General features: G+C 37.9%; 4 protein-coding genes, 1 non-coding gene and 1 pseudogene across 8 annotated transcripts; 4 read left to right on the plus strand and 2 right to left on the minus strand.

The window, feature by feature from the left end:
• Positions 1-9873: 9873 nt before the first annotated feature.
• On the minus strand, positions 9874-139600 carry LRCH2 (leucine rich repeats and calponin homology domain containing 2). 4 transcript variants are annotated; one of them, XM_045384519.2, is made up of 21 exons: positions 139194-139600; positions 92821-92965; positions 89397-89523; positions 84630-84735; positions 84411-84547; positions 74997-75130; positions 70970-71057; positions 70560-70671; positions 70277-70374; positions 70124-70182; positions 68388-68495; positions 56433-56498; positions 46977-47025; positions 46782-46898; positions 26114-26158; positions 22835-22885; positions 20173-20230; positions 19302-19414; positions 18981-19118; positions 18752-18829; positions 9874-12584 (listed from the first exon to the last, which is right to left on the minus strand). In XM_045384519.2, exons 1-21 carry the CDS (start codon positions 139567-139569, stop codon positions 12465-12467), a joined length of 2325 nt encoding a protein of 774 aa, XP_045240454.2. In that variant the 5' UTR covers positions 139570-139600; the 3' UTR covers positions 9874-12464. The 4 variants fall into 4 exon arrangements, with proteins under 4 accessions (XP_045240454.2, XP_045240455.2, XP_065394666.1 ...); XM_045384520.2 differs by lacking the exon at positions 22835-22885; XM_065538594.2 differs by lacking the exons at positions 9874-12584; positions 18752-18829; positions 18981-19118; ... (2 more) ...; positions 22835-22885; positions 26114-26158 and adding an exon at positions 30189-36935.
• LOC123571503 (small nucleolar RNA SNORA35) lies at positions 22332-22460 on the minus strand. The gene has a single exon (XR_006695657.1). It is a non-coding gene; the product is annotated as a small nucleolar RNA SNORA35 (small nucleolar RNA).
• Positions 91307-96682, plus strand: RBMXL3 (RBMX like 3). Its single transcript, XM_065538595.2, has 2 exons — positions 91307-95024; positions 96057-96682. Exons 1-2 carry the CDS (start codon positions 94043-94045, stop codon positions 96320-96322), a joined length of 1248 nt encoding a protein of 415 aa, XP_065394667.1. The 5' UTR covers positions 91307-94042; the 3' UTR covers positions 96323-96682.
• On the plus strand, positions 102010-107728 carry LOC123571407 (large ribosomal subunit protein eL36-like). The gene has a single exon (XM_065537891.2). It carries the CDS (start codon positions 102410-102412, stop codon positions 102725-102727), a length of 318 nt encoding a protein of 105 aa, XP_065393963.1. The 5' UTR covers positions 102010-102409; the 3' UTR covers positions 102728-107728.
• Positions 120958-121823, plus strand: LOC107128556 (large ribosomal subunit protein uL30 pseudogene; annotated as a pseudogene).
• Positions 139601-185379: 45779 nt separating the features above from the next.
• Positions 185380-202548, plus strand: LUZP4 (leucine zipper protein 4). The gene is given in 5 exon segments (XM_005594417.5): positions 185380-185470; positions 197274-197408; positions 198598-198716; positions 201824-202322; positions 202325-202548. Coding segments are annotated over 5 exon segments (921 nt in total). The 3' UTR covers positions 202402-202548.
• The last annotated feature ends 85810 nt before the right edge of the window (positions 202549-288358 follow it).

Raw genomic sequence — 288358 nt, forward strand, 5'->3', positions numbered from 1 at the left:
CAAGTTCTTAGAGACCTACAAAGAGATATAAACTCCCACACAATAATAGTGGGAGACTTTAACACCCCACTGTCAATATTAGGTCATCGAGACAGAAAATTAACAAGGATATTCAGGACTTGAACTCAGCTCTGGATCAAGTGGACCTGATAAATATCTACAGAATTATCCACCCCAAAACAAAAGAATATACATTCCTGTTGGTGACACATGGCACTTACTCTAAAATCAATCACAAAATTGGAAGTAAAACATTCCTCAGTAAATGCAAAATAAACTGAAATAAAAACAGTCTCTCAGACCACAGAGCGAACAAATTAGAATTCAAGATTAAGAAACTCACTCAAAACCACAAAACTACATGGACACTGAACAACCTGCTCCTGAATGGCTCCTAGGTAAATAATGAAATTAAGGCAGAAATCAAGAAGTTCTTTGAAACCAATGAGAACAAAGAGACAACATACCATAATCTCTGGGATACAATTAAAGCAGTGTTAAGAGGGAAATTTATAACACTAAATGCCCACATCAAAAAGCTAGAAAGATCTCAAATTGTCACACGAACATCAGAACTAAAACAACTAGAGGACACACAGCGAACAAATCCCAAAGCTAGCAGAAGACAAGAAATAACCAAGATCGGAGCAGAACTGAAGAAGACAGAGGCATGAAAAGCCATTCAAAAAATCAACAAATTCAGGAGCTGGTTTTCTGAAAAAGTTAATAAACTAGATAGACTGCTAGGTAGACTAATAATGAAAAGAGAAGAATCTAAGAGAGACAATAAAAATGATAAAAGGGATATCACCACTGACCACTCAGAAATACAAACAACTATCAGAGATTACTGTAAACACCTCTATGCAAATAAACTAGAAAATCTAGAAGAAATGGATAAATTCCTGAATATATACACCCTCCCAAGACTGAACCAGGAAGATGGAATCTATGAATAGACCAATAACAAGTTCTGAAATTGAGGCAGTAATAAATAGCCTAGCAACCAAAAAAAAAAAAAAAAAGTCCAAGACTAGATGGATTTACATCTGAATTATACCAGAGAGATACAAAGAGGAACTGTTACCATTTCTTCTGAAACTATTCCAAACGATTGAAAAGGAGGAATTTCTCCCTAACTCATTTTATGAGACCAGCATCATCCTGATACCAAAACCTGGCAGAGATACAACAACAACAACAAAAACCAAAACACTTCAAGCCAATAACCCTGATGAATGTCGATGCAAAAATCCTCAGTAAAATACTGGCAAACCAAATCCAGCAGCACATCAAAAAGTTTATCAATACAATCAAGTCAGCTTCATCCCCAGGATGCAAGGCTGGTTCAACATACAAAAATCAATAAAAGTAATTCATCACATAAATGGAACTAACACATGATTATCTCAATACACACAGAAAAGTCCTCAGATAAAATTAACCATCCCTTCACATAAAAAAACTCCATAAACTAAGTATTGATGGAACATACCTCAAAATAATAAGAGCCATTTATCACAAAGCCACAGTTAATATCATACTGAATGGGCAAAAGCTGGAAGCATTTCCCTTGAAAATCCACACAAAACAAGGATGGTCTCTCTCACCACTCCTATTCAACACAGTATTAGAAGTTCTGTCAGGGAAATCAGGCAAGAAAAATAAATAAAAGGTATTCAAATAGAAAGAGAGGAAGTCAAACTGTCTCTTTTTGCAGATGACATGATCCTATATTTAGAAAATCCTATTGGCTCAGCCCAAAAGCTTCTTAAGATGATAAGCAACTTCAGCAAAGCCTCCGGAAACAAAATCAATGTGCAAAATTCACAAGCATTCCTATATACCAACAATAGACAAGCAGAGAGCCAAATCATGAATGAACTCCCATTCACAATTGCTACAAAGAGAATAAAATACCTAGGAATACAGCTAACAAGGGAAGTGAAGGACCTCTTCAAAGAGAACTACAAACCACTGCTCAAGGAAATCAGAGAACACAAACAAATGGGAAAACATTCCATACTCATGGATAGGAAGAAGAAATACTGTGAAAATGGCCATACTGCCCAAAGTAATTTATAGATTAATTGGTATTCCCATTAAACTGCCATTGAAACTCTTCAAAGAATTAGAAAAAAAACTACTTTAAAATTAATATGGAACCAAAAGAGAGCCCATATAGCTAAGACAATCCTAAGGAAAAAGAACAAAGCTGGAGGCAACACGCTACTTGACTTCAAACTATACTACAAGGCTACAGTAACCAAAACAGCATGGTACTGGTACAAAAACAGACACATAGACCAATGGAACAGAATAGAGATTTCAGAAATAAGACTGCACACCTACAACTATCTGATCTTCAACAAAGCTGACATAAACAAGCAATGGGGAAAGGATTCCCTATTTAATAAATGGTGCTGGGAAAACTGGCTAGCCATATGCCTAAAATTGCAACTAGACTCTTTCCTTACACCTTATACAAAAATTAACTCAAGATGAATTAAAGACTTAAATGTACATCCCAAAACTAGGAAAACCCTAGAAGAAAATCTAGGCAATAGTATTCAGGACATAGGCACAGGCAAAGATTTCATGATGAAAACATCAAAGGCAATTGCAACAAAAGCAAAAATTCACAAATGGGATCTAATAAACTAAAGAGCTTCTGCACAGCAAAATAAACTATCATCAGAGTGAACAGACAACCTACAGAATAGGAGAAAATTTTTGCAATCTATCCATCTGACAAAGATCTAATATCCAGAATCTACAAGGAACTTAAACAAATTTACAAGAAAAAAAGAAACAACCCCATTAAAAAGTGGGCAATGGATATGAACAGACGCTTCTCAAAAGGACATTTATGTGGCCAAGAAACATATTAAGAAAAAGTTCAACTTCATTGATCATTAGAGAAACACAAATCAAAAACAATGAGATACCCTCTTGTGCCAGCAAGAATGGCAATTATGAAAAAGTCAAGAAACAACAGATTGTTGGCAAGATTGTGGAGAAACAGGAACACTTTTACACTGTTGGTGGGAAGGCAAATTAGTTCAATCATTGTGGAAAACAGTGACATGATTCCTCAAAGACCTAGAACCAGAAATATCATTTGACCTAGCAGTCCCATTATTGGGTATATACCCAAAGGAATATAAATCATTCTATTATAAAGACACATGCATGCATATGTTCATTGTAGCACTATTCACAATAGCAAAGACATGGAATCAACCCAAATTCCTATCAATGATAGACTGGATAAAGAAAATGTGGTACATGTACACCATGGAATACCTTGCAGCCATAAAACAGAACGATATCATGTCCTTTGCAGGGACATGGATGGAACTGGAAGCCAATATCCTCAGCAAACAAACACAGGAACAGAAAACCAACCACCACATGTTCTTGCTTGTAAGTGGAAGCTGAACAATGAGAACAAATGGACACAGGGAGGGGAATAACATATACTGGGGCCTCTCTGGAGGTACAGAGTGGGGAGGGAGAACATCAGGATAAACAGCTACTGCATGTGGGGCCTAATATCTAGGTGATGGGTTGATAGGTGCAGCAAACAACCATGGCACACATTTACCTATGTAACAAACCTGAACGTCCTGTACATGTACCCCAGAACTTAAAATTAAATTAAATTAAATTTTAAAAAATGATGGAACCCTCATGAATGGCATTTGTGCCCTTAGGAGGCCTAAGGGAGCTTGATTGCCCCTTCTGCCATGTGAGGACACAATGAGAAAGCACCATCTATTAACCAAAAAGTGGGCCCTTACCAGACACAAAGTCTGCCTGTGCCCTGATCTTGGATTTCTCTACCTCCAAAACTGTGAAAAATAAAATTCTGTTATTTATAAGCTACAAAAGTTATATGGTATTCTGCTATAGCACCTTAACAGACACAGTTTTTCCAGGGTTTGGGGCTGGGGGAAATGGGTCAAAGGATATAAAGTTTTAGCTATGCAGCATGAATAAGTTCTAGATATCTAATGAACAGCATGGTGACTATAGTTAGTAATATTATATTGTATACTTTAAATTTGCCAACAGGGTAGATCGTAAATGTTTCACCACCAAAAAAGAAAGGTAATACTTTGAGGTGAAGGACATGTTCATTAGCTTGATAAGAGTTATCATTTCATGATGTACACATACATCAAACATCAGGTTATATAGCTTAAATATATACAATTTTTGTCAATTATACTTCAATAAAGCTAGAGAAAAAATGAAATGGGAAAAAATAAACATGTAAAATTATTTTTCAAAAAAACAACTGTTAGAACCAACTAGCGGCAATAAATATTCAATTGCAATGTTTACTACTGAGAAGTAAACTTTAAAAATTGCTTGTAAAACATAAGAATTAAGAATAATAAATGTCTTCTTTTCTTTTTTGGGACAGGTCTCACTCTGTAATCACAGCTCACTACAGCCTCAATCTCCCTGGGATAAGATATCTTCCCACCTCAGCCTTCCAAGTAGCTGAGACCACAGATGGGCACCACCACACCAGGCTAATTTTTGTCTTTTTTGTGAAGAAGGAGTTTCACCACGTTGCCCAGGCTGGCCTTGAAGTCCTGGGCTCAAGTGATCTGCCTGCCTCAGCCTCCCCAAGTGCTGGGATTACAGGTATGAGCCACCGTGCCTGGCCAATGATAAATTTCAATAACAAAATTTAATATTATAAATGTTCATCTATTTTAATGCAACAGTCAGAAACCAGCAACTGAATTCCTTTATAAAGCTCTCAAAAAAAAAGACCATTTTCTATTCATCGCCATACCCACAAGGCCTGCAGTACCAATACCTGGTATGTAGTAAGAGCTGAAAACAGTGTTTCAAATTAACTAATTCAGAATTATTTTTTCACAGTATAATAATGTTACATATTGCAAACAAATGGTCATACATAAAAGCTTCAAAGATTTGTAAAAAACAAAAATCATACATACAAAGTTAAGTTTTAGTAGAGTAGGTAAATGATCCAGGGATGGTTACAAAAAAGTTCAGTCCTTAAATAATTGTTCAAATCATATTTCTGGGCCTTAGTTTCCTAGCCTGAAGAATGAAAATATGGCAATACCCAAATTCTGTAATTCTTTTATGGTTTTAATTTTTTACGATTATACTAGAAGTATCATAAGCTCTTCTTTATCTTTCACAATGAAAAACTGTGGTACAAAATACCTAAAAATTATGCCCATATGTTAAAACGTATATTTGTAAATATATTTTATTCACTACTAACCATGATTATATCCAAGTATGTGGGATTTTAAAATTTAAGCTACAGCATAATATTCATTTCTACTCAGTTGTTAATCTTAGATGTTAAAGATAATAAATGACAGACATACATAATGTTTTATTATTTATAACTCAATTATAGAAAAAGGTTCTAGTTCAATGTTGCACATGTCTGTGCTCTTCCCTTTCATATTTAATTATTAATATTTCCATTTATTGTCAAAGTACATGAGTCATATCTTGCCATGAAAGGCATTTGACTGCCTTTGGCATTTCAGGCTAACTTCAATCTTGATTTGTTTTCTAACTAGCAATGTATCCACAACTTTTGTAAGGCTATTAAAATGAGTAAAATGATTCCAAATGTTTTAAATGAAGGAAATAGCGTTTCTCATTTGTTTTGTGAAGGGGAGAAATTTATCTTTATCTCAAAATTAAGCTCTGATCACAAAACATAACTATTATGTTAAATATGTATTAGTTTATTTGTATATGGTCTATATTTAACATGCTATCCTGAAAAAATGATTATGTGTTCAACTTAAAAGCAAGGATAGCAAGAAAATGGACTGATCTCAAGACTATAAAAAAATTCATGTAGTTTTCTAAGTGCTCCACAAAAGAAGGATGACATCTTTTTGCTTTAATATTTGTTAATTTAACTTGTTTAGATATATATGACCATTTTATAATCACACATACCTGTGACTAGTTTAATTTATCTTGAAAATTATACAGCTGTGTGTGTTTAAAATGATTTTTCAGAAATGAAAATTTGAGATAGTACTAATCACAACACAAAGTATACCTTTTTAAACCATAAAGAAAATCCCAAAGCCCTTAATAAAGTAGAACACATTTCAGAATAGAATTTAAAATGTTAAGATCTTGAAACATCTCTTAAAATATCAAACTACTATACTAGCGTACAGTAAATTGATATTACTACAGCACTTGAACGACTATAGGGCTTTATTATTCAAGTTGGCTATTGGACCAGCATCACTTGGAAGCTTGTTAGAAACGCAGAATCTCAGACGCCACACATGACCTATTGAATCAATCTGTACTTCGTTAACAAAATCCTTAGGTGATCCATATTGATTCATATGGATTTCCTAAAATCCAAAGTTTAAGAATCACTGCCCTAAGGTATTATTTTAATTACTACTTCATAAATTATACAGGATCACTTTGTGTTTATTTGAATTGGAAATGAATATCTGAAGTTTTCTAACATTCAATTCGCTATTGAAAAATCTATTTCTATTTATCATTTACATATATACATACCCAATACATTTCTCACCTAGTTAGGTAGATAATTCATTGATACATATCAATGGACTAGAGTAAAAATAAATTTATTTTTCTCTAACCATAAATGGCAGGGTACTCAAAATAAAGTATCCAAGAAATGAGGAAAATATTATGCAATAACTTAAATTTTAAAATGACCACATTTTAAAGAAACTTCTGTTTTTACTTTGGTAACTCAAATTATTCAGTCACCAACCTTCCATCCTAAACTCTTTATGTAAGAATTCTCATAACTTCTAAACTCTGGCTTTCCAATGCAAATGCAATAAGATTCTTTTTTGCTAAAATAACTGGAGCCTTACATGAAACACACACACACACACACACACACACACACACACACACACACACACAACTGTGGAAATTCTAAGTTATTTAAACACTGTAAGCATAAGGATATTTTTCATGTTTTGAAATACAGGATTAGAGAAGTTTATGCCTTAAGAAATAGATGACATTGATATTTTCCAATTTACCAATTCCAGAATATATCTGGGCATTTCCACATGAATCTAATATACAGTAATATATCAGTACCCTGGAGTGCTCTGGATAGTGACATAGGTTCCTGAGAATTCTAGGACCATTCCATGTAGTGTACCAAAACTGTAGATTTACTGAAGGAGGAAACAAGTTTAGTACGATTATCTAAAGATAATTCAAAATTCTGTGATAAACTTAGAATCGTTTTCAAAAAACTTACACCGAATATTTACTTACTTAAGTACTTGTTTAAATCTGAAAGTTTAGGATGAGTAACTATAAAACAGCGAATAATATTATCTTCAATAACATTTACCTGGATGACTTTCTACTTGTAGGGTAAATCACAATTACAAATTAATTTTAATAAAATATGTGGATTTTTAAAATATTAAATTTACCTGAAAAAAGAAAGATTAATTTTTAATCATATAGCTTAAGGGCAATTCAATAATACACCTTTCACTAAAACTACACTAAAATTAATCACAATTGGCTGGGCGTGGTGACTCACACTTGTAATCCCAGCACTTTGGGAGGCCAAAGTGGGCAGATCACCTGAGGTCAGGAGTTTGAGACCAGCCTGGCCAACCCCATCTCTACTAAAAATACAAATACCAGCTGGTGTGGTGGTGTACGCCTGTGGTTCGAGCTACTAGGGAGGCTGAGGCAGAAGAATTGCTTGAACTCAGGAGGTGGAGGTTGCAGTGAGCCAAGATCACTCCACTGCATTCCAGCCTGGGCGACAGCACAAGACTCTGTCTCAAAAAAAAAAAAAAAAAAATCACAGTTTTACCTATTCTACATTTATTTAACATAAAGTTCTCTTATACTGGCTGGGTGCGTTGGCTCACACTTGTAATCCCAGCACTTTCAGAAGCCAAGGTGGGTGCATAACTTGAGACCGGGTGTTCGAGATCAGCCTGGCCAACATGGCAAAACCCCATCTCAACTAAAACTACAAAAATCAGCTGGGTGTGGTGGTGCGTGCCTATAGTCCCAGCTACTCAAGAGGCTGAGGCATGAGAATCGCTTGAGCTGGGGAGGTGGAGGTTGCAGTGAGCTGAAATCACACCACTACACCCCAGCCTCGGTGACAGGGCAAGGCTCTGTCTAAAAAAAACAAAAAACAAAAAAGTTCTCTTATATTTATGCTATATAGTTTATCTTACATAAAGGCAATATTATTTGGTGAGGATATCATAAAAAATTATTGTTATTTAAGGAAAATATTACCTACTGAAAATGACATATTGTGAACCCCTAATACTTGAGACAGGTCTCAGTTAATTTAGACAGTTTGTTTTGCCAAGGTTGACAACACAGAACACCCCAAAAGGGATGAGTGATACCTTTGTTCTGAATTTTTTAAAGGGGTTCAAGTTATTAGAAGCCTCCTCTAGATTTTTTTTTTTTTTTTTTTTTTTTTTTTTGGTACTGCAAATGGCAAAAAATAGGGTGGAAGAAAAGTAAATGAAAGAATGTTTGTTTTTCAAGACAGGAAGCAAATACAGAAACCAAGTGCACGGTTTTTGGTTTTGTTTTTTTCCCCTTTTGCAGCTGCAAGGAATTTTGGACAAATTAGAGAGGCTATCTTACCCATAATTTGGAATTCTCACTCGGATTTGACGAAATCAGGTAGAGATGGTCAAATCTGATGGGGGAAAGACAGGAACAACCAACAGCAAAAAAAAACCCAACGATATGATCACTGAGCACTCTAATGGTAAGGAGAAATTAAAACCAGCTGGTTGTTAATTTTAGTCAAATCAAAACCCCAATTCAGTTACTTACCTAGAGATGGGTCTCAGGCTGAACAATGCGCTCTACCATCCTAAAAGCAGGAAAAAACTCAAACCTATCTTCTCTGTTGGGAGCAAGCTCAGACTCCATAAAGGATTACCTGCTTTCCATTGTCCTGGAAGCAGGAAATCTTGCCTTCCTTGTTGGGAGCAAGTAAAACTCCAAAAAAGGGAATCATACAGCAAAACAAACTTTAGATTTCGACCAGATTTTGGGAGATCAGGGATTCTCTGGAGGGGGTGCTCCCAGACCTCAACAAATTGCCTTATGGGTTTGAGCCATATGGTTAGCTCATGTTGGTACCAAGTACCAATAAGAGATTTGTCAAAGGTCAGGGGTACCTCCACTCAGAATCCCTTCATGGTTACCAAATGTGAACCCTGAATATCTGAGACAGGTCTCGGTTAATTTAGAAAGCTTATTTTGCCAAGGTTGAGGATGGTGCCTGCGACACAGCCTCAGGCAGTCCTGAGGACATGTGGCCAAGGTGGTCAGAGCACAGCTTGGTTTTAGACATTTTGGGGAGACACAAGACATCAATCAACATATGTAAGACAAACATTATTTCAGTCCGGAAAGGCGGGAAAACTGGAAGCGGGGAGGGGGCTTCCAGGTCATGGGTAGATAAGATACAAATGGCTGCATTCTCTTAAGTTTCTGATTAGCCTCTCCATAGGAGGCAATCAGATAGGCATTTATCTCAGTGAGCACAGTGGTGACTTTGAATAGAACTGGAGGTAGGTTTCCCCTAAGCAGTTCCCAGCTTGACCTTTCCCTTTAGCTTAGTGATGTTGGGGCCCCAAGATTTATTTTCCTTTCACAATATAAAGTGAATCTGGACCTTTAAACCACTTACTTTGAATATTCTAAGTCTGGCTATTTTTCTATACTAGGGAACACAGACACCATCTATCAAATGCTGACAGAAAATGGATGATATGATGGTAAGAAAGGAGGTAGAGAGGGAAAAAAGAAATCCCAGACTTAAAATTTTGTCTTTCAACTTTATCCACAGTTTGCATCGGTAATATACATTTAAGTGTTCCATTTATTTTTAAATGCATCAGAAAATCAATTATGATAGATCTGTGACAAATACAAACATTTCTGATTTATTCAAAAAATTCAGTTAAAAAAGTCATTAAACTAGCATTCTGTAAAGATAATTATTAAACAAATGGTAATGCATTTTTACTTATTTCATTTCTAACATACCCAATGTCACTTCTTTCTTGTGCCATACAGTAATAAAATGTAACAGAAATAGCTATCTATTAAATTTTGGGGGCCTAATAAAATATTTTTGATTATTTAACTGTCATAAAATCACAAATCCCACTCAAGTAATGAAAATCATTCTTAATTCAATAACTGATGAAATAGATAATAGCCATAAAAACATTTAGAATAAATTTTACACTTAGAAACTACTAAAAGAAATACATCAGAGCCTTGGTATAACGTTGTAGGGGACTATGCTGTGAAACTGCTTTAGAGGTGGTGTTGCCATTTGGCACAAGAGTAATGAACTGCCATGATATGGACCTCAGATAAGCCCATCTTAAATTGAATTTTGCTTTGCAGTAAAGAATGCTACAGTGAGGTTCTGCTGTATTTTCTTTTTAAAGGAATAATTAACTGACAAGTAAGTGAAATGCAATAAGAAAATGGCCTACAATTTCACTACTACTTCAAAGATATGAAACAGGACAACACTTGTAAAATAATTAACACTAGATTGATTAATCAGAGACTATCATAACACCTATGAAAGCAGTATGAATGATTGCTGTGTTTTAAATGGTCACTTAATTTGTAATGCTGTCAAATTTCTACATAAAAAGTCATTAACTAAGGTATTTATTTGCCATTTCTTACATATATTACCCAAGTTTTTACTAGGGAGAATGTGTGAGTTTTTTTTTTAATCCAACTAAAAAATTAACAACTAATAAGCTCAAATATTTAATAAATTACTAATACTTTAATTCTTAAACCATACAGTTATAGAAGCTTTAATTCTTTAAAAGCTCCAATTTGACCCTTGGGGAATGTAATGAACACATCTGATTTCTAAAGCCAAAATTTAATTCTATGGCTTCATGCCAACTGATCAAAAAAAGTACATTTGTTCCTATACCATTTGGCATACTAGTTTTTACCGTTTATATATACCCTTTGAAATACCCAGGCCAACAGTTTTAATAACTTGCATCCATATTAAGAGGTAAGAAGTACAAATGATCACATACTTAAGATATGATGCTTGCTTGGTTACTACAAAAGTAATTATTAAGATTTTTCTATAGGAAACTCAGTTATTCATTACAGTAATGTTTTTGAAAAATTCCTGTAATACCACCAATGTAAATTTACCCATATGTAAGTTAAACAAGGACTTTGTGTAACATAGTATCTCATGAAAATATTTATAGAAGAGTCTGTATTTAATTTAACATCAAAGTAATTGAAGATCACAAGGTTTACAGGATTCACAAATGGCCAGATTTTGAGTAAAAGGCTATTCCTCAATTGCTGCTCTCTGAATATAGCTAAAGGCAGCACTGATATAATGCTGCTCAAAGGCAAGATATAAACCCAAACTTTGGCAGTTTTATCAAAATGTCCTTGATAATTAGTACTCCACTAGTTCTCAAAAACTTTACTGCTTTGTGTAACATTTTCAATACAGAAATAAAATACTCTTCAAATAATACATTTTAAAAGATGATTAAGTTTCACAAAATTAAATATCATAAATTAACCATATTAACATTGGTATTTTTGACAACATGAAATAACCAATTTAAGGGAAACTGCAATGGACTAACTAAAAAATCACAAATGTCACAATGTGAGGCTCATTTAAATCCTCACATATTACTGACCCTACAAAATCTACTAAAATATTTTAAAGTTCCATTGACTCTATTTAAATACATCTAAAAAATTGCAAAAATGCTTAAGACTATATAAGAGTCATCAATTACACAGGCACTTCACATGTAAACAATCTACAGTACAACTGAAAATATTTTGGCACCAACCTATAATACTAAAAGAATTTAATATAAAGCCAGAATTGTTTCTTCTACGCCTTTTTTTCTAGAAAACTAAGACCAAAGATTGAAGAAATTGTGTATAAATTAGAATTAGAAGTGTATTAAATAACTCAAATATAGAATTGCTCTAAATTGCTAAAAAACAATTACCTTTATCCAGATGTTTACTAGTATGCTATGATGTAAAAAAATTAAACCTAACGTGATTATTAAATTGAAACTACATTTTAAATTTAGTATCAGTCTGCTTTCTGAAAAATAATCAAGATTATCAACTGATTTAGTAAAAAGAGAATTTGAGTTTATCAAATACTCTTATTAAATTAATCCAGTTTTAACCCAAAAGAAGTTTGGGCAATTCAATGTTTAAGTCTGATGTTTCAACGTAATTTTTTTAAAATCCTAAGGCGTGACCTAAGGCAAACTATTTCTGATGGAATACTCTTATTCATGAATTTGAAATATTTGAAATCACTGCAAATAAATGAAACTATACACTTAAATCTTTTAAATGTTATATCAAGCCATAGAAAGCTGAGATGCCTTGGTTGTTGGTAATTCAAGGAGCGCCTGAACTGTGACACCAACTTTCACAAGTCCTCGTTCTTCCAAAATATGATGAGGCAAACAAAGTCTTTCCTGGAGAAAAAAAAACAAAAGGTATTTGAACATTCATTTTTTAGAAATGTAATAACATTAAGTCAGAATTTGATTTTAAAAACATGATTTCTGTAAAATATAAAGAAAAAATACATAATTCTAAGTCTTCTCTTATAAATATTGCAATCTAAAATGTTTTTAGATTCTTAATTTATAGTAAGAAAAAGATTATAGAAGTTGGCCTTGTTTGAAATGCTGTCATTCTACACTTGTACCTCTTTCTCTACAAAGAAAATGTTTATAAAAGAGTTGGTCACCACTTTTGCATTTCCCATTCACTACTCAGCCACTGCTATCTCACATCTAACCCTAAAGCATATGCCCACTAAAACTATTTTAGTAAAAATCACCAATGTCATCTTAAATGTCAAATGTTGCACATGTCTAGTTGACTGCTCAGTCATATTATGCTTTTGATTAATGCCTTTCTGGAAACCTTACCCCTCCCCTGTCTTCTGTGACACCATTTTTTCTACTTCAACTTTTCTGACAGAAATTGTGCAGTAGCTTTCATTCATTAGCCCTCACTGATCCTCTTCTAACATCCCAAATGTTTCCAAGGGTTCTGTCTTCACTCTCTTCTCTTTTACGCTATATCCTCTCTTTTGGTATTCTCATCTATTTCCAGTTTTAACTACCCCTTCCATACTGATGACTTCCAAGTCTTTATTTCCTTCCAAGATCTCTCTATTGAGCTCCAAATACAAATATCCAACTAGACACAGTCAAATGGACATCTAACAGACATATCAAAATCAATGTGTCCACAACAGAATTACTTTACCAAATTAACTTGTCCTTCTGTGATCCATGTCTTAGTGAGTAATACACTATTCGATTTCCATTGACAAACCTGTGAAATATAAGAGTCTTCCTCTTTCTTCCTTATCCCCATAACCAATTCTCCAAATACTACTGATGGTATCCCACAAAGAGTTCTCAAAATTATTGCCTTATCTCCATCTTCACTGCTATATTTGTTGCCCTCTTAATATTTTGCTTATTTATTCAAATAACCACTGAAGTGTACACTAGAAAAGAAGAAAGGCTTCAAATCAATGACTTCAGCCTCTACTCTAGAAACTAAAAAAAGAAGAGCAAATTGAACCACTGGCAAAAGAAAGGTGCAAATAATGAGAATGAGAGAGGAAAACAATAAAGTAAAAAAACAAAAAACAATAGATAAAAAAAGTAATGAAACCCAAAGTTAGTTCATTTAGAAGATTTTTTAAAAATTCATAAACCTCAAGCTAGGCTAATCAGGAAAAAAGAGAGAATACACAAATTACCAATATCATAAATAAGGGAAGTGACACCACAAGATATTCTATAAATACTAAAATGATAATAAGGAGACATTATAAACAACTTCATACTAATAGTTTGACAAGTTAGATGAAATGGATGAATTCTTTGAAAGAATAATTACATGATTCTGTATAAAGAAACTCCTAAGGCACAGAAACACACACACACACACAAACTATTAGAACTAATAAATGAGTTCTGCAAGGTTGCAGAATACAAGATCAATAAAAGAAAATCACTTCTATTTCTATAAAGTAGCAATAAAAAATTGACAGTGGAATTAAGGAAATAATGGTATTTATAATAGTACCAAAGAGAATAAAATACTAAACATTTAATTTAACAAATCTAATGAAAGACTCATACATTGAAAACTACAAAACATTGTTGGAATAAAAATTAAAAGATATAAATAAATGGAAAGATGTCTCATGTTAATGGATCACAGGAATAAATACTGTGAAGATGACAATATTCCTCAAATCATTTTACAGATTTGGTATCCCCAGCAAAATCCCAACTGGCTTTTTTGCAGAAATTGACAAGCTAATCAATCCTAAAATTGATATGGAAATGCAAGGGACCCAGTATATCCAAAACGACCTTGATACAGAACAAAGCTGGAAGACTCACACTTCTTGATTTCAAAATGCATCACAGAACTACAGTAAGCAAGACAGTGTGATACTGGAATAAGGAATTTAGTCATAAAAAACTGAGAGTCCAGAAAAAAAGCCTTACGTTTATGGTCAACTGATTTTTGACAAAGATGCTAAGACAGACAATTCAATGGGGAAAAGAAGAATCTTATCAACAAATGGTGCTGGGAAAATTGGATATCCACATGTAAAAGAATGAATTTGGATCCGTACCTCATACCATGCACAAAACTGATCTCAAAATGGATCACAGACAAAAAGGTAAGCCCTAAAACTATAAAACTTTTAGAAGAAAACACAGATGTAAATCTTTGTGACCTTGAATTACACAATGTTTTCTTAGATATGATATCAAAATCATAAGCAGCAAAAGAAAAAACGAGATAAACTATACTTCATCAAATTAGTAACTTTTGTGCTGTAAATGACACCATCAAGAAAGTGAAAAGACAACCTGCAGAATGGGAGAAAATATTTCCAAGTCATATATCTCATAAGCAATTTGTATCCAGAATACATAACTACAACTCAAAAAAAAAAAGATAAATAATCCAACTCAGAAATGGACACAGGGTTTGAATAGACGTTACTCTAAAGAATATATACAAATCAATAAGCACAAGCTAAGATGCTCAACATCATTAACTATTAGGAAAATGCAAATCAAAACCTCAATAAGATATCACATCACACACACACTAAAATAGCTAGAACCAAAAAGGTAGACAGTAACCATTGTTGGTGATGATATAAAGAAATTAGAACCCTCACATATTGCTGGTGGAAATGTAAAAATAGTGGAGCCACTTTGCAACATATTTTGGTAGTTTCTTAAAAAATATTATAAACATAGAGTTACCATATAACCTAAAAATTTCACTGCTAGGTATACAACCAAGAGAACTGAAAACAGGTGTTCAAAGAAAAACTTATTCACGGATGTTCAAAGCAACATTATTCATAATAAACAATGAGTGAAAAAAACCCAAATGTCTATCAACTGATGAATGGATAAACAACATGTGGTATGTATTTAGAACAGAACACTATTCAGCCATAAAAAGAAATGAAGTACTGATTTAGGCTACAAATGGATGAACCTTGGAAAAATTATACTAAGTCAAAGAAGCCAGACACTAAAGACCCCATATTGTATGATTTCATTATATGTAATGTCTAGAGTAGGCAAATCCATAGAAAGAACAGGGGAGGGACTACGAATGGGTAAGGGCTTTGTTTCTGGGGTGACAAAAATACTTGAAACAGATTGTTGTAACTGTTGTTGAACTCTGTGATCATACTAAAAACCATTTATACACTTTAAATCAGTGAATGCTATGGCATTTTAATTATATCTCAATAAAAATATTTTCTTAAAAAAGTCAATGTATATGCCCAATCCCAGGCTTAAAAAAAGAGAACTTCAATCCATACTTTTTAACCACATACAAAAACTAACTCAAAATTGATCATAGACATGAACATAAAACTCAAGATTATAAAATTTCTAGAAGTAAACATAGGAAAAAAAATCTTTGTGGCCTTGGATTATATAAAGATTTCCTAGGTTTGACACAAAAAGCACAGCCCATTTAAAAAAATAAATAGTATTTCAATAACTGAAGATCCTGCTCTTTGAAAGACACTCTAAGGACAATGAAAGGATAAGACAAAGATTTGGATGTAATATTTATAAATCTGGTAAAGGACTTTATCCATAATTTGTAAAGAAATCTGAAACTCAAACATAGGAAAATAAACAACCCAATACAAAATAGACCTCAGATTAGAATATGTACTTCAAAAAAGAAGTACACTTCAAAGTACTTCAAAAAGAAGATATACAGATGGCAAATAAGCCCTTGAAAATATGATCAGCATTATTAGTCTTTAGGAAAATGCAAATTAAAACTGCCCTGGCAAGTCAGGACATACATATCACAATGACTAAAATTTTTAAAAGACTGATCATACTGAATGCCAGTGAGGATGTGGAGGAACTGGAACTCTCACATACTGCTGACAGGAATGTAAAACGGTACAACCACTTTGGAAGAGTTTTGTATTTTCTTAAAATGTTAAGCACGCACCTACCATATGTTCCAGTTATTCCACTGCTAGGTATTTACCAAAAATTAAAGAATGCATAAATCCATACAAAGACTTGTATACAAATGTTCACAGCAGCTTTATTTGTAGTAGCCACTAAAACTGGAAACAACCCAAACATCCATCAGCAGGTCAAGGGATCAACAAACTGTGGTATATCCATACAATAAAATACTATCTAGCAATGAAGAGCAATGGTGTATTCATACATGCAATGACACTGACGAGTCATAAAATAATTATGCTGACTGAAAGAAGATAGAAAAATATAATACATATTGTATCATTCCATTTATATACAACTCTAGAAAGTGCAAACAATCTACAATGACAGAAAGCAGATTAGTGGTTGCTGGAGAAGGAAGGATTGGAAAGACACATGAGGAAATTTTGGGGGCAGTAGATATGTTCATCATCTTGACTGTGGTGGTGATTTCATGGTGTATGCATATGTCAAAACTGATCAAATTGTATACTTTATTTATATGCACTATATTGTATGTTAATAACTCAATAAGGCTGTTAAAAATTAGAAAACATCCTAAAACAAAGAAAATTAATTTAAAAATTATTATATATTACCAATTCTGAGGTCAGAGGAAAAACACTCAAGCTAAAAATAAAACCCTTAAAACAGAAATGACATAACATTAGTGAGGTAGTGAATGCTTGCAATCCCAGTTATTCGTGAAATAGAAGTCTAGAGCTCAGGAGTTCCAGTCCAGCCTGGGCAACACAGTGAGACTCCATCTCTAAAACAAGGTTTTTTTTTAATTTTAAAAAAGAAAAAATGGCAAAATGGGAAAATCTGTATAATGTAATGGCTGGAGAAAGCATTGCTAAGTTTGCTATTTCCCCATTGGAAGATTGAGAGTAGAAAAAAGAAACAATAAATATTTTAAAGAATTAAAAATTTAAAACATCACATCAACTAGCGCAGTGGCTTGCGCCTGTAATCCCAGCAGTTTGGGAGGCCGAGGCGAGTGGATCACTTGAGGTCAGGAGTTCAAGACCAGCCTGGCCAACATGGTGAAACCCTGTCTCTACTAAAAATAAAAAATTATCTGGGTGTGGCGGCATGTGCCTGTAGTCTCAGCTACTTGGGAGGCTGAGGCAGGAAAATTGCTTGAACCGGGAGGCAGCGGTTGCAGTGAGCCAAGATCATGCCACTGCACTACTCCAGCCTGGGCAACAGAGTGAGACTCCGTCTCAAAAAAAACCACTATTACATCAAGTATAGATAAGAGGTAATTAGAGAACATCATGTAATTTCCAAATTATCCAACAATTCACTGATTCTCTACACATTAAATTATGTTTCCTTACTTGAGGGAAGAGGTTAAAATGGGATCTGTAGACCAGATTATTAAGACACTGTTCAAAAGACAGCTTAACAAGAACAACTTAATTGTGGTCTGATAACAATGTCATTTTTCTCCATAGTCATTCATGTAGAGGTTAGGTTTATAACACTTTACAAAGAAGCAATATTGTGATTACACATGTTCCTTATATATTTACAATACTGCTTTAATGATTAATTGCATAGTAGTGCAATTATTACATGAAATGTAAGACAATTCCTAAAAATTTCAAAGTTTGCCCAATACAGATACTATCATAATATGCTGCTATAATTTCCAATTTTGCATTTTAAATAAAGTTTGAAAGGCTGTTTACACTGAATGCAAATCTTCCAATCAGAATCTATCCAATGACTTACAAAGGAGTCCAAATGTTCTCTGGAAAAAAAAAAAAAAAGAAAGAAAGAAAAAAAGATGGTAACAATGGCATCACAACCAAGTTGTAAACATGGCCACTGAGTTACGTTTGGTCAGTGATGTGCATGATTTTCCAGATTTGTAGCTATTTTATAAATGACTTTAAAGGCAGTTAAAAACATCCATTAGATAACTGCTACAGTTAAAGCTGGAGCTTAGGAGAAGGTACCAAGAGAAGGCGTTCATTTTCATGTTCAGAAAGCATTATTCATTGCTCTAAGAAGAATCCCAGTTTGCATGTAATAAATTCAAATTTAAGTGATCACGTTGTTAGACAAATAACAATTACCTGTGAGACACCCAACTTTTTACAAGCATCAAGAAAATTTTCTACATTTCTTCGACATTTTGCCATGCTCAGTTTGGGCTGTAAAAAGGGAAAAAATGTACTTTTAGGCATTTTTCTATGGAACTTAATCAAAACTGAAAACTACGTTCACTAAGGTATATTATTTAAAGACAATTATAAGAAGCAATATCTTCCTTTAGAGAACTAACAAACTGTAAACAAAACTTACCACTGCTGGTGATGGTACATGAATACTAGCAACAGAACGTGGCCTTATATGATTGGCTAAATGGCAAAGAACAACCCCATCCATCAGTGCAGCTCCAATGTCATCAGGCAAAATTACTTTTAACCTGGATTCAAGATTCTACAGAGAAACAGGTATAAATCAGATACTTTATCTAAACATACATGTTATATGTTTATATTACTAATTGTTGTATAATCCAAACATTTTAAGGAGCATTGAAAATAAAATCCATATGCCTTATTAATTTTCCAAGTTAAACCCATTTCCACAAAGCAGATCTGAAAGAGCAATCTGACTTACGTTGCGAAGTTGTCGTATTTGCTCTCGCTCTTCCCGTAAATGTTCCATCTTTCTTCTCATTGTAAATCCCGGATCTGCTGCCCCATATTCTTGGCGAGATGAGCGGCTAAAAGCTATAAAAACAGAAATTTCCTAACTTGTTACAAAGTTAATGGGAAGGAGCAACTATTGATGGGGAAAGAGGCATGATAAAAAGAATCAATACAAAACGACATAAAACATTATTACTTACTAATACATTCCAAATATTTTTAAAGAATATATTTGAACTCTATTTATATGCATAATTGAAAGCAACAGGGAAGATAAGTGTTAATGATTTATACTACCTATACATGTTCTTATTCAAACATACGTTGTTAGAAACTTATGGCCCAGGTTAAAAATGATTACTGAACATACGTCAGCCTTTTATCTTTTAAAAAAGGAAATTATTCTTGAAGGTCAATACAGTTATTCAGGAATAAAAACTGTAATTCAATACCTTGCCAAGTAACATGGATCCATTTTCTTTTGGGCTTGCCAAATGCGAAAAGATCCCTTTATAAAACCACAATATAATGGAGTGCTATAATTTCAAACAGTGTTTGGTCTGCTGGCAGAGTGGTCATTCTAACAGCAGTCACAGTAGAGTAGAAATAAGACTGCGGTATATCTAAGGCAAAAAGCTGAGGTTTCAGGAGCTTGAAGGTAAAGAGGAAGAAAGAAATGGGAATGGGAATTGGAAAGACAAATAAGATTAAGAGAAAATTGCTTTTAGGAGAGGGGAAAGAATCTATGTGTACTTAAAACTATGGAATCAATCCCATTTAAGCTGGGAAACTAGTTTCAAATATAACTGATAAATTTTATTTACAGAATATCTATTTACCTGATCTAGGCTTCAAGCCAAAGGGACTGTGTGAAAAACCATCAGTTCTGTCATATTCCTAAAAAAAAGTTAAAAGGTTAAAAATAAATAAATAATACAACTTCTTTTATTTCAAAATAATCAAGGTGCTTATTCATATCCATTCCAGTTTGGGGAAATACTTATTTTCCCTACAATTAGTGAAGAGAAAAGTAACTTGCATTTCAATTCAAGTTGATACATTTCACTTTTAAGAGGTCAACTAATATTTGCTAGTTGAGCTAACTATACAGGCTTTAAATACTTTCATAGTAGAAAGAAAATGAAAATCATTAGTGAACTGTATAAAATAGATCGTACTTTTTGAAAGAACCAGATTGAAGTTTCCCAAAAAATGAAGTAAGCGTCAAGGAAAAGATAAGTGAATTTAGTATTTACTCAGCATCTACTATGGACTTAACACCTAACAGTAGATAATCGGAAGGCAAACATATTTGTATAGGGACTGCAGAATGACAGATGACAAATATCATCTCTTATATTTGAATACATATTGTTTCAAATGTTTCACACACAGTGGTTTGCTGTGGAAAGATTTGTAGTATATTAAATCTGAAGGGGGAGTTAGAAAGCTTAGGCTGTGTTTTGAGCACAACATATAATTTCTCTGTGATTGTTTCTTCATCTTTCAAATGAGGTTACCGTGAAGATGAAATGAGATAACTAAATGAAACTATTGTGTAAAGTGATAAAATAATGTAACCTAAGCAGCACCTTATTTAACCTGTGCAACAACTCTGTGAAGTGAGTAGGGCTCAGCTTCAGTCACTTCTCTGCCATTTATTAACTAAGATAGTTGGGAAAGTTACCCATCTCTTCAGCTGTAAAATGATGAGAATCATACCTATTTTATGGGGCTGCTTTTAGGTTCAAATATACAGGCAAGCACTTTGTTAACAGTAAAGCACTACACTAATTGGTTTTACTATTTTCCATTCACACATGAAATTAATGCAATCAGAATTCTGTAGATTACCTAAATCTTCTGTTAACATGTGATATGCAGTTCAAGTTAAACGTCAGTTGAGTTACCAAAACACATACATACTCACCACCCTATCCAAATCTACAAGCCTCCCAGTTTGTCTTCACTATTTTGGTTACATTAATATGAATTCCTAGATGAAAATTTCACTGATCCAAATGAAATAAAAAATATATTATAAAACTCACACCTGTAATCTCAACACTTTGGGAGGCCGAGGCAGGTAGATCACTTGAGGCCAGAAGTTCAAGACCAGCCTGATCAACATGGTGAAACCCTGTCTCTACTAAAAATACAAAAATTTGCCAGGTAGGGTGGCATGTGCCTGTAGTCCCAGCTACTCGGGAGGCTGAGGCACAAGAATCGCTTGAATGTGGGAGGTGGAGGTTGCAGTGATCTGAGATCGTGCCACTGCACTCCAGCCTGGGCAACAGAGTGAGATCATGTGTCAATAAAAAAAAGAAAAGAAAAGAAAAAAATATATATATACATATGGCAATGTTAAGTTATTTGAGAAATTTGGTATGAATAGTCTATCCTGTGAGCACAGATCGTAAGATCATAAATCAAGCAAATAGGCAGTAGTCACTTATATGCTTATACTTGTAACTTAAGTAAAAGAATTACAAAAGCATCTGACAAAGACTAATTTTAAGATATCTTAATTTAAATCGTTTTCTAAAAGTATGTATACCATTTTACCTATCATATAAATAATTTAGAAACATGTTTACAAAATTAATGTCCAAATCCATTTAAAAGTTTTGTAATGCAGATCACCCACAACAACAGACAAAGAGAATCCTAGCCTATTAAAAAAGCAACATCACCTACATATAATGAAATATTAATAGCATCTATGTAACCAAAGTTACACGGTGAATTTGGGCCATCCAACACTTTAGGCAAAGTGTTGAATTCATCAAATGAATGTGTAATCATTTACTTACTAATGTCAATACACTTTAAGGTAATCTGAAGTAGAAGAGATAGAGTTCAGAATTTTTAAAATGTATCTCTTGCTGTTAAGCAACAGAATTGAATAAATAAGTTAGAAGAATCAGTCATTCAAGTCACCAGAGTATTTGATCGAGATTTCACAAACTCTAACTTTCTGATACCCATTCTTCCAAAAAGGTGTAACCTCCTGTCGATAGGAACAACCCACTGCAGGGATGTTTCTCGTGGAAAAAGGAAATTTCTTTTGCATTGGTTTCAGACCTAACTGGTTACAAGAAAAACCAAAGGCCATTGCACAATGCTGAAGTACTTTTTTCAAATTTAAAATTGGAAAGTTGTTCTTAAAATCTATCATTTATTTTAAAATATGGATGAATGAGAAAGCATAGATTTGATAAAGTGAATTCTTTTCTGCGATCTACAGACACTTCCCAATAAGAAAATCATAAATAAACAAGTGCTAGTATCAATATTTTTACCAAAAAAGGGCATTCTTAGAACTTTTTATAGGCTAGAAGGTTTGTACAAACTATTCTGCCATGGATTTTAAAATATAAGTGAATATTACATTGCAAAAAAAAAAATCAGGTTACAGAGAACTGGCAAGGAAGAATCTTATGTAAAACACAGAAAACATACAAAACATATTTTTAAAACATATAAAAACAGAACTTGTACCTCAGATGATACTGGAGATTGTGGTGACATATTAGCATTATCACTGTCTTGCTAAAACATAAAAATAAAAGGATGGAAGATGAAATTACAATACAAATGATGATTTAAACATATAAAAGGAAAACAAAAATTGTTTTGATCAACTACTAAAGGAAGAACTACTAAAGATATACCATCCAGCACATTGCCACTCTACATGTGGTCTGTGAACCAGCAGCCTAGGGATCCTCTGGGAGTTTAGAAATGCAGAATCTTAGGCCTCACCCAAGACCTAACTAATCAGAATCTACATTTCAATAAGACCCTCAAGTGGTTCAAAATATAGTACTTTAAAGTTTGAAAAATACTATCTACATATAATAGCACGGATGTGTTACCAACCTGAGACATGTAAATGAAGGCATGCAAAATCTCCATCAATCGAAATAACTTTCATTTGAAAATTTACATGTATCTAATATAGGCTTATTGATAATTACAAAGAATTTCATTTAATAAAACATTAAATGGTCCATGATTTTTAAATGACTATTCTACTGCCAACCAAATACGAAAATTTTGACATTTAACTTTGAATATGCACACTACATAGAACATGTATTCATTCATTCAACAAATGATTATTAGCCACCTACTATATGTCAGACACTATGCTAGACACTGAGAGTACTGAAATTTAGTAAAATATCACCCATCCAAGGACCTTTCAGTCGAAGAGAGAAATAGATTCATGTATACAGGTAATACAACATTCTCAGTATAATACAGAACAATGCATGGTATATTATGAGGCACAGATAAGGGGCACTTGGGGGGATGGTAAAGATGGTAGAGAAAGGCAAGTATCCTGAGAAAGTATAAATTCAGTAAAAAACTGAGTGTTTACCAGAAGAAGAAAGAAGGGAATAACATGCTAAGATGAGAGGAGAAGAACCAAAGCATGGAAGCAACAAATGTAAAGATGAGTGCAGAAAACCTCTGAGCAGTTTTGTCTTGCTGGAGGGTAAGGTGAATGGAGGGTAAGGTGAAAGAAGACCAAGATATGAATTAAGGCTGATGTGGCAAGCAGGGGCTTGATAAAAGAGGATCTAGAATTTATCTTCTAAGTTATGGGGGGAAATTGAAGGTTTCCAAGCAAGGGAATAGCCTGATTGCATCTGTGTTCTTTGAAACGACCACTCCGGCTGCAGTGAGAATGGACTAGAGAAAGGGAGAAGAGCAAGGAGGCTATTGCAGTAGTACAGGCAAGAAATGGATGGGGGCCTCCACCAGAGCAGAAACAGTAGAAAAAAAAGCGTAATGTATGCAAAATATTTTAGTGCACATAAACAAACAGTAAGTCTTGGCTACTGATTAGATATTGAGGCAGGCAAGAGAAAAGCGGGTATGAGGAGACAGGGAAAACAAAATGTTTTCTGTCAAAGGCAGATGACAAATATTTTAGGCTTTGTGACAACTAACTGTTCCCCTAATCCATGAGGAATATGTTCCAAGAACCCCAGCGAATGCCTGAAACTGCAGATAGTACCAGATCCTTTATAATATACGTGCTATGTTTTTTCCTATACATACATACCTATGATAAAGTTTAATTTATAAATCAGGTATGAGATTAACATCAATAACTAATAATAAAATAGAACAATTATAACAATGTATTCTAATAAAAGTTATGTAAATGTGGTCTCTAAGTGTCTTATTGTACTGTACTCACCTATTTTTTAGACTGTGGCTGACCACAGGTAACTGAAACCTTGGAAAGTGAAATGGAGAAAAAGGAGGGCTACTATACTCAAACTCTGCCACAGTAATGAAAAAGTAGCCATAGGCAAATGAGTATGGCTGTTTTCTGACAAAGCTTCACTTACAATCACATACAGTATGTCAAATTTGGCCCGTGGGTCATAATTTGCCAGACCCTGCTCCAGCTAGATGATGGAAGGTGATTCCATTAACTCAGTAGTTCTCAACCTTGGCTGGACATTAAACTTACACGGGAAACATTAAAAACTTCATTGCTCAGTCCATACCATATCATACCACATGCCAATTAAATTATAATATCTAGGGGGTGTGACCCAGGCAACAGTATTGTCTAAAGCTCACTTGGTAATTTTAGTGTACAGCCAAAGTTGAGAGCCACTGCACAAACTGTTGGATATTAGTGAAAAAATGGGTACAAGCAAAAATTTTTTAAAAACTCAGTTTTGAACATATTTACTCCTATTGGGTTTATGAGATATATCCAGCAGAAATTCTAAGCAGGTAAGAAGACAGATAAAAGATTGCAAGGGCTTGAACCTCTCCCAGACAAATCTGAGAGGCTTCAGCAGGTACACAGGTGTTATTCACTGAAGCTTTGACAGCTGGTGAAGACATGCTAGAGACCACACAATAGGCCATTCCCTGGGAATAATATTTAAAGTGTAAGCTGGGATCTTATGGAGTTGGTGCAATGGAAAGCTTAGACAGGTGTGCAGGAACTGATTGTGCTCATGCACGGGTAAATATTGCCAAGCATACCCATACCAAACATGTAATTCAGGCTTAAGCATAAATACTAACAGTGAAAATATGACCAGTTATAGCTATAGCTGACTTTTATTCATCCCAGTAAATACTACTGGAGAGGCCATGGAGAGAAATCAGCATCTGATCTGGCAGATGCCCAATCATCTGGCTCTATTCATTATTCTTCCCCGTGTGACTCTATTTCCTAAAACTGAAGACATTTTCAGAAGCCCTGCCAAGTACCCAACATGAAATTAAATACCAATCTCTCCAACAAAAATACACAAAATTTATAGTAATGAGAATATATCTTTTCAACAATGATAGGTTGCTGCATAGTTTACACTGGTGCAGTAGAAAGGTTTATGGTAATGCACAAACTGTAGAAGTCAAATTTTAAATTTTAAAATAGTATGCAGAATTTGTGGAAGGAGTTCCTAAACAAAGTTCCTAAAAAAAAATCTCAATTGACAACCAGGCTGACTTAGAAACATAAAAGATATGAAAGACAACACACTTACACTCATGGATTACAGGTCTAAGATGAATGATGATAAAATTCTAAAACTGAATTATAATTCCATTCTAAAGGACATATGGAAATTAAATGATTAAATTAATAACTGCATGATGATGCTCATATGTTTTTATTGTTGGAAAAAAACCATGCATTAAATCAAAACAAAGAATCTGAAAAATGGATTGCATTTTACTCTCACTGAGCCAACTTCATATAAGTAAACATTTCAAATAATTATCTTTTCTTACCTCATCATTTTCATTGCCACTTGAACTCTTCCTCATTGATTTATACTGAAAAATATTTAAAACACATAATTTATTTTCCCTTGAACATATAAATTCCCTACTAGTAAATTATGTACAAGGTTCTTTCATATTTTGGTAGCTTTATTAAATGACCTGATAACAAATTTAAGTATATAACAAGTATAAACAGTCCTACTACTAAAACTAACAAATATAATGCTTTCCATGTGCAAGGCCTTGTTGTAAGTACTTTACACAGATCAAGTAACATTTCTTTCTTAATCAAGCTATTTCCCATTCATTAAGGTGTGTAATCTGAGGGTTGTCTTAGAGTTTTCCTTTTTCTTAATTTACTATACCTAATACGTCATCAAGTCAATTCTTTTTTTAATCTCTCTCAGACTTACTTCTTCAGAATTCTCACAACTACCACCCTTTTCCAGGCCCTCATTATCGTACACCTGGTCTATAATCTCACCATTCTAAGATGTCATCTATTATTAAGAAACCTGCTGCTTTCGGGTTAAAAAAACACTACATTAAATGTATATATTGATTAATAATTGTAATAATGATGACAGCTAACACTTGTACTACTGCTTGCTATATGCCAGGCACTGATTTAAATGTCTTACATGTATTAATCCATTTAATCTTCTTAACAACCCTACTACATAAGAACTATGCTTATATGTGAAAAAATGCTTAGAGTCAAGAAAATACAGTATGACAACCACTGGAATTCTTACTTCTGACTCCTCTTCACTGCAAATGATCCTACATATCAGTGGCAGATTAACCTTCCGTTTGCAACTCATGACTGTCCTGTTGTAACACCTACTAACTTTTGGATTATGTCCAAACTTCTTTGTCTGGCATTCAAGGTTCTTTCTTTTTTAATTATTCTTATTTTTTTTTACATTTGTATATACTTATATTTGTGGTCAATTTTTTAAATTATACTTTAAGTTCTAGTGTACACGTGCACAATGTGCAGGTTTGTTACATATGCATACATGTGTCATGTTGGTGTGCTGCACCCATTAACTCGTCATTTACATTAGGTATGTCTCCTAACGGTATTCCTCCCGCTTCCCTCCACCCCATGACAGGCCCCAGTGTGTGATGTTCCCCACCCTGTGTCCAAGTGTTCTCATTGTTCAATTCCCACCTATGAGTGAGAACATGCAGTGTTTGGTTTTCTGTCCTTGTGATAGTTTGCTGAGAATGATGGTTTCCAGCTTCATCCATGTCCCTACAAAGGACATGAACTCATCCTTTTTTATGGCTGCATTGTATTCCATGGTGTATATGTGCCACATTTTCTTAATCCAGTCTGTCATTGATGGACATTTAGGTTGGTTCCAAGTGTTTGCTATTGTGAATAGTGCCACAATAAACATATGTGTGCATGTGTCTTTATAGTAGCATGATTTATAATCCTTTGGGTATATAACCAGTAATGGGATGGCTAGGTCAAATGGTATTTCCAGTTCTAAATCCTTGAGAAATCGCCACACTGTCTTCCACAATGGTTGAACTAGTTTACGGTCCCACCAACAGTGTAAAAGTGTTCCTATTTCTCCACATCCTCTCCAGCACCTGTTGTTTCCTGACTTTTTAATGATTGCCATTCTAACTGTTGGGAGATGGTATCTCACTGTGGTTTTGATGTGCATTTCTGATGGCCAGTGATGATGAGCATTTTTTCATGTGTCTGTTGGCTGCATAAATGTCTTCTTTCGAGAAGTGTCTGTTCCTATCTTTTGCCCACTTTTTGATGGGGTTGTTTGATTTTTTTTTCTTGTAAATTTGTTTAAGTTCTTTGTAGATTCTGGATATTAGCCCTTTGTCAGATGGGTAGATTGTTAAAATTTTCTCCCATTCTGTAGGTTGTCTGTTCACTCTGATGATAGTTTCTTTTGCTGTGCAGAAGCTCTTTAATTAGATCCCATTTGTCTATTTTGGCTTTTGTTGCCATTGCTTTCAGTGTTTTAGTCATGAAGTCCTTGCCCATGCCTATGTCCTGAATGGTATTGCCTAGGCTTTCTTCTAGGGTTTTTATGGTTTTAGGTCTAACATTTAAGTCTTTAATCCATCTTGAATTAATTTTTGTATAAGATGTAAGGAAGGGATCCAGTTTCAGCTTTCTACATATGGCTAGCCAGTTTTCCCAGCACCTTTTATTAAATAGAGACTCCTTTCCCCATTTCTTGTTTTTGTCAGGTTTGTCAAAGATCAGATGGTTGTAGATGTGTGGTGTTATTTCTGAGGCCTCTGTTCTGTTCCATTGGTTCTATTTAATGGTCCCCTTTACATATGCAGCACTATCTTCCACAACCCTTGGAAAAATAGATAACCAACCTGATATCTTAACCACAAACTGGGGGGTGAGCTGTATTAGAGATAATAAATACAAGACGTATTGTTCCTCCACCGTCTCTCCTATGACAACTATCACAAATCTAGCAGCATGCTCTTTCCAGGTGATCTCACACACAACCTCAATATGCCTTCAACCCAGTGTGCCAGAGAGCCACTGAATGAAATTGGCATGTGTGAAAAAATCCTATTTATCAGGTAAGACAATCACTGAAGTCACTTATTTTTGGTTTTAATCTATATGTCAATGAAACAGTGATATTTGAGTGAATATGCTAATATTTATTAAGTGCTTACTCTGTGGCAAGTGTAATTCTAAGCACTTTTATTATTAAATAATTTAATAGTTACAACAATCATGTGAAGGAAAGTACAGGCACACCTCATCTTATTGAGTTTTGCTTTACTGCACTTCACAGATACAATATTTTTCTTTTTACAAATTGAATGTTTGTAGACACCCACTGGTGGCCATTGAGCAGATCAGATTCTGCTCGCTCAAATGCCTTACTCTACTTCCTTGGCAACCACATCCAACAAATCTGATACGGCTGGGATTGAGAAATTTGGTAAGTCACAATTGAAGAAGACAAAAAACGCAAGAAAAAAATTCACTGCCTTCCAAAGAAATGACCAAACAAGAGAAGCAAGCAGACAAATCATAATAAGGTATACATCATGAAAATGAACTGTACATTGCACAAGCATTGCCTTCATATTTTACTTTTTTTGGCTGATGAACTTTGCAAGATACAAAGAGGTTGGATCAAGTTTAAATGACTGTGCTGTTCCTCTCACATCAAAGAATCAAGAGCTACTGAAAATGAAGACTGCTTTTGCCTCTCCCATCTGCCTGGCTAGCAGATAAGGGAAAGAATTTGAATGTTGGTGAAGGAAGAAGCAGGGTGGAATGACAGTAAAAGCTATAGTAAAACCAAGCTGATCCAAGGTGTCCTGCAAGCTATAAAATTCAGTTTAATCACAGTATCGATTTTTTTGTTCCAGTGATTTTATTGGGATATACAATTTTTTAAATGTGCAAATACAAAGTTTCAAAATGTGCAGAAAAGGTTTGTGGCAACCCTGTATCAAGCAAGCCTATTGGTGCCATTTTTCCAATAGCACGTACTGGCTTCATGTCTGTCAAATTCTGGGAATTCTAACAATATTTCAAACTTTTTCATTATTATCATATCTGTTATGGTGATCTGTGATAGTGATCTTTGACGTTTCTATTGCAATTTTTGAGAGATGACTCAAATGACGCCCATATAAGAAAACAAACTTAATCGATAAATGTTGTGTGTGTTCTGACTGCTCCACTAACAGGTTGTTCCCTATCTCCTATTCTCTGACACACAACAATATTGTAATTAAGCCAATTAATAATCCCACAATGGCCTCTGAGTGTTCAAGTGAAAAGAAATCGTATGTCTTTCACTTTAAATAAAAAGCTTGAAATGATTAAGCTTAGTGAGGAAGACAGGTAGAAAGCAGAGATAGGATGAAGCTAGGCCTCTTGCTCCAATTAACTAAGCTGTGCATGCAAATAAGTGTTGAAGAAAATTAAAAGTGCTACTCATTCCAGTGAACATACCAAAAATAAGAAAGCAAAACAGTCTTATTGCTAATATGGACAAAGTTTGAGTGGTCTGGATAGAACAGCAAACCAGCCACAACATCCCCTTAAGACAAAGCCCAGTCCAGAGCAAGGCCTTAACTCTCTTCAATCCTATGAAGTCAAGGTGAGGAAGCTGCAGAAGAAAAGTTGGAAGCTGTAGAGGTTGGTTCGTTCATGAGATTGAAGGAGAGAAGCTGACTGCATAACATAAAAGTGTAAGGTGAAGTAGCAAGTGCTGATGTAGAAGGTGAAGCAAATTATACAGAAGATCTAGCTAGCTAAGACAACTGATAAAGGTGACTACACTAAACAACAAATTTTCTATGTAGACAAAACAGCCTTCTATTGGAAGAATATGACATCTAGGACTGTTGTAGATAGAAGTTAATGCCTGCTTCAAAGCTTCAAAGAACAGGCTGACTCTTGTTAGGGGCTAATGCAGCTGCTGACTCTAAATTGAAGCCAATGTTCATTTAACCATCCCCAAAATCCTAGGTCCCTTAATAATTATGCTAAATATTTTCTGCCTGTGCTTTATAAATAGAACAGCAAAGCCTGGATGACAGCACATCTGTTTACAGCATGCTTTACTGAACATGTTAAGCCTACTATCGAGCTCAGAAAAAAAGATTCCTTTCATAATGTTACTGCTCATATACAATGAGTCTAGTCAACCAACAGTTCTCATGAAGATGTTCAAAGAGATCAATGTTGTTTTCATGCATAACATCCATTCTGCAGTGCATGGATCAAGGAGTAATATCAACTTTCAAGTCTTACTATTTAAGTAATAACATAACATATAAAGCTATTGGGGTCATAGATAGTGATTCTTCTGATGGGCCTGGGCAAAGTAAATTGAAAACCTCTGCAAATGATTCATCATTCTAGATGCTATTAAGAACATTTGTGATTTATGGGAGGAGGTCAAAATATCAACATTAACGAGATTTTGGAAGAAATTCATTCTGATTGTCAATGCATGATTTTGAAGGACTCAAGACATCAGTGGAGGAAATAACTGCAGATGTGGTAGAAACAGCAGGAGAACTAAAAAGTACAGCTTTTTTTTTTTTTTTTTTTTTTTTTTTTTTTTTTGAGACAGGGTTTCATTTTGTCACCCTGGCTGGAGTGCAGTGTCATAATCTTGGCTCACTGTGCAGCCTTGACCTCCTGGGCTCTAACGATCCTCCTGCCTCAGCCCTCCCCACCAAGTAGAGGGGACTACAAGCATGTGCCACCATGACCAGCTAATTTTTTTGTATTTTTTGTAGAGACGAGGTTTTGTCATTGGCCCAAGCTGGTCTCAAACTCCTGAGCTCAAGGGATCCACCTACCTCGGCCTCCCAAAGTTCTAGGATTACAGGCATGAGCTACCACGCCTGGCCTAGAAGTAGAGCTTAAAGATGTGAGTGAATTACTGCAATCTCATGATAAAACTTTAACAAATAAGGAGTTGCTTTTAATTGATGTGCAAGAAAGGTGGGAATTTTTAAGGTAGAATTTACTCCTGCTGAAGAAGCTGTGAACACTGTTGAAATGAAAACAAATGATTTACAATGTGACATACTCTTATTTGATAAACCAGTGGCAGGGTTTTAGAGGATTGACTCCAATTTTGAGAGAAGTTCTACCGTAAGTAAAATGCTATCTAACAGCATCACATGCTACAGAGAAATCTGTTGTGAAAGGAAAGTCCATTGATGTGGCAAACTAGAAATCGCCATAGCCACCCAACCTTCAGTAACCACCATTAACATCTACACAAGACCCTCCACCAGCAAAAAGATTATGACTCGCTGAAGGCTCAGATAATTGTGAGCAATTTTTAGCAATAAAGTATTTTTAATCAAGGTATATCATTTTTTAATACATAATACTATTATGCACTTAGCTGATTACAGAACAATGTAAACATAACTTTTATGCACTGGGAAACCCAAAAATATTCATGTAACGTGCTTTAGTGATATATATTCATGTGACTTGCTTTATTGAATAGATATTTACTTTAATGGCATTGTCTGGAGTCAAACCCACAATATCTCTTAAGTATGCCTGTATTGTTACACTCATTTGTAAAGTTTTTATAAACAAACTTAATTAAGGTTACATGACTTGACAAAGTCACATAGTTAATAGGTATCCAAGTAAGGACTGGAACCCAAGTGGTTTGATTCTAGAAGCCCAGGCACTGTGCCATAAAATCATCTCTTGATATCTGCAAGGGATTGGTTCCAGGAACTCTGCCCCCGCCTCACCCATGCCAAAATTCACAGATATTCAGGTCCCTTCCCTTATATAAAATGGCATAGTATTTGCATATAACCTACTCACATCCTCCTGTATAGTTTAAATCATCTCCAGATTACTTATAATACTGAATACAATGTAAATGCTATCTAAACAGTTGTCATACTATATTGTTTTTGATTTGTATTATTATTTTTTTTTTGCCTTTTTTCCCACATATTTTCAATCTTGGTTGGCTGAATGCATGAATGTGGAACCTGCAGATACAGAGGGCCAACTATACTCCCATTTCTAATTAATAGGAATTTGCCAGAGATAACAGGGCTAATGGGCATTCTCAGAAGAAGAAAAGCAAAAAGAACTAAGAAAGCATAGCCTGTGTAGAAAACAAAGAGCAGTTCAATGAAGCTAGTGAGGAAGTGAATTTTGGCAGGTAATTAAATATAGAGAAGGAAACAAGGAATGGTCCACAAAGATTTTAACAAGTCCAAACTTTATCTTATTGGTAATGGGAAGCCAATAAGAAATTTTTTGGATGATTTACAGTTTTACAGTTTTATTTAAAAGAGCATTTACAGATTTACAGTTTTATTTAAGGGCATTTTCTCACATTGTCTGATAATTATTTTTTATTGATACATAATTGTACATATTTATCAGGTACTTGTGATATTGTGATACATGCATAGAATGTGTAATCATCAAATTAGGGTAATCACTTCAAAGATATTTATCATTTCTTTGTGCTGGGAATATTATCAATCTTTTCTTCTAGCTATTTTAAAATATATAATAAGTTATTATTAACTACAGTCAAGCTATGATGCTACTGAACACTAGAATAAAGAAATTTAAAGTCAGAGAATTATCCAAGAGCTGAGAAAGGAGGACCATTAATCAGTTATCACAACTGCCTAGGCAAGAAAGTATGAGGGTTCCAAAAAGGGCAAGGGCAATAGAGACAGACATGAATTGCAGAAAGGATGCATATATTAGGGCTGATAACCAACTAGGTGATGGAAATGAGAAAGAAAAAGAATCAAGAAAGACTGAGGAATAGAGCTTAGACAACTGGGTAGATACCATTAGGGGATGGGGTAGATACTTAACCTGAAATATATGTAGGGCATGCAAACAATCAGAAACACAGATTCAGGGAACAGAAAAAATGTTATAGGATGTAAATTTAGACACAGCAGAATATAAAAAACATCTAGAGTCATTAACACTCCAGAGAGCGCTTTTTAGAGTAATAAAATGAGGATCAGACCCTAAGAGCAAGCAGAAGAAAACTTACGCAAGGACATCAAAATGATAACAGGGAAGAAAAATGAGATAGAAACCAAGACAGGAGTATCAAGAAGGAAGATGTGGTCATCATTGTCAAATGCTACACTGGATTTTGCCATTAGTAGGTGCACGTTAAAATCTAGTGAGGGGCTATTTCAGTGGAGAAATGGAAGCGAAAGCCAGATTGCAGTGGGTTAAGGAATGATCAGAAACTGGAGAACTAGAAAGTTTGGCCCTGGCCATGGTCAGGAGTTCAAGACCAGCCTAGCCAACAAAGTGAAACCTTGTCTCTACTAAAAATACAAAAATCAGCCGGGTGTGGCGGAGGGCGCCCATAATCCCAGCTACTCGGGAGGCTGAGGCAGGAGAATCGCTTGAACCTGGCAGGCGGAGGTTGCAGTGAGCTGAGATCGCGCCACTGCACTCCAGCCTGGGCGACAGAGCGAGGCTCCGACTCAAAAGAAAAAAAAAAAAAAAAGAAAGTTTAGCCCTAAAAAAGAGCAAAGAGATAAGGCAACAGCTAAAAGGGCAGTCAGGGATAATGGTAGTGTCAGGGCTCAGAAAATACTACCCCAAGATATGGCACCTTCAAGGTCACTCTCTGACCTTCTCCAGGCCCTCCTTTCTTCAATCCCCCTTCCTCTCCCTAAGGCAGGTAATAGAAACTAGAATTCCCCATCTCACAAAGCAAGCCATACAATCTAGAAAGGTCCCTCTCAAACCCCCTCCCTTCTCCCTTTAAGATGCATGAGACAGGTTTCCTGCAGCACACTGAAGGAGAAGGAATGTCATAGAGAGACACAGGAAAGATTCTCAACAAACAGGCCCAGTTTGTTACCATTAGATCATACCCTTTTTTGTTCAATCATGTGTCTCCACAACTATTCATTTCTTTCATCAAACTTAGCATGAACATACAGTTTTCCCTGAGTCTTTGGGTCTTCGTTTCCCTGGGTCTTTGGGTCTTCATTTTTGTGTCACATAAAAGCTTGATTAAATTTTTATGCTTTTCTCTTGTTAATCCATCTTTTGTTATGGGGTGTCAGCTATGATTCTTGCAATGGGTAGGGAAAAGATATTACTTTTTCTTCTCTATAATAGAGGTTTGAGCACATTTATAAGGTGAAAGGTAAAGAGGCAGGAAAGACATAGAAGAATAAGAGGATAATTGAAATGCAAAGAAATACAAGATGATATACTTAAGAATTTAGAAAATGGGAAATGTATTACTGTTACTCAACTACAATTCTAATTTAAAATACTCATTATACAAGAAAACTTAGAAAGATGCTAAGTTTGCAGTACTGCACATATTTAAATGTCTTGAAAACCCAAACCTAATATATATATAGATTTGAAAATACTCTCTAATTCCAAGTTTTTACTAATTCAACTCAACTATCCCCAACTAGTATTGGTATGAATTCTGAATTACCAAAGTTTTATTACATCTAAATTCAAATGTTACAATAAAGGCCTAGTATAAAAACCAGAAAAATAGAAAGATCAGTCCATCTCAGAAGCTTTTATATACATATATATACACACATATTTTTTGAGGCTAGTCAAGTGAAGCAGCGGGAGTGTAAAATAAACAAGGAAATGTGTAATTGTGAGCAATTTGTTGTAAACACCACTGAATTCGGACTAGCCTCAGAAGCTTACATTAATTTCAAAAGAGAGACAATAACTTGTACACAAACTCTGACTCAGAATAAATCAGTTTATTTTACAATCCCAGTGGCTTTTTTATTCCCGTATAAAACTAACAATGATCATAGAAAATGTGTCAAAATATTTTCCAGGGGGTTAGCCTTTAAATAAAAATAGTGTACTGTATTTATGAAATCAATATGTATTTTATGAGTTATAATGTTTTATCACAATAGTAATGAGATACATTTGAAGACATATATGCCACTTAAATAAATCAAATAATATTTAAAACTAACTGGCTAGAGATACTCTAATACTTTTTAACTGTTTTGTCTAGAAATCAATTATTAAATGCATTTCGAAATTCACTTGTGGCCAGGCGCAGTGGCTCACACCTGTAATCTCAACACTTTGGGAGGCCAGGGCAGGCAGATCACGAGGTCAGGAGTTTGAGACCAGCCTAGACAATATGGTGAAACACCATCTCTACTAAAAATACAAAAATTAGCCAGCTACCCACAGCAGCCAGCAGTGCAGGGAGAGAAAGCCTGTACACTTGCGGGAGGGAGAGCACAGGGACTGGGGGACTTTACATTGAACTTAGTGCTGCCCTGCCACAGAGGGGAACAAAGCTGTGCTGTGCTCAACCAGCACCCAGGCATGGAGGGAGCATTTGGATCAGCCCTAGTCAGATGGGAATCGCTCATGCCAGCAACTGGAACTTAAGTTTCTCAGTAACCTCACCAATCACAGGCTAAAGTACTCTGGGGTTCTAGGTAAACTTGAAAGGCAGCCTAGGATTGCAATTTCTAGGCAACTCCTAGTGCTGTGCTAGGCTTAGAGCCAGTGTACTAGGGTGGCATGTGACTTAAGGAGACACCAGCAGGGGAAGCTAAGGGAGTGCTTGCACCACTTTTCTCCCAACCCCAGGCAGTGCACCTCGCATCAATGAGAAAGAGACCCCTTCCTTTCACCTGAGGACAGGACAGGGAAGACTGAGGAGGACTGTGTCTTACCTCTTGGATACCAGCTCAGCCACAATAGGATGGGGCACTGGCTAGAGTTGTGAGACCCCCATTCCAGGCCCTAGCTCCTAGATGACATTTCTAGACACACTCTGGGCCAAAAGGGAACCCACTGCCTTGAAGGGAAGGACCCAGTCCTGCCAGGAGTCATCACCAGCTGACGAAAGAGCCCTTGGGCCCTGAATAACCAGCAGCAATGCCCAGGTAGTATGCTGTGGGCCTTGGGAGAGACTCTGAGATGTGCTGGCTTCAAGTAAGACTTAGCACAAAACTAGCTGTAGTGGCTACATGGAGACACTTCTGTTTGAAAAAAGCAGAGGGAAAAATAAAGGGAAACTTGGCACCTTAGGAACCCACTCATTCACAGTGAGGTAAGCAACAAGCAGTCTCTTGGAGTTCAGGAATCTAGGCCTCCACTCTTGGGCAGCATTTCTGGACCTGCCCCAAGCCAGAATTCAGGGTGAGTCCCAGGACTGGCAGCATTCACCACAAGCTGATTGAAGAGCCCTTTGGCTTTAATAGAACATGAGCAGTGGCCTAGCAGAAACCCCCATGGGCCAGTGGTGGTGGTGGCCACAGAAGGCGGTTCCTCTATCTGTGGAAAGGGGAAAGAAGAGTGGGAAGGACTTTGTATTGTGGTTTGAGTGCCATCTTAGCTGCAGTAGAATAAAACATCAATAATAACGTTAAATGTCAGTGAACTAAACTATTAAAATAAAAAGATATAGAATGGCTGACTAGATGAAAAAATAAGACACAATGACCTGCTACCTACAAGAAACACACTTGAGGCCAGGTGTGGTAGCTCATGCCTGTAATTCCAGCGCTTTGGGAGGTCGAGGGGGGTGGATCACTTGAGGTCTCAGTTAATTTAGAAAGCTTATTTTGCCAAGGTTGAGGATGGTGCCTGCGACACAGCCTCAGGCAGTCCTGAGGACATGTGGCCAAGGTGGTCAGAGCACAGCTTGGTTTTATACATTTGAGGAAGACACAAGACATCAATCAACATATGTAAGACAAACATTATTTCAGTCCAGAAAGGCAGGAAAACTGGAAGTGGGGAGGGGGCTTCCAGGTCATAGGTAGATAAGATACAAATGGCTGCATTCTCTTAAGTTTCTGATTAGCCTCTCCATAGGAGGCAATCAGATAGGCATTTATCTCAGTGAGCACAGTGGTGACTTTGAATAGAATTGGAGGCAGGTTTCCCCTAAGCAGTTCCCAGCTTGACCTTTCCCTTTAGCTTAGTGATGTTGGAGTGAGGCCGAGGGGGTGGATCACTTGAAGTCAGGAGTTTCAAGACCAGCCTGGCCAACACAGTGAAACTCCATCTCTACTAAAAATACAAAAAATAAAAAAACTAGCTGGGCATGTGCTACTCAGGAGGCTGAGGCAGGAAAATTGCTTGAACCCAAGAGGCAGAGTGTTACGGAAAGTCAGGGACCCTGAACGGAGGGACCAGCTGAAGCCATGGCAGAAGAACATAAATTGTGAAGATTTCATGGACATTTATTAGTTCCCCAATACTTTTATAATTTCTTACGCCTGTCTTTACTGCAATCTCTGAACATAAATTGTGAAGATTTCATGGACACTTATCATTTCCCCAATCAATACCCTTGTGATTTCCTATGCCTGTCTTTACTTTAATGTCTTAATCCTGTCATCTTCGTAAACTGAGGAGGATGTACGTCACCTCAGGACCCTGTGATGAATGTGTTAACTGCACAAATTGTTTGTAGAGCATGTGTATTTGAACAACATGAAATTGGGCATCTTAAGAACAGGATAACAGTGATTTTCAGGGAACAAAGGAGATAATTTTAAAGTCTGACTGTCTGTGGGCCGGGTGGAACAGAGCCATATTTCTCTTATTACCGAAAATGGGTAAGATAAATATCGCTGAATTCTTTCCCCAGTAAGGAATATTAATAACTAATAGCCCTGGGAAAAGAATGCATTCCCAGGGTGAGGCCTCTAAAATGGCCGCCCTGGGAGTGTCTGCGTTTATGCAGATGTAAATAGGGATGAAACATGCCCTAATCTCCTGCAGCGCCCCCAGGCTTGCTAGGATTAGGAAATTCCAGCCTGGCAAATTACAGTCAGACCGGTTCTCTGCTCTTGAACCTTGTTTATCAACAACAATGTGTGCACAGCTGGACACGGAAGTTCGTTAGTGATTGTAGTTTCGCCCTGACCTTGTGATCTCGCCCTGACCTGCCTTGTGATCTTTTGTTGCCCTTAAAGCATGTGATCTCTGTGACGCATACCGTATTCATGCACTCCCTCGCCTTTGAAAATTGCTAATAAAAACTTGCTGGTTTTACGGCTCAGGGAGTATCACAGAACCTGCCGACATGTGATGTCTCCCTCAGACACCCAGCTTTAAAATTTATCTCTTTTGTACTCTTTCCCTTTATTTCTCAGACCAGCTGCCACTTAGGAAAATAGAAAAGAACACATGTTGAATATCGGGGGTGGGGTTTCCCCAACAGCAGAGGCTGCAGTGAGCCGAGATCATGCCATTGCACTCCAGCCTGGGTGACAGAAGAAGACTCCACCTAAAAAAAAAAAAAAAAAAAAAAAAGGAAAGAAAAAAGAAAAAAAAGAATGGAGAAAGATATTCCATGCCAATGGAAACCAAAAAAGAGCAGGTGTAGCTATACTTATAGAAGACAAAATAGATTTCAAGAATAAAATTAACAAGAGACAAAGAAGGTCATTATCTAATGAAAAAGGGGTAAACTTAGTCAGAGGATATAGTGATTGTAAATATATATGCACCCAATACTGGAGCACTCAGATATATAAAGCAAATATTATTGTAGCTCAAGAGAGACATAGATCTCAATACAATAATAGCTGGAGACTTCAACACCCCACTTTCAGCATTGGACAGATGTCCCAGACAGAAAATCATCAAAGAACAATTGGACTTAATCTGCACTATAGACCAAATGGACCTAACAGATATTTACTGAACATTTCATCCAGTGGCTACAGAATATATGTTCTTCTCCTCAGCACATGGGTCATTCTCAAGGATAGACCATACGTTGTCACAAAATAAGTCTTAAAACATTCAAACAACAAAGAAGTTGCTGAGATAACATCAAGCAACTTCTCTGACCACAATGAAATAAAACTAGAAATCAATAACAAGAAGAATTTTGAAAACTATACAAACAAATGGAAATTAAACAATATGCTCCTGAATGACCAGTGGGTCAATGAAGAAATTAAGAAGGAAATTGAAAAATTTATTGAAACAAATGATAATACAAATACAGCAGAGCAAAACCAATGGGATACAGCAAAACCAATATTAAGAGGAAAACTTCCAGCTATAAGTGCTACATCAAAAAAGAAGAAAAATCTCAAACAAATAACAATTATTCATCTTAAAGAACCAGAAAAGGAAGAGCAGACCAAACCCAAAATTAGTAGAAGAAAAGAAACAGCCCAGGTGTCATGGCTCACATGTGTAATCCCAACACTTTGGGAGAGTGAGGAGGGCAGATTGCTTGAGCCAAGGAGCTCAAGACCAGCCTGGGTAACATGGCAAAACCCCATCTCTACAAAAAGTACAAAAATTAGCTGGGTGTGGTGGTGCCTGTAGTCCCAGCTACTTGGGAGGCTAAAAGGTGAAAGAATGACTTGACCCTGGGAGGTCAAGGCTGCAGTGAGCCATGACACCACTGCACCTCAGCCTGGGAGAAAGAGTGAGACTCTGGTATAAACAAACAAGCAAACAAAAACAGAAGAAATAATAAAGATCAGAGCAGAAATAAATAAATTTGAAATGAAGAAAACAAAATACGAAAGATCAATGAAACAAAAATATGGTTTATTGAGAACATAAACAAAATTGACAAACCTTTAGTCAGATTAAGAAAAAAAGAGGAGAAGACCCAAATAAAATCAGAGGTGAAAAAGGAGACATTACAACTGATACCACAGAAATTCGAAGGGTCACTACTGGCTACTATGAACAGCTATGTGCCAATAAATTGGAAAATCTAGAGGAAAATCTAGAGGAGATGGACAAATTCTTAGACACGTAAAATCTACCAAAATTAGATCATGAAGAAATCCAAAATGTGAACAGGTCAATAACAAGCAATGAGATTAAATCTGTAATAAATAGTCTCCCAGTAAAGAAACGCCTGGGACCTGATGGCTTCACTGCTGAATTCCACCAAAAACTTAAAACCTAATACCAATCCTACTCAAAGTATTCAAAAAATTGAAGAGGAGGGAATACTGGCAAACTGATTCTACAAGGCCACTATTAGCCTAATACCAGACAAAGATACATGCAAAATAGAAAACTACAGGCCAAAATCTCTGAAAAATATGGATGCAAAAATCTTCAACAAAATACTAGCAAACCGAATTCAACAATATATTAAAAAGGTCATTCATCATGACCAAGTAGGATTTATTCCAGGGATGCAAGCACGGTTCAACATACGCAAATCAATTGTTGTGATACATCATATCAACAGAATAAAGGACAAAAATCATATGACCATTCCAATCGATGCTGGACAAGAATCTGCTAAAATCCAACATTCCTTCATGATAAAACCCCTTTGATATGGTTTGCTTGTGTCCCCACCCAAATATCATCTTGAATCGTAACTCACCCAATTCACAAGTGTCATGGGAGATACCAGTGGGAGGTAATTGAATCATGGGGGTGGGTTTTTCCAGTGTTGTTCTCATGATAGTGAATAAGTCTCTCGAGACATGATGACTTTAAAAAGGGGAGTTTCCCTGCACAAGCTCTCTTCTTTTGTCTGCCACCACGTAAGACGTGCCTTTCACTTTCCACCATGATTGTGAGGCCTCCTCAGCCATGTGGAACTGTCAGTCCAATAAACCTCTTTCTTTTGTAAATTGACCAGTCTTGGGTATGTCTTTATCAGCAGCATAAAAATAGACTAATACACTCTCAAAAAATTGGGGTATAGAGGAAATATATCGCAACATAATAAAAGCCAAAACTCATAGCCTTTCCCCTAAGATCTAAAAGATGACAGGGATGTGCATTGTCACCACTGTTATTCAACACAATACTGGAAGTCCCACCTAGAGCAATCAGACAAGAGAAAGAAATAAAGGGCATCCAAATTGGAAAAGAATAAGTTAAATTATCCTTGTCTGTAGATGATATAATCTTGTATTTGGAAAAACCTAAACTCCACCAAAAAAAAAAAAAAAAAAAAATAGAACTGATAAATTCTGTAAAGTTGTAGGATACAAAATCAACATACAAAAGTCAGTAGCATTTCTATATGCCAACAATGAACAATCTAAAAAAGAAATTTAAAAAATAATCCCATTTACAATACTCACAAACAAAATTAAATACCTAGGAATTAACCAAAGAAGTAAAAGATCTCTACAACGAAAACTATAAAACACTGCTGGAAGAAATTGAAGAGGACACGCAAATATGGAAAGATATTCCACATTCATGGATTGGAAGAAACAATATTGTTAAAATGTCCATACTACTCGGAGCAATCTATAGATTCAATGCAATCCCTATCAAAATACCAATGACATTCATCAGAGAAATAGAAAAATCAAGTCTAAAATTTAGAAGACACCACAAAAGACCAAGAATGGCCAAAGCTATTCTGGGAATAAGAGACAAAACTAGAGGAATCATATTACATGACTTCAAATTATACTACAGACCTATGGTAACCAAAACATCATGGCACTGGCATAAAAACAGATACACAGACCAATGGAACAGAACAGTGAACCCAGAAACAACTCCACACACCTACAGTGAACTCATTTTCGACAAAGGTGCCAAGAACATACATGGGGGAAAAGACAGTCTCTTCAGTAAATGATGCTGGGAAAACTGGATATCCATATGTTGAAGAATGAAACTAGGCCCTTATCTCTTGCTGTATACAAAAATCAAATCAAAATGGATTAAGGACTTAAATTTAAGACTTCAATCTATAAAACTACTATAAGAAAACATTGGGGAAAATCTCCAGGATACAGGTCTGGGCAAAAATTTCCTGAGCTACCCCATAAGCGCAGGCAACCAAAGCAAACATGGAGAAATGGGATCATATCAAGTTAAAAAGCTTCTGCACGGCAAAGGAAACAAGAAAGTGAAGAGACAACCCACAGAATAGGAGGGAATATCTGCAAACTACCCATATGACAAGGAATTAATAACCAGAATTTAAGGAGGTCAAGTGACTCTTTAGGAAAATATCTAATAATTAGATTAAAACATGGGCAAAAGATGTGAATAGACATTTCTGAAAAGAAGACATACAGATGGCAAACTGGCATACGAAAAGGTGCTCAACATCACTGATCATGAGAGAAATGCAAATCAAAACTACAATGATATATCATCTTACCCTAGTTAAAGTGACTTATATCCAAAAGACAGGCAATAACATGCTGGTGAGAATGTGGAGAAAAGGGAACTCTCGTACACTGTTGGTGGGAACGTAAACTAGTACGATCAATATGGAGAACAGTTTGGAGGCTCCTCAGAAAACTAAAAATACAACTACCAAACAATCCAGCAATCCTACTGCTGGGTATATACCCCAAAGAAAGGAAATCAGTATATCAAAGAGATATCTGCACTTCCATATTTATTGCAAAACTATTTACAATAGCCAAGATTTGGAAGCAACTTAAGTGTCCATCAATAGAAGAACGGATAAAGAAAATGTGGTACACATACACAAAGGAGTACTAAGAGTCTGTCATTTGCAACATGGATTGAAATGTAGGTCATTATGGTAAGTGAAATAAGCCAGGCACAGAAAGACAAACACCACATGTTCTCACTTATTCGTAGGATGTAAAAATCAAAACAATTGAACTCATAAAGATAGAGAGCAGAAGGATGGTTACCACAGGCTAGGGAAGGGTAGTGGGGGAGTAGAGGGTAGCTGAAGATGGATAATGGGCACAAAACATAGAATAAATAAGACCTAGTATTTGATAGCGCAATGGAGTGACAATAGTCAATAATAATTTAATCGTACATCTCAAAATAACTAAAAGAGTATAATTTGATCATAACACAAATGATAAATATTTGAAGGAATAGATACCCCATTCTCCATGATGTGATTATTACACATTGTATGCCTTTCAAAATATCTCATGTATCCCACAAATATATATACCTAATATGAACCCACAAAAATTTAAAATTTAAAAAGTTGTTTAATAAAATACTTCCTGGCATAATGAATTTCACTGAAATACAGTGATTTTATTTTGGCTATAAGAACACTAAATTTTATATACTAGAAAAATAATCTACACAACAGTGGCCTGGGAATCTAAAAGAGTCAATGTAACTTTCCTACCATGATTTACTTACTAACTTAACCTGACCCAATTCATCTTCTTGCTCACATAATCTAGCCAATATGTTGAAACAGTTTTACCTAGTTTCAGGGACTTACCTGAAAAAAATACTATCCAAAATTAGCCTTCAAAACTAAGAAGAAAGGGGAGTTGGATTTCTTACATACACACACGCACACACACACACACACACACACACACATACTTTCAATAAATACACTGAATAACCATGACAAATAATTTACCATGGGACAGAAACAAAGAAACCCTGTGCCCCAGTCATTTATATGCATTAAGATAAAGTTGCAGAGAAGTTCTGTACATTTCATAACACAGCAAACCTAAAAGAGCCACCCTTGAACAAGCTCAGTGATAACCTGATATAAACCTCGAGTGTAGTGTATTTTACTGTTTAATGAACTATAAATCCTGATTAGCTTTTAATAATACAACCTACCAATAGCCCTTTCAATTATCGGGAGATAGGTGATTACGAGAAATTTCATTTTTGGAAGAAAGTCACCTCATAGAAGCTGCTGATGTTTTAGTCATGAAAATACTGACAATTCTGAATAACAGTGTTGATTTAATTTAGGAAACTGTATGTCAATTTATATTTTCTTGACATCTTAGGAAAAAACTAGTGACATACTCATTTTACTATGTCCTAATACTGACATCTTCTGACAGTTTAGGAGAATTACACATCTCCTTAAAACATTTCCCAGTGACTGAAGCTTATCTTTTCCACCTACCTCATTAAGGAAAAAATTAACATTTGTTGAATGATGATTATGTAATGTGCACTTCAAATATTATATCATTTGATCTCGTTTAATAACTTTATAAGATAACTAATATTATAGAAGATGTTTATTTTATAAAAAATAAAATACCAATGAATGATACTATTAAACCAAAGAATTGTTTTTAAAATGCTCACTGTGGCCTCTATTAAGACATCTTGAGAAGTCCACTTAAGTTACTGTAAAATCTTTTTTTAATCACTAAAAGTAGGCCAAAAATGGCAGTAATCTCAGCACTCTGGTGGGCCTAGGTAGGAGGATCTCTTGAAGCCAGGAATTTGAGACCAGCCTGGGCAACATAATAAGACCTCATCTCTACAAGAAATTTTAAAGTTTGCAGGGCACTGGGGGACATGCCTGTAGTTCTAGCTATTGGGGAGGCTGAAGCAAGAGGATCACGTGAGCCCAGAGGATGGCCTGAGCCCAGGCATTTGAGGCTGTTGTATGCTATGATCATGCCATTGTACTGCAGTCCGGGCAACAGAGAGAGACTCTGTCTCTAAAAGAAAAACAAAAAAATTAAAAACCAGTAAGGTTTGTTTGAAAGTGTTTGCTCATTTGATATTGGGCTATACACAGTAGATAAAAAGGCAGCCTAGCATAGGCTTTGGGTTCAAATCTCAACTCTGCCACTTATTACTAAGTGACCTGAAGAATACTACTTTGCATCTCTGTGCCTTAATTTCATCATCTGTAAAACAGAAATAATCATAACTGTACTTAACTCATAGGGTTGTTATGAAGATTAAACGAGTTGATCTTTGTGAAGTCTTAGGACAGTGCCTGGCACTTAGTGCTATGTAAGTTTTTTGACAAATACTCAGAATTGGTATTGTTATTATGATAAAGGAGAACTGGTTTTGTTATACTACGATATTGGTAGTATACTAAGAATTTGTACTGGTATACTACAATAAAGGAGATCAAATAAATATCAAATTTCTTTTATTATTTTGAAATACTACTAAAATTTCCCCCATATCATCAGTCACTCACTAAGTTTTATCTACAAGCAAATTTTATTCAGTGCCTTTGTTCAAGGTCCAATGAACTAAAAAGGGAAACTTTAATGATGGAATATAAACACAATTACAGATGTATAAAGGGTTGGGATAAATAAACTTTCACTATTATTGACCAGGGTTCTACTTAGAATGTCCTTCCCTTTTTCCTCATGTCTTTTGTTTCTAAGTTATCTCTCACATTGACCAGGAAATGTAAGACTCATAAAAGGACTCAGTATTTATTTGTTGAAGGCTTAAATTGATCACAGATCCACTAAGACATATAACAGTTTTGTTTTAGTCATATGATACTATTTCCAAATGTATGTTACACACCCATATATAGAAACAAACAAATGTGCATGTAGATCTATTTCTACCAGAGAAAAACAGAGAATATAATCCGATTTATTAGTGATATAAACTTAAACTTACCTACAATGTAGACTAGTACTATGTTTTTAGATAAAATTACTATTATCATCTAATAATAATTAGGCTTTGAGAAATATAAAACATGTACAAAAACAACAAAATTTGCTATCCATGGAGCAGAAGCTTGTTTGTACTATTCATTTGAGTCAAATTCCAGAAATGAGTTCTGGCTAGTATTGAAAATTATTCCGAATTCTAATGATTGGCTTCTACAAATACAGCAGACCCCAACCACAAATAGACAATAATACAATATTTACAAAGGTATACACAGTAAAATTTCACTAAAACCCTGCTAACTAGAAATTTGGGATAATTTGGATGATCTGAGCTTTTCTTTTAGCTAAGATAAAAGACCCTCCAGCAATCTACTAAGGTAACAAGAAGAAAAAAATGGAAGAACCTGCCCTCAAGCATTTTTAGAACTACATAAACAGCACTTATTTACATAGGAACAGTTAAATGCTAATTGTAAATATGTGTCAAATATTTATTGAAACAAATCCAATGAAAGACTTTTCCTGGACAATTTTTTAAAAACATAGTACATATTGCTACAACTAGCAGTGTAGCAAACATTCGTCTATCTTGTAAAGTATTTGGTAAATCATAATTTATATTTATCTACTCAATTATTCTCAATTACTGAAATCTTATGAATATAATTAGATCGTATTACCCCATATATGTGAGAAATCAAAATAACACATTTACTACATTAAACTATAGAGTTACAGTCTACCTTATTAACTCAAAACAAAACTGACAAAATAAAAACTAATAATTACAAAGTAAATTTCAAAACTTAATATAGAGTACCTTAAAATATTCTTTTCTAATCTGTTTGCTCCTCCTCCTTTCTTCACTCTGCCAGATTATAGGGTGAGATTCTGGCCACGGTTGTTCATCTATTTGATCCTTCTGATTTTCTAAGGGCTGTAATGAGACAATTTCTTTTAACTAAATAAAAAAGAACAAAATTATAGATATAATAGTAACTTAATTTCTTCTTACCTGCCATGTGAGGGGTGATAATGGTGAATTAACTTCATCTGCTGAGACACTAAAAAATTAAAGATGCCTTAATATGTTAAAATATTTAGAATAAATCGTTAAATATATATTATGAACCTTATTATGTTATCTTCTAAAAAAAATTGTAAAGAATTTACCCATGTCTACACTTTGGCCTAACAACATAAAACTTAAAGTTGACAGAAACTTATTTAAGTTTCTAATACCTGTTGCTCTACAGGAAACATCAAAATGGTTTTATTCTATGTAGGCCCTATGCATAGGTCTACTCTAAGGAATTCTCAGAAGCTAAAATAAGTGAAATATCTAAAGATACACTGTCAAAGGACAGACAAGATATTTATTATATCAAAATAACTAACAAAAACTAAGAAAAAATACTAATAATTTCTTTGGTCTAAAAAAGAGCTCAACCGAGTAGTTGTTTTTACCTACTGAATTACTGATTATGGACTCAACCTGTTCATTCTAACAAAACAGAGGCTACGAAGGAAATTATTTTCATCTAATTTTTTGTTGTTGAGATAAGGTAGACTATGCATGCTGTTATTAGATGGCAATTTTGAACAAAGAGTTCCTTTGGAAAAAATATATAAACAAAATGTCCACTGAAGCTGCTATACCTTAACACTATTCTGGAACTTCTGTATAGTGCAATAATGAAAAAAAAAAACCCACAAAAATTGGATATAAAGAATCCAATTTTTTAAAATTTATAGAACACATGATTATCCAAGAGAAAAAGACAAAAAATCTATTATTACAAGAGGTAAGGTTACCAGTTAAAGAAAAACATACAAAAGTTAATAGTTTTCCTACATATCAACCATAATGAGTTAAAAGATATATTAGAAAAAACACTATTCATAAAAGGAAAGAAAAACATAAAATACCTAGGAAGAAATTTAACTATACTTGTACAAGTACCTATATGAAAAAACTACAAATGTCTAGTAAGAGACTTGAATAACCAAAAGGTTCTTGGATAGATAAGTATTACAGGTATAACTTATCTTTCAACTTAATTAATAACTGAAATGAACTGTAATAATAATTTTTTTTAACTCGAGAAATATTTTTTCATTTGCTTTAAAAATTTGACAAAGAAGTTCCAAAGTTAATTTGGAAGAATGGATGATCAGGAAGAGAAAAGTTATATAATAAAGGGGACTTCTCAACCCTCCCTTTCTACTAGCTCCAGAATCTACAGATTTTTCAATGGAAGAGGAGTATAGGACCACACGTATAATAACTTCTGAAAAAAAAGACATTTAAGATCATTGTGAAAGTAATGGCTTATATAACAAGTAGTAGAGAGACAACTGATTGATCACTTGTAAAATATACACAGAAAGAAAGAATAAAAAAGGGGGAGGAGACATGGTGAGAAAAAGGCGGGGGAGGGAGGAAGAAAACTAGATTCCTTACCTCATACCAAATATCAAAATGAAAAATTAAAAGATTTAAATATAAAGAAGAAATCACAAAGTATCACAAAAAAATACAGGCAGTAATTTTTTAAATATTGGAATAGAGAGAGCCTATGGGAGAAACAATCAAAATTAAATACTAACAAATTTGAACACATAAAATGTAAAAACTCGACTTTGCTCATGGCCAAGATAGACTAACAGTGACCAGATATATATTCTTACTGAAAAAAACTAAAAGAATGGCCAAAATATTTAAAACTATGCCTTCCATGACATTGAATATTAGGCAAAAAAATGACATTATCCTTTAGAGATGAGTAAGAAGGCGAATCCCGTAACTGAGCCAAGTTGGTGCATGGAAAGAGTTTCCAGCCCACATCCCAGGAGAAAAAAACTAAGGCAGAGTCTAGCAGGCCCAGAATTCAGGAGACAGAGCTGGAGCCAGGGAGAAAAGGGCAGAGTGAGTTCATAGCACACAGTAACAACGAAAAGGGCAATGCACAGAGAAAGGAAAGAGATCTACAATCCTTCAAATTTTCATCTGAGTGTACTGATCATTGAACATGTATGTGAGGAAATTACCCTAGGCAAAAGGATGAAATTACCCCCAAAGATTAGAGGGAATAATTCCCAGATTCTCAAGAGGATCAGGAGTGGTACCAGTTCCAACCAGCTAGATTGGAAAACCTCATAATTCACAGGACATCCAGTAGAGAAAGGTGTTGCCTCATTAAGGGGACAAATTTATTCCTAGACTAAATGCTGCACTGGTCCCACATAAATAAATTATAAAACCCAGTTCCAAAATATCAAATTATTTCCAAGTAATTTAACCATATCCCAGAACAGAAGTCAAAAATATGTATAATAATACTAAAAAATCCACATTCAAGAATGTAAAGTATACAATGTCTGTCATTCAATCAAAAATTCAACCAAGCAATGTTCAGGAAGCTAAAGGAAAAGACTGAACGTGGTAAGTACAGACATAAGCAAACTTCTAGAAATAAAAAGTGCAACATCTAAAATTAAAACAAACTGGATGGAATTAACTGCAGATTAGACATTTCACAAGAAATGACTAGCAAACACAAAGACAAAGCAGAAGGACTTGCCAAAACCCAACACAGACAGAAAAATATTAAAGAATGAATAGAACATTAATGTTCCGTGGCAAACGTCAAGTGGCCTAATTGGTGTTCCATAATAGAAGAGGTCGAATGATAGAAAACATATTTGAAGAAATAAGGGCCCCAAAATTTCAAATTTCATGAAAATAAACCCACAAATTCAAGAAGCTCAATGAACTCCAAACAAAAGTAACATGAAGAAAACTACACCAAGATACATCACCATCAAATTACTTAAAATGAGTGATAAAAAATGTTACAGACACCCAGAGGAAAAAACGGACATATTAGGCAAAGTAAAACAAAGATAAGAAGATTCTCATAGAAAACAATACAATCCAGAGGATGGTGGAGAAACCTCTTCAAGGTACTCAAAGAAAACTAAAATGTCAAACTAGAATTGTGTATGAGACAAAATATCTTTCAAAAATGAAGGTAAGCTAGGCATGGTAGCTCATGCCTGTAATCCCAACACATTGGGAGGCCAAGGAAGGAGGATTTCTTGAGACCAAGAGTTCAAAACCAGCCTGGGCAACATAGTGAGACCCTGTCTCTACAAAAAATAATTTTTTTTAAGTTGGCTGGGTGGGATGACACATGCCTGTGATCCCAGCTACTTGGGAGGCTGAGAGGTGGGAGGATCACTTGAGCACAGGAAGTCGAAGCTGCAGTGAGCTGTGATGGCACCACTGCACTCCAGCCTGGGTGACAGAGCAAGATTCTGTTTCTTTAAAAAAGAAAAAAAAATTAAAAAATTAAAAAAATACTTTTTCAGACACACAAAAGCTAAAAGCATTCAATCAGCAGACCAATAGCAAAATTATGTTAAAATCTCTCTTTTAGGCAGAAAGAAAATGATGCACACGTAAATACGATTCTACACAAAAAATAAAGGGCACTGGAGATAGTAACTAAGGGATTGAACACATAAAAGACATTATTCTGATTATCTAAATGTCCTTAAGAAATAATTGTTTAAAGCATAAATAACAATGTGTTATAGTATACATAACAGATATATAAAAAGTAAAATGTATGACAACACACCAAGGCTAAAAAGGAAGAAATATAAATACACTATTGTAAGGTTCTCACATGATACATGAAATGGTATAATAGCTGTTGAAGACAGACTGTGATAAGCTAAATATCATACTCTAACCCCTAAAACAACCACTAACATAACAAAAAGTTACAGCAAATAAGCCCACAAAGGAAATAAACAAAAATTTTAAAATATAATTCAAAAGACAACAGAGAAGGAGGAAAAATGAATAAAAAGGATAGAATAGAAGGGAAATATACAGCAAACCTCAAAATATCATTAATTACACAAATATAAATGATTTTTAACACTGTAATTAAAAAGTAGATTGTCAGATTCAATAAAAAGCAGGAAGATACTACCATATGCTAACTACAAGAAATGTACTTTCTCTACAAAGACACAAATCAGTTAAAAACAAAAGGATGGAGAAACATGCATCATGCTAATACTAAACAAAAGAGAGCTGTACTGACAATATTAATATCAGAAAAGGAGACTTCAGAGCAGAGAATATTATCAAGAATATAAAGAAAAGTCATTTCAGAATGGCAGTAAAAATTCACCAAGAGGACAATACAATCCTAAACATTTACATATCTAATAATAGAGCTTCAGAATGTATAAAGGAAAAATTATAGAACTACAAGGAGGAAGATAAATCTGCAATTAGTGTTGGAGATTTCAATAACCTTCTCTTACTAACTGATAGACCAAGAAAACAGAAAATAGGTAAGGTATGGAAGATTTAAACAATACTATCAACCAACTTAACATAGTTGAAATTATACAAGACTCTAACCAATAACCACAGAATACATTTTTTTCCAAGTTCCTACAGAACTTTTACCATGATAGACCATATTCTGGAAAAACTCAATATTATTTCAACAATAGAGAGTACTTCTGACTACAAGAGACGCAAACAAACAAATTACAAAAGCAGCAATATAGATAGGCAATAAATACTTGAAATAATACTCAACATCACTAATTTAATCACTGAAATGAAAAATAAAACATTCTGATATAATTTGTTCTTTTTAGATTGGCAAAGATTAAATAGATTGATAATGTATAATGTTAACAAGTATGGAAGTAAAGCTATCCATGTGTTACTTGTGGGAATGCAAACATAAAGCTTCTGGAGACAATATATCAAAAGCTTTAAATGTACATTTATGTTTTAATCCATCAATAGCATACCTTTAAGCATTTAAGTTAAGAAAATAATACAAGTGGGCCAGGCATGGTGGCTCACACCTGTAATCCCAGCATTTTGGGAGGTTGAGGTAGGTCAATCACTTGAGGTCAGGAGTTCGAGACCAGCCTGGCCAACATGGTGAAACCTCATCTCTGCGCCGCACTCCAGCCTGGGTGACAGAGTGAGACTCTGTCAAAAAAAAAAAAAAAAGAGAGAGAGAGAGATGAAAGGAAGCGAAGGGAAGGGGAAGGGAGGGGAGGGGAGGGGAGGGAAGAAGGGAAAAGAATGCAAGTGTACAGAATATATAAAGTTCATCAAAATGTATATTTAGATTTAGTAGGTATATAAAACTATCACTATAATATTAAATGAAAAATGCATATTACTAAACAGTATACTCAGTATGATCTCATTTTTGTTAACAGAAAGTATGTGAGATATTTCTAAAGGCGGGGAAGGGATGGGGTGTGCTCACCCATGCACTGCTGAAAAAAAGTCACAGAATTTAAATTATTATTTTCCCATAATTTAATGTGTTTTGATGGGTGCAGCAAACCATCATAGCACATGATGTATACCTAGTAACAAACCGGCAGATTCTGCACATGTATCCCAGAACTTAAAGTATAATTTTAAAAAAAGAAAAAAAAAGTTAAGGTCATGTAATACTTCTTAATATTAGAAAAAGAATACCCACAAAGTTATTTCCCTTTTGAATAAAAAAGCAGGTGAGAATTGAGAAAGGAAGGACTGAGATACAAAAGAAAGGAAAAATAAAAAGTCTGTAATAGTAATCACTATAGTTTAACAATTAATGACATATGTGACACTTTCTGTGTGCTAATCACTGTCATAAGCAATTTAATACATTAACCCATTTCATCCTTACAGTAACCATGAGGTAGACACTGTTATTATTCGTGTTTTACAGAAGGGGTAAATGTGGCTCAGAGTAAGCTAAATAACTTCCCCAAGAGACAGATCCAGGATCCAAACGCAGACAGCATGGTTCTATTAGCCTGAACTCTTAACCACTACAATAATCTACCCCTCTATAGGAAGAAAGGTAAGTAGAAAGAAATAATCAGAGAGCTAACATTTACTAAGCATGTAGGTGCCAGGCACTAGGGCTGATTTTAAAACTTACCCAAAGCCTCACAGCTAGTAAGTACTAAAGGTGGGACTCTGACCCGAATCTGCCTGACTTCAAGACCTAAGCTCTTTCAACTGTACCCTGATACTTTGCCAACCAATTTCTCAATAGTTTATCACAACTTTCTTGTATGTTTGCAATGTCCCAGGGCTCATGCTGATTGCTAGAAGTGGCTGGAAATCTTTGGAAAGTAGACCACTGAGATCACTTCCAGTACAAAGCTGTCCAGGCATTTCAGGGAGACTGATCATTCATACCCAAAACCTAAGTACCCAGAATTTTTCCAGTTTTCTCTTACAAATCTACATGCTACCTAATGTCACCAACAGGTAATCCATTCCTATTAATTGTGGATTTGTATATTCAAAAGCCGTATTTCAAAATATGAACACACTCAAAACTGCAATATATTAAAACATTGATCATGCCGGGCATGGTGGCTCATGTCTGTAATCCCAGCACTTTGGGAGGACAAGGCGGGCACATCACTTGAGGCCAGGAGTTCGAGACCAGCCTGGCCAACATGGCGAAACCCTGTCTCTATTAAAAATACAAAACTTAGCTGGGCATGGTGGTGCATGCCTGTAATTCCCGCTATTTGGAGGCTGAGGCAGGAGAATCGCTTGAACCCGGGAGGCAGAGGTTACAGGGAGCCAAGATCACGCCACTCCCGGGCAACAGACAAGACTCCATCTCAAACAAACAAACAAAACCATCAATCATTAATCTCATGAGGGCGGGGACCATGTCTCTCTTGATCACTATTGTATCTCCCAGCACACAACACAGTTCCTGGCATTCATCATTTCAACCTACTCTCCCAACTTAGTCACTCAATGAATATTTATTGAGTACCTACTATGTGTGCTATGCATTGTGCTAAATGGAATAGAAAATAAAGTCCGTGATCTCATAAAATGTTCATTGTAGTGTACCTACTGGGTAGTGGGATGCTGATGAAAAACAATAAACAAGTATAGAAGTATATATTCAGAATGCCAAATGGTGTTCAGTTTTATAAAGAAAAGTAAAGCAAGGTGTGGGAAACAGAGACAAAAGGGTTGGGGAGGCATGCTCTTATATATGTTGTTCAGGGAACGCTTTGCTGATGAAGTAACATTTAAACAGAAACCTGAATGTACAAGATTAAGAAATATGGCTGGGGGAAAATCATTCCAGGCAGAGGCAAAAACAAAAAGCCTTGGGGGATGAGGAGAATGCCTGATCTGCTGAGATTCAACAAGGAGGCCAGTATAGATAGAAAAGAACCAACCAGAGAGAGAAAGAAAAGACAGGTTTTGAAACCAAATGCAGGGCATTACTAGGCCTTAAAGCACTCTAGTTTCTATTCTGAATAACATGGGAAGTCAGCAGAGAATTCTGAAGATGAATGATACGATCTGACTTACATTTCAAAAATATCAATCTGATGCTTTTCGGGAAACAGACTAAAGGAAAGCTAGGGTAGAAAAGAGACCTGTTAAGAGGCTCCTGTAATAATTCAAGTAAGAGATGGCTAGGACTAGGATGGTAGCAGTTGAGGTGGTTAAACATATCAATCTGATGCTTTGTGGGAAACAGACTAAAGGAAAGCTAGGATAGAAAAGAGACCTGTTAAGAGGCTGCTATAATAACTCAAGTGAGAGATGGCTAGGACTAGGATGGTAGGAGTGGAGGTGGTAAGACATGATCGGATTCTAAATATATTCTAAAGTACAGCAACAAGATTTGCTAATGGATTAGATATCAGATGTGAGAGAAAGGGATAAGTGAAGGATGATTCTCAGGTTTTGAGATGACCAACTAGAAAGATGGAGTTGACATTTTCTGAAATTGAGAAAAATGTAGGAGGAACAAGTTTAGGGGTGCAACAGGAACATTAATAGTATGGTTTTGGAAAATAATGTTTGACATGCCTAATATGCATCTAAGTGGCAGTGTTGGGTATTTAACAGGTTATATAACCCTGCAGTGTGTGTGTGTACATATACATGTACACATATGCAAATGCAAATACTCATATGGTAAAAAGGTCTAAAAGGCAAAGTAGCAAAATAATGTGACTTGTCATCTCTGGGGAGTGAGATAATGAGTGATATTCATTTGTTTATTTTTTCTTTATGTTTGCTAAATTTTCCAATTTTTCAACAAGAAAGCTACATTACTCTCATAATCAGGAAAACATTAAAGAATCTTTGGTTTTGTCTTTCAAGAAAGAACTGGATAATTGTTTTGAAAATGAGAAAAGAAAAAGTAATAGTTTTATAAAAGAAAAGCCAAGATTGGATATCACAGTTTTACGGTTTGGGCAATTGAGGCCTTCTCAAGAGAATGTTAGGAACCTGTGGAGGAAGCTTAAGGCAGGAAATAAAGGAATGGGAAACTTAAAAGAAAGCAAACATGTAAGATAGCAGAATCAGTATTCAAAAAGAGAAAAAGTGGGTTAAATCCAGTTAAATTAAATGTGAGATGGATGAATATTCCTAGGCTTGGATATGAAAAGTAATCTCACACTTGAACTGAATTCTGAAAGACTAAGTGAAGAAGGTAGACGGAAGGGAAATCCTAGTAAAGAGACCAGGATGTAGAAGGTAGAACACAAACAAAAGATAAAAAATTAAAAATAAATAAATAAAATAAAAGAAGGTAGAACACAGGGATAAAATCATCCTGGAATGAAGAAAGAAGTTCTGCTCCTAAATGCAAATGGTGCCAGTGGGGGAATGTATAAGATGAAGCTCTCAGGGTAAGCAGAAACCCACTTCAATCTTATGGGTTAAGTTAAATATTTTAAGGTTTATTCTAAAAGTTGTAAAGAGTCATTAGAAGATAATACATGGGAGTCACAAGTAAGATTTATGTTTCAGAATTATCACTCTTCCACTGTACAGAAAACAGACTTAAAGCTAGGCAAACCTGAAGAAAGGAGCTATGTCTGGGGACTGTTGCAATAAGCCAAGCAGAAAAAGACTGGGCCTGAACATTCTCAGAGGATTGACTCAGGAGTTGAGTCTAATCTAAATTCAAACCATCAAAAAGAATAAATACAAACTTTCAAGGTCTTCTAGTTCTCAGGAATTCATATATGTGGATTTATATAATGTATTCACATAGAAGAATTGAGTAACACCCAATTGAAAAGCAATGAAAATATAAGCAATATTATAGAGAATAAACACAATCAATGCTAAAGAAACACATTATTCCTGGCAGGAATAGCAATATAATAAATGTTTGCTGAATGAATAGGTAAATGATTCTATCATTAAGACAAAAATGCATCTATGAGCAAAGAAGATCAGCATTTTTTATTTTGCTTATATCAAAAGTAAATTTAACTCCTATTTAAATTATCTAGTTATATTAAATCTGTATCACTTATTTAACTAAAGTCTATATACAAAAACATCACCGTCAAAGGATCAGTACTCATTATAAAATATTAAGTAAAAGCTAAGATATTTTTATACCTCTTTTCACATTCCACAGTTTGTTTTGGCTTGTTTCTCATCACAGAAGTTGAATGATTAAGAATCCTAGAAGTAAATCAACACATTAATTCCCAAATATATTAAGGAGAATATTATATCACAAGATATATAAAAAAATCTCTAAAATAAACTGTATCTGGTCCTTGAAGATCTTTGCTAGAAAATAATATTTAAATATTATTTAGATCAGATGCCCATAAGTGTACTATTTACAACAAAATGAAGCTCGGCAACTTTTCCAGGCGTCTTCTTTTATAAACCCTTTCTCAAAGTTTGGATTATCTTCTAGCCATGCTATTTTTGCCCTTTGCATATCTAACTTTTGGCTGAGACAGAAGATAAAGAGATACAGAGGTACCATCATGACTGATTTATTTTTTCCAGCACAGCAAATGATATGAGATGTGTTGATGTAATACGTAATTATTTTGCCAAATGAAAAATTCTAATTCTAAATGCAAAATCAGTGCTCAAGTTCAATTCTTTAAAAAAAAACCCACAAGTTTCTTAAACTTTTAATAACTATATAAAACCATTAAAACAAAAGAAAACGATGAACCATTATAAGAGAGAACTATTTCTACATAATGTTACATAATTCTAAGTATTAATCTCAAAGTCAAAAGTAATGAATTACTAACTCTCCTTAACATAACTAACCATACTTGAGTTCTTAATGTTACTATATATATAAATATAATTTTCACTTTTAAAATTTAATATCATAGAAGTAAAATCTCTGCCTTTTATTCAAAATAAAATCTATAGATGTCAACTGCCAAAAGAACAGAGAAACGGATTTTAAATAAAAGCTATATATTGACCAATAAAATACATAATGAATTAAATATAAGTTGGTAATTACAGAAATATGGTTAGCATAAAGAAAGCAAAGTCCATTATGCTGGATTCCTCACCAGCTTGGATCTAGTAGGACCTCACTAGGAAAAAGTGATAGAGATGCAAAGGACAAATATCATACACCAATCAGTGTAGCTTGGGCCAAACAATTTCAGAATTAAGGACATTCATTCTTCTTTGTACAGGCATGCATTAAAATTACCTTAAATTCTTTTTTTTTTTTTTTTTTTTTTTGAGAGGGAGTCTCGCTCTGTCGCCCAGGCTGGAGTGCAGTGGCGCGATCTCGGCTCACTGCAAGCTCCGCCTCCCGGGTTCACGCCATTCTCCTGCCTCAGCCTCCTGAGTAGCTGGGACTACAGGCGCCCGCCACCGCGCCCGGCTAATTTTTTGTATTTTTAGTAGAGACGGGGTTTCACTGTGGTCTCGATCTCCTGACCTTGTGATCCGCCCGCCTCGGCCTCCCAAAGTGCTGGGATTACAGGCGTGAGCCACCACGCCCGGCTACCTTAAATTCTTAAATGCAGAAAAATTAAGGTAATGAAATATCTAAAACTATTAGGAAAAATATATTTTAAAAGAGTATTTTTTTTTTTTTTTTTAAGAAGAGATAGCAGTAAGTACCATCCTGGGGGAAATTGCAGAATTATTGCAGGGGCAGGGGAGTCAAACTACAATGGCCTTCACTATGGTAAATTCTGATTCCTTCTCACCACACATTCATTAGCGTTGGGATTATGGTTGTGTATGAGTTATACTGAAACAGAAAAAAAAGTTGAGATCCACTTACCCATAAAATATATTTTATGTACTTGAGAATTCACCTATGTAAAATTTTGCTATGTACATTATTTTGTGTTTTACTCTGATACCCAAAGTCAAAACAAACATCTATTCTAATTAAACATCTAGACTATTAACATACTTCCCTAATCCAGTTACCAGTACTTATTTTAAGTAAAAGACTATACAATTCAGCTATGTCAACCTGGCCCCATAATACTTGAAGGCTTCCACACAAGATACCTTGATGCGTGTCCTGTTGCTCTGGTCCTCTGGAAGAGTTTATCACTGAATGATGCTCTACAACTTAAAGGCCTCTGTCTGTATTCACATTTCACATAAATCAACCAAACCAAAAGATGGGGGAAGATGTTTTTGGAGACACAGGGTAGTCATTTGTAAAGGAAGCAGAAACAAAAGAATGCATAGATTTCAAGGACTCAGAGATCTACCTAATTAGTTATAACAAGCTAGAGGTTAACATGATGCTCCTCAAATTGAAATGTTCATATGATCAGGAAAAAATCATAATAAAAGAGGTAATGTCCATAATTTCTATAATTCTAAAACAAAATTATAAACTTCCCAAACCTAGTTTTGCTTTCCATGATCCTTAATTACATTTTAATTATAACTTTTCATAATTGCTTTTTGTTATTTAGCTATATCACATAGTAATTAGAGGCTCATCTTTCCACAATAAAGAAAAACTCTCAAGACACACCTAAAAGCAAATAAAATAATTACTAAAAGGAAAGACACAACAGAAAATACTACAGTGTAAGTTAGCAGGAACAAACATGCAATGGGAACCAGTTAAATGAAGCTATTTATTGCAAAATCACACATATATTTTAATCCTTTCTTTAGAATGATAACTAAACAAAATTTCAGAAGCCAGCTAAACGTCGACTTATTAAGCCCCTTAAGAAAATCAGTATAAGAAAAAGAGCAGTAGCCACCTTTCTAACACTAATATAAATGAGTAAGACTCATGGAAATTTGTAAAACTGGCTCAATAATTTATAATACATATCAACTTCTTTGTTTTTCAACAGAATTTCCTTTATTATCAAGTGAATATTAAGAATATTCTAATAGTATCATTTTATTCTCAGTTCCTTCCTTGATTTTTCTTGTTCTAAAAAACATGCTCCCTTTTTTCAATTTTATCTTGTTTTGGTAAGAACATTTAACAAGAGATCTACTCTCTTAACAAATTTTTAAGTATACAATAGAGTATTGTAAATTATAGGCACAATGTTGTACAGCAGATCCCTAGAACTTATTCATCATACAACATTATTTTTAAGATAATGATTTTTTTCAAGACTTTTTTTTATTTCCCAAAATAATAGTGAACGTAAAATTAGAACTTGCTGAATGGCTATTTAAATATAGTTAAAGCCATTGATTCAGAGTGACTTCAATACACTCAGACGCAAGTAGAAATAATAATCCAATATTTTGACAGGGGATGATAAAGACTATTTTTCAATTAAAAAAAAATCAACAATAAACTATAAACATAAAGTAGCTTAATCAACACATCTTAATCAAAGTGGGGGCAGTCTTCTAAATAACTAGGCTTCAGACTTTAAAACCTTATGAATTATCAATTTGATGGTTTATTTGCTGATCTCTTTTCTCACCCTTTTTGAGTATTAATTCTGTACAATATCCTCTTGCTGCTCCCCTAGGATAGTTTCATGTACCAAGTACTGGCATAAGGTTTCTTAAAGAATCAAAGACATTTTTAAAAATAATATGAACTGCCAGGCGTGGTGGCTCACTCCTGTAATCCCAGAACTTTGGGAGGCTGAGGTGGGCAGATCATGAGATCAGCAGTTCGAGACCAGCCTGGCCAACATAGTGAAACCCTGTGTCTACTAAAAATACAAAAATTAGCCAGGCATGGTGGCACACGCCTGTAGTCCCAGCTACTCGGGAGGCTGAGGCAGGAGAATTGCTTGAACCCGGGAGGTGGAGGTTGTGGTGAGCTGAGATTACACCACTGCACTCCAGCCTGGGCAACAGAGTGAGACTCTGTCTCAAAAAAAATTTTTTTTTAATTAAAAAATAAAAAATATATATCAACTAAGCAAGTGGCAAAACTGCCATAAGGAAATCATCACTGAACTCAATGTAAGCTGTTTTTTAATTACCTCTAGTTTGGGAGAAGATACATGGCTTCATTTAGCTGAGAGCTAACACTGCATTTGACTTCTACTAGTAGCAAGTTAAGGAACAGCTAAGTAATATGCAGTCAAAGTAGCAGTCCTGGATGATATTTCCCTGTAGGTGAGGGAAATCTTAATCCAGTTAAATTATTTTTAATCAAGACTAAAAACAAACAAAATGTACAATAATTATTTTAAAACCTAAAAAGAGATGTTACAACTCCTGGCCTACAATTTTAAATAGCATTTCAGATCCTTCTCTAATATATTTGGAATATAAGACACAATAATAAAGCATGAAAAGGAAAATCCACAACCAGAGAAGGTATAAATTATACCAAATCCACTGTAGGATATATCTTCATATAGGATTACACTTAGATTTTTGGTCTCATTCAAATTCAACTATTGTGACAGTAAACAAAAAATTTTAATTCCCCAAATCAAAAAGATCTAAGTAACGGCAACGTATTGTAGAAGGAAGAAAGATTATTTAATAGAAAAAATACTAGATTTAGCATTAAAAAATTATGAGATCCAGTTTAAGTTCAGGCATTAACAGAATTGGCTAGGGAATCTTAAATTCTCTATACATTATAAATTTTAAAAGTAAAATGTGCTCTTTGGCCGAGCCTGGTGGCTCAGCCTGTAATCCCAGCACTTTGGAAGGCCAAGGCGGGTGCAACCCTTAAGGCCAGGAGATTGAGACCAGCCTAGCCAACATGGTGAAACCCCGTCTCTACTAAAATACAAAAAAATAGCCGGGTGTGGTGGCACACACCGGTAATCCCAGCTACTTGGGAGGCCGAGGCATGAGAACGACTTGAACACAGAAGGCAGAGGCTGCAGTGAGCCAAGATTGTGCCACTGCACTCCAGCATGGGCAACAGAGCAAGGCTCTGTATCGAAAAAAAATAGTGCTCTTTATGATCATATTATAAATATTTTAATGTCTGCAAAAATTAGACATACTTACAACAATGTCACTGTATATTTATATTTAATCTAAAAAGCTCTTATATTAGTATGTACTAACATCTAAAAAGGATGATGAAGAAGAGAGTCAGAAAAAGACAGAAATTACTTTTACATACATCTTGAAGAATAGCAGGAGTTTTCTTTGGGGAGAACACATAATTTTCTAACTAATGGCTCCTACTAGTTTTAAATGTATTGATTTAATTTTCAAGCAGTCAATCAAAAATATTATATGTGCCACATTTTCTTAATCCAGTCTGTCACTGATGGACATTTGGGTTGATTCCAAGTCTTTGCTATTGTGAAGAGTGCTGCAATAAACACACATGTGCATGTGTCTTTATAGCGGCATGACTTATAATCCTTTGGGTATATACCCAGTAATGGGATGGCTGGGTCAAATGGTATTTCTAGTTCTAGATCCTTGAGGAATCACCACACTGTTTTCCACAATGGTTGTACTAGTTTACAGTCCCACCAACAGTGTAAAAGTGTTCCTATTTCTCCACATCCTCTCCAGCACCTGTTGTTACCTGAGTTTTTAGTGATTGCCATTCTAACTGGTGGGAGATGGTATCTCATTGTGGTTTTGATTTGCATTGCTCTGATGGCGAGTGATGATGAGCATTTTTTCATGTGTCTGTTGGCTGTATGAATGTCTTCTTTTGAGAAGGGTCTGTTCATATCCTTTGCCCACTTTTTGATGGGGTTGTTTTTTTCTTTTAAATTTCTTTGAGTTTTTTGTAGGTTCTGGATATTAGCCCTTTGTCAGATGAGTAGATTGCAAAAATTTTCTCCCATTCTGTAGGTTGCCTGTTCACTCTGATGGTAGTTTCTTTTGCTGTACAGAAGCTCTTCAGTTTAATTAGATCCCATTTGTCAATTTTGGCTTTTGTTGCCATTGCTTTTGGTGTTTTAGACATGAAGTCCTTGCCCATGCCTATGTCTTGAATGGTATTACCTAGGTTTTCTTCTAGGGTTTTTATGGTTTTAGGTCTAACATTTAAGTCTCCAATCCATCTTGAATTAACTTTCATATAAGGAGTAAGGAAAGGACCCAGTTTCAGCTTTCTACTTATGGCTAGCCAATTTTCCCAGTACCAATTATTAAATAGGGAATCCTTTACCATTCCTGGTTTTTGTCAGGTTTGTCAAAGATCAGATGGCTGTAGATGTGTGGTATTATTTCTGAGGGCTCTGTTCTGTTCCATTGGTCTATATCTGTTATGGTACCAGTACCATGCTGTTTTGGTTACTGTAGCCTTGTAGTATAGTTTGAAGTAGCGTGAGGCCTCCAGCTTTCTTCTTCTGGCTTAGGATTGTCTTGGCAATGTGGGCTCTTTTTTGGTTCCATATGAACTTTAAAGCAGTTTTTTCCAATTCTGTGAAGAAACTCATTGGTAGCTTGATGGGGATGGCATTGAATCTATAAATTACCTTGGGCAGTATGGCCATTTTCACAATATTGATTCTTCCTATCCATGAGCATGGTTATGTTCTTCCATTTGTTTGTGTCCTCTTTTATTTCACTGTGCAGTGGTTTGTAGTTCTCCTTGAAGAGGTCCTTTACATCCCTTGTAAGTTGGATTCCTAGGTATTTTATTCTCTTTGAAGCAATTGTGAATGGGAGTTCATTCATGATTTGGCTCTCTGTTTGTCTGTTACTGGTGTAAAAGAATGCTTGTGATTTTTGCACATTGATTTTGTATCCTGAGACTTTGTTGATGTTGTTTATCAGCTTAAGGAGATTTTGGGCTGAGATGATGGGGTTTTCTAAATATACAATCATGTCATCTGCAAACAAGGACAATTTGACTTCTTCTTTTCATAACTGAATACCCTTTATTTCTTTCTCTTGCCTGATTGCCCTAGCCAGAACTTCCAACACTATGTTGAATAGGAGTGGTGAGAGAGGGCATCCCTGTCTTGTGCCAGTTTTCAAAGGGAATGCTTCCAGTTTTTGCCCATTCAGTATGATATTGGCTGGGGGTTTGGCATAAATAGCTCTTATTATTTTGAGATACCTTGCATCAATACCTAGTTTATTGAGAGTTTTTAGCATGAAGGGCTGTTGAATTTTGTCAAAGGCCTTTTCTGCATCTATTGAGATAATCATGTGGTTTTTGTCTTTGGTTCTGCTTATATGCCGGATTACGTTTATTGATTTGCGTATGTTGAACCAGCCTTGCACTCCGGGGATGAAGCCCACTTAATCATGGTGGATAAGCTTTTTGATGTGCTGCTGGATTTGGTTTGCCAGTATTTTATTGAGAATTTTTACATTGATGTTCATCAGGGATATTGGTCTAAAATTCTCTTTTTTTGTTGTGTCTCTGCCAGGCTTTAGTATCAGGATGATGTTGGCCTCATAAAATGAGTTAGCGAGGATTCCCTCTTTTTCTATTGATTGGAATAGTTTCAGAAAGAATGTTACCAGCTCCTCCTTGTACCTCTGGTAGAATTCAGCTGTGAATCCATCTGGTCCTGGACTTTTTTTCATTGGTAGGCTATTAATTATTGCCTCAATTTCAGAGCCTGATATTGGTCTATTCAGGGATTCAACTTCTTTCTGGTTTAGTCTTGGGAGAGTGTAAGTGTCCAGGAAATTATCCATTTCTTCTAGGTTTTCTTGTTTATTTGCGTAGAGGTGTTTATAGTATTCTCTGATGGTAGTTTGTATTTCTGTGGGGTCGGTGGTGATATCCCCTTTATCATTTTTTATTGCATCTATTTGATTCTTCTCTCTTTTCTTCATTATTAGTCCTGCTAGCAGTCTATCAATTTTGTTGATCTTTTCAAAAAACCAACTCCTGGATTCATTGATTTTTTTGAGGGTTTTTTGTGTTTCTATCTCCTTCAGTTCTGCTCTGATCTTAGTTATTTCTTGCCTTCTGCCAGCTTTTAAATGTGTTTGCTCTTGCTTCTCTAGTTCTTTTAATTGTGATGTAAGGGTGTCAATTTTAGATCTTTCCTCCTTTCTCTTGTGGGCATTTAGTGCTATAAATTTCCCTCTACACACTGCTTTAAATGTGTCCCAGAGATTCTGGTATGTTGTATCTTTGTTCTCATTGGTTTCAAAGAACATCTTTATTTCTGCCTTCATTTCTTTATGTACCCAGTAGTTATTCAGGAGCAGGTTGTTCAGTTTCCATGTAGTTGAGTGGTTTTGATTGAGTTTCTTAGTCCTGAGTTCTAATTTGATTGCACTGCAGTCTCAGAGACAGTTTGTTATAATTTCTGTTCTTTTACATTTGCTGAGGAGTGCTTTACTTCCAACTATGTGGTCAATTTTGGAATAAGTGCGATGTGGTGCTGAGAAGAATGTATATTCTGTTTATTTGGGGTGGAGAGTTCTGTAGATGTCTATTAGGTCTGCTTGGTGAAGAGTTGAGTTCAATTCCTGGATATCCTTGTTAACTTTCTCTCTCGTTGATCTCTCTAATGTTGACAGTGGGGTGTTGAAGTCTCCCATTATTATTGTATGGGAGTTTAAGTCTCTTTGTAAGTCTCTAAGGACTTGCTTTATGAATCTGGGTGCTCTTGTATTGGGTGCATATACATTTAGGATAGTTAGCTCTTCCTGATGAATTGATCCCCTTCCCATTATGTAATGGCCTTCTTTGTCTCTTTTGACCTTTGATGGTTTGAAGTCTGTTTTACCAGAGACTAGGATTGCAACCCCTGCTTTTTTTTGTTCTCCATTTGCTTGGTAGATCTTCCTCCATCCCTTTATTTTGAGCCTATGTGTGTCTCTGTATGTGAGATGGGTCTCCTGAATAAAGCAAACTGATGGGTCTTGACTCTTTATCCAATTTGCCAGTCTGTGTCTTTTAATTGGAGCATTTAGTCCATTTACATTTAAGGTTAATATTGCTTTGTGTGAACTTGATACTGTCATTATGATATTAGCTGGTTATTTTGCTCATCAGTTGATGCAGTTTCTTCCCAGCATCGATGGACTTTACATTTTGGCATGTTTTTGCAATGGCTGGTACCGGTTGTTCCTTTCCATGTTTAGTGCTTCCTTCAGGATCTCTTGTAGGGCAGGCCTGGTGGTGACAAAATCTCTAAGCATTTGCTTGTCTGTAAAGGATTTTATTTCTCCTTCACTTATGAAACTTAGTTTGGCTAGATATGAAATTCTGGGTTTAAAATTCTTTTCTTTAAGAATGTTGAATATTGGCCCCCACTCTCTTCTGGCTTGGAGAGTTTCTGCTGAGAGATCTGCTGTTAGTCTGATGGGCTTCCCTTTGTGGGTAACCCGACCTTTCTCTCTGGCTGCCCTTAACATTTTTTCCTTCATTTCAACTTTGTTGAATCTGACCATTATGTTGAAGACCATTGGAGTTGCTCTTCTCGAGGAGTATCTTTGTGGTGTTCTCTGTATTTCCTGAATTTGAATGTTGGCCTGCCTTACTAGGTTGGGGAAGTTCTCCTGGATGATATTCTGCAGAGTGTTTTCCAACTTGGTTCCATTTTCCCCCTCACTTTCAGGCACTCAAATCAGACGTAGATTTGGTCTTTTCACATAATCCCACATTTCTTGGAGGCTTTGTTCATTTCTTTTTACTCTTTTTTCTCTACACTTCTCTTCTCACTTCATTCACTTGATCTTCAATCACTGATACTCTTTCTTCCAGTTGATCGAGTAGGTTACTGAAGCTTGTGTATTTGTCGCGTAGTTCTCGTGTCATGGTTTTCATCTCTATCAGTTCTTTTAAGGTATTCTCTGCATTGATTATTCTAGTTATCCATTCATCCACTCTTTTTTCAAGGTTTTTAGTTTATTTGCGCTGATTACGTAGTTCCTCCTTTAGCTCTGAGAAGTTTGATCGACTCAAGCCTTCTTCTCTCAACTCATCAAAGTCATTCTCAGTCCAGCTTTGTTCCATTGCTGGCGATGAGCTGCGTTCCTTTGGAGGGGGAGATGTGCTCTGATTTTTTCAATTTCCAGCTTTTCTGCCCTGCTTTTTCCCCATCTTTGTGGTTTTATCTGCCTTTGGTCTTTGATGATGGTGACGTACTGACGCGGTTTTGGTGTGGGTGTCCTTTCTGTTTGTTAGTTTTCCTTCTAACAATCAGGACCCTCAGCTGCAGGTCTGTTGGAGTTTGCTTGAGGTCTACTCCAGACCCTGTTTGCCTGGGTATCAGCAGCGGAGGCTGCAGAAGATAGAATATTGCTGAACAGTGAGTGTTGTTGTCTGATTCTTGCTCTGGAAGCTTCGTCTCAGGGGTGTACCCAGCCGTGTGAGGTGTGAGGTAGGGTCTGCCCCTACTGCGGGATGTCTCCCAGTTAGGCTACTCAGGAGTCAGTGACCCACTTGAGCAGGCAGTCTGTCCATTCTCAGATCTCGACCTCCGTGCTGGGAGAACCACTGCTCTCTTCAAAGCTATCAGATAGGGACTTTTACATCTGCAGAGGTTTCTCCTGCTTTTTGTTTAACTATGCCCTGTCCCCAGATGTGGAGTCTGCAGAGGCAGGCAAACCTCCTTGAGCTGCGGTGCCCAATTTGAGCTACCCAGTGGCTTTGTTTAGCTACTTAAGCCTTAGCAATGGCGGGTGCCCCTCCCCCAGCCTCGCTGCCTCCTTGCAGTTAGATCTCAGACTGCTGTGCTAGCAATGAGGGAGGCTCCATGGGTGTGGGACCCTCCGGGCCAGGTGTGGGATATAATTTCCTGATGTGCCGTTTGCTAAGACCCTTGGTAAAGTGCAGTATTAGGGTGGGAGTTACCCGATTTTCCAGGTGTCGTGTGTCTCAATTTCCCTTGGCTAGGAAAAGGAATTCCCTTCCCCCTTGCACTTCCCAGGTGAGGTGATGCCTCGCCCTGCTTCAGCTCTCACTGGTAGGTCTGCACCCGCAGACCAGCATCGACTGTCCGACACGCCCCAGTGAGATGAACCCGGTACCTCAGTTGAAAATGCAGAAGTCACCCGTCTTCTGTGTCGCTCACGCTGGGAGCTGGAGGCTGAAGCTGTTCCTATTTGGCCATCTTGGGCGCCCCCCAGGTTGGTGATTTTCTAGTATGATTTTGTATATCTATAAATGTAGCAGCTGTGCAAAAAAGATACTTAGGCTATTTAGCTTATTAGCTATTATACAGATTGCCCCTAAAAAGTTGCCCCTAGAAACCATATATTTGTCATTTGATAAGCTTTAGTTGTATTTTTCAATGTACATTTAAACAAATGCCAGTATATTTAAATTTGAAACTTCCCAAAACATGGTCATATTAACCATAAACATTTATTATTTTGAATAAATGAAATAAAATGCTTTTTACTTATCCATGTTAAATGCACCAAAATTATTCTCTTTTCCCAAAACAAACAAACAAAAAAACCACTCAGATCTTTCTCATTTCAAAACTATAAATGTATTCCTCTCAGTACATGAAGATGGCAATAACAGCCGACCCTGAGCAGCATATGTAACTTTTTCTGCATTAGAAGTGGACTTGTCTTGATTTTATTCTCATTCACACAGTGTCTTCTCATTGCCAACAACATGATTTGAAGAAAGTCTAACCAAAAGATGGGGAAAATGGTCTTTGACCAAGAAACAGACCAAAGTGAGCTAGTGACCCTCAAATCATCATACTGATTTAATCCACTCTTGTAAAATTCAACTCCATTCTAAGGAGTTTAGACATATCCTAAGTTATTTGGAATCTGAGTTTTAAAAAGCACATTATATACATGACATGTACCTAGAAAAAAAAATGCTTACAATGTAAATAATGCTGCTGTGAGCTAAAATTAATATCAACAAATAAATCAGTTTTTATGATTCAGCACACACACAGGAATAAAAAAGAAATACCTAAGCAATATTAAACATAGTGACCATATATATGAGTACATTCTGTTAGTTGTAATGTAATTTTATATTCCTGTCCTAAGTATTTCCTATTGCCTTTTAGTACAGGTTGAGTATCCCTTATTTGAAATGCTTGGGATCGGATTTCAGATTTTTGAATGAAGGATGCTCAATCTGTAGTTAGTCCCTTGAGATAGATTTTAAGAGGGCACTATTGTTTACTCAAAACTTCATATACTTCATTTGATAATCTTTAAATAATCAGATTTAATTATTATAAAATTTGCCATTTCAAATCTCATTACTGAAAGGAATACCTGTTCTTCTGTTCTTGCTGCAATAACTGAGCAGCTATTTTCCTCAAATCAGTTACTTCCTTCAAATCATCATCCTCTTCCTCTGCCAGTAACTGTTCTTTCTCAAGTCTGAAAGGTGACACAATCATGGTTATCCAAAAAGTAAGGCAGATACATTTTATGCCAGCTTCCAGAAATAGAAACCATTTTTGTTTTTAACACCATGTGAAAGTTAAAATCCTAGGTCCTCCTTTTAAAATACTAAAATAAGAAATAAGGAAAACATCTATGTTCTCTACTCATTATGAAATGTAGCATACTGGCTGTATTACTATAATTAATGACTAACAAATAATAGCAAAGTATATAACCATTTTTTAAATTTCTGAAACGTGTAATGGTCATAGTAATCTAAAAATGTATATTTTCCAGCCTTGAGTATAAAAAGGACTGCAAAGTTCTATATGGCCTGTCTTAATACATAAATTTAAAATGTTGTAAAATTTTGTCATTTAATTGAACCATCCTGTTTTTATCAGTTTATTGATTTTGATTTTTTAAATCTGTATATAAAATGTCTAAATAAAGAAAATCCAAAATAGGTTCAAATAACATTGGCAAATTTGCCTGAAGATACTAATATGTCATTTTTATAAAAGAGAACAAAAAAATTTAAAATAGTTATTCAAACTCTAGTCATTTTATCTTAAGGGATTTCACTTTAAAAACAGTATCAAACCATGAATCTTTGTGACTTTACATCATACATGCTACAGGTGACTCTCAAGTTTAAGCAACTGGCCTCATTAGATGAGGTGACAAAGTAAAAGAATGAAATCTAAAGAGTTCAAGACAAAGCAATGTACCTCCTTACAGGACATCAGAGATGATTAACTAATAACTGCTTTAAAATCTGACAAAGTCATTTGGAGGAAGCATAATGTAGAGAAAAGAGAAAAGTTTAAAAATCAAAGAGAGCTACGTTCATACTCTAGGTACTAGTGGACACTAGTTAAGTGATTTTAGGCATAAAACTTAAGAGTCTTTGAACTTCACCTTCCTCACCTGAAAAAATGAGGTCAATATCTACCCTGCAGCATTTTAATGAAGATAAAATGAGAAAGAAGGGAAAGCACATAGCACCAATCCTGGTACATGGTAGGTATTCACCAAATGTTCCTTCTTTCCTTTCTGCAGCTATAAAGCAACCTGAAGGAGTAACTGAAAAAATGTGGTAGGTCATATTCCATCATTTCATAAGATGAATGGTTCAGAAAAGATCCAAAGCACAATTATTTTAATAAAATCTGGACATAAGTACCCTTAAAAGTCATAACCAGCCTGACCAAATGGAAAGTATAGTAGAACAAGAGACAGTACATCTGAGTTCCAGACATTTAAAACTCCTAGTTTCAGTGTCTTAATTGGTAAAGTGATGTCAATCTATTTCAGAGGGTTGTTAAATAGCTCAAATGAAGCAATGTATATGATGGTACAGTCCTCCTCAATAATAATAATAGAAGTCATCATTACACTTCAGGAGGAAAAATAGTGCATATCCTACACTCAAACGCTTACTATAATTTTGTGTTTAATTGAGGAATACAGATAGATGTGAAGTATTTATAAATTAACTATCTAAACATAAGAGGTAAGTGAACAAAAAATATATTTTATTCAGGTACTCTTTCAAGTAGGAATATCTAATGAATGGCTCAAGTGCTTATAAGTAACATTTCATTTTCATACGTGCTTACCTTTTTTCATCTCCTAATTCTTCATTTTTCTGAGATTTTTCAGAACATTTTTCTTTTCCCTTACATAAAAGAAAGTTACATTTTAAATTGTACAGTCCACTTTCATGAGATCAAGAGAACATGTTATTAATATTTGTTCAAAGTTTTATTTACCTTAAAGAAAGATACAAATGATCCAATATGTGCATCTCCCTGTTCAGAAACTGCTACATCTTCTGTGTTGGGGTCAACAAAATCATATACCTCCTGGTCTAGGTACAGATTAATATTTATTAGAAAATGTACATAGTAAACTGTATACTTGACACTGTTGTCCTTAGAAAAATGTGTATTTTCTCAATATAAGAGTTGGCTAAAGACAATATAATTTTTCAAATCCCATTTTTAATGTGGGCTATGTACGTGAAACAAAAATAGCAGGTACCATATGAATTACCTTTCTGAGAATCAGTCTTACTTCCTATTATGTGACTGTCATTTCTTGATGTCTGCTCTCTATTTGATTCTGAGACTTGAGAATGAAGGCTGACTGTGTCATCATCTGATGGCTAAAAGGAATAAGCAAAAAGTACAAATGAGGCATTTTAAACTTATGATATGGATATGTTGCTTCAATTTTACATATGAATTACAGAATGTCTGCTTTACATCTCCAGTTTTCAAACCCAAAATTAACATAAGGTTTACTGCTCAGCGTTAAAAATCAGCATGCCTTTTTTCAGTTTTAGTCATAAAATATAATGATCATATTTTCAAGCAAAATAAACTCAAGTATGCACAAGGGTCTCTATTTCAATGCTCTAATAAAATTGTAAAACAGAATAGATCGCAATAGAAAATACTCACTTCTGTTGTGGATAATCGTTTCTCTCCATTATCACTTCCAATTCCAGAGTCAGGACCATGATTTTTATTTGGATAAAAATCTTCCATACTATGGAAATAGAAATCCTAAGAGCAGTTAGGGTTTTCTTCTTAAATAGATAATGCACACTTGACCTAAAATTTCCCTAGATAATACAGAATATATACTTTTGATGTCTAAGATCCTTAATTAGGACATGAGGAGAAAAATATCAGAACTCTTCCTACAAAACATTTTATTCATGCCATTCATGCAATATTGTTCCCTTCGTGTACTCTACAATGTCAACTGTCAACAATAACCTATTATTTCTCTTCAGAGATTCAGAAAATCAGGCTGCCTTGTTAGAACATTATCATGATAAAAGACCTGTTTTTTCCCATTGGTTTGTCAAATTTCATCACAGAGCTTCGAAACATTTTTTAACTTCAATTTATATGGTTTACTCTTCATTGGCTCTAAAAATATGTTTTATTTATATAAATAATGCCCATCTAATACTTAAGAGAGGATGCAAAAATGAAGGCTACAAACTATTGAATATGCAATTCAATACTTTCAAATTCAATTTGTCCTTGCAAATTTCTGATTTACAAAATATGCCACCCAGGAAGCAAAGTATTTTTGACTTAATTTGCAATTTTACCACACAGTCTACAATGATCACTTATTATGTATGAGGAACTGTGCTAAATGTTTAAAAGGCAATACGTTACATATTTACTGTGAAAAACTGTAGCAAATTGATGGTGTTTTCTCATTTCATATATGAGAAAACTTAGACTGGAAGGGATTAAGCAATTTATCCAAGGATATGCAACTTGCAGCCAGCAGTCCAAATTTGATCCCTCAATTATCTAGCACCAAAGTCCCTGGTCATAATCACTATGTTATAATTCCTCTCCTAAAACCAGTTTCATGCTAAAACAAAACAAAACAAAACACAAAAAAACCTGATTTTTATACTTTTCAGAAGTATATGAACACATTTAGGGAAGCACCTACCAAGTATCAAGTACTATGTTGAATGTTTAAGAGAAAATATGTTTTTAAAATTTGCCTCCAAAGAGCTAGCTCTCAGCCCAGAGGAAAAATGAATGTGTTCAAATGTTTTGAAGACTATGACAAAGGTAAATACAAAGTGCTATGAGAAAAAAAGGTCAACTAATTCTCTTCGGTAAAGTTAGGAAAAGTGTCACTCAAGAATGTGGCATTTGAGCTCAGTCTTGAGGATGAAGAGGCGATAACTGTTAGCATTCATTGAGTGTCTACACTGTGTTATGTACTGTGCTAGATGCATCTCATATTTTAGACATAATTCTTATGGTCTTGAAGTTATAATTATTATTTCTTTTCACAAAGAAAAATAATAAAGCTTACAAAAGTTAACGTCCCAAGGGGAAAAATTACAACATTTACTGTTTATCATTTATTGAACTAATTGTTAGGTACACATTTAATTCTCACAACTGTAGAAGTGGGAATGGTTAACATTTAAATAAGGAAACAGGCTCAGAGAAGTCAAATAACTTACACAAGGCCACAGAGAAATTAAGTGGTTAAACCACGATTAGAGCCAAAATTCATCTGACTGCACTGCACAAAATACATTCGTGGATTTGTAGTAAATGACAATGATGATAATAAGCTACTTGTTGAGGAAATATTATGGGTAAGACATTGTACTAAGTACTCTACATACATTTCTTCATTTAATCCTGACTGCACCTGTGTAATTATTTGGAAAACTGAGGACCACAGACATTAATACACAAGGACATACAGTTATTAAGAGTCATAAATGGGCTTCAAAGCCATATTATGTCTGACTCCAAAAGTTATTATATGTAACTACTGTAGTGCCTATCTATGTATAATAAAGAGTTTACAAAACAGACAAGGCATGGAAGGGCATTCTAGGTAGTAAGAACCATACAGCCAAGTGTCTAAGTATGAAAGTGGAAAGCACATACAAGAATTTTCTAAGTAGTTCAATACCAGCTGTGAGTGAGAAATTAATACAACTGACAACCCACTCTATAGACCTGCACTGTCCAATACAGTAAGTAGCCAGTAGTCATATACGGCCATTCCAAATTGAGACACACTATACACGTAAACTACATACTAGATTTCAAAGATTTAATATTAAATAAGCATGTAAAATATCTCACCAAGTTTTCACATTAATTACATGTTGAAATGATAATATTTTGGATATACTCAAATAACATGTATTTCTTTTTACTTTTTTCAAAATGGATAACAAAAAAATTAAAAATTATATATGTGGCTCACATTATATTTTTTTTGGATGGTCCTGCTAGAGAATCTCTCCAAAATATATCTTAATTCTGTCATTTCTTTTCATCTCTATTGCAATCACTTTATTCTAGACCCCTCTGATCTCTTGGCAGTACTACAACAATCCAACTAGTCCCTGTGCTTCTATTTTTGCTTGCTTCCAATCTATTCTCCTATAAGCCAAAATAGTTTTTTTAAAACAAAAATGAGTCAAATCATGTTATTCTCCCACTTAAAACTGTCCAATGACTTCCCACTGTACTTTAAGTAAAATTCAAACTTCTTACCACATCCTACAAAGAATCCACATGACTTGAGCTCTGAGTACCTCTCTAAAATCAACTTGTACCACGTTCCCCTTCAGCTACTCTGCTCCAACCACGCTGGTCTCCTTTCAGCTGTTTGAACACACAAAGTTCCTTCCTAACTTAAGGCCATGGCAATGTCATTCTTTCTGCCTAAGATGCTCTTACTTTGCTCTTCACAGAGCTGGCTTTTATTCATTCCCTGACCACATTCTTGGAATTTCAAATACATTCCTTCATAGCACTGAATACAATTTGAAATTTTATATGTGTGTGTATTTCCTTGCTTTGTTTATTCACTGACTCCTGCTCCACTACATTGTGAGCACCATGAGTGCCAAGACCAATATGTATGACATTCAACAAAACATACCTGAATCTACCAGTAGGCATTCAACTGATATTTGCAAAAATAAATGACTAAAACAGTAAATGCCATTACTAAAAGTAAATTCATGTTAAAATAAATATAAAGCAGATTAATAGAGATTAGAATGTCTTCATTGCAATTTTTGGAGCCTTGTTTGGTCTAATAATGTTCACAATATTAAACACAATAATCTTTAAGAACGAAATCTAATGTTAGATACTTAATTCTACTTGCAAAATAAAAATATTCAAGTAAAAGTCCCATTTGGGAATTCACGAACTTGTGCTGTTAACAACAGTACTTACTATATTGCCATTCAAAGCAATATAAAATTTATCATATATGCAATGACAAATCTTTAAATATTTTAGGCAAAAGCATGGTCTAGCTTTTGGTAGTCTCACCCCATTCTAGGTTATTTTCTAAACTATTACATGGATTTATACTTTCATAAAATCTTTCAGACCAATTTACATCTTGAAAGGATGAATTAAAAACAGAATGTTCCATCTACCATCTCAAAATCTCATGAGGAGCAAAACACTGAAATCATAAACAACATCAAAGATGTTCATCAAATATGATATACCATTATATATCATTATGATATATCATCTTTGATGCAGACATAAAGACTATGATGAAAGGGAAAAGGTATTCCTCAAATGTCTTGCTCTTCCACCAACCTTAGTTCAAAGTCAAATTCTACCTGTTGTTGCAAATGTACAATACAGTGATTACAAAAGTAAATTAATAGTTGTCATATGCTGAGAAATTAGTGTTTCTGTACTATAATGTCAAACATTTACATTTTTACTACTAAAATGTTAATAATTGAGAATATGTCAAAAATATTCTAGTATCCTAGAACTTCATTCTATGATGGTGATATGTAGCTTCAGTCAATTATTGATTTTAGTGCTGGACCAATGAGCCTAAATATATTCAGAACACTCAAGATTAATAAGTATATTTTATAAAAAGGGAAGACAGCAATCATCAAATGAAACTGTAAGAATGTTACATTACCTGTCTGTGAGAAGCTGGGAGGGCATTCGTTTACTCAATGATGGAAGATCCAGGGAATCTGGTTTCTTATCCATTCTGCAACATGCTTGAATATTTAAGTACTTAAATATATGCACCTTACCCTTTAAACATATCTGTCAATAAAAAAGAAAGGAGATTTAATTATATAGTTCCAAATATAAATGACATCTATCATTTTAAACCATTGAATAGTCTCAAATTACACTGAGACATCACGATCTTGATTGATACTTTGCATATTTAAATAATTTGTACTTCTGACACCAGGTGGAAAAATCTGACAACACTGATACTAACTAAAATTCTATTGCCATCTCTGTTCTTATTGAAAAGACTTAATTGTTCTCTATTTCACTGGAATTTTCTTGTTAAAAGCAGAATGTACAAACTATTAAACAATATAAGGTTTACAACTCATAAAAGTGGCCTTTATTCGAAAAAATGAAAAATATATATTCGTTGGAAAGGTAAGAAAAGAACAAATAATCTATGCAATTCTTTAAAGTAATCTCGTCAGAACCACTAAGATGTTTGGCATAAATACTGGAAAATGCTAACATAAAAAATATAAATATAGGAAAAACGAATTTGTTGAAAGGTACGATATTAGGCTGGTGAGATTAAAATAATAAAAGAAAACACTGGTCAATTCAACTAGAATAATATACTGAGAAATTACTTTCGTTGGCCATAGAGAAAATGAAAAATGAGGAATAAAATATTATTTGAACAAAGATATTCTGTATAAAAACAATAGAAAATGAGAGGTAAGAAAACTGTAAGTCAGCTTTACCAAGGTTAATTACAGTCACTAAGTGACATCAAATAAATATTTCTCAAAATTCTAATAAAAATGTAACATTTTATGGGCTCACATAAGCTTATCTCACATGCAAAAAAATCAGCAAAGAAAACAGTAAGACAAAAACATTAAAAAGTAATTATCATTCCAGGTTAAAAGGAAGAATGTTTCCTAGATAATTCTAACAGATACTAGGTCTGACGTGACAACTGAAAAATTTCATTTAAAAGGAAAATTAAAACTTTTGAGCTATTAGAATAGAAATATATCAATTGCCAATTAAACGTGCTAAATATTAATTTTCTATTAATTATAAATTATTAATATTAAATATTATCAACTAAAATGTGCTAAAATTAAAATGTGTGAGGTAGTATTCTATGTCCAAACTAAACAAAAATTTATCTTTTTTTTTTTTTTTTGAGACGGAGTCTTGCTCTGTCACCCAGGCTGGGGTGCAGTGGCCGGATCTCAGCTCACTGCAAGCTCCACCTCCCGGGTTTACGCCATTCTCCTGCCTCAGCCTCCCGAGTAGCTGGGACTACAGGCGCCCGCTACCTCGCCCGGCTAGTTTCTTGTATTTTTTAGTAGAGACGGGGTTTCACCTTGTTAGCCAGGATGGTCTCGATCTCCTGACCCTGTGATCTGCCCGTCTTGGCCTCCCAAAGTGCTGGGATTACAGGCTTGAGTCACCGCGCCCGGCCACAAAAATTTATCTTAATTATCAAACAAAGTGCTGGTAAATCACTCTCTTTTGTAAATTTTAACTTTTTATCATAGTACTTCACATACAGTTTTTAAATTTAAAAATGATTACAAAGCTGACAAGACATAATCCTCAATTTTACTTCTTTTTTTTTTTGGAAAACAGTATCTCACTCTGTCACCCAGGCTGGAGTGCAGTGGCACAAACATGGCTCACTGCACCCTCGACATCCTGCAAGTGATCCTCCCAGATTAGCTGGGATGAAATTACAGGCATGCGTCACCATACCCGGCTAATCTTTTTTATATTTTGCAGAGGCAGGGTTCCACTATGTTGTTGCCCAGGCTGTTCTCAAATTCCTGGGTTCAAGGGATCCTCCCACCTCGGCCTTCCAAAGTGCTGGGATTACAGGCATGAACCACCGTGCCCGGCCCATTCTACTTCATTCAATCTCTAAGACCAAATTCCCACTTTAAACTCCTTTTGCTGAATTTCTGCTATTTGCCCTCATATTTATAAATAACATGCTTCTACTGCTATTTGCTTTAAATTTTTCAACGGTAGATTTATTGGAGTCTCACTAAGGAAGATGAGGGCTTGGATTTCTTACATTACCCACATCACCACCACCGTCCCAGCCTCCCCGCTTCCTATCAATTCACATAAACACACTTCTGTGTTCAGAAGCATAACATAGTGGTTAAAGAGCATGGACTCCAGAGTCACACTGCCTTAGGTTGAATCCTGGCTCTAACCCATGTTAGCAATGTGACTTTGAACAAGTCATTTAACTTCTACGCCTCTGTTTCCTTATATGTAAAATGCGGATAATGACAGTACTTGTTTTACAGGGTTAATGTAAGAATTAAATGAGTTAATATATGTAAAGCATTTTCAATAGTGTCTAAAACACAGTAAATACTATATAAATCTCTGCTATTATAGCTATGTCACAATTTTCCACTAAATCAAAATCCAGTATTTACATTATGACCAAGAAAATATTCACAGATAAACTCCACAGAGTAATATGATTGTATTTCCTTTCTCCTATAAGTTTTTGTTTTTCCTAAAGTAATTAATGGCCCCCATTTTTTTCTTTTGAAAAATTTTCTATATGCCTATTATAAATTCCTTCTTGACTCTGACAGAACTATAAAACATCTCTCCATGTGGACAAACCTATCAAGTCATCTCTTACTTTCTTTTTTTTTTTTCTTTTTTTTTTTTTTTGGAGACAACTCCTGTACTCCAAACTACTGACTGGCTGCTTACTAGGCCTGTGCATATCTGTCAATCTCAGACATGAAGAATTCCTTTTTTAGTTTACTCCCTCACTTTGGTATAGTACACCCTCTGCTAGCATCCTAAGAAAGGGTACATGGGAGTAAAAATTTCCAAGACCCTGCATGTTTGAAACCTTTTTCTATCTCATATTTGATGACAGTTTGAGTGTAGAATGTTAGAAATACTCCCTTAGTCCTCGAAGGTATCATTCCAACATCTGCCAGTTTCCACAACTGCTGCTAGAAAGCCATGCTGATTAGCACTCCTATGAATATGCTCCATTTTTCCTCTTTATTTTTTCTTCAAGCTTTATTAAAGTATAAGTTACAAATAAAATTTTTTTATATTTAAGTGCCAGGTCCGTCCCGCTGACCCTGACCCAACGACGGATGAAAGACGTAAATTGACACAGATATTTTGCCTGTCATTCTAGTTAAGGGGCTCTGCTGCCTCAGTCTGCAGCATCTGCCTCGATAAGCTGGTGAAGTTCACATTTATTTAGTACAGATTAAGTGACAAAGGTCTCAAGTAAACATCACTAGAGGGTAATTAACATTGCCCACCCCTCGAGTAGAGAGCAATCATGCACCTGCAGGTGATAAAAGTTGGGCTTAGGGCCACATGAGTAAACAAGCTATTTAGATAAACTCCCTTACATTCCTTTGTACCTACTTTAAGCTATTAACTCAAGGTAAGAGGATTAGGTTGACTTCAGCTAAATCTTTTACTGAAGCTATGCAACCCTCCAGCCTTCCAAGGTTTGTGTCTATTTCCTATAACTATCTTCGTAATTTTTCCTCTATAATTTTTCCCACCACCCTGACTGAACTCCCACATTTAAGGTGTACAACATGATGCTTTAATATACAGTTGACCCTTGAACAACACAGGTTTGAACTGTGGAGGTCCATTATACATGGATTTTCTTCCACCTCTGCCACTCCTCAGACAGCTAGACCAACCCCTCCATTTCCTCCTCTTCAGCCCTGTTCAACGTGAAGACCACGGGGATGAAGATCTTTATGATGATCAACTTTCACTTAGTGAATGGTAAATATATTTTCTCTTCCTTATGATTTTCTTGATAACATTTTCTTTTCTCTAGCTTACTTGATTGTAAGAATACAGTAAATAACATATAACATATAAAATATGTGTTAGTCAACTGTTTATGTTGTTGATAAGGCTTCTAGTCAACAGTAGGCTATTAGCAGCTAAATTTTCTGCAATTCCAAAGTTATACAAAGATTTTTTACAGTATGCAGGGATCGGTGCCCCTAACCCTCATGTTGTTCAAGGATCAACTGTATTATACATAGTGAAATGAATACCACAGTCAAGCTAATTAACACATGCCCATTACCTCATGTAATTACCTTGTTTGTGTGTGTAGTGAGAACACTTCAGTTCAACTCTCAACAAATTTCAAGTAAATACAATATTATTAACTATTATCAGCATGCTATATATTAGGTCCCCAGTACTTATTCATCTTATAACTGAAGGATGATACCATTTAAAATCTCCCTTTTATCCACATACCCCAGTCCCTGGTAACCACCATTCTACTCTCTGTCACTGAGTTCAACTTTTTTTTTTTTTTTTTTTTTTTAAGATTCCACATATACGTGAGATCACACAGCTTTATCTTTCTGTGTCGGGCTTATTTCAATTAGTATAATGTCCTTAAGTTTCATCCATGCTGTTGCAAATGACAGGATTTCCTTCTTTTTCTAAGGCTGAATAGTATTCCATTACACACAAACACCCCCCCCTCCCCACACACACACACTGTATTTTCTTTATCCATTCATCTGTTGACGGACATACAGGTTGACTATAGTGAATAATGTTGCAATGAACATGGGAGTGCAGATTATTTCTTTAAGATCCTGATTTCATTTCCTTCGGATATTGTAATGTGTAAGGAATGTATACTTAGTCTTGCTCACATGTCCTATACACAGCTCCTAAAAATCTTACATGATCTCTTAAGTGGGAAGTATCCTTTTGTATGCCAATGAATGACTGGTGGCTGGGAGCTCCTGGATAGCCACAGGATAGGGGCCTGATTGCCAGGAAAACCAACCATGGGATTAGAGGGTTGAAACTTTCAATCCTACCTCCCTCACCTCCAGGAACCAGAGAAGGGCTGAAAGTTGAGATGATCACGAATGGCCAATGATGTAACCAATCATGCCTCCGCAATGAAGCCTCCACAAAAACCAAAAGGACAGGGTTCGGAAAGCTTACAAATTGCTAAACACGTGGAGGTGCCTAGAAGGTGGTGTGTCCGAAGAGGGCACGAAAGCTTCACTGAGACTCAGAAAATGATACCCCAAAATGAAAGCCTCAGAAGCAGTCTCAGAGGCAAAGTTTTTCTCTGACCTCCAGATGCCCCTCCCCTGTATCTCACCTCCTCATTCTCACTACAGGCAAGTCATGGAAACAAGAATTTCTCTTCCCCAAGGCCAGTCATAGGCACTAGAACCCCTTTTTTCCAAAGCCAGCCATGAAGCCCAATCTACCCTTCCCCTACCTTTCTGTGTAACCACTGGCCATAATGAAATTAAAACCCTCATTCTAGAGGAGTATTGCCCTATACCCAGGAGGAACAAACGCTACAACAGAGACACCAAGAAAAGGCCTTGCTAGGTCTTCCCACTCCATCTATTACCATTAGCTCATACTCTTTTTTTGTCCAATCATATTTCTACACTGCTGTCCCAGTCTCAAGTGAATCTAAGCATAAAGTCAGCTAACTTTCTCTATATCCTTGGGTCCTTAGTCTGAAGGCTCCAGTATCACGTAAAACTATGATCAAATAAATTTGTTATCCTTTTATCTTGTTTACTTGTTTTTTGTTATAGGGGTATCAGCCATGACCCTTATGATGGGGAGGAAAGGGATCATCCCTTCTCCACCCCTTCAGTTAGCACCCCTTCTCATATGCCTTGTACTATCCATCTCTTCCATCCGGCTATTCATTTGTATCCTTTGTAATACATTAGCAATAGTAAGTAAAGTGTTTCGCTGAGTTCTGTGAACCACTCTAGTAAATTAATTGAATCTGAGGAGGGGGTCATGGGAACCTTAACTTATAGCTGGTCAGTCAGAAGTATAGGTGAGTAGTCTGTGGGACTGAGCTCTTAACCTGTGGGATCTGATGTTAACTCCAGGTAGTGTTAGAATGGAATCGAATTACAGGACACCCAGTCAGTGTCTGCTGGAGAAGTGAAGAAATCTCCACATATTTTTGACCAGAAGTGAAGTATTCTGTATTGATAGTCAGAATAGAAAAAGTTTGATTAATTTTTCTATCTCTTACAGATGTATACCCAGAGGTAGGATTGCAATATTGTATGGTAGTTCTATTTTTCATTTTTTGAGGAAGCACTATACTGTTTTCCATAATGGCTATACCACTTTACATTCCCACCAATAGTGCACAACGGTTCCCTTTTCTCCATATCCTTGCCAGCATTGGTTATCTTTTCTTTTTGATAACAGGCATCCTAACAAGTGTGAAGTGATACCTCATTGTGGTTTTGATTTACATTTCCCCAATGATTAGGAATGCTGAACATCTTTTCATAGAGCTGTTGGCCATTTGTATGTCTTCTTTGAAAAAATGTCTATTCAAGTCCTTTGCCTATTTTTCAATTTTTTTTTTTTTTTTTTTTTTTGCTATTGAGTTAAATGAATTCCTTATATATTTTGGCTATTAACCCCTTATCAGATATATGGTTTACAAATATTTCTTGATATCCACACAAAAAAATAAATAAATGTGCTCCCTTTTGTTTCAATGTAAGCCTTTGGTGTTTTGGTCTCTGTGTTTCATGTTAGAGATTATTCTTGCAATATCTAATGATCCTTGGCTGTCTGTTCATTTTCTTTCTACTTTTTTTTTTTTTTTTTTTTTTTTTTTTTTTTTTTTTTAGACAGAGTCTCACTTGGTAGCCCAAGCTGGAGTCCAGTGGCACAATCTCAGCTCACCGCAACCTCCACCTCTGAGGCTCAAGCAATTCTCATGCCTCAGCCTCCCCAGCAGCTGGGACTACAGGCACGTGCCACCATGCCCAGCTAATTTTTTGTATTTTAGTACAGACGGGATTTCACCATATTGCCCAGGGTGGTCTCAAACTCCTGAGCTCAGGTGATCTACCCACCTCGGCCTCCCAAAGTGCTGGGATTACAAGTGTGAGCCACCGCGCCTGGCCTTTTTTTTTTTTTTTTTTTTCTTTTAAAGACAGTGTCTCACTCTGCTCTCTAGGCTGTAGTACAGTAGTGTGATCAGGGCTCACGGTAGCCTCAACCTACTGGGTTCAAATAATCCTCCCACCTCAGCCTACCAAAGTTCCAAAGTACTGGGATTATAGGCATGAGCTACCATCCAACCTGTCTGTTAATTTCCAAAAGGGATAATAAAAAACAAACTGGAAGCTCTGTGTACATGGGGAAGTTTCCTGATGGTGTTTCCATCTATCTGGTAATCAGACACAGGCTAGCCATTTCATCAGGTGACTCCAAAAGTTCAGTATATAGATAGGTCTCTTCTCCTGCTGCAGTTTACTAAGGAAGAAATCCACCAATTCTGCCTGAAATATGGAAGACAGGCTGCAAGCATTCTGGGAGCCAAACTGGAGCGCCTCAACATTCAGTATGCAAGCATTCACTGATTTCAGTATGGGGTCTCGCTCTTGCTATATAAGCTGTACCTGGAGCCCCTGACTCTGGTTCAATCCCTTTATAGCTTCACTGTCCAATAGGGTACCACTAGCCACATGTGTCTATTTATTTAACTTTAAGTTCTGGGATACATGTGCAAAACAATGCAGGTTTGTTACACAGGTATTCATGTGCCATGGTGATTTGCTGCACCTATCAACCTATCATCTAGGTTTTAAACCCCGCATGTATTAGGTATGTGTCCTAATGCTCTCCCCCTCCCCTTGCCCCCCACACCGCAACAGGCCCCAGTTTGTGACGTTCCCCTCCCTGTGTCCATGTGTTCTCATTGTTCAACTCCCACTTATGAGTGAGAACATGTGGTGTTTGGTTTCCTGTTCTACATGTGTATTTAAATGTAAATTAATCAAATCTAAATAAAATAAAATTTCAGTTCTTTTGTCACACTATACACTTTCAAGTACTCAGTAGCCACTATGGTTACCGTATTGGACAGTACAGATATAGAACATGCTCATCACCACAGCCAGTACAAATGGGATGGTGCTTCTTTAAGGAGTAAACACCAGTCTTCTGCTGAGGCAAGAAGTGAGTCATCATCTGGCCACTGAGCTAATGAAGAAAATCTAAGGATCTACTTACTCCTTAGAATAAATTCTGGGCTTCTGCTGATGCAAGTAAGGCATAGTCTGTGGCTGTGGGGCTGAGGGCAAGAATCTGAGGGTGTAAATATTAGAGCTGTGGTGTTTAATATGGGAGCTACCAGTCACATGCAGCAATTTAAATTTAAATTTAAATAAATCAAATTAAAATAAAATTTAAAATTTGGTTCCTTAGTTGCACTAGCTATATCCCAAGCATTCCACAGCCACATAAACAAGTGGTTACAGTATTGGACCGTTGTCGATTATAAAACATTTCCATCATTCAGAAAGTTCTACTGGACAGCACTGTCTTAGACATTCCACAAACCATCATGTTTTCAGTACTTAATCCCTATATTCAGAGTTACATGTTTCTTCCAATACTCAAGCCATTCCCAGGTTTGAGGCTGTAAATCAACTTGAATCTGATTGCCTTCTCCTAGAGCAGGCACAAGTTTCAGCTTTCTTCATTCTGCTAAGGCAGCTACCACCAGGACTCTAGCCAGTCTTTATTTGAATTAGAAAAGGTAACCCCTTTGGAATGAGTGCAATGTACTTTTGTAGGAAGAAAAAGACTACCTTTCTTCTGGATATCTGCAAACCCTCTGCCAGGGCATACAGCATAAAGTACCATTTCACTGCTACCTGCTCCTCAGCCAAATAATCTTCTGCAGTCTAAGTAAAGGTACTAGTTTCTACTATTCTATTTTCCATTTTCAGAAATTCTGTTGGCATCTCTTCCCCACTGTCTTCTTTCTTCTCTTTCATATTTTGTCCATAGTGGATTATATCATCGTTTATTCCTTAACTATCATTTAAAAGGATTCCACGTGGATTTAATCCTCATTAAACTAAAAGTCATAATTAATATTTTCCACTTGTATTTTGTTCTTTCTGTTATAATTCCATCTCTCAGTGCCAAGAATGTGCTCCAATCAATCCCACAACAAATCCCAAGTAGATATATACCTGAGTGGGAAATAAAGTAGAAAGACTTCAGAGTCTCTTTTGTAAATAACTAACAACCAGAATTATCAGTTCACAAGCAGAAAGTTATTATCTGGGTTTTCTAAATGCTATCCTAGAGCCTAAGCTAAAACTCCTACCAAAGTGCAAAAGGCAATGCTCAGAAAAACTTTAGACAACGGTGCTTGAACAACAAATTGGCTCTTGATTTAGGTGCTTTTTGATTTACCAGTCACAAACAGATAAAATTATGAATAAAAATGAGAAGAAACATGTAAAATATTTCTATTACAAACCTGTGCTGGTGGTACTTGCAATGGATTGTTATCCAAAATTATTACTTGTAAATGATGCAGCTTTCTGTAACAAACTGGAATTTCGGTCACTTTATTACAAGAGAAATCCAGCTTGACTAAGGGAAGATCTCCTAATTCTGGTCAGAAATGAAAAATAATTAATTAAATTCTACATAGTTACTCTTTTATTCATGTGAGTAAAAATAGTGAACATCTTACCATCTGGCAAAACATGAAGATTATTTCTTCTTATATTTAGCTCTCTAAGTGAATGTAATTTTCCCATTTGTTGGGGAAGGACTTGAATCTCATTGCAGCTAATATCCTAAGGAAAACAATAAAACAGAATTATAACAAGCTAACTGAGAAATACATATATATATATATTCTAATTTTTAAATTAAAGCACAGTTAACAGCTAGCAAAAGTTACCCTCTAATGTCATTGCTCTAAAGATGGATTATCTGGCAGATTTCTATTTATATGACATCATGAAGTCAATCTAGCACAGTAAATAGAAACTTTCCATACAAAAATGTAAGGTTATATCTTAATAACTACATAAGTCAACCTCTCAAAAATCTCAAGTAAAGGCCAACTCATACTAGCCAAAACCAGAAGAAAGAATGATCCAGCACTCTTCATGTGGAGGTAAAGTAAAAGACTTACAACTCTCAAACATTGTATAATCTGTCAATTACAGTAGCTGTCTTGAGATACTTGGCTGGGCAGAAGCTAAGAAAGTCAAGGATTTATAAATGTGCACTGGAGAAACAGACTATGATCAGGATGGATTTAACTAAATCTATTTCTCCAAAGGGATACAAAATGAGAAGTTACAAGCCCAAACACTTGTGACTCATATCATAGTTCAAAGACATTCTAAGAGGTCTGAGTTGGAAATCTCTCAGGTTATCTAAGGTATCTCTCAGGACATCTCTGTGGTTAAAATCCAAGCCCCTATTTAAAGGCAAACAATATCAAGTTTCCATAATAACAAATTGAGGTTTTTATTTATTATCATAATAAGAAACAGAAAAAAGAACAGTTTAAGTTAACTATGCTCTCTCCTCTCTTTCTTATAATAACATCAACAAAAAGAAAAGAGAAATATACAGCATGGTCTCAGACCAGACACACTTCAAATGAAATTCATATTCTAATGCAACTGCCCCCAATTTCCAACTTGTAGTGAAAACAATAATGGCCTGGAGGGAGGAGAATAGTACATACATTCAGTTTTCAAAATAATATTAAAACCATGTAGGGAATAATATAATAATGCTATAGATGATTAGGAAAATATATCCTACATACCTCTTTCAAACAATATCTAAGACATCTTCATTCAACAAGAAATATTTATTAAATACTATTAACATTTGCTAGGTACTGTTCCAGGGACTGGGGACACATCAAGGGACAAAACAAAATTTCCTGCTCTCATAGCTCCTCATGGAGTTTACATGCTAGCAAGGGGAGTAAATTATATAATATGCTAGAAGGTGATAAGTACTATTTAAAAAGAAAAAGTAACAGGGTAGGAAAATGGCTATGCTCACAATAGTGGGGAGGGATACTACCTCATCTCACAGAGAAGGTGATATTGAGCAGTACTGTCAGAGCTAAAAGAGTGAACCATACTAATATATAAGACAGGAATATTCCAGACAGAAGGAACAATAAAAGTAAAGGCGCTCAGAGTACACCTGACAAATACAAAGAACAGCAAGGAATCCAGTGTAACTAGAGGGAAACGGACAAGGGAGAGAGTAGAATAGAGGGAAGGATATGACTTTAGCTTTTATTTTGAGAGATGTGGGCAGGAACCAGAAACTTTTGAACAGGAGATTGACGTGATCTGACTTATATTTTGACAGGATCACTTTAGCTGCTATGTTCAGAATAGACTATTATTCAAATGATAGATAATAGAAGTTTGTGAAAATGTTATTTAAACATTATTGCTTCTTTCTAAAGGTATTTGATACTTATGATTTCCATATGGAAAATCCACAGAAATTTGAGAGATAGCTGTCATTTCCCAGGAGAAATAAACCCAGGCATAGGAAATGAACCCACTCCAGTGGGTGCTCTACAAAATATTCTGCAGAGGATTGGAAGCCAGGGAGTATTTCCTAGGTTTCTAATGATAGAATTTCATTGCAGTTGATTATCACATCATGTGGAAGAGTATCATGGGAAAGTATTCCAAAGACAGGGAATACCCACCAATTCAATATGTACAACTGTCAATTAGCCCTCCTAATGCTATCTACCCATCTACTGTTACTGATTTCAAGAGTTTAAAGCATAATAATTTTATAGTACCTAGTAAAATAATAGTGTTTAACATTTTAGAATTTTCTACATGAATTAAAAAACAGTTGGTCCTCTGTATCTATGGGTTCCTCATCCATGAATTCAACCAAATACAAATCAAAAATATTCAGGAAAAAAAAAAGCACGGTTGTGCCTGTACTGAACATATATTGACTTTTTTGTCTTGTCATTACTCCTTAAATAATATAACATAACAACTATTCACATAGCATTTACACTGTATTAGGCATTATAAGTAATCTAGAGATGATTTAAAGTATACGGAAAATGTATTTAGGTTATATGTAAATACTATCACTGTGTATAAGAGACTTTAGCATTCGTGGATTGTGGTATGGGGTGAATCCTGGAACCAATCCCCCATAGAGGGACAACTGTAGTAGAATTAATCTAAAACTCCTAATTATGTTTTACATTTCATTTATCTAAAAATTACATCATGTAATGTAATTAAAAACATAGGGCCAAAAATTAAATTTTAAAAAATGAAGAGACATAAAATCTTAAATTATAACCTTTATAAAATCTGGAAAAATATTAATAGTGTTTAAGTCAAAGAAAATAATGGTCCCTTTTATTATGAACTTGTTAGATCATATCTGGAATCTCCATTCATTTTTTAGTATAACATTAAGGGAGACTTTAACTAAAAGGAACATTTTCTAAATTGAATTACCTAAAAGTAAAAAAGTCATACAAAGGAATAAAGGTAATAAGGATGTTTAAGGTATACAAAAACACTTCTTAAGAGTTTGTTAGGCCGGGCACGGTGGCTCACGCCTGTAATCTCAGCACTTTAGGAGGCCGAGGCGGGTGGATCATGAGGTCAGGAGTTCAAGATCAGCCTGGCCAAGATGGTGAAGCCCTATCTCTACTAAAAATACAAAAAGTTAGCCAGGCGTGGTGGCAGGTGCCTGTAATCCCAGCTACTCAGGAGGCTGAGGCAGGAGAATTGCTTGAACTCAGAGGGCGGAGGTTGTAGTGAGCCAAGATCGCACCACTGCACTCCAGTCTGGGAGACAGAGTGAGACTCTGTCTCAAAAAAAAAAAAAAAAAAAAAAGGAGTTGTCATTACTTATATTTCTTCACATGGTAGTCCCAGGACCAATGGAAGAAATATAGAAGCATGTATTTTGGTTCAAAATAAGAAAGATTAATAACAAATAGAGTTTTGCAAAGAAGAATTAGGACAGTCACACATGCACACACACACACACATATACAGAGTTGTCACCATTGAAAATATACAGTAGATATATCAGGGATTCCTACATTAGAAAGTGGTTGTATCTGATCACTTCTAAGATCTTTTTTAACTTCAAAATTATATGGTTCTAAAGCATAAAGTGAAATTCAAGGAAGTTTCCTTGTATTGTAATTGGATATGCAGGTATTCCTTAATGAATAAAAGGTATTCCTGAAATTTCTGCTCACTACATTCTGTTAATTTATTCATTTCTCATTATGAAATTGTAGGTAAGTTCCTCAAGAAAACTTTTGACACCCCGGACATAATAAAGTCATACATAAGAATACTTCAGGACTTTAGTCCATGCACAGTGGCTCACACCTGTAATGCCAGCACTTTGGGAGGCCGAGGCAAGTGGATCACTTGAGGCCAGGAGTTCAAGACCAGCTTGGGCAATGCAGTGAAACCCTATCTCTACGAAAAATGCAAAAATTAGTTGTGTGTGGTGGCGCATGGCTGTAATCCCAACTACTTGGGTGGCTAAGCATGAGAATCGCCTGAACCCGTGAGGCGGAGGTTGCAGTGAACCAAGATCGTGTCACTGCACACCAGTCTGGGCAACAGAGCGAGGCTCTATCTCAAAAAAAAAAAAAAAAAAAAAAAAAAAACAACTTTTAAAATACTTATTTATTAGGAAAGCATCACTCAAAATAAAAGAAAAACATGCAGCATGGTACACTGCATAAAGTGGAGGTAACCAAAAGATACGAAAAATAACTGAAAGCTATTATAACAATGCTATAGATGATTAGGAAAATATATCCTACCTACCTCTTTCAAACAATATCTAAGACATCTAAGAGGATCTGAACATATTTCTCTCAGAATTCAATATCCTTCAATACCTAAAATGTTATGTCCAAGGTAATTAATTTAAATTATTCTATATTTCTACAATCAATTGCATATAACAGCCTTTTATTGTTTATTTCAGTCTAAAAAGTGTTATAACATCACAGAAGCAAACAGTGAGGAGGAGTTACGTTGCTAATTCTACCATTTGCAGATACTTTCTTCTTTTATCTCCTTACTCTAAGGATATATCATAGTCCTATAAAAGCTTTATTTTAAAAATTCCCTTAGCTTTTATCTAAGACCTTTACTGTACACAAAATGAGTAAACAAATGCTTATTCATTTGAAAAGTATTTCTTAAAGTTTGTAAGCAAGCCTTCTGACTCCACTAGGACTAAGGAAGAATCATGCTATTTTGTGACTGGAAAAACTCAGACATATAGTATCTCAAGATTTTACTAAGTCTTACCGAATTTAGACATATACCAAGTTAGTACTTTTTAAAAAACTTACAATGAAATTCCATTAAAAATGAGTAATCTTCCAAAATGTAGATATATTATGCATATTGCATTCAATTAATACAACTATTTTACTCACCAACTCCATTAAATCTTTTAACTTCCCAATTTCTTCTGGAATGGATACTAGTTTATTATTACTGACGACCAAAACTTTAAGGGGAAGATCAAATAGGTATTTTGGCAATGTTGATAAAAGATTTCGGCTGAAAAGAATGAGAAAGTTTCTTTATGAGAGTATGTATGTAATGTGACATATTAAAAATGAAGAAATCACTTTTTAAGTAAATAATATTCTATCACTAAGTAATAACTTAATAATTACTTACTGAGTGCTCACTTTGTATCAGGCACAGTGGTAACTTTCTTATAAGCACTGTCTCATTTAATCCTCATGTTGATGACACAAGATTAAGTAGTTATTATCTCCATTATACAAATCAGAAAATGAAAGTTAAAACTGCTTAAGTGATTTGCCCAAGTACTGCAGAGATTTATAGCATAGCAAAGCCTATGCAGGCAGACCTATGATACTACTCTACACACCGTCAGTTCTCAAAAACACAGAATGATTCTTCTGAGCTCAATAATGTCAGAACTTTGCTCCTTGATATAATTCTGGCATATTCAATACTTCCATGCTAGGGAAAGTCTCCAGGGATAAATGTGCATGCACTACGTTCAAGTTTATAAAAGAATGAATAGGACTATATCTTCAAAAACATGTAGTAACCCTAACCCATTCCCTTTTAAGGTTTAACAGCCTATTAGCCCTTTATCTCAGCCCAAAGTTGATAAAACATTCTTATCTTTGTAGATACATTTAAATATAATAACTAACATTTACTGAGTGCCTACTATTGCCAGGCCATGTTCAGAGCAGCTCATGTGAATTAACTCTCACAGTGATCCCCATTTTGCAGATGAAGAAATAGTCACAAGAGTGTAAATAAACTGCTCAAAGTCACACAGCTGAAAGTGGGAGAGGCAGGATTCAAACCCAGGCAATCTGGCTCTGGGGTCTTTGCCCTCAAAGTACTATGGTCAAATTTATATGCCAAAACAGACTGACTGACCCAAATGAACCACTACCAAAATGTATATATTTCCATTCCATTTACATACTAACAAGCATTGGTAAGTGATAAGCTATTATTTTTCCTATTTTTCAAAGTGACATTTATAGACCTATACCTAGCATTTCATGTAACATACACAGCAACAAAAGTCCAGTGTTACTCAAGTGGGGACTTGAAGACCGTCCTCCCCATCTTTTCTGTGGCAAAGGACATCCAGAAATACTAAACTGGCTTTAATAACACAGCACAAACAAACAAACAAAAAAAAAATGGCAATGCCCCTCAACTAGCAATACTGGCCAGACTACTAGAACGTCAAATATGCTAGGGTCCTGTCATAATCCTTCATACTTTCAGGATCAAGCAGGCTCCTTGGAGAAATGGTCTGCCTGGGGCCCTTCACACCAGGGCACACAAGGATCTTTCTATAGGATTCTACTGAAAAAGGGGGGGGTAGTATATAGGAAGAAAGAACAGTTGAAAATTATTTAACACGTTTATTAAGATATTTTCACCAAAATAAATAAATACATGGAAGAAATAATGGCGAACTCATTCTAATACATCTTCAGGCCAAAAATAGCTTAAAATTATTTTCTTCCCTTAAAAAGCATATTCAGGCCAAGCACAGTGGCTCATGCTTGTAATTCCAGCACTTCTGGGAGGCCGAGGCGGGCAAATCATTTGAGGTCAGGAGTTTGAGACCAGCCTGGCCAACATGGTGAAACACTGTCTCTACTAAAAATTAGCCGGGCCTGGTGGCAGGCACCTGTAGTTCCAGCTACTTGAGAGGCTGAGGCAGGTGAATCATTTGAACTTGGGAGGTGGAGGTTGCAGTGAGCCAAGATGGTGCCACTCCACCCTGAGAGACAGAGCAAGACTCCGTCTAAAAAAAAAAAAAAAAGGCATATTCATAGAGTTAACACAATTATCTTTCACCAGGATCTGGTTTCTTCATACTGGCAAACAAATTATTAATTGTCCCTTTTTTACTACATGCTTTAAAGAGGAATTCACTCACTAGAACAAATGTTATTTCAATATAGTTTGCTCAAAGATTTTTGTGACTGTAAAAAAAGTTGACTTTTACAGATCATGACAGGATAGAATTAGAGAACATTTTAGTAAAACTAAGATTACCATATGTGTTAATAGAGAAATGTAATTCAGTTTTTGGCAAATCACTTTTTCCGCAAAAGAACAAAATGAAACAGAAGCAAAGACAAAACTTAAAAACACCTCATTTTCCTCAAACCTCTCCTAAGCCAGGCCAAGAAGATTTATACCTACTTAGAGAAAGGACAACCCAAATGACTGACATCTATGGAAGGAAACCTCCCTCACACATTTTAAGGTGTAAAGTGGTTTCAGTTAAAATAGCTTGTACTGTCAGGTAACACCACTAGGAGAGTCATATAAAAGAATTGATATATCACAGTGAGAAGGGAACATTATCATTTATGTATATTAATTATATTTACTACTTCTCCATATGGGAATTTAGACAAGTAACTTGGTTAATGAGGAGATTATCCCTTCCAACTGAATAAAAAAAGAAAAAATTTCTAAAATTAAGTCACAATATATCAATTTTCATTCAATGTTACTGATTTGGCAGGGAAAGTTTTTTCTTATACTTAGTAAGTGTTCACTCTTTTATATATATAGGGTAAAAGCTATGTATGAATGAGAGCTCTACAGCCAGACTGCTTTGATTTTAATCTTGGCTCTACCACTTGCTGAATATATCTATGAATTTGGACAAAGAGCTTAACCCAGTTTCCTCATCTGTAATGCAGGGATAACAACAGTACCTATCTCAAAATGCTGTCATGAAAACTAGATAACGTAATATGGGTAAAGTGTTTGGAACACGGCCTAGCACATGGTAAGTACTTACTAAGTATAAACATGAACTGTCATCCACTTCCAAACCTTTCAATATTCTCATCCCACTCTAACCATCCTTGAAGTAGAAGCAAGAAGTCACAAAAGTGAGAAAAAATAACTCAAGTACTGTTTGTTGCACATATCTAAGGATGCATATAAAATCTGTATTGTGGTGCTATAATTTCTGGAAAATATTTATGGTCTAAAGCCTTGCTACTCAAACTGAGGTCTAAGGACCAGCAGGTAGGCATGAGCATTGCCAAGGGGCTTGTTAGAAATGCAGGCCCCACAACAGACCTAAGAAATTACAATCTGCATTCTAACAGATCCCCAGGTAATTCCTGTGTGTTAAAGTTTGCAAAGCTCTGCTCTCAAGAAAAGCCTACAAAATAATGTGAACATATAAAAAACACAAATAAGATACTGTTGAGATAAATTTAAGCTACACAGCCAAATCAAACATATTCCTTTGCCACTAAAAAAGGATTAGAACGACAATAAAAACCAAAATTTATTTTTAAATTGTTTCCTTACCTAATGTTAAGGTACGTTAACATCTGCAGATTTTTAATGGCTTCAGGAATGCTTTTGATGCAATTATGATATAAATTTAATGTTTCAAGGGGTGCAAATAACCAGACATCAGAAGGAATTTCTGTAAAACGATTTCTGGAAAGATCTGGAAAAAAAAAGTGTCTGAGTATTAAACATATACCAATATCTATGGTAATTAAAAGAACTATTTTCACACTTGCTGAATCACTTAGAATCTAAGCTACTTAAAATACTTTAAAATATAGAATATTATCCATCAATACCTTGAAAGCAAAAAACATCATTTAGAAATACACTCATACGGCTGGGCGCGGTGGCTCACACCTGTAATACCAGCACTTTGGCAGGCCAAAGCAGGCAGATCTTTTGAGCTAAGGAGTTGGAGACCAGCCTGGCCAACATGGTGAAACCCTGTCTCTACTAAAAACACAAAAATTAGCCGGATGTGGTGGTGGGCCCCTGTAATCCCAGCTCCTCAGGAGGATGAGGCAGGAGAATCGCTTGAACCCAGGAGGCTCGGAGGTTGCAGGGAGCTGAGATCACGCCGCTACACTCCAGCCTGGGTGACAGAGCGAGACTCTGTCTCAAAAAAAAAAAAAAAAAAAAAACTCACAGAATGCATGTCTATTAACCAAACGTATTTGATATGCTTCAGTATACCTAAATTTCAAATATGTGGTTTGTCTTTTAAAATACCAATGAAGAATTATCTCTGATCTTTAAAAGCAAACACAAAAATACCTCCCACGATCCCACATCCCCCTCCATCTGCCTCTTCTTTTACAGCCAAACTTACATAAATCTACAACACAACTAAATGTATTACTTACCATGGACTTCTCAACCCACTACAATTTGGTTTCTATCCACTCTCACATCCACCAATGTTACCAACAACCACCATATCAATAACCATTCCATATGTCTGGAAAGATTATTTTCCTTTGGCTTAGAAGACTACACTTCTGGGATCTCTTCCTACCTCTCTGGCTACTTCTTATTTTCTTTTCCTAGGTTTTCCTCTACCTGTATCATAAACGTTGTTATTCCCAGGAACTATGACTAAGGTACTCTTTTCCTTCTTGAGACATACACCCCCCAACCGGTAGGAGCCGCCCTCTACGAGAGCGCTGGAAGACCGCGACTGAGTTGCTGCCTCATCACCTCCCACTGCCTCTGACCCACCATTCGAAAAGCAGACATGATGGAAGCGGATCGCCCAGAGAAGCTTTTTGTTGGGGGCCTCAACCTCAAAACCGAGGAGAAAGCCCTCAAGGCTGAGTTTGTCAAGTATGGCCGCATCATCAACGTTTTCCTGATGAAAGACCGAGAAACCAACAAATCGAGGGGCTTTGCGTTCGTCACCTTCGAAAGCCCTGCAGATGCCAAGGCCGCCGCCAGAGATCTGAATGGCAAGTACCTTGATGGTAAGGCCATCAAGGTGGCCCGGGCCATCAAACCAGCATTCAAGAGCAGCTGGTGGGGGCCGCCGCCCCCCGGCAGCAGCAGTTGCTTGAGGTTCCCACATGGAACCCGTGGGTGTGGCAGCAGCCCACAGCGACCCCACTCCCGGGGCGGGCCTGATGATGGCCACGGCTACGCGGGGTATTTTGACCAGTGGCCCTACAGGGCCCCAATGCCCAGGAAGCGTGGGCCACCGCCACAGCGCTGGGCCAGCCCACTCCGCAAGAGGGCCGCGCCGTCGAGCCTGGCTCGCAGTGTTGGCAGTGGAATGCGCGGGAAGGCCCCGGCTGTGTGGGGGCGAGACGGCTACTCAAGCGTGCAGCTGCAGCGCTGGGCCGGCCCAACCCGCAAGAGGGCTGTGCCCCCGTCGAGCCTGGCTCGCATTGGTGGCGGTGGTATGCCTGGGAAGGCGCCGGCCATGTGGGGGCGAGAGGGCTACTCAGGCCCACTGCTCCGGGAGCCACTGCCCCGGTGCCGCGACCCCGGGGATTTTATCCCCGCGCTCAGAGAGTACAGCCGCCGCTATTATAGCCACTCCAGTGTCCGGGACTACTGTCCCTTGAGAGGCTATGGCAAGCAAAACAGCTACAGGGGTCGCGACCGTGACTACGTGGATCATCCCAGCAGAGGCTCCTACCGAGAGCCCCTCGAGAGCTACGGAGGCCCGTGCGGCGCCACCCCTGGGCGGGGGACACTGCCATCTTACGGAGGAGGATACCGCTATGAGGGGTACCGGGGCCGCTCACCCGACGCGTTGCCCGTCACCTTGCCAGATGCCTACAGCGGGGGCCGCGACAGTTCCAGCAACGGCCGGAGCGACCGCTATGGAGGAAGAGGCCACTACGAGGAGTATGGAGGCCCTTCCCCTGACACCTACAGCGGGGGCCACTCGCCCATCCCCTACAGCAGAGGCCGCGACAGTTCCAGCAACAGTTACAGCTGGAGCCACCGCTACAGAGGAGGAGGCCACTACGAGGAGTACCAAGGTCGCTCGCCCGAGGCCACCTACAGCGGGGGCCGCTCGCCCGAGGCCGCCAACAGCGGGGGCCGCTCGCCCGAGGCTGCCTACAGCGGGGGCCGCTCGCCCGAGGCCGCCAACAGCGGGGGCCGCTCGCCCGAGGCCGCCTACAGCGGGGGCCGCTCGCCCGAGGCCGCCAACAGCGGGGGCCGCTCGCCCGAGGCCGCCTACAGCGGGGGCCGCTCGCCCGAGGCCGCCTACAGCGGGGGCCGCTCGCCCGAGGCCGCCTACAGCGGGGGCCGCTCGCCCGAGGCCGCCTACAGCGGGGGCCGCCACAGTTCTAGCAACACTTACGGCGGGAGCCAACGCTATGGAGGCGGAGACCACTACGAGGAGTACCGAGGCTGCTCGCAGGACACCCACAGCGGGGGCCGCTCGCCTGACACCCACAGTGGTGGCCGCTATCCCAGGGCTCACACTGGGGGCCACTCGCCCAACGCCCACAGCGGGGACCGCTCCACCGATGCCTGCAGCAGGGGCCACGACAGTTCCAGCAACAGTTACGGCCGGAGCGACCACTACGGAGGAGGAGGCAGCTACGAGGAGTACCAAGGCCACTCGCCCGACACCTACAGCAGGGGCCGCGACAGTTCCAGCAACAGTCATGGCCGGAGCCACCGCTACGGAGGAGGAGGCCGCTACGAGGAGTACGGAGGCCGCTCACCTGACGCCTACGGTGGGGGCCACGACAGTTCCATCAACAGCCACGGCCTGAGTGACCGCTACGCAGGAGCAGGCCGCTATAAGGAGTACCTGGGCAGCTCGCCCGACGCCTACGGTGGGGGCCGCAACAGTTCCAGCAACAGTTACGGCCGGAGCGATAGCTACTCGAGAGGTCGAGATCGGGTAGGCAGACCGGATCTTGGGCTCCCTCTGCCCATGGAAAGGAGCAGCCCTCCCCTGCATGATTCTTACAGCTGGTCGAGCTGCAGGGTGCCCAGGGGTGGAGGCCGTCAAGGAGGCCGCTTGGAGAGAGGGGAAGGCTGGAGCAGATACTAACTAAGCAGGAACAGACTTGGGACCAAAAATTCCTTTTCAAAGAAACAAAAAGAACAACCTGTTCTATATTAAACTACCCAAGGACTAGTATAAGTAAGAGTTGTTTTTACCTTTTAAGAATTTCCTGTTAAGATCTCCATTTTTATGCTTTTGTGAGGAAAAACTTAAAATTTCTTTAGTTTGAAATTGTTAATGTTTCTTTCAACCAGTTCATGTTAAAAGTGTAAGATATGAACCTGAGTCCTAGTCGTCTTCTATTTACAAGTTGAAATACGATTAATGGCTTCTTTGCTTGTAAATTTGCCTGATAAATGAGGCAAACAGTTCTAAGATCTTTCATAAACATCTGCTCACCTAAAATGGAAAAATGGATCATTCTGCTCATTTAAACCAACTAGATTTTGGGTGGAGAGTGGGAGGGATTGGTGTATTTCAGATTTCAGGGTATCTTTCTAACTGAATCTCAGTGTTCCCAGTATTAAAAACCAAACAACCAGCAACAACAACAACAAAAATGATTTAGATCAAATGTTTATGAAAAGAAAATTATGTTCACTCAGTAAATCTGAAAAGTAAATGGAAAAAAAAAGATATACACTCTACTGGGTGATTTCATCCATCCTAGGTCCAAATTATATTTATATACTGATGAATTGCAAATTAAGGATATGTCTAAAAGCCTATGTTCTGATCTTCAGGACTTCACCTTGATATCTCTCAGGCACCTCAAATTCTACAAGTATAAAATCTGAAATGAAGATCTTTTCCCACACTTCTATTTTTTTTTTTTTCTTCTCATCTCAATGTCAACAACATCCTCCTGGTGAGTTGCTCAAGCCAGAAACCTGGTATTCATCCTTGATTCATTCGTCTCCTAAATTATTGCAAGTACACACAAATATACTTCCATTCATTTAAATTTTCACAAAAATAAAATCATGGAATTGTTACAACCATTACTCCTCTATTAAGGGTTTATTTGTTAAATGAATTTTGAAGAATACTTAGGACATTGCAGTAGTGGGTTGAAAAACAAATACTCTAGAAGAGAGTTGGCTCAACCTCACCACTGTGGACGTCTGATAACCATTGTGGGGGGCTATCCTGGCCACTGTAGGATACTTAGCAGCATCTCTGGCATCTACCCACTAGATGCCAGCAATAACCTCTATTCATGGCAGACAAATAATGTCCCCAAAGGTACAAACCCCCAACAACTACCTGAATATCAAGTTAGTTACCTTATCATAGAAATTTACTTTGCTCACACTAGCCCATTATACTTAATTGGTTAAAAACGTAAGAAAATTTTGTGCCTCTGTTAGGAAGAGCATGCAGTTTAGTTCAATGTATCTCATTTAGTATCTGGTCTGCCCTCATAAAAACAACCTCCTATCAATAATGCTCAACTTCATTCCAAGGGATGAGACCTAGTCACTTAGCAATATAGTAAGTTCCTTATTCAGAACATTAACATATGTATTACTACATATGTAATATATAGAGATACATATAGAGGAGATAGATATATATTCTCACTCTTAACCTAATGTAAAATTATATAACTGGCAAAAAAAAGTTATGTTTATATAATATAAAAATTAATTTCTATTCTTCCTCCTCCCACCATAAAATTCTGAATAACTTAAAAAACAATAGAATTACTAGAAACCAAAATCTGAACTAGAAACAAATGTTTCCCAATATTCTGGCTTACCTCCTCTGGATACCCAAGCATCACACAGTTCTATTAGGGAGGAAAATGAAGTCACTGTTTTTAGTTTAGGATTTTTTTTTTATATTTAGGGTTTTACCTCTTATTCTTGTAACTTCAGAATTCTGGGAGTTCAAAATTAGTATTTACAATTAATTTGAAATCCTAAAAACAAAATTATGCTCAGTTTGTTATTCTGTATAATACCTAGTATTAGGCACTCATAAATAATACAGTGGTCTCAGAGATAGATGATAGTAACTTATATTAAGATTGCAAGAATAGGGATAAGAGAAAGTGGATAAAATTTGAAATATATTTTGAAATTAGTACTCACAGGGAGTGGCAAGGAACTAGGTATGTGGAAGAAACGAGAGGAAAGAATCAAGGATGGCACCCAGGATTCTGGCCTAGACAGCTAAAATAATATTATCTAATAAACAGTGGGAGTGTAACAGGATTTTTGTAGTTTCTTCTGCTGGTGAGGTTTTGGCTTTGTTTTTTTTTTTTTTTTTGAAACAGAGGTGCAATGAAGGGTTCACGTTTATATCTGTATAAACCGAGACATCTGAGAGAGACTCAAAGAGGGGCTGTTAAATGGGCATTAGACAGATGAATCTTGATCTCCTAAGTGAAGTCTGGGATAGATATATAAAATTGAAAGTTGTGGCCAGGCACAGTGGCTCACGCCTGTAATCCCAGCACTTTGGGAGGCCGACATGGGCGGATCACAAGGTCAGGAGTTCGAGACCAGCCTGACCAACAATGGTGAAACCCCATCTCTTTCTAAAAATACAAAATTTAGGCCGGGCGCGGTGGCTCAAGCCTGTAATCCCAGCACTTTGGGAGGCCAAGACGGGCGGATCACGAGGTCAGGAGATCGAGACCATCCTGGCTAACACGGAGAAACCCCGTCTCTACTAAAAAATACAAAAAACTAGCCGGGCGAGGTGGCGGGCGCCTGTAGTCCCAGCTACTCGGGAGGCTGAGGCAGGAGAATGGCGCAAACCCAGGAAGCGGAGCTTGCAGTGAGCTGAGATCCAGCCACTGCACTCCAGCCTGGGCGACAGAGCCAGACTCCGTCTCAAAAAAAAAAAAAAAAAAATACAAAATTTAGCCAGGTATGGTGGTGCGCACCTGTAATTCCAGCTACTCAGGAGGCTAAGGCAGGAGAATTGCTTGAACCCGGGAGGCAGAGGTTGCAGTGAGCCAAGATTGTGCCACTGCACTCCAGCCTGAGCGACAGAATGAGACTCCATCTCAAAAACAAACAAACAAAAAAAAAATTTGAAAGTTGTAGGAATATGGTTAGTTCTATTAAATCACAGAAATGGAGGACATCACCTAATATCAGAGTATCGAATTAGAGGACAAAGAATGGGCTATCAGGAAGGCCAACAGTTAGAAAGTGAGTAGAGAAAAAACAGCAAGCAGAGAAGTCTGAAAATAATGGTCATAAGAAAACACAGTAACCATATGAAAAGATCAAAGAAGCTCAAAAAGTGACAGGAGGCTGACCTTTGTTTTCCAAGATAGCTGACTAAAAACATTTCCAGCATGCCTCATCCACTTAGAAAAACCAAAGTGGTATGCAGACAATCACACTTTGAATACATTATCCAACAGGGAACACAGGGTTCAACAGAAAAAGTGAAAGGAAACTCCAAAATCTGGGAATGAGAAGGAAAGCAGACAGCCTGTGTGGTCAAGACCGGCTGGGAACTGGCAATGAATCCCCAATACAAGAGAGAGTGAATATCTTTCTGCAGTCCACTTTCCCACTGGGGAATCACACAATTCAGGCCACAGGAGAGCACCCTGACCCACCCAAATTCTGAATCTGATTTAGGGAGCATCCAGGAGACTATGAGAAGGAACAGCTCCAGGGAGGCAACATGCCCTGGGTCCCACACAATTCCTGAGAACTAAGTAGCCACAGTAAGATGCCATTCTTAATCCTAGCTCTTAGCAACTATGAGTGGTCCTGGAAATCTGCAGCACCAGTCTTGGCCATTGGGGAAGATCAGGTTGCATCTTGTGGAGCAGGGGCTTGAGCAGGAATGGGGATCAATGGGGATCCCACAACCAAAACTAAGAAGCAGACATGGCATGGGCTGCAGTCTCTGGCACTGGAACCAGGCTCCCAATGCTCTAATCCTGAGCAGGATGAGTTACTGCAGAGGCTTGGTCTTGAGCTGGGTGCTGGCTTCTATGGCTCATGGCTGAATTACGGGCTAGGTGCAAACTGCCATACTAACAGAACAGCCAGGTTGGCTGCCACAGCTGGGATGGGGAGGGACAGCAGTGGTCTCATCCTTCCTGGCACCTATGGCACGACCTCAGCACAGCAGCAGTCACCTCTCACCCAAGCATTTCACCAGAGGCGTGAGGACTACACTGCCTGCCCTACCCCCACATCATAGTTCATGCATGCACTTGCCATTGGGAGGTGTTGAGTACAAGCTTGCCCAGTCTGGATCCACCCAGCTTCACCCCCCTAACCCTATGCCAACACAAACTGGTGGGGGGGGGGGGCCAGGTTCTGGGTGTTCCACAACCCAATCCACCACCTGGGGCACATGAGCACTTCTAGGGGACAGAGACTGAGCATAAACACCCTACTTCTACAGTCTCAGCTGGTTCTTACCTGCAAGCACCACCTCTGACCTAGAAGCCAGTTTGCACAGCCTGTTGCAACCACTTCCAGCACAAGAGCACAGTGCAAGGGAACAAGGAGAGCATCTCACCACCACTGCTACGTCTATCACCCTCACTACCCTAGCTGCTCGGGAGCTCGAGAGCCTTCTTATATGCCTGGTATACTGCTACTAAAACTGGCATCTGAGAAAGCCACCCAGATGCCCAAACATTAGCCTGCCTGGAAACTGCCAACACAGGAGCCAGCATATGCTGTCCCAGGTCACAAGGACAGACATACTTGGCACACTTCTGCTACCATTAAAACCTGATGATGGGCCCATCAGGCACTCAAGTCACAAGCACAACTTCACCACAGGCCCCGCCAAGAACCACACATTACCACAATGAAGATAGCCATATAAATTATACACAGTCTTCACTACTGCATGCACCTGAAAGCAAAGCCAGACGGCCTTACCCAACTAACATCATTGTCACATCTTCAAGAAAAAAGTCCCCCATCCACATGAAAGTCATTTTTTAAAAAAGAAGATGTAACTACGAAGCCAGATGAGCAGAAACCAACATAAAGATACAGAAAACATGAAAAAGCTAGGTAATATGATGGCCTCAAATGAATGCAGTAATTCTCCAGCAATAGATCCTAACCAAAAAAGAAAAAAAAATCCTCAAATCCCAGATAAAGAATTCAAAATACTGATTTTAAAGAAGCTCAATGAGATGCCAGAGAAATCTAAAAACCAATACAAAGAACTCAAAAAATCAATTCAGAATACAAATAAAACCTTTTAACATGGAGATAAATATCTTTAAAAGATAAAAAGGCCGAGTACAGTGGCTAACGCCTATAATCTCAGCACTTTGGGAGGCCAAGGTAAGAGGACTGCTTGAACCCAGGTGTTTAGGACCAGTTTCGGCAACATAGCGAGAACCTGTCTCTACTAAAAATACAAACATTAGCTAGGCATGTTGGCACATGCTTGTAAATCCCAACTACTCAGGAAGCTGAGGCAGGAGGATCACTTGAGTCCAAAAGTTTGAGGTCATACTGAGCTATGATCATACCACTACACTCCAGCCTGGGCAACAGAACAAGTCTCTCTCTCCCCCCCTCCCCACACACACATACATACATACACACACACACACATACACACACAAATTCTGAAACTAAAAGATTCATTGAAGGAAATACAAAATACATTTGAAATACTAGATCAAGCAGAAGAAAGAATTTCAGAACTTGAAGACAGGTCTTTTGAAATAATCCAGTCAGACAGAAATAAAGAAAAAGAATAAACAAAGCTTTTTTCTTTTTTTTTTTTGAACTTGCTTATTACTTTCATTTATTTATTTTTTTATTAGACTTTAAGTTCTGGGATCCACATGGAGAACATGCAGGTTTGCTACATAGGTATACATGTGCCATTTGAGACTACATAAAATGACCAAACTTACAAATTATTGGTATTCCTGAGAGAGATGAGAGATTAAAAGGCTTAGAAAGCCTATTTAACAAAATAAGAAATGAAACTTTTCCAAGTATAGCAAGATTTAGACATCCAGACACAGGAGACTCAGTGATCCCAAGGAAAACACAATGCAAAAAGGAGTTTGCCACAGCATATTATAATCAGATTGTCTAACGTAAAAAGAATTCTAAAATCAGCAAGACAGCCTTTAACCACAGCCACCACTGGAGAGCAGCAGCAATGGCTCTGTGCTACACTATGGTTGCGGGCCTCAACAAAGGCCACAAGGTGACCAAGAATGTGAGCAAGCCCAGACACAGTCGTAGCCTCGGGCGCCTGACCAAACATACCAAGTGTGTGCGGAGCATGACCCGAGAGGTGTGTGGCTTCACCCCATACGAGCGGCGAATCAAGGAGTTACTGAAGGTCTCCAAGGACAAACAGGCCCTCAAGTTCATCAAGAAAAGGGTGGGGACACACATCCTCACCAAGAGGAAACGAGAGGAGCTGAGCAATGTCCTGGCCACCATGAGGAAAATTACTGCTAAGAAAGACTGAGCCCCCTGCCCTGCCCTCTTCCTGAGATAAAGAACAGCTTGACAGAAAAAAAATAAAATAAAATCATCAAGAGAAAAGCACCCTATCACCTACATAAGGAAACTCCATGAGACTAACATGAGACTTCTCACCAGAACCCTTAAAAGCCAGAAGAGAAGGGAATGACATATTAAAAGTGCTGAAATAAAAAAAAAATCACCTACATAAGGAAACTCCATGAGACTAACATGAGACTTCTCACCAGAAACCTTAAAAGCCAGAAGAGAAGGGAATGACATATTAAAAGTGCTGATAAAAAAAAAAAACAAAACAAAAAAAACAAGACTGTCAGCCAAGAACTCAATATCCAGCAATAAGCTTCATAAATAAGAAGAAATGAAGTCTTTCCCAAACATGCAAATACTGAGGAATTCATCGCCACTAAACTGGCCCTACAAGAAATGCTCAAAGAAGTCCTAAACTTGGAAGTAAAAGTGATATTCATCATCATGAAAACACACAAAAGTATAAAACTCACTGGTAAAGCAATCACACAAAGGAGGAAGAAAAAGAAATCAAATGGCACCACTACAGAATTCCACCAAACCACAAAGACAAACATTCCAAGAAAAAAACAGAGAATTTATAAAACTGGAAAATGATTAACAATATGACAAGAACAAACCCTCACATATCAATATAAACCTTGAAAATAAATGAATTAAATGCCCTTTAAAAGAAACAGATTGGCAAAATAGATTTTAAAAATATAATCCAACTATATGATGCTTACGAGAAACTCACATTACTTGTAAAGACACATATAGACCAAAAGTAAAGGAGTAGAAAGACAGTCCACACAAACAAATTCCAAAAGTGAGCAGCCCTAGCTGTACTTGCATCAATTAAATCAGATATTAAATAAAAGACGGTTAAAAAAAGACAAAGAACGTCATTCTATAATAAAGGGATCAATTTGGCAAGAGGTTATAACAATTTTAAATTTATATGCACCCAGCACTGGAGCACCCAGATCCATAAAACAAATATCACTAGGCCTAAAGAGAGAGAGAGATACAATAACGGTGGGAGACTTCAATGCACCACTAACAGCATCAGACTGATCATCTAGACAGGAAACCAACAAAGAAACATTAGATGTAAATTGGACTTTACACCAAACGGACCTAACAAATTTACAGAATATTCTGCCCAACAACTGCAGAATATACACTCTTTCAATGAGCGCATGGAACATTCTCCAAGATAAATCACATGTTAGGCCATAAAGCAAGTATCAACAAATGTTTAAAAATGAAATCCTATCAATTATTTTCTTTTTTTTTTTCTTTTTTTTTTTTTTTTTTGAGACGGAGTCTCACGCTGTTGCCCAGGCTGGAGTGCAGTGGCGCGATCTCGGCTCACTGCAAGCTCCGCCTCCCGGGTACCCGCCATTCTCCTGCCTCAGCCTCCTGAGTAGCTGGGACTACAGGCGCCCGCCACCGCGCCCGGCTAATTTTTTGTATTTTTAGTAGAGACGGGGTTTCACTGTGGTCTCGATCTCCTGACCTTTTGATCCGCCCGCCTCGGCCTCCCAAAGTGCTGGGATTACAGGCTTGAGCCACCGCGCCCGGCCCAATTATTTTCTCATACCACAGTGGATAGAAATCAATACAAAAAGGAACTTCAGAAACTATACAAACACATGGATATTACACAAGCTCCTGAACAATCACTGGATCAAAGAAGAAATTAATACAAAAGATTAAAAATTTTTTGAAACAAATGAAAATGTAAACACAACAAACCAAAACCTGTGGGACATAGCAAAAGCAGTGGTAAGAGGGAAATTTATAGCATTAAATGCCTATTATTTAAAAAAAAGATTATAAATTATCAACCTAACAGTGCATCTCAAAAAACTAGAAAATCAAGAACAAACCACACTCAAAACTAGCAGAATTTGAAATAACAAAGATCACAGTATGAATGAAATGAAATGAAATGAAATAGAGACCAAAAAAAGATACAAAGTATTAAAAAAAACAGTTGATTCTGCAAAAAGATAAATAAAACTGATAAACCAGTAGCTAGACTAACCTAGAAGAGAGATGAATCAAATAAACACAATGAGAAATAAAAAAGGAAACATTACAACTGATACCACAGAAACACAATAGAACATCAGAAACTATTATGAACAACTATATACTCACAAACAAGAAAACCTAAAGGAAAGAGATAAATTCCTGGAAACACACAACCTACCAAGATTGAACAAGGAAGAAATAGAAAATCTAAACAGGCCAATAATGAACAGCAACATTGAATCAGTAGTAAAAAAAAAAAAAAATTCCCGACAAAGACAAGCTCAGGGATTGTTGACGGAGCTTGGCTGAGGGATTCACAGCCAAATTCTATCAAATATAAAAAGAAGTAATACCACTCCTCCTGAAACTGTTCCAAAAAATTGAAGAGGAGAGTATTCTCCCTAATTCATTCCATGAGGTCGCTCTCACCCTAATACCAAAACTGGACAAGGACACAACAACCAAAAAAGGCAAACAGCAGACCAACATCCCTGATGAACATTCATGCAAGAATCCTCAACAAAATACTAGTAAATTGAATACAGGACATCAAAAAGATAATGCACTGTATCAGTTCATTCTCATGCTGCTGATAAAGACATGCCTGAGACTAGGCAATTTACAAAAGAAAGAGGTTTATAGGACTTACAGTTCCACATGGCTGGGGAGGCCTCACAATCATGGTGGAAGGCAAGGAGGAGCAAGTCACATCTTACATGAATGATAGCAGACAAAGAGCTTGTGTAGGGAAACTCCCATTTTTGAAACCATCAGATGTCATGAGACTCATTCACTGTCACAAGAACAGCACGGGAATGACCCACCCCCATGATTCAACCATCTCCCACCGGATCCCTTCCACAATACGTGGGAATTATGGCAGCTATAAGATGAGATTTTGGTGGGGACACAGAGCCAAACCATATCATACACCATGACCAAGTGGGTTTTACACCAAGGATAGAAAGATGGTTGAGTATATGCAAATTAATAAATGTGATATATCACATAAACAGAATTAAGGACAAAAAACATATGATCATCTCAATAGATGCAGAAAAAGCATTTGATAAAATTAAGCTTCCGGTCATGATAAAACCCCTCAACAAACGAGGCATAGAAGGAACATACCTCAAAAAAATAAAGGCCATATACAACAAACACACATATCATACCTACAACCCACATACCATACAACAAACCCACATATCATACTGAATGGGGAAAAGCTGAAGGCCTTCCCTCTAAGATCTACAACAAGACAAAGATGCCCACTTTCACCACTGTTATTGAATATAGTACTGAAAGTCCTAGCCAGAGCAACTGGGCAAGAGAAAGAAATAAAACACATCCAAATCAGAAAGAAGGAAGTCAAAGTATCGCTGATTGCTGACGATATGATCTTATATCTAGAAAACCCTAAAGACTCCACCAAAAAAACTCTTAGATTTGATAAAGTTTCAGGATACAAAAATTAACATATAAAACACAGTAGCATTTCTATATACCAATAATGATCTCACTGAGAATGAAATCAAGAAGTCAATCCTATTTACCATACCTACCAAAAAAATAAAATACCTAGGAATAAATTTAACCAAAGAGGTGAAAGATCTCTACAAGGAAAACTATAAAACACAGATGAAAGAAATTGAAGATGACAAAAACAAATGGAAAGATATCTCATGCTGATGGATCAGAAGAATTAATATTGTTAAAATGACCATACTACCCAAAGCAATCTACAGGTTCAATGCAATCCCTACCAAAATACCAACACCATTTTTTCACAGAATTAGAAAAAAAAATCATAAAATTCATATAGAACCAAAAAAGAGTCCAAATAGCCAAAGCATTGGTCTTTTGCAACAACATGGATAGAACTGAAGGTCATTATCTTAAGTGAAACAAACCAGACACAGAAAGACAAATATCACATGTTCTCACTCACTCATTTTTTAGTGAATGCTAAAAAATGGTGTATACATAGATAAAGAGAGCAGAGTGATAGACAATGGAGACTCAGAAGGGTGACAGATTGGGAGAGGGGTATATAATAATAAATCACCTAATGGGTACAATGTATGTTATTTGGGTGACAGATTCTCTGAATCCCCTAACTGGACTACTATGCATGCAATAAATTCGCACTTGTACCCCATAAATTATATAAATAAATTTTTAATGAAAAAAAAAAAGAACAGCCACACTGGAAAACAGTCTGGTATGCGTTTACAAAGATAAATATGGTCTTAATTCAGCAATTGCAAGCCTGGGTATTTACTCAAATCAGTTCAAAACTAATGTCTACACGAAGTCTTCACACTAACAATTATAGCAGCCTTATTCATAATTGCCAAAATTTAGAAACAAACAAGACGCATCTTTCAATAGGTGAATGAATAAACTGTGGAATATCCATACAATGGAATCGCTTCCAGGAAATGAGCTTTCAAGCCATGAAAAGACATGGAGAGACCTTAACATATATTGCTTCTTGAAAGAAGCTAGTCTGAAATGTCTACATATGCTAGGATTCCTAGTAAATATCATTCTGGGAAGGGTAAAACTATGGTGATAGTAGAAAGATCAATGGTTGCCATGGATTTGGGAGGAAAAGAGGGAATAAGGGAAGAGGAAGAGAGTATTAGTCCATTTTCACACTGCTATAAAGAACTACCAGAAACTGAGTAATTTATAAAGAAAAGAGGTTTAATTGACTCACAGTCCACATAGCTTGCAGGCCTCAGGAAACTTACAATCACGGCAGAAGGCAAAGGAAGAGCAAGCACCTTCTTCACAAGATGGGGGGCAGGGCAGGGGAACCGCTACACAATTATAAACCATCAGATATTGTAAGAACTCACTCACTACCATGAGAAAAGCATGAGGGAAACCAGTCCCATGACCCAATCACTTCTCACCAGGTCCCTCCCCTGACACATGGTGATTACAATTCGATATGAGACCTGAGTGGGGACACAGAGCTAAACCATATCATTCTGTCACAGCCCTTCCCAAATCTCATTTCCTTATCACACTGCAAAATACAATTATTCCACCTCAACAGTCCCCAAATGTCTTAACCAATTCCAGCATTAAGTCAAAAGTCTAACTCCAAAGTCTCATCTGAGACAAGGCAAGTCCCATTCTGCCTATGAGTCTGTAAAATCAAAAGCAAGTTAGTTACTTCCTATATACAATGGGAGTACAGGCATTGTATAAATACACACGTTCCAAATGAGAGAAATTGGCCAAAATGAAAGGGCCTCAGGCCCCGTGCAAGTCCAAAATACAATGAGGAAGTCATTAAAACTTAAAGTTCCAAAATAATCTCCTTTGACTCCATGTCTCACATCCAGGGTACACTGATGGAAGGGGTGGGTTCCCAAGGCCTTGCATAGCTCTACCCTTGTGGGTCTTCAGGGTATAGCCCCATGGCTAGTTTCAGGGGCCAGCATTGAGTGCCTGCAGCTTTTCCAAGTGCTTGGTACAAGCTGTCAGTCTGGAGGTATGGAGGATAGTGGCCACCTTCTCACAGCTTCACTAGGCAGTACCCCAATGGGGACTCTGTGTGAGTCTCCAACCCCACATTTCCCCTCTACACTGTCCTAGTAGAGGTTACCCATGAGGGCTCTCGCCCTGCAGCAGACTTCTTCCTGGACATTCAGACATTACCATACAGCTTCTGAAATCTAGGCAGAGGTTCCCAAACCCCAGTTCCTGTCTTCTAAGCACCCACAGGCTGAACACCGTGTGGAGGCCATCAAGGCTTGAGGCTTGCACCCTCTGAGGCAACATTATGAGCTGTGCCTTGACCCCTTTTAACCACAGCTGAAGCTGGAGTGGCTGGGACACAGAGCACCATGTCATGAGGCTGCACAGAGCAGTAGGGCCCTGGGCCCAGCTCGTGAAACCATTTTTCCCTCCTAGGCCTCCAGGCCTGTGATGGGAAGGGCTGTTGTGAAGATCTCTGAAATGCCCTGGAGACATTTTCCCCATGATTTTGACAATTAACATTTGGCTCCTTTTTACTTATGCAAATTTCTGCAGCAGGCTTGAATTACTTCCCAGTAAATCGGTTTTTCTTTTCCATCATATAGGCTTTAAATTTTCCAAACTTTTATGCTTTTCTTCCCTTTTAAACATTAAGTTCCAATGTCAGACCACCTCTTTGTGAATGCATATGACTGAACACTTTCAGAAACAGCCAGGTCACATCTTGAATGCTTTTCTACTTAGAAATTTCTTCTGCCAGATACCCTAAATCATGTCTCTTAAGTTCAAAGTTCCACAGATCTCTAGGGCGGGAACAAAATGCCATCAGTCTCCTTGTTAAAGCACAGCAAGAGTGACCTTTACTTCAGTTCCCAGTAAGTTCCTCATCTCCATCTGAGACGACCTCAGCCTGGATTTCATTGTCCACATCACTATCACATTTTAGTCATAACAATTCAACAAGTCTCTAGGGAGTTCCAAATTTTCCCACATCATATTCCTGTCTTCTTCTGAGCCCTCCAAACTGTTCCAACTTCTGCCCATTACCCAGTTCCAAAGTTGCTTCCATATTTTCAAGTATCTTTATAGCAATGCCCCACTTCTTTAGTAACAATTTTCTGTATTAGTCCATTCTCACGCTGTGATATAAAACCACTTGAGAATGGGTAATTTATAACGAAAAGAGGTTTAATTGACACACAGTTCTGCATGGCTGGGGAGGCCTTAGGAAACACAATCATGGCAGAAGGTGAAGAAGAAGCAAGCACCTTCTTCACAAGGCAGAGGGCAGGAGGAGAATGCTACACACTTATAAACCATCAGATCTCATAAGAACTCACTATCATGAGAACAGTATTGGGGAAACCACTCTCATGATCCAATCACCTCCTACCAGGTCCCTACCCCAACACATGGTGGTTACAATTCAATATGAGATTTGGGTGGGGACCCAGAGCTAAACCATATCACAGAGTGATTAATACATGGAACACAGAATTTTCAGGGCAGTTACACTCTTCTATGTGATACTGTGATGATGCATACATGACACATGCATTTGTCAAAACACATACAACTATACAACACAAAGACTGAACCCTAATGTATAGACTTTAATAATAAAGTATAGCTTCATCAATTTTCGTAATCATCAAGTGTACCATATATTGGTTCGTTAATTGTAAAAACACATTACAAAAATATAAGATGCTAAAAATAGGAAAACTATGAGCTGGAGAAAAGGAGTATGGGGTAACTGTACTATCTGCTCAATTTTTTTGTAAACCTAAAACTTCTGAAAAAATAACATATGAAAAAAGCAAATAAACTACAAAAAAGGGACAGAAAAAAATACTAAACCATCAGTATTAATAACAAGAATAATTTAATGATTTAAATAATATCAAGACATTACTAATCTACACATTTTTCATAATCTTTTATGTTCATTCCCCTTCAAATAAAAGATTATTTAGTTAAATTACAAAGTAACATTATAAGCTCCCTTAGGGAATTTAATTAAATGTGCATTCATAAACTATTTTCTGGATGATTCCATGTATTTATTTACTAAATACCATTTAAAATTATAATTATTATTCTTATTTAATGGAGTTAAATCAAATAAAGAATAATAAATCTTGTTGGGAACAGGCCCCCAAATCTGGCCATGAACTGGCCCCAAAACTGGCCATTAACAAAATCTCTGCAGCACTGTGACATGTTCGTGATGGCCATGAAGCCCACGCTGGAAGGTTGTGGGCTTGCCGAAATGAGGGCAAGGAATACCTGGCCCACCCAGGGTGGAAAACCACTTAAAGGTGTTCCTGAACCACAAACAATAGCATGAGCGAACTGTGCCTTAAGGAGATGCTCCTACCACAGATAACTAGTCAGACCCATCCCTTTATTTCAGTCCATCCCTTTGTTTCCTGCAAGGAATACTTTTAGCTAATCTATAATCTATAGAAACAATGCTTATCACTGGCTTGCTGTCAATAAATATACAGGTAAATCTCTGTTCAAGGTTCTCAGCTCTGAAGGTTGTAAGACCCCTGATTTCCCACTCCACACTCTATATTTCTGTGTGTGTGTCTTCAATTCCTCTAGTGCCACTGGTTTAAGGTCTGCACAACCGAGCTGGTCTCGGCAAAATCTAATTCTTAGGTGTTTCAGATTTTAAATCATTATGAACGTCCTTTTTAAAGTACTGAGTAAATACAGTAACAGTGCCAAAAAAATACAACCATGGAAAGGAAGATGGGAAATAACACAAAACTATTTGTGTCTTAATTTCTTGAACTATCTCAAACTAACAGCATCTCATATTTTCCATCAAAAAAGTGAAGATTAACTTTTATATCACTACAATGAATAAAATTTAAACTGATTTAAAATGTTTATCTTGTGATATACAATAAAGGAGCTTTTTAAACATTAAAAATCACTTAACATGTACACTAGGGCAACTAGAAAAATATGACTAATAATGAACAAATAATTGAGAAATACATGCAAAACTGGTATTTTAATTGAGTTCCAGCAAAAAAATTAAATAAATAAAAATTCCACCTAAAAATTGGGGGAAAAAACCAGCTGGGTGTAGTTGGTGGCCTGTTGGGATTACATGCCTGTAATCCCAACACTTTGGGAGGGCCAGGTTGGGGGATCATTTGAGCCCAAGTGTTCCAGACCAGCCTGGGCAATATGGCAAAACGCTATCTTTACAAAAACATACAAAAAGTAGCTGGGCTTGGTGCATGCCTGTAGTTCCAGCTACTCTTAAGGTGGGAGGATGGTTTGAGCCCAGGAGGTTGAGGCTGCAGTGAGCCATGATCATGCCACTGCACTCATGCCTGGGTGACAGAGTGAGACCCTGTCTTTTTCAAAAAATAAAAATAAATAAAAATTGGAAAACTGGTCATTTATTCCTCCATGGAAGATTCACTTCACAACAATTTCAAAGCCTACTTTCTTAGGCAACAAACAGCACTTGGGAAAAGACAATTATAAAATTATAAAAATGTTTCACCTTTTCCACATAAAAAAGGACATTAAAACGTGTATTTATCTTCCTATCGTAGGCTGAAGATATCAGATCCTAATTCTGGAACCTGTAAGTGTTATCTTATATGCTAAAGTTTTTACAGACGTAATTAAGAATCTTGTGATGAGATTAGCCTGCATCATCCATGTGGACTCTAAATGCCATCACATGTATCCTTGTAAGAGGAAAGCAGCGGGTAAACTACACAGACTGAAGAGGGGGCCACGTGGAGAAGGAGGGAGCCACTGGAATAATTCTGCCACACAATGCCAGTAGCCATCAGAAGCTAGAAGAGGCAAAGAATGGATTCTCCCCTAGAGCCTCCTCATAGAGAGTGCAGCCCTGCCAAAACCTTGATTTTAGCTCAATTAAATTCGCTTCTAACTTCCAGTCTCCAAACCTGTGAGTGACTAAATTTGTTTTTTAAATCATTAAGTTTGTGATAATTTGTTATGGCAGGCACAAGAAACTAATACACACCATAATGATAGTTTATTGGAATTAATAAGAGAATGATTGTAAATATTTTTAATTATATAGCTGTGTATTTTTTTCTTGTGCAGTATCGATACCTCAGTTAATTAGTATCCAAAGGGATAAGCACCTTTATAACCACTGAGCTGTTTTTCTTGTCTCATTTTTAATCATAAAATCCAGTATTGGCAGTAAATCAACAGTAGACAGATTGCTATGTACTGTTTCCCGCCTTCCTTCAAGACATTCCTTGTAAAACTGCTGGGAGTCTATTAGAGACCTTGGTCAATAATCTTAAGTAACCCAATCTAAATTATGTTCTGTATCACTCTTGAGCTTGAGAGACCAAGGAACTAGAGAAGGAGAGGAGTCAGATGGAATAGAAATCTGTTTGCTGTCTCCCAAGCTGCACCCACAGAGCCACAGATTGGTCTATCTGCTTGCTGCCCATTGAAATTCCTGGCCCACTGGCTACCATTTCTTCCAAATATACAAAATGACTTTCAGAAATTATACTATTATACTGTACTAATTATAGTCTTATCGTATTCAGTGTACAAATGGGTAGAGAGAGTTTTTTGCACAAATTGTTAAACTTGAGTTTAAGTGCTGTTTAATAATATAGATTACCATAGTCTCTCCTTTTTAAAAAAATCCTAGGTAATATTTGAAAGCCTGACACACTTTTACCTCTGGCCCTAAAAATGCCATCACATGTATCCTTATAAGAGGAAAGCAGAGGGAAATTAAACAGACACATTAAGGAGAGGGCCATGTGATTTTTACCTCTGATAAAATTCCTAATAATGAAGTGTGCTGTTTGAACACATCTTCATCGTTACAGTAATCACCATAGAATTGTCTGCTTGAAGGAACATGGGAGTTAATGGAGAAATAACTTGAAATCAGAACTCTAAATTCACATCAAGAATAACCTAAGTGGAATTGAGGGAAATATTATACACAGACACCCTATATGCTAGATCACAATACCATGCACTTTGCATAGATTATTTCTAATCCTTTTAACAATTTTGTAAGGTAGTTACTGTTTCTCATTTAACATGTTGATATGGTTTGGCCATGTCCCCACCAAAATCTCATCTTGAATTCCCACATGTTGTGGGAGGGACCCGGTGGGAGTTAATTGAATCCTAGGGGCAAGTCTTGCCCATGCTGTTCTTATGATAGTGAGTAAGTCTCACAAGATCTGATGGTTTTAAAAAGGGGAGGTTCCCTGCACAAGCTCTATTCTCTTGTCTGCCACCATGTGAGATGTGCCTTTTACCTTCCACCATGATTGTGAGGTCTCCTCAGCCACATGGAACTGTTTAAGTCCAATAAACCTCTTTCTTTTGTAAATTGCCCAGTCTCGGGTATGTCTTTATCTGCAGCATGAAAATGGATGAATACAGTAAATTGGTACCAGTAGAGTGGGGCACTGCTGAAAAGATACCCAAAAATGTGGAAGTGACTCTGGAACTGGGTAACAGGCAGAAGTTGGAACAGTTTGGAGGGCTCAGAAGAAGACAGGAAAATGTGGGAAAGTTTGGAACTCCCTAGAAACTTGTTGAATGGTTTTGAACAAAATGCTAATAATGATATGGACAATGAAATCCAGGCTGAGGTGATCTCAGATGGAGATGAGGAACTTGTTGGGAACTGGAGCAAAGGTGACACTCTTGTTATGTTTTAGCAAAGAGACTGGTGGCATTTTGCCCCTGCCCGAGAGATTTGTGGAACTTTGAACTTGAGAGAGATGATTTAGAGTATCTGGTGGAAGAAATTTCTAGGCAGCAAAGCATTCAAGAGGTGACTTGGGTGCCATTAAAAGCACTCAGTTTTAAAAGGGAAACAGCATACAAGTTTGGAAAATTTGCACCCTGACAATGTGATAGAAAAGAAAATCCCATTTTCTGAGGAGAAATTCAAGCTGGCTGCAGAAATTTGCATAAGTATCCAGGACCCAAATGTTAATCCCCAAGCAAATGGGGAAGATGTCTCCAGGGCATGTCAGAGGTCTTCACAGCAGCCCATCCCATCACAGGTCTGAAAGCCTAGGATGAAAAAATGGCTTCGTGGGCCAGGCCCAGGGTCCCTGTACGGTGTGCAGGCTAGGGACTTGTTGCCCTGTGTCCCAGCCACTCCAGGCATGACTATAAGGGGCCAAGGTACAGCTTGGGCCGTGGCTTCAGAGGGTGCAAGCCCCAAGTCATGGCAGCTTCCATGTGGTGCTGAGCCTGCGGGTGCACAGAAGTCAAGAATTGAGCTTTGGGAATCTCTACCTAGATTTCAGAGAATGTATGGAAATGCCTGTATGTCCAGGCAGAACGTTGCTGCAGGGGTGGGGACCTCATGGAGAACCTCTGCTAGGGCAGTGCAGAAAGGAAATGTGGGGTCAGACCCTCCACACAAAGTCCCCACTGGGGCACTGCCTAGTGGAACTATGAGAAGAGGGCCACCGTTCTCCAGACCCCACAACAGTAGATCCACTGACAGCTTGCACCGTGCACCTGGAAAAGCCACAGACACCCGGTGCCAGCTTATGAAAGCAGCCAGGAGGGAGGCTGTACCCTGCTAAGCCACAGGGGCGGAGCTGCCCAAGACCATAGGAACCCACCTCTTGCATCAGCGTGACCTGGATGTGAGACATGGAGTCAAAGGAGATCATTTTGGAACTTCAAGATTTGACTCCCCCACTGGATTTCAAACTTGCACAGGGCCTGTAGCCCCTTCATTTTGGCCAAATTCTCCCATTTGGAATGGTTGTATTTACCAGATGCCTGTATCCTCATTGTATCTAGGAAGTAACTCACTCGCTTTTGATTTTACAGGCTCATAGCCAAAAGGGTCTTGCCTTGTCTCAGATGAGACTTTGGACTGTGGACTTTTGAGTCAATACTGAAATGAGTTAAGACTTTGTGTGACTGTTGGGAAGGTATGATTGGTTTTGAAATGTGAGGACATGAGATTTGAGAGGGGTCAAGGGCAGAATTATATGGTTTGGCTGTGTTCTTACTCAACTCTCATCTTGAATTCCCATGTGTTGTGGGAGGGAACTGATGGAAAATAATTGAATCATAGGGGCAGGTCTTTCCTGTGCTGTTCTCATGATAGTAAGTTTCATGAGATCTGATGGTTTTAAAAAGGGGAGGTTCCCTGCACAAGCTCTGTTCTCTTGTCTACCACCATGTGAGAAGTGCCTTTCACCTTCTGCCACGATTGTGAAGCCTCCCCAGCCACGTGGAACTGTAAGTCCAACAAATTTCTTTCTTTTGTAAATTGCCCAGTCTCGGGTATGTCTTTATCAGCAGCATGAAAACAGACTAATACACATATGAAGCAACGGTACACTCAATGACATGCCTTCCCAAAGCTAAAAAAAAATTAAAAACTAGTAATAACTGACAGCGCTGGGATTCCAAACTCATGTGTCTTCAAAGTCTATGTTCTATGTGTGATTTTCCAGTCCTCTAACACACTATCGCAACCTTCTGTCCCACATCTCAAATATTCTGTCCCACTGCAACCACAAACCAGGGTCTGAAGAATTCTAAATCTCCTAACAATATCCACACACACCACCAAGATTGCTTCTTGCAATAGGAGGCAGAATGTAAATCTTACTGCTAGGTTCAATTTTTGTTTCAGACAATAACGAACACGATTATAAAGCCCTCAGCTGTTCCTAATTTACCAATTCAAAATTGTTTCATCTGAGATGACACACAGCTTTCTCGGATACTTAAAGAGATGGGCTGTTATTACTTTTTCAATATTTTTAACCAATTCAATAAACAAGAATTAAATAAAATTAGTCAAATAAATTTTGTCTAAAGGAGGATAACATCTTATAGACAAAATCATTGTGCTGAGTACCTGTCAAGAACTCTGAAGGGTCAGATTTTACCCTACTTGTAAGCCAGTATGTTAGCCTAACACTGTTGTATAGATGCTAGCAGAAGACATGAGACTCCTGTGTGAGAGAGCCCTTTATTGCTCACAACACAGCAAGTGGCATGAACAGCATATTCGGCTCAGTTCCCCTTACTCCCCAAAATCGCATAGGGGCAACATTGATGGGCCCAGATGGATGCATACACATGCAATATTATCACATTATAGGAAAGGAACCTGAGCTGAGGGAACCCAAATCTTTTATCATAGTAAGCATGCCTGCCTTTTGTTCTAAGGGAGACATTATCTTTATTTTATTGGACTTAATTAAGCATGATTGTCTTTTGCTTTTGGAGAGAAATACTATCTAATTCATCCTGCCTTTGCTTTGGTTTGTTTTTGTTTTATTTGTTTGCTTTTTAAGAAAGTATCTTGCTTTGTCGCCCAAGCTGGAGTGCAGTGGTGAGATCACAGCTCACTGTAGCCTTGACCTCCCAGACTAAAGCGGTCCTATTGCCTCAGCCTCCTAAGTAGCTGGGACTACAAGCATGCACCACCATGCTTGGCTATTTTTTTAAGAAACAGGATCCTGGCCGGGAGCAGTGGCTCATATCTATAATCCCAACACTTTGGGAGGCCGAGGAGGGTATATTGCTTGAGTCTAGGAGCTTGAGACCAGCCTGGGCAACATAGCAAAACCCCATTTCTACAAAAAATACAAAAAAATAGCTGGGTGTGGTGGCATGGACCTATAGTCCCAGCTACTTGGGAGGCTGAGGCAGGAGGATCACCTGAGCCTGAGGAGGTTGAGGCTGTGGTGAGCCATGTGTGCCACTGCACTCCAGCCTGGGAAACAGAGCAAGACACTGTCTCAAAAAAAAGAAAAAAAGAAAAAAAAAGAAAAAAAAAAAAAAAAGGTCAGGGGGACAGGGTCTTGCTATGTTGCCCAGGCTGGTCTCAAATTCCTGGGCTCAAGCAATCCTCCTGCCTTGGCCTCCTAAAGTGTTGGGATTACAGGTATGAGCCACTGCATCCAGTCTGCACTTTGTTCTGAAGGCAAACAGTATGTTTATCTTGCAAAGTTGTTCACTGTACCAACATCATTGAAAATACAGTTCAGAACACAGGGCAGTTAGTGCCTCACTTGTAAGATGTGCAGAAATACGAAGCCATGGTGAACTGTCTTTGAACATTACCATTCCTTTTCCAGCAGGGCTTAGAAGTTGCAGCCTAACCACAGAAAACATGCAAGGTAAAATATTCAAATATCTTAATATCAAATTATCTGTGGTCCTGCATTTCCAGAGTCTGTGACAGAGGCAAGCAAATTCTGATCCTCACCTTGCAAGCCTCATTCTCCATATTTGCCAGGTAGCATCCTGACTTGACTAATAGCCTTTATCATCCATTTGACAAAATTCCATTAAACATTAACTATAAATTAAGCATGAGATGTTAGGGTAAATCAAAAGCTCAACCAGACACCAACTCTAGGTAATATCAATTCTTACTCCACTCCAACACCAAATAATTCCTGCTTAGATAGTAACACTTCAGTGAAAGAATGCAAAAAGAAAAACCTCCATTTAGTTCTACTAAAATTGTAGTTTCTATAATATAAAGCTCTTGTGGCTAGACCAATACAGCATCATCCTTGGGGTATGTCACAAAGTTCACAGAAGTCTCACTGACTAAAAAAGAGGGGAGACGAACACTAGACTGGATCTGAACTGCATTTCTGAATCCACTACTACCTATTAAATAGTGCCAAAATCACTTAATTCCTCACTATTTCAGAGCAATTGGTAATGACTAAATATTCTGCAACAACCTAAAATCCCTAGAAGAAATAATCAATAGAAATGAAGGGAAAATTGTCGATTTGTACATAATGATAGGTAATGTTCATAAAGATAGAAAATAAAATGATGGAAATTAGACCATTATATTCATTTCTTGTAACATAAAAAATATATAGCAGAAATATGTCTCCAGGAGAGTGCATAAAATCAACCAACTCAGATACTTATTTCCTAACATGAAAAAGAAATAATTAAATTTTCTCTATTCTTTGGTAACTATTAATATTATTACTCAAAGTTGAGCAGTTACAGTATATAAAATCTGATTAATATGTTCTTAAATGTTAGCAATTCTTCATCTATTTTTCTTTCTAAAAGAACTGTTAAGGCTAGAAACAAAAGCAGCACGAAAACAGAAGGCACCACAGCTGTCTATCGACGCAAGGATGGAAAGTGTCTTTGAAACATTAGAGACTGATACTGGATGGAGCCTGATGGGAAATGACAACCCCATGGCTCTGGCATCTGCTTCAACAGATGCCCTTTGCAAAGACAGGTGATTTCTTGATTCAGTATTCCCTAGAAGGGTGTTGTGCAGGACAAAATAATGAACAGTCTATAACACTGAGACCTTGTTGAACGAGTAAGATGTATGGATTACAGAATTTGTAAGCTACTCCATGAATTAAAATTTTAACCGCAAGTGCAGCAGAGAGAAAAAATAACTTGTAGACATTGGGAAAAAATGCTTCAAAGTTAACAATTATGATAAACAATAACAAGCAGATCTCACTGACCTGAAGCAACCAATAATGGCAGGCTTATTTTGAGCACAGGCACTTTGAGAAGGAAAGGTGCAAACAAAAACAGATATTGAGATATTGCAAGGGGAAGCCACAGCTGCTAACCAGAGGGCAGATACGTGCATGCTCAGTAAAGAAAGAACTGTGAGTCTTGCAACAATTAAGCCACGTGGAAAGACAAGACCTTATTTAAAAGAAGGGGGGGGGGGGCAGCTCTATGCAGAGTTATATGTAGGAAATTCTAGTTAAGTTTTCCAGTTTCACCAAGAAATAATGACTAATGAATCACTGTAACAGCATTCAAACATCAAAGTGATATTTAAGAATGGTACTATACTTCGACCATTATAAAGTTTATTATGTTTGTCATTTCAAATCAATGTAGTATTACTTATTAAATAGCTATTGAATAATTATATTTTCAAGACAAATACTATTGCTTTATCACATAACTTTTACTAAAATAAAATCCAGATGGAAGAAAAAGATAAACATGAAAATCAAGCTTTAAGAAAAACATTATAGTGACTAGTCACCTAATATTAGAATGGGGAAGGAGTTTCAAAGTGTTAATATAAAGAAAGAATTCACACATGAAAGATTTCTAGGTTAAGTTACATAAAAAGAAGGAAAAACTTCAGTCTATCAAAAAGCAAAAAGATACCAACAACTCATAGATAAAACCTAGGCCAAGGACATAAACAGTTTGAAAAATGAAAACTATCAATGACCAAGATGCATATGAAAATATCTTCAACCTCACTGTAATCAAAATAAATGTAAAAATTATGATAACATAATTTGTTCAGGTGCGGTGGCTCACGTCTGTATTCTCAGCACTTTGGGTGGTCAATGCCGGAGGATCACTTGAGGTCAGGAGTTCAAGACCAGCTTAGCCAACATGATGAAACCCCGTCTCTACTAAAAATACAAAAAATAAAAATAAAAAATTAGCCAAGTGAGGTGGCGTGTGCCTGTAGTCCCAGCTACCCAGGAGGCTAAGGCAGGAGAATCGCTTGAACCCAGGAGGCAGAGGTTGCAGTGAGCCAAGATCGTGCCACTGAACTCTAGCCTGGGTGACATGGGTGACAGAGCAAGATTTCATCTCAAAAAAAAAAAAAAACCATAATTCATTAATCAAATGTAAAGGTTTTTAAAGATATTACTTGGTGTTGGCAAGGCTATTTTGAATTAGGCACTTCCATACATCATTGGTGGGAATACAAAATGAGGTAACTTTTCTGGAGTGCAATTTGGCAAAGTGAATCAAGGTCCCTAAAACTGTTCATAATCATTGATCCAATAATTCAATTAATAGCAATTTTTGATTGAAACCTAATAGCAATATGTAAAAAATATGCATATTTCAGGATTATTTAAAATAGTAAAAAATTAGAAACAACTTAAATGTCCAACAATAAGATAAAGGCTAAACAATTTTTACATCCTTAACATGGAATATCCTGTAGCCTTTAAAAATCATATTATAGACTAGATTTCTTAGTATGGAAATATGCTCACAGTATAATAACTAGAACATTTAAAATGTAAAACTATATACACCAAATGCAGCAATAGTTTTCTTTAAAGATCCTACATAAATTTATAAAGACCTACAGGTATGTGCAAGAGGATGAGTGTTGGGAATATAAAGGAAATATACCAAAACATTAATGTTTATTTAAGGTTGCGGGAATGAGAAGCAATTTGTATTTTCTTCCCTATGCTTCTATTTTCCAAATTTTCTACAATAAGCAAGCACCATTTTTGTTATATACATACAAATGGCCAAAAAGAATATGAAAAAATGAAAAATATGAAATGTAAAAATACTCAACATCACTAAGCATCAGAGAAGTACAAATTAAAACAGACAAAATTTTGAGACAGCCAATGTACCACCCTACACCAGTCAGAATGGCAATTACTAAAAAGTAAAAAAATAACAGTTGATGAGGATATGGAGAAAAGGGAACACTTATATATTGTTAGTGAGAATGTAAATTAGTACAACCCCTGAGGAAAACAGTATGACGATTTCTCAAAGAACTAAAAATAGAACTACCATTCCATCTAGCAATCCCACTACTAAGTATCTACCTAAAAGAAAAGAAATCATCCTCTTTTTCTGACTGGAACCATGGAGGGTGTAGAAGAGAAGATGAAGAAGGTTCCTGGTGTGCCAGAAACCCTTAAGAAAAAGTAAAGGAATTTTGCAGAGCTGAAGATCAAGTGCCTGAGAAAGAAGTTTGACCAAAACATGCTTCGAAAGGCAAGGAGGAAGGTTATCTATGAAAAAGTGAAGCACTGTCACAACGAATATAGGCAGATGTACAGAACTGAATTTCGAATGGCAAGGATGGCAAGAAAAGCTGGAAACTTCTATGTACCTGCAGAACCCAAATTGGCATTTGTCATCAGGATCAGAGGTATCAACGGTGTGAGCCCAAAGGTCCGAAAGGTGTTGCACCTTCTTCACCTTCATCAAATCTTCAATGGAACCTCTGTGAAGCTCAACAAGGCTTCAATTAACATGCTGAAGATTGTAGAGCTATATATTGCATAGGGGGTACCCAAATTTGAAGTCAGTAAATGAATTCATCTACAAGTGTGGTTATGGCAAATTCACTAAGAAGTGAACTGCTTTGACAGACAACGCTTTGATTGCTCAATCTCTTAGTAAATATGGCATCATCTGCATGAAGGATCTGATTCATGAGATCTATACTGTTGAAAAATGCTTCAAAGAAGCAAATAACTTCCTCTGGCTCTTCAAATTATCTTCTCCATGAGGCAGAATGAAGAAAAAGATCACCCATTTTGTAGAAGGTGGAGATGCTGGCAACAGGGAGGACCAGATCAACAGGCTAATTAGAAGAATGAGCTAACATGTCTACCATGATTATTTTTCTAAGCTGGTCAGTTAATAAACAGTACCTGCTCTCAAATTGAAAAAAAAAAAAAAGAAAGAAAAGAAATCATTATATTAAAAAGATACCTGCACTTATATGTTTATTGCAGCACTATTCACAATAGCAAAGATAAAGAATCAAGCTAAGTGTCCATCAATGGAAGACTTGGTTAAAAAATGGCCTGGCCAAAATGGTGAAACCCCGTCTTTACTAAAAAAAGTACAAAAATTAGCTGGGCATGGTGGCAGGCACCTGTAATTCCAGCTACTCAGGAGGCTGAAGCAGGAGAGTTGCTTGACCCTGGGAGGCGGAGGTTGCAGTGAGCCAAGATCGTGTCACTGCACTCCAGCCTGAGTGACAGATCGAGACTCCGCCTCAAAAAAAAAAAAAAAAGTGGCATATATATGTATACGTACATATATGTGTATACACACACATGCACACACACACCATGGAATATTACTCAGCCATAAAAAAATAACAAAATCTTATCTTTTTTTTTGAGACAGGGTCTCACTCTGTCACCCAGGCTGGAGTGCAGTGGCATGATCATAGACCACTGTAGTCTCCATCTTCTGGGCATAAGCAATCCTCCTGTCCCTAGGCTGGGATTACAGGTGTGTGGTACCACACCCAACTAATTTTTTTATTTTTAGTAGAGACAAGGTCTTGCTATGTTGCCCAGGCTGGTCCTAAACTCCAGAGCTCAAGTGATCCTCTTGACTCAGCCTCCCAGAGTGTTGGGGTTGTAGGCATGAGCCACTGTACCAAGCCAAAATCATGTCTTTTGCAGCAACATGGATGGAACTACAGGCATTATATTTGAAATAACTCATAAACAGAAAGTCAAATACCACATGTTCTCACTTATAAGTGGTAGTTAAATAATGTGTGCACATGGACATAGACAGTGGAATAAGACACACTGGAGACTCAGAAACTTAGGAGGGTAGGAGGGGGTTGAGGGGTGAGAAATTACCTAATGGGTACAATGTACACTATTTGAGTGATAGTTACACTAATAGTCCAGACTTCGTCACTATGTAATATATCCATGTAACAAAACTACACTTGTACCCCCAAACTTATAAAAATATTTTTTATTATACTTTAAGTTCTGGGATACATGTGCAGAATGTGCAAGTTTGTTACATAGGCATACACGTGCCATGGTGGTTTGCTGCATCCATCAACCCATCATCTACATTAGGTATTTCTCCTAATGCTATCCCTCCCCTGGCTTCCTACGCAACAGGCCCGTGTGTGATGTTCCCCTCCCTGTGTCCATGTGTTCTCATTGTTCAACTCCCACTTATGAGTGAGAATATGTGGTGTTTGGTTTTCTGTTTCTGTGTTAGTTTGATGAGAATGATGGTTTCCAGCTTCATCCATATCCCTGCAAAGGACATGAACTCATCCTTTTTTATGGCTATATACTATTCCATGGTATATATGTGCCACATTTTCTTTATCCAGTCTATCACTGATGGACATTTGGACTGATTCCAAGTCTTTGCTATTGTGAACGGTGCTGGAATAAAGATACGTGTGCATGTGTCTTTATAGTAGAATGATTTATAATGCTTTGGTTATATAACCAGTAATGGGATTGCTGGGTCAAATGGTATTTCTGGTTCTAGATCCTTGAGGAATTGCCACACTGTCTTCCACAATGGTTGAACTAATTTACACTCCCACCAACAGTGTAAAAGCATTCCTATTTCTCCACATCCTCCCCAGCATCTGTTGTTTCGTGACTTTTTAATGATCATCATTCTAACTGGCATGAGATGGTATCTCATTGTGGTTTTGATCTGCATTTCTCTAATGACCTGTGATGATGAACTTTTTTTCTTATGTTTGTTGGCTGCATAAATGTCTTCTTTTGAGAAGTGTCTGTTCATATCCTTTGCTCAGTTTTTTATGGGGTTGCAGTGAGCCAAGATTGGACCACTGCACTCCAGCCTGGGCAACAGAGGGAACCCCCGTCTCAAAAAATAAAAAGTAAATAAATAAAGTAATTAATTAAACAAAATCATGCTTTCATGTAACTTGTTTTTTAAAGCAAAAAAAAACCCCTAATATCTGAATTGTTATGATTAGTCTGATTAATGAAGTAACCAATGGCAAAACATGTATCTTGACCATCTCTAGTACATCAGAATTGATGATGTTCAATTAGTTTTGAGGCAGGAGAATAGGATCTGGAGGCAGGGCCATTTCACGCTGACTTCCTGGAACTAAACTGAAAGGAAAACCCTAACTTTCCACACCTAAGTAACAAAAGAACAAGAGACTAGGCCCTTTGCAAACCCCCACTATTTCTGCATGGCAGATGGGAAATAGAAAGTATCTCTGACTGGTTGCTTTTTGTAACCAATCAGACTTTTGCATAGGAGTGTAACTTTGTAACTTCACTTCAGCTTCTGATTGATTGTTTTTCGCAACCAATCAGACTGACTGCAGGCCAAGTCTTCGTTAACACAGCAGTGTAGCTTTGTAACTTCACTTTAGGCTCTGTTCGGTCACTTTCCACAACCAATCAGATTGATTGGGGCCATCACTTCATTTACATGACGTGAACACAAAGTGGCCAATGGGAATCCTCTAGCAGGGTATTTGGACCCAAGAAGATTCTGTATTGAGTCTGTGAGAGGCTGCTCAACCTGCTCCCACCCTGTAAAGTGTATTTTCCTTTTCGATAAATCTCAGCTTTTGCTGCTTCATTCTTTCCTTGCTTTGTGCACTTTGTCCAATTCTTTGTTCAAAACACCAAGAACCTGGACACCCTCCACTGGTAACAGTTTGATCTTTCTGCCTAAGTCAAGGTCAACTAGCCACAGAAAATGAAGTAGATCTGTGTATACAATATACATTTTATTTGCATGTTAAGATATGTTAGTACCTTTCTACTGCATGAGAAAGGAAAGTCTAATATAATACGAGAAAGGTCTGCATCAAACTGACTCTCCAGGACAACTTCAGCAGCCTTCCGATTGCAAAACAAAAGTAGTCCTTCAGAAGAGAGGGAGAAAAAAAAAAACAAGTGCAAGCCACTGTACTAAACAAAACTAATTGCTTTATCTTTGATTTATTCAGATTAAGACTAATTTTATAGCTACATACTGTACCCCCTAAAATAATACTGTATTAGAGAGCAAGGACCATCCTTACTTGAGTTATCTGATAGCAAAGCACTAACCACTGAATCCTGAAATTAAAAGCAATTTAGAATAAATTGACCAATTAAAAAGTAATGACAAATTCCACAAACTGGTCCAAAAACATCCCATTTGTTTACATTAAGTGGTCAAGCAGCCCCTACACATCAGCACGGTGGCAGCTGCCAGAAAGACCAAATGGATTCAGATGGTTTATTACTAACACAGACAGAGAAGGCATATCAGCATGGTATCAGCTCCCCATGTCCCTAGTCCTACAGGAGAAACCCAAACTGGAGGGACTAAATGAAAGACAACACACACAGTGGGTTGCTCTGTTGTTGAGGAGTCAATTCTAGACTGCAGCTATGTCATTTTATAGTCACAACTGTGCCTGAAGGAAAGTCCCATGCCTCACCAAAATGAAAATGGGAAATAATAAGCTGCCTTGAGGCAGCCTCCTGTAAGATAGAGAGGTGGATAATAAATGGTCTTGTGACAGTTCCTCACAAGTCTATCTTACCATGTACCAAGGAGGATCACAGAGTATTCCCCCAAGACTTGAGACAGATTGTGGTTGAGTCATGCCTATGTGGCCTAAGTGGGAAAATGCAAGATCACCAAGGTGCCATGGCAGAGCCATTCTCCTACACACAAATAGTATAAGAAGTCAGTATATAAAATTATCACACTCTTTCCCATAATTTAAAGTTTAAAAATTTGAGAAGCATCTATTATAAACTATTGCAGAGAGTCATAGCATCGAACCAAACACTGTTGAGAATTTATACAGAGAATGCATTATCTGTCCTAAAGAAGTTTAAATTTCTCTGGGGAGAAAGCAATGTAAAGTCAGGAGCACAAATGCACCTGGTTGTTTATTAATATTAAACAGTAACTTAAACACCTAATGATAGAGGAATGGCTAAATAAGTTATGGTGCATCCATATATTTTTCTTCAGTGGAACAGTGGCATAGGGAAAACTTTCCAAAAGAACGACATAGAAGAAGAGTATACAGTGGACTACAATGGAAAGATGCTTAAGGCAACAATATTATATTGATAAATGTGAGAAAGTTTAGTCATTCATGAGGCTTTTTGCAAGAGAAGAAGCAGTGACTATGGAGAGCTGCTGTGAGTGCCTTTAAGCTCTGATCCTACTAAGGATGATAAACTTCGTAACTGAAAGGTAGCGGATTCCGGGATCTTAACTTTGCACATGGCAAATGGTGGAGAGCAGACAGTAAGAGGACAAAGTAAGACCAAGACATGCTAAAACACAATTTTAAATAATTCAGAGCTATACTACTGAGAAAACTCCTAAACCTAATCATGAAATGTCCATTTATCTCTCAATTTTTCTGGACTTCATCTACAAACATGATTTTCAAAATAAAATTTGTTAAAAGAACATATTAATCCTCAAAACATTTTGTAATTTAGTATTTTCAATGTCAAACTTATTTAACATCATAAACAGAACTTTCAAATCAATTTTAATGAATAGCTAACCTAAATATTTTTAAACAGCCAGCTACTCTAAAATAAAAACATATCTAGTGGCATAGTATAAGAATATATAAAAACTACAGCAAATTTCCAAACTGTTAAAGCTTAATACTCAAATCACTCATATCTCTGCTTATGAAGCAATAACAATGTATGTCTTTTCTCTAATTTTTCATTTTTAAAAATAACAAAACAATAAAAACAAAAATCAGGAAAACAATGAGAGGCTCAAATACATACCCTGAAGAACAGGGTATATATTTATGAAGAAGTGGAAAACACAGAGGAAAAGCAAAGGGACAAATTGTGCAGGGGGTTAAAAAGGCACCCATGGCAAGAAGCAGGCTTAATTGAACAAAATATGCTGAACAACTACTATGTACCACACACTGTACTACTAGCTATTGGAGTGGCGACAAAGTCACTATACTCAAATAACTCTAAAACCAATAAAAAGGGAAGTGCAAACAAATAACCCATATTTCTTTAATTCAACAATGCATATTTTCTTCTAATGCTAACGTTTTTGAAATCTATGTATGCATTTACTGAGGCGGTGTTTATTTGTCAGAAAAGTTATTAAATTGATGGTGCATACTAGGGTGAAGGAAATATATTCACTGCAATACAAAATCACAGCAGCTATAATAGAGGTATAGAGTAATCACTGTATGTAGAAGATGAGGGGTAAGGGAAAAGACAAAGGCATGATCTGGGATACAAAGAATCAACAGGAGTTTACCAGGTAGAAAGTAGAAGGATATTAACAGAAAAAAAAAATTAAAAAACCCTGAGGCATGGAACAGCATGATACTTTCAATGAGCAGCACATATTATAGTTTGATAGGCTGGAATATAGAGGTCCGAGGCAGTATGAGACTAAACTGAAGTGCAGGTAGGTCAGGAACGCAAACTGGGTTCATCTTATATTAAAAAACCAAACAATATTATATACCATGTTAACACAACAAAGGACAAAAACCATATGATTAACTCAATAGAACAGAAAAAGCCTTTGACAAAATCCAACACCCTTTCATGATAAAAACATTTGAAAAGCCAGGTATGAAAGGGAATTTCTTCCACCTGATAAAGACCATTTACGAAAAACCAAAAACCAAAAAAAAAAAACATAGCTAACATTATATTGAATGGTGAAAGACTGAATATATTCCCCCTAAATTCAAGAACAAAAGAAAAATGTCCACTTTCACAGCATCTGCTTAACATTATTGAAACTAGAAGTTCTAACAGGGACAATTAGGCAAGATACAGAAATAAAAGGCTCCAGATTTGAAAGGAAGTAAAACTATCTCTATTTGCAGATGACATGACATAGAAAATCCTAATGAATCCATTTAAAAGACTACTAGAACAAACAAGTTCAGCAAGGTTGAAGGATAAATGATCACTCATAAAAATCAGTTGTATTTTCTACACACTGGCAATGAACAATCCAAAAACTAAATTTTTAAAATTCCAACTACAACAGCATCAAAAACTACAAAATAGGAAACTACAAAATAATGTTAAAAGAAATTAAAGAAGATATAAATAAATGAAAAGACATCCCCTATTTATGGATTGGACAACTTAATATTGATAAGATGGCAAAATTCCCCCAAATTGATGATTCAACACAATCCTTTTCAAAATTCCAACTTGCATTCTGCATTTTCCAAAGAAATTGTGTGGCTTATCCTGAAATTCCTGCAAGGACCCCAGAATAGCCCCAAAAATCTTGAAAAAAAAATGTTGGAAAACTCACACTTCCCAATTACCAAATTTACTACACAGCTACAATAATCAATACAGTGTGGTATTGGGTTAAGAACAGAAATAGAGATCAATGAAATACAATTGAGAGCCCAGAAATAAATCTTGACATTTATGGTCAACTGATTTTAAACAAGGGTGACAAGACAATTAGATGAAGAAAAAAATGATCTTTTCAAAAAATGGTGCTAGGAAAACTAGATATCCACATGTAAAAGAATGAAGTTGGACCCTGATCTTACATGACACAGAAAAATCAACTTAAATAAGCAGTGAAGCTAAATGTAAAAAAATGAAAGAGCTAAAACTATAAACTCAAAATACATAAGGATAAATCATTCTGACCCTGGGTTAGGCAATGCTTCCTTAGACATGACACAAAAAGCACAAGCAACATAAGAAAATAGATAAAATGAGTGATATCAGTATGTTTTAATTTTGTGTTTCAAAGTAGATGAACGAACAGAATAGGAAAGAAATATTTGCAAACGATACACCTGTTAAGAGACTTGAATACAGAAATTTAAAAGAAAGAAAGAAAAAAAAAAAAAACCTCTTACAACTCAGTAATGAAGACATGAAGACAACCCAATTAGTAAATGGACAAAGGGTCTGAATAGTCATTTTGCTTATGAAAATATACAAATAGTCAATAAGCACATGAAAAGATATTCAACATCATTAGTCATCAGGAAAAGTAAAATCAAATCCACAATGAAATCCTGCCTCAGGCTGTGCACAGTGGCTCACGCCTGTAATCCCAACACTCTGGGACGCTGAGGTGGGTGGATCACCTGAGATCAGGAGTTCAAGACCAGTCTGGGAACATGGTGAAACCCCATCTCTACTGAAAAAAAAATACAAAAATTAGCCAGGCGTGGTGGCGCACACCTGTAATCATAGTTACTCAGGAGGCTGAGGCAGGAGAACCACTTGAGTCCGGGAGGCAGAGGTGCAGTGAGCCGAGATTGCATCCTTGCACTCCAGCCTGGGCGACAAGAGCAAAACTCTGTCTCAAAAAAAAAAGGAAAGAAATACTGCCTCACATCCACTAGGATGGCTATAAACAAAAAGATAAAAACAAGTGCTGTTGAGAATGCAAAGAAATTGGAATTCTCACATACTGTTGATGGAAATGTAAAATGGTGTGGCCACTTTGGAAAACAATCTGATATTTCTTTAAAATGTTAAACACAGAATCGCCATATGACCCAGCAATCTCACTCCTATGTATATGACCAAGAGAAATGAAGACATATGGCTACACAAGAAACATGTATATCACTGTTCATAGCAGCATTATTTATAATATGCAAAAAGTGTAAACAATCCAATTATCCATCAACTGATGAATGGATAACCAAAATGCACAATGGAATATTATTCAGAAAGAAAACGAATGAAATACTGATACATGCTACAACATAAATGAACTTTGAAAACATAGTAAATTAAAGAAGCCAATCACAAAAGGTCATATCCTGAATGAAGTCATTTACATCAAATGTACAGTTGGGGTAAGTCTATAGAGACAGAAAATAGATGAATGGTTGTGTAGGGTTTGATTGGTTGGGGAGGAGGCAGGGAGAATGGGAAGGGATTTATTTGTACAGGATTTCTTTCAGGGGAGATGAAAATATTCCAAAACTAAATTATAGTGATGGCTGCACAGCTAACAACCAATAAACAATATACTTTAAATGTGTCCACTTTTGGTCTGTGAACTCTCAATAAAGTGTTAAAAAGAAAAGAAGTAGGCCAGGTGCAGTGGCTCACCCCTGTAACCCCAGCACTTTGGGAGGCTGAGGCAGGTGGGTCACTTGAGCCCAGAAGTTCAAGACCAGTCTGGGCAACATGGTGAAACCTTGTCTCTACAAAAAAATACAAAAATTAGCTGTGTATGGTAGCACACCCCTGTGGTCCCAGCTACTCAGGAGGGCTGAGGTGGGAGGATCACTTGAGCCTGGGAAGTTGAGGCTGCAGTGAGCCATGATTGTGCCACTGTACTCCAGCCCTGGCAATACAGCGAGACCCTGAAAAAAACAAAGAAAGAAAGAAAGAAAGAAAAGTAAAGTAAGGAGAAAAGAAGTAGATATAGAATAGAAGCCAAGGCCCTTGGTCCCCTAAAGTTTCACAATTTCACTGAAAAATCACTGAAATGAGGAAAAGGCATATACGTTTATTTAAAGTATATATATGGGAGCCCTCAGAATTAATTACCCAAAAGAGGAATTGCCTATTTTACACTTAGGTTCAACAAAGTATGGACAGCCCAGCTGTGCAGAAATATGACTGGACAAAAATAATATGATCTAAAGCTGACAGACTGAGTGGGGAAACCTAGCAAGGCCTGTCTACCTATTAAATAGATTATTCTAGGCCTCTCTGAGCCTGTATTTCTTTCTCTGGCTGTGGGCATGGCCCTCTCTGGAATGGGGGTCTTAAGACCTACAGTCAAACAAGTTAAGTCCGATCATTTCTTTGTGGCCAGTTTTTACACAGAAAGGCAGAGGGGAAATTCGAGTACTATTTTTAGGTCTTATGGCTGGCTTTCAGGAAAAGTGGTTCTGGCTTCTAGGATCCTCCTTGGGGAAGAGGGATTCTAGTTTCTATGGTTAGCCTTGGAGAAGAATGGGACCGAGAGACAGGAGGGCAGGACAAGGTCAGTGCAAAACTTCTGCTTCTGAGGCTGCTGCTGAGGCCTTCATTTGGGGATATTGTTTTCTGAGCCCCAACATAGGTAAGGATGGATCTGAAAAAAGATAACCCATATGTAAAAACAGCAACATGGAACTCCACCTCACACTATATACAAAAATCGATTCCATATGAATTAAGAACTTTAATACCAAAAACAAAACTAAAACTCTTAGTAAAAAATGTAGATGAATATATTTTACATGTTCTTAAATAGGACACAAAAATAATTGACTATAAAATTCATGGCTGTATTAAAATTTACAAATTTGTCCATCAAAACACCCCTCAAAAAGCAAAAAGGCAAGTTATAAACAAGAAGATATTCAAAATATACAAAACAAATGATTAGTATAAGGAGCATTTTTTTAAACTCATAGAATTCTATTTTTTTTTTTTTTTAAAAAAAGGACAACCAACCAACAGAAAATGGGCAAAATAAATGAAAAGTTATTTCACGGTACAGGAAAGACATATGACCAACAGACATGTGAAGAAAGGTTAACATCATTGGTGATCAGGGGAATGTAAATCAAGAAAGACTTCATCGAAATACCATTTTAAACACACTTGGCCAAAATTTTTAAATTTGACAATACTGTTTTGGAGGGCACATAGATTCACAGGATCTCCTATACATGTCAATGGAAACAGAAATTATAAACCGGTTTGAACACTGACATACCATACAACCCAGCAATTCCATTTTCAAGTATATACATAAGAGAAATCCTTGCACAAGTACAAGAGACATGTATAATATTGTTGACAGTAGTGCTATTCCCAAGAGAAAAAGAGGGGGTGAATGAAAATGGGTATCAGTGAGAAAGTGAATAAAGGTGGTATACTCACATGATGCAAGATAACACAGCCATTCAAAAGAATGAACCACAGTTTTACATAACAATTTGGCTGAATCTTAGCAATTTAATTTTAACTAATAAAATCCACAGTTAAAGCATAGTGTATGTATTACCTTTTTTAATGTTCAAAACAAGGAATAAGGAAATAAGATTTTGAAACGTATGGTTTGAAAACTGGCTACTGGCTTGAAGGTGTTTTAGTAACATTGTTTTAGTAACATGTTGCAATCAGATTTGCATATTAGAAAGAATGGTTTAGCTACAGTGTGAAGGGCTAACTAATTGAAGTTGAAGAAAACTTGAGGCAGAGAGATCATTTAGGAAACTACTGACAGGTCCAGTTAAAGGTGAGGAATAGAGAATCTGAACATTGACACTGAGAATAGAAAGGAAGGAAACTGATTTGAAAGCTATTCAAAGAGTTATGACCAACAGGCCTTAGTCCCTCACTAGATATAGAGGGTGAGGGAAAGGGAAGAGTGGAGAATACGTCCCAGGTTTTAGATCTACGTGACAAAGGGGCCTAGGGTGAATAATGAGAGTTCATTATTTGACATACTGAGTTTGAGGAGACTCTGAGATATCAGCATTCATGTAGTTTCCTCCCTCTAAAATTAACTATAAAATCTGATGCCTCCTCTTTAAAGGCCGATCCTCCAACTTCTTTATAAAGCCCCACTCTGCTGTTGCAACAACCCAATCAAATGTCATCTCTCCCTCTTTGAACTTATGCGGCACTTTCCATTTATCTTACTCTAACCCAGGGTTTCTCAACCTTGGCACCATAGACATTTTAGAAAAGTTAAGTCTTTGTTGTATAGGGCTGTCCTTTTCATTGTAGGATGCTTGGCAGCATCCCTTGCCTCTACCCACCAGATGTCAGCAGCAACCCCCAAACTGTGATAATCAAAAATGTCTTCAGCCAGCTGTGGTGCTGTAGGACTATAGTCCAAGCTACTCAGCAGGCTGAGACAGGAGGATCACTTGAGCCCTGGAGTTAGAGCCTGTGAACAGCCACTATATTCCAGCCCAGGCAACATAGCCAGGGCAACATAGCAAGGCCTTGTCTCTTAAAAAAATAAAAATAAAAATAAGTCTCCAGATACTGTAAAATATCCTCTGGAGGCAACTTCTCTAACCCTACACTTCCCCACAATGAGAACTACTGATCTAGGAAATAATAGGTATATGAGTTCTTATTTTAAACCATTATGAAATCATTACCTCACTGAAAGTAGCAACTTTACAACCTTTACAAAATATGGATATGACAAATCCATTCTTATATACTCACTAGGTAGTTTAAGGACACAGTCATCTATGTTTAATTTACTATTTCTAATTCACAAATACTTTAAATGTAATTATTTCCCATTGACATAAACATGCCCAACCAAGTAGCTCAAAATACTAAGGATTTACATATTGCAATTATTTTTTTAAGAAGTGAAAAACTCTAGACTCTATACCCTAGATTCTCAGGAACAAAATCATTAACAAAAAGCCATTTCTGAGTGAAATCCAAATTCACAAATGTTCTAGAATCGGTTTGTCTCCATATGGTTCAAAGAAAAGTTTATGTCATAGTTATCTTACACCTGTCTCTTGTCACCTTGAATCTCTAATATTCTACTGAGACAATTAATTTAAAGATAAAGTGACAACATTCTCTGTCACAAATTATAAAAGACTACAGAGAATCAAGTGTTTCTGAAAAGGAAAGAACTTACTTTCCTATTTGGAAAGAACTTTTCCTCAAAAAATTTGATATAAAAATATATTAGAAAATATCCACTGTTGAATTATCCATTACAGTCCATTGACAGGTATTCTGTTAATGGAATGCTACTGATTTACATGAAACAAGAGAAATGTAAAGATTAAACATTACAGTTTGACCTTCAGCAGATTGAGTGCACTAGTTGAAAGTGAGAGTAAACATAAACTTACATTGTTATTAAACTGGCTTATACAGCTTTCTTTAATTACATTAAATGGTTCCCTGGCGTGTAAGGTATTTTTTTCTATAAACGAGAAGCAGACAACCGTTTCTGAAACTTTCCAGATAACTGATTATAAGAGTATTACAATGTTTTAAGAAGCACCCAAATACACTCAAAGTGTAGAGAAAAAAAGAAAACTAAAAGATTTCCTTTTCTAGGTCATGACGATAACTATCCTCTGCAGAATGGGGAGGTGGGTATTATGCAGTTAAGGCATGTCACAGAGTGGGCTGCTAGGCTGAGCTGGGAGAACAATACGCCTCTTTTGCAAAGTTTCACTGTTGCCTAGGAACTTAAACAAATGGCACCTCCCAGCAAATCAATTTTGTAAGCCTTCAATTATCTTTATTTGTAGTAAGTGTCCCTAGCATTACTTCTTATGTTCTCAATGAGGTTCTGGATCTTGTCTACCTTCATGCCAAATAAATGCTTCAGAATTTATATCACAAATAATCTAAATTGAAATATCAAATTTAAACCTTAAGCAAAAGTATTCCACTAACTCCAATTTTAAAACATCCCAATCAACCACTTCTGTTCTTATACCTGTCATGCAACAAATACCTAACCTAACTTTTCAGGAGCTTTCTCAAACTAAATTAATCCCCTCTAAAATTAAGCCTTATGCCACAGTTCCATATCTCTTATGTGTACAGCATGTTGAAGTATATTATTTTGAATACTGTTATATATTATAATGAAATTCTTTTCTAATGGTTATATTACTGTACACATTTGACTATTGTATAAACTCTTTAAGTACAAAAACTATGTCTCTTTCTATTAGCCATAATCATGTTTCCAAAGTTGGAGTTCAATAAATGCTGAATGAATCTATTCTAAAACCATGAGAAAGAGAGGCATGATAGCTATGCAAATACACACAAAACAAAACACACCATACCACAAACGAAAGGTATATAACCTATGAAGTTAAATAAGCATTGGATTTTCAGAATAAATAGCCTATTTATTGGCACGGTGTTTAATAACTGCATTTTTATAAAGAGAGAATGTGTTACAATGGAAATAACATTAGGATAGCACTGGAGTTGAAAAACCTAGGCTCTGACCCACACACTCTGCCAGACTCACCATTTAACTTTGGACAAATCACTTAACCTCTCTCAACCACAACAAGCAATTACTGTGTACTCTGCCAAGCTCACAGGGTTATTATTAGGATACAATAGGATAATATATATCAAAGTACTTAGAAATGTATAAAGAGCTGTATAAATGGTATTATCTTAATGATGAATGTACCCTTCAATTAAAGATAACATTTTATTTTAAATGAAAGAAATTAAGGGATAACTATTTATGCTGTAGAACTTATCACTCAATAAATCAGAACAAGGTTCAGTAATTCAGATTCAACCTATAGCAATTAAAATATGAATCAACTGTCAAAAATGTGCTTCACATTTGATTTTTCAGGAAGACATTTATTAAATAAAGCAAAGCAGATATCTGAATAAGGCCACAAAATCACAATCATGAGCTCATTCCACTAAATGCACTGCGAGGACCTTCACCTCACAAAATGAAATGCTGTGTTTATCTGGCTCCATTTTACAACCTGATAAAATGCACCATGCCCTACAGTTGAAAAGGTGAACCAGCCACGTAGGAAATACTAGAGTTGACTCCTGGTTTACAGGAAAACACGTGATTATCCAGGACATGGCACAATCTGATGTAAGAATTCCTAAATCTGTTTCATAGACCTACTGCTCATGTACATAAACAGGTATAAAGAAGCAGAGGGAGCAGCTGCAAATAGGCTGAAACATATCCACTTATTTGTAGCACTGGTGACAGAGTCAACTATGCAAGGTTTCAGGATTTGTTTGGGTAACCATTAAAATCACTTTCAAGTCAACAAATTATCATAGTATCCAGATGGACCAAAAAGTTCTATGCAATTTCCCTTCATCTTGTCAAATCGACCATGTCGGAGAAGACATTACAGCAAGAGTCAGCTACTTTACTGAAATGGGTTACCAACTTTCTGATCGCTGTTTTTTGTCCTTATGTGGGTGAAAATTCTAATCAAGGAGTATCTGGAAGGGAGATCTACTCAAAAAGGTCATTAATCTCCAATCACCAATTGGAGATTCAAGTAAATTAGCAAACTCCCCCTTTTAAATGTTAATCTCCTAGACAGGCTGCCATAATCATTTACCTGAGCTCTATCCCAATAAAGTAAGGGGAGTAAGGTTTGAAGAAAAGTGTGATGGGGACAAAGGGAGGGGGCAAGTGAAGAACAGACACTAGAAATGCAGAGAGAGGTAAAAAGACACCAAAGATAAACTCTGCAAACAGCTGCCTAAAATACATTTTCCCTCATAGGAAGCCTGTTAGCAGAGAAAAGATTCTGCTGCTACATGTTTGGGGGGCACCATTTTCTTCATGTAAATTTATCAAACAATCTGAAACAATTTTTGAGTACTTAGTTCCTAGTTTTGGTTTTGACTCTCTTGACAAGTGGCTTTAAGGTTAATATCTAAACTTTTATCAATGTTCTTACTCACTCAAAGAACAAATATTTCTTGAGTGCTTCAAAAATAAACAATTTTAGGGTTTCACAGTCCTGAGTACATATTAGAATTACCTGGGAAGATTTTTTTTCCTTAAGTTCCTTGGCCCCTAAGATTCTGATTTAATTGGTCTGGGGTAGGATCCAGGCAGGGTTAAAACAAAAAACAAAAACCAAAAAATCTCCTTTGTAATTGTAATGTGCAGCCAGGGTGGAGAACCAGGTGTCTATTTCATCTTAACGTAAAAAAACCTTTCCCCACTTATTTTGAAATGTATTAATTTCTCCTTATTCAATATTGTTTCACCCAGATTCTCACCACCTCTCACCTAGATTAACATTAACCGCTTCTTAGCTATTTTCCCTTTCTCTTGTCTCTTCCCAATGCAATAAGGAATGCTTATCTAACTAATCAGTTTGGTTCTGAAACATTATTCCACTAAGAGTCATTTTAAGTATAACAAAATCACCAATCAGATCATTTTCATCAAATAGAGAATATACTGTATGTGTGTTCCTGTATGGATGTGTGTGTATATGTACATATGTATGTATAATCTCAAACATGCTCTATTTTTCTTCAGTTCCAATGTACCTGCTTTCATTTACACATAATGAATAGTGGTCTCTTTACATTAAAAAATACTGCCCCTAAAAATGTCATGGCTAAATTTTGTCAAAAACAAATGGCAAATGAGTCACCCAAAGATATCTAATTTAAATGGAAAAAAAAGAGCAGCACAAGATCTGGTTTACTCTGATTTTTGAAATGTTCCCACAAGAAATGCTCATTCAACTGAAGAGAAAAAGTAAAATGAAACTTATGATGAATGAATGTTTACCATGAACAGATATGGCTCTGCTTTGTGTTGAAGCTTGCCTCAGAAAACCAACTGAAGGTTTAAAAGCCAAAGGCTGTAACTGCATCAGATGATATTCATATTTATGAGAAATATTATCAAATACAATAAAGGGAATATATAATGAGAAGACTGAACAAGTATATGGTGTATGCCCTGCCTTTTAAGAGGCTCTATTTCTTCTCAGGGATAGCAAGACAGAAATATAAAAAGAAAATAAAGCCAGCACTGCCAAATAAGTGGTAAAGACAATAAGTACCATGGGAATTCAAAGAAACAGGAGATTCCTGTGGACTAAGGGAGTTGCAGACAACTTCTTGGAAGAGCTGGGGCTTCAATAAAATTAAATAAATGGAGAAAAGAGGGAAATCCTAGGCATAGAGATGATCTTGTACAAAGATGAGGCAGAAATGCATAAAATATATTTGAAAGACAGAGAGTGGACCTAGTTGGAAGAGAGGATTCTATGTGGGAGCATTTTGAGGGACAAGGTTGCAACAATAAAGTGGAGCCTAACAATGAAAGCCCTGAATGCCAAGCTAGGATGCTTAAACTTTGTCCTGCAGGTGGAAGAATCCTTTATAGGTTATAAAGAACAATAAGCAAAAACAAAAAGAAGAAAAAGAAAAGAAAAAAAATCACTATAATGATGCAGTCTGAAACTGTTTTACTTGAAGCCTTTGAAGAACATACCAAGTTGCATAATATCTCGCTAACAGTCATGAATATGTGAACACATTATTTAGGAAATTTGTTCTGAGTGAAGGAGTAAAAACGCAAACATGCTTTACAAAATCTAAAATCAGTGGTTGATTACACATTCATAGTTCTTAGGATAATTCCTAAAAGAATCACGGGATGGAAAGCTTCAATTTTAGGTTTTCCTCCTCTCCCCACCTTGTTCCAACACAAATACCTTGATTTAAGATCTAAAAACTGAATACAACTGAAATTGTCTTGTTTTGAAAATAAGAGGTATTTTCTACTCCTCATTATGGGTGAATTTACTTACTATATTGTTTCAAAATCACGACATCTATTAAAATAATTTTGGCCAGATTTCAGCAAAGCAGATGAAAACAGAAATAAATAACAAATTTAAAGATTACAAAAAGCAAAAAAAAAAAAAAAAAAAACAAAAACTTTCATCAAATCAAGACATATCTAAAATAATCCAGCATTGGTTTATAAGAGAGTGTGTTCCTAACAAAAAACGCCAGCCACAACAAAGACTACCAGAGAGTATATGAAGAACATTACAATAGCCAATTTCTCATCCAAAATGATAAACCTTTAATCCACAACTCCCTAAGGAATGGAGTTAATTTTTTCTCAAAAATGCCCTTAAAATTATTGGCTTTCTATTATAAAAATTAAGACTCTAAGATAACTCAAAGCAAGGATTAGCTTTCTTCTAGTAAGCAGACATGCAAGTGATTGATGATTTAATTTGCCACTGCAGCAAATACTGATTTAACCACCACTACCTTCTCAACACCAGGAAAATGAAAAATCTCAGTCTTTAAAGGCATACGTGACAAGAAAGAAGTCAAGAATATCCTAGGATGATTAAACCACACAAAAAAGCCATGGCAATCCTGCTGCTGTACTCTGAAAAAGGATATGCCATTCTTTCAGGCACGTATGCCTTTAAGGAATATGTAGAGATTAAGATTTTTGTGTTTGGTTTAGTTTGGTTGGGTTTGGTTTTCCGGGAAAGATGGGAAGATCGAGGAGAGTTGAAAGAAGTGCATTAAGGAAGGTGTCAATGCCTCCCTCCCACCCAAACTGGGGAAACTCGCTTTAACAATGATGCTCTTTCACCCCTAACATCCCACCAGTTTCCATACATCCTTGAGGCAGCATTCCGCCCCTTCCCGATTGCTTGCTTTGCCCCTCACGTTCAGGAGAACTGGCTGCCCCGACTTTGTTAGTCTGGCAGCCCCCGCGCACCCGCCCAGACCTGCAGAGTCCAACAACGCAGCCACGCAGCCACCCACTTCCCGCACCTCCTCCTTCACAGCCAGCTTCCCCTCCCCCAGTCCTGTCACCTGCTTGGGTGGTGTCCGTCAGGTCGTAGCCGCTGCCCGGGAAGTCTCGGAGCTTCCGACCACCGAGGCTCAGGATACCGGAGTTGCCCGCCTCCTCCAGGGCCCGGTCCAGGCTCCTCACGGTGTGCTGAGGCTGCAGGCTACCCGGGTTCCACGGCGGCCCGTTGGGAAACGGCTGACCGAAAAGAGTCGGTACCGGGATGGGGACCACCAGGGTCCCCCCGCCGCCGCCGCCGCCGCCGCCGCCGCCGCCGCCTCCCCCTCCCCCTCCAGCCCCGCCACCTCCCCCTCCGGCCGTGCCACCGCCACCGCTACTTCCACCTCCACCACAACCGCCGCCCCCACTGTTACCACCTCCTCCCTGACTCGCCGCCATGTTCCTGGGAGAGAGAATAGCCCCCGACAATACTGTCAGCCTGTGCCGCGAGTGTAAGGGGTTCTTAGGACGCATGCGCAGGCTGGGGGCGGGCGGCGGGGCAGGGGGGGCGAGGTAGAGAGTGGGAAGGAACCAGGGGGCGGGCTGGGAGGAGGTGTTGGATAGAGAAAAGATGATGTTTGAAAGTGCAGAACGCTTGCTTTAAGAAATGTATGATGAGAAGAAGGATGCTAAATCCCGGTTCTGCTGCTTTGGGTACCAAAATCTTGCGAAACGACATCAGGCGAACTATAGGTCATCTGGGCTGTATGTCCCCAAATCGCTAAGTTGCTTCACTGTTTCCGTTCTGCAAAACAGAAACAAATATGTGAGCTAGGGATGAAAGGGATTCGTTTCAGAATATACAGAAACAGCACTTAGAAGGGCTTTGGGGCAGCTTATTGAGAAGCTTACTGCAAATGCCTCAGGAATCTTTTACAGTGTTAGAGAAACCCTGGGGAATCATTTGGGGAGGGAAATGAGTGCTGTGTTGAGTTTGGGGCATATATGGATTTCTCCATAGTTTAGAATTCTATAATAGGAAAAGATTTGTAAAATGTTTTCAAGGAAGCCTCTCGTTTCAATGTATGTAAGTCTCAGTCAGACTGTTGCCTTCCAAAACTTGGAAGAGTTATCCACATTCTGTTCTATCACTCTTTGAAGTTGTGCCAAGATCTCCAAAATATCTCTAGTTTCTTCTCCTCGTGTCAGTATTGCCTGATGAAAATCTCTTTGATCATCAAACAATCTTAAAGTTTATTTCTGAAATACAGATTTTGTTTTTAGATGGAATTCTGAAGATTTAACCCTGGGTATTATGAAGCCAATCGATCCTGAATTTTAGGAGTTCATTCTCAGAACCTGAAGATATTTTTAATGTAGAGGACATAGAGAAGAAAGTTCAAAGTCCAGGCCTCCGTAATTTAACCCCAGACTATCTAGCCGGGTTTATCACCCAACCATTTAGGCCACTGCCATCCCTTTACCCACTACCCTCTCCACTCTCGATCACAGTCATTCAAATCTTTTTCACTAGTATTCAGTAAAGTTGACGAAGAAAATTATCAGAACGCTTGGACATATTCACTTATCATTGAATATCCTATGTATCTCTTTTACACCCATTTCAATTTGAGCAATGTGTCAGCAGTCTCATTTTTTAAGAGAAATCTCCACTTCAAAAAAGTGTATCTGCCATAGGCTCTACTTTATAAAAGGTTACAGGAAAGAATTACAACTTGGCTAAAATGCTTTGTGGCTATACTGGTTAACTAAAATGATTATGTCATGAGAAATTGCATTCACCACATGCGTGACCCAGAAGAAAGAAAATAGAGAATCACACTCTGTATAGTGAATTAGCAAGTGAGATAAATTATTAAAACACACCGGTGTCAAAAAGGCATGTTGTACCTTATACCTCATCTTCCTTAATCTTAAATCAAATTATTAATTAATAATTCATAATTAATTGAGAACTTCAGAATTAAGATGAATGAGAAAGAACACTAAGTTCATTAGTTAAAGAAAAGATTAGGAAAGAAAATATTTTAATAATTAGTCAATGAGAATTTTCGCAATTATTTAAAACAATGTATTGGACTCCAGGAAAAATATGTCCTATCAGGATACCTGTCCAGTGAAAAAAGGCATATACAGCCAAATTTAAGAAGGAAAATAATTTTTCAAAAGGTTGAAAGATAATCTAAGTAAGAAAATGGGACGCTTATTAAGTAAGCTATGTATACATTAAAATCAGACAAAATAACATGTTGTAGAGCTCTTTGACAAGAACACCAAGGCCAAAAAATTTAGAAGAGAGGGCCTAAAGTTTAGAAATTTATTCTGAACTTTTAACTCCCCGTGCAATACTTGGGAAAATGACTTAAAAGCTCGGTACTTCAGTGTCTTCATATGTAACAATGGAAAATAACAATAATAATAATAATATTTTTAAAGTGCTTGCTACTTGCCAGAGACTGCTTTGTATATAATTGTCTATCAATCCTCATAACAACCTTATAAAGTAGGTACTATTATTCTTCCATTTTATAGATGAGGGAAAATAGTACATACCTCACATACGATTGTGGTAAGAATAAATAAAGTCATACATGTAAAGTGACAGGCACATACCTGACATTCATTGATTCATTTAATAAGTATTTAAGGAGCAATTACTCTGTGCCAGAAACTCTCCATGCCACTAATACTATAGCACTGGGCACTCAATAAGTGTTAATCTCTTTACTACACCTCTACTCCTTCAAGAACTAAAATAATAAATAACATTCAAAATGTAGGAAGCCAAGGAAAAAATTAGTAAATGTCCTGATAATTGTGGGTAAAGACATATCTGACATATTGCATGAATTTTTTGGTTCAGTCTATACTAGAGGATATTTTACACTGATTACCACTGCAATGCAATCCCTGAAATGACACATTGGTAACTGGTTGAATTACAGCCAGCAGTCAGCATTATCCAAGCCAAACTTACAAAATATATGTTGGTAAGTCACCAACTATATGACATATACAAGGAGAACGGGGGGAAAGTAGGGGAGTTTTGAACAAAACATGCAGCCTCTGCTAAATCACTGGCAGACTCCAAATGTAATTTCTGTTCAAAAGAACTCTAGAGAGGATTTCTGAAATTCCAGACCAGTTTATATTCACTGCTATTCCAAACAAACACTTATAAATATATGGGGAAAGAAAGGCACAACCAAATGTCCAAAGCTACAAATTCTATTAAAGGTCAAGATTATTGGGCTAAAGTACAGGATGTTCTTACTAATCTGTAAATAAATCAAATGTGAGATATGTTTTAGCTCAGGATCCAGAAAAAGGCAACCAACCTGGAGATTAAATCGCTCAAAGTATATTATGAATTTTTAAAAATCTTGATCAAGACACAGGAAAACAACATGAAAATCTCTGTAGTATGTTTTTTGAAAACATCAGCTCAACTAAATGCTAACTTTAGGGGAAAAAATGAAATGTTGGGTGTAATCAAAACATGTATCAAAAACCTGAGAAAACATGTTGCTTTACCCCATACTAAACTATTGGAGTTAGCTGCAGCTGGAATAAGATATGCAGTTCTGCTCACTCAAATCTCAGCACAGTCTTGAATTACAGAAAGCCTTGATAAATGCATACAAAATGATTAGAGATGAGGAGGAGGAGGAAGCTCACTTGGCCCTCCTCTGTCTCGTAACTTGATCTTCAGTCTCTTCCAAAATCCCTGTTCTTTCATGGGGCCTTGTAAAGGATTATACATTAATGTATTTTAGCATAATTTACCACATACTATATACAGCGTCTCTGATCCTCCTTCACCTATCTGTTCTTGATTCTGCCTTTTCAGATAATCCTTTGTCCTGCTTTAACCAATCCTAACAAACTAATCCCAAAGTTAATGTTTATTAACTCATAAAGCATTTGGACAAATGTACGAATGATCACTATTACTTAAAAGAAGCTACTACATACCTAGTCTTCAAAGTTGATGTCAACAAGCACTATTATTTTCCATCTCGGTTAGAATCTCTGCCCTGACATTTTAAAAATGTGAGATGTTAGACAAGTCACTTAACCTCTCAAAGTCTCAGATACCTCATCTATAAACCAGAGATCATTACATTATTAGCTATCTTTAGGATTGTAGTGAGAATTATATGAGATAATTATATTAAGTAACTAGCATATTAAAGATTATTTTCAATGGTTCTAAGTTCATTCTGCCAATAGGACACCTATCTGAGTGGACCATGAGTTAACAGCAGAGCAGTTCCTAAATTCTTCCATACTATTGTGCTACCAGCACTAATGGGCACTTCCTTTAGTGTTACTGTTGAGGTTATAGCCTTGTCAATTCACCCCAAGTTCCTGCCTCCCCTAATCATTGTGTTTTCACTATAAACAGTTAACCTGACTCCAGTTTCTGCTTACTGCCTCTAATGCAATCCCAGATTTTGACCTCTGTGTTTCTAGTATTTTAACCTGATATCACGAAATTTATTTAAAATATATGTTCCAAATCCTTCTTTAAAATATGTCCTAAATGTTTTTGTGTACACAACATTGGTCTGTTACAAATTTTGAAGAGTTTTCTTATTAGAGTAGTATGTAAAAATACAGAGATTGTTAAATTTTACTAGTGTGGCTTGGTCAAAGGAAAGTAAGTAAAACATCACACAAAATTACTGTAAACTTGTTACGTCCAGTTAGAAAACATAATGTTGAGGAAGATTTTTAGTCTTCCTTAGGATTACATTGGAAAATCTCCTTTTCATGTATAAACATGGAAACAAACATGCTATGATGTATAAACATGGAAAAACACCTGTTTTGTAGATGATCTGCCCCCTCCAAAACTCATGTTGAAGTTTGATACTTAATGTGGTGGAGTTGGGAGGTAGGGGGCCTACTGGGAGGTATTTGGGTCATGGGGCAGAACTCTCATGAATGTCTTGGTTCTGTTTTCCTGGTAGTGCATTTTCGATCTCTTGAGACTGGATTAGTTCCAGAGAGAGCAGATTGTTATAAAGCCATTTTCCTCCTCCTGTTTGGTTCTCTTCTTCCCACTGACCACTTCCCCTTGACCTTCTCTGCTGTGTTTTGGCCTAGCACTTGGCCCTCACCAGAAGCCAAGCAGATACCAGCACCATGCTTCTCATATTTCCCAACTCCTAAAACCATGAGCTAAATAAACCTTTTTTCTTTATAAATTACCCAGTGTCAACTGGACTCGATAGTTCACGCCTAAAATGCTAGTGCTTTGGGAGGCCAAGGTGGGAGGGTTGTTTGAGGCCAGGAGTTCGAGACTAGCCTGGGCAACATAGTGAGACCCTATCTCTAAAAAAAAATTACTCAGTCTCAGATATTCTGTTATAACAACACAAAACAGTCTAAGACCATGACATATGCCCTTTTTGACAAGTGTGTCTTTTATATTTTCCTCTTCTTGCACTGTGGGAGAGGGAACAATGAAATAGGGTCTTTTCAAGCGAAATCCAAATTCCTAAAAGTAAAACCTAAGTAATTATCATACTACCTCTAAGCAGGCATAATAAAGTGCCCATAATAAAATGTCCATAATCCTAACAGGTTGGGAGATGAAGGAGAGAAGATCTTTGAGCCCAGGAGTTCAAGACCAGCCCTGGCAACGTAGTGAAACCCTGTCTCTACATAAAATAAAAAAATAAAAAATTAGCCGAGAGCAGTGATATGCACCTGTAGTCCCAGCTACTCAGGAGACTGAGATGGGAGGATCTCTTGAGCCTGGAACTTCCAGGCTGAGTCAGCCCTAGCTGCTCCACTGCACTCTAGCCTGGGCAACAGAAGGGAAAAAAAAGAAGATTGGAATGAAATGTTGAAGAATCCAGTTGGGCATCTATGAAAGTCTAATCATATTTTTTTACTTTAAAATTTGTTTCAATCTTAACCATTCTGTATAGCATTTACTTCAAGTAAACTTGACTGCTTTACAAGTTTAGGTTTTTTAGTTTATCTTCCTCAATTGATTAAACTTATGAATTTCTGTTGGACTGCTATGAGGCATCTCCTAATGGCAATGCACCCAAATTACAAGGGGTTTTGTTTTGTTTTGTTTTGTTTTTTGAGACAGGATCTGGCTCTGTCACCCAGGCTGGAGTGCAGAAGTGCAATCTAGCAGCTCACTGCAACCTCTGCCTCCGGGACTCAAGCCATTCTCCCACTTTAGCCTCCCAAGCAGCTGGGGCTACAAGCACCCGCCACCAAACCCGGCTAATTTTTGTAATTTTTGTAGAGATGGGTTTCACCATGTTTCCCAGCCTGGTCTCAAACTCCTGAGCCCAAGCGATCTGACTACATTGGACTCCCAAAGTGCTGGGATTACAGGAGCGAGCCACCATGCCCAGCCACAAGGGTTCTTTTGTTTTGTTTTGATGAATGATGAAATTTATTTTAAAGTCTAAATCTGTAAACTTGACACTAAACATAACAGGGTCACACATGACCCTAAAATCCAAGTTTTCTATTTGGTGACAAGATTTGTTTCTTCTTGACCATGGACTACATCATGACCCTAGTTTGTATATTAGTAGAGAGTATGTGAGCAAATATTGCAGAATATCTTAAATGTGTTTTGGTGAGGCAGTCAGAAATTCCAGCTTTCACTTACATTACAGATTTAGGCTGGCAATGATAACCTTCAAGAGGATATTTATTTCTGCTTAAGTACATTGTCTACATTTATGGTATGATTCCACAAAGTAGGAAAAAATATATTGGTTGTTATGTTCTCATGTTTCACACTACCAGGTGTAATTAAGGTAGAAAACTAACATACTTCCCCCCTCTTTTGTGGTTTTAAAAGTATCTTTATTAAAACAGCTAACATTAGTCATTAAATAAAGGAGTAGATATTTCTAAGGTACTAATTCGTAAACAACTAGGTTCTTCTTGATGAACTCATCTACTTCTTCTATATTGTATATCTTAAGCACTCCTTAATAAAAACCTTCTATTTAAACACCTCTACTTATATTAAAACCTTTTATTAGGTTTCAGAGGAGCTTAAAATTTTCTTAGCTTCCAATGGCTTCTTTTACTGGTGGTAAGCGATAGCTTTTTGAGAGGGTAGCAAAACTACAGACATAAATGCACCATACTGTTTGACCTCTGTTACAGTATGTCCCTGTATGCTTAGTCAACAGACAAAATGGACTCCTTGTGGTTAACTGAAGTGAGTTAAAACAGAACCAGGTGGCCATGGCTCATGAGAGAGCCATCACTTACTCTGTTCTCAGAAAGATGTTGTAAAGGTATCACAGGACCTCACTTTCTACAGTCAAGCCAAACCAGTTCCTATTGTTGGTGCCAAGATAAACTGCAGGCAGATCACCCCTCCCCAAGCTGTTTGAAAGAAAAGTCTGACAGACTTCTAGTTTGGAACTTGGAAACCAATCAATCAGAATTCACCTGCCCTGGACAATCAGGGATCAGTTGTATCAACCAATCAGGACTTGGCTGTGTCAACCAATCAGAACTAAGCAAGTTTGAATCCTTCATTTGCATAAATGGACCTCATTCGAACCTTGGTTTTAATTTTTGCTATAAAAGACAAACTCACAGGCATGGTGGTTCCTTCCTGTTATCCTAGCACTTTGGGAGACCAAAGTGGGAGGTTCACTTGAGCACAGGAGTTGGAAACCAGCCTGATCAACATGGTGAGACCCCCCCCATTTGCAAAAGAAAAAATATAGCCAGACATGGTGGCATGAACCTGTAGTCCCAGCTACTTGGGAGGCTGAGGCAGGAGGATAGCTTTGAGCCCAGGAGTTTCAGGTGTCAGTGAGCCATGATCAAGCCACTGCTCTCCAGCCTGTGTCACAGAGTAAGACTTTGTCTCAAAAAGTAATAATAATAATTAATAAATAAATAATTATTTAAAAATAACACAAACTTGCAGGTACACGGATGAATCTGGAAGCCGTTATCCTCAGCAAACTAATGCAGGAACAGAAAACCAAACACTGCGTGTTCTCACTTATAAGTGGGAGTTGAACAATGAGAACACATGGACACAGGGAGGGGAACAACACTCACTGGGGCCTGTCGAGAGAGGGTGGGTGGAGAGAGCATTAGGGAAAAGAGCTAATGCATGTTGGGCTTAATACCTAGGTGATAGGGGCAGCAAACCGCCATGGAACATGTTTACCTATGTATCAAACCTGCACGTCCTGCACATGTACCCCGGGACTTAAAAATAATAACAATAATAAAATAAAGAAACAAACACAAACTTGCCAGGTGCAGTGGCACATGCCTGCAATCCCAACACTTTGGGAGGCCAAGGCAGGAGGATTGCTTGAGCCCAAGAATTCAAGACCAGCCTGGGCAAGGTCCTCTTCATCTCTACAAAAAAATTAAAAATTTAACCAGCCATGGTTAAATGTGCCTGTAGTCCCAGCTACTGGAAAGGCTGAGGTGGGAGGATCCCGTGAGCTCAGGAGTTTGAGGCTCCAGTGAGCTGTGATCGTGCCATTGCACTCCAGCCTGGGCAACAGAGTGAGGCCCTGACTCAAAAACACACACACAAACTGTTTGTTCCCTGGAACACACCTTCATTTTACACCAAAGTCTGTATCTCCCCTGTTTGCAAACTGTTCACTGGAATAAAGTCTCTGTTCACATTACTAGCATCTCCACTGCTGTAACCTCAATTCAAGTCACTATTTTCTCTGGACTACTACACTAACTTCCTAATTTAGTCCTTTCTGCTTCTACTCCTCTGCCACTTAATAACTATGTGGTTTTGGGCAAGTACTTATCTTCTCTTTGCGTCTGTTTCCTCATTTGAAAAACAGGGATGATAATGCTACCCACCTGATAGGAATATTGAGAGGATTAAAATTAGTTAATATAAATACAACACCTGAAAGAGCTTCTAGCACATAGTAAGTACTCAAAGAATGACAGCTAGTATTAAAGGTAAATTAACTCTCTTAATTTCACAAGAGTCTTGTGAAGCAGGCTTTTTTTTTTTTTTTGGACAAGATATCGCTCTGTTGCTCTGGCTGGAGTGCAGCGGCACAATTACAGCTCACTGCAGCCTCGACCTCCCAGGCTCAAATGATCCTCCCACCTCAGCCTCCTGAGTAGCTGAGACTACAGGTTTGTACCACCACATGGCTAATTTTTGTATTTTTTATACAGACAGGGATTCACCACATTTTGATTGCCACATCAAGCAATCCTCTCACCTCGGTCTCCCAAAGTTTGGGATTACAGATGTGAAACACCACGCCCAGCCACAGGCATCATTATTGTCTCGATTTTGTAAGTGAGGAAACGATTGTTCAGAGAAATTAAGTTATTTATCTCAGGTTTCAGCTGAGAAGTGGCAAAGCAAAAATTTTAATAGAAGCATGCCTGACTCCTAAACCCAGTTTCTAAACCACTATAACTCCTGGCAGTTATCCATCTGCATTAGTGTCTTTTCTCAGCCCCAAAATACTTAGTTACTTTACTCCTTCCAAGCTATCCCCATGTAGTAGTGATTGCCAATTGCTAAGTGCTGCCTGGTTAACTTAAGTAAAATTACTACGTTTGCTCGTTAACAACTTCCATTAAACTTCAAATCAACATACTTTCTTATATGGACTTAAATAGACTGGCTTCTTTTTTAAAGTATCATGAACCTAAGATTATCACAACCTTTTTCAAGGTTTTTTCTTCATTATGAAAACTTACTCATAAACCCAGCTCCCAAATACAACCATTTCGTTGTATTTGGGGGTGATATTTTTATACATTTGGTTCTAGGTTTTCCTATTAGCACAAATTCTTATTTCATTAATTATCTATTTTATTTATACATATTATAAGCATTTATTTGCATTGTGACATACTCTTTAGAAATATTATAATCATATACTATATAACAGCAATCCTCAACCTTTTTGACACCAGGGACAGGTTTCATGGAATACAATTTTTCCACAGACCAGTTGGTGTTGCGGAGGGCGGGGGAGGGGCGGGGGTGGTTTCAGGATGATTCAAGCGTATTATATTTATTGTAAACTTTATTTCTATTATTATTACATTGTAATATATAATGAAATACACAATTTACCATAATGTAGAATCAGTGGGAGCCCTGAGCTTGTTTTCCTGCAACTAGATGGTCCCATCTGGGGTGATGGGAGACAGTGACAGATCATCGGACATTAGATTCTCATAAGCAATGTATGACTTAGATCCCTTGCATACGAAGTTCTCAATAGGGTTCATACTCCTAAGAGAATCTAATGCCACCGCTGATCTGATAGGAGGCAGAGCTCCGACGGTAATGCAAGTGATGGGGTGAGGCTGTAAATACAGATGAAGCTTTGCTCTCTCACTAGCCACTCACTTCCTGTTATGTGGCCCAGTACCAGTTCGTCACCCAGGGCTTTGGGACCCCTGCTGTATGATATGTATTACCCTATATTACATAATCATATACTACTTGCATTTATGATTGGCTATTTGAGTTCTTACCAATATTCCTTTATTATGTATAACCTTGTTATTAAGATATTATGAAAAAGCATTTTTGTTTATATTTCTGGATGCTAGATTTCAAGAAGATCAGTTAATCATAGAGTAGAAATATATATATATATATATATATGCACACACATACACATATTTATTTATTTATTTATTTATTGAGACAGGGTCTTGGTCTGTTGCTCAGGCTAGAGTGCAGTGACGTGAACACAGCTCACTGTAGCCTTGACCTCCCAGGCTCAAACTATCCTCCTTCCTCAGCTTCCCAAGTAGCGGGGACCACAGGCACATGCTACCATGCCAGGCTAATTTTTATTTTTTGTAGAGACAGGTCTCATCATGTTGCCCAGGCTGGTCTCAAACACGTGGGCTCAAATGATCCTCCCACCTTGGCCTCCCAAAATGCTGGGATGAAATATTTTAAAATATTTTAGTAAGTATTGGCTGGGCATGGTGGCTCACGCCTGTAATCCCAACACTTTGGGAGGCCGAGGCGGGCGGATTATGAGGTCAGGAGATCGAGATCATCCTGGCTAACACGGTGAAACCCCGTCTCTACTAAAAATACAAAAAAAAAAAAAAAAAAAAAAAAAAACTAGCTGGACATGGTGGCGGATGCCTATAGTCCCAGCTACTAAGGAGGCTGAGGCAGGAGAATGGCATGAACCCAGGAGGCAGAGAGTGACCTGAGATCGCCCCACTGCTCTCCAGCCTGGGCAACAGAGCCAGACTCTGTCAAAAATAATAATAATAATATTTTAGTAAGTATTGCCAAGTTTCTTTCCAAAAGGTTTGTACCAATTTATATTGTCAACAATAATATGTGCAAGAACATTGTCAGTGCTGGGTATGTTAAGTTTTCTAATACTTTTACTATATTATATATGACCCAAAAAACAGTGTTGGTTCTTCTGCTGTAAGCCAACATGGAAAAATAGGGACTGGATTTACCCTCCCACTTGAAATAACCAAAAACTTAGACAAAGTATATGAGACAGTGGTTTTCAAGACACCGAACATCAAGCAACAAGAACAGTGACACCTGAGTTATGGAACACGAAGGCGGTGAGATCTACAAATGCCCAATCTTATTGCTGTAAGAGAGTTTTCAGGCCATGAGGCAAGGAGGGGAAATCCAGGCAGAACCTGGAGGGCAACCTAATTTTAGGAGAGAAACTTGAGATTTCATGGACACCAAGACAGTTACAATTTGCAGAATAGTTCACTGGATAGGAGAGAGTCACACAGAAAACTCAGGAGATATGCAGAGAGTCTATCTTAAATATTCATCAGAATGTGAGAAAACTACCAAAAGCCCAGGAAACAGCCCTCCAAAATGAGTAAAGGTAATAGTATTTTGAACTCACACATGGCAGGGATTAGCACACATTCCTATAAACAAGACTGGAAAACCTTATAATTCGTGGGTATTGAGTATGGAACCAAGAAGGATCTTGCCTCAGTAGTGGGGAATAATTAACCCTAAACTAAACACAGCTGTGGTTTGGCCTAACAAATCTTAAAAGTAAGAGTTAAAAGGATCAGTTTCCAAGTAACTTAACTGTGAACACAGTTAAATAATTTTATAGCAATACAAAAATATCCAGAAAGATAAAATTAACAATTTCTGGCATCCAATGAACAAATTACCATATACACAAAGGAACAGAAAAATATGACCCATGGCAAGGAGAAAATCCATCAATTGAAAACAACCTAAAATGGATACAGATGTTAAAAGTACCAAACATAGACATATAAACAGTCATTATAACTGTGTTCTATATGTTAAAACCTATAGTAGAGACATGCACGATTTTTAAAAAGACCCAACTGAACATCCAGACATGAAAACTGCAATGACTAAGATGTGAAAAATAACAAGATGTGGTTAACTACAGATTAGGCACTATGGAAGAAAAGATTAGTCTAGACATAAAAATTACAATGACCAAGATGAAAAATAACAAGGTGAGATTAACTGCAGATTAGACATTGTGGAATAAAAGATTAGTGATAATGAAGACGTAGCTATAGAAACTATTTAAAATGAAACACAGAGATTTAAAAAAGACCAAAAATAAATAAATAGGGCAAACAGACGTATTCAACTGGCCTAATATGTATGTAATTGGAGACTTGCCAAAAAAAGGCAAGAGAGATAAGTTACAAAAAAGTTTTTGAAGAAATAATGAAAAACATTTTTCCCATTTGATGAAAATGATAAACCAACACATCCAAGAAACTCAATGAACTCCAAGCAAAAGAAATGCAAAGACAACTGCACCAAGGCATATCATAATTGAATTGCCCTAAGCCAATGACAAAGATGAAATCTTAAAAGCAGCCAGAGTAAAAGATACATTATGTACAGAGAAAAAAGCTAAAGATTACAGTATATCAGAAGTAATGCAAGTAAGAAGACAGAGGAGTAACATCTTTAAAATACCAGGGTATAAACTGTCAACCTAGAGTTCTATATCCACTAAAAAAGCCCTTCAAAAATGAAGGATAAAAGAAAGAGATGTTTTTCACACATACAAAAGTTGAAAGTATTCATCACCAACAGACTTATACTATAAGAAATGTTAAAGGAAGTGCTTCAGACAGCAGGAGAATAATACCAAACATAAACATGGATCTACATAAAAGAATGAAGAACACTGGAAATGGTAACTTCATGGGTAAATATATATTTTTAATGTTTATTATTTAAATTTCTTTAAAAGATAAATGGCTGTTTCAAAAACAATAATGATAAAGTAACATGGGTTTCTGACAGATGTGATAGTAAAAGGTATGAAAACAAAAGCAAAAAGAAAAGGTTAGCAAACCGTGGGGTCTGTGGGCTAAATCCAGCTCAGCATCCATTTTTGTAAATAAAGGTCTATTGGCACATAGTCATGTTAATTCATCTTCGTATTGTCTATGATTGCTTTTGTTTTACAATTGCAGAGTTGAGTAGTGACAGAGACCGTATGGCTCACAAAGCTGAAAAAACTTATTTGACCCCTTACAGATAAAGTTTATTGACCCCAACAGAAAGGCTGTGAGGGGAAAATTGGAAATGCACTAATGTAAAGTTTTTATAATATATGTGAACAGGAAAAATATTACTTGCAAGTAGACTGTGATAAATTATACTATAAACCCTAAAGCAAGTACTAAAAAACAAAACAATGAGTTATAGCTAATAAGCCAACAAAGAAGATAATATAGAATAGTAAAAATATACACATTTAATTCAAAAGAAGGCATTAAAAGAGGGAAAAGCAAGTAAAAGACTGGCAGGAGAAACAGAAAATAAATAGCAAGATGATAGTAATAAGCAAAACCACACTAATAATTATTAAATGTGAATGTTAATAAATGTAAATAAAACCCCATTTAAAAGGCAGAAATGGTCAAATTGAATAAGAACGCAAGACCTAATTACTTTCTACTTACAAAGAGTGCATTTTAATATAAATACATGAATAGATAAAAAGTAAAAAAAATAGAAAAAGATGCTAATCAAAAGAAAGCTACATTAGTAACAGACTAAGTATATTTCAGAGCAAAGAATATTACTAGCAATAAAGGAAGTCATTTCACAATGGTAAAATGATCAATCCATTAGGAGGACACAACAATATTTTTATGAAAAACAGAACTTCAAAATCTAGAAAGCAGCAATGGACTATAAGGAGCAATAGAGAAATCAACAATTATAGTCAGAGATTGCAATAACCCTTTCACAATAATTGATGGAACGGGAAGACTGGGGCCTATCATGGGGAGGGGGGAGGGGTGAGGGGTGAGGGATTGCATTGGGAGTTATACCTGATGTAAATGGCGAGTTGATGGGTGCTGACGAGTTGATGGGTGCAGCACAGCAACATGGCACAAGTATACATATGTAACAAACCTGCACGGTATGCACATGTACCCTAGAACTTAAAGTATAATAATAATAACAATAATAAAAAAATAAAAATAAAAATAAAAGAAAATCAGTAACCATATAAAATACCTGAACAATACTAAACCAACTTGACCTAATTGACATTTATAGAATATTCTATACAACAACAGAGTGCACAATCTTTTCAAAGGCATACAGAATATTTAGCAAGGTAGGCCATATGCTGGGACATAAAACATGTCTCAATAAATTCAAAAGAACTGAAAATATATAAAGTATACTCTCTGACCACAATAACAGAAAGAAATTTTGGATTCACAAATATGTGGAAACTAAATAGTATACTTTACATAGTCATAGGTCAAAGAATAAATCGTGCCTGGTTTCAAAATATATCACCAAGCTATAATAACTGAAATAGCATGATATTGGCATAAGAATAGACACATAGAACAATGGAACAGAATAGACAGCCCAGAAATAAATCTGTGCATTTACAGCCAACTGATTTTCAACAAAGGTGCCAAAAACACACACTGGGGAAAAGACTGTCTCTTCAATAAATGGTGCTGGGAAAATTGTATATCCATATGCAGAAGAATGAAACCAAACCTGTATCTCTCACCATACTAAAAAAACTAAAAATGGATTAAAAATTTAAATATTAAGATCTGAAATTATGAAGCTACTAGAAGAAAACATAGGAGAAACACTTTAAGACGTTGGACGGGACAAGGATATTTTTGGATAAGACCTCAAAAGTACAGGAAACAAAACCAAAAATGGACGATTACATCATACTAAAAAGCTTCTGTGAAGCAAAGGAAAGACTCAACAGAGCAAACAGGCAACCCACAGAATAGAAAATATTTGCATACAATACATCTAACGAGGGGTTAATATCCAGAACATGTAAGGAACAAACAGCTCAATAGCAAGAAAATATAAAAACAAATAATCCAACGAGAAAATAGGCAAAATATCTTAATAGATATTTCTCGAAAGAAGACATACAAATGGCCAACAGGTATATGAAAAAATGTTCAACATCACTAACCATCAGAGAAATGAAAATTGAAACCACAATGAGATATCACCTCACTGCAGTTAGAATGGCTATTATCAAAAAGACAAAAGATAAATGCTGGTGAGGATGTGTAAAGAAGAGATCTCTTAACCACTGTAGGTGGGAATGTAAATTAGCACCGCTAATTTGGAAAACCGTATAGAGGTTGCTCAAAAAGTTAAAAATAGAACTACCATGTGATCCAATAGGATCATAGTGGGTCTGTTGCTACTACTGGGTATGTTGTACCTAAAGGAAATTAAATCAGTACGTCAAAGATGTATTTGCACTCTTATATTTATTGTAGAACTATTCACAACAACCAAGATGTGGAATCAACCTAAGTGTCCAACAACAAATGAATGGACAAAGAAAATGTGGTATGTATACACAACGGAATACAATTCAGCTATTAAAAATAATCAAATCCTGTCATCCAAGTGATTAAAAAAAGAACAAGTGACAGGATTTCTTTCTTTTCAATAACTGAATTGTATTCCATTGACAACTTGTTTACTTATTTCACATAATGTCCTTTAGGTTCATCCAAGTTGTCAGGAATACATCCTGAGACACAGGCTAGAGGATGACTTGTGTCCAGGAGTTCGAGATCATCCTGGACAACATAGTGAGACCCCCCCACCATCTCTACAAAAAATAAAAAATTAGCCGAGTATAGTGGCAGGGGCCCGTAGTCTAAGCTACTCAGGAGACTGAGGTGGAAGGATTCAAGGCTGCAATAAGTTATAATCGTGCCACTGTTCTCAGCCTGGGTGATAGAGTGAAACCCTGTCAAATGAAAGAAAGAAAGAAAGAAAGAAAGAAAGAAAGAAAGAAAGAAAGAAAGAAAGAAAGAAAGAAAGAAAGAAAGAAAGAAAGAAAGGAAGGAAGGAAGGAAGGAAGGAAGGAAGGAAGGAAGGAAGGAAGGAAGGAAGGAAGGAAGGAAGGAAGGAAAGAAAGAAGGAAGGAAAGAAGGAAGGAAGGAGAGAGAGAGAAAGAAAGAGAGAGAGAAAGAGAGAGAGAAAGAAAGAAAGAGAGAGAGAGAAAGAAAAGTGAATTGATACAGAAAAATCAATGAAAGGAAATACGGATTTTTTAGATCAGTAAAACTGAAAAACCTCTAAACAGACTAAGATAAAAAGTGAGAAGATACAAATTACCAATATCAAGAATGAAGAGGGAACATCACCACAGAATCCACAGACATTAAAGTGATAATAAGAGAATATTATGAATAGCTTTTTGGCAATAAATTTAATAACAGGTTAAATGAACAAATTCCTTGGAAGACAAACAGGTCACTCAAGAAAATAGAGGTTGAGTGAGGAGCCCTATGTCTATTTTAAAAATTGAATTTGTAGTTTTAAAACATATCATAAAGAAAACTCCAGACCCAGATGGCTTCACCGGAGAAATCTACAAAATATTTAAGGACAAAATAATACCAATTCTATACAAGTCCTTCCAGGATACTCAAGAGAAGGGAGATTATACCACTTTATTATAGCAGGCCAACCTTGTCATAAAAAAAGACAAAGACATTACAAGAAAACAATAGACTGATAACTTTTGTGAATATAGATGCAAAATATCTAAACACAAAATTTATCAAACTGTATCAATATATTAAAAGGATAATACATCAAGACCCAGTAGGGTTTAACATTAAAAAAAATTCAGTGTGATTCACCAATAAACAAACTAAAAAGAAAAGCCATATGAGCAGCTCAATTAATGCAGAAAAGGCTTTTTTTAAAAAAAAAAGTCTAATATTATTTTTAATAAAAACTCTGTGTAAACTAGAAATAGAAGGAAACGTCCTTCTTCAACCAGAAAAAAAGGAGGATTTGTGAAACACCTACGGATAACAATAAACTTAGTAATGAAAGATTGAACATTTTCTCTCTAAGATCAGGAATAAGACAAGGATGTCTACTCTCACTACTCATTGAACATTGTACTGAAGTTTCCAGAGTAAGAAGGCAAAGAGAAGGAAAAAAAAGGAGTTGAAGAGAGAGGGAAGGGAAGAAGGGGGAAAAGAAAAGGAAGAAGAGATAGAAGGAAGGCAGGGAGGATGAAAGGAAAGAAAAAGAAGGGAAGGAAAGAAAGAAGGAAGGAAAAAATGACATCCAGATTGGAAAGAAGTAAAACCATAATACTATCTTTATTTGCAGATTCTATGATCATTTGTGCAGAAAATCGAAAGGAATCTACAAAAAAGCTACACAAAAAAATAAACGAGTTTAGCAAAGTTTTGGCATAGAAAGTCAATATACAAAAATCAATTGCATATTATACCCTAACAGTAGACAATTAAAAATTCAAATGAAAATAAATATATTTCACCATAGTATCAAAAAATATAAAATACTTGGGCATAAATCTCACAAAAATGTAAAAACTTGTATGCTGAAGGCTACAAACCATTGCTAAAAGAAATTAAATAAGACATAAGTAAATGAAGAGCTATATCAGTTTCATGGATTAGAAGAATCAATATTTCTATGATGCCAGTTCGCCCCCAAAATTTGGCAGGCACTTTTGTAGAAACAGACAAACTAATTTTCAAATTCATATGAAAATGCAAAGGATATAGAATAGTGAAAACAATTTGAAAAAAAGGAACACAGTTGGAAGACTAAGACTACCAGATTTTAAGGCTTACTAAAAAGTTATACTAATCTAGACAGTGTAGTACGGGTGTAAAGATAGAGAATTCCATCAATGGCACATAATAGAAAATCCAAAGATAATCTCATACATATGGAAAAATGGCTTTTGACAGAGGTATAAAGACAAGTCAGTGGGAAAAAGGCTAGTTTCAACAAATGTCGCTAAGCAGAATTGGACATCCATATGCAAAAAAAGACTAACTTGAATCCGTATCTCACATCACATGTAAAAACTAATCTCAAATGCATCATAGACTTAAATCTGAAATTAAAATATAGGAAGAACTCTTAGTGGCCTTGATTTAAGCAAAGATCTCTTAAGTACGTCATTAAAAAAATGAAATTGGACTTCATCAGAAGTATAAACCTCTGCCTTTTTTTTTTTTTTTTTTTTTTTGAGGCAAGGTCTCTCTGTGTCACCAGGCTAGAGTGCAGAGGCATGATCACAGCTCACTGCAGCCTCAACTTCCTGGGCTCAAGCAATCCTCTCACCTGAGCCTCCTGACTAGCTGGAACTACAGGCCCCCACACAACCAGGTCCGGCTGAATTTTTTTGTTTTGTTTTGTTTTGTTTGTTTGTTTGTAGAGATGAGGTTGTGCTATGTTCCCCAGGCTGTCCTGGTCTTTTTAAAAATAAACCTCTGTTCTTTGAAAAACACTGTTCAGAGAATGAAAAGACAAATGACAGAATGAGCAAAAATATTTGCAAATCATGTGTAAGATAAAGGCTTGTATCTACGCTGTGCATACAACTCTCCAGAGTAATGAGTCACAAACAATAATAAGAAAACAAACAACCCAATAAAAAAGGAGCAAATGATTTTAATACTTTAACAAAGAAAATACATGAATAACAAATAAGCACATAAAATGACGTCAACATCATTAGTCATTAAGAAATGAAAAATAGGTTGGGAGCAGTGGTTAATGCCTGTAACCCCAGTGCTTTAGGAGGCTAAGGCAGGAGGACTACTTGAGTTCAGGAGTTCAAGACCAGTCTGGGCAACATAGCAAGACCTTATCTCTACAAAAAATTTAAAAATTAGCCTGTCATGGTGGCACACACCTGTAGTTCGAGCTACTCAGGAGGCTGAGGCAGAAGGATATCTTGAGTTCAGGCGGTCAAGATTATAACAATGAGCTATGATCACATCACTGCACTTCAGACTGACCAGCCTGGATGACAGAGCAAGACCCTGTCTCAAAAACGAAAATAAAACAAAAAATGAATCAAAAATAAAACCACATGAGATAATACTACACACCTACTAGAATGGCTAAAATTCAAAGGATTAGCCTTAGCCTTACCAAATATTGACAAGGATGTGGAGAAACCGGAATCCTCATATACTGCTGTTGGGAAGGTAAAATAGTAAGACCACTTTGGAAAATAGTGTGGCAGTTTCCTAAAATGTGAAACATACACTTACCATATGATCTACCCAAATATATTATTCCATTTACATAAAACTCTAAAAAATGCAAACTAATCTATACTGACAGAAACCAAATTAGTGGTTTCCTGGAAGGAATGTGGGTGTGGAAATATGGGAAGAGAAATTGCAAAGAGTTATGAGGAAACTTTTGGGAGTGATGTGTATATTCACCATCTTAATCCTAGCGTGGGCTGCATGAGTGTAAACATATGCCAAAACTTAGGACATTGTACCCTTCCATTATGTGCAGCTTATTTTGTCAATTACACCTCCAGAAAAAAATGTTAAAGTTGATAAATGTTCATTGTAAAATTAATATGAAAGAGATTGTTTAAGATTAAAATTCCCATAAAATAACAATTAATATAGAAATATTAAAATGTCTTTATACAACTTAATAGAAAATTGGTTGAAGAGTTAAACTGAGTGAACTGGCCGGGCACGGTGACTCACATCTGTAATCCCAGCACTTTGGGAGGCCAAGGTGGTGGATCACTTAAGGCCAGGAATTCAAGACCAGCCTAGACAACATGGTGAAACCCCATTTCTACTAAAAATTAAAAAATTAGCCAGGTGTCATGATGTGTGCCTGTAATCCCAGCTACTTGGGAGGCTGAGGCATAGGAATCTCTTGAACCCAGGAGGTAGAGGTTGCAGTGAGCTGAGATCATGCCACCACACTCCAGCCTGGGTGACAGAGAGAGACTCTTGTCTCAAAGAAAAAAAAAAAAAAAAAAAGAAAGAGTGAACTGTGTTCACTCTTAATATACTTCTTCAACAAAAAGGGTCAGTGATATGTAATTCAGAACCAAATGTTTGTATGTATAAGTGAGAAGTCAAAATGTCTTTAGGGTCCAAATGTCATAGTCTACATTATCCACTGTATCAAACTGTTAGAATAAAAATGGCCTAAACTCAGTTGGGATGATTGAGATAATATTGCATTATTATCCCCTTAGTGAATTTACAATGTAGTTGAAGAAGTAAAACTTGCTTATATTAAATAGTTAAATTGTCTAGAGAGTATGTGGTTCCATCTAAAATAGTATTGGGAAATCAGAGAAGTAAGAGAGTGAAGGAAATCTTTATGAAGGGATTGGAACTTGACCTGAGCCGTGAAGGAAGATAGGGCAGGCAAAGCAGAAAGGATATGACACCTCAGGAAGGGACAAAGACAGAAATGAGCATGTAGTATTTTAGGGACAATATGCAGCATGGCTTGTTCAGAACAAAGGGAGAATTTTGGGGAGAACGGGAAATATCTTACACAGGTAGAATGGAACTGAGTTATGGAAGACCTTCAAGTCAGAAAGAGGAAACTAGATTAGATTCATCAATGAAGTTTCTCGAAGAGGATCTGGCATCATTATGCTCAATGGGGCTAAGTAGAGTGGGAGAGATTAACTATTGTGGTAGACTAAGGTCGTGGTATTAGAAATGTTTAAGAGACAAATTTAAGACGTATTTTATGGGAGGACTCAACAGGACGTGGAGACAGATGAGACACTTATTTCTCTCACATTGTTAGTTCTATCCCTTATTTCCTTAACATTGCAATCTAGTGTTAATTTAATGTTTATGTCACCTTTCACATCCATATTAAAGATTAATCATGTAATATCATTTACATAGTCTAAGCCTGTGATATTTTCTATTCTCATTCAGTCATAATGTTTCATGTAATTCTTCCTGATTAATTTATTTAGTATAGAGAATTTAGTTTCATCAATGTTCTGTGTATAATTGTTTTCCATTATAACTTCATTTCATAATCCGATACACTATTCTGATTTTTGTTTTATATAAGATTCATTTTAAAATGATTATATCAATCTATAATTTTAAAAACTTTTTAAAGTATTTTAAACTTAATTCTCAGTGATTCTGTATCATGTCTTAATAATTTATTATTTATTCTGTTCTTGCACGTTCTGAACTAAATATCATCATCAATTGCATTCCATATGGTTTTCTGGACTCTTCCTTTGCAAAATAAACAGACTTCTGGCATGGAAAGCTTCTTTTATGTGGGATTTCTTAGAGGGTATTTGTGCTTCTGTAAAGAAGAAAAAGAGACAGCTGGCTGAGCCTTTCTCCCTCGCTGTGACCCTAACTTGCCTTATTCCCACGGAACAATTTCTTAGAACATGCTAAACCACATGAGTTATTAACCCTATAGGCTAAGCAACCAATCTTCAGCAAATAATTACTCTTGCAAGCTGAGTAAAAAAAAAAAAAAAGCAATTTTTAAAGAGTATTTTCAGAATTAATTCTTTTTCACAAATATCTTATCTGAAATAAGCTTTTGTGATATTGCATCACACTATCCCATTGCCCTCTTTCTACTGCTACCACATCAACTACTTTGACTTCCAAGTCAAAGTAAGCCTTGAATCAAAACAATACAAAACAAGGACAGCAACAAAAGTCTTTCTCAATAGTCTTAAACCCATCTCCTTGCTGCCATCCCCTATGCTACTATCTTTGTTGAGACCCCAGTCATCTCCGTCCTCGACTATTACCACTCTTAACTAGTCCCTCCGCACTGGTCTTGCCTCTGGTTCTTTCCATTCTCCATTGCTGCTACCAGAATGAATTATCAAAAATGGTCACTTACCAGCTTCCCTGTTGCCTGTAGGAGAAAGTTCAGCTGCTTTGGTAAGGCATATAGGGTCTTCCAAATTTGGCTCCTGCCTATTTCTGTGGTCTCATCTCTCACCATTCACTTTCTTCGCACTTTATTATCTAGTCTAACCATGCTGAAATACTTACATACCATGCAGCTCCTCCTGACTAAAATGACCTCCCAAACTCTTCCCTCTAGGTAAGTCCTACTCATCTTTCAGGATTCAGTTCAGGCATCACTTCTCCAAAAAGCCTTTCTTCAACTTCTCATCAGTTTGCTTCCCTCCAGTTCACTGTGTTCTCAAAACATCCTGTGCTTAGCTCTATCAGATAAAGTATTATAGTATATGACCATCCTTTTAATTGTCTTGTTTCTTCTCACCTGGACAAAAACTCCTAAAAGGCGTATCAAATTCATATTTGTGTTCTGGCACACATTTGATACTCAAAAATGTTCGTTCCATGAATAGAGAAACGCAAAGGTGACTACAACATAAGCCTCAGAACCACCACCTCATAATTGGCTTCTGGGTACCACTGGAAAGAGTCTGATGCCAACTCTTTTTGAGGCACACATGTATGTGTGTGACAATTGAAATCATTTAATCCTAATGTCTGCAATAGTGTGATCTTTTTTTCCTCGAAACCACATTCTAAATTCTCCTCTCCCCACATCACAGTTGCAATCATCTCTCTATCCTTGCATTCAACGTAAAGCTGCTGTGTTTCAAAGTTTTGTTATTTGCAATCCTGCTTTTTCACTTAATGTGACTGCACCCCCCACTTCCTGATTCCTGGGAGCCTCACACTCTAGCCTTGTGAGCAACAAAATTCCACTCCTTACTTCCCTAAGGCCAAATCCAAGAGAGGTTTTCTAGCTCATAAATTTTTCCTGCTGTTTAGAGTAGAAGGCACAGAGCCTGGGTGTCGTAACAGAAAGTGCTAATCTGTACACTGGGTGTATTGAGGCATGTAAAGCCAATTCATAACATTCTATGACACTTTTATGAGCTTAAAAGCATCTTTCCAGGCCTATTCAAATTGTATGCATGTGAAAGAATTGTGTTTATAGCTATTTTTAGAGTTTTAGATCATCCTCCACAAATATGCCAAGGTACCCTCAGTAATCTGTCAGAGATCAAACACATTTTTAAAGAAGCATGCCAAGGTTCCAACTCCTCCTCGTGTGGCAGGGTTTGGAATAAGGAAGAATGACTACAGAATTCTAATTCTTTTTGTGGGTTAAAAGGATGGACAGCAGGTCTACTAGATTTCTAATAAGAGGCAAAGCAGACTTTTAATCTGCTGATTGCAGAGAGAAGATAAATAGGTGACTGTGAGCAGTAGTTCTTGCACATGGTTGGCTGTAAAAAAATCTGATGGGCTGCAGGAAAGGGGAACTGGAGTTACTGAGAAGTCTGTGTGCCGCCTTTGGTGGGAATACTACATATTGCTACCCCTCTCCAGATAAACTTTCATCTACTGTCATCTCATCCCATTCACACATCCCATTCAATTCTGTTGCACATTAAAGCTTGAGAACTAATGATTTAGGAAGTACATGACGACATCCTTCAAATATTTGGAAGTGTTCTTATATGGAGAAATGAAAATATTAGTTTTGTGTTGCTCAAGAAGACAGAACTTGGATGAAAGAAAGAAGGTAGAGGAGTGGATGAAAGTTATCACAGAAGAGTGTCTTGCTTCTGTTTTGCTTACATTATTTGTGAGCTTTGGGTCATCCATTCCTGAAACTCATTCCTGCCCTAAAAGGTTTCAGTTAACACACAATCACAGAGTAAATAATGTGACCAAGTCTACCAAAAATTGTTAAGATAATTGTGGATAGTTTTAGTAGAACATAAATCAGGTTAAATGTGATCATATCCTAAGTCCACTTCTAATTAGTCAAAATACACCTGAATATTTGGTTTCCTTGTGGGGACTACACCTAAAGAGAATAGATACAAATATCCAGTGACTTTGAGGATTAAATTTTATAAGTACTGTTTATTGAAAAATTTTACAAGTATTTTTACCTAAGCAGTGTTTTGTGACAAGTAGTCTGTGGACTATCTGCATAAAAATGATCTAGAGTGTTTTTTAAAATTTTGTATTTGCTGGGCACAATGGCTCACGCCTGTAATCCCATCACTTTGGGAGACTGAGGTGGGCAGCTTGCTTAAGCTCAGGCATCTAAGACCAGCCTGGACAACATGGCGAATCCCTATCTCTACAAAAAAAATACAAAAATTAGCTGTGCTTGGTGATGCACGCCTGTAGTCCCAGCTCCTCCGGAGGCTAAGGTGGGAGTGAAGCAAGATATTTCCCTGACCCCTTCATGGGCCTCGTGACAGGGTGCCTCGCTTACTCAGCCCGCAGCACTCCACCACTTGCAGGAGGGAGCATGCAGGTGAGTGGGTGCAGGAGCCAGCGTGAGTGCTTGCAGGACCTATTGGCAGCATCTAGTAGGGTGACTATGACCCCTAAAGCCCCAGAGGGAGTGTTACAGTCAGCGCTCTTTTAGCTCTGCCATCTGTGGACAGCTTAAGTGTTAATAGCTCAGTGGGCCCTCTTGTATCTACACTCGTGGCTCTGAGCTCTTGTCCAGCATCCAGGAAAAATGAGGTCACACGAACAAACTGAATATGATAAATGGGGGAGATTTTATTGCTGATACAAGTGGCTCTCAGTGGGATGGGGAGTTGAAAAGGGGATGGGGCAGGAAAGCAATCCTCCCCTGAAGTCCAGCTATCCCCTGTCATACTCCTCTTCAAAGCTATGCTGTCAAGCTATACCTCTGAAGTCAAACTGCTTCTCTCCAACGTCCAACCATAGTCTCTGATGTCCAGCTGCTTCTCCTCTCTCTGTCAGCTGAACCTGAGGTTTTTAGGGGCACAGGATTGGGGGCAGGATGGGCCATGGATGGTTTTGGAAAAGACAACATTCGAGAGGGAAAACAGGGACATATATTCTCACTCTGGGCTGCGGTATCAGGCTTTGCAGCTTGAAGGTGGGGCCCTCGCTAGGGACCTGCCCTCTTCTGCCCAGAATTTCACTGCCTCCTGTCTCTATCAAGAGGATTGCTGGAGCCCGGGAGTTTGAGGCTGCAGTAAGCTGTGTTCACACCACTGCACTCCAGCCTGGGTGACAAAGCAAGACTCTATCTCAAAAAAAAAAAAAAAAAAAGTGTTTTCATAGGATTCATATCAGACCTATTGAATGCGAGTCTTGGAAGATGGGACCAGGAAATCTTCATATTTAACCTGCTCCCTAGGCAATTCCATTGCAAATGAAAGCTTAAAGATTAATGGTTTAGGAAGCACATGACAACACCCTTCAAATACTTGGACGTGTTCTTACATGTAAAATGGAAAAGATTCGTTTTGTGTTGCTCAAAAAAACAGAACATAGATAAAAGAAAGAAGGCAGAGGAATGGATGAAAGTTATAACAGGAAAACGTTCAAGTATGAGAAAGACAAAAAAATAGATATAGCCATCAATGGGATTAACTGTCTTGCAAAATAATGCGTCCTTAAAAGTATTCACATAGAGAGGATAGAGAGCTCTGTTTAAGGGATGAGGTAATAGGGATTTTAGCATTGAGTGGGAGATTGAACAAAGGGACTTCTCTAGTCCCTTCAAGCTAATGCGTTTGATTGATTGATTTATACCAAAAGTTTCACATTAGTCAGATTATGCCATGGCTTCTGAAGTTGATAATCCTTGTCTCTTCGCTCTTTCCCTTAATTAGAATACATTTGTAAGCAACTACTTTGTACTGTACACTGTGCTAAGTTGCAGGAATACAATGGTCAGCAGGCAACAGTGTTGCTGCCTTCATGAAATTTATAGCATAATGAGGGAAACAGGTAACGTACAAGGTTACAGTGCTACGTGCTGTGGTGAAGGAACTAAAAGATGTGAAGGGAAAATAGAGAAGGGATACCTTATCAGACTTGGGAGTCAGGAAAAGCTTTCTGGAGGAGGTAATATCTAAACTGAGAACTAAGGGATTACCAGGAGCTATTGAGGTAAAGAGAGGGAGGAGCCCGTGCAAAGGCTGGGAGGAAAGGTATAGGATGCCCATTCAAACAAATGAAAGTGGTTTGAATGACTTAAAACAGAAGTGCCAGGAGACATAAAATAAGACCAAAATGGTACATATGGTCAAAATCTCTCTGAGCCTTGGATTTTATCCCAAGGGCAATGTGGAGTTACTGAAGGATTTTAAGAAAGGAAATAGGCCAGGGACAGTGACTCATGCCTGTAATGCCAGCACTTCGGGAGGCCGAGGCGGGCGAATCACCTGAGGTCAGGGATTCGAGACCAGCCTGGCCAATGTGGTGAAACCCCGTCTCTACTAAAAACACAAAAATTAGCTGGGTGTGGTGTCGGGCACCCGTAATCCCAGCTACTTGGGAGGCTGAGGCAGTAGAATCGCTTGAACCCAAGAGACAGAGGTTGCAGTGAGTGGAGATCATGCCATTGCACTCCAGCCTAGGCGAGAGAGCAAGACTCCATCTCAAAAAAAAAAAAAAAAAAAAAGAAAAGAAAGGAAAGGAAATAAATTATAAATTGACCAAATTTTCAGTGTACAAAAACCATTCTTCAGTGAGGAGAAAGTATTAGAGAGGAGGAAAGACTAGAGGGCCAAAGACAGATACAAAAGGTTTCTTTCAGTAGTCCAGAAGAAAGACAGTATTGCTAAGATGAGTGAAAGGGTATTGGAGATGGTGAGAAGCAAATTATTTGATAAATATTTAGAAGCTATTATTGATGGGACTTGGTGATAGATTGAATGTAAAGGCTTAAGGGAGACAGGAGTCAAGAATGACTCAGGTTTATGGCTTGAGCAGCCGGCCGAATAGTGACACCACTGAGAGAGTGAACCAGGAGTAGGAGGTTTTATGCAGGGAAAATGGTTGTGATGAGTTAGATTTTGAACATGGAGAATTTGAGCAGCCTATAAGACATCCAGATTCTTCCTAGGCAATAGAAAGCTGGGTATGTAAAGCAAGAGCGGGATCTGAGCCAGAGATGTAAGTTTTAGAGTCATCAACTTTTGGAACCACGTGAGTGGATAGGTTCACCCAGGGAAAATGTACTAACTGAGAAGGAAGTCTAGGACAAATCTCTCTGAAAACGATTAATTAAGCTACCAGATAAGGAAGAAGAGAACACTGAGAATATTCAGGTTTTTTTTTTTTTTTTTACTAATTCATTTGTATTGTTATATCTCTTTCTGTGAGTTACTGAACTCTAATGATATGGTATATATTAGAATGCACTCTTTGTCCCATTTGACTAGTTGCTTTTCTGATAACTTTCTTCACTCACATAACAATCTCTTGCTCTGACTTTCAGCAGCAGTGTTCTGGAATCCTACCTGCTTATCTAGTGCCTGAGTGTAAGGCCTGGAACTAATGAGGGCCCACAAATGGTGGCTCTTTCTTATCATGATGTCTTGTTGCTCTTGGTTCTGATGTACCACTTTATCTCTCAACTGTAATGTAGTTTTCAGTCCTGGATGGACACCACTGACCCTGGGTTTTCTCCTCCTTTGCATAATGAAATTGCCATTTGCCTCAACACTTGGTAATGGTTGCAACATTCGTTGTATTTCTAACTCTCTGATTCTGGTTTCATCCAAACCCAGAAGATTAATATAACATTATTTTAAAAATTCTGAAGTTAGACCAGGCATGGTGGCTCATGCCTATTATCCCAGTACTTTGGGAGGCCGAGGTGGGAGGATTGGTTTAACCCAGGAGCTCTAAACCCTCCTGGGAAACATGAGACTCTATCTCTACAAAAATTAAAATTAAAAAAAAAACAGCTGGGCATAGTGTTGCACACTTGTAGTCCTAGCTACTCAGGAGGCTGAAGTGGGAGGATCACTTGAGCCCAGGAGTTCAAGCCTGCAGCGAACTATGATTATGCCACTGCACTTTGGTCTGGGTGATCCTGTAGTTAAAAATAAAAATTCTAAAATTATATTGATATTAAATACTGAAAATGTATAATTCAGGATATTAGGAAAGAAATACATAGTTTACAACCTTCATAATAGTAAGTCTTTGAAATTTAAGTTGTAATTAAAAAGAAAAGGAAGGTGAAGCAATAAAAAACCAGAACACATTTTAATACATTTTAAGTGTTCTCATCACCAGAAAATACTAAGTACATGAGGTAAAAGATATGTTAATAAGCTTGATTTAGCCATTCTACAGGGTATACATATATCAAAACATCATGTTATATACCATAAATATTTGCACTTTTATTTATCAATTATACAAACTTCTTAAAAATTCAACAACTAAAAAAAAACAAGAATGCATACTACAAAATTTAGTAAAAGGAAAGAAATCCTGTTAACTAATATTAAAACTGATGGAGTACAAGTTTGGGTTCAGTTTCTATTATACATTAGATATGCTCAAATCCTTAGAGACCAAAAGCAGAAGATTTGGAAATTATGATAATGTGAAGTAAATGAGAGAAAGATGAATTTGGTGAATTGTTTTGTTATCCCTGAGGCAGTGAATAAGTCTGTTTACCAGCTGTTCGCCTATTTTCCTAATGCATCTGTTGGGCATTCGCTGTAGAGATGAAAACAAATAATAGTTTTGCCAATACAGGTGAAATTCTAAATAAGTGGCCTAAATAAAAGTAATTAATATGGGAAGAGAATGAATAATGTTATATAACACTTTGCTGAATTATGTATATTTAATGATTTAGTCTCTAAAAAAGAGACATAGAGCAGTTCATGGAAAGAGGCCTTAAATTTGTGCAGGTCTAATACTAATAAAACTGTTAATTTGACCAAAAGTAAAAATAATTTAAATAACTAGAATCAGAAAAAGACATAAATGTTTGACAGTACATTGGTTAGCTCAACGTCATAGATCAGCTTTAGAATATTATTGCAGATGCAAAATTATAATACTGAATATAAATTTATGTAAATATTTGAGAAATATTTGATAATATATAAGAATATCTAATTATATAATTATGTGTATTATATAATAAGTAAAGAACTAGTCCTATTCTTTTTGGCCTCTGCTTAAAACTTAATTCATTCCATAACCTTTAATTTAAACAGATTTTAAAAGATAAAATACATGTTATGGTAAAAAATAATAGCACAATTATATTAGCCTAATAAATCAAACCTCTTCATAGGAGAATAGGTTTCATCGGTCTATCAACTGGATTATGTAATGAATCCCTATCAAAGAAGATCCTCCCAAGAACATAAATAGATTTTAAATTCATTGTTTTAGAGTATGTATAGCAACGACCACAAAGTACAAGAAGAATGCATGAAGGATCACACTTAGCAAATGAAAGAGTGTAGGCAGAAATAAGTCTTTCTCTCCAAGATTTAATATGTCTTCCTGAGAAGGAGAAAAACTAAGCAAATCTCCCTTTTCCTTATCTGCCAGTTCAATCTTAAATATAGGCCTTTTTGTCAAGACTAACTAACATCTAGGAATCTACGTGTCTGCACTATAAGGTCTTTAACAAAGATGACATACCAACTGAGGCAGAGTATAGAAGAGAATGAAACAAAAATGTGTAGCTGAAATGCTGCCAGAAAATCTCTGACAAATTAAGGCTAAATCCTATTTATCTGTAACAGAACCAGTTCTGGAAGTCTGCAGATACCTGAAATATATTAAAAGAACCATGTTCTTCTAGCCATCTGATTTGGCAATGCAGTGCCTCCTAGTGTCCATGGTAACGCCCATAGAGTGGTTTAGAGATTCACCATTAAAAGGCTTGCACATTGAAATATAATGGTGGGTCAGCCACAGTACTTAGGTAATGTTCAGTTTCTGAACTCCAAAGCAAGCTTAAACCATTGTACATCTTTAGAAACATATTGTCAGAGGAACATATGGAACTAGTGAGGGTCCACAAATAGTGGCTGTCTTTATTATCATGAAGCCTTTTGTGTGTGTGTGTATATATATGTATATATATATGCCCAAATTTTACTTTAATCTGCAGCAATATAAATTGTCTATTATTACAAAGTATAGCTAGTGGTTAAGGGGTAGAAAAAGTAAAAACATGAAAGCATTTAAAAACCTGCAATGGTCTCACAAAATATCAGTATATATAATGTTATCATAAAATTGTAAATTTTTTAAAAATGGGAATTTCTATTCATGTCCTCAAATGGCCATTTTGGTTTTTTGTTCTTTATTTTAAAGGAATGTAACGCGGTCATATTTTTAACTGCAAAACTGCTAACGTTTTTTGGTTATCCTTTAAGCAGTAAGAAGATAATTAAATTGAAGTAAGACAAGATTGAATTTAGTGGGTTGAAACTAAAGAAATGTGTCATGGTTCCTGCTTATAATCCTTCCTTGGCAGGTTTTGTATGATAATTTGAGAAATTGGTTAAATGCAGGAAAATACCTCATAGGTTCATTGGTCACTTAAAAGCAATTGACCTTTACTCGGCCTTTAATCGGTGAGTGAATTCAGTGAGATGTGACTAATCCCAGAGGAACAGCTTTTGACTATACCTTACTGTGGGTAAGAGCTGGCAGAAACTCAGAATCCATTTAGCTAAAATTAAGAATATGAAAGTCTTAATCCTTTAGTAGTTTAAATGCATTATATACATTTTAAAAGAATAGATGTCTCCATGTGAATTTTATCAGTCAACAGAACTAAAGGCTCGAAATACAATACACCCCCAGAATTGTTAGATGAGGTCAAGAAATGTTACGGTCTGAACTGGAAATTTAAACGAATCAACACCAAATGGATAAAATTAACCACCTGGGTAAATATTCCAAGAAAAATAGCCCATGTAAGAGATGATCTCTGAGCATGTTGCCAGTTTGACTAGGGGTTCTTTAAGTCAGAACCACCTCCTTTAAAAGAAAATGTTGATTTTAAACATAATAATGGCCTATAATCGGTCTATCGTGAGGAAGAATTGAAATGGGAAGAAAGTTTTGATGATTGACAGAGCAATACATTAAAATAAGGGATTCAGAGTAAAATAATTTGTCCATTTCTCCAGTACCATGCAAGAAAGGAGACTCCATTCTTGGCAACACCATCCCTATAGAGGCAATGGATGCAATTGATTATCATAGTTGGATTACAGAAGCCCATTGAGATAATTCAGTTCTTCGTGCTATCTCTAAAGGAGACTTTTATCTGTCAGTAATGTTTTTCATTGTGAACATTGCCTCACAAGTCTCTGATGGGTAGACTGTATGCATTGTAACTCCCTCCCCCACACATATAAACACTCTGTAAGACACAACCTAAGCAGTTAGTGAGGCTCTTTCTGTGCTATCTTATGTAAAATATGGATATACTTGAGCTGCTCCTCTGCCATAGAGAATAGACGTGTATAGTTCCATTCAACGAAAATGTTCCTGATCAACAAAAGGATCTTATGTTTTATGTAAAATTAGGTGTATCCTGCTTTTAGAAAACTCAATAACATATATAAACAATGACACCAAAAACAGAAATTAGAGAATGGGTAAATTATTTATTTTAAAAGTCCTTTTCTTATGGTTTCACTATGTGTTTCTCTTAAATAAGAAATTACTCTGATAGGTTTCTAATATGAATCAGTTTCAGCTTTTTACACATGTTCCTTATATATACTGTACTTAAAGTGAGAAATAACTTGAAAATATGTAGAACATTTGACAATCTTAATATCTCTATTTTTCATGATGTCATCATGAAAATGGATAATGCCAAAAGGAATAAATTTAATAAATAGTTTTCTCTGACATCAGATTTCAGATAATAAAAGTAACACATCTTATTGAAAATAATAATAAACTAAATTGTTTTCAAGACTTTATGAATTTTGTCTTTTTAAAAATAGACAAAAGTAACATAGGTATCTCATTGGAGGGTATTATTATCTAAAAATTAAATATTAAAATCTGTTGTTTTCAATATAAATGGTATTACATAAAAGAAAATATAGGCCGGGCGCGGTGGCTCAAGCCTGTAATCCCAGCACTTTGGGAGGCCGAGACGGGGGGATCACGAGGTCAGGAGATCGAGACCATCCTGGCTAACACGGTGAAACCCCGTCTCTACTAAAAAATACAAAAAACTAGCCGGGCGTGGTGGCGGGCGCCTGTAGTCCCAGCTACTCGGGAGGCTGAGGCAGGAGAATGGCGTAAACCTGGGAGGCGGAGCTTGCAATGAGCTGAGATCCGGCCACTGCACTCCAGTCTGGGTAACAGAGCGAGACTCCGTCTTAAAAAAAAAAAAAAAAGAAAATATAGCATCACTTCTCAAGCCTTATGTTTGCTATTCTGCACACAGGATATGCCATTATGTCGATTTATGAAAATTATCTTAGTGAGCCGAAAAATGACATTATGCATATTGATCAAGAAAATTATATTTCAGAAATAGTACTAGTCTCAAGTGTGTTAAACCTCAATGTTATAACTAATATACAAAGACGCCATTTGGGTTTTTGGGTTTTTTTTTTACTTTTTTATTTTTAATTTTTGTGGGTACATGTGATGTTTTGATACAGGCATGCAATGTGAAATAATCATATCATAGAGAATGGGGTATCCATTCCCTCAAGCATTTATCCTCTGTGTAAAGGTGCAATTTTATAAACTTGCTTTTGTAAATTAATATTTATAACTTTATTTTCCTCAATAACATCTTAATGCCTTGTATATTTATTTGCAAGAAGAATCTTTGTTTTTCTAACCTTCTTTCAAATTTTCAATAATGGAAAATATTCATGTGGAAATTAGGCATATTTTTATAAAATCCCTAAGAATAAATAAAATTATTAAGTAATGCTCAGTAGGGAAATAATATTTGTTGTATTTTTAATATGTTACTGTAAGGGTGTAGATTTGTTGTACAACAACGTGAATATGCACAGCACTGCTGAACTGTACACTTAAAAATAGTTAAGGTGGTACATTAAGATGGTAAGTTTTACGTTATATGTTTTACCACAATTTTTAAAATAAATAAAAATAAAGGGGGTTACATTTCTAAATCAATCAATGCTTTTACAATGTTCTCTTGGTATTAAATGAAGTATGGGATAATCTCTCAAATACTATTTTTTTCTCTACAAAGGATATGGCATTATGTCAATCTTTAAACAATTATCCTAGCTAGGGAAAAAAAAAGCATTGCACATTTAACTTTGTGTATGTATAACCCCTTGTAAACATGGAAACAAAGAAGGTAATGTTGCCCTTTTAGGAGGTAAACTAGCCAAAATTGAGGAAGATCAAGTGATCTGTTAGGGAGACAGCTTTGATTTTGAATTTGGATATTGTATAAAGTCTATGTAATAAAGGTGAAGGTTAGTTTAAATTCAAACAGTTTCTGATGTGCATCAGAAAAATCACAGACTTTCCATCAAAATCTTCTTGCCACTTTATACATATTTATGTGAGAAGGGGATCCTGAAAGACATAGATAAGGAATAGGAAATATAATGTAGTTTCCATCATGTTATAGGCAAATGTGTATGAGAGGACTTCCAGTCATATGATAGACCAAAGACTAATATCCATAAGATTCAGAGAGCTCCTTAAGTCAAGGAAATATAAATATCCCAGTTGAAAAACAGGTGTAGCATGTAAAATATATTTTGCAAAAGGAGAAACAGCAAATAGCCAGTAGACATGAAATAAAAAAATCAGCCTCCACTGGGCAGGGTGGCTCACGCCTGTAGTTTTGGCACTTTGAGAGGCTGAGGCAAGAGGATTACTTGAGCCCAGGAGTTCGAGATCAGCCTGGGAAACATAATGAGACCTCATCACTAGAAAAGATTTTTAAAATTAACCAAGCATGGCGGCTGATACAGTTTGGGTGTTGTTGTTGCCTTTAAATTCCATGTGGAAATGTAATGTCCAATGTTGGAAGTGGAGCCTGATGGGAGGTGTTTGGGTCATGAGGGAGGATCCCTCATAGCTTGATGCTGTCTTCGCAAAAGCAAATGAGTTCTCACAAGATCTGGTTGTTTGAAAGTGTGTGGCACCTACCCACCCTCTTGCTCCTGCTCTCACCATGTGACACACTGCTCTAAAAAAATGAAAAATCAGTAATGTAGTCAGGTGTCATGGCATGTGTCTATAGTACCAGCTATTCAAGAGGCTTAGATGGGAGGATAACTTGAGCCCAGGAGTTGAAAGCTGCAGTAAGCTATGATCATGCCACTGCACTCCAGCCTGGGCAACAGAACAAGACCCCATCTTTAAAAAATAAAAATAAAAAATAGAAATTAAACAGGTATGTTGATATATAATTTACATACTGTACAGATCACCTACTTGAAGTAGACACTATAACCATTATTGAAAGTCTCCAACGATTATGCTTGAATTTTCTCTTTCTCCCTTCAATTCAGTTAGTTTTTGTTTCACGTATTTGGGGCTCTGTTGTTATGTGCATATATGCTTGTGATTGTTTTTCTACACCTTTATACCATAAGAGAGAATTTTTATTCTGCTCTCTGATTCTACAGCACATTGATCACTAGTCTATTATATGACTTTTCACAATTCTCTGTTATTTTATGATTTTGTATTTGTTACTCTCCCTACTACTGCATCTCAGTTGTCTCTGCACTACAGAACCTAGTGTGATCTGAGAGACCAAAATAGACACCCCTTTGTCAACTAGGATGAACCCCAAGATTAAGGAAACAAAGTTATTGGTCGAAAGTTCAGGGTCTGGTTGGAATGGCAAATTTCTAAATTCCTACAGCTACACTCCCAAACAATGGGAGCTATCAGCTATAACTCTGATTGGACAGAAGACCAACCATACAAACATATTTTGTTCTGATAAGCTAACGGAAACCTTAGGCCAGTTTCATCCGTCTTATAGAGGCTGCACACAAACTGCTTTTGTGTCCTAGAGTTCACCTTTTCATGTAAAGAAAGCCCTGCCCCAAAGTGAATGTGGGATGTATGTTTACTCAGTCCACATGTACTTGGCTAACCCTTATAAATATGTAAAGCTTTTCCTCCAAACCTGCTAAATATGTATGATATCCTGAATATGTATGAGGCTCCGCAAGGCATAAAATCCAACCAGTCCTTCCCCTCTTCAAAGAGTGAGCACCTTCAGTCCAGGCTGGGGATGTTCTTTCTGGCTTGCAAACCAGTATTGCCAATGAAGCTCTCCTTTCTACTATTTAGCCATCCTGGCAGTCTTTTGGATGACACTAGTAAATTACGAAGGAGAAAATAGGTAGCAACCCATGTTGTGAAATGACTGAATTAATGCCATTGTTATGTATTAGCCTCAAAGATATTATTGCCATGCTTAGCATTTGAGTTCAATATTCTGATATCCTACTGTCTTAGTCTATTTTTTGTTGCTGTAATAGAATACCTGAGGCTGGGTAATTTATAAAGAAGAGAAATGTATTTAGTCCCTGGTTCTGCAAACTGTACAAGAAGCATGGCTCTGGCATCTGCTCAGCTTCTAGTGAGGGCTTCTGTGCTGCATGAAAACATGGTGGTGAAGGTCAAAGGGGAGTCAGGCACATGTGAAAAGAGGGAAACCTGAGGGGCATCCTAGCTTTATAACAACCAACTCTGCAGGTACTAATCCATTCCATGAGAACAAAGTCAGTCTGGAGAGAGTGAGAACTCAAGAATAGCACCCAAGCCACTCATGAGGCATCCACCCCATTGCCTTAACACCTCCCACTAGGCCCTACCTCCCAACAATGCCACATTGGTAATCAAATTTTGACATAAACTTTGGTGAGAACAAACAAACCACAGCCAAATCGGAGCACCAACTTTCTCAAAGGCAACTTTAAAAATGCAGCCAACACTTGAAAATGTCAAGTAGAGGCCCGGCAAGGTGGCTCACACCTGTAATCTCAGCACTTTGGGAGGCCGAGGCAAGCAGATCACCTGAGCTCAGGAGTTCGAGACCAGCCTGGCCAACATGACAAAAACCCATCTCTCCTGAAAATACAAAAATTTGCCAAGTGCGGTAGCAAGACTCTGTCTCAAAAACAAATAAACAAACAAAAAATACAAAAATTAGCTGGGCATGGTAGTGTGCACCTGTAATCTCAGCTACTTGGAAGGAGGAGACAGGAGAATCACTTAAACCCAGGAGGTGGAAGTTGCAGTGAGCTGAGATCGCGCCACTGCACTCCAGCCTGCACAACAACAACAACAACAACAACAAAAGGAAATGTCAAGTAGAATTTGGATAAAACTTCCCCCAAAATTTCCTTCATACATTTCGGCATATCCCGTATATAATTCATTTGTGTGAGAAAATTAGCATAGTTACAAAGGGAGAGTTCTACTCCCTTCTAACATCTTCTTGTATATATTTACAACACTTTGACATAATTATTTCATTTCTCTTGGTGTTTTTAAAACATTTCATTTATTTTATTCATTGATAAGCAAAAATTGTATATATTCATGGCGTGCAACATGATGTTTTCGGTTTTTTTGGGTTTTTTTGGTTTTTTTTGCTCAGAATCATTTGCTTCCAGTTATGTTTGGGTTTTTTTTTTTTTTGTATTTTTTGTTTTTTAAAACAATATTTTTTATTTATGCATAATAGATGGACAAAGTTTTAGAGTGCATGTGATAATTTAATACATTCATATAATTCATAAAGATCAAATCAGTGTTACTTGGGATATCCATCAACTTAAATATTTGCCTTTCTTTATGTTAGAAACATTTTAATGATTCTCCTATTTTTAAAATGCACACGATATTATTGTAAACTATAGTCACCCTACTGATATATCAAACACTAGGTCTCATGTCTTCTATCAAACCATATATTTGGCATGATGTTTTGATATATTGCCCACCTGATTTTAAATTTCGACACCACTAATGTGTTCAGTGAGATGCCAGGAGTAAGAAACTGGAATAGGAAAAAAAAAAAAAAAATAGTAGCATTAAATATTTGCTCCACTTGTATCTATTCTATTTGCTGTCTACCACTAGCCAGGTTTGTAATCTAGAATTGCAGGATAGGAGAAATGATAGATGATTTACTCTCTAGGAAAATACTAATGCAATTTTGAGAAATGTGAACATGGGCTTTGATAAAAGTTCAAAAAGTTTACTCTCTTTAGAAGTTATATAATCCTCTCTTTACATGATTGTATATTTATACTGCTAAATATTTGGAAACTTATTTGACTCCCTAATAAGCAGCAGAAATTAATACTTAGAATATGCTTTTTAAAAATCACATTAAATAAATAATGCAGGCTGGATGCAGTGGCTCAGGCCTGTAACCCCAGTCCTTTGGGAGGCCAATGTGGGATGATCATTTGAGCCCAGGAGCTCAAGACCAGCCTGGGCAACATAGTGAGAACCTGTCTCTACAAAAAATAAAAAGTTAACCAGGCATTGCAGTATACACTTGTAGTCCCAGCTACCTGGGAGACTGAGGCAAGAGGATTGCTTGAATCCAGGAAGTCAAGGCTGTGGTGAATCATGATCACACCACTGCACTCCAGCCAGGGTGATAAAATTATATATATACACATATATGTGTGTGTGTGTGTGTGTGTGTGTGTGTGTGTGTGTGTGTGTGTGTGTTTAAAAACAAAAGGAAATACAGCATCTTGAAAAGAGTTTTTAAAAATCTAGTAGTATAACTAATAATCTCGTTTAAAATATTAGCCTTTAAAAGAAAGTCTCTTTAGAAACCTTACATTTGAAACATATAGAAATATTTCTGCAAGATCATAATCCATATTTTTTCTCGCAGAAAATTCAGTAACTAAGTTCTAATCAAATATTTCCAAGAAAGCAAGGTGTTTGGATTGCATTCTATTAAATCAGGAGATTCAAAAATCAGTTAAGGTAATCCACAACATCAACGGGTTTAAGAAGAAAAATCACATGACCATATGAGTAGATGCAGAAAAAGTATACAACAAAATTCAACACTGATTCATAACAAAAACTCTTCAGAAACTAGTGATAGAGAAAAACTGCCTCACCTTGGTGAAGAATAGCTACAAAAAACCTACAACAATTAAAGTGGGTGGGGAAAGAGGGAGAAGGCAAATTTGCCTGGTTCAATGCCCTGTATAATATCGTTTCCTTCCTTCCTTCCTTCCTTCCTCCCTCCCTCCCTCTCTTTCTCTCTCTTTTCTTTCTTTCTTTCTTTCTTTCTTTCTTTCTTTCTTTCTTTCTTTCTTTCTTTTTCTTTCTTTTTCTCTCTCTCTTTCTTTCTTTCCCTCCCTCTCCCTTTCTTTCTTTCCCTCCCTCCCTCTTTCTTTTTCTTTCTTTCTTTCTTTCTTTCTTTCTTTCTTTCTTTCTTTCTTTCTTTCCTTCTCTCTCTCTCTCTCTCTCTCTCTCTCTCTCTCTCTCTCTCTCTCTCTCTCTGTGTCTCTTTCTTCCTGAGATGAGATCTTGCTCTGTAGCCCAGTCTAGACTACACAGCCACTGGAGCCTTGAATTCCTGGGCTCAAGCCATTCTCCTGACTCAGCCTTCTAAAGTGCTGGTATTAAAACGTCATTTCTTTTGTGATCCTACAACACATTTCAATTATCCAAAGATAGAGGTGAGGCGTGTGATTATATAACAAAACTAACTAACCACATTTATAACCACATGTTCCAAACACTCTTTGTTCTTTTGTCCATCAAACATCAGAATGCCAACTATGTACCAGACGACATGCTAGAAATATTGGTGGCATAAAAATGAATAAGACTCATAAAGATGAATTCCCCACCATTGAAGAATTCACAACGGGGTTGAGGGGATAGATTCATTTATTTATCATTCACTTACTCATGTGTGCATTCTGAGTTCAAATCCTGGCATTGTCACTTACTATCTCTGTGACCTCAAAGAAGATACTTAACCTTTCTATGTCTCAATTTCCTCATATGTAAAATGGGAGTAAAAATAATATCCAAGGCCAGATGCTTCTTAACGGCACGTGCAGCTGAGTGCAGTGGCTCATGCCTGTAATCCTAGTACTTTGCGAAGCTGAGGCGGGTGGATTCCTTGAGCCCAGGAGTTTGAGAGTAGCCTAGGCAACAGGGTGAAACCCTGTCTCTACAAAAAATATAACAATAAAAATATTAGCCAGGCAACAATAAAAATGCATGCCTGTGGTCCCAGCTACACGAGGGGCTGAGGTAGGAGGATTGCTTCAGACCAGGAGGACAAGGCTGCAGTGAGCTGTGTTCGTGCCACCACACTCCAGCCTGGGTGACAGAGTGAGACCCTGCCTCAAAAATAAATAAACAAATAAATAAATAAATAAATAAATAGATTTTGTAAGTCTATTTACAGAAAGTATGTTCTTAATAAATACTACTTAGTATCATTGTCATCAGAGTACTAGGTGCTGGTTATTATTATTATCATTAAACTACTAGGTTAAGAAGAGAAACATAATCCTTGACTTTTTGTAGTTGCAGTCCAGTGGAGGAGATGCACAACTGACAAATAAACAAACAAATTAATATGAAATACAAACTGTGACACATGCAGTTAAGGTAGAAATGCAAATAATTCATACGCAACATGATATATGTTATGGTATAAGAGGGATGCATAAAGTGCAACAGGAGTCAAGAGGAGTTAAAAATTCTCTTTGTCAGAAGAGATTTGGTAAGGCTTTACAGAGGTGGTGACATTTGAGATAGGTTCAGAAGAATAAATTAGGGGCTTAAGTTGGAGAGAGAATTTTTAAGATCATTCTAATCTAAGGGGACAGTATATACAAAGGCACATAGTTTGCAAATGTGTCCAGATGAAGCATGATCATGATAACATCAAGCTCTTACATGGTTGGGGTGGTAGGAAGTAGCAGGAGAAGTGCTCAGAGACAATGAAAATATTGTGGGTCATGGTGTCAAACAGTCTTAGGTTGTTATGCTGGTATTGCTACTTACAAGGGATAAAGCCTTGCACAAGTTACTTAAACATTCTCATTCTTGGTTTTATCATTTTAAAAACAGAGTTAACTGCTCCCCACCCTGTTGCTTGGCTATCAGTTCCCACTTGCCTATGAAGTATTCAGAGTTGAGCTTAGTCTCTTAATCTCTGGTAACTGGGATATCCATCACCTCAAACATTTATCTTTTCTTTGTGTTGGGAACATTACATATCTTCTCTTCCAGTTATTTTGACATATACAATAAATTATTGTTAACTATAATTTCCTACTGTACCATTAAATGCTAAATTCAAAATTTTTTAACATAGAAAGTGTGGCTAGAAGTAAATAAATAAGATGTTTAAAATGATTTGGTTCTATTTATTTACTTTTTTTTTTCTTTTTTTTTTGAACTGGAGTCTCACTCTGTCACCTAGGATGGAATGCAGTGGTGCAATCTCGGCTCACTGCAACCTCCGCCTCCCGGGTTCCAGCGATTCTCCTGCCTCAGCCCCTCAAGTAGTTGGAATTACAGGCATGCACCACCACGCCTGACTAATTTTTGTATTTTTAGTAGAGACGGTGTTTCACCATGTTGACCAGTCTGGTCTCGAACTCCTGACGTCAGGTGATCTGCCCACCTCAGCCTCCCAAAATGCTGGGATCACAGGCGTGAGCCACTGCGTCCAGCCTATTTATTTACTTTTTTATATTTTCCAGACTGCCTACAAAAATATGAGTGAAACTGATCATTTAAATTTATAATTTAAAAATTGGGTTTTTTTTTTTTGGAAAAAGGAACAAATAGAGGTTTGCCCTAAATATCGTTGGAACATATATCTATTTAGGGATCAACTGGTTACCCACCAAAGAATAAATTAAGCTTATCTTAAAAAGCACACAACCTAGCAATAGAAATTATTTTATTCCTAAAAAATGTTGGCCAAAAACCATATAAACGAGCTCTTTCTCTAAAGAACTTAACCTTGGCCAGGTGTGGTGGCCCACACCTGTAATCCCAACACTTTGGGAGACCTACGCGACTGGATTGCCTGAGATCAAGAGTTCGAGAGCAGCCTGGACAACATGGTGAAAACCCGTATCTACAAATAATTTTAAAAATTAGCAAAATGTGGTGGCATGCACCTGTGGGCCTGGTTTTGCAAAGGAAATCTGCAAGAATTGATAGCTAAGGCCAGACACGGCAGCTCATGCCTGTAAATCCCAGCACTTTGGGAGGCCGAGGAGGGCAAGACACTTGAGCCCAGGATTTCGAGACCAGCCTGGGCAATGCAGGGAGACCCCTATATCTACAAAAAAAATCAAAAAATTAGCGGGTTCAGTTTTTTACTGAAATATAGTGCTTAATTTCCATTCTAGGTACGTAAAATCGTTTATGTTGCTATTGCCTCTCTAGTGCAATGATTAACTATATGTTCCTTTATTACTATGTTCATTTGTATTTTAAAAATCTGAGAAATTGAGAATGGTCTTAAGTCATGTGATTTAAATAACCAGCAAGAGAAGTCTCTGTATGTCTGTTTTTTCTGCAATATCAGATTAAAAGGAAGCTCAGTAACCACTGAACCTATCTCATTGAAGTAGGCAGTAATCTAGCTTCTGCTTTAATATTCACAGTGCCAAGTATGTCCATTCAATGCAGCTTCTCCCACTGTAGTTTTGTCCCATTGTTTTAGTTTTCATTATTAGAAAGTTTATCTCTATATAGTGCAGAAATCTGTTTTCCTGTAATTTGGGTCCACTTGGGGTAATAATGCTGCCCTCTCCTGCCAGACCAAATAATAAATTCACTTCCTCTTCCCATAAAATTATTTGAAGAGTTATTATAGTCCCCTGAGATTTCTGTTCTACGGGCAAAATTTCTTCAACCATACTTCAGATGACATGATTTAAATCTCCTCACAAACCTGGTCGGTTTTCTTTGGTTTCACTGTAGTTTGTCCAGTAACAACTGGTGCCCAAAACTGAAGCAAAAACCAGTGAATTATCTCCTTTATATTGCTCTTGATGCCAGTAGAAGCAGAGTTCTTAGTTGAATGCAACAAATCCTAGCTGCTTTAAGCATAGAAGAAATGTATTGAGAGCCTGTTATGTTACATAGTTCAAGGAACAGCCAGTATGTCTAAAGAACCGAGCTCAGGAAGAAGTGCAGGAACCAAGAGAGGCGAGAAATTTATAGTATCAGCTAAAATCACACATCAAAACAAATCTGAAGAGGCCACCACTGCCAGACACTAGATACCATGATTTGTAACACTGCCATTGCTGCCTTTTGAAACTGGCTTTTGCTGTTCCCACTACTGTGGCCAGTATTCCACATTGTCCCTGCTATTTTGTTTTGTTTCGTTTGAGACAGGATCTTGCTCTGTCTCTCACATTGGAGTTGCAGTGGCGAGATAATGGCTCACCTCAACTTCTGCCTTCCTGGCTCGAGCGATTCCCCGACCTTAGCCTCTAGAGTAGCTGGGACCACAGGTACGCACCACTATGCCCGGCTAATTTTTTAATTTTTTGTAGAGACGGAGTCTCACGTTGTTGTCACTTTGTTGGCTGACCTCGAACTCCAGGGCTCAAGGGATCCTCCTGCCTCAACCTCTCAAAGTGCTGAGATTACAGGCATGAGCACCACGCCAAGACTGATGTTTTAAAAGACTCACTTTGGTTTCTGCGTGGTTTTGCAAGTCTGTCTCTAGATGCTAGATTTCTGCTCGCTCTTTGAATTTGAGAGAACCTATTTGAATGAAGGTAGAGAAGTTCAACTAAGAGAAGTGAAAGTTATGCAAGATCAAATTAATCAAATAATAAGCAATTTCAAGCAAAGCACAATGTCTTTCAAAGTTATCTCCTGGTCCCATCTCTACTATGGCTCAATTCTGAAACCTAGGGAGAAAGGAAATTCATTGATTATTTCCTTACTCCCTTTTCTTTGTTTTTATTTATTTATTTATTTATTTAATTTATTTATTTATCTGAAACAGAGTCTGGCTCTGTCGCCCAGGCTGGAGTGTGGTGGTGCAATTTCAGTTCACTGTAATCTCCGCCTCCCGTGTTCAAGCAATTCTTCTGCCTCAGCTTCCCAAGCAGCTGGGATTACAGGCGCACACCACCATGCACGGCTAATTTTTGTATTTTTAATACAGTTGGGGTTTCACCATGTTGGCCAGGCTGGTCTGGAAGTCCTGACCTCAAGTGATCTGCCTGTCTTGGCCTCCCAAAGTGCTGGGACTACAGGTGTTAGCCACTAGACCAGCCTCCCTTTTCTTTATTTTTAATGTGTCTCTCTTTGCTAGCTCCTTTCTCATGACCTATAAGCATGTTTAATTTAATCTCTTCCATTAAAAAAAAACACACCCTATACTACCTTGTGTAAAGGTAGGAGTTACAGGCATGATTTTTAGAGCTGAACTGCATGGGTTTCAATGTAATTCCAACATTTACTAGCTCTGTGTCCTTGGGCAATTTTTTAAATGTCTTTGTGCCTTCTTTTCCTTGCCGGTAAAAGGAGATATTATTTCTCATGAGGTTATTGTGAAGACTAAATTATTGAATATTTGTAAAGCTCTCAGAACAAGGCCTGGCAGATAGTAAATGCTATATGTGTTTGTTTAAAAAAATTAGTTATTTATCAGTTTATAGCCTGCTAGAAATCTGCAGAAGGTAAAAACCAGATCTCATAATTACTAAATTTAATGAATTAATCAGTTCTTAGCTCATTTGACCTTCCATCAACCCTTGACAAGATGGACCTGTCGGTTCCTCCTGGAGCTCTCCCTTAATAAATGAATACTTCTTTCCTGATTCTACCCATATCTCTCTGATATTTTCTACTCAATATTCTTTTCAATTTTCTTGGGGTTCTATCTTTGATGCTTTTTCATTCTCACTTCATACCTGACAGAAAAATAAATCTGACAGAAAAAAAGCCCCAAACCATTAGCATAATATATTATAAAAGTCACTCCATGATCTAATATCTCTTGATCTCTTTAGAGTCATCTCTCAGTACCCACCACACGGAATTAACAGAACTTTCCACAGTGTGTTAGTAGTGCTACTTCCTCTGCCAAGAAATACCATTCCCACCCCTACCATTATTCCCTAATTTTTCAGGATTTAAATAATTTTTTCTTGATTCCTTAGGTGAATTTTCTCCTTTCAATCCCAAATACATTTTGTACATACCTACATCCTCAGAACCTAACACAGCAGGAGCTCAGTATTTGTTGACAGACTAAATTACAGCACCTAAATTAATATTTTGCAGGCATTTATTGTCTTCAGCCAATTGTATATGCATGGAGAAAAAGATTTATTAATCTTTAGGTCTTAGGTGTGAAGCATTTACTTAAATGCAATAAAGAGTTAAATAATTTACATTTTTCAAAATCTCTTCAGACATTTATTTATGTTGTGGCTTCTGTAATAGCTTGAATATATTTTCAGCTTTGAAAATGTATTAATTTGATCTTTATTTCTACTGAAGAGCCAGTGACAAGATTTCTCTAACATTTTAAAACAGCGTTTGATTGAGCAGTATTAGGTGATAACAGGAACAATTACATTTTTCTTAAGAAATGTCATGGACACAACTTTAAGGCCATCGAACAGCATGTGGCAGGTCGGATATGGTGGGTCATGCCTGTAATCCCAACACTTTGGGAGGCCAAGGTGGGAGGATTGCTTGAGGCCAGGAGTTTAAGATCAGCTTGGCCAACATGGTGAGATCCCCATCTCTACAGCCCGAGAGGAGCCTGGGAGGTTAAGGCATGCCAACCTGGGCAACAGATCCAGGAAAGAAAGAAAAAAGAAAAGAAAGAAAGGAAGGAAGGAAGGAAAAAAGGAAGGAAGCTAGCAAGGAAGGAAGGAAGAAAGGAAGAAAGGGAAGGAAGGAAGAAAGAAAGAGGAAGGAAGGAAAAGAAATAGCCGGGTGCGGTGAGGGAGGGAGGCCGAGGCGGGTGGAAAAAAAGAAGTTAGGAAGAAGGAAGGGAGGGAGGGAGGGAGGGAGGAAGGAAGGAAGGAAGGAAGGAAGGAAGGAAGGAAGGAAGGAAGGAAGGAAGGGAGAGAAAGAGGGAAAGAAACAAAAGAAAGGAAGGAAGGAAGGAAGGAAGGAAGGAAGGAAGGAAGGAAGGAAGGAAGGAAGGAAGGAAGGAAGGAAGGAAAAGAAATAGCCAGGTGTGGTGAGGGAGGGAGGCCGAGGTGGATGGAAAGAAAGAAAGTAGGAAGAAGAAAGAGGGAGGGAGGGAGGGAGGGAGGGAGGGAAAGTGTGGGCACGGTGGTATGAGGGCAGCCGAGACGGGTGGATCACTTGAGCCCAGGAGACCAGCCTGGCCAACATGGTGAAACTCCATCTCTACTAAAAATACAAAAATTAGCCAAGCGTGGTGGCACACTCCTGTTATCTCAGCTACTTGGGAGGCTGAGGTGGGAGAATCACTTGAATCTGAGAGGCAGAGGTTGCAGTGAATGGAGATGGCACCACTTCACTCCAGCCTGGGCGACAGAGAGAGATTGTCTCAGTAAAAAAAAAAAAAAAAAAAAAAAAAAAGAGGAAAGAAAGAATGAAAGATGAAAGAAAGAAACAGAGAAAGAAAGAAAGAAAAGAAAGCATGTGGCATTGCAAGCCTGTGAATCCTCCCTAGATGTAAATTTGGGCTCGCTCTTGGAATTTGAGAGAAGCAGAGCACCAGCCCATTAAGTCAAGAATATAAGGTTTTATTCCCCATGAATGCCAACAGCAAAGAGGAGAAATGGGTTCTAGGAACTGTGAAAGGCAAGGGTCGGAACACCACATACACTAGAAACTTGTAGCCAACTAGGTAGTGTTCTGGGTGGAGACAATATTTTTAGAAAGGGGTATGCAGTGGGAGATGAGCGGGTCTTTCCTTTTTTTTTTTTTTTCTAGTGAGCCAAGCTCCTGATAGGAGACTTGGTGAGAGGTATACGCCAAGCTCCACCCCTTGGGGCTTAGCAACAGCAAAGGAAGAGGCTATGATTGGAGGATCAGGTTAGCCCACCATGCTCCTCCCGCGCGGTGAGGGGGCGGTACACGCTCACGCTCGGAGTGTGACGCCATGATACAGAGGAGATGGCTTCGTTTCAGAAGCTAACACTTCCTGAAAAAGTGTCGCCAAATCGTCCCAGTCGGAAAAAGGTTAACTTCCTAGATATGTCTCTAGGTATGTAGATCTCGGATCCCAGTCCCCACTAGTTTGGGCTCACTGGTCTTGAGCGCAAGACCTCGGCATACTGCTGACTAGAAGTGGCGTCGGGAGGAGCACACCGCTTCAAGGAGAGGCTTCCCCCTCAGGGCATCTCCGCACCTGCCCGGCCCCTATCCCTCCTCTCCTCTTCTTCTCCTCACCTCCAGCCCTCTCCTTTCAGGTGGGGAACTCTGAGGGAGGCTGACAAAAAGTGCGTGGGGATTAAGGATTGCTGAAAGGGGCAGGCGGAGAAAATAGACCATTTCCGTGTATTTTACTCTCCTAAGAATTGATACCTAATTACTGGCCTCCTTCAAACACATGGGGCCAAGTGCTCTTCTCAGTCCAAGCGGATGTCATAAATTACTAGATTCCAGGGCCCGGAGGAGCAAGCCTCAGGCTATTTTGCTAGGGATTCCAGCGTGGTAGTGCCAAGAGTTGTTGGTGGGTTGGTGTATCTGCTTTGTTGGAAGGGGTGGTTGGTGCGTTTATTTGCTTGTTGGCTGGTGGTTATTCGCTCTGGATCGCCTTCCTTTGCAGGCACTCTCTAGTCTCTAACTTGAGACCTCTACACGGAGAGTGGAACCTTAGAAAAAATAAATCCTTTATCAATGCCCCTAACCTCCTCCATTCGCACCAAACCCAGAAAAAGTGAATTTTACTCGGACCAGTTCCTCTGCTATTATCCACCTTAGAAATGGGGAAGAGGGGAGGGAATAGACTTTCCAAGCCAGATAGGGAGTGAGCAGAGCTGAGTAGAGGATGGAAGCTGACTTTAGAAATGGAGAGGGGCATCAGAGCACGGAAGAAGGAAACTGTAGAAATGGGGGAAGGAGGACAAAACAGAAAAGGCCTACTTTATTTATTTAGGTTTGTGTGTCTGTGTGTGAAACAGGGGCTTGCTCTGTTTCTCAAGCAGGTGTGCAGTGGCATCATCTTGGCTCACTGCAACCTCCACCCCCTGGCGTCAAGCGATCCTCCCACCTCAGCCGCCCGAGTAGCTGGGACTACAGGCACATGCCACCACACCCGTCTAGGTTGTTTTTTGTTTTTGTTTTTGTTTTTTTTGTATTAGTAGAACGAGGTTTCACCATGTTGCCCAGACTGGTCTCCTGGTCTCAAGTGATCTGCCCCCCTCGGCCTCCCAAAGTCCTGCAATTACAGGCGTGAGCAACCGCCCCCAGCCTGGTTAGTTGTTTTTGAGACAAGGTCAGGGACTGTTGTCTGGGCTGGATTATAGTGGCACGATCACGGCTCACTGTGGCCTCAAGCTCTCAGGCTCAATCAAGTGATCCTACCACCTCAGCCTCTAGAGGAGCTGGAACCACAGGTGCTTGCCACCACACCTACCTAATTTTTAAATTTTTGTAGAGAATGGGTCTCCTTATGTTGCCCAGGCTGGTCTCGAACTCCTGGCCTCAAACAATCCTCCCGGCTTGGCCTCCCAAAATGCTGGGATTGTGGGCCTGAGCCACCGCGCCTGGCCAGGGGCCACTTTAGAAATGAGAGAGGGAGAGGCAGAGCAGTGGGAGCTGAGCTTCAATGTGGAAGTGCAGGGGTGGAGCGAGGAGAAGCAGGAACAAGGAGGGCGGACCTTAGAAATGGATGGAACAGTGGAAAGAGGGTTCACCTTAGAGATGAGGGTAGGGGAGCAGAGCAGGGAGGGCTGAACTTTAAAAGGGGCAGGATAAGTGGAGGGAGAGTGTACCATAGAAATGAAGAAGTTTGGCTGGGCTTGGTGGCTCATTCCTGTAATCCCAGCAGTTTGGGAGGCTGAGGTGGGCGGCTTACTTGAGGCCAGGAGTTCGAGACCAGCCTGGCCAACATGGTGAAACCCCATCTGTACTAAAAATACAAAAATTAGCTGGGCATGGTGTTGTGTGCCTGTAGTCCCAGCTATGTGGGAGGCTGAGGCAGGAGAATTGCTTGAACCCGGGAGGTGGAGGCTCCAGTGAGTTGAGATCGCGGCACTGCACTCCAGCCTGGGTGCCAGAGTGAGACTCCATCTCAAAAAAAAAAAAAAAAAAAGTACTGAAATGAAGAGGGACGCTGTGGCTCATGCCTGTAATCGTGGGAGGCAGAGGTTAGGCTGGTCTTGAACTCCTGACCTCAAGTGATACGCTTGCCTCGGCCTCACACAGTGCTGGGATTACAGGCGTGAGCCACCTCGCCCGGCCTAAACTTTCTTTATAGTGTCCTTTGAAGTCCTGAAGTTTCAGATTCTGATAAAATACAATTTATCTGTTTTTTGTTGTTGTTCATGCTTTGGAGTCATTTCTAGAAAATCATGAAGATATACCCTTGTTTCCTTCTGAGTTTTCTAGTTTTAACTCTTACATTTACATCTTTGATCCATTTTGAGTTCATTCTTGTATATGGGGTGAGTTAAGAGCCAACTTCATTATATTGCATTTTGATGTCTAATTGTTCCAGCACTACTTGTTAAAAAGACTAATTTTCCTTCATTGAAAGCTCTTCTTGGTGGAATTGCTTTCTTAATTTCATTTTTGGATAGTTAATTGCTGGTATATATAAATAGAATTAATTTTTGCATATAGATCTTGTATCTTGCAACCTTGCTGAGCGTGTTCATTAGTGCTAATCTCCGTGTGTGTGTGTGTGTGTGTGTGTATCTTTAGGAATTTCTACATACAAGATCATGATATCTGAGAACAGAGATAGTTTTACTTTTTTCTAATCTGCTTGTCTTTTGTTCTTTTTGACTAATTGCTCTGGATAGAATTTCTAGCAAAACGTTAATTAGATGTGGTGAGATTGGACATCTTTGACTTGTTTCTGATCTTAGGGAGAAAAGTTTTCCGTTTTTCACCATTAATCATTTTACCTTTGGTTGGGTTTTTGTAGATGCCCTTATGAGGTTGAGGAATTTACCTGCCTCCCACTTTATTTCTGAGGAGGAATGACCATGAAAAGTAACTAAGTATTTTTTGTTGTTGTTGTCTTTAAGGTGTTTAAGCAATCTATTTCAAGACTGGTATCAATTTCCTCTTCTAAGACATGGTCCCTGTTGATCCCATACTGCTACTTTCCCCCACCTCAACTTCATCACAAGTTCTGAAATATTTTGTGGCATTAAAATGACTTTAAAAATAATATTTGGTCACTGGCCAGGGCTGGGTTAAGGCGAGGTAAATGAGGCACTTGCTTCGAGTATAAAGTTCAAGGAGTCACAAAAAAAATTCATTAATAGGGATAATTAATATTTTAATGAAATATTTAAAAAATTAAATGGACAAACTACAGCCATCTTTCTGGCCACCTGTTTCTGTAAATAAAGTTTTCTTCACTTAAGAACTAGGGTGAAGCAAGTGAAGGAGGGCTGTGCAAGTACAGGGTCTGATCTGATCTTTTTTTTTTTAATGGAATCTCACTCTGTCACCCAGGCTGGAGTGCAGTGGCATGATCACAGCTCACTGCAGCCTCGACTTCCTGTGCTTAGGCAGTCCTCCCACCTCAGCCTCCCAAGTAGCTGGGATATAGGCGTGTGCCACCACGCCCAGCTAATTTTTTTGTAGTTTTGTAGAGACAGGTTCTCCCTATATTGCCTAGACTGGTCTTGACTTCTGGGCTCCAGCAATTCACCCACCTTGACCTCCCAAAGTGCTAGGATTACAGGTGTGAGCCACCACGTCCAGCCTTTGATCCTATCTTTTCAAAAAAAAGTTTGATATTTTGTTCGTCACGGATTGGTTTTGCATTGATTTTTATTTTTGAAAATATTGTGAGGCTGGGCTCGGTGGCTCACGCCTATAATCCCAGCTCTTTGGGAGGCTGAGGCAGGTGGATGACCTGAGGTCAGGAGTTCGAGACCACCCTGGCCAACATGGTGAAATCCTGTCTCTACTAGAAATACAAAAATTAGCCGGGTGTGGTCGTGGGTGCCTGTAGTCCCAGCTACTCGGGAGGCTGAGACAGGAGAATTGCTTGAACCCGGGAGGCCGAGGTTGCAGTGAGCCGAGATCATGCCACTGCACTCCAGCATGGGTTACAGAACCTAGACTCTGTCTCAAAAAAAAAAAAAAAAAAAGAAAGAAAATATTGTGTTAAGATATTTCAATCTTGATTACTGAGTTTTGGGGGGCCTCCTTGAATTTTGTGCCTGAAGTGAATTCCTCACTTACCTCACTCTAGGTCCTGCCTTGTCACTGGGACCTTGAAGGAAGAAAAACCCAGAACTGAAGGAAATTTATAGCACTGAGTTAAAACTTCATGCTTCCTGCACTTTTCTTTGTGTTGATTTCACTGACATTTTTGCAATTGCCAACAGAAAAGAAAAAACAAAACTGATAAATAGCTAAAGCAATGGGTTTATCTCAAAATTCAGGGAAATAAGGGCCATAGTTGCAGAGTGGCTTGGTCCCAAAAATGCAGTCGTTGTGTGACCTTGTGCAAGTTGCTCCATCTCTTGGGGCCTGAGTTTCCTGATCTGAATAAAATCTACATCATAGAGTTGTTGAAGATTAAATGAGATAATACAGGTAATGTTCACAGAGTATGCTGCCTGACGTGGATAAAGCTGAGTAAATATTTGCTATATGTGCCCCGGAAAGTGGGCCTAAACCCTCCCTTTTGCGTAGCCAGCAATTTGGCAAGCTGGAGAAATTACCTCTCCTCTCAGGATTTTGTTATCAAACTTCAGAGATTCAGTAGTTATGAAAGAGATTAAAAACTATCCAGGTGAAAGATGGGGTTTAAACAGCTTGCCTAAGTCTCTGGGAGACTGAGAGAGGAGGTGGTGTCGTGTAACTTGAATAATAGTGAAGTAAACAGACTTAGGAGGCACTTACATTTTAGTAGACTATTACAGCTGGAAGGATACTGGAGAGTCTGCTTTGGGAAAGATTAGTTCAGTTATTTGAAAGGCTGAGGAAAGATGTTGAGTTGAATTTGGTAGGTTAGCTGGAGATTAAGTATAACTGTAAGACCTCATAGTCACTGAGTTGTTAAAAATCTTGAAGTCATTGTTTTATCCTTTTAAACGCTGGTTCTGTGTATCCGTGTTTTAAATGTTGGTTCTCTATATCCATATTTATAGATGAGAATCCCAGTTTTGATCATGTCAGGAGGAACAGCAAACTTTCGACTAGTCATCACAGGCCCTTGCAATTTATTTTATTTTTATTTTTATTTAATTTTTTGAGACAGGGTCTCTGTCGCTGAGGCTGGAGTGCAGTGGCGCAATCACAGCTCACTGCAGCCTGGACCTCCCAGGCTCAAGCGATCCTCCCACCTTTGCCCCTAGAGTAGCTGGGACCCTAGGTGTGCACCACCACACCTGGCTTATTTTTGTATTTTCTTTGGTAGAGACAGAGTTTCACCATGTTGCCCAGGCTGGTCTCGAACTCCTGGGCTCGAGGAATCTTCTCGCCTTGGCCTCCCAAAGTGCTGGGATTACAGCCGTGAGCCACCACGCCAGGCTGAGGCCCTTGCAGTTTGAAGGCAAGAAAAATACACAATAAGTAGCAAATACATGTTGCTTTCTACGGTGTAATGAGAAAGCCATACTTTTTCCTGATAAATTTCCCCATGTTTTTCTCAGTGAAAATAATACTTTTTAATAATACATATCTTTGTTTTTATATAACTAAACACATGCTTTAGAAAAGCAGTAGTATGTTGGATGCAAGGTTTTTACTTCCATTGTAGTACATGCTAAAGTAGGAAAAGGCTCTACAAATGAATTTTTGTTTTTGTGCTCAGTAAACATACCCAAAAGGTATTAGAGTCTTTTTTTTTTTTTAAAACAAATAAAAGGCAAAAAGAAGACCAAAAATCGAACTGGTAACAGCAAGAACTTAATAGGAACTCCACTCCTCTGTTCATTACTTTTACCTAAAAGAGACATGCAAAAGTGTTGTAGTTAGAAAGAAAAGAACTTTTTCTGCCTGCTAGATATATTGGACCACGAATTCACAAATATGGATTATCCACTCTGTATTCTGTGCTAGGCACTTAGTACACTAATAAATAAACAGTGGTCTCTTCTCAAGTACCTCCTAATCTAGTTGGAGAGACAGCTAAGTAAATATGTGCAATTATACATTGTTTTAAGTATTCTAGAAGTATGTATAGTCAGAATTTTTCAGAAATTGAGAGGAACCTAAGTCACTTACATTTTTTGAGGTTTCCAGCATTTTAAATATTTAAAAAATGGCAAAACAAAAATTGTGGTTCATTTTACATGTTTATAAATGTAAAATAGTGCTTTCAACCCACTGTAAAATAAAATGCAATATAAGTATGCTTTTCACAAGAAAATTACACAATTTAAATAAAAACGTAATTATTCATATGGCATCTCAAGCAGTGCAATCAGTTTTAAACTGTGTGAGGAATACTGTCTTTCTTCAGTCCTGACAGTTTATTTCTGAGACTAAGTATATCAAGAATTCAAATTTAAGGCTCTTTGGTGAGGCCTGAATCAAATGTCTCTCCTTGAGAGATTGGCTAAGTGTTCTCTAGGTGGATTCGGTGGAGAATATCATTACAGAGAGCAGAATGAACAAAGCCCCATGTCTTTATAATGATGTATTCTGAGAACTAAGGAAAAGGACATGAGAATCTGGAAAAATACTGTAGTATTAAGGACGCTTTCTTCATAACCTCATAGCCTATGTTGGAAGGGCATTTACACAGCTTACCCAGGTTCATAGGCATTTGCTTTCTCTTCAATATGAAAGGCTGAGCAGCAATTTGATTTCATCTCTAAATTGTAGCTGGTGAGATCTACCCAATTCCATTACAATCCAACAAATCAAATGGTGGTCTCTGGAATTACAAAGTCTAAGGATTAAAATTACATATGATTTCACTTAAAAAAAATCCAGCAACACATTCCAGGATGTGGATAATTCAAAAACATTTTTTAAAATAAGTTTTAGGCCGGGTGTGGTAGTTCACATCTGTAATTCCAGGAGATGTCAGCCTTTTCAAAGAAAATCAGAATCAGATTTTTTCTTATTATTTTAATTTTTATTTATTTGTAATTTTTGTGGTTATATAGTAGGTGTATATATTTATGGGGTACATGAGATGTTTTGATACAGGCATGCATGTAATTGCAATGTGAAATAAGCACATCATAGAGATTATCCATCCTCTTAAGCATTCATCCTTCGAGTTACAAACAATCCAATTATTACACTCTTTATTTTAAAATATATAGTTATTATTGACTATAGTCACCCTGTTGTGCTATCAAATAGTAGGTCTTATTCATTCTTTCTATTTATATTTTATTGTACTGCCTATGTACTGAAAAGTTGTTGTAGTTATTATTTTTTATTGGTTCATCGTTTACTACTTAGGATGAGAGTAGTTTATACACCACAGTTACAGTATTTTAATATTCTGTGTTTTTCTGTGTACTTACTATTATCCATGAGTTTTATACCCTCAGATGATGACTTACTACTCATTAATGTCTTTTCTTCCTGGTTGAAGCACTCCCTTTAGCCTTTTTTGTAGGACAGGTCTGGTGTTGATGAAATCCCTCAGCTTTTGTTTGTCTGTGAAACTTTTTATTTCTCCTTCATGTTTGAAGGATATTCTCACTGGGTGTGCTATTCTAGGGTAAAGTTTTTCCTTTCAGCACTTTAAATGTATCAGCCCACTCTCTCCTGATTTGTAAGGTTTCCACTGAAGGGGTTGCTGCCGGACATATTAGAGCTCTGTTGTTTGTTATTTGTTTCTTTTCTCTTGCTGCTTTTAGGATCCTTTCTTTATCCTTGACCTTTAAGAGTCTGATTATTAAATGCCTTGAGGTAGTCTTCTTTGGGTTAAATCTGCTTAGTGTTCTATAACCTTCTTGTACTTGGATATTGATATCTTTCTCTAGGTTTGAGAACTATTTTTTTTCTTTCTTTTTTCTTTTTTTTGACAGAGGGTTGCTCTGTAGCTCAGGCTGGAGAGCAGTGGCGTAATCTCAACTCACTGCAACCTCAGCCTCACAGGTTCAAACAATTCTCCTGCCTCAGCCTCCCAAGTAGCTGGTATTACAGGTGCGCACCACCACACCCAGCTAATTTTTGTAGAGGTGGTGTTTAATCATGTTGGCCAGGCTGTTCTTAAACTCCTGACATCAAGCGATCCACCCGTGAGCCACCACTCCCAGCCCCGTTGAATAAACGTTCTACCCCTATCTCTTTCTCTACATCCTCTTTAAAGCCAATAACTCTCAGATTTGCCATTTTGAGGCTGTTTTCTAGATCCTGTAGGTATGTTTCATTGTTTGTTTGTTTTCTTTTGTCTCCTCTGATTGTACATTTTCAAATAGCCTTTCTTCAAGCTCACTAATTCTTCTACCAGATTCATTCTGTTATTAAAGGACTGATGCATTCTTCAGTATGCCAATTGCATTTTTCCAGTTCCGGAATTTCTCCTTGACACTTTTTAATCATTTCTATCTCTTTGTTACATTTATCTGATAGAATTCTGAATTCCTTCTGTGTTTGCTTGAATTTATTTGAGTTTTCTCAACACAGCTATTTGGAATTCTCTGTCTGAAAAGTCACATATCTCTGTTTTTCCAGGACTCGTCCTTAGTGCCTTATTTAGTTCATTTGGTGAGGTCATGTTTTCCTGGAACCTACTGATACTAGTAGATGTTCTTCAGTGTCTGGGCGTTGAAGGGTTAGGTATTTATTGTAGTCTTTACTGTCTGGGCTTCTTTGTACTCATCCTTTTTGGGAAGGCTTTCCAGATATTTGAAAAGACTTCAGTGTTGTGATCTGAGCAGTTTCTACTTTAGGGGACATCCCAAGCGCAGTAATGCTGTGGTTCTTGCAGACTCATAGAGGTACCGCCTTGATGGTTTTGGACAGGATCTGGGAGAATTCTCTGGATCACCAGGCAGAGCCTCTTGTTCTTTTCCCTTATTTTCTCCTAAACAAACAGAGTGTCTCTGTTCTGAGCCACCCAGAGCTGGGGTGGAGTGACACAAGCACCCCTGTGGCCACCACCACTATGACTGCACTGGGTCAGACCCGAAGCCAGCACAGCTCTGGGTCTCACCCAAGGTCTGCTGCAAATACTCCTGGCTACTGCCTAGCTTGCTCAAGGCTCTGGAGCTCTACAATCAGCCAGTGGCAAAACCAACCAGGCCTGTGTCCTTTCCTTCAGGGTGGCAAGGTCCCCCAAGCCCGAGGTGGGTCCAGAAGTGACATCTGGGACTCAGGACCTAGAGTCAAAAACCTTAGAAGTCTACCTGGTGTTCTATTGTATTATGGCTGAGCTGGCACTCATACCACAAAATGCAGTCCTTCCCACTCTTCCCTTCCCTTTCTAAAGGCAGAGGAGCCTCACCCCGTAACTAGTCATCCTAGGCCAGGAAAAGTATTGTTTACTGTGGACTACCATAGATGTTCCCTTAAGACTCAGGGGCTCTTAAGTCACTTTGCGATGAATGCTGCCTGGTCTGAGACTCACCCTTCAGAGCAGTGAGCTCCCCTCTGGCCTAGGGCAGTTCCAGAAGTGCTATCCAAGAGTCAAGTCCTGGAATCAGGGATTCCAAGAGCCCACTTGGTGCTCTACCCTTCTGTGGCTGTGCTGGTACCTGAAGCCAGCAAGTCTCAGAGGCTCACCCAAGGCCCTCAACATAGTACCTGGGTATTGCTGCTAGTTATTCAGTGCCCAAGAGCTTTTCAGTTAACAGTTGATGAATTCTGCCAGGGCTGAGTCCTTTCCTTCAAGGCAGTCGGTTCCCTTCTGGCCTAGGGTATGTCTAGAAATGTGGTCCAGGAGCTAGAGCCTGAAACAGGAACCTCATAACTCTAACCGGTGCCCTAGCCTTCTGTGGCTGAGCTAGTATCCAAGATGTAAGACAAAGTCCTCCCCACTCTTCCCTCTCTTCTCAAGTGGAAGGAAGGGGTCTCTTTTGGAGCTGTGAGCTGTCCAGCCTGGGGTTAGGGGAGGGGCGATGCCACCACTCCCTTGGCTGCCCCAGCTGGTGTCTCAGTATGTCGTGTGGCCCCCCAAGTCCACACTCTGTTGGCCCAGTTCAGCACTAAGGCTTGCCTAAGAGTTGCAGCCCTTATGGCCTAGACCAGGTGTTTCCAATCTTTTGGCTTCCCTGGGCCACACTGAAAGAATAATTGTCTTGAGCCACACATAAAATACACTAACATTAACAATAGCTGATGAGCTAAAAAAAAAAAAAAAATTGCAAAAAAAAATCTCATAATGTTTTAAGAAAGTTTACGAATTTGTATCGGGCTGCATTCAAAACCATCCTGGGCCGTGTGCGGCCTGCAGGCCGCGGGTTAGAAAAGCTTGGCCTAGACTGCCTTTCAGGTTTACTTGGAGATCCAGAGCACTGTAACCCTTGATGGAGAGGTTTGTGGGAACTCATGCTCGGGCTGCCGGGATGGGTGATTCCTCTCTGACTGGGGCTAGTTTAAATCTTCCTTCCAATGGGCAGGTGTCAGGTGAGTTTGGTCCAGTTTTCCTTTCTGCTCTAACAGGACAGCACTAAATTCAATGCCTCACGATTGCTGTGTTCTTCCTCCCCCAGTGCCCAGAGATGCTCTTGGCACCACCATGCCATTGCTGCCGGGGGTGGGGGAGGGGTGGCATTGGCGATTCAGGACTGTTTTTTCTGTCTCTTCAGTGCCTCTTTCAGTGATATGAAGTTAAAACCAGTTACTATGAGTGCTCACATGATTTTTGGTTTTTATGAAGGTGTTTTTTCTGTGTAGATAGTTGTTAAATTTGTGTCCTTGCTGGGGGGACAATTGGTGGAGGCTTCCATTCTGCCATCTTGCTCCCTATCCCAGAATCAGATATTTAGAGACCTGAAGCAGGACTAGTACTAAGCAAAATAAAAAAGGAGTGATTAATCTGTGTCACCCAACTGCCTCTTTTGTACCCTTTTCAGCTCTTCTTTTCTTTTAGAATCTCCAGTTTTTTCTAAATACCTAGCTTGTCCTTTCCTCCCCCCCCTTCCTGAGTGTAGCTTCCGGAAGGTGTGGGGACTTGTGCTTATTTCTAAAGATGCCTTGACATGAGTATAGTTTTATCCACTGATAGAGCATCCCACCTGTAGACTCTTCCATTCTAGATGTTAGGAGAGATATTTTAGAGCAAGTTGTACCTGTCTCCCAATCTTTAAATTATGCCATGTAAGTGCTGTCTGCCTGAGTACGTGTAAGTACGTGCCTGACTACAGAGTCAAGTCTGATTGCTTCCTGCTGCTACAATAATCTAGGTTCCTCACTTCTGTGGTGTCTCCTGTGAACTTCCATCACCACTTTCTTACTTTTGTCACTTCCTTTTTCTTTGTTACTTTTTGATAATATACATGTAACTAATTGTCTATTACTTACATTTAATCAGATAGACATTTAATGGTCTATCACTTTACATTTAATTACTGATTTACATTTATTTATTCAGCAACTTAATGACTGTATTGCTCTATATTTCTGTGACACTGAAATAACATTTAGTAAAATCATTTATTTAGATGATATCCCCCCTGAGCTATTGCAGTGTGAAAGTATTTTGCCTTTGCGTAAATAAAGTTACCATAAATCTAACAGGAATTTTTCTTTCTTATTCCAGCAAACCCTAAGATGTCGGTATTGATTGACCTTTGTTACAGTTTAACAAATTTATTATTATTATTGTATTATCATGTTTTAGGGATACCAGTTTTTAGGTATTCTGAAATATCATGAGATAGCATATAGATTATTCACTTGAGACATTATTATTTGGTTTTTGCCATTTTATTGATTTTTTTATGTATTTTCTAATATAGATGACATTATAATCTATAAAGAGTTAGAAGGGACAAACGCTGAAAAAGAAGAAAAGAGTAAAAGACAGAACCATAGTAAAAAGGAATCGTCTTCAAGACAGCAATCAAATACTCATGGATATTGCCATCAGAGAGGTAAAGTATGCTGAAAATAGTCACACATGGTAAAAAGAGTCTGAAATATTTGTGAATAACTAGGTAAGTAAAATCAAGAATTCACAATATTGTTCTAAAGTTGCATTATATTGCTTGTTTTATTTTTTCTGGGCATGGACTTATACAGGGTTGGTAAGAATTTATGCCATGTCATATGAATACAAATTTATTTTAATTTATAAGAATTATTTCCCTAATGGAGAGTGGGATAAGAAAAGTAACCATATGAGCTGAGAGATATTTTGTACTTGTTTACAAGCCTGGGTTGGTTGGTCCAGTTCTGCTTTTAGGAGGCAATAAAGGAGGGTTAAGAGCATAGTCAATAATCTGAACACTATGGCATCCACATTTTGAAAATACAAATGTTGTAAGACAAAAAGAGTAGGGTAGAACATGACAAATGTCCTCTGTATACCTAACCTCATTGGTAAGTGCAGTGTGCATTTTTTAATATGAATGTGCTACAGATTGCCACGATACAGAAGTCTTTTCAACAATTAAAGGTCTTCATAATCTAGTCAACAGATTGGAACCATTTTGACATCATGATTACTATAAGCCCCAACAGTTGCCTATGCAGCTTCATTTCAGTTCTTGTGTGAATCTTCAGTAGCTCAACATGTTCTGAGAAGAGAAGATAAATGATGGTAGTTATTACAGGGGCAGAGCAGCCAAAAAGGGTAACATGGCCCATTCTTATGTGCCTAACCAGTCATCACAAAATTGATCTTTGTGAGCCTTTTGGAGATATTCTTTGATGGGTTTTCTACTGTCTTTGTTTGTTTACCCAAACAAAGCAGACAATTGAGACAAATATTCACATGATTAATACAAAGCAGACAGTTTCTCTCCATCTCTCCTTTTTCTACTGGAGTATTCTTTCATTTAATTTCAGATAGTATGTCCCAACTTTGGTGGCATATGAAACCAAAATTGAGGTATTATATACTGAGAAGACTACCCTATTAAGGTATGCAAATTGAAATAGTATGGCAAAGACTGTTCTAGAATTCAGTGAGACTCCCAGATGATACCAGAGTAATGAAATATCAAAAGTTTTGCAAAACCCAGTGCATAGCTTTAAAAAAATGAGATCAGAGATAATACTTCTCTGAGAGATACATTGAATTTACTACTTGAAAATACAGAAAATATTTTTTTTTCAAAGGCTACTCAAGATTCAGAAGCAACTCTGAGGAAAGAAATCATGATAAAAAAACATCCCAAGAACCTTCTGGATTCAAGTCTGGACAACACCCTTTAAATGAGCAGCCTTTAATTGAACAGGTAGATAACTACCAAGAATTAACCAATATTAAAAATCCTACATTTAATATATTTCCTAATATTAATGATTTACTTTAAATTCTATTGAAAGCAGGGATTGTTTCTTGGTATTCCTCCATGGTGCCTTGAATGTACTTTAAATTCAATGTTTGTTAGTTGATTTTTCCCCTGTAACTATTTTAAAAAACATTTGATTTTTGCTGTTTTCAGTCATTACTAAAACTTCTGAATTTATGAAATGCCAAAACAGATTATTAGTTATTGTCATTAATCCTATGTAATCATTTTTATTTGTCCTCATACAGAGGCTTTGAGCTTAAGTTATAATATAAAAAGTTTTAGTATCTTTGTGAATGAACTGTAAAAGTCAGAAGCCAGATGATATCAGATATGAAATATACTCTAGAAGCAACAGGTGGCACAGACTATACCTGTACGAATCCATTTCCTCTAACCACGTATAGGTGAGCCAGTCAATAGAGAGGAATTTGAGAGGTGCTCAGATCCAGATTCACTAGCTAACATTGGTGCTAATGTTTCATCCTAGCTTATAAACTGATTCTTCTTAAGGTGTTACGTGGTCATTTAGCAAAAATGGCAGTTCCGGGAGCTTAAATCATTTTTGCCAAATCATGTAAAAGCAAATGTTTATTTATTTGCTTATCGATTTATTTTGGAGAAAAACATATTGCATTTTCAAATATTTAAAGGATTATTTTAAATTGTTCAAATGGACCGGGCGCGGTGGCTCACGCCTGTAATCCCAGCACTTTAGGAGGCTGAGGCAGGCGGATCACGAGGTCAGGAGATCGAGACCATCCTGGCTAACACGGTGAAACCCCGTTTCTACTAAAAATACAAAAAATGAGCCGGGCGTTGTGGTGGGCACCCGTAGTCCAGCTACTCGGGAGGCTGAGGCAGGAGAATGGCGTGAACCCGGGAGGCGGAGCTTGCAGTGAGCCGAGATCGCGCCACTGCACTCCAGCCCAGGCGACAGAGCAAGACTCTGTCTCAAAAAAAAAAAAAAAAAAAAAAAAAAAAAATTGTTCAAATGATGATTCAATGCCTACTCTATGCAGGCACTATGATACCAGAACAGCCTGCTTCAAATAGTCTGTACGGTGGTGGAAGAGAAAGATAGGAAAGAAATGTAATGCCAGACAGTATGCAGTATGTGCATAATAGGGCATAAGTTATATATTGTGGGGATGTAGTAATTCATTCTGATTGGGGTTCTTGAGAAACTTTGGTGGAAGAGATGGCATATGATCTGTGCCTTATAGGATGAGGAGATTTATTTATAAAGTTTGGAAAGAAGAACATGAGCTTCCTTCTGATACAGTCCAAGATGCATAAACTGAGAATAAATATTAAACAATATTTTCAAATTGAAAGCATCCTTTTCCTTTTATTTATTTTTTGTTTGTTTGTTTTTTTGAGACAGGGTCTCATTCCGTTGCCCAGGCTGGAATGTAGTGGTGTGATCATGGCTCACTGCCCCTTCTACCTCCTGGGATCAAGTAATCCTCCCACTACAGCCTCCCAAGTAGCTGGGACTATACCCTGCCACCATGCCCTGCGAATTTTTTTTTCTTTTCTGTAGAGATGAGGTCTCACTGTGTTGCCCAGGCTGGGAAAGTATCCTATTATTCATACTTTCGAAACTTTTGAGACTATCATAGCTGAACTCACCAGAAAAAAAAAATTACCCTGCAATAAAGAAATGTGTTAAAATTTAAGCATAATTATTTTACCAATAAATTGAAATAATTACAGTTTTCAATAATACTTTACAATTCTATTAAGCTAGTTTTGTACTCAACAAGATTTAGTCTTATTATCAGTGGAACACAGTTTTATTTGTTCACCCCATGTATTTATTCAACACAACCTTTTGATAGAAGGCTTCACTTGTTTATAAGGAAAGAAAACTAATGTGCACTTTGTTTTCCAAAGGTAGGAAATACATAGTACACAAGTTGATGAAAACATTTCTTATATAAACATTCATAAAAGGGACTGCAAGCTCCTTTGGAGAGGTACTTGGATACATATGGGTCTTTAGAAGATGGAACTCAGTCCTATCTTTCCTACTGACCTACTGTGCTCCCAACACCAGTCACTTAGAAAAGAGAAAAGGTACATGTGCATTTCACCCAATCTCCCTATTTAGGTTTTTCAGTACAAAAGCTGGAGAGTGGCTATAGCTTTATGTTTTAGCAAAACAACTAATTTTTTACATTTTTTATTTTAAAAAAAGTTTTCTGTGCATAATATCTTTTGTACTGGTACCTCCCCTGCTGTTTAGCAGTTGCATCCAGCTTCTGTTAGTGTTAAACTAAAAAGTCATAATGCCAAATTTAGGGCATGTTGTGCTTGTCAGGCAACATATACTAGTAGAAAGCTTGATTTCTCAGCATGGTCTATAGGACTTTATCCACTTACATTTATGTAGCATCATAGAGTTTTGTCAGAGGTTTCATTATTTCCATTTGGCTGATTCACTCCACTGCCTTTTTGGCTTAAAAACTGAAAAGGTAGAAAGGCTGTGTTGTTGCCAAGCTAATTTACTTGAATAGTATTAAGCCAACCTTCCGCTTTTTTACAGCTTCCTTTCCCCTTACTTACTTCGTCTTTCTCTCTAGAATTAAGTATTAATTTATAATGAAAAGATAGTTTCTTTTTAATGATCATTGAGTAGGCAGAGAGTAAATATGATTTTGAACACTTTCCTTTTCATCCTAAGGACTTACACTACAAAATATTCTATCAAAGTCGCAGAATCTGTTGTTTGTTTAGTAAAACATACATTCAGAAATTAGTAGGTAGAACATGACCATAGAATACAGTCAAACTCATAAAACAACTAATTTTCCATACTTTTATTTTATTAAAGTTTTAGTTGCATAGCATTTTTGTGCCAATGACATGATACAATGGAGCTATTCTGTAAGTTAGTTCTAAAAGCTGGTTGATAAATAAAATTAAGGACAGCGGAATTCTAAAAGAAACAGTTGCCCCTGAAAATGGTCTTGAGAATATATCATTATGACTTAAATCATGAAGTATATGTTTCATTTGTTTTTCATAATTGGGATCTTTTTCAGGAGAAGTGCAATGACAATTATGAGGCCCAAGCAGAGAAGAATCAAGGCCAATCAGAGGGGAATCAGCATCAATCAGAAGGAAATCCGGACAAATCAGAAGAATCTCAGGGCCAACCAGAAGAAAATCATCATTCTGAGCGATCCCGAAACCACTTAGAGAGATCTTATTATCATTTAGAGAGATCTCAAGGGCAACTAAAGATATATCATGCCCAATCTGAGAGATCTCACAGCCAATCCAAGAGATCTCATGGTCAGTCTGAGAGATCTCATGGCCAATCAAAGAGATCACATGGTCACTTAGAGAGATCTCATGGTCACTCCAAGAGATCTCATATCCAGGGAGATCTTGTGGTCACTCAGAATGATCTCCTGGTCACTCAGAGAGATCTCATAGCCACTCAGAGAGATCTCATAGCCACTCAGAAAGATCTCATAGCTACTCAGAGAGATCTCATAGTCACTCAGAGAGATCTCATGGCCACTGAGAGAGATCTCATGGTCAGTCAGGGAGATCTCATGGCCAATCAGAGAGACATCAGAGATACTCAACAGGTAAAAATACAGTGACTTCTTAATCATCAGAACAATGTGTTGAATTCTGTGGAACTAGAAAAGCATATATCTATATTCTAATGGCTAATACATATTTGTTGAAACAGACATATATTGGGACAAAGACATAAATATTAGAATGGAGGCAATGTATACATGGTATCAATATTCTTTCAACTTGATGTCCTCTAAGCTATCATCCAGTTACCCAAGATGTCCCATTAAGTTGTTCCCTGTAGATCTGCTTTCCCTGGAAGAGCCCTATGTACTCAGCCTTTCCTATTGGGCCTTTCCCACAATTAGAATATTTTGATTTAGTGTCCTGTCTCCCTTGGACATTCCAACCTGGTAAGCAAGCTAATCTAACAACTAATTGCCAAATTGATAATATATAATCTATGATAATGAATATCTCTGCTTCCCACTCTCTCTCCTTCCTAAACCGTCCTCAGAGAGTCCTTAGCAGACAAATGGTAGATGTATCTTTGGGCAGCTGAACTTTTCTGCTTTCCTCAAATCAGACCATAGGAGAGGATATATTCTATGCATAGATGTAATGCTAACCTTCTGAATATATTTTGAATACATTTATATATTCACTGTTGCCTTATAAAACTGTTAGGGTAGGTCTGTCTACCCTAGCAAAAGAAACAGAGAAATTTAAATGTACTGGGAGTTATGTTTTTAAAAACACAAGGTATGTTTATTGCAATTGCAATTTGTTTGGTTATTCAATAAAAGTTTTAGTTTTAGTTTCTCAGTGATTTCCTTGCTTGTATTGACTGTAAATGTCTAGTCAAATATTTTAGGTTCATATTAACTGCTGCACAGAATTACTTACTTCAGCTAAAAAAATTATTTCCGGCTGAGCGCGGTGGCTCATGCCTATAATCCCAGCACTTCGGGAGGCCAAGGTGGGCGGATCACTTGAGGTCAGGAGTTTGAGACCAGCCTAGCCAACATGGTCAAACTCCATCTCTACTAAAAATACAAAAATTAGCCAGGCGAGGTGGTGAGTGCCTGTAATCCAGCTACTTGGGAGGCTGAGGCAGGAGAATTGCTTGAACCCGGGAGGCAGAGGTTGCAGTGAGCTGAGATCTTGCCACTGCACTCTAGCCTGGGTGACAGAGCAAGAATCTGTCTCAGAGGAAAAAAAAAAACTATTTCCAAGATGTGTGTATGAGTTATTGTGTATGTAGACGATGTCTGATGCAGGGATAATTTTAATGCAAAAGGTCCCACCCTACTTACATTAGCAGTATACACATAATTTGCTATAAAAATGAAAATGTTTAACACTGATGACAAGCAATCCATATTTCTGCATTTATTAGGGATTTGTACACATTTTACTTAATTTTACATACCAATTTTTGTTTGTCAAGTGGTATAATACTTCCATTAAGGGTGCGGAGGCTCACGCCTGTAATCCCAGCACTTTGGAAAGCTGAGGTAGGTGGATCCCGAGGTCAGGAGATCGAGACCATCCTAGCTAACACGGTGAAATCCTGTCTCTACTAAAAATACCAAAAATTAGCCGGGCATGGTGGCAGGCATCTGCAGTCCCAGCTACTTGGGAAGCTGAGGCAGGAGAATGGCGTGAACCCGGGAGGCAGAGCTTGCAGTGAGCTGACATCACGCCACTGCACTCCAGCCTGGGTGACAGAGCGAGACTCCGTCTCAAAAAAAAAAAAGAAACTTCCATTAAGGCACTGAAAATTCTATTTAAATTATTGTCCATTGGCATATTCCTATCGTTTTGCAAATACATTTTAAAATATAATAAACAAGTCCACTCAGTTTTTTTCCTTTATGTTCCATTATAATTTTTTCATATGCTGAGCACAAATAAGTACCACCTGAATGGTTAAGGTTAAATTAATCACATGTAGAGCTATTACTAAAGAATACATAAATTACAGAAAATTAACATGTATTAATTGATCTTTTGGAGATTAATTATTCTACTCCATAACTTTCTATTCTAATATGTATTAGAATAACAATAAGTTGACCAGATGGGCTTAATAGCACCCTTCAGAACTAAAATTTGCTTCTATGTCAAGTATAAAATAAAGATTTCAGTAATTTCATGATCCCACTCAAAATCTTCCCCTCAGGCCAGGTTCACCAGAAGGTAAAGACATGCCAGAGAAGCTACATTTCTGCTTTAAACAAACAAGTTAAATCTAGAAGGCCATTGTGGCCTTAATAAATAGCTGGGCAAACACCTCAAATAAAATATGATAGCATATACAGAATATTATTTATGAAGTTTGGAATAACATTTTCATTTTTGAAAAACTAATATGCCTCCCAATAAAAACTCTAAACAGGATGTATGCAAACAAGGTGGAAATTTGAATTTTTAACTCCCTTAAAATACCTGATAATTTCAGCTTTTTGTCTTCTTTCCTGATATGGTAATAATATTCATAGTCAAATGCCTTCCTTGGCTGGATTGATAGGTAAATAGAGAGGGATAGCAGAACAAAAACTGTCTTTTGTACCCCCACTAGGTGTGGCAAAATGAAATGTGTGGCAAAATATGCATATCTTTACATTAGTTGGGCTGTCCACCAGATTAAAGCTTTTGTAAACATAGATAATAGCTTCAGAGGAAATTACGTATTTAATTTAGTAGTGCTTGCTATTTGAACTCCAATTATAGAGTGACAACTAATACCTCATTATTATTTAGCATCTCTTTGAATTTTAATACTAGACAGCATTCCAAGTAATTCTTAAAATAGATTCAGGCTTGATTATAATTGACAATCTGATCTTTGGGTCTCAAATCCTTAATATTCATTCTGAAGACAGAAGTTTTTTCTGATATTTGACTTTATTATTTGATTTTCCTATTTTTATTCCCAAGTTCTTCACTTTTCCCTAGCCCCATTTGTTACCCAGTTGTTCGTATTTTTCTTATTTCTTGAAAGAAGATGCCAGTGAAAATCTGGTTTGCATTTTTCTAAGGAATTGGCCTCTAATGTGGCATGAGTAGCATGAGTAAGTGAAAGTGACATAAGAATAAGAAGACATGTCTCCATGTCCCAAATCTGTCAAAGTATATAACATTAGACAAATTAGTTAATAATATGCATCTCAATTTCCTAATACATGAAAGGAGGAGTTTGGACTGCATGTCTTTAAAAACCTATACCAACTAAAAACGTCGTATGAGTCATGAAAAATGAATGATTTATTCATTTTTTCATTCTAAAAACTGTGGTTAAAAAGATAAAAATTCACCATCTTATCCATTTTTAAATGTACAGTTCAGTAGTAAATACATTCACATTATTATGCAATACATCTCTAGAACTTTTTCATCTTGTAGATCTTAATTCTATACCCATTAAACAATAACTCCCCTTTTCCCACTTCCCTCAGCATTCCCTACCATTTATCTTTTTCCTACAATTTTGGCTACTTCATATACCTCATATAAGTGGAGTCATACAAGATTTGTCTTTTTGTGACTGTTTTATTTCACTTAGCATCATCAACATTCATCTATACTGTAGCATGTGACAAGAATTCCTTCATCCATTAGGCTAGAATGTATATACCACATTTTCTTTATCTACTCATCTATTGATAAACATTTGGCTTGCTTCCACAACTTGACTGTTAATAAACAGTACTGCTACGAACATGGATGTGTAAATCTCGTTGAGACTACCCTTTCATTTCTTTTGGTAATATACCCAGAAGTGGGAATACTGGATCTTATGGTAGCTCTATTTTGAATTTTCTGAAGAACCCCCATACTGTTTTTATACCAGTGGAACCATTTTACAGTCTCAACAGCACACAACTGTTCCAATTTCTCCACATGCTCAACAATACTTGTTATTTTCCATTTTTCTGGTAATAGACAACCTAATGGGTATGAAATTATATCTAATTGTGGCTTTAATTTTCATTTATCTAATGATTAGTGATGTTGAGCATCTTTTCACATGCTTGCTGTGCATTTATATATCATCTTTGCAGAAATGGCTGTTCAAGTCCTTTCCCTGCTTTTTAATTGGGTTATTTGAGTTTTTGATGTTGTAGGAGTTTCTTATATATTCTGGATATTAACCATTTATTGATATATGATTTGCAAATATTTTCTCCCGTTCCATAGGTTGTCATTTCACCTTGTTGATCGTGTCTTTTGATGCACAAAAGTTCTTAACTTTAATATAATCTCATTTGCATATTTTTTTGTTTTTCTTGTTTGTACTTTTGATGTCCTTTCCAAGAAATTATTGCTAATTCCAGCATCATGAAGCTTCCCCCTATGTTTACTTTAGGAGTTTTATTGTTTTAGATCTTTAATCCATTTTCAGTTAATTTTTGTATATGGTATATGATAAGGGTCGAACTCCCTTCTTTTGCATGTGGATATCCAGTTTTCCTAATACCCTTTTTTGAAAAGATTGTCTTTTCCCCAGTGAGTGGTCTTGGCACTCTGGTAGAAGATCATTTAATCATATAACCAAGGGTTTATTTCTGGGCTTTTTATTCTATTCTAGTGGTTTGTCTTTATGCCAGTATGATGCCAGTTTTTGGTAGGAAAAACAAAATTCCCAGTTCTCTTGTCATGACAGTGGGAGCTAGCAATCTACTTAGGTAGGTACACAGAGAGAAGCTAGGATATGCCAAGAAATGGAGGTATCCTAGATTGCCCCTACACAATAGGCGCCAAGTCCTCACTTTTTATTTTTCTTTCTATCATGTCTTCTGCAGTGTTACCTCTTATTCCACCAGCATCTGTCCCCAGGCAGTTGGTCGATGCTGGAGCTAATTCCCATCAGCTATTTCCCATGCAAATTTTCTAAGCACACAGCAGGCATCTCTCTTCTGGTGCCCCAGACATTACAGAATATTAAACTTCACATTGGAAGGTGCAGAAAAGGAAGGTGACCACATCCTCGACAAGGCATGCACCTGATAAATAGTTCATATTTTCTTTTTCTATATATATAGAGAGAGCTCTATGTAAACAGCATTGGGGTGTCTGTTTCTGCAACTGGATTTACAAAGGGTTCCCCCAGTCCTGTGCTCCAGGCCCTGTCTTTACTCTCTTCTTCCTTCTCAAAGTGCCAACCACAGCCTTTCAAACCCTGGGTTTCCCCTCTGGAAAACGGGAACCAGCTTTCTCCAAGGACACAGGGTTTTTACCAACCTGTTGATCACTCTGGCCAGCTGTCTGCTCAGGCCTCACCAAGAAGTCCCGTGTTCATACAAGCTCTGCCTGCCAAGCAGCCAGGCCGCCAGTGTCACCAGCTGTGGGGCGGCTTACAGCCAAGGCCAGTAGGTAGGGAGCTCGCTGGGCATGGGGCTGCCTGCCATGTGATGCACAGGTGCTGCTCCTTTCTGGGCTGTGGTGAGCTGCGCTGCCCCAGGCGACCCGTGCTGCAGGCATACAAGGCCAGGGAGCTGTGGCCACAGTGCAGGGGGCCCGGGAGCATGACAGCAGGCCTCACTCCCTCCCTGCACTCCGGCAGCCCCTGGCCTCCTCTCCTGGCCTCTGCGCCCGCTGGCCGGCTGCTGCCTGCCGCCGGGGGCCTCCCATGGACAACAAGTTTCTTCCTTTGTTGTGTGTGTGTTGTGCTGATGGCACTCACTATTTTGATTGCTATAGTTTGTACTATGTTTTGAAATCAAAAAGTGTGAGTTCTCCAACTTGTTTTTTTTTTTCCTCAAAATTGTTTTGTCTATTTGGGGTCCCTTGAGATTGCATATGAAATTTAGAATGAATTTCTTATTTCCGCAAAAAATGTCATTGGATTTTGATAGGGATTTCACTGAATCTATAGATTTCTTTGGGTATTATAGACATTTTAACCATATTAAGTCGTATAATCCATGAACGTGAGACATCTATTTGTTACCGGTGGAGGGTGTCCAGGTTCTTGGTGTCTTGAACACAGAATTGGACAAAATGCACAAACAAAGCAAGGAAAGAATGAAATAACAAAAGCAGAGATTTATTGAAAATGAAAGTACACTCTACAGTGTGGGTGCAGCTGAAGCATAGGGGCCCAAGAGCCCCATAACAGTTTTTGGGGGGTTTAAATACCCTCCAGAGGTTTCCTTTGGTTGCTTGGCATGTGCCCTTTGTAAATGAAGAGGATGAAGTAAAGTTACAAAGTAATTTACTTGGCATACGCCCTATATAAATGGGGAGGATATTTCCTGTCATAGCTGAAGTGTTTCCATTTGATTTAGCTCTAGGAAGCCAGCGTGAATTGGCCTTATATTCCCTGCCTCCAGACCCTATTCTCCTGCTTCAGTTCCCACCTGAGAGATGTGATACCCACAAATCTTTATGGCTGGTGGAGGAACCAATGGTCTTTGTTCTGTAACTGCTTCATACTGGCTTGGGGCATAGTCTCTACCTATTGCGGATAATGGAACTCTCACCTTGCTCTGTCTAGTGGAGGCAGGTTAATTCCTTGATGGCCAGGGTTGGTGTCTTCACCTGGAACTGACTGGAACCCTTGTTGCATGATCATCTGAAGCTTGATGGTCTCTAGGCAACAGGAAATGAATTTGGTTAAAAGATTTAATGGGAACTTCAGGAAGTGGATACCTCTACTGTCAGGAATGTTTATTATAGAGATTTGCAGGAGAAAAAACAAAACCTAGTCTGCTCTAGGATCTATGTGTTTGCTTAAAGTCTTAGCACAAGTAACTCCATTTTAGTTTGGTTTGGTCTGTTGGGGCCTAGTGAATGAGCTCAGTCCAAAACAATGGCCTCCAATAATTTTGTTTAAAAATATTTCCCCTTTCTGCTTAGGTTCTCACTTAGGTGAGAATGTGACCAAAACTTAGGGCCTTAGTGCCACCCTCAGTTACCATCATTTTGCATTTCCATTCTCAGCACATTATGCATAGGTTATGGTGTCCTCATAGTAGCACATTTTTTTCAGCTCTTGTCATTCCAGTTGAAGAGAGACCACTTGACATTGTAGAGATGGCTCCATGCAAGCATTTGAAACCTTTGAGAGAATACGGTGCACTAGGGAGACTATTACTATGACTATTGGGAGAATCATACCAAGAGTTTGGAGTATGCTTCTTTCCTAGTGTCCCCATAAAACAAACCTCCTAAAATCAAATAGATCAAAGAATGAGCTAAAGAGTCTCCTCACTTAACCAAGCAGTCTCTTTGTTAATCCACTGCAACTGAATCTCTGTAATACCCAATGTTTTCTCCATAGGCCATGAGTGCCAGCAGCTGCACAGCTACTTCTTTGTTCAACCAATTCTATCATAACTTTCACAAGAGAATTTAAAGTTTATTGTATAACTGTAGCCTGTACAGTAGAATTTGCTATAAGCCTATCATAAGGGATACATTTTTAATCATTGCTTCTTTTACTCCAAACCATGGAAAAAGTACCTAACTAATGATGCCCTTCTAGAAGGGTGAAGGCCTCCTAGAAATGTTCTTTTTAACCCGTGATGTGGGTTAACAGGAGTGAACCAATGTTGTTTCCGACTGATTATGAGGCAGCGAATGTACTATTAAAACTTCTTGGCAGGGCACATTGGCTCATGCTTGTAATCCCAGCACTTTGGGAGGCCAAGGCGGGCGGATCACAAGGTCAGGAGATCGAGATCATCCTGGTTAACATGGTGAAACCCCGTCTCTACTAAAAATACAAAAAATTAGCCGGGTGCAGTGGCGGGCGTCTGTAGTCCCAGCTACTCAGGAAGCTGAGGCAGGAGAATGGCGTGAACCCGGGAGGCAGAGCTTGCAGTCTGCCGAGATCATGCCACTGCACTCCAGCCTGGGTGACAGAGCGAGACTCTGTCTCAAAAAAATAAAATAAAATAAAATAACTTCTTACCTACATTGGGAACATAATAAGCATAATTATGATAGCATATACTCAGGCATATTAGAATTTTATAAATCCCATACAATTTTGGAACATATGTTAATATTATTCACTAAAATATAACCTGAAGATGATTAAACTTTTTTTTTTTATTTTGACAATGCTTCCCATGTAACTAAACATGTCAAAGAATAAAAGACAATTGTAAAGCTTAAATTTCATTTGGGGAAACCTATTAATATTTTAAAGGTTTAAAAAATTTATATTCCCATGTCTTCTTATAATTTTCTGCCAAAAACACATTTCACTTTTCTACACACCTTGCATGTAAAACTGTTTCTTCGATAGTTTCAATTACATGTTACCATGTTAACTCTTAGTGACTTTCACTTTTGGTGAAAACCTTGGTAAGTTCAGGATTTTAATTGTGTATTAGATGTGGAGCCTAGGACCCAGATAGAGCACAGATAAGGTCTGACTCTCTAGCATCTAACTCCAAGTGTCCCAGGCATTACCTAGCTGTAAAGCAGGCAAGTTGTACAGTTAAGAGTCATAGTGGCATTTAATGTAGCATTTAGGAGGCCTAATCGCCTTTAAATTGTGTAACATTTTTTGCATAAATTCTTGTTCATAAATTCTTTCACAGCTTACACAGACCATCTATGACACGATTGGACTTCTGACTTGTCCTAAACATCGCTCTTTTAAACAATCAGCTATTTTACTTTAGGACAAGAATTTACCATACAATATCCTTTCTTATATATAATCTCTTTTCTTTATAACCTTCTTTGCATAGCTGTGGGGCGTGGCTAATTTCACATGTCCCTAGGCCTTCTCTAGAATCTAATGCTCCAAAATAAATTGAACAGTTTTTAAAAGTCAAAGAAGCAGTTTATGACCTTAAAGCATTTAGCATACCTACTATTTGACCTGCATAATTTAGACCAAATGTTTACATTTTAGAAGATATTTTTATTTTACCAATAATCTTTAAAACTGTCTTTATTTCCCAGAGATTACTTCAGTCACATAAAGTAAAAGGCATTATACTTTTTACTTTCCTGACAAAATAGTGGATTTAAGCTCTTATTATTATTAAACCAGTTAAAGCTCTTTTATATTACACACACAACACATATAAATACGCAGAAGATAAAGGACTCATTCCCTAATCCAGGAATTGGACCCTAAACCCAGGCAACCATTTTGAAAAAAGAAAGCATGGCCACATGGTTACAAAGTCAAGCTCCCAAGAACATGACTGACCAGTTTGCTGGGCCATGTTGAACAACAGACCTATGGAGATACTAGGCACACATATTATCTTAAGGTATCCCTCTTTATGACAGAACAATACGGAAAGACACACAAAGCACACCAGATTTGCTACAGCATAAGACCAACATCAGAGTTCTTTTTTATATTAATTACAACTTTACAGAGGAGATAAACAGTGACTTTTACCTTTCATTTAACCGGTTTGCACAGAGAGAGAGGCCAGAGTGTGACTGCTAAGAAATTCTTACCATTTTGCTGGCATGTCAGGTTTTTGTGTTCTCTCTCCCTGAGCAGTCCTAGCAACTCTGCTTGACTTTATGCAAACAAACACATTGCCATGAATTAAGAATATTCACAAATAGTTTACAAATGTTGGACAAATTAGGCAGAAAGTGAGAAACATGACTCAAATTCTATTTACAAAAGTATACTCAACACACTTAAAGTATCAGGAAGCCTAAGCTCCAAAAAGTTAGTTTAAGGTGAAAAAGTTGATGTGTTCCATTAATTCCTGTAGCCCAACAAAGGTAGCCTAGGAATTCCAGTTAAATGTAACAAATGATAACTTGCTAGAAACACATAAGAAACAAAGTATTCACAGAACCAAATAAAAGACTTCCACTAGAAACCAAAAAAAAAAAAAATATATATATATGGTTTTACATATGCATACACAAGCAAAGCCAGAGAAGAATAAACAGCAAATGAATGAAAACTAGAAGCAAAAACAAACAGGAACCCAACCCTAAACCTTTTCTATTCAATCTTCCCTGGAGTCTACAGTGTTACCCAGGGCCCCCTAAAAACCATGTAATGAATATTTTATTCCTGATACACAATTTAATATCCTTAAGTCCACCAGTATCACCATACATCCTATGCAATAAAGAAATTCACTCTAGACACATGACCAATAATTCCTCTAGTGCCAGTACTATAAGCACAAAACAGTAAACATAGTGTGAAGCAATGCAAGCATGTATGTGAAATTTGGCTCCATGCTAAATTCAGGTTTAACTGTATTTTAAAAAAAAGAATTGCCTAACTGCTGATGCATTTATTTACAATACTTCTTATTTTACTTTAATCAGGCCTAAGACCTTTAACTTTGAAAATGTTAATTAGCCAAATGTCTCCAATTCTCTATCAGGTTTTAAAGAATATTTTATTATCTAAACTTTGTCCACAATCTTCTCTCCTACTTACTGGTTCCTTAATACATTGTTTAACCAACTTTCAGATAATTAGACAAAATTATTCTTTTTCTCACTAATAATATAACCCTTTCTGGCACATTTTGTGTACAGAATTATGTGTTAACTAGAATTCTTATCCTTAGTAACCTAAAACTTTAGTGAAACCCTAAAAAGCAAGAAATCCTGAACCATAAGATATGGGCATTTATACATAAGAACAATTCCACAATTTTAGAAACATATTTCCGCATATCACAACCCTTTCTTAATTGGAAATGACCCAGATAGTAAATGAGCATCAAAAATAATTTTAAGATTTTAATTTACACAAAAAGTTTACCTAAAACATTTACTCCATTAACTGTACTCAGTTCTTTCACTTTTAACAAAGCAGACATGAGACATCAATCAACATATGTAAAATGAACATTGGTTCAGTCTGGAAAGGCGGGACAAAGTGGGCAGGGGTCTTCCAGGTCACAGGTAGGTGAGAAACAAACGGCTGCATTCTTTTGAGATTCTGATGAGCCTTTCCGAAGAAGGCAGTCAAATATGCATTTATCTCAGTGAGCAGAGGGATGGCTTTGAATAGAATGGAAGATAGGTTTGCCCTAAGCAGGTCTCAGCTTGAATTTTCCCTTTAGCTTAGTGATTTTTGTGGCCCAAGATAATATTTTCCTTTCACGAATTACTCTCACTCGTAAAAAAAAAAAAAAAAAAAAAAAAAAAAAAAAAAAACAACAACAACAACAACAAAAAACAGGCACGCAAACCAAGATCATTTTGTTTTGGCTAGGTTTATAGTTTTATAACCTTCTATGCCAAACACTGACATATCCAATAGTTTGGAGCCCTAGCCATGAGATAGGCTTGCCAGTTTTACTTTGTTTACCCCAATAGCTAATCCGATGAAGGCTGTGAACCAAAATTTCAGGTAAAGCAGTTTCCATGGCAGTGTAATTTTTAAAGGCCAAACCTCCTTACTCCAAAGAACACTGGGGCCAAACAGCACCAAAGGAGAGCATCACACGTTGATCAGGCCACTTGCTTAGAACTGCTAGCAGCACAAAAGCCTGGATACATGTAATGCCATCACACTTTGCCATTCAACAGTAAACTCCAGGTTCCAAACAATATTGGGGCCAAACAGTATTGCAACTGCAAGAGAAAATTCTAAGGATGGTTTAGTACTAGACCTCAGAACCTCTGCTGAGGGTATCCCATTTGGAGATGTTGAGGTCTAGAGGATTCCCCCAGGGTATCCCCCTCTGAGGTCCAGTCTTAGATTGTCAAACGTCTCTGACCTTAGGAGGGCACCAGTGCCACTTGCATGTTTTCTTTCCAGAGGTGATGGCCTACTATGAGCTTTCCTTTTGTCCCTGGATGAAGGCCTCAACTTCTAGCAGCCTTTTAATATGTAAGGCCACCTTTTCCCATGCTTCCTGTTCTTCACTAGAGTGATAGCTATGAACTTTAATGATAGGAAACTAAAGGCTAGGTGGGTTTCTTTTGTCCTTAGCCAGTCAAGTAGGAGAAGGGAAGAATTTAGCATAAGAAAAGGTTTAAGTCACCTGAAAAGCGTGTGAGTTTGCTCCAAGCTGCGCCACATGTAAGGATCAGGGACCACAACCAGAAAAGATAGAAAAGAGTAAAGAAAGAGGGGGAAAAAAAAGGAAAAAGACCCAGATCCTTTACCCGAACTGGGTGGTGGTGGTTAGGTGCCTCCACATGGACACCCCTTAGTTTCACCTGCCATGGCCGGAAACTTCCAGTTGCCTCCATGTTTAGCTGCTGCTCACCGAGGGTCCTGAGTTGGAAAGAAAAAGAGAGAGAGATTCCCTTGTATGAAGCAGAAAGGAAAAAGAGAAAATTAAATTCCAAACTTTGGGCTTACCTCCTGAGTGGCTCACCAAAGTGTGTTACCGGTGGAGGGTGTCCGGGTTCTTGGCGTCTTGAAGAAAAAACGACAAAATGCACAAAGCAAGGAAAGAATGAAACAGCAAAAGCAGAGATTTATTGAAAACGAAAATGCACTCCACAGTATGGGAGTGGTCAAGAGCATAGGGACTGAAAAACCCTGTTTCAGAATTTTCTGGGGTTTAATTACCCTCTAGAGGTTTCCATTGATTGCTTGGTGTAAGCCCGATATGAATGAAGAGGATGAAGTAAAGTTACGAAGTAACTTACTTAGTGTGCACCCTGTGTAAATGGAGAGGATATTTCCTGTCATAGCTGAAGTGTTTCCATTTGATTTAGTTCTCGGAAATAAGGGTGAATTAACCTTATGTTCCCTGACTCCAGACCTTATTCTCCTGCCTTATATCCATTTATTTGTGTCTTCTTTAATTTCTTTCAGTGATGTTTTCAGTGTACAAATCTTTAGCCTCCTTGGTTAGGTTTATTCCTAAATATTTTGTTCTTTTTGATACTATTGTAAAAGGAATTTTTTTCTTAATTTCCTTTTTGGATGGTTAATTGTTAGTTTGTAGAAATCAAACTGCTTTTTGTGTGTTGATTTTATGTTCTGCAACTTTGGTGACTTTGTTTATTAGTTCTAACAGTTTTTTAGTGGAATCTTTAAGGTTCTGTACATATGAGATCATGTGATCTACAAACAGATAATTTTACTTCTTCCTTTCCAATTTGGATGCATTTTATTTCTTGTGCTTGCCTAATTGCTCTGGCTAGCATGTCCAACACTATGTTGAATAGAAGTAGTAAAAGCAGGCATTCATGTCTTGTCTAGAGCAATCAGTCAAGAGAAAAATATAAAGGGCATCCAAATTGGAAAAGAAGAAGTAAAATTATCCTTGCGTGCAGATTATATGATCTTATATTTGGAAAAAACTCAAAGACTCCACAAAAAAACTATTAGAACTGACTTTAAAAATTTAGTATGGTCACAGGACACAAAATCAACATACAAAAATTAATAGCGTTTCTATAAATCAATAGTGAACAATGTGGAGAAAGTGATTTTAAAAAGTAATCCCATTTATAATAGACACACATAAAATGAAATGCGTAGGAATTAACTTAACCAATGAAGTAAATGATATCTACAATGCAAACTATAAAACACTGATAAAGGAAATTGAAGAGGACACCAGAAAATGGAAAAATATTCCATGTTCATGGATTGACTCAGCTATTGTTACAGGCACATATTCCTAAGTTAAGGTTTCAATATTGTCTACTCTTTTGGTTCATCTGCAAGAACCTAAATATAGAAGTATGGAGTCCGTCTCAGGTCATATTTACTTTGCTTTAACAGTGGGAATGTAAATTAGTACAACCACTGTGGAGAACAGCTTGGAGGTTCCTCAAAAAAGTCAAAATAGAACTGAAGTATGATTCAGCAATCCTACTACTGGTTATGCATCTAAAGGAAATTAAATCAATATGTCGAAGAGATATCTGCCTTCCCATGCTTGTTGCAGCTGTGTTCACAATTGCCAAGATTTGGAAGCAACGTAAGTGTCCATCAACAGATAAATGGATTAAAATATGCTACTTGTACATAATGGACACCTCTTCAGCCATAAAAATGAATAAGATCCAGTCATTTGCAACAGTATGGATGGAACTGCAGGACATTATGTTAGGTGAAATAAGCCAGGCATAGAAAGACAAGCATTACATGTTCTCACTTATTTGTGGGATCTAAAAATCGAAACTATTGAACTCATGGACATAGAGAGTAGAAGTAGAAGGATGGTTACCAGAGGCTGTGAAGGGTAGTGGGGGGCTTGGGGAGAAGTGGGGATGGTTAATGGGTACAAAAAATAGAATAAATAAGGCCTACTATTTCATAGCACAATAGGATGACTATAGTCAAGAATAACTTAATTGTACACTTTAAAATAACTTAAAAAGTGTAATTGGATTGTTTGCAACTCAAAGGATGAATGCTTGAGGGAATCAATACCCCATTCTCCACGATGTGCTTATTTCACACTGAATGCCTGTATCAAAACATCTCGTGTACCCCATAAATACATGCAGCTACTATTTACCCTCCACATTTGAAAAGAAAAATTTTAAAATAATAATAAAGAGTAAATTAAGTTATTGGGATAATATAGTTTTCTATCTCACTTAGCTATTATGAATACAGTCAAAGTCACGGGCCTAGTATATGTAAAGATTTTCAGGGCACTATTTGTAGATTTTATCTCCAACTATGATATCTTCTCTAGATTCTGACAAGCAGTGTTTGGATCCAGGCCCCATCGAGATCTTAAGAGAGTTTGCCTCTGGGTCACTACTAGCTATAAGGCCTTCAGGAAGTCTTTTGACTCTTCTGAATCCCAGTTTCCTTATCTCTTAAGTGAAGAAGTTGATCTGCTTGATCTCTAGGTTTCACTGGCTTTGACATTCTTGCATCTGGTAATAGTGGCAAAAAATGTGAAATTGAATGTCAGACTGAGGATCAAGCAAAGAGAATATTGTCACTGAAAATGCTGAGTCAATTTTAAATATAGACAATAAACGCCTTGTGCTGAGTAAGGATGACTTTTGGATGATTCGTTTCAACTTTTCCCATTTAGATAACACCAGAAAATGAGTGTAATTCCTATGAAAATCATAGAAGACAGAAAGGTAATTGCACTCAGACATATGTACAACTATATTTAATTATTCTAAATGGACAATATGAAACAAAAAAATGTAATTTTCAGCAGGGAGCTTCAAGAATCTGACGGAACAATCCATAACAACTTCTGTAACAATCGTAATGCAGAACCAGAAAATTCTTAAGTAAAACTACCTGGCTTGCTTCTTTTGTTTTGTTTTGTTTTTTGTTTTTGTTTTTGTTTTTAAGACGGAGTCTTGCTCTGACGCCCAGGCTGCAGTGCAGTGACGTGATCTCAGCTCGCTGCAGTGCAGTGACGTGATCTCAGCTCGCTGCAGTGCAGTGACGTGATCTCAGCTCACTGCAACCTCTGCCTCCGGGGTTCAAGCAATTCTCCTGCCTCAGCCTCACAAGTAGCTGGGACTACAGTTGTTTGCCACCACACCTGGCTAATTTTTTGTATTTTTAGTAGAGATGGAATTTCACCAGGTTACCCAGGATAGTCTCGATGTCCTGACCTTGTAATCCACGTGTCTTGGCCTTCCAAAGTGCTGGGATTATAGGAGTGAACCACCGCGCTCAGCCATCTGGCTTGGTTTTATTTTTACATTTGAGATTTCCATGCATCAGTTTTCTCTGGTGATTATAAATATCTTGATGTTGTACCCTTTCTGCTTAAAGCATGCAGGCAATGTCATGTTGAAGAATTCAATGCCATGAAGATTTTTCCTCGATTTCAATCTTAAAATTTAAAATTCTTCTTCTCTTTAATAATAAAAACGTACTAGACATGCTAAATAAATTTCAGTATTCCAAATGCTATTGGCTCCAATAGCAGAGGACTTTGCCTGGTGACGATGTAAGGGAAAAAAGAATAATTTTTCCTCTACCTTTTCTGAGTTAGTTGAGACAGACCCCTGTAACAAAAGACAGATTAACAGGAGAAAAATAATTAGAAGTTTATTTGCGTATACAGGCATACCACAGATAGTGCAGGCTTACCACAATAAAGTGAATATCCCAATAGAGTAAATATAGCAATAAAGCTATCACACAATTTTTTTGGTTTTCCAGTGCATGTACAAGTGAAAGAGGAGAAAAGAAAAAACCCAGTCAGGCAGGCAGTTAAGGTGGGTCCTGAGTTTAATCCTTTTGTCCAACAGAACAGCTGGCATGCACTGATAAGGGAACTTGCACAAGGGGGCTTTCCTAAGATATGCCCACAGCTGCACAGATAAGAAAGGCTACACGGGTGACTTGCCCAGACATGCCTGCAATAGAAAATTCTGTTCCCTGACACATGCACAGTAAGGGAAACAAAACAATATGAAGTAACTCAAGCTAAGGACCAGCATGTGCATTAGGAGGACAGGGCGGAGCTACAAGAAATTCATGGTTTATGCAAATGAGATGCCGAGCCCTCATCGACTTCCTATAAAAACCTTTGTGTTCAACTGTAAAAATGGCTACCCACTTCTGGGTCCCCTCTCTGCAGCAGAGAGCTTTCTTTTTTGCTTATTAAACTTTCACTCCAACCTCACCCTTTGCGTCCATGCTCCTTAATTCTCTTGGTTGTGAGACAAAAAACTTCAGGTAATGCCTCACAATAAGAAACTGCTACATTGTGGTGCATTGGCAAGACTGTAACACAAGTTTTATGTATACTATACTATAGTCTATTAAGTGTGCAATAGCATTATGTCTACAAAGACAATGTGCATATCTTATCTTAAAAATATTTTATTGTGAGAGAATGGAATCATGTCCTTTGCAGCAATATGGATGCAGCTGGAGGTCATTATCCTAAGCAAATTAACACAGGAACAGAAAACCAATTACCGCATGATCTCATTTATTTAAGTGGAAGCTAAATATTAAGTACAAATGGACACAAAGAAGGGAACAACAGACACTGGGGCCTACTTTAGCATGCAGAGTGGGAGGAGGTTGAGGGTTGAATATTACCTATCAGGTAATATGCCCACTATCTGGGTGATGAAATAATTTATACACCAAACCCCATAAGTACAAGTAAGGAAGTTAAATTCTTTAAAAGCCTAATGTATTAGTTTTCTATTGCTGCCAGATTACCACAGGCGGGGTGGCTCACGCCTGTAATCCCAGCACTTTGGGAGGATGAGGTGGGTGGATCACTTGAGGTCAGGAATTCAAGACCAGCCTGGCCAACATGGTGAAACCCCGTGTCTACCACAAAATACACAAATTAGCTAGGTGTGCTGGTGTGCGCCCATGGTCCCAGCTACTCAGTAGTCTGAGGTGGGAGAATCACTTGAACCTTGGAGGTGGAGGTTGCAGTGACCTGAGATCATGCCACTGCACTCCAGCCTGGGCAACAGACACCCTGTCTCAAAAACAAAACAAAGCAAAACAAAAACTACCACAAAAAGCAGCTTAAAATAGCACCCATTCATTATCTCACAGTTCGATAGGTCAGATGTCCAGGCATGCTTGGCTAGTTCTCTCCCTAGGGTTCCATAGAGCTGAAATTGTCACCTGAAAGGGGTCCCGATCCAGATCTCAAGAGAGGGTTCTTGGATCTTGTGCAAGAAAGAATTCAAGGCAAATTCATAAAGTGAAAGTAAGTTTATTAAGAAAGTAAAGGAATAAAGAATGGCTACTCCATAGGCAGGGCAGACCTGAGGGCTGCTGGTTGCTCATTATTATGGTTATTTTTTGATTATATGCTAAAGAATGGGTGGATTATTCATCCCTCCCCTTTTAAGACCATATAGGGTATTTCTTGACTTTGCCATGGCATTTGTAAACTGTCATGGATCTGGTGGGAGTGTAGCAGTAAGGACGACTAGAGGTCATCTTGTCACCATCTTGGTTTTGGTGGGTTTTGGCCAGCTGCTTTACTGCAAACTGTTTTATCAGCAAGGTCTTTTTGATCTGTATCTTGTGCCAACCTCATATCTCATCCCGTGACTTAGAATGCCTAACCATCTGGGAATGCATTCCTGTAGGTCTCAGCCTTATTTTACCCAGCCCCTATTCAAGCTGATTCAAACGCCTCTGACAAAATCAAGGTGCCAGCCAGGCTGCCCTCTAACTTGGAAGTTCTGGGGAAAAATCTGCTTCCAAGCTCCTTCTAGTTGTTAGCAGATTTCAGTTCCTTGGGATTGTGAGAATGAGGTTCCCATTTGCTTGCTGGCTGTCATCCAGGGGCACTCTGCTTCTAGAGGCAGCTTGAATTCCCTCCATCTTTAAACCAGCAACAGGTTATGTCCTTCTCACTCTTTGAATCATTCTGACTTACTCTTTTGCTTTTATCATATGATTAGATTAGGCCAACCCCGATGTATGTTGTCAAAGAAAATAAAGAAAAAGAATGCGAAATCACAACTGAAAAGCAATTAGGAAACTAACATGTATTTAATTACTCAGAGCATTCTCTCCCTTTTTTCCAAAATAAACAGTTTTTGTCCAGTTGGGTCATAGTAGGAAAAACATTTATAACCAGACTGAAAAAAAATAAACTGTGAAAAAAATACCTGATTTATTTGGAACTACTAACTACAGCAACTCAACTGACAAAGACAGAATCACCACACAGCATTTGGGCTTTTGCTGCATTTTACCTCTAACAGAATGTGACTACATGTGATAAACATATTCCCTTGAAATATCTAACTACCCATTTAAAAAAGTCTTCAGCCAGGTGCTATGGTTCATGCCTATAATCCCAACACTTTGGGAGCCCAAGGTGGACTGATTGCTCGAGCCCAGGAGTTTGAGACCAGCCGAGTAACATGGCCAAACTCCATCTCTACTAAAAGTACAAAAAATTAGCTGGGCAGTGGTGGTGTGTGCCTGTAGTCCCAGCTACTTGGGAGGCTGAGGTGGGAGAATCAACTGAGCTGGGGAAGGTGAGAATGCAATGAGCTATGATCCTAGGGGACTGGAGTGAGACCTTGTCTTAATGTCTCAAAAAAAAAAAAAATGGAAAGAAAAGAAAACTCTTCTGTACTGTTTATTTACGTGAAGAGCTGTTTTAGTAAGACAAAGCAAGAATCAGGCCCCACTAGCAGCCTTTCAGGAGACCTCGTGTAGAACATATCTCTACAATGTGGCAGAATGAAATTTTGGATAACTGAGCTGCTTTTCATATTAACTGCTATGAATCCATGTGGTCCAGCTACTTTTTTGGTAACAACTTTATTGAGATATAATTCTCATACTATAAGGTTCACCAAGTTAAAGTGTACGGTTCAGTTAGTATATTAACAGAGTGTGCAACCAATACTAAAGTCTAATTTTAGAACATTTTCAATGTCCCCCAAAGAAACTCTGTGCCCATTAGTAGTCACTCCCCCTTTCCCTCCTTTCCTCCCCTTCTCACAGCCCAAGGCAACCATGAATCTATTTTTTTTTCTCTATATGAAGGCTCTGGCTGCTTTTGTTCCAAAATGCATATAGGTATAACCATACTTTAAAAATAGTAAGACTGATTTGGCATTTAAACAGTAGAATCTGCGCACGGTGGCTCACACCTATTATCCTAGCACTATGGGAGGCCAAGATGGGCTGATCACTTGAGCCCAGAAGTTTGAGTCCAGCCTGGGCAACAGAGTGAGATCCTGTCTCTACAAAAAAAAAAAAAGATATAAAAAATTAGCTGGGCGTGGTGGCACGTGCTGTAGTACTAGCTACTCAGGAGGCTGAGGTGGGAGGATCACCTGAGCCCAGGAAGAAGAAGAAATTTTTTTAAATAAACAGTAGAAAAACTCATCTAGGGATTTTGAAGTAACAATATAAAAACGACTAGATTAATGCATGCATGCAATTCTTAAAAAAGATAAACGATAGAAAAACTCACCTAGATATTTTGATGTAATGATTTTAAAAAGACTAGATTAATGCAAGTTTACAATCCTTCTGAATGCTGCACTAATACTCCCTGATTCAGAACTTGGATTCTACTAAAAAGGAAGCTTGAAGTGGAATATACCTTCTTCATTTTATAGCTGGTTTTAATGAGACCTAGGTGAAGTTGAATGGCCCAAAATTGCTCATCTAATTAGTGGCTGTCAAATATATTTTTATTAATTATTATGCTTAAATGACACAAATGTGAGACATACAGTTAAAACTTTACTCCTAAGGATAAAATATACTACAACCAAGAGTTTCTGTACCAGCCCAGAGGAATATACTTGAAATTCAACTTTCAAGCAATGGGTAAACAGGTGAATGTAATAGAATTGCACAATAAGCTTGTTCACGTGATGTTAAAGAATTCATGTCTGTTTTAGGACTACCTAATGTATAAAAAGATATCTTTTATGTATCAGAAAAAAAATGCAGTTAACTAGATTCTACCTGGAGCCCTTAATTCACAAAGAGTCTCTTCCTGTACTGCACCTTCATGAAGGATACAAAGGTCAAAGAAATAAGTCAACTTCAATTAGTTATTTTTAAAACAAACTTCAAGTTGAACGTGGATTTAGTTCAATCTACTACATTTGTCCCTCAGTGTCTGTGGGGGATTAGCTCCAGGACCCCAGTGGATACCAAAATCATGGGTCCGTAGGTCCCTGATATGAAATAACATAGTAATTGCATATAAGCTATACACATCTTCTTGTATACTTTTTTTTTGAGACGTGGTCTCACTCTGTTGCCCAATGTGCATGAAGTTTCCTACTGTAATTAGTGGCAAATGATTTGGAGAGAGAATGTTTCTTCATATCGCAAAAATAATACATGTTATTTGCAGAAATTTTTCAAAATACAAAATACCAAAAATTATCTCTCTCTCTCTCTCTCTCTCTCTCACACACACACACACACACGCAAACTTGTAATATCTACATCTGTATTTATTTTACTGCCACTAAGCCTTCTTCCACAGTAAAGCTTTCTACACTATTACACTATTTACCCAGTTCCCCATTGCTGGACAGTTAGGCCGTTTTCAGTTTAAGTTTTTGTAAATTATGCTTTGGCGAGTTTTCATGTACTTATATATTTGCAGTACCTCTTCAGTTCATTACGTATGATAATTTTCCAGAAGTGAAATTGCTGAATCAAATAGTACATATTTGGAATGCTACAAAAAAGTTGCTGTACAGAAAGGTTGTACCGTTTGACATCCCCACTACCAGAATACTAAAAAGCTTGTTTTCTCATAATCTTATTTACAAAGAATATGGGATGGATATATTATTTTCAATGTCTTGCTTGCTAATGGGTAATTACGGGTAAAGAGCAACAGTATGGCCAGGCGCAGTGACTCATACCTATAATCCCAGCACTTTGGGAGGCCAAGGCAGGTAGATTGCTTGAGCCCAGGAGTTCCAGACCAGCCTGGGCAACATGGAGAAACCCTGCCTCTACAGAAAATAATAGCCCAGTGGGGCAGTGTGTGCCTGTAATCCCAGCTACTTGGGAGGCTGAAGTGAGAGAATCATCTGAACCTGGAAGGTGGAGACTGCAGTGAGTGGTGCCACTGCACTCCAGTCTGGGCGACAGAGCTAGAAACTATCTAAAAAAAAAAAAAAAGAAAGAAAGAAAAAGAAAAAACAAGAAGCAAAAGAAACAGCATAAGGCAATGAACCCAGAAATATTTCCCAAGCTTCAAATGGTTTTTCCCCTGTATGAAACAGTATCTATATAAGTCACAAACCTCTCCCACTCTGCCTTGAATAACATCAGAAGTACAACATTGTCACAACAATCAGTTGGGACAATGCCAAGAGATGTGAAGTCTATCTGTTTGGCAGTATGTGAACAAAGAAACAGGCTGACTGAATTTTCCATTTTTGCCTCATTTGGCACCAATCATAGCATGAGTTTTCTGAGTGTGGTCTTCAAACCGGCATTCTCAGTCTCATCTGGGAACTTGCAAATTCTCAGGCTTCGCATCAGACCTATTGAATCAAAAACTCTTGGTGTGGTTCCCAGAAATCTGTGTTTTAACAAACCCTCCAGAAAATTTTGATGTATACTGAAGTTTGAGATTTTGCAGGATCTTACTTCTTAGTGGTAGCTAAAACACCTGCCCAAGATCAGGTGAAATTATAGTGCTTCCCCATTGTCTCCATCTCTCCATCCATCAATCTTTCTGCTTCTTACTTTTTAATGTGCCAAACTCCCTCCCTCTCTCCCATCTACTACATCCCCACTCTAATACTCTATCCAATAATAATAGTGGATGTTGGGTGACCCTCTGCTTGGCTGGACCTTTAGCACTCTATCAGTGTAGCCAGCCTCGTCTGATCTTAGGGTTCCTAGAGATAGGGTCTATGATGTACTAACTGATTACACTCTATTTATTGGTTCGAGAAAAGGGAATCATGGTACAACCAGAAGTGGCAGAGCTGGGAGATCTCTCTCAAGTCCCAGAGCTCATACTCTTAACCTTAAAAGCACTCATGCCTTTGCTTGCTTCAACATTGTCTCTTTCTGGGATGTTCTTTCCCTCCTTTGCTGACTGTGGATCCTGCCCCATCCTTCAAGATGCAGCTCTGTTATGTTAAATGGATTTAAATGGGGGAAAATAAAGTTTTTACATGGTTTGGCCCTGTTGTGGTTTGATCTCTGGCTGTACTCTCCTATTTTATTTCCTTCCTGTTTTTATCTCCCGCACATCTTTCCAGCCACACCAACTTCCTTACTATGCTGCTAATACAGTAAGCATGCTCCTGCCTCAGAGCATTTGCACTTGTCTTTCCTCTTAGAACACTTTTCACACCTAGGGCAGAGGTCCCCAACCTTTTTGGCACTAAAGACAGGTTTTGTGGAAGACAATTTTATCATGGATTAGGTGTGGGCACGGGGGATGGTTTCGGGATGATTCAAGTGCATTACATTGTGCACGTTATTTCTATTATTATTACATTGTAATATATAATGAATATACTGAATGAATATAATGAATGTAATATATAATGAAATATACAATTTAATGTAGAATCAGTGGGAGCCCTGAACTTGTTTTCCTGCAACTAGACAGTCCCATCTGGATGGAGGTGATGGGAGACAATGACAGATCATCAAGCATTAGATTCTCACAAGGAGCTTGCAACCTAGATCCCTTGCATACACAGTTCACAATAGGGTTCACGCTTCTATGAGAATCTAATGCTACCACTGATCTGACAAGAGGCAGCTCTCAGGTGGTAATGCCAGTGATGGGGAGAAGCTGCAAATACAGATGAAGCTCAGCCTCCTCTCACCTCCTGCTCTGCGGCCTGGTTCTGATCAGGCCATGGACAGATATCGGTCTGTGGCCTGGGGGTTGGGGACCCCTGCCCTATGGGACTCTTCTCCTACACATTTACATGGCTTTCTCCTTCTGGTCATTCAGAATGCTGTTCAAATGTTACTTCTTACACTACCTCAGAGGGACCTTTCATGACCACCCTATCTGAAGTAGCTCTGTAATCATTCTATTTCCTTTTGTGATGCCTTATTTTTCTTCATAGCATTTCTCATGATTTAACCTTTAATTATGTCTTCCTTTGTTTATTGTTGCTCCTGACCCCGAATGCAAGCTCTGTGAGGACGGGGACTTTCTAGAGTTTTTTCTTTATTATTTTATCTCTAGTACCTAATGAAGTACTTGGTATATAAAAAGTGCTCAAGAAATATTTTTGGATGAAAGTCAGAGTTATGAAAAAAACTGAATTTTTAATGAAAGTTGGGATATTGCAAAGAATGCAATAAACAAAGATTGGAAAAAAGTGCACCAAAATGCGTTAGAATTTAAGAACTGTAGGAAATTTGTATTTTCCCACATTTACTTTAACATGTTTTATAAATTCCTGAAATAATCATATTTTACTTATATTAGGAAAAAAAAACCACATTTGTACATCTCATGCTTTTTTTTCCCTTTAAGAGATGGCAGGGGGACGGTGGTCTCACTGTGTTGCCCAGCTGGTCTCGAACTCTTGCCTCAGGTAATCCTCCCACATACGCCTCCAAAAGTTTGGGATTACAGGCGTGGGCCACTGCGTCCGGCCCTACATCTTATGCCTTCAGTCCTGTGGGGTTTTTTGTTTGTTTTCTGCCGTGGGTCTGGCGGAAAGATTTCCCCACTCCAGCTCAGTGCTACCTGTCAACCACCAGATGGCAGCATTCAACTTCCGAAATCTGGCTTTTAGCTAACTTCTCACAAACCGCAATAAAATAAAAGAAAAAAAGAAAACCTTTATGGTTAAACAAATTGTGGAGTTTTGGGATACTTCAGAAAATAGATATTCGGTTGAAGCTGGAAAATATTTTATCCTTAAACCACAGTTTCCCAATGTAATTCGGACAGTTGATCTTCAGGGTATTCAAACAACTAATCCTGAAAGTCTACTAGTAAAGAGGAGTTATGGCATAATTTTGCATTTCTCAGAACCACATCTGGCAGTTGTGGTAGTCAAGACCAACTTTCTTTGGAAATGTTTTGGCATCTGCGCGAAAAGCGTAACTTTAAGACCTCTGAACAATTCTTCTCCCATCTGCACAGCTATAACTAATGCTCCCCCAAATCACTTTCCTTTGCCAGATAAGTAACCAGGGAGCATTAAACGTCGGTTCCCTTTTTAAATTCAAATATCCTTCCAGGAATTTGAATTGTTACAGGTTTTTGTGTTTTGTTTTGTTTTTGAGACAAGGAGGTCTTGCTCTGTCCCCCCAGACTGGAGTGTAGTGGCACGATCTCGGCTCACTGCAACCTCTGCCTCCTGGGTTCAAGCGATTCTTGTGCCTCAGCCTCCCAAGTAGTTGGGGCTACAGGCATGTGCCACAAAACCCAGCTAATTTTTGCATTTTTAGTAGAGATGAGGTTTCACCATACTGGCCAGGCTGGTCTCGAACTCCTGACCTCAGTTGATCTGCCCACCTTGGCCTTCCAAAGTGCTGGGATTACAGGCGTGAGCCACCGTGTCCAGCCATGAGTTGTCATAGAATTTTAATGTTGTAAGGTAATAAATAAAATATAGTTTTATTTTGTTTTTAAGGAAATAAATCTGGGACTAAGGGCTTAAACAACTTTCCCATGATTAGATAGCTACTTAGTGGCAGAGCTAAGTAAAACAAGGCCTAGGTCTCCTACCTTCAGCCCACTGTAGGCTTTACGTTTATTTGGGTTCTGCTATTATATATATCACATTGCTTTTCTTTATGAATATATACCTTGCAATAGTATGCTGTCTGGGACTTGCTTTAAAATATTTTAGAAATCAGTCACCCATTCAGCAAAATATATAAATTATGTATAATTTATAAATAAATATTAGCTGGGCATGATGGGGCGCACCCGTCGTCCCACAGGTACTCGGGAGGCTGAGATGGGAGGATTGCTTGAGCCAGGGAGACAGAGGCTGCAGTGAGCCGAGATCATGCCACTGCACTACAGCCTGAGTTATGGAGTGAGACCCTGCCTCAAAAAAAAAAAAAAAAAAAAGAGAAAAGAGAAAAAAACAAGAAATTTATAAAATAATAATATACAGTATATGCAATTTTATAATAAAGGTTTTTTTAAGAGTATATCTGATTGAGATACCAACGAAGGAACATTAAAAAAGATGGAATGGAAAATGGAGAAGCTGAGGATGAGGACAAATTTCTTCCAGTTATTTCTTCATCTACTGGTGATGCTTGACCGAATCAGCTGTGTGATCTTAGGGAAGTCATTTCCCCTCTATAAGCTTGTTTCTTCATCTGGTAAGTGAGGTCTTTAGAAATGATGGTCCTAAAGGTACCTGGAAGCAATATGCATCTCAGCTCCCTACGAAAACCCCCAAATATTTAAATTCCTCTTTGGATTTTCTGAAAGGATGACAAAAGAAGCCTCAGATCAGGTAGAGCCCCCATGGTTCTGACTAAATCATTTCTGACAGCTAGGCAGTTCCACAGCCCCACAGTTCCTCAGAAGGCTCCAAAGCCACCAGTTCTGAACTGGGACTGAAGTCTTTAGGAAGCAGCCGTACTTAGTGTTGCAGTTTCCCCATAGCTTGAGGGTACCCAAGGAACATGGCTATGTACCACTCCCACGGCTCCCTGAGGCTTCCATTTGAATGTAAGAACACAGACTGAGGTGGACCAAAGTTTAAATCCCACCTCTCCACTTCCTAGATGTGTATGATCTTAGTTATTTCTAGTTCTCAATCTCCCCATAAATAAAACTGTTGGAAAAATTAAGTATTCAATAAAGGTGAGTAAGAAGGTAGATAGAGAGGTAGACAGAGAGGGGATAGGATAATATATTTGAGATATTGAATTTTTGCCCTCCAGGAGTTCGCCCCCTTCCCATTCAAAGTGCTAGTCATTTCAGTACTCATTTTCTCAGTGGTGGCATGTGACTATCGTAAGGCATAAACAGTAAGATCTGTCTGACTTAAGAGGACAAAATCTTCAAGCAGTGATGTGCTGGAGCCGGCTCCAACTGACTCCTTGAGCTAAAATTAACCATTTTAAAGTAAACAACTCAGTGCACATCTTGTTCCAAAACATTTCCATCCATCACTACAGAATAAAACCCCACACCAATTAAGCAGTTACTCACCATTCATCCCCCTTTCAGGCTCTGGTAACAACCATTCTACTTTTTATTTATCTGGATTTTCCTATTCTGGATATTTCATATAAGTGGAATCATGTGACCTTTTGTTCCTGACTTCTTTCACCTAGTGTAACGTTTCCAAAGTTCATTCACTTTGTAGCATATATCAGTACTTCATTCCTTTTTATGACTGAATAATGTTCAGTTGTATGAATATACCCCTTTTGTTTGTCCATTCAATAATTGATGGACATTTGGACTGTTTCCTCATTTGTTATGAATAATACTACTGTGAACATTTCTGTATAATTTTTTGTGTAAGCATGTTTTAAATTTTCTTGGGTATATACATGGGAGTCGAATTTCTGGGTCATATGGTAACTGTGTTACCAGAGTTGTGAATAAATGCCTACAATCAGCAATCAAGAGCTATTTGGAAATCAGTACGTGGAAACATATTCAACATCATTCGCCCTGGGAAGGGGGAAATGCAAACCAAACCACAATGAGATACCACGTTACATCTACTAGGCAGACAATAACAAGTGTCAGGGAGAATGCAGAGAAACTGAAACCCTCATACATTGCCAGTGAGATTGTAAAATGGTGCCACTGCTTTGGAAAACAGTCTGGTAGTTCCTCAAATGGTTAAACTTCGAGCCTTCATTTGTGAATGTCTCCTGGGCATGGGAGGGGGTGGTCAGGCCCTGAACAGAATAGCTAGAGAAGCTTCCTCCCTCCTCCCCTTGGGATGGGATACTCATTAAACACATGCCCATTCAGATAGACAGATGGATATGTGGATCTGATATTCATCTCTTTGGTGTCCCCTCACATCTTATCCCCACCCCCATCCCCAGTTCTCACCTTCCTGAGTGGTAGCTATCCTACTGCAATACAAATTCTCTCCAAAACAACTAGTGCAGAAAAGATAATCCATGGTTTCCCCTCTTTGTTATAACTGATTTTCTGGGGATTTTTTGAAAGTGTGAGCAGAGGCTTACCATGTAACTTACATATGCAGTTCACATTACATATTGTCCTGCCCCTGGATCTGATTGCCACCATTCTGCTCCTGGAAATGCCCCCTTCATTCCTTTCATCTTGTCTAGCTCCTTCCCATCCTGTGAGATACAGGTCAAATCTCGTGCCCTCTGTAAAATTTTTGCTCAGTTAAATCCGGGATAAAAGTGCCCAGTGACTGGGTAGCATAGCTCCCGGATATCCCAGTACTCGTAACTAAACACCATAAAATGCTGCTTTTAAAAACTTAACATAGTGAAGCACATGATTTTTTTGGATTTATGTTCCACCTTATGCTAAAGAAATGGTGGCAGGCACAAAGAGTTTCAGAAATATTTAAGGGGCCAGGAGGGATGGCTCATGCATGTAATCCTAGCACTCTGTGGGGCCGAGGCAGGTGGATGGCTTAACCTCATGAGTTCAAGACCAGCCTGGGCAACATGGTGAAACCCATCTCTACAAGAAATACAAAAATCAAAAATTAGCTGTGCTTGGTGGCATGTGCCTGTAGTCCCACCTACTTGGGAGGCTGAAACAGGAGGATTGCTTGACTGCAGGAGGTTGAGGCTGCAGTGAGCTGAGATCACTCCACTGCACTCCAGCCTGGGTGACAAAGTGAGTCCCTGTCTGAAAACAAAAAAAAAAAAAAGAAAGAAAGAAAGAAAGAAAGAAAAGAAATGGTTAAGGGAGATAAGTTTGAAGTAAATGTGAACTGAATTTTGTGTAGACTGCGCTGGTTAAAGACTTTCATTGTTTGGTTTTACTGGGAATACTAATGCTTTGTAGCCATATTGTTTACCTTCCCTTGGGTGGTAAATAGGTGGGATGAGGAATTGATAGGTTTGGGTTCTGGTCCTAGGTTAGTTGTTACCTAGGTATATAATCTTTCAGCTCCTTTAACCCTCCTGATGAATCAATAGGAAAATGGGAAAGGTACTACCTATTGATAAACAATTCCTAGAGAGTCTATCTTATTTTCTTTGTCAACCCTTTATTACTCCCAATATTACTTCCCTGGTTCAGATTTTCATCACTCTTAGCCTAGGCTCTTGCTACCCAAAATGTGGTCTTCAGCCAAGTAGCAGCTTGTTGGAAACACAGAATCTTGGGCTTCACTCCAGACCCTAACAAATCAGAATCCACATTTTAACGAGATCTTTAGGTGATTCATATGCACATTAAAATCTGAGAAGTACTGGCCTACACTAATTACAGCCTTTTAGCTGGTTTTTCTGTCCCCACTCTGGGCCCTTCCAATCTACCTTCTACATTGTAACTAAGAAGAACTTTTCTAAGCCAAGATTATATCACTTCCCTGTTTAAAATCCCTCAGGAAGCCAGGCACGGTGGCATGTGTCTATAGTCCCAGCTACTCAGGAGGCCGAGGCAGGAGGATTGCTTGAGGCCAAGAGTTCAAGGTGGCAGTGTACTATGATCTTGCCTATGAATAGCCACTGCACTCGAGTCTGGGCAACACAGTGATAACCTGGCTCTTAAGTACACAAAATAAAATCCCTCTGTGGCTCACCATTATAAAATAGCAATATAAAAAGAGCCTAGGCAGTAGAATCAAACATATTAGGGAATCATATGTTTGAAACAGTAAGTTTTGTGGCTTTCCTTGTTGTTGTTGTTACAGGTTCTCACTCTGTTGCCCAGCCTGGAGTGCAGTGGTGCAATCAAGGTTAACTGCAGCCTCGACCTCCTGGGCTCAAGCCTCAGCCTCTGCCTCCCGAATAGCTGGGACCATAGGTGTATGCCACCACACCTGGCTAATTTTTTTTATTTTGTAAAGGCTAGTTTGTGACTTTTGACAAGAGATACAAGCTTCTCTTGGTTCTACTTTCTTCATTTGTTAATGGCAAAAAAAAAAAAAAGCCCACTAACGAGTCTATATATGCAGAAATATTTGCAGGTGAAAATGTGATGTCTGAGATTTGGTTTCACATAGTCCATGGAAATGGAGGATGTGTAGGGGTATAGATAAAACAGGAATGGTGTGGCAGATTGTGTTTTCAAATATAGCTGCAACAGTATCTCCCATTCTACGTGCTCTTCTACAAGGTGACCTTGACACCCACCCCATTTAAGAGGTTGAATATAATTCTGCTCTCTTTGCATCCTAGCAAACCTTGTAGCTCACTTAGAACCAGTATAGCAGAAGTGATGCTGTGTGACATCTGAGACAAAATCAGAAAACTTCATGAAGCTTCCACCTAGTTCTCTCTGGACACTTGCTAAGGGAGAAGCTAGTAAGAACTTTGACTACCCTGAGACCGTCATGCCAGAGACACTACATTTAGGTATTCCAGTCAACAGTTGCAGTTCATCTCAGCCTTCCAGCAATTTCCATCAAGCCACCAGACATAGGAGTGCAGCTTTGTTTGGACCCTCCAGACCAGTTCATCTATTAGTCACTACTATCAGCCATCTATCAGTAGGCCACTCCTGAGCGGCCTCAGTTGGTGCTGCAACCAACAGAATTGCCCAGGTAAGCCCTGCCCACATTCCTGGCTCCCCAAGTTGCAGAATCTAATAAAATTCTTGTTTTATCCCATGAAGTTTGGAGGGTGGTTTTTCAATGCAGCTGCAGATTACCAGAACAATTGGCATGAGTTGATAACTGTTGAAGCTGGGTAATTGGGTACATGGAGGTTCATTCTATTATTCTTTCTACTTATACATATGTGTGGAATTTTCTATAAGAAAGAGTTTTTTAGGAAAGAAATGTATGTAAAGTACTCAGCTCAAAGTTAATAGTCAATAAATAGTATCTATTACTATTGTGAATAGAAGTAGTCAACAAATAGTAGCCATTATTATTGTCATTGGAATGAAGTTCAGTCTGGGTAGCACAGCATTCACAGTCCTTCTGCTAATTTGGTTTTTGCTTCTTCAAGTTCATCTTTTACCAACTCACACCCTTCACTTCGCTCCTACATGCTCCAGAAATTACCAAAATACCTACAATTCCTAGAATATGGCTCCGTGCTTATGTCTCCATGCTACTGCCTAAGTTGCTTTCTCTTTTGGGAAGTATTTCCCCACCTTTGTTTCTGTATAATGCTTCAAGATTCAGCTCAGATGTAACTCCATCAGGGAAGCTTTTTCTAACACATAGAAATAGAATTTGTTCCTCTGGTTATTAGGACCCTACTCTAAACAGACTTCTTCCAAGGCATCAAGAGTAGTTTCTTTTTTTTTTTTTTTTTTTTTTTTCGCATTAATGACTTTTATATTGATTGTATGTTGATAATACTTTAGAGACAGTAGGTTAAATGATATATGTTAAGATTAATTTTACCCATTTCTTTTTACTTTTCTTTTTTTTTTTTTTTTTTAATTTATTTATTATTATTATACTTTAAGTTGTAGGGTACATGTGCATAACGTGCAGGTTTGTTACATATGTATACTTGTGCCATGTTGCTGTGCTGCACCCATCAACTCGTCATTTACATCAGGTATAACTCCCAATGCAATCCCTCCCCCCTCCCCCCTCCCCATGATAGGCCCCGGTGTGTGATGTTCCCCTTCCTGAGTCCGAGTGATCTCATTGTTCAGTTCCCACCTATGAGTGAGAACATGCGGTGTTTGGTTTTCTGTTCTTGTGATAGTTTGCTAAGAATGATGGATTCCAGCTGCATCCAAGTCCCTACAAAGGACTCAAACTCATCCTTTTTTATGGCTGCATAGTATTCCATGGTGTATATGTGCCACATTTTCTTAATCCAATCTGTCACTGATGGACATTTGGGTTGATTCCAAGTCTTTGCTATTGTGAATAGTGCTGCAATAAACATACGTGTGCATGTGTCTTTATAGCAGCATAATTTGTAATCCTTTGGGTATATACCCAGTAATGGGATGGCTGGGTCATATGGTACATCTAGTTCTAGATCCTTGAGGAATCGCCATACTGTTTTCCATAATGGTTGAACTAGTTTACAATCCCACCAACAGTGTAAAAGTGTTCCTATTTCTCCACATCTTCTCCAGCACCTGTTGTTTCCTGACTTTTTAATGATTGCCATTCTAACTGGTGTGAGATGGTATCTCATGGTGGTTTTGATTTGCATTTCTCTGATGGCCAGTGATGATGAGCATTTTTTCATGTGTCTGTTGGCTGTATGAATGTCTTCTTTTGAGAAATGTCTGTTCATGTCCTTTGCCCACTTTTTGATGGGGTTGTTTGTTTTTTTCTTGTAAATTTGTTTGAGTTCTTTGTAGGTTCTGGATATTAGCCCTTTGTCAGATGAGTAGATTGCAAAAATTTTCTCCCATTCTGTAGGTTGCCTGTTCACTCTGATGGTAGTGTCTTTTGCTGTGCAGAAGCTCTTTAGTTTAATGAGATCCCATTTGTCAATTTTGGCTTTTGCTGCTGTTGCTTTTGGTGTTTTAGACATGAAATCTTTGCCCATGCCTATGTCCTGAATGGTACTACCTAGGTTTTCCTCTAGGATTTTTATGGTATTAGGTCTAACATTTAAGTCTCTAATCCATCTTGAATTAATTTTCGTATAAGGAGTAAGGAAAGGATCCAGTTTCAGCTTTCTACTTATGGCTAGCCAATTTTCCCAGCACCATTTATTAAATAGGGAATCCTTTCCCCATTTCTTGTTTCTCTCAGGTTTGTCAAAGATCAAATGGCTGTAGATGTGTGGTATTATTTCTGAGGACTCTGTTCTGTTCCATTGGTCTATATCTCTGTTTTGGTACCAGTACCATGCTGTTTTGGTTACTGTAGCCTTGTAGTATAGTTTGAAGTCAGGTAGCGTGATGCCTCCAGCTTTGTTCTTTTGGCTTAGGATTGTCTTGGAGATGCGGGCTCTTTTTTGGTTCCATATGAACTTTAAAGCAGTTTTTTCCAATTCTGTGAAGAAACTCATTGGTAGCTTGATGGGGATGGCATTGAATCTATAAATTACCTTGGGCAGTATGGCCATTTTCACAATATTGATTCTTCCTATCCATGAGCATGGTATGTTCTTCCATTTGTTTGTGTCCTCTTTGATTTCACTGAGCAGTGGTTTGTAGTTCTCCTTGAAGAGGTCCTTTACATCCCTTGTAAGTTGGATTCCTAGGTATTTGATTCTCTTTGAAGCAATTGTGAATGGAAGTTCATTCCTGATTTGGCTCTCTGTTTGTCTGTTACTGGTGTATAAGAATGCTTGTGATTTTTGCACATTAATTTTGTATCCTGAGACTTTGCTGAAGTTGCTTATCAGCTTAAGGAGATTTTGGGCTGAGACAATGGGGTTTTCTAAATATACAATCATGTCATCTGCAAACAGGGACAATTTGACTTCTTCTTTTCCTAACTGAATACCCTTGATTTCTTTCTCTTGCCTGATTGCCGTAGCCAGAACTTCCAACACTATGTTGAATAGGAGTGGTGAGAGAGGGCATCCCTGTCTTGTGCCAGTTTTCAAAGGGAATTTTTCCAGTTTTTGCCCATTCAGTATGATATTGGCTGTGGGTTTGTCATAAATAGCTCTTATTATTTTCAGGTACGTTCCATCAATACCGAATTTATTGAGCGTTTTTAGCATGAAGGGCTGTTGAATTTTGTCAAAAGCCTTTTCTGCATCAATTGAGATAATCATGTGGTTCTTGTCTTTGGTTCTGTTTATATGCTGGATTATGTTTATTGATTTGCGAATGTTGAACCAGCCTTGCATCCCAGGGATGAAGCCCACTTGATCATGGTGGATAAGCTTTTTGATGTGTTGCTGAATCCGGTTTGCCAGTATTTTATTGAGGATTTTTGCATCGATGTTCATCAGGGATATTGGTCTAAAATTCTCTTTTTTTGTTGTGTCTCTGCCAGGCTTTGGTATCAGGATGATGTTGGCCTCATAAAATGAGTTAGGGAGGATTCCCTCTTTTTCTATTGATTGGAATAGTTTCAGAAGGAATGGTACCAACTCCTCTTTGTACCTCTGGTAGAATTCAGCTGTGAATCCATCTGGTCCTGGACTTTTTTTGGTTGGTAGGCTATTAATTGTTGCCTCAATTTCAGAGCCTGCTATTGGTCTATTCAGGGATTCAACTTCTTCCTGGTTTAGTCTTGGAAGAGTGTAAGTGTCCAGGAAATTATCCATTTCTTCTAGATTTTCCAGTTTATTTGCGTAGAGGTGTTTATAGTATTCTCTGATGGTAGTTTGTATTTCTGTGGGGTCGGTGGTGATATCCCCTTGATCATTTTTAATTGCATCGATTTGATTCTTCTCTCTTTTCTTCTTTATTAGTCTGGCTAGTGGTCTGTCAATTTTGTTGATCTTTTCAAAAAACCAACTCCTGGATTCATTGATTTTTTGGAGGGTTTTTTGTGTTTCTATCTCCTTCAGTTCTGCTCTGATCTTAGTTATTTCTTGCCTTCTGCTAGCTTTCGAATGTGTTTGCTCTTGCTTCTCTAGTTCTTTTAATTGCGATGTTAGAGTGTCAATTTTACATCTTTCCTGCTTTCTCTTGTGGGCATTTAGTGCTATAAATTTCCCTCTACACACTGCTTTAAATGTGTCCCAGAGATTCTGGTATGTTGTATCTTTGTTCTCATTGGTTTCAAAGAACATCTTTATTTCTGCCTTCATTTCGTTATGTACCCAGTAGTCATTCAGGAGCAGGTTGTTCAGTTTCCATGTAGTTGAGCGGTTTTGATTGAGTTTCTTAGTCCTGAGTTCTAGTTTGATTGCACTGTGGTCTGAGAGACAGTTTGTTATAATTTCTGTTCTTGTACATTTGCTGAGGAGTGCTTTACTTCCAATTACGTGGTCAATTTTGGAGTAAGTATGATGTGGTGCTGAGAAGAATGTATATTCTGTTGATTTGGGGTGGAGAGTTCTATAGATGTCTATTAGGTCTGCTTGCTGCAGAGATGAGTTCAATTCCTGGATATCCTTGTTAACTTTCTGTCTCGTTGATCTGTCTAATGTTGACAGTGGAGTGTTGAAGTCTCCCATTATTATTGTATGGGAGTCTAAGTCTCTTTGTAAGTCTCTAAGGACTTGCTTTATGAATCTGGGTGCTCCTGTATTGGGTGCATATATATTTAGGATAGTTAGCTCTTCCTGTTGAATTGATCCCTTTACCATTATGTAATGGCCTTCTTTGTCTCTTTTGATCTTTGATGGTTTAAAGTCTGTTTTATCAGAGACTAGTATTGCAACCCCTGCTTTTTTTTGTTCTCCATTTGCTTGGTAAATCTTCCTCCATCCCTTTATTTTGAGCCTATGTATGTCTCTGCGTGTGAGATGGGTCTCCTGAATACAGCAGACTGATGGGTCTTGACTCTTTATCCAGTTTGCCAGTCTGTGTCTTTTAATTGGAGCATTTAGTCCATTTACATTTAAGGTTAATATTGTTATGTGTGAACTTGATCCTGCCATTATGATATTAACTGGTTATTTTGCTCATTAGTTGATGCAGTTTCTTCCTAGCCTCAATGGTCTTTACATTTTGGCATGTTTTTGCAATGGCTGGTACCGGTTGTTCCTTTCCATGTTTAGTGCTTCCTTCAGGATCTCTTGTAAGGCAGGCCTAGTGGTGACAAAATCTCTAAGCATTTGCTTATCTGTAAAGGATTTTATTTCTCCTTCACTTATGAAACTTAGTTTGGCTGGATATGAAATTCTGGGTTTAAAATTCTTTTCTTTAAGAATGTTGAATATTGGCCCCCACTCTCTTCTGGCTTGTAGAGTTTCTGCTGAGAGATCTGCTGTTAGTCTGATGGGCTTCCCTTTGTGGGTAACCCGACCTTTCTCTCTGGCTGCCCTTAAGATTTTTTCCTTCATTTCAACTTTGGTGAATCTGGCAATTATGTGTCTTGGAGTTGCTCTTCTCGAGGAGTATCTTTGTGGCGTTCTCTGTATTTCCTGGATTTGAATGTTGGCCTGCCCTACTAGGTTGGGGAAGTTCTCCTGGATGATATCCTGAAGAGTGTTTTCCAACTTGGTTCCATCTTCCCCCTCACTTTCAGGCACCCCAATCAGACGTAGATTTGGTCTTTTTACATAATCCCATACTTCTTGCAGGCTTTGTTCGTTTCTTTTTCTTCTTTTTTCTTTTGGTTTCTCTTCTCGCTTCATTTCATTCATTTGATCCTCAATCGCTGATACTCTTTCTTCCAGTTGATCGAGTCGGTTACTGAAGCTTGTGCATTTGTCACGTATTTCTCGTGTCATGGTTTTCATCTCTTTCATTTCGTTTAGGACCTTCTCTGCATTAATTACTCTAGCCATCAATTCTTCCACTTTTTTTTCAAGATTTTTAGTTTCTTTGCGCTGGGTACGTAACTCCTCCTTTAACTCTGAGAAATTTGATGGACTGAAGCCTTCTTCTCTCATCTCGTCAAAGTCATTCTCCGTCCAGCTTTGATCCGTTGCTGGCGATGAGCTGCGCTCCTTTGCCGGGGGAGATGCGCTCTTATTTTTTGAATTTCCAGCTTTTCTGCCCTGCTTTTTCCCCATCTTTGTGGTTTTATCTGCCTCTGGTCTTTGATGATGGTGATGTACTGATGGGGTTTTGGTGTAGGTGTCCTTCCTGTTTGATAGTTTTCCTTCTAACAGTCAGGACCCTCAGCTGTAGGTCTGTTGGAGATTGCTTGAGGTCCACTCCAGACCCTGTTTGCCTGGGTATCAGCAGCAGAGGCTGCAGAAGATAGAATATTTCTGAACAGCGAGTGTACCTGTCTGATTCTTGCTTTGGAAGCTTCCTCTCAGGGGTGTACTCCTCCCTGTGAGGTGTGGGGTGTCAGACTGCCCCTAGTGGGGGATGTCTCCCAGTTAGGCTACTCAGGGGTCAGGGACCTGCTTGAGCAGGGAGTCTGTCCCTTCTCAGATCTCAACCTCCGTGTTGGGAGATCCACTGCTCTCTTCAAAGCTGTCAGACAGAGTCGTTTGCGTCTGTGCAGAGGTGTCTGTGTGTCTTAGTTTACTGTGCCCTGCCCCCAGAGGTGGAGTCTACAGAGACAGGCAGGTTTCCTTGAGCTGCTGTGAGCTCCACCCAGTTCGAGCTTCCCAGCAGCTTTGTTTACCTACTTAAGCCTCAGCAATGGCGGGCGCCCCTCAACCAGCCTCGCTGCTGCCTTGCGGGTAGATCACAGACTGCTGCGCTAGCAACGAGGGAGGCTCCGTGGGTGTGGGACCCTCCCAGCCAGGTGTGGGATATGATCTCCTGGTGTGCCTGTTTCCTAAAGCGCAGTATTGGGGTGGGAGTTACCCGATTTTCCAGGTGTTGTGTGTCTCAGTTCCCCTGGCTAGGAAAAGGGATTCCCTTCCCCCTTGCGCTTCCCAGGTGAGGCAATGCCTCGCCCTGCTTCAGCTCTTGCTGGTCGGGCTGCAGCGGCTGACCAGCTCCGATCGTCCGGCACTCCCCAGTGAGATGAACCCAGTACCTCAGTTGAAAATGCAGAAATCACCGGTCTTCTGTGTCGCTGGCGCTGGGAGTTGGAGACTGGAGCTGCTCCTATTCGGCCATCTTGCTCCGCCCCTCTTTTCAAGAGTAGTTTCTTATGCTTCTGTGTATGCTTGTCTGTTTCTCTACCAGACTATGAAACCTTCCCCACTGTGCTATGTGTGGGGAATCACTGGGGAACACTACCAAATCTTAACCCTCTTGAAGCTCACAGTGCAAGTAGAGAAGCCAGACAATAAACAAATAGATCTAAAATTAAATTGTGATAAGTCCTATGAAGGATACAAGCAGGAAATTAGGAGAAAGCAGAGGGCCGGAAAGGGAAATCCTCTCAGAAAAGGATGACATTTGTGTTGAGCTGAGAGAATGAGTAGGAGTTAGCCTTATTCATAGGCTTAAGCCAAGGCCTAGCTCAAGGCTTGGCAGGTAGTAGGTTGCATTAAATGCTTATTGAATGAACTTGCTCTGCCTCGCTCAGAAGTTTCTTGTGAGCATCACATGTGATAACATCTGCAAAAGTTCTTTGGATTGTATAAAGTGCAACACAAATGCAACTTTATTACAGACGATATCATGAGAAGATGGGAAGCAGAATTCCCTCTTTCATCAGAGTGAACTTCTGCAGACAGGCAAGTTCTGCCCTAGCCAAGTGTATCCAGGCTTACGGTCTTCTCTCCAAACATAATTTTCTTATTTTTTTTTTTAATTGTCAACATGGCCTTTAATGAGATACAGGAGGGAGTAGACACATGGCTTGTGTGGGTGTAGGTTTGGATGAAGTCCTATAGCAGGAAAGCAGCCAGCTCTAGTGCAATGACTTGAAGATCAAACTGGATGATTTTCAAGGGTGGAGGGGAGGATGCTAAGGAAAGTGGGAAGTAGGGAAAGTGATTAAGAATAGTAATATTAACTCCATGTTTGCCCGTCCATATGATCTGATTCTATCAAATGCTTAAGTTCCTCCCCTCCCTTTTCTTTACCTCCCCGACTTATGGTTGTCCAAATATCTCCTGTTTTCAATAAGACCAGAAGAGAATTAACGTATATTTAGCATCTACTACGTGAAAGCCACTATGGCATGTGCTTTCAAAACATAAAGGTGTGTGGCTCATGCATATAGTGCCAACTACGAGGGATGCCAAGGCTCTAGGATCACTTGAGCTCAGGAAGCGGAGGTTGCAGTGAGCCATGATTGCACCACTGCCTGCCAGCCCGGGTGACAGAGTGAGACCTAGTCTCAAACAAACAAAAGCATAAACAAAAACAAAAAAACAAAACAAAACAAAATACAAAAACCAACAAAAAGAGCACAGGTTCTGGAGTGAGACTGTCTGGAATTGTACCCCTCACATCAAAATACCTGCTACTTAATGTGTATTTGCCCTAATTCAGATACTTCATGTCGAATAAAGTATCCTTGCCTATCTCTTGATCAAAATTACCATTATGCAAGACAAGTATATTGCCATATTATGGGTGAGCTGTGTGCTTTCTAATTCCAGTTCTCCCTCTATGAGGTGGATGGCACTAGGCAAGTCCATTTCCTTCTCTGGATATCAGGCCCATCTGTACATGAGGGTTTGGATTATGTAAGTGATTTTCAAACTGTGTTTCTTTGGGAACTTAAGGTTTCAAACAGGAGACTCAGGGAACTCTATAATGGTAAAAAGCAGAATTGGCAGGGAACTCAGTACACCCACTTTTGCTTCAACCAGAGCAACTAAATTCTGCTTCTACCTTTTTATTTATTGCTTTTTCTAATAAGTTTTCTATTGAAATAAGGGTTTTATTTATAAATTTATTTAACCACTGAAGTAGATCCTAACACCTTTTCCATGCTAAAATTTCATGACTGTAAAGGAATTATGTAACTAGTTAAATGTTGAATGCAACGATGTATTTCTTTTTTTTTTTTTTTCTTCTGGTTTTATTTTTTATTTTTATTTATTTTTCTTTATTTTTCTTTTTTTTATTATTATACTTTAAGTTCTAGGGTACACGTGCACAACGTGCAGGTTTGTTATATATGTATACATGTGCCATGTTGGTGTGCTGCACCCATTAACTCGTCATTTACATTAGGTATATCTCCTTATGCTATCCCTCCCCCTTACCTCCTCCCCACAATAGGACCTGGTGTGTGATGTTCCCCTTCCTGTGTCCAAGTGATCTCATTGTTCAATTCCCACCTATGAGTGAGAACATGCAGTATTTGATTTTCTGTTCTTGCGATAGTTTGCTGAGAATGATGGTTTCCAGCTGCATCCATGTCCCTACAAAGGACACAAACTCATCCTTTTTTGTGGCTGCATAGTATTCCATGGTGTATATGTGCCACATTTTCTTAATCCAGTCTGTCACTGATGGACATTTGGGTTGATTCCAAGTCTTTGCTATTGTGAATAGTGCCACAGTAAACATACGTGTGTATGTGTCTTTATAGCAGCATGACTTATAGTCCTTTGGGTATATACCCAGTAATGGGATGGCTGGGTCAAATGGTATTTCTAGTTCTAGATCCTTGAGGAATCACCACACTGTTTTCCACAGTGGTTGAACTAGTTTACAGTCCCACCAACAGTGTAAAAGTGTTCCTATTTCTCCACATCCTCTCCAACACCTATTGTTTCCTGATTTTTTAATGATCACCATTCTAACTGGTGTGAGATGGTATCTCATTGTGGTTTTGATTTGCATTTCTCTGATGACCAGTGATGATGAGCATTTTTTTCATGTGTCTGTTGGCTGTATGAATGTCTTCTTTTGAGAAGTGTCTGTTCATATCCTTTGCCCACTTTTTGATGGGGCTGTTTGTTTTTTTCTTGTAAATTTGATTGAGTTCTTTACAGGTTCTGTATATTAGCCCTTTGTCAGATGAGTAGATTGCAAAAATTTTTTCCCATTCTGTAGGTTGCCTGTTCACTCTGATGGTAGTTTCTTTTGCTGTGCAGAAGCTCTTTAGTTTAATTGGATCCCATTTGTCAATTTTGGCTTTTGTTGCTGTTGCTTTTGGTGTTTTAGACATGAAGTCCTTGCCCATGCCTATGTCCTGAATGGTATTACCTAGGTTTTCTTCTAGGGTTTTTATGGTTTTAGGTCTAACATTTAAGTCTCTAATCCATCTTGAATTAATTTTCGTATAAGGAGTAAGGAAAGGATCCAGCTTCAGCTTTCTACTTACGGCTAGCTAATTTTCCCAGCACTATTTATTAAATAGGAATCCTTTCCCCATTTCTTGTTTTTGTCAGGTTCGTCAAAGATCAGATGGCTATAGATGTGTGGTATTATTTCTGAGGACTCTGTTCTGTTCCATTGGTCTATATCACTGTTTTGGTACCAGTACCATGCTGTTTTGGTTACTGTAGCCTTGTAGTATAGTTTGAAGTCAGGTAGTGTGATGCCTCCAGCTTTGTTCTTTTGGCTTAGGATTGTTTTGGCAATGCAGGGTCTTTTTTGGTTCCATATGGACTTTAAAGCAGTTTTTTCCAATTCTGTGAAGAAAGTCATTGGTAGCTTAATGGGGATGGCATTGAATCTATATGTTACCTTGGGCAGTATGGCCATTTTCATGATATTGATTCTTCCTATCCATGAGCATGGTATGTTCTTCCATTTGTTTGTGTCCTCTTTTATTTCACTGAGCAGTGGTTTGTAGTTCTCCTTGAAGAGGTCCTTTACATCCCTTGTAAGTTGGATTCCTAGGTATTTTATTCTCTTTGAAGCTATTGTGAATGGGAGTTCATTCATGATTTGGCTCTCTGTTTGTCTGTTACTGGTGTATAGGAATGCTTGTGATTTTTGCACACTGATTTTGTATCCTGAGACTTTGCTGAAGTTGCTTATCAGCTTAAGGAGATTTGGGGCTGAGACAGTGGGTTTTTCTAAATACACAATCACATCATATGCAAACAGGGACAATTTGACTTCTTCTTTTCCTAACTGAATACCCTTTATTTCTTTCTCTTGCAATGATGTATTTCTAAAGGAAAATATAGCTTAAAAAGCACATTGACACCATTATCTCATTTGATACCCAGAACAACCCCATGAGGGTTAAAGAATGAGAGATCAGACCAGGCATGGTGATTCAGGCCTGTAATCCTAACACTTTGGGAGGCTGAGGCAGGAGAATCGCTTGAGCTCAGGAGTTCGAGATCAGCCTGGGCAACATAGTGAGACCCCATCTCTACAAAAAGTTTTTAAAAATTAGCCAGGCGTGGTGGTGTGCACCTGTATGCCCAACTACTCACGAGGCTGAAGTGGGAGGATTGCTCAAACTCAGGAGGTCAAGGTTGCAGTGAGTTGTGATCATGCCACTATATTCCAGCCTGGGTGACAGAGCAAGATCTTGTCTCAAAAAAAATTTGTTTAAAAAAATAATGAGACATTAAGAGACAGGGAAGTCCTTGCCTGAACTTCTGTAGCCAGGTATGGAAGAACCATGACTGGAACCTAGGTCTTTTTTATGTTGATTGCTTATCTAGCTTCCACTGCACTATATTACAACACTTCTCAAAACTTGATTGTAGTGGGAAATAATAAGCAGAAAATTTCCTCAGAAGTGATGTTGGGCAACATAGACACGAAAGTTGGAAAGTTCTTTGGCATCCTGAGAATTTCAGTTACAGAAGCAGAAGCAACTAATTCTACCTTCAAAATGTTCAGTTCCCACACACCACACTTGGAAAGTACCCAGCCAGAGAGTTAAGCTGTTCTTCCTCTCTTCATCCCAGAGAGAACGTATCAAGGAAAATGACACAACTGATTGTCTAATGAAAGCACTCCCCATATGGGAATGACTAGAGTATACACAAATGCCTTGTGGACTCCTTGAACAAAGACCTTAACTTACACCTTGACGTAGATAGTTATGGCTGGAAAAGGCCTAGAGATCACTGAAACAAAGAATACAAAGCTAGGATCCCAGAATTCTCCTTACCCATGTAGAGTTGCCTTAGTGACCAATATAGTACAAAGACATTTGCAGGCAGAGCGGTATAATGAAATGAATGGATCTCTGAGTCAGATAGATCTGGGCTTGAATTTGAACTCTTGCTTTTCTACTTGTGCATCGTGGGGCAATTTATTTAATCTCTCTGAGCCTCAGTTTCCTAATCTGTAAAATTAGGATAATATCTCCTAAGGGGTATTCAAAAAGGGGTAAATGAGATAATTCTCATAAAACTCCATTTCTGGCTGTAGATTCACTTAACTTCACTAAGCCTTACTTTGAAATGTAGACAAAAATAACTACTTTGTAGGATTAATACATATTATGTAGGCTTGCTGTGGTTTTAAATGATATTTCAAGTATTTAACTACTGATAGAGTCTGGGCACTGACCAATCAGAGTGGCACCTGCTGAAAACAATTGGTTTGACCATTCTAGTGCCTAATTGATGCACAGCCAAATATCAGCCTTCATGTGGAAATTAAGTTAAATGACACGAAACATAATAGATATGTAATGTATTATATTTATGTCTCTTTCCCTTCCTGCTCTTTTAGTTTTCTATCATATCAAACTACTTAACTAGAGGAATCTAGCTCCTCCCCTATCTGAATTACGGTGAATTATGTTTGCCTTTCTGATTTCGTAATTATATTTGGTTTCCTTATTCCATCCTGTTTTAAAGTTTTGGCATTCCAATGTAAAAATTTCACATTTTCACGATAATATCAGGGTATTCATAATATCTATTCTAAGGAAGTTGGGGAGAGTAAGTTACACATCTTAGGAAGCTGCAATAGAGCGAGCTCACTGGAATCATTTTTGAGGAAAAGGTCTCTTTGTGATGTGAAAAGGTAGATGTGTCTTGGAAAAAAAGCAAAACAAAAAACAAAAACAAAAAAAATGAAACAGCCCACTTCAGATCTAGAGTGTGCACTGGTTTAAAAAGCTACAAATAGGAATGGAAACAGTAAGAAAAAAAGATGTTATGAATCTCCGGAGTCACAGATTAGTAACTAAAATAGTGCCTAATACTGTTGTCAACAAATGCATTAAGAAGGATGGGAGGGTGAGAAGGAAGGAGTGGTGAATAATGTGCGATTGGGGTAGAAATGGCTTAGAAAAGGAATTAGTAAGGTGACCCAGTTCAGCAAAAGTCAAAGAACTATTGCATATCCAGCACAGAGACACTTCCAACTCCCCCTTATAAAGCTGTCGCTTTCTCAAAAGACCCAACTAGCCCTTTCATCTTTGTGTACTTCTGAAGTTGAGGCAGAAGTCGAGTCAAAAAATAAAAAAGGCTGCATAGTATTCCATGGTGTATATGTGCCACATTTTCTTAATCCAGTCTGTCACTGATGGACATTTGGGTTGATTCCAAGTCTTTGCTATTGTGAATAGTGCCGCAATAAACATACGTGTGCATGTGTCTTTATAGCAGCATGATTTATAATCCTTTGGGTATATACCCAGTAATGAGATGGCTGGGTCATATGGTATTTCTAGTTCTAGATCCTTGAGGAATCGCCATACTGTTTTCCATAATGGTTGAACTAGTTTACAATCCCACCAACAGTGTAAAAGTGTTCCTATTTCTCCACATCCTCTCCAACACCTGTTGTTTCCTGATTTTTTAATGATCGCCATTCTAACTGGTGTGAGATGGTATCTCATTGTGGTTTTGATTTGCATTTCTCTGATGGCCAGTGATGATGAGCATTTTTTCATGTGTCTGTTGGCTGTATGGTGTCCTTTGTAGGGACATGGATGCAGCTGGAAACCATCATTCTTAGCAAACTATCACAAGAACAGAAAACCAAACACCGCATGTTCTCACTCATAGGTGGGAACTGAACAATGAGATCACTTGGACTCGGGAAGGGGAACATCACACACCGGAGCCTATCATGGGGAGGGGGGAGCAGGGAGGGATTGCATTGGGAGTTATACCTGATGTAAATGACGAGTTGATGGGTGCTGACGAGTTGATGGGTGCAGCACAGCAACATGGCAAAAGTATACATATGTAACAAACCTGCACGTTATGCACATGTACCCTAGAACTTAAAGTACAATAATAATAATAAATTAATTAATTAATTAAAAAAAAGAAAAAAATAAAAAAATAAAAAAGGATCCCTTTTTGCTTAGAGGGAATAGGACGTTGTAGGCATTACAGAGAGATTAGTGGCAGTTGGGAGCTCTTCCCAAAGGGACTAGGGGTCAGTCCCATCCTGACTAGGGCACCTGAAAAAAACAAGGGAACCTTTAACTTTTAAAAGAGAATTTGCAGAGTCAAAAGATTTTTGATGCATCGTTGTGGAAAAATTCAGGGCTTTGTTCAGTGTTTTGTTGACTTTTTTCCTAAAATCAACATTGTCATCACAGAAAGTAGCAAATATGGTTACTATATGTCTGTTTACATTATCTCCTGCATTTCCCAGGGAGAGGATGTTCTGAATTCTGATAATTGGGCAAAAGTCTGACAAAAAATATTTAGGTGATAGAGGTTGTTCCATTAGGGAGATGAAAAGACCTCTTAGTTCCATTATTCAGATTTTTTTTTTTTTAGACAGGTTCTCACTCTGTCTCCTAGGCTAGGGTGCAGTAGGGCAACCTCGGCTCACTGCAACCTCCACCTCCCGAGCTCAATCGATCCTCCCACCTCAGCCTGGCAAGTAGCTAGGACTACAGGTGTGTGCCACCATGACCAGCTAATTTTTGTATTTTTTGTAGAGACAAGATTTCGCTATGTTGCCCAGGCTGGTCTTGAACTCCTGGGCTCAAGCGATCCACCAGCTTCAGCTTCCCAAAGTGCTGGGAGTACAGGTGTGAGCCACTGCATGTGGTCTACTCTGACTTTATATCATTTAATTATACCACAATATAAAATCTAGACAGTATGTTGTTTCTCTAAATGGACTTCCTGACAAAGGAGATGAGGCCTGTGCAGAAAACAGGGTGTTCAGACTTAGATTTTGGTGCAGTTCAGATTAGGAATAGTATAAGTCATTCTGGGGCTCAGTCATCCATGGGTAAGTTGACTCTCAAGGTTTTGGGCCTACAGAGCTGAGAGAGAGAGAGCACTTTACCTTCGAGAACCAATTTCTTTGTCTTCTCTCACCCTACATAGACAAAGTGTGACCATCCATGAAGACTCTGTCCAGATGTGCCTTGCTCTATTTTACACCATTGCCAACAGGTTTCCACCACAGCCCTGCCAGCTTACTTTTTTACTTTGCACCCTAGATTGGTTTTTAAAATTGACTCTTGGCCTTTTAATTTCTGAATGTCTAGGTCATTCCTGCCTCTCAGAAAAGAATGTCTGTCCATTCTTGTCCATTCCCCGAGTGCTCCAGTTTGGTGCCTTTCCCCTCTGCCATTCTGACTTTCCAACAGGTAAATACATTTCATGACCTTTAGCTTGCAGAGCAGAGGCTGTACCTGAGGTGATCCCAAAATTCATCCAAATACTCTATCCAAGGGCAGGCAAATGCTGCATGGGAAATCACAAAGAGGAAGAAAAAAAGAGAGAGAAGAGACAAAATGAAGCTTTGACAAGCAGCTCAGCTGGGCCATGCCTGTAATCCCAAGCAGTGGCTCATGCCTGTAATCTCAGCACTTTGGGAGGCTGAAGTGGGAGGATCGCTTGAGCTCAGGAGTTCAAGACCAGGCTGGGCAACATGGCAAAACTTCATCTCTACTGAAATTTAAAAATAAATTTAAAAAATAAAATAAAATAAAATAGACTCTTAGAGAACACTTTCTGACACAATAGTCTGTTCTGTATTCTGTTGTGCCCAATAATTAACTCTTAATAATTGTAGTACAATGGGCTGCTGTTTACAGTGACTATTAAAATATCCTTCACTGCCTTTTGCTGTTAAAATGCCTAGAACCCACTTTATAATATTTTAGCATTCTTAAACAGTAATATAAAATGACATCTGCATATGTTTTTCCTTCTTGAAAATTAACAAAAGAGTAGTTCGTTAATGACTGTGTCTGTAGAGAGCAAGGCAAGGCTTCCAAAGGGGGCTAACCATCTGTGTCTCTTCCTTCTCAGTTCTGGTGAAGAATTCTGAGATGATGGGGTGAGAACAAGAGAGCTGAGAAGAGCCTCAGAGGGGTGAAATTAATTAGATATCAGGAAATCTCTGGAAGCTGTTTTGAAGCCATGCTAAAAATCAATGACATTTGCTATGGGCCAGCCACTGCACTAAAGAGAAAAGAGAGAATTAGTTTGGACTTTGCAGAACCACAGCCACATGAAGGGTATTCCATGCAAGGATTTACATGTGCAATTCTGTAAATTTGGCCAGAAAGTCAAATGATGAAGCTATGAAGGTAAGTTCTCCAGTAACACATTAAATCACTCTCTGAGAATCTGTTGATTAGGATCTAGTTTATTTTCATGTTCCAGAATGAAGCTAGAGCAATGCTGTCCTCTTCAATCTCAATATATTTATTGCTTGAAAAACAGGAGACAATATGAGACCTTTTGCATCTTCACACAGCAAGTGCAAGAGAAAGGGGGCAACATGGATTTTTTCTAAATCATGTTTCCCAGCTGAGGAACAGGCTGGAGCATGAGAGGAGTACAGAGCCATTACAACCGTTTAGATTGGCTTCTATTTTCATCAGGGTCACACTATCTTCTCTGGAAAGATAAATCCACTTTCCATGCCAGGCAACAGGAGAGGTTTTGAGGGCCAAAATTTCTCTTCCTTGTTACCCTTCCCACCCAGGTTGTCACACCATACAACAGGAATAAAGAATACACTGAGAAATATTGAATGGGCCAAAAGTCTGACAAATAACCAAGCATTTTCATAAAAAGAAAGAGTTTGGTAATTGCCAATTTACTCTGGTTTTGCTTCCATTTGGTTCCCTTTTCAGCTGATTAGCCCAAGTGTGACTATTGAGACCATGGAAGCATCTCAGGGTTGAGGAGACAGGAGTCCCATTTTCCACTTCCTGCTCTCTTGGGTGACTCTGCTTCCTCCTGAGCAAAGAATTAATGAAGATACCGTTAGTTTTTTTCTTTTTTTTGCAAATAAGGAGAGGCAATAACTTTTCAATCTGCTTTTTGTGTATAAGGACCTATTAACAGACACTGAACGTTTATTATCCAGTATAAACATAGAGCCAAAACTAGGGGAAAAAACAGATATGAGGTTTCCAGAATTATGGAATTTTAGGCATATTTTATTATCGGTTATCATTTGTTGAGCACTTACTATGGACCAGCCACTGCATTAAGCATTTTACATAGTCTATTACATAGTTCAATTTTAAATTTTTACTTATTTACTTATTAGAGATAGAGTCCCACTCTCACCCAGGCTGGAGTGCAGTGGCATGAGATAATAGCTCACTGCACCTCAAACTCCTGGGCTCAGGTAATTCCCCTGCCTCAGTCTCCCAAGCAGCTGGGAATACAGGTGTGTGCCACCACACCTGGCTGAAGTTTATTACATAGTTTATTAGTCTTGAAAACAGCCCTATGAAATAGGTACAATTATTATCCCCATTTTACAGAGGAGGAAACTGAGGCTTATAGAGGTTAAGTAACTTTAACCAAGCCTAAACAGCTAGTAAGTGGTGGACGTGGGATTCAAACCTAAGACTGTGTTACTAAAAGAGCTATGTTCTCAATCACTCTGCCACACGGTACAAGAGAGGTGTTAGCTAGAATGCCTTCAGGGGCATAATAGTAATTATAGTTAAGGCTGTTGTGGAAGGCTTATTATATGGTAGACCCTATTCTAAACACTCACCTATGTCAACTATAGGCTCTACATCTCACACTCTATAAAGAAGGTGCTGTTATTGGGCCCATTTTACCGTAAGGAAAGTGAGGCACAGAGAGGTGTTAAGTTCATGGAACTAATAAATGGTGCAGCAGGGCTACAAATTCGGGCACTCTGACTCCAAAGATCATCCTTTTAGCTGCTAAGCTATGTTAAGGTAAAAATATTCGTTTCTGTGTGAGGAAGCCCAGTCCACTTTGAGAGTCAGCTTTCTTTGTTAGAAAGTTGTGTCTGCAGCTCTAATAGACTTCTCAGAAGCAAACAGAAGAGTTCAAGAGTCCAACCGACAGCAGAGGCTCTTGCTCAATCCCTTCCCAGAATGCTTGTCTCCATTACCCTTTAACCTGCATCTTTGAACAAACTGATATATGGGGAGTTCAGCAATGGCAGATCTCAGCTGTGCCTTTAATGTTTGATATGTCTGCTAGCACACCATGTTTTTCATTTGATCTAAAGGAGATCTAATGAGAGATCATTTCCTGATAACACATTGCTTTCAACATCACTAGGAAAGCACTTTGCTACAAACAATCCCTATGTTGGTTTAATTGCCTTTGAAAAGGGCACAAGAGGGAGCATCAACTCTTCAGAGTTTGGGTCTGATTTCCTGAGGTGTTCCATTTCAGAAGAGGCCCCTGACAACAGGCAGAGAATAAAAACAAGTGTGGTTTAGGGCAGACAGTGTTTTTCAAACAGTTGGCCAGATCTCTCCTGGCAGCCGGGAAGCAGCTGAATCATCAAACACTAGACCTCTAACGAGATGGAGGCTGGGCTGTATTGAAGTGCATTCCAGACTGACTGTGAAACCCAGAGCTGCTGCTGCTTTCCCAATGCTGGCTCCCATCCAAGGGGCTGGCCCAGCTGAGCTGCTTGTCAAAGCTTCATTTTGTCTCTTCTCTCTCTTTTTTTCTTCCTCTTTGTGATTTCCCATGCAGCATTTGCCTGCCCTTGGATAGAGTATTTGGATGAATTTTGGGATCACCTCAGGTATAGCCTCTGCTCTGCAAGCTAAAGTTCATGAAGTGTGTTTACCTGTTGGAAAGTCAGAATGGCAGAGGGGAAAGGCACCAAGCTGGAGCGCTCAGGGAATGGACAAGAATGGACAGACATTCTTTTCTGAGAGGCAGGAATGACCTAGACATTCAGAAATTGAAAGCCAGATGTTGGAATAAAACTCTAGACTCAATTTGAATCCTAGGAGTGTTGATAACCTTGATGAAATCCTATTACTAAAACTTTCTAGAGTAGAGGGGAATTAATGGGGCCTAAGTAGGGTAACACATCTTGAAAATAACCAGATCCCTCTATTTATATCAGAAACAAACGTTTTGACTCTTTAAGTGCCATGGTCTGAATATTTTTGTCTCCCCCAAAATTCATATATTGAAATCTTATCCCCAATGTGGTGGCAATTGAAGGTAGAGCCTTTAGGTGGTAATTAGGTCATGAGGGCAGAGCCCTCATGGATGGGATTAGTGCCCTTATAAAAGAAGCCAGAGGGAGCTTGTTTGGCCCTTCAGCCATGTGAAGATGCAGCAAGAAAGTGCCATCCATGAAGCAGATAGTGAGGCCCCATCACACACTGAATCTGCTGATGCCTTGATCTGGGACTTCCCAGCCTTCAGAACTGTAAGCAATAATGTTCTATTGTTTATAAATTACCCAGGGTAATGTATTTTGTTATAGCAGTCTATTAAACATGAAGAATAAACAATATTTTCTGTGCCTTTTATGATGACTGCCTGTGGCATGTACCATCCCCATGCCTAACTATAAATGAGCACAAAAATATCTATTGTTTTCCATCTCTGCTGATATGTAGATGACTATTGTTTAATTACATTTGCCCCTAATAAGGAAGAGGAAACATCCAATGTCTTCCTGACTGACAGTGCCATGTTGGCCACTGGTCTCAACTTGGAGCTGACCTCAACCTGCTCAGATAGGTTTTTCACCTAAATAAATATTGTGGAAGAGAGAAGCCTCCTTCTTCACTGTTAATAGTAAACTGCAAAAGCATGGAGGTAGGGGGAGGGAGACTGCGTCTTGGAAAGAACCTTGAAGTTCCACAATACTATAATCCATTGTCTGGACTCTGGTGGGAAAGAGAAAAAAACTGGATTCCCCTCCCATCAGTCTTTGCCAACAGCATTCCTTCTTCAGTTTGTTCTCCCTGACCCCACCCATACTACTACTACTACTACTACTAATAATAATAATGTGTGTTTTTATAATCTCTAAAGAAGTTTCTCACACATTTATATTTGATCTATACAACTTTGGGAGGATGAAAAGAAGAGACTTGTCCCTTTTTACAGATGAGAAAACTGAGGTCCAGGGAAATTAATTGATTTGCCCAAAGTCACACAGGAAATTAGTTGTAGAGCCAGATCTATTAGGTCATCAGTTTCCAGGGTTGTTACGTCTTTTACACACCAAACTATGGAGTGCTGGTTCTCAAATAGTCAGTTGCATCATAATCACCTGGGAAGCACTTCACAAATGCATACTTATGGACTCTACCCTCAGAGATACCACGGGTCTAGAATATGTATCTGGAGTCTGCATTTTTAACAAGGTTCCCAAATGCTTCTGATAAACGTGGTCTCTGGGCCATACCTCAATTGGAAGTGAATCTATAGCCTTGAACTGTTCAGGAATCTCTTTTAAATCTCTATAGATAATCTGTTTATTTTAAGGTTCACATAGGAATAGAAGAAAAATAACAGGGTTATCCTTAAGAGGACCGTGAGATGAGGGGTGCCGGAGAGTGGATGTTCTTTGGGAAAGGACACTTGCTACCTCAACTCTGTCTCCATAATCCCTTTTCCACATGAAATTTGATTCAAATGAACATAAAAGAAAACCTTAAAGATAATGATATGGTGAAAACTGGCCCCTAAGACAGCTGGCCAATAGCCAAAGAAAGGGGGTTTGCAAAGATGCCATGGGGGTGGCTCTAGGTCAATAGAATATATATACTTGAACTTCAGGTCTTTTTTTAAAACACAGCTGGTCAGGTCTTTTTACTGTGGAGCCCAACTGCCTGGGTTTGAATCCTCTCACTGCCAATTATTAGCTGTGTAACCTTGGGCAAGTCATTTAACTTTTCCATGCCTTAGTTTCTTTTTCTTTTTTTTTTTGAGACGGAGTCTCGCTCTGTCACCCAGGGTGGAGTGCAGTGGCGCGATCTCGGCTCACTGCAAGCTCCTCCTCCCGGGCTCACGCCATTCTCCTGCCTCAGCCTCCCGGGTAGCTGGGACTACAGGCACCCGCCACCTCGCCTGGCTAGTTTTTTGTATTTTTTTTTTTTAGTAGAGACAGGGTTTCACCTTGTTAGCCAGGATGCTCTCGATCTCCTGACCTCGTGATCCGCCTGTCTCGGCCTCCCAAAGTGCTGGGATTACAGGCTTGACCCACCGCGCCCGGCCTGCCTTAGTTTCTTTAACTGTACAATGAGGATAATATTACTATATATTTCATAGGCATGTTGTAAACATTAAATAAAATAATGCATGTACAGCATTACATGTTCTAGGTACAGTACCTAGAACAGTGGCTGGCATCTAGTGAGTAGTGTTAGTGTTATTGTTAACTACAATCTTCCTGAATCATTGCTCTGCTGCAATCAATAAAGGATGGCTTGGGCCTAGAATTGGTCATTTCAATGGTTTTCATGTCTGTGCCTCAGTAACCTATGAAACAGGTGCTCTGAGGAACCAGAGATGGCACTATTGTGGCAGTCCACTAAGTCCATTTCCCAGACTAATAGATACATCCTGATGAGCTATGGGACTTCAAATGTTTTCTGTGGCAACATCACAGCACAGAGACATTTGACCCCCAAAGACAATACTCTTCCTGTCCTCTTAAAAACTATTCAGTAGAATTTACTAAAAATCTGGTCAGTGTTGGTAGAGAGCAAAGTATACATTCAAAACACAGGGGTGCAAAGCTGTTGTTCCTCTTTTAACCTTTCCATCTCAAGACTGTTCCATAAATGACAAAAGATGATGATAACAGGGACACCAAGGCACTGAGGCTCCTCCAAGTGTATCAGAAAGCCCTATGGGGACACAGGCCTCAGTCAACTGCACAGTATGGCATGGTAACTGGGTATAGAAGTTATGCCCAGGAACAGTCTTCCTAGAATTTGCTGATAGGTAATATTTTGGGATTTTGACAGGGTTTCAAAGTTGATAGATTTAAGGGATTCAGATTAACTGTCTGGAGACCCTAGTGTATACGGGCAGGGAATGTATGAGAAAGAGAGAGGAGGAAGGAGGGAGGGAAGACAGAGTGAGAGAAAGAAAGAGAGACAGTAACAGAGACAGAGGGCCATGATGTAAACGTATATTGGGCAGAAGTGAGGATTGGGGGTGGAAAGCAAGAGAAGAGAAGTTTTGAGAGGTAATGGTGAGAAGCAGGGAGGGGTCCAGACTTGAGTCTAGAATCTCCTTGAAGCTTCTGGAGCACATCATGTCTCACAAGGAAAGCAGAGTTTCATTCCAGCCTGAGTCAGCCTGCCTATCAGTGGCCTTGCTCCCTGCTGTCTTACTGTCACTCATGCTCACAGGCACATCTGCTTCAGTGCCCCAGGCCTATTCATGGTATATTCATCTGTATATTCGTGGCTCATGTGACTGCCAGCCAGCCAGCAAGGCGTCAGAGCACCAGCAAGTAGCCTAGGTTGAAGCACAAAGGAAACACTGACAAATATAAAATACTTATAAGTGTCTGGTGCCAATTACAGCCAGTTAGCACTTAAAAAATTCAAGAGGCTGGAAGCAGTGGTATCAATATTGGAGTCCAAAAGCTTGTGTCTTTGATTATGTGCATATGTGCATCTAAAGAACACACTTGCACGTAGAAGTCTTTCAGTAACTGGCAATCTTCATGAAAATGATGTAAGAAGGCTAAGTCCATTCCTGGTTTTCTCTTCCAGTAGGTTCAGTTAACATAGTGCAAACTGTTCACAGATCAGACCATTTATCCCCTGACGAGTGTCTGGCCAGGACCCAAGGCCTGCTAGGTTGGAAGGTGATGGCGGCTGCAGAAGCTTTGGCTACTGTGCTTTTTATGCATATGCAGCCCCCACGTTTTACCATTGGAATTGGATAGTCTCTTGCAGAGTACGTTGAAGTTGGAGAGATTTTTCCATGTACTTTGCAGCCTCCAAAACATCCAAGACTTTTCTTATAATCCCAGTTCAGTTGAACTTTGACTAGCTTTTATATAGACATAGTCCACTTTAATCACTTAAACAGAAGAACATCATGAAACATGTTTTCATTCTGACGATTTTGCACCTAACTAGGAGACAGCCACCAAATAAAAAGTCTTTCCGGACTTTTTTTTTTTTTTACAAGACTATAAAACTCTTTAATTCTTAGACGAATGTAGAGTTTGAATGAACTAAAGTCAGAGTTCATAGAAGGTCAGAATAGAAGGCTAGAATTAGTGAAAATAAATGCTTTTGCCTTTTGGAGACAAACAGAATGGGATAGAACTATTTATCTAGAGCCAGGTTATTCAGAATATCCAAAGAACCAGAGGATAAAGGCATATCCTTTCAGACTTCTTTGTAAGAAAAATTGAGGTAACTGACTTTGGTGATATACACCACTGTTAGCAAAATCCTCAGCAAGTTGCATGTACCAGTATGGTTTGAAAAAGTGGATAATCTATGCTTAATGTCCAGGACTTACATTTCAGATATAATGATTGCATACATTCGGCCAGTTATGATGATATGCACCAGCCCTTGTCTATAGACCTTTAAAAAGTTGTTGGCTGGGTGCGGTGGCTCACACCTCTAATTCCAGCACTTTGGGAGGCCAAGGCGGGCAGATCACCTGAGGTCAGGAGTTCGAGACCAGCCTGGCCAACGTGGTAAAACTCTGTCTCTACTAAAAATATAAAAATTAGCAGGGCGTGGTGACATACACCTGTAGTCCCAGCTACTCAGGAGGGTGAGGCAGGAGAATTGCTTGAACCCCAGAGACAGAGGTTGCTGTGAGCCCAGATCATGCCACTGCACTCCAGCCTTGGAGACAGAGTGAGACTCTGTCTCAAAAAAATTTTTTTGTTGTTGTTGAGGTTTGATCTCAGGAAAGCCTTCCCTAAATTCCCCACATTCAGGAAAGAATGTGGGTGAAATGTCCAGTGATACATTTCTAAGTAATTATCTGTTTAGATTTCTGTCCTTCACAATACACTGTAAGGTCTTTGAAGGCAGATACCATATTCTACTTATATTTAAAACACCACTACTAACTTGCTGTATAATATAGATTAGGTGCTAAATAAATATTTGTTTAACTGTTGTTAGAAGACAGGCAGTGGGACAAATGAAAATTGAGCAGGGGTGATCTAAAGTGAACCTTCAAAATATGGTCCACTTTTTAGTCTGTTTTCCATGATGTGGATGAAAATCTGCATTCCTGAATCTGAGCCCATCTCTATGACAGGACCAGGATTATATAATATGAGTAAAAAGCCTATCTTAACTAAATCTCTTTCTCCTGAACTTCATGACTTTATTCTGTCATTTTGCCTGAAATCTCACGATAATGAGATCCGTTTTGTAAAGTCTGAGAATTCTTGAGGTTCTTTCATGTGATTTGTCTTTCATATCATAGTATGCAATTGTTGGATCAGGTTGTTCTACTTTTAACACCTAGCTGATATTGGCACACATAAAAAAAGAGTTTTGACCAGGCGCGGTGGTTCACACCTGTAATCCCAGCACTTTGGGAGATCAAGGCAGATGAATCACCTGAGGTCAGGAGTTCGAGACCAGCCTGACCAACACGGTGAAACCCCATCTCTACTGAAATTACAAAAAGTAGCTGGGTGTGATGGTGGGTGCCTGTAATCCCAGCTACTTGGGAGTCTGAGGCAGGAGAATTGCTTGAACCCAGGAGATGAAGGTTGCAGTGAACTGAGACTGCACCATTACTCTCCAGCACGGACAACAAGAGTGAAACTCTGTCTCAAAAAAAAAAAAAAAAAAAAAAGAAAAGAAAAAGAAAAAAGTTTTGACTAAAGAGGTTGGAGGATGAAAGATGGTGCCAAAGTAAGAGAAGAGGAGTATTTTGGAGCATGGGAAAATATAGGGGAAGTTAAGTTTGGGTAGCTGACTGCAGTTTCAGGTCCTGTGTTGGGTAGTGGGTGGAAGTGAAGCATGGGTACAGAAAAGGATTTGGTGAAGGTCAAAGTCAAATTGAGAGTGATCAAGTTGTGGACTAGGAGAGTTAGAAAGATTATTACAGGTCCTTAATGCCAAGATAATATGAAGATATGGAAAGGTTAAGTGACAGTTCCAAGGTCATATGGTATTTCTTTGTAGAGCTAGAAATAAAACTAACAGAACTTCGATCCTTTTACCACACAATTAAATTCCATTTCGGTGCTTGTTAAACAGCTACATGTTCAGCACTCTGCTACATACTACTGGGAGTGAAAGTTCCATTTAGGATATTTTGCCATCATGAAGTTCTCCATTTTCCTTCCTTGTAATAAAGATTTCCTATTGTGAAGGCCAAAATATATGAGCAATATTGCCTAATTTATGCTGGGATATTGGAATTTAAAGATAGCAAGTGAAAGTCTCTGCTTTATAGCAGATTCAAATCAACAGGGGTAGCAAATTTAATAAAGTCAATCATAAAGAACTAATTTCTCTCTTTGGAATCAACTTTAACATCCCCTCTCTTGATCCATTTAGGCATCAAGTCACGTAGATTCTAACTTCATAATCTCTTCCGGACCTGCCCCTTTACTCACATCACCTTCATTCTCACCTTAGACTGCATCCTTACCACCTCTCATAGGGATTGTTGCAGCCATCTCTAAAGTGGTATTCCTATATTGATTTTTTATCACCCTTCAGTCAATGCACACCTATGTCAGATTAATATTCCTAAAGCACCACTTTGCATTCCTCCATCACAACTCTGTTCAAAATTAATTTAATGTTTATTTAATATTTAATGCATTTAATGTTCCCCATTAACCAAGGATAAAGGCCAAATTCTTATGCTGACTTCACAGTCATCTCCTTTGTCCTCCTTTGTAGTCATTTGTTTATGAACATATCTTATTTCTGACACTGGATTGTAAATTTGTAGGGGCAGGAACTCTAGCTTCTTGTCTTTCAATTTCCATATACTAGAACCAATTAGACACTTGGTAAATGTTTCTTATTGCTTCCTATAATATAATATCAAAATATTTTCATTTAATACTCCATAATCAAATTCACAGAAGATATTCCTGTATTTGCTAAAGGCTTATGTTATTATTTGATTTAATCTTTGTAACCATTAATCTTCAGAAAAAATATTTCATATTATCTATATTTTTACACATATACACACATTCACATAGAGTTAAGTCAAGCTTTGGCAGAGACTGACCTAATTCCTTAATATGTATCCCAAACACCTACACTGTTATGATTTGACTTGCCTCTAAGTGCTTAAGCTTAAATCTGTCTTATCGCTACTAAATATACAACCCATTCTAGCCAAGTGTACTAATAGAGAAAAAATAACTCTTCATTCTCTTTGTGCTTTGTGTTTGTTCTTTGTACTGGTTCCCACAATGGGTATATTCCCAATGGGTCCATAGGCAGTCAACAGGAGTTTTAGCTGAAGGCAAATGATGGATTACGCCCACTAAGAGAAATTCCATATTTATTTTTAATGGGCTGGGAAACAAGATGTTCTGGAAAAATCATTGACTTAACAATCAGAATAATGGGGTTCTAGACTTGGTTTTACCAGGAATTAGCAGTATGATCTTAGAGTCATGTAAATACTTATTGTGAATCTATTTCTACATCTGTCAAACATAGGATAATGGTGGTGCATTTGATTCATTCATTTCACAAATTTTTAGTGGTTGCCGAATACGTGATAGGCATGGTACAGGACACTTTATGTAATAGAAAGGTGACTTGAGTAGAACCCAGACATGAGCTTCTGTCCTTGAGGAGCTTATAAGACTAGAAGGTAGACGATACATACCCAAAGGACTGAAATACAAAGCAGACAGACATGAGAACCATGAAAGAGGTACAGAAAAGTATGTAATGATCTCTCAGATCCCTTCAGCTTAAACATTCTATGGTTTGTCATTAATTTTTCATGAAAACACTCTTTCCTTCCCAAAATGGAAATGCTGTAATAATTTATTAAAGTGCTTTCTTTACTAGCATCACTTCCCGCATCAATGGGAAAGTTAGGGAGATCAAATTGAATGATTCAGACCATAATCACAAGGAGATGGAAAAAGGGCATTTTGCAGAAAGATGTAATACCCCTTAACAAGTCAGCAAAAGACAACAACAGGAACTTTTAAATTACTTGTTTCTAAAGTACCTGTTTTGTAAAAGAATTTTGAAGACAACAACCAATCACACATTACTGAGTCTCTGTACTTCTAGCCCTCTTCAAGAGACTGCAGGAGTTGGAAATGAAGCGTAACATATGGTGCCTCTCCTCGTTCTGATTAGCATGTAGGTAGGAAGATCAGACTAAATATAGAGAGGACGATTTTAAAACAGTTTGGTATGAAATGGCATAGTGCAAATTATGATATCATAAGAGATAAGAGAAGAGAAACATTGCAATGGAGGAAAGATGTCTTTAGAATCAGTCAGATCTGGATTTAAAACTTTCTTATGTGACCTTGGGCTTATTGCATAAATTCACTGTAATTCAATTTTCTCAACTGTAAAATGAGGATAACTGTACAACTTGCTATACAGGGTTGTTCTGAAGATTAAATGGGCAAGCGCATGTAAAGTGACAAGCATTGCCTGGCCCATAGAGGTGTTTAATGGTCATTTGTTGATTTTGATAATTAGAGTGAGTTGGAATACCTAAAGAAGAAGTGTAAACCCAAGGTGGGCATTTAGAGATGGCAGAGAGGAGAGATTAGAAAAATATATAAAGAAATCTACTTATAAATTTGACCTGTAAGAAAAAAATTAAGAGAGAAATAAGTGTTATCTCATGTACTTCCATTTTGTATCTGGCAATAAACTAATATTAGCAACCACCAGCTAATAGCTAGTGATAATTAACAATCTAGTGTTCGTCTGGTTAGCATGTCTCTTCTCAACGTAGTCATTAAACTCATTTGTCAGGGAGTCTGTAAATATCATAAGGCTATTAAAATTTGGTCCATGGATCTTAAGAGTGAACACAAGCACAATTTATTATTTGCTAAACTGAAAGAATTTGCTCTTGATCCTCTAGCAGCCCAGAATGAGGAAAGGATTGAGAAATATTTACAAGTAGCATAATACCTCTGTCTTACATCAACCTTTCTGAAGTTGTTGAAACTGGATAAAGTATTTAACCAGCCTTGTACCTTTTACTTTTTACATAGTTATTATTATGATGACTGGCAGACCAAAAATATTTTGGTGCTTTGGGGTGAAATATACTAGACACAGGAGATACAAATCATCAAAAATAAAACTGGAAAGAAAGAAGCTTATCCACTGAATTCAGTTTTCAAGGAAGAAAACCAAACATCTTATTGAGAATAAGTTGTCTTCTGTGTTGAAATGAGCTATAGGCATGCTATTTTCTCTGAAGCAGGAGTAAACAACAGTCTCGTGGTCTTTAACACACTAGAGTTGTTATAGAAACATCACATCCCACTTTGATTCATGTTCTCTGGGCTAGAAAAATGAATTTGGAAAAAACCAAAGCACTCTCTATTTAACTTTCCAATGAAACTACACTCTGTTTGTGTATCCCCATTACTTGACGTTGAATGGAGGTAGCCATATTATTTTCCTAGGGCTCCATAGGATTAGAAAAACTTACAGCTTCTAGGTTGTCTTAGCTTGATCCAGGCAATCACCCCTGGGATCCCAGTAAGGCATATTTCCAGAGGTTAGAGGAAAGCTTTTCTTTCTTTTTCCTTGATGAATTGATGGCATTTTGTAAATGAGAGGAAAACTCATAAAACATTTGCAAAGACTGAACACTCTAGAATTGAGTTCTTCTCAGAGTTCATCTTTCTGTACATAGCCAGTGCTTCTAAGAAGTGAACCTCACCTCACCACCCCTCCAACCCTGAAACTGAAAGACTTCTCTCTATTATTAGTAGGGATTAGCCCCAGAGGGGTGCATTTGTTATTAGAAGATGAAGTATAAGTATAGTTATTTAAATCAATTATTTAAAACCTACACAGTTGATCAGGAGTCATACAGCAATTTTAGGGTTTAGTAATGCAAGCATCCTTAAATAGACTTGAGGCCTGAGCCATAGCCAAGAGGTCATGATCCTGTGGAAGACAAATCCATTATTTCCTCCAAAAGACTTTTAAGGAAGCTAAAAATAGTCAACTACATCTTACGATAAAAATAATAAGACACATTTTGAATCAACAGGTAATAAGATACAGGCACACAAAGGATATAATAAAATTGTTATGTCCTCCTGGTTTCTAGTGTTAATAGAGATTTTTCACAATTAAAGATACTAAGATTTGGTCTTTCTATCTGGAGATGGTTTTAACATGAAAATATGGTATATGAAATGGACAATTCAGGTTGCAAGCCTATGAATTTTATATTCCTTTCCAACTGCATGCTGTTTCTCTCCCAAGATACTGTCTCAGAGGTTAGCCAATTACAACAGTGACTCTTTTGAAAGAATGTTCATTTGAGTTCCCAGCAAAAATAATTTCAAGGAGACGTTGCCACTCAAAACATTCACAAATGAACTCCATCCTTCATTACCTCAATTGCAGGCAAAAATATAAAAATAATCTGACCTTTTCATTCAAAATATGTTTTTGACTCAAACAAACAAAAAGTCATATTCTTCCTTAGAAAAGTGTCCAAGGAGGGGTAAAGGTAGACTACCTCGACTGCTAATGTGGACTTGATAGTCCTATTTGGTTACTGACAATGACATAATACATTTTGTTCTCCATGGAACCCATTTTACTACCTCTGACCATTTGATGGTTGCTTAGGTTTGGAAGCTGTCTAATATCTGTGCGCAGGGCAAACCACTGGAGTTAAAATGTACAGAGGAAAGAGAATGTGGTTTTTTGAATGCTAAACTAAAGTGAAAGTCATCAGACCTCAGTTCTATTTCTGGCTTCTCTTTGGACAAATCATACCCTCCTTGACCTTGAGCAGGTCATTTACTATCACTCTATCCCAGATGGTACAATTAGGCCTTATCATAAGAAAATGACAATACCACATTTTTCCATAACATAATTTATAAAGTAAGGAATAAATGTAAAATGGATTAATTAAAGAATTGCTTATTGGAAATGTCTCAAGCCCCGCTGTCTAATGGTACTATCAAAAGTACAGCTAAAAACAAACTTCAGAATAGCAGTGGGAATACATGGCTCTTTATGTCCTCAAGTGAGATCTGAGGTACAGTTATGGGGATAAAAGAAAAGAAAGACTCAGGATGAAGATTTAGTTACTCTCCCCACTTCCCTTCCTTTTTCCTATTTCTTCCTTTCCTGATTTTATGAGAATTGTTGAATGCCTTTTGCACTGCAGACACTTATGGCAATAACACTATTGACCAGAGGAAAGTTCTACCTGAACAAAGCGAGAGAACAATGCTTTAGGGTTTTTTAGGTAAGATGAAAGAAAATGTTTCATCATCTGTACCCTTGAGTGTTATCAAAGCTTCAGAAATGGAAAACGGTATGATCTTCAGAATGTCTGTGATTTCCAAGTCTGGAATGTAACTTTTAAAAAATGTCATGTCTCAGGAATACCTCTTTAGTTATAGGATGTAAGGGAGTGGTAACGCAGAATTCCTTTTATTCAAGGATGCTCTAATAAACAAACAAACAAAAAATCTAGGGATGCAGTTATTTTATATATTGAAGGATAGTTAGGCCAGGTGATTGTTATTTCTATTCCATTTTATGGTCTTGAGTGAATTTAGTATAATAATAAAATAGAATCAGAGAATTATAGAGCTGGAAGGAGCATTAGAAATAACAGAGTCATTTTGCAGGCAAATCAGCTAAGGCACAGATATGAGTTGCCTAAGATCAACACTAGTAAATAGGAAGGTTAAAAATGGAATCTTCTGAATCTTACTATAATAATAAATATTCCATTACTTAGATTTGATATCATATGACCTGATAAGTTCCTGTAAGTAGTAACACTTGAATTTTCCTTCTTTCTATAAGATGTCCAACTATTAAATATGAAACCAGTTACTGAGACCATAATTGACTTTAGTTGCATATTCTTTAGTTTTTATTTTGGCTTTCATTTCTCCACCAGTTATATGGTTTGGCTGTGTCCCAACCCAAATCTCATCTTCAATTGTGGTTCCCATAATCTCCACATGTCATGGGAGGGACCTGGTGGGAGGTAATTGAATCATGGGGGTGGTTACCTCCATGCTGCTATTCTTGTGATAGCGACTGAGTTCTCACGAGATCTCATGGTTTTATAAGGGGCTTTTTCCCCTTTTGCTCAGCACTTCTTGCTGCCGCTATGTAAGAAGGATGTGTTTGCTTCTCCTTCCACCATAATTGTAAGTTTCCTGAGGCCTCCCCAGCCATGCTGAACTGTGAGTCAATTAAACTTCTTTCCTTTATAAATTAGCCAGTCTTGGGTATGTCTTTATTAGCAGCAAGAGAATGGACTAATACAACCAGTAAGACATAAGTTTAGTTATTATTGTTTTCATTATTATCCCCAACAGAATGAAAAGAGGATAAAAATAAGAGGCTAAAATGTATTGTCCAACAAAGCCACATGATCGTCTACAAAAAAGTTTTAATAGGGAAGAAAATTGCTGATGATTTTTCCTGCCTAAAGATAGCAAGCAAGATGAATCTCTTCCAAAGCCATACTCTACAAGTATATATCAGTGCCAAGGCCACTACTGGCACATATAGTGCCTTCTGGCAAATTATAAAATGGCATTTCCTGTAGGCAGATGAACTGGGGAAAAAAATAGTCCCCTCTAATCGGATCAATGATAGAGAGACACAGCTTCTGGAAATGCCTGTGCCAGTAGTACTTCCCCACCTCCCACCCAGGCACTCAGAGCCTCTGTGCAGGATGCAGCCTGCATAACCTTAAGCCGAGACCCTGAGCATTATTCTCTTTATCACAAATGCTGCCACTTCTGTCTGCATAGACTTCATTAGTAATAAGTTAAAATTCAATTGTGGAAAATACATGTCTTCAGTTTCCTTGGCTTGCCTTCAATACCAACAAAGATAGCAGTCCCAAGTCTCTAGTATCCTAGCAATAAGTATGGATTTTGACATTACCAAACACATTGACCCATTCCTGTAGATTTGCAGACTGCTCTGCCCACCTCTTCTGTCCAGCCAAATCCTATTGATGCTTTAAAGCCTCATCTTCTCTTCCAAGCGGGCTTTGCTGACTCATTCCAATCCTCACTGATATTTCTTTCCTACATCCCTTAAGATTCATTGTCTGTTGAGGATTTGGCATTTATTAATATGGCATTGAATGGTATTTCGCCAGAGGACCCAGTAATACTTAAATCACCAGACTGCCCTGGAGATGACATGGCATTCCTGCCAGAGCGGTTTCAGGGCAAGGGGGAGGACAACCCGAAGACTCTAGCAGCTCTATATTGTGAAGTAAGATAGACCAACAAGTAATAAAACAAGTACTTGGCTGCCCAATGCACCTAGTACCAGCATGTGCTGCACAGACTTCCCACTTTCTTGGCCTATAGTACAGATGGCCACCCTGCCAGTGTTTCCAAAAACAATGGATCAATCCTTCCACTGGCTATTGTGAATGGTGATTGAAAGTATCTGCCTTCTAAGTAATGGAGGTAGTGCTTTATTTTTTAATATATATCAACTACATTACTTTCAACATGAGAAATTTCTGCAGCCTGTTTAAAAATGTGAGAAAACGCTGGGTATGGTGGCTCACACCTGTAATCCCAGGACTTTGGGAGGTTGAGGCAGGTGGATCATAAGGTCAGGAATTCAAGACCAGCCTGGCCAACATGGTGAAGCCCCATCTCTACTAAAAATGCAAAAGATTAGCTGGGCATGGTGGCGGGCACGTGTAGTCCCAGCTACTCAGGAGGCTGAGGCAGGAGAATCACTTGAACCTTGGAGGCAGAGGTCGCAGTAAGTGGAGACCATGCCACTTCACTCCAGCCTGGGCGACAGAGTGAGACCGTCTCTCAAAAAACAAAAAAATAAAAAATAAAAATAAATGTGAGAAAAAAATCAAGAAAGCTACTAAATTAACTGTCATACTAACGAAGACATTTACTAATTTAGCTGATCCCCTAAAATAGTTGCCACCAGATACCCCCTTTCCTGAAATTGGTGCATGTTTGAGTAAAAAGCATAAGCAACTTCAAGTCTATCTTTTCAGCTTCAAATAGGAAAGGATGTTGAGCAAGGAGTGGCAGGAATAACAGGAATTGATATGACTTCTGCTGATATATTATCAAATATGTATGTAGAGGTGTTTATTATTTTCTACCAGTTTGTAGATATGGTGCTAATGACTGCTCCCTTCTGAGATTGCTGTGACATAAAGCTTACCTTTTCCTGAAAAGAAAAAAAAAAGATACAATACAAAGGATGGCAAAAGGCCATCTTACTTCTCTTTCTATCCCAAAACCCAATCCCAAATCTTAACACTCCAACTGAAAATTGGCCAAACAAGTCAAGAAATAATAGAAGAAAAATACACACTCATAAGCCCCAATGCCTATATAGGTGTGTGTATGTGTGTGTTTGTATGTGGGGTTGAGAGGTGAAGCCAGCTGGACTTCCTGGGTCAGGTGGGGACTTGGAGAACTTTTCTGTCTAGCTAAAGGATTGTAAACACACCAATCAGTGCTTTGTGTCTAGCTAAAGGTTTGTAAATGCACCAATCAGCACTCTGTAAAAACGCACCAATCAGCACTCTGGAAAATGGACCAATCAGCAGGATGTGGCCAAATAAGGGACTAAAAGCTGGACACCCCAGCCAGCAGTGGCAACCCTCTAGGGTCCCCTTCCATGCTGTGTAAGTTTTGTTCTTTCGCTCTCCACAATAAATCTTGCTGCTGCTCATTCTTTGGGTCTGCACTACCTTTATGGGATGTAACACTCACTGCGAAGGTCTGTGACTTCACTCCTGAAGTCAGCCAGACCACGAACCCACCAGGAGGAACAAACAACTCTGGACGTGCCACCTTCAAGAGCTGTAACACTGCGAAGGTCTGGGGCTTCACTCTTGAAGTCAAGCAAGACCACGAACCCACTGGAAGGAAAAAACTGCGGAGACATCTGAACATCTGAAGGAACAACTCAGGACACACCATCTTTAAGAACTGTAGCACTCACTGCAAGGGTCCGGGGCTTCATTCTTGAAGTCAGCAAGAGCAAGAACCCACCGGAAGGAACCAATTCTGGACACAGGGTGGAGGAGGGGTCGAAGGTTAATGTGCAGTGTCTAGATGAGAATGCCTGTGACTTCTCTTAGCCACATGCAAGTGAACAAGCACTGGGAGAGAGACAGATGGCTTAGTTTGCTCAGAGCAGTTCCAGTGCTCTTAGGGAAGGAAAAGAGCCCACTTCACTTCAGTTACTCCATTCACCAGCAGAGTGAGCAACCCCTAAAGGCCATCATTATTTTGGAGGCTTTTGATTAAGTATAGTACATATATTAGAATGTACTATGGTGATGGCCTATGGTGCTCTTGGATTGTTTCATAAATATTTGTCCTGAATCCCCAGAAAGATTAGAAACTCATTGAGAGCCAGATCCAATATCCATGCTGCTTCTATGTCTCAAAAGGCTTAACTGAGGCACAGAATAAATGCTCAGTCAATATGTGTATGATTGAATGAAAAAATAAATCCCTAATTTTGAAAGTCAATACAACCTGGTTTTACAGATGTGAGGATAATGATATGGCATATTATATTCAAAGGACGTAGAAAGGAGTTAGGAACTGGCAAAAGAATTTAAACCATCAAGAGTAACCCCATTGTATGAAAAAAGCATACCCCCCTCAAACCTTCTAATCATAGACTAGGCTCTGTGAGTTAATGACATTTCTTTATAAGACATGCAATGTTTTTTTTCTGTCTGGAAGCAATACACATTCAGAAATTGAAGCAAACATCAATAGAACAAAAGCTGCTGTAGCTCAGCTGTTTGGAGAAAATCAATTCAAACAACTCATAATTTGCTGGGTGACACATCATGAAACATTAAGCTAAGTGGCGGCACCTGGCTTCAGAAGCATAATCTCTAGGACAGCTACTAATTTATTCGTGCTGAAAAGGAAAGTCTCCCCTCCCCACTCCTTTCATGTAAAGCTTATAAACCAAAATGAGGATGATATCAAAGGGCTCTAAGAAAAGAGCTTCCCAATAGACAGTTATCTCTTTGTCAGGTTATTTCATGCAACTTCCTCAAACAAAGCAAACGATGAGCTATACTAAGGAAATGTTTTGAGATCTATAAGCTGTGAACAGAACTTATGAGGTTCAATATGAAAGGAAGGTATGCAGTATGGCAGGATATTAGTATAATTGAAGTCTGGTTCACAGTTTGGGAAGGTCGTTGGCAAAGGTATTTTCATTTACTTAGTAACTGGGGTTAGTGATTAGAAAGTACGTGGACTCTGAACCTTAAAAATCATCATGATCGGCTACTTACTGATGAAATGGTAAGTGGAGTTCACGCACACCCACAAAGCAGGCAGGGAAGGCCTGACCTTGGGTTGACTGAGAAAGATGGTCAATAGGAATACATCATAGGTGGTGAAACAAGGCATTAAGTCTCATGGAGAAGCTTTGGGGAGTATTCACTACATCACTGACCATAAGTACATATTGAAGGAAGATTTACTGCATGGCCAGTTTGAGCTAGCTGAGATGAGGAAAATAGAAGAAATGGGGCCACTTCTCCCAAGTAACATATAATCCAATGAAAACAAGATTAATAGTGATAATTGAATATTTACTGTGAGCCAAGTAGTGCTTTACATAGGTTATCTTACAACATAATCCTCACAACATCCCAGTGAAGCAAGTACTATTATTCCCTCTATTGTAAATATGAGGATACTAAGGTCAAAATAGGTTATGAATCTTGTTTAAAATCATTCATCCAGTAAGTGGCAGAGCTAACTTGAACTGTGGTCTTACTCCAGAGTCTACGCACTTAATCACTACAGTAGACTCAACTGTAAAGTGGGGATAAAAATGTTGTCTACTACAGAGTTGATATGAGAATAAATGAGGTAACACTAAAAACAGCAAGGAGAGTGCCTGGCATGGAGCCAATGTTCAAAAATGGTTGGCTATCATCATCTTTAATGTCATCAGTGTTTTCCTGCCTCCAAAAAATATGAATCCTTTTTACAACAATCTTGACAGGTAGTTCCCAGCTCCTGATAATACATCTCCCCAAGGGCAGGAAGCTCAGTATTTGAGCAGGCTTCTTCCTTGTGCAACAGCTCTTGTTGTCAGAGGAATTTCCTTTGATCAGCTGAAGTAAACTTGAGCTCTCCTGTAACTTTTGCCTATTGGCTTTAGTTCTGCCATTGAGAATAACACAGAATAAGCTGACACCCTCTTCCACTTGACTTGATAGATTAAATATGGCAAGAAATAGAGAATCATTTACATTTTTTTAGCTGGAGAACAACAACAAAGAAAAGGGAGTCTAATGAATCTGTGTCTGATGAGAATAAGCAGAGCTGGATTTGAGAACAGTGAGAATAGAGACTGGGAAGCCAGTGAGAAGGATGTGGCAGTAATCCAGGTCATATGGACCAGGATGAGAGCAATGGCAATGAGGATGAAGAAGAAGTGCAGATAACAAACTTTCCATGTGGGAAAATGGACAGAACTTGGGGTCTGGCCAGATATCAGGGCCGGGAGGGGGAAGTAAATTTTAAAAATCTCATTTAGGGCCCAGAGTTTTCAAACATAGCTATTAAGAGAAGTCTTTTTTTTTTTTTTTTTTTTTTTTTTTTTGCGGTTGGGGGTGCATTTGGAGGGTGGTAAGATGATGATTTTGGATTTGAGTTGACAACCAAAACAAAAAATCTGGTAACTAGAGACAGGTGACTGGCAAGAGTTATCTGGGATAAGAGATACACATTTTAAAGTCATCAGCCAGAAGGGTTGAATAAGTTAGACAAACTGTTGATGCAGGGCTTCAGATGTTAAGGTGAGAATTTGAATGTGGTCCAGAGGGTAAGGCTGGCCCCATGTGGAACTCTGAAGGAGCTGGTATTAGGAGCCTCTGGCTGCCCCTCTTTCTTTCTTTTTTTTCCCCCCTTTGGTGGTGTCTTTCCCTTCCACTTAGATCTTAAATACCCTTATCTCCCTCTACTTGCCCTCTGTCTTAGTCTGTTTACACGGTGAAAATAAAATACCACAGACTGGATAATTCATAAAGAACAGAAATTTACTTCTCACAGTACTGGAGGCTGGGAACCTAAGATCAAGGCACTGACAGGTTCTATGTCTGATGAGGGCCTTATCTTCACTTCCAAGAGGGTGGCTTGTTGCTGCATCCTCCAGCGGGGAGGAACACTGTGTCTTCACATGGCGGATAAAACAGACGAGCCAAAAAGGGGACCAAACTCCCTCTGTCGTGTCCTTTTCTAATGGCATTGATCCATTCATGAGGGCAGAACCCTAAAGACGTAAACACCTCCCAAAAGGCCCCACCCAATTAGCAATACTGTTGCATTGAGGGTGAAGTCTTGAACACATGAATTTTCAGGGACACATTCAGATTATAGAAAGCTCCTCTTAATATTGTGATGAAGACAAAACTAATTTGAGTGGGTCAAGTTGGTTACATGGCAAGAACGTAAACTGGGATTCAAGAAACCTGGATTCTAAGCTGGGCATGGTGGCTCACTCTTGTAATCTGAGCACTTTGGGAGGCTGAGGCAGGAGGATTGCTTGAGGCCAGGAGTTTGAGACCAACCTGGGCAACATGGTGAGGCCCGGTCTCTAGAAAAAATACAAATATTAGCTGGCCATGCTGGTGCACACCTGTAGTCCCAGCTACTTGGGAGGCTGAGGTGGGAGGATCACTTAAGCCCAGCAGGTCAAGGCTTCAGTGGGCCATGATTACACCACCTGGGAAACACAGCAAACCTCTGTCTCAAAAAAAGAAACCTGGATTCTAGACTCAACTCTACCACTCCTCCTTTTGAATCTCAGAAGGGCCCAAATGGCCCTTACAACTAAAAATAAATCAATGTGTGTCCAACCGGCCTGTACTGAACACTGCCCCAGTTAATTGGCTCAGTGCTGCAAACCTATTTCCAGATTCTCCATTCACTCTCAAGTGCAAAAGACACAGAAGAGCTTAGCATATATGTTGGAAAGAAAGAAGCAGATAATATGTTTAATGGATAATCCAGGAACAATAGTCTTTAGTCTTGGACTGTAGCCTGACATAGATATCCAAATCCAAACACATGCCTACTAGTACAACCACTCATTCACCTTCTCCTGAACTCAGCTGGATGGTTTACTGCTGGAGCTGGGTAAGATAAAGTGGGAGAGGAAAGCAGTTACATCAAGTAGACTTCTAATGAGGATTCCAAGAGTTATCTATTTGTTGCATACAGTTTATATGCAAATATGTATATAACTAAGTATAAAAAGATCTGAAAGGTTATATATGGAACAGTTGACAGCAGTTCTTTCTGGGGAAGAGACTTAGATTGGGATGCAGGGGTGAGAATGAAAGGAGATTCCCATTATACTCTAGACAGTTCGGCATGTGAATTTTCACAATGAGAATGTATTCCTGGTGTACATATAATATGTGAAACAAAATGCTTTTCATTTTTGAAAAGAGACAACTGTTTATTAAGTCTGAGAAGCTGTAAAGTTTAGGTAGCATTTCTGGTATCACAATGATAATGACTTCATGTCTTAGAGTGCTTGGTGGACAGCACCATTCTCTCCCTTCCATCGATCACCAGCCTTTCTAGCCTCATAGCCACCTGAGAAACAGAATCAAGGAAAGGGGTGTTTGAAAAGAATGCAGAGAAGAAATGGAGTGTATCAAATGACATCAGGAAGGCTGGCTGGTGGACTATAGGCCCCAAAGGTTAGCCAAGCAGTATGTCAGGCAGTAAACCAGAGGGTCCTCTTTGACCTCCTAACACCATTTGATGAGCAGACAAGAGAAAATGTGGCTGGTGTGAGTCCACTGCAGAGGTGGGGAGTTCTTTCATGCAGTAGTGACAATGCCCTGCTTCCCCAGATCTGGCACATTTCAGAAGCTGCTGACGTGTTGATGCCTGCTAAAACACGACGTGGGAAGAAGAATGAATGTGGGCAAGCTCAGCTAGCCACTCAGAGGGAAATGATCTCATTTCTCCTGCTGGGCAACCCCCAGTTGCTGGTAAATGGAAAAAGACAGGGTAGAATTTAAATTCCACCATTATGTTTTTTTCTCAAAAGCCACAAGTTTATAGATGATGGCTTCTATTGTCTCATGAGCTGTTTATCATAGCTATTGCCAGAAAAGGAGAAGGATTCAGAAATACTGTCTTGGCCAGAATTTCATTCCCTTGCTTCTCTTTGGGGATATTTCCATTATTTTTTTTTAATATACAGGAGTGGCCTTTGGCACTTGTTATGGTCTTACATGCTGACTGGTTGGAAGTCATGAATACTGGAGCCTTTAATCCATAATCTGTCTCCCAGTGCAATTTGTCTATGAGATTCCTTTCCTGTCCTGCCAGAGGGTAGTAGAGTTATAATTCATTATCCTGTGATCTTCAACATGGCTTCTGGCACAGTGAGTAAGTTCTTTGTTCTTTTAGGACAGAACTGTCACTCATCACTAAACAGCCCTTCATTTTTTTCCCCAAACACTGACTCATAGAATCATAGATTCTCAGGGATGGAAGGAAGCCGAGAGGTCGTCTAATCCAACCCTTTACTAGTTGACTCCAGGCAGTGCCTAGACATGGTAAATTACTTCATGCCCCAAATAAGTAAAATTTAGTGAAATAAGAAGGGTGATTTGTGAGAGTCAGAGATGGAACACCTCCAAAAGGACTCTAAAGAGATGTGTGTGCTCAAAGGTGAGATGAAGGAAAAGGCATACTTAATAACATCTTTGTTTCTGTGAGAATGAATTGGGTGCAAATCCAAATTTGAAACTGAGATTCTCCTAATTCTGTAATAATAGTGATAATAACGATGCTAATAATAAGTCAGAACAGTTCAAATGAGTTAAGATTTTCTGAACCCTCGCTATGTGTCTGACATGAATCTAATTTATTCATGGGAATTATATAATCATCAAGTCACCACTTTGGGGCTGGTATCTTCCATATTACAGATGAGGAAACTGGGGAGTTTGGGAGTGTTTTGCCCAAGGTCATATACCTAGTAAGTGTCAGAACTAATACTGGAATCCAGAAATGCCTAAGTCTTTACCACCAGACTATACTACCCTATTATCCTCAAATAAAGACAGTTACTATAGAAAATAGTTGCCTCCTGGATTTATCACCAGCTGCCAGTCTAGTGAGGAGGATATGTTTTATAAACTTTTCCTAGACCCCTTGAGATCTTCTCAATATAAGTCCTCATTTAAGCTGAAGCAGAAACATTTCTTGCTTCTATCCCTTCACACAAAGGATGTTTTGGTTTCATACAAGAGCAAGAGAAATAGTTCCCCAGCTTTGAAATGTTTTAGTCATCCTGCTGGTGCATTGGAGCAGGTGATACGTTTAAAGTGAAAATAATAGCCTGTGGTCCTGGACAGCTGGTTTGAGAGAAATTAAAACCCTACTCTGATCCAAAGAATAAGGACCTTTCATACAAGCTCTCTACCCAGCTAGTCAAAATCCATAAATCTATCAAACAGACTGAAGTTTTTTTTGTCTTAAAATGTATCAAAGATAAGCTTTCCTATTAAGTGTGTCTTTCTTTGAATACTGCATTTTAAAAAACTGGGTTGCTATGCTGTGGTTAAATATTTTAAAAGTGTAAGAATATCACAAAAATAAATAATTAGAATCACTTGTAAGTTAACAAAGGAGCCATGCTTTTTTTCATATTCATACTTTACCAAATGCCTCCCCATACTTTACTTGATTTGATCGTCACAACAACCCTGTGAGATAGGCAAAACATGTTTTATTTTCCCAATTCAGTGAGAAAGAAAACTGAGACACAGAGTTTAAAAGAATCACTCAAAGTTTTGTGGGGAAATGATGAAAAAGGCAAGACTAGGATTTACGAATCTTTTTATCTTGCTCTATCTACATTGGATAGTTCTAGGCTGACAGATGGCATGTTTACCATTTTTAAACATTACAAAATATCTCTAATGATTTTATCATCCTTCTTGGTCTTAAATGTCTTAGTGTTAGCAATGTACTTGTTCTTTGATCTTTATGGGAAATTAATAGTATATGTCAGAGCATTAGTAGATTAAGTCTGTGCTGGAATTTCCTGAATATAATTTTTGAAAATGCAATATATGGTCATTGCCTTCACTAAATGATAACACAGCAATAATATTTAATGAACTTGGAAATGTGACTGGTTGTATGTTTAGAAAGGTGAAAATATCACATTAAATAGCCACTACATGCTGGATACTTTATGTGTGTTATTTCATTTAACGTTCTTCAACATCAAAAAAGGAAGATACCACTATAGTATAGTGGCACTATAAATTGACTGGTATTGGGGCTTTTATTTTTATTTTATTTATTTATTTATTTATTTATTTATTTATTTATTTATTTTATTTTATTTGAGACAGAATCTCTCTCTGTCGCCCAGGCTGGAATGCAGTGGCGCGATCTCGGCTCACTGCAACCTCTGCCTCCTGGGTTCATGCCATTCTCCTGCCTCAGCCTCCCGAGTAGGTGGAATTACAGGCACCCACCACCACACCCAGTTAATTTTTTGTATTTTTAGTAGAGACAGGATTTTGCCACGTTGGCCTGACTGGTCTCGAACTCCTGACCTCAGGTGATCTGCCCGCCTTGGCCTCCCAAAGTGCTGGAATTACAGTCGTGAGCCACTGCACCTGGCCCAGGACTTTTAAATGGACTCTTAGAGATGTTGTTAAACGTCTCTAAAATTGATTCTTAGAGAATTAAAAATTGACTCTTAGAGATGTTAAAAACTGACTATTAGAGATATTAAACAATATGACTGAGGTCTCACAGATATTAGGTGGTAAAGCTAGAACTCAAACTAGTGTAGTCTGACTCTGAAGCCCAAGTTTTAAACAAACGTGCACACTGCTTTCTAGTAGCTGAAGCTAAATAAATATGAGTAGTAGCTCACTTTGGGTGTTTATTATCTACCAACCATTGTGCTTATTACTTTGCCTCTGTCATCCTATTATTGTCAAAACCTACCAAGTAGGTGCTAATATTATTTCCATTTTGTAGGTGAGGAAACCGAGACCGATAATGGTAAGTAATTTAAGCCACAAGGCTGAAAAAGAAAGGAACCAGACTAATTACTATGCGTCTCTGTATTCTGTGTGCCATTTAGGCAGTACAGCCTATGAGTATTAAAAAAAAGGAGTAGAGAATCACTTTGCAGCAATATTTTGAGTTGGCACGCATATGCACATACTCACATATCAAAAACTCAAGGCCCATGAGAAACATTACTCTTTTGCTCTCGAGGTTACAGAATGCTTATGAGGGAATGGGGACATTTTGATATGCTAAGAAACTCTATTGAAGACAGAAGCCATTAAACGAATCAGTGAATCAGTGTAAGGTTAAGAACAAAAGTGTCAATTGGAGCACAGTTTAATTTGCTGCTATGATGACATTGGCCATTCATGAACATGAACCCTGACAGGTATAATCTTTTACCTTCTATTTGTTTTAGAAATGTTACAGAAGAAAATAATTAAAATAATGATGTGACGTATTGCTATGTAATGACACATAAGCTATGCTGTCAAAACATTTAAAAGATAAAGTATATACATACAGACAGGTATCGGTTTGGATCCCAACTCTGCTGCTTCCCAGCTGTGTGATCGTAGTCAAGATGGTGACCTTTCTGAGACTTATTTACTAGGCATTTTTTTTTAATGGAGTCTTACTCTACCGCCCAGGCTGGAATGCAGTGGCATTATCTCAGCTCATTGCAACCTCTGCCTCCTGGGTTCAAGCAGTCCTCCTGCCTCAGCCTCCCAAGTAGCTGGCCTGGATAATTTTTGTATTTTTAGTAGAGATGAGGTTTTGTCATGTTGGCCAGGCTGGTCTCAAACTCCTGACCTGAAGTGATCTGCCCACCTCACCTCCCAAAGTGCGGGGATTACAGGCACGAGCCACCAGTCACCTCACAGGGTTGTACTTACCTCACAGGGCTGTGGTGGGCCTCTAATGAGTTTAAATATGCAAAGCAGCTAGTCATGCACTTAACACACAGCAGTAACTCAATATATATCAGTGCCCTCTACCTTCCCTTGAAAATAATTATTGAAAATTAATCTCCATACAGCAAGGATGTTTTAAGATCTATAAGATCTATTTTATATTTACTAATTGTAATTAATAGTTTCATATTATTTCACCATTTCTACTTTGTTACATAGTTGTGGTTACCCCAGATCTTGTGCTTCTTAGTAGTATGTGCAGAAACTCACCCACACAAAATGGATTATTTTGTGACTGATTTAAAAAGATTTGCACAAAATTACTGCTGCATTTTAATTTGCTTATTCCATTTTTCTTTTCATGCTACCTGGCAGAATTGTCTTAATGGCACTTAGAAAAGCAGACTTACATGGGAAAGTAAGTTATCCAAGCAGACACCCAGAATTGCTTGGCATACTTTATATAACAACTGGCAAATTAACCTTCACACACTCTGATAATACTGCAGAATTTAAGGAGCAACTGTATCTGCCTCCATGCAGCTGTCTCATTTGCTAATGCATGTTCCTAAAATAAAATTTAAAAAAAACCACTGACACACATATTGTCTTTTTCCTTTCAACAATCCAGCTACTCAGTCCTTCTTGAAGTCCATTTTCGTAAACGCTTTGCTGATCAAGAAGTGTCTGAAGATGGGAGGACGGAGAAAGCTTTTATTGTTTACTGAGTATCAGAGGACACTTCCTTCAAGTGACCTAAGGCATGTGTGAGAGCTATCCTAAGGGCCACATTTTAAAGGAATGAAGTCATCATGAACGCTGCCTTAGAAGACTGAGTTAGTGCCAAAGACTATCCTCAACAGCATTTCCAGATTCGCTTTTCTAAAAATCCAGAGATTTTTTAAAATATATAAATCAAGAATAAACAAGGCAAATGTTCAGCAATTCACTTCCATGCATTACTCCCCTTCTCCCTGGAACTCTATTTCTTAGCCAGGTTGCTTTTTGGGGCTAAAAGAAAGGAAAACAGAGATGGAGACGGACGGGGCCAAGAAGCCAATAAAGAGATGAGCTGCACAAAGGTATAATAATCAATAAACCTAGGCAAGAAAAAGCTGAGAGGAAGGAAAGTTACTTAAAATCAGAGAATGTGGGGAGGGAGAAAAATTGCTTAAAATTAGTTTACAGAAAAAGAAAATTAACCTCCATTTTACTGTTGAATGACCTTTAGTCTGGAATTAGAATTCTATGAAGTCTAAACAAAGAGCCACATTTAATTCCCTGGGAAACTCCAATTTTAACTTGGCTTTAATAATAAAAATTTTGTGTGCAAATTCAGAAAGCAGCACACACAAAGAAATTAAAGAATACAAAAACCAGTCCTAGGTAATCGTGGAAATCTTACATAAAGAGAAAATGAAAATCTTTTCATGCAATTGCCCTTTACTCGAAAATTCTACTAATCCTGACCTTTCAGGTTTTGTAAAGTACCAAATGCAAATTAAATGAAAATGAAATCACAATACATTGGATTTTAGAGAAAGGAAAGGGCTAATCATGAATGCTTTTTTTTTTTTTGGTAAGAACTGTTCAGGTGAATATTATGCTTAGTAACTGTTCAGGGAAGAAAGTGGGTAGAAATAAGCTTTCTCTCCTACCACGAGGCTGGATGCATGCTTTGTTCTCTGAGGGAAAGATCTCTACACATTGAATAAAGGTGATGTACTTACACTGGACTTTAGCGAGAGTCTGATCCACAGAATTCCTTTCCTTTGTGGGCAATAGGAGCAATTCTCAGCATGGGAAGTACACACACACACACACACACACACACACACACACACACAGAGTCATCGCACCCACTCTCTTTCCTTGCCTACGCCTTTTGTCTCCAAACCTAAGGGACCACACACCATCTCCATTTTATAGGCCCCTGTTTGACACTCTTAAGGCATTTCAAGTTTATCCTGCCCAAGCCTATATTTAACATTATAGATTAAAATCAGAGAATGTTAAAGCTGAAAGTTACCTTATATACATCTAGATCACCCGGTCAGTCAGCTCTTGCAACATTAAGGCCATTTAAATAATTTAATTGGCAAATTAAATTTCTTTGCTTTTTTCGGAAAAAAAATCTATTACGTAAAGTTAAGTTAGCCTCTACAAAAGTATTTGTGCTTTAGCTGTAATCTGGCCAATCATTTTAGTGATCATTCATGAAAATATATCATTCATTCTAAGTCCTCTTAGGCATTCAGAGGTGAATTGAAAATACTTATTTCTGAATTTGTTCCTCCTCTATTTCTTAGGATCACCTCTACCTCCCATGCACATTAACCTGGGAAAGAGACAGAAAAAAATCAGAAAAAAAAAAAAATATGTTAGGAGAAGCTGAACAGTCTGAAATTCTCCAGAATGAGAGTGAAAGGAGCTGAAATGCCTTTGAAATATTCTTTCTCAGCAAACAAAAATCACAGAATAGATGCTGCAGACTTGAAAATGGATAAACACTGTGCCTACATCTTTATCCCTTTGCAATCACCGCAAGATTGAATTGTACTGTACACTATGGATGTCTAGTTGTGCTTCAGTTACAGTATATTTCCTTTGATGCCAGCCTCCCTAATGTCAGGATTTTTACCAGATTAAGAGTGAGAACTGGGATTGAGCCAAACAACAACACAGAATCCATAATCTTCAATACAGTTCAAGGTTGTGGGATAAACCTGAAATGCCTAAGAGTGTCAAACAGGGGCCTATAAAATGGAGATGGTGTATGGTCCCTTAGGTTTAATATGTACTTTTAATAAGCCTAACTTTAGGACGTCAAAATACATGAGGCAAACACTGACAGAACTTCAAGAACTTCAAAGAGAAGTAGATGAATCTACTATTATAGATGTAAACTTTGTAACACCTATATATCAGAAATGGACAGATTCCAACAGCAGAAAATCAGTAAGGACATGGCTAAACTTAGCACCATTAATCAACTAATTATAATTGACATCTATAGACTACCTCATAGCAACAGCAGATTACACATTATTCTGAAGCTCATGTGGAACATTCACCAAGATTGACATTCTGGATCATAAAACACACCTTAACAAATTGAAAGGAATAGAAATCATATAATGCCTGCTCTCGGACCACAATGGTATTCACCTAGAAATCAGTAACAAAAAGATAGCTGGAAATTTTCCAAATACTTGGAGATTAAATGTTAAACTGCTAAATAACGTGTGGGTCAAAAAAAAATCTCAAGAGAAATTTGAAAAATATTTTGAACTAAATGAAAATGAAAATGAAACTTCTTGAAATTTGTGGGATTCAGCAAAAGCAGTAATTAGAGGGAAATTTGTAGCACTGAATCTATATATTAGAGGAAAAAAAGGTTTAATATCAGTCATCTAAGCTTCTACTTTAGGACACTAGAAAAAAAAATTAGCCAGGTGCGGTGGCTCACGCCTGTAATCCCAGCACTTTGGGAGGCCAAGGCGGGCGGATCACGAGGTCAGGAGATAGAGACCATCCTGGCTAACACGGTGAAACCCCATCTCTATTAAAAATACAAAAAAATTTTAAAAATTAGCTGGGTGTGGTGGCGGGCACCTGTAGTCCCAGCTACTCGGGAGGCTGAGGCAGGAGAATGGCATGAACCCGGGAGGCAGAGCTTGCGGTGAGCCAAGATCCTGCCACTGCACTCCAACCTGGGGGACAGAGCGAGACTCATCATTTACATTAGGTATATCTCCTAATGCTATTCCTCCCTCCATCCCCCACCCCACGACAGGCCCCGGTGTGTCATGTTCCCCTTCCTGTCTCTAAGTGTTCTCATTGTTCAATTCCCACCTATGAATGAGAACATGCGGTGTTTGGTTTTCTGTCCTTGTGATAGTTTGCTGAGAATGATGGTTTCCAGCTTCATCCATGTCCCTACAAAGGACATGAACTCATCCTTTTTTATGGAAAGTCAATGATATATAAAAATAATTATATGTCACTACCGTACCAGGTATGCAAGGCTTGTTCAACATTTGAAAATCAATTAATTCCCGTTTTATTGTTTATCAGTTAAAAAGAAGAAAGAAAATCAATTAATGCAATCCAACACATCAACATGCTAAAGGAGAAAAACCACATGATCATATCAATAGGTGCAGAAAAAGCATCTGACAAAATCCAACACCCATTCGTGACAAAAACTCTCAATAAATTAGTAATAGAGGAGAAATTCTTCAACTTGATAGAGAATATCTACAAAAAATCTATAGCTAACATAATACTGTTAATAAATAGTGAGAAACTTGACGCTGTGAGCACCCTAGACAAGCAAGGTGTCAGTTCTACATTTCCGTCTGCCTTCAGGCTATGGGTAATGAGGGGCCCTCTCTGCTTCCATCTGGCTTTGGGAAAAAGCTTGTCACCTTTGATCAGATTAAGATTTCATCCAGTGCCTCAGTATTTGTGGGATATGCTTTGCGTTCTCCTTTTGGCCTCTGATTTGGGATATATTGGAATCTAACTCAAGCGTATAGATAGTAAAGAAAGCACAAGCAGATACCACTGAGGAAAAAAAAGAGTAAAACACTGGAAGAAGGAAATTAGTATAGACTCAGAGAAAATTGTAAATTTTTCTCTTACTTTGGAATTGAAAAAATTAAAAACAAAACTCCTCTAATAAATTCAATCTCTCCCTTTGTCTCCTCTACACCACCACCCTTCCTGTCCCCACCCAATACCTTCATATGTACACATACACACATACACTCACATGTGCACGAATGAAGACAGAACTAAGCCCATTGAGAGTAAGGAGAAGGAAGAATTCAGAACTAGAAGTTTTGTTGAAGACTATTGAGGGACCCTCCAACAAGCCCTAAAAGCAGTCCAATAGGCAATGGAACCTAGACCAGTCCCTCTTCCGGGAAAATTGACTAGATGTCCACAGGGTTTGTGTTTTAAGGTCAAAGCCTGTGCGTGGCCATAACCCTGCTGACTTCAATGTGGCCATTTGCTCAAACCTATAGATCCCTTATTTCCCTAAGAAATTCCATCAGTTAAAAAGCCAAATACTTGGCCCTTATTAGATCCAGACCTTCATCTGTATTTTTGAGAACCTGTGTGTGTCTTCTTGGGTTTAGTTTTCTAAGACCTGCTTTGACCTAAAATAGGAATAAAAATGATATAAATATGGGAAACAGTTCATCTACATATTCTGCCTCTATTCATAGGGTGGCTGGAGATAACTATACAGCACAATTTTTTAAAGCTATTAATTCTCTAAAACAAGTGATTCAGAATTACAATTCCCTTTCTTGTCTCAAAATTTATACTGCAAGACAATTCAACAACTGTTTATCAGGTGCCTAGCACAGTGTTCTTAGTGTCTATCATGGTGTCTCAAAAGTAGTTGCTCAATTATCATTTGAATTAAACTGCTATTAGTTAATTTTGCCAGTCCAAAAGACAGATTATTAGAAAATGTCTTCATTTTTCTGGCCGGCATCTGAGGGATTTGGAAAGAATCTGGATTCATTCCCAGAAATGAATATTTCTGCTAATCAGGGTTCTGGAATGAAAAAAAAAAATGTTGAAGCTTAGGTCAGATTAAGAAATAGGTGGTTTGTTTTACTTCCTGTGACTATCTAGTGTTATTCTAATGCTGCCCCCTACTTAAATGCATAAGGAACAACATTAAAGTACTCCACTCTGTGCTTTGGTTGGATGGATGGGTCAATAGAAAAAAAGGTAAGCCGACCGGGCGCGGTGGCTCACGCCTGTAATCCTAGCACTTTAGGAGGCCGAGGCGGGCGGATCGCGAGGTGAGGAAATCGAGACCATCCTGGCGAACACGGTGAAACCCCGTCTCTACTAAAAATACAAAAAACCGGGCGTGGTGGCGGGCGCCTGTAGTCCCAGCTGCTCCGGAGGCTGAGGCAGGAGAATGGCGTGAACCCGAGAGGCGGAGCTTGCAGTGAGCCGAGATTGCGCCACTGCACTCCAGCCTGGGCGACAGAGCGAGACTCCGTCTCAAAAAACAAAAAAAGAAAAAAAGGTAAGCCATAAAAATGCAAAGTCTGTAGAACTGATTGATTGTAAGGGGCTTTCTTTGGAGAAAGTTTGTAAATGTGTTATAGAAAGAAAAGGTGTGCCTGAAATCTTGTCAAAAAGACTCTCATCTTCCTCAAGGTCAATCAAGAAACCGAACTGGCTGGCTTATGATGACAGTGGAAAATTATAATCTACTCAACTCCATTGGAACTTCTCTGGCATGACATAATCATGATGAAAAATATGAAAGGAGAAAGGAAATTTTAAAACTGGGAGAAAATGGGATTTTAAAAATGGGAATAATTTATCAGTTTTCAAAGAAGAGTAAACTCTCGCCCTTTCTATGGGTTATTGAGAAACAATAACCTACCTTGACGTAGAGAAAGACATTCATTTAGCCATGCTTATTTGATAAAAATAAAAGTACAGAACTCAAGAACCCTCCTTCCCTTCATCCAAATTTTTTGCTCACCAAGCAGTCTTCCTGTGGATTACTTTCTATGCAAAAGGTTTATATTAATTTCTTATTGGATTCATAACAGATTGTGAAATTAGATATTCACTCTTTCTATGGGTTATTGAGAAACAATGGCCTAGATGTAGAGAAAAACATTCATTTAGTCATGCTTATTTGATAAAAATAAAAGTACAGAACTCAAGAACCCTCCTTCCCTTCATCCAAATTCTTTGCTCACCAAGCAGTCTTCCCATCTATAATTTGGTTCCCTGAGTGCCCATCCAGAAGGAATGTCATGAGAAAATGACAGATGTGAATTATTCTACCAGATCCATCTGTAAATTAATAAGTGACTCTGTGGTTTATATGTCAGCCTTTTACAGGTGTAGATAGTGTGAAGCAGTTCCCCAAAATTGGCCACTTTGGTGCTAAATAAACCAAGTTTCTGGATCTGCAAAGCTGAGTATCTGACCCTGAATCCGTGAGGAACTTTCAATCAGCCTGCCCATTGAGCTTTGCTAACTTGGCACATTAAGCATTCTTGTTGTCATTCCTTAACTGTCGCATGGCCTGAATATCACATTTACTTTCATTAGAAATGAATGTGCAAAAAACAAGAAACTCGGAGGAAAGTAATGTAGCAGAGACGGAAAGGGCTTTAGTGTCATAAGACCTGAATTTGGATAAGATACCAAGCTCCTACCTTCCATTTTTCTCATTTGAAAATGGACCTAATAATATCTACTTCTGAAAGATTTCCTTGTGAGATTAAATGATATTACATATAAAATATCTGGCAAATGGAAGGTGTTCAATAAGACATAACTTTTGTTACTACCAGGCTATGTTTATATTTTAAAAATACCTTAGACTTAACCCAAAGGCGTAAATGTCTGGTGGAGACATCTCAGACTCCAGCCAGGAAGCAAAGTGGCAAAAGAATGTGGGGGGACCCCGGGCCTATCAAGGTCTTTGGAAATTGCACCCCAGGAGCTCCAAACACTAGAGCTTCTGGTTGTCCACTTAGGGAGGATTAAGTAATTAGGTAGCTATCCTAAACCCATTTAGGGAGGATGCAGTAATTAGGAAGCTGCTTCTATCATAATTTCTGTGTAGATGGGTGGTTCATTGACATAGGCTACTCCCAACACATTGTCACAGATACCTTCTATCTTCATCCAGAGAAAGCTTGCTGGGAAAGAATACAAATAATAATACCTAACATTTGTTCAGCATTTACTTTGTGCTTTGCACTGTGTTAAGAAAAGTAGTTCTCTGATTATTTTCATATGCATTCATTTTGTCTCATCAAGAATATCCTAAGCTCCTTGAGGATTTAGTGTCTACTTCATTGCTCAGCACGGTGTAGGGTATAATGGAAGAACAAATGCTACAGATGCTGCTGCTGAACTATTAACATTTATTGATTCCTTAGTATAAGCCAACCAGTATGCTAACTGCTATTACATGCATTATCTCTTTCACTTCTCTTAATAACCGGATGAAGTAGGTTATTATCCCCATCTTACAGATGGAGGCATTGGAACTTGAAGGTTAAGTTGCTTGCCTAAGTTCACTCAGCTCTAAGTGGCTGAGTATGGAGTCAGTCCATGTCAGTGATTCCCAAAACCATTCTACTACCATCCTATTATCTCCAATCTTGACTTATCATTTACCTCAGGCAGGTCATTTAACGTTTTTAAAGTACACCTATGCTATGGTCTGAATGTTTGTGTATCTCTAAAAATTCAACTGTTGAAATCTTAACCCACAAGGTGATGGTATTAGGAGGTGGAGCCTCTAGGAGGTGATTAGGCCATGAAGGAAGAGCTCAGGATTGAGATTAGTGCCTTTATAAGAAACCCTGGAGTGCTAGCACACCCCTTCCACCATGTGAGGACACAGCAAATAGGCACTATCTATGGAAAAGGAAACAGGTGTTCCCTCAACAAAGACCAAATCTGCCAATGCCTTGATATTGGACTCCAGGCTCCAGACCGTGAGACATACATTATGTTGTTTATAAACTTCCCAGTTTATGGTATTTTCTTATAGCAGCCCAAACTAAGACAACCTATGAAATTGAGATAATAATTCCCACCCTCAACAAAACAGCACATTGTGAATTCATCATTTTGACCCTGAGAATGATGAAACCCCAAATAAAGACTGGTCATTAGAAAAATCCTGTAATATCTAATTTCACAATCTGTTATGAATCCAATAAGAAATTAATATAAACCTTTTGCATTTTTGTCCAAATCAAAATAAATATTACTGGTAAAAAAATCAGCACAAAATGAAACTGAAAAAGCTGAAGCAAAACTAACTATATTTGATAATATAGATGAAAAACTAAGAATCAGACCTTTTTAGTCAAAAAACTGCAAAAATTGACCTGATGAGTTAGACTTGGTAGAACTTATCAAAGAAATCGAATGGAAAATGAATAAAAACACACCAAGCAAAATATGTCATTAATTGCAAATTGAATAGGAAAGAAAATTTTGCAAAATATGTATCTTTCCAATAGGACTAAGGCAAATTGAAGTGTGTAGAAATAATTGCCATAAACGTGAAACTAGGGAGAAAATGTTTGCAAACAACCCTTCTGACAAGGAATTCATAGCCAGAACATATAAGGAACTCAAACAACTCTATAGGAAAAAAAAATCCAATAATCTGATTTAAAAAATGGGCAAAATATTTGAGTAGACATTGCTCAAAAGAAAACATACGTGTGACAGACAGGTATATGAAAATGTGCTCAACATCATTGATCATCAGAAAAATACAAATCAAAACTACAGTGAGATATCATCTCATGCCAGTTAAAATGGCTTCTATCCAAAAGACAGAAATAACAAAGACTGCAATAACAAATGCTGGCGAGATGTGAAGAAAAGGGAACCCTCGTACATTGTTGGAGAGAATGTAAATTAGTACAATCACTATGGAGAAAAGTTTGGAGGTTCCTCAAAAAACTAAAAATAGAGCTACAAGGTGATCCAGCAATCCCACTACTGGGTATGTATCCAAAAGAAAGGAAATCAATTTATTGAGGAGACATCTGCACTCCTGTGTTTGTTGCAGCACTGTTTCCAACAGCCGAGATTTGGAAGCCACCTAAGTGTCCCTCAACAGATGAATGGAAAAAGAATGTGTCATACATATCCACAATGGAGAACTATTCAGCCATAAAAAAGAATGAGCTTCAGACATTTGCAACACCATAGATGGAACTGAAGGGCATTATGTTAAGTGAAATAAGCCAGGCACAGAAAGACAAACGTCACATGTTCTCATTTATTTGTGAAATCTAAACATCAAAATAATGGAACCCATGGAGATAGAGAGTAGAAGGATGGTTACCAGAGGCCAAGAAGGGTAGTAGGAGGTTGGTGGGGAGGTGGGGATGGTAAATGGGTACAAAAAAATAAAATGAATGAACAAGGCCTAGTATTTGATAGCACAACAGGGTGACTATAGACAATAATAATTGTTCATTTAAAAATGACTAAAGGAGTATAATTGGATTATTTGTAACACAAGAGATAAATGCTTGAGGGGTGGATACCCCATTTTCCATGATGTGCTTATTTCACATTGCATGGCTAAATCAAAACATCTCATGTACCCCATAAATATATACACCTACTATGTACCCACAACTGTTAAAAACATTTTTAAAAGTAAAGCTATATATATACAAAATAAATTTCAATATAACCTTTATGAAGAAACTAATTGACTTTGATAACAAATAATTTAAGCAAATTAAAAGTAAAAATGAAAAAAATATTTTCACTTCAACGCATAGAAAAATTGATAAAATAAATGTATAAGCTCAATGGCATTCTCTCCAGAAAATAATTTAAAGAAGAAAATTCATCAATGTTGTTATAATTAAGAATCATAGCAAAATGATTTTAAAAGTGTGGGCTTTGGAGCCACATGATCTGAGTTTGAATTCCAGCTCCACCACTTACTTAACTGTATACTTCAGCTGGTAGCTTATCTTCTCTGTACCCTGCAATGACTTTGTCTGTAAAATGGGTATAAAAATAGTATTCGTTTCTTATGAGGAGTAAATAAAGTAGTGCATACAAAGCACTTAAAAGAGTGCCTGACACATACTAAGTTCTGTATAAGCACTAGCTATGTATAAATCTTTCCTTTTCCATTACTTTCAGGACCCCATATCGCTTAATATTGGGTCATAATCATTGCATGAGAAGGTGCTATCAAGACATTATGATATGCCTGTAATTGAAAGAACTAGTGTGTTATCAATGATCAAAAATCCCATGTTTAATAAACAAGTTTTAGGTTGTTTCAACTGCCAGAACTAGGTTGTTTTGCAATGATCATAAAAACGTAAGTTGATTTTTCCATAGAGTTTTCTGAGTTGCTTAAATGTAGGCTGTTTTGTTCTCTAGCACTAGGAAGGTGGGTGGATAGTGTCTGCAGAGAAGAGTTGGCCTTCATAAAAAATATATGTGATTTAGGCATATATATATTCAGGCTATAACGTTGCCTTTTGATTCAAAGATGCTGAGTCTGGGCACTTTCCTACTAGGTATTTCTGTATTTTAGTTTGATCTCTTTATTTCCAAATAGAAGAATGTGCCTCCCTCAATAATTCATTCTAGTGTTTAAAACTCACTATATGGAGATACTGAGGCCTGGATATGATGGGAGTGGGGCAGAAACCAGAAAAAAAAAGGGGGGGTTGGTGAATATCTTCCTTTTACCACCAGTTTTTTAAAAATTTTATTATTATTTTTTAAAGTTCTGGGGTACATGTTCAGGATGTGCGGGTGTGTTACATAGGTAAATGTGTGCCATGGTAGTTTGCTGCATCTATCAACCCATAACCTAGGTATTAAACCCAGCATGCTTTAGCTATTTTTCCTGATGCTCTTCCTGTCCCCCGCCAATCCTGACACGCTTCAGTGTATATTGTTCCCCTTCCTGTGTCCATGTGTCTTCATTGTTCAGCTCCCACTTATAAGTAAGAACATGAGGCACCACTCGTTTTCTTTAATCCCATAATAAAAATTTTTAGATATTTCCATTTTCCTCTACTCCAGAACTAATTTTTACCCCTCATATGCCTGTCACTGTCTCTTTTAACCTTTCCCTCTTTATTGCCCAGTTTTCAAGGCTCAGTTCATTTTCCATCTCCTCCCTCCTCTAATTAAGCAAGATATTCTCTCTTTGAATTCACATTGCATTCCTTACCTTGACCATGGAACTTTAGACTTCATTACTTGTGTTGGTCTTCATGTCATGTGTTATTTTAGTCCAGTGTTCTTAGCCACAGCTGCCCACTGAAATTAACTGGGGTGCTTTAAAAATGTTGATGCCTGGGTCCCACCTCACAAATTCTAGTTTAATTAGTCTTAGATGCAACCCAGAGATTGGGATTTTTAAAAGCTCCCCAGGTGATCTTAGTGTGTAGCCAGGATTGAAAACCACCATTTTAGTTCATCATGAATGTAAGCTCTTTTGTATTAATAAATATTGTATTAGCATTAGCATTAGCAGCCCTCAGACTTGCTCAAATGCTGATATACCTGGAAGTTACAGTGCTTTTTAAAGAACACTATAAAATATTGATGTATTTGATTGGTTCCTATAAATGCAGAACAATTTTAGTGGCAAAAAACAACTATGGTTTGAATATCAAATATAAAAGCATAGCCCTGTGTACATATAACCTAGACAAACTTTTGAGCTATGCATGACTGGCTGATTCTCAGTTTCTCCTTAATATTCTTTGGCTTATTTTTCTGTGATCTGTAAGCATTCACTAACAGTCTCATAATAAGAGGTATCAAACTTTTAAATAAAAATTATAAGCCAGAAATATTCAAAAGGAACTAAATTCCATCTTTTTGTGTTCTTTTACTTGCAAAGTAAGAAAAGCCTATTGCTACTAGATTTTAGTGTTGAAATTCTTCCATTCAGCTTGCAGAACACCCAACACAATGTTAACTGCTGACATTTATTAAACCCTTATTATATAGCAGGTAATCTTCTTTATATACATTATTCACATTTATATGCTTTATATGTTTATGTATTATATATAAATTACCATTTTGTAATGACAGCTTTTGTTAAAAAGGAATGAATGGAATACAAATAGCATTTTATTTGGAAATTACTTGTCTGAAGCAGGTCTTTTGAATCTCTTTATAAAAGAAACTTGCATTTTATTAATAACAATGGCATGTACATGAATATGTAATTGGTAGGAGTCATACCTGTAAGTGATTTATTTCCATAAAAGCTTTGGAGCCCTAGAGATAATTCCACAGTTGGCTAGCAAACTGAGACTTACAGATTGTAAACTAAATGTTGAACTCCAAATTTGGAGTCTGTGGTATGCTGATTAATGGCCCCTAAAGATATCCAGGTCTTAATTTCTGGAATTTGTGC

Source organism: Macaca fascicularis, chromosome X (genome assembly GCF_037993035.2).
Source record: "Macaca fascicularis isolate 582-1 chromosome X, T2T-MFA8v1.1".
Taxonomy (NCBI): Eukaryota; Metazoa; Chordata; class Mammalia; order Primates; family Cercopithecidae; genus Macaca; species Macaca fascicularis.

Bases quoted from the DNA above. Each gene is read 5' to 3' on its own strand.
- RBMXL3 (XM_065538595.2), top strand. From the start codon at position 94,043: ATGATGGAAGCGGATCGCCCAGAGAAGCTTTTTGTTGGGGGCCTCAAC. The intron at 95,025-96,056 runs GCTATGAGGGGT...GCTACGCAGGAG, and splicing joins ATCTTACGGAGGAGGATACC to CAGGCCGCTATAAGGAGTAC.
- LOC123571407 (XM_065537891.2), top strand. From the start codon at position 102,410: ATGGCTCTGTGCTACACTATGGTTGCGGGCCTCAACAAAGGCCACAAG.
- LRCH2 (XM_045384519.2), bottom strand. From the start codon at position 139,569: ATGGCGGCGAGTCAGGGAGGAGGTGGTAACAGTGGGGGCGGCGGTTGT. The intron at 22,886-26,113 runs GTAAGAAAAGAT...TTTATGTTTTAG, and splicing joins GTGGCAATGAAAATGATGAG to CAAGACAGTGATAATGCTAA. The intron at 19,119-19,301 runs GTAAGTCAGATT...GTTTCTCTGTAG, and splicing joins AAATACGACAACTTCGCAAC to AATCTTGAATCCAGGTTAAA.